At 43.9% G+C, this 278,065-nt stretch overlaps 4 protein-coding genes across 8 annotated transcripts; 2 read left to right on the forward strand and 2 right to left on the reverse strand.

Moving 5' to 3' along the window:
• Positions 1–1,268: 1,268 nt before the first annotated feature.
• Positions 1,269–63,947, reverse strand: ACOT9 (acyl-CoA thioesterase 9). Of its 2 annotated transcripts, XM_030807216.1 has the most exons (17): positions 62,774–63,947; positions 59,667–59,812; positions 55,224–55,406; positions 34,516–34,613; positions 31,764–31,809; positions 29,081–29,251; positions 28,792–28,829; positions 21,035–21,118; positions 19,911–20,014; positions 10,796–10,869; positions 5,455–5,522; positions 4,222–4,333; positions 3,369–3,459; positions 3,110–3,195; positions 2,596–2,683; positions 2,297–2,447; positions 1,269–1,588 (listed from the first exon to the last, which is right to left on the reverse strand). In XM_030807216.1, the coding sequence occupies exons 6-17, from the start codon at positions 29,233–29,235 to the stop codon at positions 1,500–1,502; spliced, it is 1,140 nt and encodes a 379-aa protein (XP_030663076.1). In that variant the 5' UTR covers positions 29,236–29,251; positions 31,764–31,809; positions 34,516–34,613; positions 55,224–55,406; positions 59,667–59,812; positions 62,774–63,947; the 3' UTR covers positions 1,269–1,499. The 2 variants fall into 2 exon arrangements, with proteins under 2 accessions (XP_030663076.1, XP_030663075.1); XM_030807215.1 differs by lacking the exons at positions 55,224–55,406; positions 59,667–59,812; positions 62,774–63,947 and adding an exon at positions 41,575–41,869.
• Positions 63,948–74,376: 10,429 nt separating this feature from the next.
• Positions 74,377–77,498, forward strand: SAT1 (spermidine/spermine N1-acetyltransferase 1). Of its 2 annotated transcripts, XM_030807635.1 has the most exons (6): positions 74,377–74,724; positions 74,949–75,000; positions 75,091–75,174; positions 76,611–76,712; positions 76,806–76,846; positions 76,972–77,498. In XM_030807635.1, the coding sequence occupies exons 1-6, from the start codon at positions 74,659–74,661 to the stop codon at positions 77,140–77,142; spliced, it is 516 nt and encodes a 171-aa protein (XP_030663495.1). In that variant the 5' UTR covers positions 74,377–74,658; the 3' UTR covers positions 77,143–77,498. The 2 variants fall into 2 exon arrangements, with proteins under 2 accessions (XP_030663495.1, XP_012356375.1); XM_012500921.2 differs by lacking the exons at positions 74,377–74,724; positions 74,949–75,000; positions 75,091–75,174 and having other exon boundaries at positions 75,985–76,712.
• A 51,460-nt stretch (positions 77,499–128,958) lies between these two features.
• On the reverse strand, positions 128,959–204,104 carry APOO (apolipoprotein O). Of its 3 annotated transcripts, XM_030807369.1 has the most exons (10): positions 203,858–204,104; positions 175,934–176,041; positions 174,029–174,148; positions 169,476–169,530; positions 163,633–163,728; positions 153,637–153,728; positions 151,299–151,379; positions 135,037–135,101; positions 129,210–129,215; positions 128,959–129,113 (listed from the first exon to the last, which is right to left on the reverse strand). In XM_030807369.1, exons 1-8 carry the CDS (start codon positions 203,864–203,866, stop codon positions 135,066–135,068), a joined length of 597 nt encoding a protein of 198 aa, XP_030663229.1. In that variant the 5' UTR covers positions 203,867–204,104; the 3' UTR covers positions 128,959–129,113; positions 129,210–129,215; positions 135,037–135,065. The 3 variants fall into 3 exon arrangements, with proteins under 3 accessions (XP_030663229.1, XP_030663228.1, XP_003261199.1); XM_030807368.1 differs by lacking the exon at positions 129,210–129,215; XM_003261151.2 differs by having other exon boundaries at positions 128,959–129,215.
• Positions 204,105–206,751: 2,647 nt separating this feature from the next.
• On the forward strand, positions 206,752–233,841 carry CXHXorf58 (chromosome X CXorf58 homolog). The gene is given in 8 exon segments (XM_030807370.1): positions 206,752–206,867; positions 208,190–208,271; positions 209,983–210,095; positions 210,518–210,629; positions 221,118–221,249; positions 229,417–229,646; positions 233,087–233,240; positions 233,782–233,841. Coding segments are annotated over 8 exon segments (999 nt in total).
• Positions 233,842–278,065: the final 44,224 nt, after the last annotated feature.

The raw sequence follows: 278,065 nt of genomic DNA on the forward strand, positions 1-278,065 counted from the left end.
TTGCCTGGTTTTGAATCCCAGCACCTCCACGTGTTACGCGTCGGACCTCGAACAAGTTACTTAAACTCTCTGTGCTTCAGTTTCCTGAGTGGCCTAACCCTAAGGGGGGTTACAGAACCTGCCTCATAGTGTTGAATGGAATAAAGGAGCTCAGATCTGCCAGGGGCTGAGGATGGTGCCTACCTAGCACATGGCAATGCTCCATAAGCATAAGCAGCTATTATTATTGTGGTTCCCATTTTTTAAATCAGATATATCCTGCGTAGCCACTAGCAGAATGTGCTAAATAGCTGTCTGGTGAATGAAAGAATGACCAAATGGGCCGGGCGCGGTGGCTCATGCCTGTAATCCCAGCACTTTGGGAGGCCAAGGCAGGCGGATCACGAGGTCAGGAGATCGAGACCACGGTGAAACCCCGTCTCTACTAAAAAATACAAAAAATTAGCCGGGCGCGGTGGCGGGCGCCTGTAGTCCCAGCTACTTGGAGAGGCTGAGGCAGGAGAATGGCGTGAACCCGGGAGGCGGAGCTTGCAGTGAGCCGAGATTGCGCCACTGCACTCCAGCCTGGGTGACAGAGCGAGACTCCATCTCAAAAAAAAAAAAGAATGACCAAATGGTCCTGTGTTTCCTTATCTAGATCATCTCTAAACACCTCCTCATGGTATGGTTTCAGACCTAAATCTTCCCACAAATCTTTACGGATGCAGTAACTTTTGTTAAATCCCTTTGCCCCAACTTTTCATCTACCCTTTGACAACAAAAGCTGGGAAATAGAAGGAAGCAAAGGAATCATGTACGGCTGATGGGATTTAGACAGCACAGAGGAACTGGTTAGGTTTAAAGAACGTCATCCAAACACCCTGGCAGCAAACCCTGTATACTGACAGTTGCAATATGTGTAAGAAAAGAATGCATCCAATGGTATCCTCAATTAATTAATTAATTTTTGAGACAGAGTCTCGCTCTGTCGCCCAGGCTGGAGTGCAATGGTGCGATCTCAGCTCACTGCAACCTCCGCCTCCTGGGTTCAAGCAATTCTCCTGCCTCAGCCTCCCAAGTAGCTGGGACTACAGGCGCATGCCACCGCGGCTAATTTTTTGTATTTTTAGTAGAGACGGGGTTTCACCATGTTGGCCAGAATTGTCTTGATCTCCCAAACTCGTGATCCGCCCGCCTCAGCCTCCCAAAGTGCTGGGATTATAGGCATGAGCCACCACGCCCAGCCTCTCAATTTTTTTGTTTTTTTCAGAAGATGGGAGGCAACATGGTAGGTTCACAATTAAAATTGTTTTGAAAGTATTTATTGTTTAATAATTCTTTCTCCCCTCAGCCCATCTGGCCACTCTCTTTCTGCTTTTCTGATCATCCTAAAGGCTGAATACATCCTCCTCCTGTATGGAGGACACGAAGCAACACTAAAATCAATACACTCGATCAGGTCTTCATCAGATACCACGTCACTGTGGGTGGAGTGCTAGTTTTCAACAAATGTGGTGTTCCTAGGGCTCCACAAGGTAGTCCTTTCTCAAGGTCGCTGGGCCACTCATGGAGTTGAAATGCCGCTGCCCATCTAAGTACAACATGGACTCTGAAACACAAGAAAGAGAACCCTGGAGAAACTTGTAACACCTTAGAAAACCATCATATCATCATATAAACACAAGACTACTTGGGAACACTGGGACAGAACAAGATACACTGTTGGGCCGGGGTGTGCCACATTCCCAAAGGAGCAGGCCATGACTCCTGGCCCCTTCCTTTGGCTGGATCAATTTTTATTTTTATTTTTTTTGAGACGGAGTCTCGCTCTGTTGCCCAGGCTGGAGTGCAGTGGCGCGATCTCAGCTCACTGCAAGCTCCGCCTCCCGGGTTCATGTGATTCTCCTGCCTCAGCCTCCTGAGTAGCTGGGACTACAGGCGCCCACCATCACACCCGGCTAATTTTTTTTTTTTTTGTATTTCTAGTAGAGACGGGGTTTCACCGTGTTAGCCAGGATGGTCTCGATCTCCTGACCTCGTGATCCACCCGTCTCGGCCTCCCGAAGTGCTGGGATTACAGGCATGAGCCACCGCGCCCAGCCTGGCTGGATCAGTTTTTGACTACCAGTGGCTGCTTGCCTGCCTGGGGGCCACAGGCATCTTTGGCCTTCAGGGCTGCCAAATCTCAAAAGCAAAATCTCCTAAAGACATGCTCTTGTGCTGACAGGCATCAAATACACTTCTTACAATTCAAAAGGAGAAAAATGTCCTTAGAAGTTCTTCCCTTTGTTAGGGACAAACAATAATCACTACTTACCTCCATATGTTTTGGGGAAAACCAATGGCACTTCTTTTTCCGACATGAACGTGAAATGAAAGACATTGGTGGTTGTATGCTCCTTCTCCTGCAGGGAGGCCACTTCACTGTGTACTCTGACTTGAATGTAATTATTCTGAGTAAAGCATACCTAACAGATTATAGACACTATAATCAGTCAACTGCATTAGGAAGGGGAAAAAGGCAGTCATAAGAGAAAACAGTGGCTTTTGGATATAGAAACTTCTAGGCTCAAATGAAAAAAAAAAGTTGTATGTCATCTCTCATCACACACCTACCTGCGAAGAAAGAAAGAGCAATGAGCCAACCTCAACAGGTTTCTGAAACATGATGTCATCTACTGCTACCACAAACGGTCGAGAACCACTGTTGGGGGAAAAGACAGAATTTGGGGTACATTGCAAAATTCAGATGATCTCAATGTTTTCCCCTAACAACTACCTGAAACAAAATAAAAATGAACGAAGAATAAAGTTAGAGAAGGGGGAAAAGATCCTACCAGTGAGGAACGGTAAGAGACGCCATCGTGAGCAGATTAGGGCCAAAATAACTATATCTTTTCCTTTCTACATATCATCACTGTATTTTCTCAGTATTTTTTTAATGTATGAACTTACAAAGTCAGAGAAACAACCTTCTAAAATGAAGATCAAACTCAGCTGGTATCAGTGTGGTATTCATTTAAAAACATAACATATTCCCACACACACCCAGACTGGTCCGAAATGTTTCATTTCAGTGGGGTGATATAAATTGCTTCTCAGAAGTAAGACTGCCTTACATGTAACTCACCCGAAGCTACAAGCGGTAGCCCACCCAAGTTCATATGCTTTCCTCATAAGGAAACCACCAAAGATCCGATTGAAAATGTTCCGCTCCTACAGGACATAAATAAATATCAATGAATACAAAACTTACGGCCACCCTTGTATACAGAACAGAGGAATTAACAATGCCACAGGACAAAGGCCAGTTTAAAGGTGTGTCAAATCTTGGACAAATATCATGAATGGAAGCTATCCTATTCAGATTTCTCACTAAATTATAATACCTGAGGGTGGCAAATTTCCAAACTCTTCAGTTTTGAATGCTCCATCCACACTGCATTAGGGGGCAAAACTCGACTCCGAAAACTTATAGTCCTGTACAAATGAATATTTATTAAACCCTGTTAATGCCATGGTTCTCTTGTTGAAAAGTAAAAACATTTGCAAGTCACTCCCAATACACTCAGACAACTGTAGCTCTGGAGAAGGCCAAGGTTTAGGCCAGGCGCGGTGGCTCACGCCTGTAATCCCAATACTTTGGGAGGCCGAGGCAGGCAGATCACATGAGGTCAGGAGCTTGAGACCAGCCTGGCCAACATGGTGAAACCCCGTCTCTACTAAAAATACAAAACAATTAGCAGGCATGGTGGCAGCCGCCTGTAATCCCACCTACTTGGGAGGCTGAGACAGGAGAATTGCTTGAACCCGGGAGGCAGAGGTTGTAGTGAGCCAAGATCACACCACTGCATTCCAGCCTGGGCAACAGGGTAAGACTCCATCTCAAAAAAAAAAAAAAAAGGGTCGGGTGCGGTGGCTCATGCCTGTAATCCCAGCACTTTGGGAGGTGGAGGCAGGCAGATCACCTGAGGTCGGGAGTTCAAGACCAGCCTGACCAACATGGAGAAACCCCGTCTCTACTAAAAATACAAAATTAACCAGGCATGGAGGTCCATGCCTGTAATCCCAGCTACTTGGAGGCTGAGGCAGGAGAATTGCTTGAACCCGGGAGGCAGAGGTTGCGGTGAGCCGAGATCGTGCCATTGCACTCTAGCCTGGGTAACAAGAGCGAAACTCCGTCTCAAAAAAAAAAGGCCAAGGTTTAAATGTTTTCCCAACGTGGAATCTCACCATCCTTACTTTGGATCCAGTGTGCTGAGAAACATCTCATGTATGGTGGTCCTCTCCTCAGCGCTGGGGGCCATTTTCAGTAACGACGTGGAGCTGAAGGCAATTCTTCTCCCCTTGTTCACTGGAACAAGGGAGAATAAGGAGCAATGATCAGGAGGGTCGCACTACAGCACAGGGTATTCTGACCTGGGATGCCTTTCAAAATCTCACTGAAAATTATACACATATCCAAGAGAAAACTGCAGAGGCCACATAAAACTCGCAGTGAGTCTTTGGTTCCACATGGAAATTATATTGGTTCGGTGTGAGATCACTTGGTATCATCCTGATCTAGAGCCCTGACCTGCAGTTATCCCATCAAGATGCATTTCTCACTTCATTAAAACGGAGAAAATAGGCCAGGTGCAGTGGCTCATGCCTGTAATCCCAACACTTTGGGAGGCTGAGGCAGGAGGATTGCTTGAGTCCAGGAGTTCAAGACCAGCCTGGGCAACATAGTGAGACCTGTCTCTACAAAAAAAAATTTAATTAGCCAGGCATGGTGGCACGTGCCTATAGTCCTAGCTACTCAGGAGGCTGAGATGGGTGGATAGCTTGGGCCCAGGAGATCGAGGCTACAATTGTAGCTTCAAACTCCTGGACCCAAGCCCAACTCCAGCCTGGGCAACAGAGCAAGAACTGTCTAAAAAAAAAAAAAAAAAAACTGAGATAACAAATTACTTCACTTAATAAATATTGTCTGATCAATAAAATCATTCAAAGTATGGACTCCAAAGAACAAAGAATATTTTTAATTTCAATAAATTATTGGTATGAATAAGACATTTGGGCCAGGCACAGTGGCTGACGCCTGTAATCCCAGCACTTTGGGAGGCCAAGGCAGGCAGATCTCAAGGTCAGGAGATCGAGACCATCCTGGCCAACATGGTGAAACCCTGTCTCTACTAAAAGTACAAAAATTAGCTGGGTGTGGTGGCACGCACCTATAGTCCCAGCTACTCGGGAGGCTGAGGCAGGAGAATCGCTTGAACCCAGGAGGCAGAGGTTGCAGTGAGCCGAGATGGCACCACTGCGCTCCAGCCTGGTGAGAGAGAGAGAGACTCCATTTCAAAAAAAAAACAAAAACAAAAACAAAAGACATTTGACTGGTATGAAGAGCCCATATAAAATCTTAAATATTCTCTTCTGCAGTGTAATTAATGTGCTTTTCAAATTTATTTTATTATAAACAAATTAATGTACATTCTCCTTGTCTAAAGAGCTCCTCTTCCTCTGGGCTTTCAGGGATGAGTGGGTTTACAAATGCCGGCCTAAAAAGAAGAAAAAAAAGAATATAATTTAAGATATGCCATTATCTAATGAAACTTGAAAATGAACAATCACCTACTAGTTTTAAAGAATCTGCTTTTCATTTTGGGTAGTGCTTACTGCTTGCCTTACACGTGAACGCTGGAACAGTTAGGGAAGTCTTATGGTTACAGCCTTAATTGCACACTAGAAACAACATTATAAAAAGGATACTGGCATTTGCTAAATGTTTAACCTGATTCTAATCATGAGGAAACAGTCAAATATAGGTTGTAGAACATTCTACAAGAAAACTGGCTTTAGGCCGGGCGCAGTGGCTCACGCCTGTAAATCCAGCACTTTGGGAGGCCAAGCCGTGGGATCACCTGAGGTTGGGAGTTCGAGACCAGCCTGACCAACATGGAGAAACCTCATTTCTACTAAAAATACAAAATTAGCCGGGCGTGGTGGCACATGCCTGTAATCCCAGCTACTCGGGAGGCTGAGGCAGAATTGCTTGAACCCAGGAGGTGGAGGTTGCAGTGGGCCAAGATCATGCCACTGCACTCCGGCCTGGGCAACAAGAGCAAAACTCTGTCTCAAAATAATAATAAAAAAAAAAAGAATAAGAAAACTGGCTTGAACTCTTTAAAAATATCAATTTTTGAAAGACAGCAAATGGCAGAGAGACTATTCTAAAGAAACAGGATAACCAAATGCAACATACAATCCTTGATGGATTGGGTCCTGAATCAGGGAGATAGCTATAGAGGACATTTTAGGGACAACTGGTGAAATCTGAATACGCATCACATATTAAATAACTGTATCACTGTTAAATTTCTCGGATATAATAAAGGCATTGAGGTTATGTAGAAATACCTGGTTCTTAGGAAATACATGCTGAACTCCTGAATGGGTGAAGCAGTCTCAAACTTACTTTCCAATGATTCATGGGAAAAAATATGTAAATGTGTGTATTTATAAAGAGAGGGTAAGAGAATAACGCAAATGTAATATAATTTAGGTGAAAGGCATATGTTTGTTGCATTATTCTTTCTACTTTTCTGTAAGCATCAAATTTTTTGAAATAAAAAATAAGGGAAAAGGGATAATACTTAACTGTGGTAGAATCCAAAGATTTGATGAAACAACAATGGAAACAAAAGAATTGAAACAGGCCGGGGGCAGTGGTTCACGCTCGTAATCCCAGCACTTCGGGAGGCCAAGGCAGGTGGATCACCTAAGGTCAGGAGTTCGAGACCAGCCTGGTCAACGTGGTGAAACCCCGTCTCTACTAAAAATACAAAAATTAGCCGGGCGTGGTGGTAGGTGCCTGTAATCCCAGCTACTAGGGAGGCTGAGGCAGGAGAATCACTTGAACCCAGGAGGCAGAGGTTGCAGTGAGCCGAGATCGCACCACTGCACTCCAGCCTGGGTGACAAGAGCCAACCTCTGTCTCGAAAACAAAAAGAAAAGAATTGAAACAGCAGCTTGGAAAAGTGACATGCATCAGCTGGGAGTGAAACTTGCAGCAATGGCCTCAGTGCTTGAATAGAAGCCCCAGGCCAGTCACTGGCCACAGCAGGTCAGCTGGAGCTGGCAGGAAGGGCCAGAGTAGATGGGTGTTATTCTTCCCTCAGATCACTAAGGGACCAACATATTTTTCTATCTTAATTTGGCTTTCCAAGTCAGCTTTCCACGCAGCAGCAAAGATTTTTCACTGCTGACTCCTAAATCAAGTTTCTAATACAAATGAGATTTCCCACAGGCCACTGGACTCTGTCCTATGCAAAGAGCAATCCCTCCCACCTCAGCTCTACCCCCACAATTAGTTTTTCTCAGTTTGGGTGTAACTGTTGTTAGAAACCAAGAATTCAATTTCAGAGAAAAAAGATGACGTAAAGTAAGTTGAAGTCTATATGGTTAAATCTGACTTGAAAATGACCATACAAACTTATGAGGCTCTTTTTTTGTGGCAGGGTCTTGCTCTGTCGCCCAGGCTGGAGTGCAGTGGTGCGACCTTGGCTCACTGCAACCTCTGCTTCCCGGGTTAAAGCAATCCTCCCACCTCAGCCTCCCACATCGTCTGGGACTGCAGACACATGCTACCATACCTGGCTAATTTTTTTGTACTTTTAGTAGAGATGGGGATTCGCCATGTTGGCCAGGCTGGTCTCAAACTCCTGGGCTCAAGTGATCCACCCACCTCGGCCTACCAAAGTGCTGGGATTACAGGCGTGAGCCACCACACCCAGCTCTCATGAGGTTTTTTGTTTGTTTAAAATATATCCTAGCTCTGTCCACTGAAAAGGCCTGGAAACAATAACAAACTAGTAACAATGTACAGTTCTAGTGCCCAGATTTTGATGTCTAAATACCAGCTCCCACTAAAAGGAACCCCAGAACTACTTGGAGAAATGGCTGACTCCAGGCCTGGGGCAGGAAATATGTAAGATGAGCCCAAGACATCTTGTGTCAGAGAGCAGGAAGGTATCAAACAGACAGGTGGAAAGGAGCCAGCTTAGAGGAACTCCCACTGCCCAAAGAAGGCACACTCAGAGCATCAAGAGAAACAATGCCTGCAATTTATTGAAATACATGTAATATATTACAACCATGAATTCATAATGATACTTTTCTGGCAGGACAGTGGCTCACACCTGTAATCCTAGCACTTTGGGAGGCTGAGGTGAGAGGATTACTTGAGCCCAGGATTTTGAGATCAGTTTGGCCAACATGGCAAAACCCCATCTCTACAAAAAATTTAAAAATTAGCTGGGCAGCTACTCAGGAGGCTGAGCCCGGAGAATCACTTGAACCAGGAAGTGGAGGTTGCAGTGAGCCAAGATTGCGCCACTGCACTCCAGCCTGGGCAACAAGAGTGAAACTCCATCTCAAAAAGAAAGAAAGAAAAAAAATTAGCTGGGCATGGTGGTATGTGCCTGTGGTCCCAGTTACTCAGGAGGCTGAGGCGGAAGGATTGCTTGAGCACAGGAGGCCCAGGCTGCAGTGAGCCATGCTCATGACACTGGCACTCCAGCCTGGACAGAAGAGCAAAACTTCATCTCAAAAAAAAAAAAAACCAAAAAAACGGGCTGGCTGCAATGGCTCACACCTGTTATCTCCGCACTTTGGAATGCCTAGGCGGGCAGATCACTTGAGGTCAGGAGTTCGAGGCCAGCCTGGCCAACATGGTGAAACCCCGTCTCTACTATAAATACAAAACAAATTAGCCAAGCATAATGGGGCATGCCTGTAGTCCCAGCTACTTGGGAGGCAGAGGCACGAGAATCTCTTCAACCCAGGAGACAGAGGCTGCAGTGAGCCAAGATTGTGCCACCACACTCCAGCGTGGGTGACCGAGAGAAACTCCATCTCAAAAACACACACACAGAAAAAAAAAAAAAAAGAAATTAAAAAAAATGATACTTTTCTAAAAAGCCAAAAAACTGGGAAAAGCATGTCATCACTAGTTAGTGAACCAACTCCTTATTCTGAAAACATGTAAATAAAAGACAAGAATGAAGCATTGATCCTAACTCCATTTCAAACCCAATTGCCCTAGTTGTTAAGGGAAAGCTCTTCTTTACAGAATTCCAGCTAATAAATGTAGAAGGAATGACAAAATTTGAGAATTACTCTAAACTGCCTAATGATACTAATTAAAGCAATGATCAGCAGTGGACATTGAAAGCACTGGAAAAAGACTGATGGGAAACTCAGCTATTTGCAGGATGACAAAGTACACCCCTGTAGATTGTTGCTGATCAGAAGAGGAAAAACTGAACTTCACAAAGGAGAGATTAGGCTGTAACTGCTTGAACCCACACACTAATCTTAGCATCACTGTGAGTGCGACGACCTGTACCTCCTGATATGATGCAATATGAAATACGAGATATACAACATCGCCTATGTAGTACTCTCACCAAATATGCTCAACCTAAATCTAATACAAGGCTTTAGATCTAACTTCAGTTTAGAGAAATTACTAGGGATAGAGAAACAAGATCAAAAAACAAACAAACAAACCACCATGAGAAAGCAATAGAAGAAATCCAGAAAGTGGGACACTATTTAGAACAAATGATCCAGACTCTCAATGAGTGAATAAGAAACAATAGGGGAAGACACAACTGTTCTGGATTAAAACAGATTTAAGAGATTGCACAACTCAGCTGGGCACGGTGGCTCACACCTGTAATCTCAACACTTTGGGAGGCTGAGGTGGGTGGATCACTTGAGGTCAGGAGTTCGAGACCAGCCTGGGCAACATAGTGAAATCCCCATCTCTACTAAAAATACAAAAATTAGCCAGGCGTGGTGGCACATGCCTGTAATCCCAGTTACTCAGGAGGCTGAGGCAGGAGAATCACTCAAACCCAGGAGGCGGAGGTTGCAGTGAACCGAGATCCCGCCATTGCACTCCAGCCTGGGCAACAAGAGCAAAACTCCATCTTAAAAAAAAAAAAAAAAAAAAAAAGGATAATATTCTCTTATGTAACTACATTACTATTGTCATGCCTAACAAAAATAAGTCCTTAATATATTCTAATATTAGTTCATATCCAGTTTTCTTCAAATATATTTTGAATGATTTGTTCAAATCAGGATCCAAATCTGGTCCACATATTACATTTGATTTTTATGTCTGTAAGTCTGTTTTTTTTTTTTTTTGGTAACAGCTTTATTGAGGTATAATTCGCATACCACACAATTCACCCATTGAAAGTGTACAATTTAATGGCTTTTAGTGTATTCACAGAATTGTGCAACATCTCTTTTTGTTGTTGTTTTGAGATGGAGTCTCGCTCTGTCACCCAGGCTGGAGTGCAATGGCGCAATCTCGGTACACTGCAACTTCCACCTCCCAGATTCAAGTGATTCTCGTGCCTCAGCCTCCCCAGTAGCTGGGACCATAGGCGCGTGCCACCACACCCAGCTAATTTTTGTGTTTTTAGTAGAGATGGGGTTTCACCATGTTGGCCAGGCTGGTCTCAAACTCCTGACCTTAAGTGATCCGCCAGCCTCGGCCTCCCAAAGTGCTGGGATTACAGGCGTGAGCCACCTCTCCCGGCCTAAGAATATTCTCATTTTTTAAAAGATGCCTAAAGTATTAAAGAGTGAAATGTCATGTCTGGGATTTGCCTTAAAATAAAAATGGCCAAAATATTGCAATTAAAACTGTTAAGTCCAAGTGATAGGTATATGGACATTCATTATAGTTTTCTCTCCAGTCTTATGTATCTTTGAAATTCTTCAAAATAAAGAATTATGAAAAAATAGCAATTACCCTTTATTTTCAGAATCACGAGCCACCATTACAAATGTTGCATCCAAAACAGGACAAAATTCATCACCATGTAACTAAAGAACAAAGGAAAGAAAATGTACATATGAGAAATGGATTTATTGGAAAGACCTACCACGATTCTAACAGACAGTATGTATGCTGGCCAGGCGCAGTCGCTCACGCCTATAATCCCAGCACTTTGAGAGGCCAAGGTGGGAGGATCACTTGAGGTCACTTGAGACCAGCCTGGCCAATATGGCAAAACCCTGTCTCTACTAAATAATACAAAAATTAGCAGGGTGTGGTGGCACATGCCTGTAATCTCAGCTACTCAGGAGGCTGAGGCATGAGAATTGCTTGAACCCAGGAGGCCAAGGTTGCAGTGAGCTGAGATTGCAGGCCTCTGTCTCAAAAAAAAAAAAAAAAAAAAAAAAAAAAAAAAAAGAGAGAGCGAGAAAGCCTGAAACTGGAAAAAGAGGAGAAGCACGCTCATTAACTACCGTCTGCTAAGGGCCTACTCTAAGCCAGGCGCAGCACTAAGCTCTGGGAATGGCAGGATGACAAAGGAGCCTGTGGCCTAGCAGAAGAGAAAAATATCTCAAAGCCCAAACGGGGGCTGGGCATGGTACCTCATGCCTATAATCCCAGCATTTTGAGAGGCCTAGATGGGAGGATCGCCTGAGACCAGGAGAGCGAGATCAGCCTAGGCAACACAGCGAGACCTGGTCTCTAACTAAAAATAAAAATTAGCCAGGCATGGTGGTACATGCCTGTAGTACCAGCTAGTTGGGAAGCTGAGGCAGGAGGATCCCTTGAGCCCAGGAGTTCGAGGATGCACTGAGCTATGATCACATCCCTGCACTGTAGCCTGGGTGACAGAAAACATCCCATCTCCAAAACAAAATAAACAAAACGCAAACAGCATACTGCAAGAGATGGGCTGCTGGCATGGAGTTTGGAACTGTGCAAGACTGGGACCCAAAGGCAAGGGTCACAGAGGGTATCATCAGCGTTTAATTTGCCTGCTTTCCTCAGAATCTGAGCTTCTTGCAGGGCGTGCCTGTCCTCCTGATGGCACACCTACCCAGGTGGACCTCCCATCATGCTCACAAACACTAGTATGTTTCAGGGAACTGTAGTGTGCCAACCACTAGCACATGTTTATGCCTCCGTAGCTGGGCACAGGAGCTCCCAAGAAGAGGTAAAATCAAAGATGATTATGTGGGTTAAGTTAAATGCAGGTTGAGTATCTCTAATCCAAGAATAAAAAATACTCCAAAATCCAAAACTTTTCAAGCACTGACATGACACGCAAAGGAAATGCTCATTGGAGCATTTCAAGATTTTGAACTCTGGGATTAGGAATGCTCGACCAGTAAATATAAATATTCTGAAATCAGAAACACTTCTGGTCCCAGGCATTTCAGGTAAGGAATACTCAACCTGTATTTACAATGCTACTCAACCTGTATTTACAATGCACAGGCCTCTGAGGTTTTAAGATGTTTCTTTCCCCCCGCCCCCCAACCCGGGCCGGAAGAGGGTCTCACTCTGTCACCCAGGTTGGAGTACAGTGGCACGATCATGTCTCACTGCAGTCTCGACCTCATGGGCTCAAGCAATCCTCCCACCTCAGCCTCCCGAGTGGCTGACACCATAGGCGTGCACCACCACACCCAGCTAATTTTTGTAGAGATGGGGTTTTGCCATGTTACCCAGGCTGGTCTTGACCTCCTGAGCTCAAGGAATCTGCCAGCCTCAGCCTCCCAAAATGCTGGGATTACAGGCATGAGCCACCATGCCTGGGCCTTAGGATGTTTCTTTATCCCCTAGAAGTCAATACTGCCAGGAAAGTCATACCATAAAGTAATGACAGAAGCTATTTATAACCTGAGAGTATATTCGGTTCCCTCCTCAACAAATGATACAAGCCTCATCACTACTGCCTACTCAGGCCCTTACCGCCTTCCCCCTCAATTGCAGGAGCAGTCTCACCAATCTCATTATGCCTCTGCCCTATTCAAACCTTTCAATAGTTCCTCCTTTCTTCCACCAGCACCTGGGCTAATCCTGTTAGCGTGGCATATAAAGCCCTCCACAACAGAGCCCACGATTCCTCTCCAGTTGTTCACCAAATACTGTGCTCATACCTGCACCTTTTTCTCTAGCCATAGCTAACTAACAACTGAGAGGTCCTGGGATAGAACAGGCTGTTGACTGCCTCCTGTCTATATCTTTACCTGATGCCTTCCTCAGCAGCCTCATTCTTCACGACACTCCTCCCCTCCCCCATCCCTATTCCCCAGACCAAGTTTATCTTTGCCTCCTTCATTCAGCCCCCTTAATAGAAACAGTCCTCTCTTGACAGTGGTTCTCAATGTAAGAGAAGTAGATATCACTCTACTAGGTGGGCATTTGAAAAATACAGAGTGGTTTTTGTTGTCACATAACTTGGGGGGCATCACTATGGAGGGGGGTAACCAGGGAGCTAAATCCCTCACAATGCAGGGGATAGACCTGCAGAACAATGAATGCTCCCACCAGAAATGCCAACAGTGTTCCTGTTGAAAAATACTGCATAACAATATACTATATCATAATCATTTGTTTATGTGACTGTCTCCCTACTACACCGTGAGCTCCTGGAGGACAAAGACCATTTTCCCCCAGTTATACCCCTAGTATTTAGCACAAAGACTGGCAGATAGCAGATACCTGATCAATATTTGCCAATGAATGAAGGAGGCAGGTTCTAGGCACTGCTAGAATGTCAACTCCAAGAGAATGGAACTTTATCTGTTTTGCTCACTGCTGTATGCCTAGCACAGGACAGGCACTCAATAAATGATTGCTAATGAATGTTAAATGAATGGATGTCAGGAAGTGAGCTAGGTTACTCAAACCCAGGTCCTATCGTTGAGGAGTAGAGTCCACAGTGCAAGAGAAAAGACATATTCATGCACAGCTCTGTAGGAGACTAGCAGGTGCCAGGAGAGCAAGTCAGAGAGACGGTATTGAGGGAGGAGGCCTGAGAACAGGTGTTACATGCTGCGAGAATAAGGAAAGGATTGAGCATGAAGTTATCCTGGAGCACAGGGAGAATGTGGATACAGAGCCAGAGCACGAGAATTCCAGGCAAAGGAAAAACCATCAGCAATTATACTCATTCACTCACTCCCAGTTGAATATCCCTTATCCAAAATGCTTGGGACCAGAAGTGTTTTGTATTCCAGACTATTTTGGATTTTGGATTTTTGGATTTGGAATGTTTGCATTCAACACTTACAGGTCGAACATTCCAAACCCAATGAGCATTTCCTTTGGGCATCATGTCAGTGCTCAAAGTCAGATTTTGGAGCATTTCAGATTTCAGAGTTGCAATGTTCAACCTATATGTACATTATGGTTTACTATCATGAACACCCACTAGTGCCAAGCACTAGAATGCAAACATGAATAACTCCCTATTCTTACAATGCTTGAAGGCCAGTGGTGAGCATTAAGAAGGTATATAAATGATAAGTCAAAGGGAATATAGTTGGAAAGGTAGGCTGGGGCTAGTTTATGAAGCCCCTTGGGCCCTAATTAATCAAAGTTTTGTTTTTTGTTTGAGATGGGGTCTCACTCTGTCACCCAGGTTGGAGTACAGTGGTGCAATCTCGGCTCACTGCAACCTCCACCCCCCTGCCTCAAGCGATCCTCCCACCTCAGCCTCCTGAGTGGCTGAGATCACAGGCGCACGCCACCACACCAGCTAATTTTTTGTACTTTTTTTTTTTTTGAGACCGAGTCTCACTCTGTCGCCGAGGCTGGGATGCAGTGGTGCGATCTCGGCTCACTGAAAACTCCGCCTCCCAGGTTCAAGCAATTCTTCTGCCTCAGCCTCCCCAGTAGCTGGGACTACAGGCACGTGCCACCATCCCCAGCTAATTTTTGTATTTTTAGTAGAGATGGGGTTTCACCATATTGGCCAGGCTGGTCTCAAACTCCTGACCTCATGATTCGCCTGCCTCGGCCTCCCAAAGTGTTGGGATTACAGACATGGCCACCACGCCCAGCCAATTTTTTGTACTTTTTGTAGAGACAGGGTTTCACCATGTTGCTCAGGCTGGTCTTGAACTCCTGAGCTCAGGAGATCCACCTGCCTCAGCCTCCCAAAGTCCTGGGATTGGAGCCGTGAGCCACTGCACCTGGGCTAGTCAAAGGAGTTTAGACTTTAATCCACAGATAATGAATGGTCACTGAAGGTTTCTGAGAAGGGAAGTGACCTGATTCAAGATCAGCTTTGGAAGACTTATGTGGTAAAAATGCATAAAATTAAAAGAGAGAGGTCAGGCTAGAGAAAGTCAGATTAATTAAAAGACAGTTAAGGCACTCACACAAGAGGCAGTGAGGACTTGAATCAAACACAGGGCCAAAAGGATATGGGGAGAAAGAATTCTGGTGAGTTGCTGTGGGTGATGAATTTGCAAGACCTGGCAAAAGGCTGCATGGGAAAGGGAAAATTAAAGCTGTCACAAAGGTCTGGAGCTGGAGAAAGCAGGAGGCTGGCAAAGGGGAGACTGGAGGAGGATGAGAATTGGAGCCATTCAGTTTGGAACGTACTGTTTATTGGAACTTGAGGTAGCAACAGCATCTGTAGGTGGAGAAATATAAGGAGCACTCAGGAAAGTGGGTATGAAGGTCAAGCCCAAAATAGAAATTTGAGGCCACCTCAACAGTATTTATAATAAATTAATATTATTGCCAGGCTGGGGGTGGTGGCCCACGCCTATAATCCCAGCACTTTGGGAGGCTGAGGTGGGCGGATCACTTGAGGTCAGGAGTTCGAGACCAGCCTGGCCAAGATGGTGAAACCCCGTCTGTATAAAAAATACAAAAACTAGCCACGCGTGGTGGTGCGCACTTGTAATCTCAGCTACTAGGGAGGCTGAGACAGGAGAATTGCTTGAACCCGGGAGGCAGAGGCTGCAGTGAGCTGAGATCATGCCACTGCACTCCATCCTGGGTGACAGAACAAGACCCTGTCTCAAAAAAAAAAAAAAAAATTTCCAACAGTGGTTACTGTGTGATAGGCACTGTACCAAAGTACTTCACATGAATGGGTTTTTTTTCTCAAATTTCCCTTACCACAACCATATAACATGGTACTCTGTTATTATTTTCATGTTACATTTGAGAACACAGAGGCTCAGAGAAGTGGTTTATCCATAGCCACATGACTAGGAAGCAGCAGCGCTGGGATTAGAACCTAAATCTATGCAAACCAGAGGCAGAGTGCTTATCCCCACACCACTTCTCTGGAATAAAAAGGATCACTCGGGCTGGGTGCGGTGGCTCACGCTTGTAATCCCAGCACTTTGGGAGGCCGAGGCGGGCGGATCACGAGGTCAGGAGATCGAGACCACGGTGAAACCCCGTCTCTACTAAAAATACAAAAAAATTAGCCGGGCGTGGTGGCGGGCGCCTGTAGTCCCAGCTACGCGGAGAGGCTGAGGCAGGAGAATGGCGTGAACCCGAGAGGCGGAGCTTGCAGTGAGCCGAGATCGCGGCACTGCACTCCAGCCTGGGCGACAGAGCGAGACTCTGTCTCAAAAAAAAAAAAAAGGATCACTCGAGTCACGAGTTATTAGTCAAATAGCCAGTGAAGAATGCAAATTTAAAACAAAAGTGTTTACCTGTCTGACACTGAGTTCCACTGGTTCTCTCTCAATAATTCCTGTATCTCTTTTTCAACCTATTTGTCCAAGAGGCAAATTGTCAAGATTCCCTAAAAGGCAGGTCCTGTGCCAGGAATCTGCTGTGCATGGCACTGAGCAGACTAGGAATTAACCAAGAATATTTTTTAAAAGACTGTAGGCAGAACAGGCCAGTCGCGGTGGCTCACGCCTGTAATCCCAGGACTTTGGGAGGCCGAGGCAGGCAGATCATGAGGTCAGGAGATCAAGACCATCCTGGATAACACGGTGAAACCCCGTCTGTACTAAAAATACAAAAAAATTAGCCGGGCATGGTGGTAGGCGCCTGTAGTCCCGGCTACTCGAGAAGCTGAGCCAGGAGAATGGCATGAACCCAGGAGGCAGAGCTTGCAGTGAGCCGAGATTGCACCACTGCACTCCAGCCTGGGCAACAGAGAGAGACTCCGTCTCAAAAAAAAAAAAAAAAAAAGACTGTAGGCAGATCATAGCAGCATTCCAGCAATGTTTTGTTTTTAAAACAGTATTACTGGCTGGGCACAGTGGCTCACGCCTGTAATCCCAGCACTTTGGGAGGCAAGGGCGGGTGGATGGCTTGAGTCCAAGAGTTCAAGACCAGCCTGAGCAACATGGTGAAACCCCGTCTCTACTAAAAATACAAAAATTAGCCAGGCATGGTGACACACATCTGTAGTCCCAGCTACTTGGGAAGCTGAGGCATGAGAATCACTTGAACCCGAGGGGCAGAGGTTGCAGAAAGCTGAGATCGCGCCACTACACTCCAGCCTGGGAGACAGAGTGACACTGTCTCAAACAAACAAAATAAAACAGTATTACTGTCAGTTACATCAAACATGGGAATTGAAAGATTCAATCACTTGCATATAGTACTGAATAAAAAACATACCTATTCTGACAAATAACTACTACAGAGCTAGCTTCAGGCTTTTTCTGAAAGTATGAAAGTTTATTTCACCAAAAGGTGAAATGCTTCATCATTCCATAGCAGGAAAAAATGCATCTGAATAATAGGTCTACTGCAGTGGCCCCCCAACCTTTTTTGCACCAGGGACCAGTTTTGTGGAATACAATTTTTCCACGGAATGGGATAGGGTTGGGGGGATGGTTTTGGGATGAAACTGCTTCACCTCAGATCATCAGGCACTAGATTCTCCTAAGGAGTGTGCCACCTAGATCCCTCACATGTGCAGCTCACGATAGGGTTCGTGCTCCTGTGAGAATCTAATGCCGCTGCTGATCTGACAGGAGGCGGAGCTCAGGTGGTAATTCTCACTTGCCCACAGCTCACCTCCTGCTATGCAGCCCGTGGCCCGGGGGTTGGGGACCCCTGGTCTACTGAATACCCTGGCATAACTGAATAAGTCTTTTTTTTGAGACGGAGTCTTGCTCTTTCGCCCAGGCCGGAGTGCAGTGGCACGATCTCGGCTCACTGCAAGGTCCACCTCCTGGGTTCACGCCATTCTCCTGGCTCAGCCTCCCGAGTAGCTGGGACTACAGGTGCCCGCCACCACACCAGGCCAATTTTTTGTATTTTTAGTAGAGATGGGATTTCACCGTGTTAGCCAGGATGGTCTCGATCTCCTGACCTCATGATCTGCCGGCCTTGGCCTCCCAAAGTGCTGGGATTACAGGTGTGAGCCACCGCGCCCGGCCAGTCATTCTTAAATAAGTTTTCCACAATGAAATCTTGGACATACACTGAATTATTTTATTTCTGTGTTGTTATCCTCTTTGAGGTACTTTTTCTGGTCAAATTTCTTCAATTGTTTGTAATAGCTATTCTGAGTTTTACTCATCAGATGAGCTGTTCCTAACTACTGTAATAGCTCAAATGACTGTTAAGGGTCCAACTGTGTCCCCCAAAAAGACATGTGGAAATTCTAACCCCCATAACTGTGAACACGACTGAATTTGGAAATAGGGTCATTGCAGACATAATTAGTTAAGATGAGGTCATGCTGGAGTAGGGTGGGCGGTTAATCCAGTATGATTAGCAGCATCCTGACAACAGACACCAGAGAGACAGAGACACACGAGAGAACACCATGTGATGACGGAGGCAGAGACTCAATGAAGTGCTACAGCTGGAAGCCAAGGAACGCCAGGGATTGCCAGCAAACCACCAGAAGCAAGAAATAGACAAGGAAGGCTTCTCTCTTACAGGTTTTCGAGGGAGTGTGGCTCTGCTGACATCTTGATTTTGGATTCGTAGCCTCCAAACTGTGAGTCAATAAATTTTCTGTTTTTATGCCACCAGTTTATGGTACTTTGTGGTACTGCTGCCCCTTGGAATCCATGCAGGATTCGTTCCAGAACTCCCCACCACCACCCGCCAATACCAAAATCCACAGATGCTCAACTCCCCTATATAAAATGGTATCGTATTTACATAAAACCTACGCACCTCCTCCTGTATACTTTAAACCATCTCTGGATTACTTATAATACCTAATACAATATAAATGCCATATAAATAGTTGTTTTAAGGCCAGCCATGCCTCTAATCCCAGCATTTTGGGAGGCTAAGGTGGGAGGACCACATGAGGCCAGAAGTTCAAGACCAGCCTGGGCAACATGGCGAAACTCCATATCCATTTCTCTATTTTTAATTTTTTTTTTTTTTTGAGACGAGTCTCACTCTGTCGCCCAGGCTGGAGTGCAGTAGCGCAATCTCAGCTCACTGCAACCTCCACCTCCTGGATTCAAGCGGTTCTCACCCCTCAGCCTCCTAAGTAGCTGGGATTACAGGCATGCACCACCAAGCCTGGCTAATTTTTGTATATTTTAAATAGAGACAGGGTTTCACCATGTTGGCCAGGCAGGTCTCAAACTCCTGGCCTAAAGTGATCCGCCCACCTCAGCCTCCCAACGTGGTGGGATTACAGGCGTGAGCCACTGCACCCAGCCCCATCTCTATTTTTTTAAAAAAATGGTTGTTATACTGTATTGTGTTTTATTTATATTATTTTTCATTGTTTTTTTCCAAACATTTTCAGTCCATGGTTGGTTGAATCTGTGGACATGAAATCTACAACACAGAGGGCCAACTGTACAGCAGTCCTGGGAAATGAATACAGTAATCAATTCCATTCACTCCTACCATAACACAGACGTCTGTGAAATTCTCCTAGGCAGAACCAGAAACAAACACCTTAACATGGAGCTGTATATGATCAGAAAGTAATAAATATTAAATATAAACACCAAATAGTACGTCAGGCTTTGTCCACAAGGAGGATATTAATAACCCACCATCTGTATGACATGAGCTTTCAACTGTTTTTCTAGAAGCAGTGAACAACATACCTGTCTACAGATACATAGGTAAATAAGCTTTTCTTGCATGGAGACTAGCTGGTCTTATTTAAACAGTGGACAATCTTCAGGTGCATATTTACCTGGAACATTTGCATCTTCACTTCCATGGATGTCTTCCCGACCCAGCTAACATGGCCACTGAACTTAATGTCCTGTTCTGGACTCAAGCTCTTCTTACACATATCTGCAAAACAGAAGTCAATCAGGGTCCAAATCATACCAAAAATTTTCTGTTCTGTAAATAGGAACAATTAGAAATTATGGCAAATTCCACTACATTTCTTTTTTGTCTTCAAAACTGAAATAACTTTTTTGACACGCAGGAAGAAATCTACATGTGTTTTTGAAAAATGCAGAAAAAGCAAAGAATATAAAAAATAAAACTGGAATCATGCAAAACCCACCTAATTATAATAAATATCTTGGTATATAGCATTCTAGACATTTTCCTATGCATATATACATTAAAATTCCCCATAAAGGGCCAGGCGCAGTGGCTCATGCCTGTAATCCCAGCACTTTGGGAGGTCGAGGCAGGTGAATCACCTGAGGTCAGGAGTTTGAGACCAGCCTGGCCGACATGGTGTAATCCCGTCTCTACTAGAAATACAAAAATTAACTGGGCGTGGTGACACATGCCTATAATCCCAGCTACTCGGGAGGCTGAGGCAGGAGAATTGCTTGAACCTGGGAGGCGAAGGTTGCAGTGAGCCGAGATCGTGCCATTGCACTCCAGCCTGGGTGACAAGAGCAAAACTCCGTCTCAAAAACAAAAAAAATTCCCATAAAAGGAGAGTACTTCCCGTAATCTCAATAATTAATAATCTTGAAATTACTAAGAATTCTAAGTATGCATAGAAAATGATATCACTAGCCAGGCGTGGTGGCTCACGCCTGTAATCCCAGCACTTTGGGAGGCCAAGGCAGACGGATCACGAAGTCAGGAGATCAAGACCATCCTGGCTAACATGGTGAAACCCCATCTCTACTAAAAGTACAAAAAATTAGCCGGGCATAGTGGCGGGCGCCTGTAGTCCCAGCTACTCGGGAGGCCGAGGCAGGAGAATGGCGTGAACCCGGGAGGCGGAGCTTGCAGTGAGCTGAGATTGCGCCACTGCACTCCAGCCTGGGCGACAGAGCGAGACTCCGTCTCAAAAAAAAAAAAAAAAAAAAAAAAAGAGAGAGAGAAAATGATATCACTTACCAATCTTATCCACCAGGGCTGTAACTATCGATAAAGGAGACATCTTGGCTGAATGGATTTTGTTGTGCATGTAACAAATAAGAACTGCAGGAAAACATGAGTGCACCAAATTTTAAAAAGGCAGAATTATTTCCCAACATTTAAAATTCACTCCCTGAAATCCATTAAAAGCCTTGTCTCGTTTTGAAGACCCAGCCCCCAATATTCCACTGATCATCTTATCCTAGGATCAAACACTTTTATAAATTGAAGGATTTGGGAGATCCTCCAATCTGACTGCCCCCTCGATTTTAAGATTTAGTGAATAAATCAAAGCCCGAAGCAAGCCCAGAACCACCAGATAGCTTGTTACCACTCCACAGAGACTCAGTGCCCAAATCAGAGTAAGAACTCAGCACATGGGTCTGACAGTATCAAACATCTTCAGGAAAGAGAAACAAATCACAGGGACTTGGCTACCTGTTTTCCTCCTGGCTCTGTCCTAATTAATCATGAAACAATTATTTCACTCAGTTATCCCTCCTTCCCCATAACATCCTTGACTCCTATACCACCCTGTGGTTATCTGTATACTTTCCATATTTTAACAAGCATTTATATGTGCCAAGCATGGTTTATGCACCTTACAGATATCAACTCATTTAAAGTTGTATAATTATATGTTAGGCCGGGTGCGGCGGCTCAGCCTGTAATCCCAGCACTTTGGGAGGCCAACGCAGGCGGATCACGAGGTCAAGAAATCGAGACCATCCTGGCCAACATGGTGAAACCCCGTCTCTACTAAAAATACAAAAATTAGCCGGGCGTGGTGGCGTCCCAGTTACTCAGGAGGCTGAGGCAGGAGAATCAATTGAACCCAGGAGGCAGAGGTTGCAGTGAGCCGAGATCGCACCACTGCACTCCAGCCTGGCAACAAAGCAAGACTGTCTCAAAAAAAAAAAAAAAAAAAAAAGTTGTATGATTATATGTTGATTGGCTCCCTGCTTCTCCCATGATCCATTCAAATTTGTATCACAAACTCTCAGGACAAGATATGTGGCTCAATAAATATTTGTTGGGTAACTGTAAATCCTTCCATCTATGCACCTGCTAAAGGACGCACTGGGGGAATGATAGGCTAAAGGCAATAAACTCCATTTAAAAGTCTTTGTCCAGCAAAGAAATCAGATGGTTCCAACCTACGGCAACAGGAGTAGAAATGAAAAGACTATGAGTTAAGAAGAAGGTAAACCTGACAAGACTTGAATAAATTCAGTTATCTAGCTTGGATAGGTAAGCATGGTGTACTAATCACTGCAAAAGAGAACACAGACTGGGCACAGTGGCTCACGCCTGTAATCCCAACACTTTTAGAGGCCAAGGCAGGAGGATCACTTGAGCCTAGGAGTTCAAGACCAGCCCAGGCAACACAGCAGAAACTCCATCTCTACCAAAAACACAAAAGTTAGCCAGGTGTGGTGGCCCATGCCTGTAGTCCCAGCTACTGGGGACACAGGTAGGAGGATTGCTTGAGCCCAGGAGGCCAAGGCTTTAGTTAGCCATGATCATGCTGCTACACTCCAGCCTGAACAACAGAGTAAGACTCTGTCTCAAAATAAAAAGAGAACATAGGAAGAAAAGAATGGGCCATTTTCAATGTGTTGAATTTGAAGAGCCTATGGCACATCCAAATGAAGGTATTGGGCAGGGCGCAGTTGTTCACACCTGTAATCCTAGGGCTTTGGAAGACCATAGCAGGAGGATCACGTGAGCCCAGAGCTTGAGACCAGCCTGGGCAACAGAGTGAGACCCCTGTCTCTACAAAAAACTTTAAAAATTAGGCCAGGCATGGTGGATCAAGCCTGTAATCCCAGCACCTTGGAAGACAGAGGCAGATGGATCACTTGAGCCCAGGAGTTCCAGACCAGCCCAGGCAACATGGTGAGATCCCGTCTCTACAGTAAAATATAAAAATTAGCCAGGCATGGTGCAGTGTGCCTATAGTCCCAGCTACTCACGAGGCTGAGGCAGAAGGAACACTTGAGCCCACAAGTTCAAGGTTGCAGTAGGCTATGATTTTACCACTGCACTACAGCCCGGGCAACAGAGTGAGACTGTCTCTAAAAAAGAAAAATAAATCTAGTAACTAAGAGGAAAAATTGATTGAAACTCAGAAAAGCAGGCCAGAAAATGTAGCTTCATAAGTATTCAGCACACTGATAGCAACTGAAACACTGGGAGTAGACGAGTTTATACAGAATCTGCAATGTCAACCCAAAAAAGGGCAGAAGGGAAGGGTAGAGAAGAGACGGAGGAAAACGTAATATAAATGTAGTTTTTACCACTGATCGGTACACTTAAAAATGATAAAGATGGGCCAGGCGCAGTGGCTCACACCTGTAATCCCAGCACTTTGGGAGGCTGAGGTGGGGGGATCACCTGAAGTCACGAGTTTGAGACCAGCCTGACCAACATGGCAAAACCCCATCTCTACTAAAAATACAAAAATTAGCCGGGCGTTGTGGTAGATGCCTGTAATCCCAGCTACTTCGAAAGCTGAGGCAGGAGAATTACTTGAACTCGAGAGGCAGAGGTTACAGTGAGCCGAGATGGTGCCGCTGCACTCCAGTCTAGGTGACAGAGTGAGACTCTGTCTCAAAAAAAAAAAAAAAAAAAAAAAGGATAAAGATGGTAAATTTTATATTTTAACCTCAACTAAAACAATAGGGCGGGGCACAGTGGCTCACACCTGTAATCCCAACACTTTGGGAGGCCGAGATGGGGGCATCCCTTGAGTCCAGGAGTTTGGGACCAGCCTGGGCAACATGGCAGACCTTGTCTCTACTAAAAATCAAAAAAATTAGCCGGGCATGGTGGTGTGCACCCGTAGTCCCAGCTACTCAGGAGGCTAAGGCAGGAGGACTGCTTGAGCCTGGAGGTCGAGGCTACAGTGAGCTGTGATCACGCCACTGCACTCCAGTCTGGGTGACAGAGTGAGACCCTGTCTCAAAAACTAAAAAAATTTTAAAAGATTTAACAATTTTCATTGTTAAATTTTAAAACGCCTTAAAATTTAATTAACATGAACAAATTATAAAATTCAAAAGGCCAGGCACAGTGGCTCACGTCTGTAATCCCAGCATTTTGGGAGGCCGAGGCGAGTGGATCACTTGAGGTCAGGAGTTCGAGACCAGCCCGACCAACATGGTGAAACCCCGTCTCTACTAAAGATAGAAAAAATTAGCTGGGCGTGGTGGGTGCCTGTAATCCCAGCTACACGGGAGGCTGAGGCAGGAGAATCACTTGAACCTGGGAGATGGAGGATGCAGTGAGCCGAGATCGTGCCATTGCACTCCAGCCTGGGCAACAAGAGCGAAACTCCAGGTCAAAAAATAAATAAATAAACAAAATAAAATAAAATAAATTCAAAAAATAATCATTTTTTGAAAGGGCAGAAGACAAAACCCTGGAGATAACCTACATTTAAGGGATCAACAGAAAAAGAGGAACCTACAAAGGGGACTACAAAAGAGCAGCCTGAGAAGCAGAATGAAATGTCACCAAAGCCCAAGGATGGGCTGGATGATATAAGAAGCCACAGAGGGGTCAGATCAGCCCTGAAAAGTATCCATTCAACTGTGCAGTAAAGGGGCCAATGGCGAGCTTGGCAAGAGCAGATTCAATGGCGTGGAGGAGCAGAAGCCGGAACACAGCCGAACGGGAAATATTTAATTAACAGGAAGTTAGCATAAAGAGGCAATGAGAGCAGGTGATTTTCCCGGTTCTTTTCAGAAAGTGAGCTGTGAAGTAAGGAAGAAAGTGTGAGGTGTTATAAGGAAGGAAGATTTTTTACTTTTTTTTTTTTTTTTTTTTTTGAGACAGAGTCTCACTCTGTCCCCCAGGCTGGAGTGCAGTGGTGCAATCTCAGCTCACTGCAGCCTCCACCTCCCGGGTTCAAGCCATTCTCCTGCCTCAACCTCCTGAGTAGTTGGAACTACAGGCACACGCCACTACAACTGGCTAATTTTTGTGTTTTTGAGACAGTCTCGCTCTGTTGTCCAGGCTGGAGTACAGTGGCACAATCTCAGCTCACTGCAACCTCTGCCTCCCAGGTTCAAGCGATTCTCGTGCCTCAGCCTCCCAAGTAGCTGGGATTACAGGCACGCACCACACGCCTGGCTACTTTTTGTAGTTTTAGTAGAGATGGGGTTTCACCATGTTGCCCCGGCTGGTCTTGAACTCCTGGCCTCAAGTGATCCACCTGCCTTGGCCTCCCAAAGTGCTGGGATTACAGGCGTGAGCCACCCTGCTCGGCCTATTTTTCATTTCAAGATGGAAGAACCTTGAATATGTTTATAACTTGAGGGAAAAGTGAAGTTGAGAAAAGGCTCAGGAAATGAGGGAGAAAGCCAAGTGATAAGGCAGTTCCTTGAAGAAATAGAAGGAATAGAATCAAGTGAACAGGTTAAAGGGACTGGCCATCAACAGAAGTTAATGAGCAAGAAAGAGAGTAGTGGCAGGGGAGTTTGTGTATATAAGGACGCCTAAGCAAACCAAAGTCAACCAGGCCGTAGTGCAGTGGTGTCACCACAGCTCACTGCAGCCTCGACTTCCTGGGCTGAAGCAATCCTCCCACCTCAGTCTCCTGAGTAGCTGGAACTACTAGCACATGCCACCATGCCCAGCTAATTTTTTGGGTTTTGTAGAGATGGGGACTCACTATGTTTCCCAGGCTGGTCTCAAAGTCTTGGCCTCAAGCGATCCTCCTGCCTCAATCTCCCAAAGTGCAAGGATTACAGGTGTGAGCCACTGTGCCCAGCCAAGAATTTTTAACTGGGTTTATTTAATCTAGAGAAAAGTAGTTGCTAGGTGTAAGCTTAACAACAAGCTTGTATCTGTATTTTAAAAGTTAGGGCCTGGCGTGGTGGCTCACACCTGTAATCCCAGCACTTTGGGAGGCCGAGGCAGGCAGATCACCTGAGGTCAGGAGTTCGAGACCAGTCTGGCCAACATGGTGAAACTCCGTCTCTACTAAAAATACAAAAATTAGCCAGACGTGATGGCGGGCACCTGTAATCCCAGCTGTTCAGGAGGCTGAGGCAGGAGAATCGCTTGAACCCAGGAGGTGGAGGATGCAGTGAGCGAAGATCGGACCACTGCACTCCAGGCTGGGCAACAAGAGTGAGACTCTGTCTCAAAAAAAAAAAAAAAAAAAAAAAGGCCAGGCACGGCGGCTCACACCTGTAATCAGAACTTGAGGAGGCTGAGGCAGGAGGATCCTTTGAGCCCGGGAGTTCATGAAAAACCTGGACAACACAGGGAGACCCCATCTCTATAAAAAAATAGTTTTAAAAATATATTAGAACCTTTTTTCAGACCCTTTCCCAACCATTCAGCCCAAATATCATTAGGTGGGAGCAAGTAAGGTAGCCTAGAGTACGGTGTTGGCGTCCAAGCAGGGTGAGGAGGACATCCTTGCAGAGAGGCTGCAAGAGTGATGGCAGAGCATGTCACAGCTTGAGCACAATGAAGAGGGTGAGCCTGCAGAGGGGGACCTGGTGTGGGGTACCAGAGCCCAGGTGGGGTGAGGAGAGCATCCATGATGCATGAGGGGTGGCAGCCAGAGGAAATTGGTCACATACAGGGGAACTGATTAAATAAGTCAATATATTAAGGAGAATGGAGCCAGTTGGAGAAGGGAATTACAAATATGGAAAGGAAGGAAATGAGAATGAACCCCATGGTGAAACTGGAATTGGAGCTATCAGTGTGATCCCATGGTTTTCATATATACATCTGTACAAAGATTTAGAAATAACATATATGTATGTATATGCACATATATTTCCCAGCTCCTCCACTAAGAGGGTTTGGGAGCAGTGATACCCAGGAGCAATGACCACTCCCAATGCACATATCTCCATTTCAAAATATCATCCTCCATTTCAAAATATAATTCTCCATTTCAAAATACCATCCTCCACTTCAAAATATCATTCTCCATTTCAAAAAAGGGCTCCTTGGAGATGTGGGTGATGCTAGGACTGGGGCAGGGAAAAGTATAAGATGAGCCTACAATATCTTATTGTGCCAGAAAGCGAGAAAGTGCTCAAAGAATAATGGGGACACATCAAAGAAAACCACACAGAAGCTAGCCTGAAGGGACTGGGACACTCCTTGGACCATGTGAACATCAAATAGATGATAGTATCATATTATAGTCCATTCAGTAACATAGGAATTCCTGAGTCCATACTGTTTTAAAAATAATGAATTGAAAGTCTGATGAAGGTCTCAAAGTTACCTGTCACCCCCCCACATAAGATACTTATTAATTACAAAGGGGAAAAGAGTAACTTTACAGTGAAGAACAGTGGCAGACATCATCGTCATCCAGTAAGCAAAGCTGATATCATCAGTAATGAGACAAATCAAAACCATGCACCACTTGATAGGATACAATAAGAACAGAGCATCCCTTCTGTGACATTCCTGCCAGAGATGCATAACCCAAAGCTAATCATGAGGAAGCATCACACAGACCCAAATTGAGGGACAATACACAAAAGAACCATGTCAAAGTCACGAAAGTCAAAGAAAGATTAAGGAACTAGTCCTGACATGACAATTAAATCAACATATGGCTCAGAACTGGATCCTTCTGCTATGAAGGACCACTGGCAAAAGTTGAATGGGACCTGAGGATTAGACAGTATGATACATCAGTGTTAATTTCCTGATTTTTTATGGTTGTTTTGTAGTTATGTAGAAGAATGTCCTTGTTTGTAGGAAAGACATATTCAAATATTTGGGGGTGATGTGGCATCATGTCAGCCGCTTATTCTCACATAATTCAGGGACAAAGAAAATTTCTTTTTTTTTTTTTTTTTTTTTTTTTTGAGATGGAGTCTCACTCTGTCGCCCAGGCTGGAGTGCAATGGCGCGATCTCGGCTCACTGCAACCTCCACCTCCCAGGTTCAAGTGATTCTCCCGCCTCAGCCTCCTGAGTAGCTGGGACTACAGGCACATGCCACCACGCCCGGTTAATTTTTTGTATTTTTAGTAGAGACGGGGTTTCACCATGTTAGCCAGGATGGTCTCGATCTCCTGACCTTGTGATCTGCCTGCCTCAGCCTCCCAAAGTGCTGGGATTACAGGCGTGAGCCACTGCGTCTGGCCACAGAAAAATTCTTTATACTGTATTTGCAACTCTTCTGTAAGTTTAAGACTTTCTTTTTTTAAAGTTACTAGTAAGAAAGATTATTCAGACTATACCTCCATTAAATAGGAATCCACATTTATAAGAAAAAAATTATGACAATTCAGAAGTAGTAGATGCCCCTTTTTTTTTTTTTTTTTTTTTGGAGATGGAGTTTCACTCTTGCTACCCAGGCTGGAGTGCAATGGCACAATCTCAGCTCATCGCAACCTCTGCCTCCCAGGTTCAAGTGATTCTCTTGCCTCAGCCTCCCAAGTAGCTGGGATTATGGCGCCCACTACCACAACTGGCTAATTTTGTATTTTAATAGAGACGGGGTTTCACCATGTTGGTCAGGCTGGTCTCAAACTCCCAACCTCAAGTGATCCACCTGCCTCAGCCTCCCAAAGTGCTGGGATTACAGGCGTGAGCCACCACGCCTGGCCGATGTCCTTCTTTTTTTGTGCACTTTAGAATATCACCATCTGCGCAGGTTAAAGAATAAAAGAGCCCTTTCCAGTCACAGAATTCAATGTGTATCTGTAGGTATCTATTAGAAAGACTAAAATAATACATTACCTCCCAAGCTGTCAAGATCCTCAAGAATCCTGCCAAATCTGTGAAATAAAGCAAACAGTGAATTAAATGCAAATCATGTTGGTCTCCTTTTAAAAATAAATAACACACTTCAGGGTGATGAAAATGTTATAAAATTGATTGTGGTGATGGATGCACAACTCTCTAAATATATCAAAACCATGGAATTGTACACTTTAAACAGGCGAATTGTGTGGTGTGTGAATTATATTTCAAAATTGTTATAAAACAAGGAAATAAAAACAAATACATAAAAATAGCACTGTGTTACCTTACGGTGTTTTGAACAGTCAAATATTTCTCTCGTAATTCAGGCTCACTGCCCAAAGGCAAGAGAACTTCAATATAACTGTCCTTCATTCTCCTAGGAGGCAGTCCATCCTGTGATTTAGCCAAGAAACTATGAAGTAACTTCCTTTCTTCCATTGCCTTCACATGGTCTCTGAGAAGAAAGGACGCAGGATTCATAAAACAAGAGCAGTTCTAGCCCACTATTCCAGTGGTACACAGGCCAGTAAGATACCATCAAAGGAGGAAAAAGAAGGTCTGGACCTACTTTCACCTTCTCTTCCTTCCCTCCCTTCCCATCCACCACTTGGTGAAATTGATCATTTCCGGTATCATTTCTCAAGCTTAAAAACATTCTTAAGATCAGGTGCAGTGTCTCACGCCTGTAATCCCAGCACTTTGGGAGGCTAAGGCGGGTGGATCACACAAGGTCAGGGGTTCGAGACCAGCCTGGCCAACATGGCAAAACCCCGTCTCTACTAAAAATACAAAAAATTAACCAGGCATGGTGGTGGGCACCTGTAATCCCAGCTACTTGGTAGGCTGAGGCAGGAGAATTGCTTGAACGCAGGAGGCAGAGGTTGCAATGAGTCAAGATCACACCACTGCGCTCCAGCCTGGGCAACAGAGCGAGACTGTCTCAAAAAAAAAAAAAAAAAAAAAAGAAAACTTAAAAGTGATATAGATATACCCAAATGAGCCATATATTCACCCTTATCAAAAAGTTTACTCAAAGATCAGAATATTTGAAATTAAATTAAAAATTCAGAGAAATGGACAAAATAGTATATATATATATATATATATATATATATATATATATGTAAATATATATGCTAAAGAATGGCTTGGCCACTCTACTTTATATTCCCATTTCTCACCTGACAGTTCTCGGATTCTTTGAGCCCCAGTTCTCTCTCTCTCTCTGCCTTCAATTTCAGGAAAGAGAGACAGAGGAGGGAAAATGGACTATATCCAAAGGAAGTATGGAAGGCAGAACAAAAGGTAAAGAAGAACAGAACATGAAAAGGAGACAGAAAGGGAAGAAAAAGAAGAGAAGATTAAGGTGGAAGAGAAAAGAAAGACAAGGGGATACGGAACGACAATGTTGATACGAACATTAGCTAAGATGTCTTTCTAAGCTTAACTTATAAAGTATTATTTCCAGAAATGTTTACCCTACAAAAACTACAGGAGATAGAGGAATGAGTTAAATGACACCAGTAAATCCAGAATGTGGAAGATTCTCAAGACAAATGGCTGGGCTTCCTTAAAGTCAAGCTCGTGGGGGAAGAATAGGGGAAGGACGACTATCCATTACTCTAGATTAGGGGAGACTAAAGAGTCATAACCACCAGATGCAACATGCAATCCTTTATTGGATCTTGATGTTTTTTAAACAGCTATAAAAACATTTTTGTTAAAAGGAGTAATCTATTAAAACAAATGGTAACAGTTGAGGAAATGTGACTATGGATGAGTAATATACTAGCAAGGAATTGCTGTCAGTTTGATTATATGAGAGAATGTCTTATTTGTTGGAGATAAGCAAAGGCTGGTTTTATAAAACATTTACTGGAGATGCACGCTGAAGTGTCGTGGTGTCTATAATTCACTTAGAAATGGTTCAGGCAATATGTGTATATTGGAAAATTTGGCAAAATATTAATAAGTATCAAATCCAGGTGGTGGGTACACAGGTATTCATTCTTTCTACCTTTTAGTAAATTGAAATTTTTCGTATAAAGAATTTAAAAATAAGTCATTAGATAATTTTTTTTTTTTTTTTTTTTGAGACGGAGTCTCGCTCTGTCGCCCAGGCTGGAGTGCAGTGGCGCAATCTCGGCTCACTGCAAGCTCCGCTTCCCGGGTTCACGCCATTCTCCTGCCTCAGCCTCTCCGAGTAGCTGGGACTACAGGCGCCCGCCACCACGCCCGGCTAATTTTTTTTGTATTTTTAGTAGAGACGGGGTTTCACCATGGTCTCAATCTCCTGACCTCGTGATCCGCCCGCCTCGGCCTCCCAAAGTGCTGGGATTACAAGCGTGAGCCACTGCGCCCGGCCTCATTAGATAATTTCTATACCAACAATAGATTATTATATATCTAGTGATCACTCGTGTTTTTTCTATCTCATTTTAGCCTCAAAATTCTGTACACCAAGAGGGATATGATCCTATTTTACAACAAGGAAATATTGCAAGAAACAGAAAGACAATATGGGAGGCCTGACTAATTTTGAACTGACAAGAAGCAATAAAGGAATCAAGTTGCATGAAACAGAGAAACTAAGAGACTTGGGTTCAAGTCCCAAACCCTGACATTTAATCATTCAGTCTCTGAGTTTCAGTTTCATGTGTAAAAAAAGGAACAGGAACATATGTCATAAGCATGTCACAAGTTTTGTTATGAGAATCAGTGAAGTAATATACCTAAATGCACTTTGAAAATGCAGAATATATGTAAATCAACTTCCTTCATGACAATGAGGTGTCATCTGATGAGTATGTTGAAATGTTGACCTTCTCCCCCAAGCAAAGTACTTCTCAACCTATCTCTGAACACAGGGCTCCCCATCCCCACTGTGAGACCATCAACTGAGCCTAAATACAGCCTAGTATAATATCTTGGGGATGAAAAGAATGAATGAAAACAAAGATGCATACCTCCAGTTTGTGGATGCTCCTACTATCTCCCGCAACTTATCTCGAACTGAAACAAAAATAAAGAGGTCATTCCATGAAACAAAGAAATATGAGAAACGGATTATGGCAATGAGCTCAAGAACTACAAAAAGCAATTCATGCACTCAAAAGATTTAAAGATCCATAGATTTCCATTTAATGCCACAATAAACAGCTCAGGGACAGGATCAAGCCTCTGCTCCCTAAAAACCTGAAAGAACTATACTGTCTCTTTAGTGCACAAATGAATACCTTTGTGCCAATCACTGGGGTTTATATAAACAAACAAAAAAGGATAACTTCAATTATTCACTTAATGAGGCTGTATCAGTGTTAGCCATTATGATGGAGATATGAACAGGATTCTCACCTATCTTCTTTTTTGATTTTTGTTTTTTTTTTTTTGAGACAGAGTCTCACTCTGTCACCAAGGCTAGAGTTCGGTGGCACAATCTCGGCTCATTGCATCCTCCACCTCCCAGGTTCAGGCGATTCTCCTGCCTCAGTCTCCCAAGTAGCTGGGATTACAGGCGCTGTGCCACCACACCTGGCTAATTTTTGTAGTTTTGTTTTGTTTTGTTTGAGACAGAGTTTCGCTCTTGTTGCCCAGCCTGGAGGGCAATAGCACGATCTCAGCTCACTGCAACCTCCGCCTCCCGGGTTCAAGTGATTCTCCTGCCTCAGCCTCCCGAGTAGCTGGGATTGCAGGGAGGCATCACCATGCCCGGCTAATTTTGTATTTTTAGTACAGACGGGGTTTCACTATGTTGGTCAGGCTGGTCTTGAACTCCTGACCTCAGGTGATCCGCCTGCCTCGGCCTCCCAAAATGCTGGGATTACAGGTGTGAGCCACCGCGCCTGGCCCCCACCTATCTTCTTATACGCAGTATTAGATCAAATTACTTAGTTCAGAGACTAATACTAATATCCAAATCTGCGTCTCATTATAATTAATTTCTCATATATTTATAGTCTCCTAGTTGTTAGAAAAGTTTAAGCCAGAAAAATGAAGCAAAGACTTACATCAAGCTAAGGCAAAGAATGCAATTTTAGTTAATGCCACTGCCCAAAACTGCAAGCATATATTAGTGCTTACAAAATTTAAGCTCTTAAGAGAAAAGTTGATACTAATTACCACACACACCATGATTCACATGTATAGGTGAACATGCTATATGAATAAAGGGAAAATCAATTAGAGAACCAGCAATAATTTGAAACTAAAAGATAAATCTGTAGTATTTCAAATACTGTGTTGAGTTTATGTGTTTTTCCTAGCACTTCAAAATATATATTCCAGTTATAGGAAATTAACTATAGCAATCCTCGGTCCTTCAATAACTAACTGATCAAAACCAAATATGATTTATATGAACATGCATTTTAACTTTCATGAAAAATGGTTGATTTTTCTATCAAAAAATTATGGATACACCATAAGGTGTATAATTACAATTAAATGTTAGAGAACTGCAAACAATCATTAGTAACTTAGTCTTATTTCTGATTTTTTCCTTCTAAGTTCCTTGAATAAAAGAATGGATGGGGCCGAGGTGGGTGAATCATGAGGTCAGGAGTTCAAGACCAGCCTGGCCAAGATGGTAAAACCCCGTCTCTACTAAAAATACAAAGATTAGCCTGGCATGGTGGGCGCCTGTAATCCCAGCTACTCGGGAGGCTGAGGCAGAGAATCGCTTGAACCTGGGAGGTGGAGGTTGCAGTGAGCCAAGATCCCACCACTGCACTCCAGCCTATGCGACAGAGTGAGACTTCATCTCAAAAAAAAAAAAAAAAAAGAATGAACAGGCCAGGCACAGTGGCTCACACCTGTAATCCAAGCACTTTGGGAGACCAAGACAGGCAGATTACTTGAGGCCAGGAGTTCAAGACCAGCCTGGCCAACGTGGCGAAACTCCATCCCTCCTAAAAATACAAAAATTAGTTGGGCGTGGTGGAGCATGCCTGTAATCCTAGCTACTAGGGAGGCAGAGGTTGCAGTGAGCTGAGATCCTGCCACCCAATGCACTCCAGCCTGGGCGACAGAGCAAGACTCTGTCTCAAAAAAAAAAAAAAAAAAAAAAAAAAGAATGGACAGAAAGTACCTCAAATAGTACACGGACTACTGATGCTCACTGACATAAAATAATTACTACTAGCTTAATCAGTGTAAGAAGAGAGGCAAGTACTGAGGGCCAAGAAGGAAAAAATTTTAAATTTTACTTACATATATATTTATATACACACATAATATAAATTTATTTGGACCCTTTAAAGAAGCCACAATTTTAATTATAACGAATACTCCTAGTTTAATAAAGACAATCCATAGTTTACATATCATATTGGTAATTGAAATTAACTTTAATTAAGCATGGACTAACAGGATCCCTCGAACATAATTATGGACTAGGAGTGTTTACTTGGTACAGCTAATGGGCCCATCTCTTTTTTTCCATGCCTTCAGAACCTACACACAGGAAGTGGAAATCGCCTAACTAAAAGAGCTCAGTCCTCAAGGCTCCCAGGAACAACAGTTCAAAATCTGAATGTGACTTCTACCTGAAGCTATTAATATTATGCAGCTATCCTGGTCATTTTGTCAATGAAATGTTTATGAAAGATCTACCTTTAATATGCCTCATTTGCTCTAAACTATCACTCTGTATACCTTCCAAATAAAAGTAAAACAAGGTTTTTCACCACATAGGGCATAAAACAGAGACACCATGCTTGCCTTCATGAATGTGGAAGATTCCCTGTTTCTTGGGGTTCTGGGGTCCTTGAGTCAGTCCTCTTCCAGGAGTAAGCTGCCCCTTGCCCAAGGCACGAAGCCTATAAAACAAGATAAAACACAGAGTAGATTCCACAGCTTCTTCCCTGGCAACCCTTAAGACCTACCCTCCCCCCAGAGTATCTGGCCATATCACCCTTAGTATATATTGTCTTTTAGGAGTCTGTAGTTGTTTCACAAGTGTATGTATGTTTTCATGAGGCTATTCCATAAATCATCTCTCCCACTAGAGTAAACATTTCTTGAGAGCAGAGACCAATTAGGTAATTATCTACAAAATAAATAAAAGACGGCAACTAGGTTTAATGGATTTGTTATTGGTCTTTCTATTTTATTAGTTTCAGAAGTCCATAATCGATTTGGTAAACAACTGAGCAAACTCATTATGAACGATTTATTCTGTTCTTTATTATCGCACCATATTTCCTCAATAAATTAGATAAACCCAATTATAAAGTAAACTTTGAAAATTGAATTAGCCCTTTCCAGATGCAAAGAAAGTATTTATTTAACTTACGCAGAAATTTTCTAGAGTCCCAACACAATAAAATAAAAGCTATCTACTGGCCACGGTGGCACAGGCCTGTAATCCCAGCCCTTTGGGAGGCTGAGGCAAGTAGATAGGTTGAGCCCAGGAGTTCCAGACCAGCCTGGGCAACATGGCAAAACCCCATCTCTACAAAAAATACAAAAATTAGCCGGGCATGGTGGCATGCACCTGTGGTCCCAGCTACTCAAGAGGCTCAGGTGGGAGGATCACTTGAACCCAGGAGGTCTAGGGGGCAGTGAGCCAAGATTGCACCACTGCACTCCAGCCTAGGCAACAGAGTGAGACCCTGCTTCAAAAAAATAAAAAATAAAAGCTGTCTACCTAAATGTGCCTAACCTACTCTCCCAAAATAAGTTGATTTTGGTTCATTATTGCTTAAGTGTTGACTCCTAATCACACAATATTATGTCAGGGGTAGCACACAGGCAATATCACAGATTAATAAACTGATCTGTGAAAGCACAGTTGAAGAAGGCAAGGCACTGAATAGGTCAAGAACCCCACAGGCCAGGCATGGTGGCTCATGCCTGTAATCCTAGCACTTCGGGAAGCCAAGGCAGGTGGATCACTTGAGGTCAGGAGTTCGAGACCAGCCTGGCCAACATGGGGAAACCCTGTCTGTACTAAAAATCCAAAAATTAGCTGGGTGTGGTGGCAGGCACCTGTAATCCCAGCTACTTGTGAGACTGAGGCAGGAGAATCGCTTGAACCCAGGAGACGGAGGTTGCAGTGAGCCAAGAACACGCCACTACACTGCAGCCTGGGCGACAGAGCGAGACTCTGTCTCAAAACAAAAACAAAAACAAAACAAACAAAAAAAACCCAGAACCCAGATACTGTCATTCATTCTAGTTCAATTTACTAATAAATTCTCCTACCTAATGTGGGAATAAGCAATGACTAACAACAAAAAAAAGAGATATTTTTAGTTTTCTTTAGAGACCAAGCTACTATAGGTTTCTCTTCTGAATGACAGCATTCAGAGAAAGCCTCTCAGTATTTACAGTATTCTGTAAAATCTACATGCAGTTTTGACACTGTGCTGTTAGAACAAATCCTTACACTTTCACCAAGTCAAATCATCTAATTGCACAGAACACAGAAATATGAGCACATGCTCATTGGCTAATTGAACTTCTTAGTCACCAGTCATCTTATTTGGTTGCAACACAATCCCTGCTGGTCCACTAAGATCAAAATTCTTGCTGGAGGGTTTGGGATTTTGGATCTCTGTTTATTCTTCAATCACACAGCTAACAAGCCTCTCTCTTATATATTTTAGCTTCACTTTTTCGCAATATTCAATTCCTGTACTTTTGTATGCAGATTAATATTTGTCTTTTTTTTTTTTTTAGACAGAGTCTCGCTCTGTCGCCCAGGCTGGAGTGCAGTGGTGCGATCTCGGCTCACCGCACGCTCCGCCTCCCAGGTTCACACCATTCTCCTGCCTCAGCCTCCCGAGTAGCTGGGACTACAGGCACCGCCACCACGCCCAGTTAATTTTTTGTAGTTTTAGTAGAGACGGGGTTTCACTGTGTTAGCCAGGATGGTCTCAAACTCCTGACCTTGTGATCTGCCCACCTTGGCCTCCCAAAGTGCTGGGATTACAGGCGTGAGCCACCGCACCGGGACGTCTTTTTGTTTTTGACCATCTAATCTGCATTTTCTCAGAACACGATTTGAATTTTCCATTTTTTTCATTATTTTGTTTTATGTATCTTCTATAGGTACATATGCCTTACTGAAGGAAACAAAGTAAGTATTCCTTCATTCTTCCATCTCAGAAACAAGCAGCCAGGCATGGTGGCTCATGCCTGTAATCCTAACACTTTGAGAGGCCGAGGTGGGTGGATCACCTGAGGTCAGGAGTCCGAGATCAGCCTGGCCAACATGGTGAAACCCCGTCTCTACTAAAAACATAAAAATTAGCCAGGCATGGTGGCGCACACCTGTAGCCCCAGCTACTCTGGAGGCTGAGGCAGAATCACTTGAAACCAGGAGGCGGAGGTTGCAGTGAACTGAAATGGCACCATTGCATTCCAGCCTGAGCAACAGAGCAAGACTCCATCTCAAAAAAAGAAACTAGCATTCTACAACTGAATATATCTGGTTTTAAAGAACACACTGGGAAAAGCTAATCCTTTCTATTGCTACCATTAGCTGAAAGAGCAAAAAAACATGACCCCCAACACATTAATAGCAACTATAATAGATACGTTAAATGTATCCAACATAAGAAATGGGATCTGATTCTGAATGGCTAAATACCCTGTATACGCATCACTAACAGGAGCTATATAACCAGTCTCACATACCTGAATAAATACACATATACACAGAAATTGTTTTGTTACACTAAGAAGCAGCATTTTCTGAAAAGGGATGAAAATCATTCCATCCTGCTTGTGTGAGAGGCAATACAGTATAGGGGTTAGGAGCCCAAAGTCTGGGCGCAGTGGCTCATGCGTGTAATGCCAACACTTTGGGAGGCCAAGGCACGCGTATCACTTGAGGTTGGGAGTTTGAGACCAGCCTGGCCAACATGATGAAACCCCGTCTCTACTAAAAATATGAAAATAAGCTGGGCATGGTGGCGGGCACCTGCAGTCCCAGCTACTCGGGAGTCTGAGGCAGGAGAATTGCTTCAACCCAGGAGGCGGAAGCTGCGGTGAGCCGAGATCGTGCCACTGCACGGCAAGACTCTGTCTCAAAAAAAAAAAAGAGCCCGATTGTGCTGCTTGTTAGCTGAGTGACCTTACACAAGTTACCTAACCTCCCTGATCCTCAGTTTCCTCATCTGTAAAATGGGGATGATAATACTACCTATCCCATAGGATTGTCAAAAGGATAAAGGAATTAACACATATTAAACCCTGAAGGGCACGTCTAGAAGAGCATGTCTAATATACTGACAAGTCCTCAAAAAACTCTAGCTATCATTATTCTAGAAAGTCATGCTTCTCCAAAGTCTCCCCTAAAGATCAAAAAGAACCAGGCTGGGCACAATGGCTCATGCCTGTAATCCCAGCACTTTGAGAGGCCAACGCAGGAGGATCACTTGAGACCAGTGTGGGCAACATAGGGAGATCCCATTTCTACAAAAAAATTTTAAAATATTAGTCAGGCGTAGTGGTGCACACTTGTGGTCACAGCTACTCAGGAGGCTGAGGTGGGAGGATCACTTGAGCCCTGGGGAGGTCGAGGCCACAGTGAGCCATGATCGCACCACTGCACTCCAGCCTGGGTAAAAGAGCAAGACTCTGTCTCCAAAAAAAAAAGGAAAGATAGCCTAAGCCAGACACTATCATGGACCACTGCCAAACATAGAATCAAATGAGGAGACAGAAGAAGGGAGTTAATGAATACAGAGAAACACTTGGGCCAATTTATTTGGAAAATTGTGGTCCTAGGGCCCCATTCCTTTGCATGACACCTTAAGAAATTTGGAAATACATTCCTGTGGCACAAGAAAGGCATAATTGGAACACTTTTTTAAAAATGTTGCTTACACCAATAGCATATTGGTAATAATAAATCTATATCATACTGTCAACATAGTATTCGAGAGTATTCGGGTAATGGTAACTTTTTTTTTTTTTTTGGGACAGTCTCACTGTCACCAGGCTGGAGTGCAGTGGCGACATCTTGGCTCACTGCAACCTCCACCTCCTGAGTTCAAGTGATTCTCCTGCCTCAGCCTCCTGAGCAGCTGGGATTACAGCTGTGCACCACCATGCCCAGCTAGTTTTTGTATTTTTTAGTACAGACAGGGCTTGCCCATGTTGACCAGGCTGGTTTTGATCTCCTGACCTCAAGTGATCTGCCCGCCTCGGTCTCCCAAAGTGCTGGGATTACAAGCGTGAGCCACCGTGCCTGGCATGTAATGGTAACTTTTCACTACATTTGGTATCCTATTTACTGATCATCTGATGGAAACTGTGGACCTCGAGCAGGCATGGGAAGGGTTGGAATACATTTTTGCTCACACAGAAAATGGTATATACTATTTCAGGAGGTGCACAGACCTTTTTTGATACCCCCGGGTCCCCCTATATTTGAAGATTCTGATTCAAACCAACCTCCTTAAGAAACTGAGGCCCCAATTTCAGATGACTTTCCCCCAGTGCCAGTCAACAGGCACACCGGCAGAGCCCAGATAGAGCCCAGTTCTTCCGATCTCCCCCAATACATACACACACACAAACATACGTGCACACACACACACACCTCACTGAGGTGGAGGAGGTGGAAGAATGGTTTTTTGTTTTTTTTTTTTTTTTTTTTGAGACGTAGTCTCACTCTGTCGCCCAGGCTGGAGTGCAGTGGCGCGATCTCGGCTCACTGCAAGCTCCGCCTCCCGGGTTCACGCCATTCTCCTGCCTCAGCCTCTCCGAGTAGCTGGGACTACAGGCGCCCGCCACCACGCCCGGCTAATTTTTTTTTTTTTTGTATTTTTAGTAGAGACGGGGTTTCACCGTGGTCTCGATCTCCTGACCTCGTGATCCACCCGCCTCGGCCTCCCAAAGTGCTGGGATTACAAGCGTGAGCCACCGCGCCCGGCAGGAAGAATGGTTTTAATCAATACTCAACACTTCAGTACCTCAGGGTTACTGGCTTATCTCCTGATAAGCCCTCAGGAGTCTTACTTATAGCAAAACCTCTAGGCCTTTACTGTGGAGAGGACTTTGCAACACTCAAATCCCAGGACCTTGTGACTGAACCTTTCCAATCAAAGGAGATCAAGAAACTCAAGGCCTCCATGGCCCGCCTAGGGAGTCACATAAGTCACCATGGCTCAGCCCTGTGTCCCAAGCTTACAGCAGTTGGCAAGGAAGAGTGTTCAGTGCGATAACAGGCAATACTACTCATATGCCCTCCACGCTAAGGAAATAACCTCTATTTAGAGACTAAACAAAGTCAGGTGCCTCTTGCAAGTCTAGAAAAGAAGCTACAAAGGTTGCCCACCAGTCCAAGAACCTAATCATCTCAGTCTATATTCATTTGTGAACTCCTCCTCTCACTAGACACTAAGAGATTATCTGCTTAAGGTTCAATAGTTTTTTGTTTGAGACAGAATCTCACTGTGTCGCCCAGGCTGGAGTGCAGGGGCGCGATCTCAGCTCACTGCAACCTCTGCCTTCCGGTTCAGGCAATTCTCCTGCCTCAGCCTCCAAAGTAGCTGGGACTACAGACATGCACCACCACGCCCGGCTAATTTTTGTATTTTTAATAGAGACGGGGTTTCGCCATGTTGGCCAGGCTGGTCTCCAACTCCTGGCCTCAAGTGATCCATCCACCTCAGCCTCCCAAAATGCTGGGACTACAGTCGTGCACCACCATGCCTGGCCTCATAGAATTTTCAAGAAAGGAACACAGGGTTATGAGAGAAAGCACTTGAACAAGACCATGCAGCTTTTGTAGAAGACCTTTCACATTGCAAGCTAAAGTCAACTGTGGCCCCTCTCATAATGACTTTCAGTCTGTCTTCAAACAGTTTAACAAAGGTTTTTTGTTTGTTTTTAAGTACTATAAACAAGACAGAACCCTTACAACTGATAACAAAGTCCCCAGGAACAGTGAGAGAGATCCAGGACCCCCAAGAGAACTGATGGGGTTAACGTGAGTCAAAAGCACTATGAGTCACATCACGGGGACAGGCCCACTGGCAGCGAGATAACTTCAGAAACTGGAGCAGGTGTGAGCCCCCTGGGATGCAGCCAGGCAGAAAACTTGGAAAGGCTGGCATGCTCGGGTGAAAGGGATTAGAGAGAGCCAGACACGCTCTGGAGTCTAAGGCCCTCAGGCCTTAACTGTGCCAGCTGGGAAGATTACATATACAAAAAGGCATCCTCCCTTACCCACGTGGCCCAATCAAAGCACCCAGCCTCTTATAAGGGCTTTGCGGCTCATTAAAGGTAAAGTTCAAATCCGCACCAGGGCCCTAGACGCACAGTCCTAGGGTCCTGGGAGCCAAAAGGTACCCTGCAATCTCTGCCAATGTTACAACAAACTTAAGTCAGAGCCCAAGTAGGTCAAGCATTTAATCCTAAAAATGTTCTCCAAAGGAGGATGAAGGGCTAGAGGTAACACAGAACTCCAAATACTATCTTTCTGACAAGGGGCTACCCCAACGCGGCTACCAACCACACCCCGGATGAGCAAGGCGAAAGGAATTTTAGGGAACACCCAACTTCCTCCCTTAAAAGTGCTGCTTTGCTTTTAATATCAAACTCAGTGCTAGAAGTCGCCAAAGCGGGGGCGAGGTTCTCCCAACCAAAGACCGGCGGGCTCATGTCCGGCCGCAGTCACAGTGGGCGAGCGCCCCTTATCATCGAGCCCAAATGCCCATGCGTGGCCCACTTCTTCCGCTGGGGCCAGCCCGAAGCTCTAGGGGAAGACGGTGGCACCCCAGGCTACCGCCCTGCCAGCCCCTTCCACGCCCCGCCACCTACCGCAGTGCTGCCCGCCTCATTGCACTAGGCTGCTGTGCGCGCGATGGAGAACCGGGCCCCGCGCGCTAGTCGGCGGAGGGAAACTGAGGCGATAAAAGACGCACGAGCACCAGACCACGCCCTTGCTGAGGACAGCCCGGGAGCCTGACAGCGCTGTCTGGGGGCGGGACCGCGGCGTCCGGGGGCGTGGCCTCGCTGTCCCGGGGCGGGGCCGCGCTGTGCCGGGCGGACCCTACCCGTTCATTGGCGGGAGGCTGGAGTCCGCCTCTGCGGAGCTTCCCACTCAATCAGTTGTGAGGGTCGTGTTGCTAGAGCGAGGACCGGCCTATTCTTGGTTGAGTAAACGAACCACGCAGCAACGCCAGGGCGTGACGTCGAGAAGAGGCCGGGCCCTGCCTAGTGGAGCTTGTCTCCTTTATCCTTGATCCCCCGCGCCTTGGCTCCGTCTGTTCTTGCCCTTGGCTGCACATTGGAATCTCCTGGGCAGCTTTCCAAAATACTGATACTTGGCCGGGCGCGGTGGCTCACGCCTGTAATCCCAGCACTTTGGAAGGCCTAGGCGGGCAGTTCACCTGAGGTCAGGAGTTCAAGACCAGCCTGGCCAACATGGCGAAACCCTGTCTCTACTAAAAATACAAAAATTAGCCAGGAGTGGTGGCATACGCCTGTAATCCCAGCTACTCGGGGGACAGGCACGAGTATCACTTGAACCTGGGAGGCGGAGGTTGCGGTGAGCCGAGATCGCACCACTACACTTCAGCTTGGGCGACAGAAGGAGACTCTGTCTCAAAAAAAAAAAAAACTGATGCTTGAGACCCACTGGCTGGAGATTCTAGTTTAGTCCTGGGTGCGGTCTGGGCTTTGGGATGATGTCTAAGGGTGCCCCCAGGTGATGCTAATGTAACCAAAGGCTAAGAACCACTGACCTAACAGGAAAAAATTGTTCCTCTTCTCTTCTCGGCCTGACCGCTAATGTTTGACATCTTGGTCGAGCTAGAGAGATTCAAGACCAGAGAGTTTAAGATTATTTCACCCTACGATCTAATTCTCCATTTCTTTCAATGAATTATTATTGAGCTGTTTGCATTGTGCCAGGCACTATTGCAGAGGTTGGGGTTGCAAAAAGAAAAAAGGACAAAAATCCCCGCCCTTAAGGGGGCTTGCCTGTTGATAAGGAAGGAAAACAAATCAACAAACAAGTTAGCAAATAACATGATCTCAAATATGGTAAAGCGGTTTAAAGGGGAAATAAGGTAATGAGTGAGGATCTTTTGAGAATATAAGCAAGTCTTGCTTTGCCTCTAAATATGGCAATTTCCTAAAAGGCAAGGGCCATATGCTTTTTCGCAATACCCCATACTTAGTAAAAATGTATTGATTTGAATTAAGCTAGCTTTCTGTTTTGAATCACTTCATAAGTTAAACATGGAGCATGGTCTTCGGTTTTCTCTTTCTACTGAATTTTCCCTGCTTTTATCAATCTCACATCTGGAAGACTCCCCTTTTAGCCTACAAGGATCTCTCCTTCATTTTTGTTCACATTGTCTGTACCTTTTCAGTGATTGTCTTGCTGGTTTTGGGTCAGCCATATTCCTTTATACTCTACCACACCTAACACAGAGGGCAATAAATATTGTATTGAATTATGCTATTTTTGTTCTTCTTTTTACTTGAACTTTTCTTTGAAGCAATAGGAGGCTCAGGGAGAAAAAATAAGTACAAGAGAGAATTTTTTGTAAATGGTATAAAAGGTAGGTACAGTTTATAGTTTTTCCTGCAATCAAGTCACTTTCCGTCAATTTCCAAATTATAAAGACACATTCTCATCAATATAATAAACACCATCGATTTTAGCTGGAACAGCTGAAACCAGGGACTTAATGCCATGCGGATACCTTCTCTCTATTGCTTATCTTTGCTTTCCTTTGCATACTGGCTTCATTCTTTTTTCTATGTAATGACATCCTCCATATGGCAATAGAAGCTCCTGAACTTTACATCTTACAACCACAGCCACACACATACAGACTGACTGAAATTTCTACGGCCCAAGTACAAAAAAGTTCTGAGAAGAGATTCATTGGTCCAATTTGGATCAGGTACACACTCCTGGACTAGCCAACTGTGGCATCAGGGTAAGGAACCCTTGCCCTGACTTACCAGGAACCCCCTTACCCAGACTCATGGCCAGGTACTGGGTCACAATCTACTAACACGGCTATTTCTGTAACTGTACAGATGGGGATACGGAGCACCTTCTTAGAAAAGGAGTACCGAGGCTGGACGTGGTGGCTCACGTCTGTAATCCCAGAACTTTGGGAGGCTGAGGCGAGTGGATCAACTGATGTCAGGAGTTCAATACTGGACTGGCCAACATGGTGAGACCCCTGCCTCTACCAAAGATACAAAAATTACCTGGCTGTGGTGGTGGGCGCCTGTAATCCCAGCTACTCGGGAGGCTGAGGCAGGAGAATCGCTTGAACCTGGGAGGCGGAGGTTGCACTGAGCTGAGATCGCGCCACTGCACTCCAGCCTGGGCAACAGAGACTCCATCTCAAAAAAAAAAAAAGAAAAGAGGAGTACGGAGCAGCCAACCACATAGATGTCCACTACAGGGTTAAAGAGGGAAAAAAATGATCACATCACTTAGCCCACCTACCTTAGTTGTAACTTCAGGGAACCCCTGCTAGACCTAGCCTGCCCAGCATTCATCCACGAGTCTCTATCTCAATTGGCAGCATGCATAACATTCTTAAAACAGCTTAGCAACTCTGATTTCTGTGTGTTGTTGTTGTCGTCGTTATTGTCAAGCATATATGCTATACCACATTTTGGATAGTAGGGAAGGAAGGGGAAATGGTCACAAAATCAGAACAGGAAATGTACAACAATTGTATAGTGGTGAGAATCACTGTCCTTAAGTAACAGGTTCTCTACCCAACCTTTTTGTTTCCTGTTATGTTCTATTAGTTCTATTTTAATATGGTCTCAGGATAACAGAGATGCTATCAATTGTGTAATTAAAAGTTACCTAATCCTGCACTGACAGATACATAAGATATTATTAATGTCATTATCAAAAGTAAAACAGTAAAATCAAATAACAAGGCTGGAAAGCAGTATCCCAGCACTTTGGGAGGCTGAGGTGGGTGGATTGCTTAAGAACAGGAGCTCAAGACCAGCCTGGTCAACAGAGCAAGACCCCATCTCTACAAAAAAAAAAAAAAAAAATTGTTTGAATCAAACAACAAAACCTAACAAGGCATTGTCAGTGCTTCTTCTTTTTTTTTTTTTTTTTTTTTTTTTTTTTGAGATGGAGTCTCCCTCTGTTACCAGGCTGGAGTGCAGTGGCGCGGTCTTGGCTCACTGCAACCTCCGCCTCCTGGGTCCAAGAGATTCTCCTGCCTCAGCCTCCCAAGTAGCTGGGATTACGGGCACGTGCCACCACGCCCGGCTAATTTTTGTATTTTTAGTAGAGATGGGGTTTCACCATGTTAGCCAGGCTGGTCTTGAACTCCTGACCTCGTGATCCTCCCGCCTTGGCCTCTCAGAGTGCTGAGATTACTGGCGTGAGCCACCGCGCCCGGCCAAAGGCATTGTTAGTTCAATCTAGTATTATGAGTGAAAAATATCCGGTTACCATCTTTCCTTGGGCTGCTGAATAATATATACTTTTGGATATCTGATTTAGGTAGAAAATGTTCCTGGAAAAATGTCATCGACTTTCAAACAAAGTGATTCAAACTACGATTTAACTAGGACAGAGAAACTTTTTAAAAATATATCTTATTTCCTGAATTATTCAGATTATACAAAAGGATCCACAATAAAGTTAGGAGGGGAGGGCCAGGCACGGTGGCTCACGCCTGTAATCCCGGCACTTTGAAGCTCGAGGCAGGCAGATCACCTGAGGTCAGGAGTTCAAGACCAGCCTGGCCAACATGGCAAAACCCCCTGTCTCTACTAAAAGTACAAAAAATGAGCAGGGCATGCTGTCGCGCGCCTGTATTCCCTGCTTCTTGCCAGGCTGAGGCAGGAGAATTGCTTGAACCTGGGAGGCGGAGGTTGCAGTGAGCCAAGATGGCGCCACTGCACTCAAAGCCTGAGCAACAGAGGGAGACTCCATCTCAGAATATAAATAATAATAGTAATAATAAAGTTAGGAGGGGAGAAGGAAACAATGTAAAAGTATTTTCCAGCCGGGCACAGTGGCTTAAGCCTGTAATCCCAGCGCTTTGGGAGGCCGAGGCGGATGGATCACAAGGTCAGGAGTTCGAGACCAGCCTGGCCAATATGGTGAAACCCTGTCTCTACAAAAAATTCAAAATTAGCTGGGCGTGATGGTGCGCACATGTAGTACCAGCTGCTCAGGAGGCTGAGGCAGGAGAATCACTCAAACCCAGGAAGCGGAGACTGCAGCGAGCCAAGATCATGTTACTGCACTCCAGCCTGGGTGACAGAGCGAGACTCTGTCCCAAAAAAAAAAAAAAAAGTATTTTCCACCCTAACGTTAAAGAAAAAAACAGAAAGACTAGTGGGCTGTTACGTGAATGTGCTTAGTTTTCTGTTTGTTTTTTTTTTTTTTTTTTTTTTTTTTTTTTTGAGACAGAGTCTCGCTCTTGTCGCCCAGGCTGGAGTGCAGTGGCCCAATCTTGGCTCACTGCAACCTCCACCTCCTGAGTTCAAGCGATTCTACTGCCTCAGCCTCCTGAGTAACGGGGAATACAGGTGCCTGCTACCATGCCCGGCTAATTTTTGTAATTTTGTGGCCCCCAGCTCCATTTTTATGACTGTTCTTCAAATCCAAGTGTTGAAAGGTTCTTGTCCATGAGGCTGAGGCAGGAGAATCACTTGAACCCAAGGAGGCGGAGGTTGCAGTGAGCTGAGATCGCGCCATTGCACTCCAGCCTGGGCAACAGAGTGAGACTTCATCTCACAAAGAAAAAAAGAGAGAAAGGTTCTTGTCTTTAGAAATGCTTTTCCAGGCCGGGCGCAGTGGCTCATGCCTATAATCCTAACACTTTGGGAGGCTGCAGCAGGTGGATCACTTGAGGTCAGTAGTTCGAGACCAGCCTGACCAACATGGTGAAGCCCTGTCTCTACCAAAAATACAAAAATTAGCCGGGCACGGTGGTGCACAACTGTAACCCCAGTTACTCGGGAGGCTGAGGCAGAAGAATTGCTTGAACCCGGGTGGCACAGTTTGCAGTGAGCCGAGACCACGCCATTGCACTCCAGCCCGGGCCACCAGAGCAAAACTCAGTCTCAAAAAACAAACAAACAAAAGAAATGCTTTTCCCTCTAACAATTTTCTCTTGCTTAAAAATGGCAAACATGGCCAGGCACGGTGGGTCACGCCTGTAATTCCAGCACTTTGGGAGGCCAAGGAGGGCAGATCACCTGAGGTCTGGAGTTCAAGACCAGCCTGGTCAACATGGTGAAACCCCGTCTCTGCTAAAAATACAAAAATTAGCCGGGTGTGGTGGCTCATGCCTGTAGTCCCACCTACTCAGGCAGCTGAGGCAGGAGAATTGGTTGAATCTGGGAGGCAGAGGTTGCAGTAAGCCGAGATCGTGCCACTGCACTCCAACCTGGGGGATGAAGCAAAACTCCATCTCCAAAAAAAAAAAAAAAGAAAGAAGAAGGCAAACATTTAAAACATGTAATACTATTATTAACATAGGATCAGAGGGCATCTGTAAGAACAGGACATCTTCATTTCAGGGTGTCACCTTCAATAAAGCTGTCTCTTTCAATAATGTAGGGATACAGAGTCAGGTGTACAAAAGGTTTATTAGGGGCAAAGCCTATAAAACATAAAAGGGAGAGGGAACAGGACCAGACAGGGAACACCTTTAGTTCGTGATGTAGGACTAAAACCTGAGAAAGGAGAGGGGCCAGAAAAGATATTTGGGTAGGAGGAGCCTTGGACTGCAGTGCAGCTCTGAGAAAGCCTAGGCCTGCAAAACAGGGAGTGCTGGTGCAAAGATTGCCCTCCTGAAGACTCCCGTACTGGCCAGAAATGGTGAGCCCTTGTACCATGGCAGTGCCTGGCCTTTGCTTAGAGGCTGTCTGGGAAGCATGTAGCCTCAGCTTGAAAGCTGAGGCAGATCTTGAAGGCTGTCTGCTAACTCCACCCCTTGTGGCAGGTCTGCTGTAGGGAGCTCTGAGTGGGACACCTCCATGGCTACCACGGGTCACCCCCTGCACTGCACAGATCAATTTCCCCATACACATTCAGGGAACTCCTCCATGGTTCCCATGGGTCTCTCTTCCTGAAGGGAAACTTAGAAGAGGGAGGTTACTAGGACTAACTACAGTCCCTGTCACTACAGTTGGTAATGGAGTCACAGCTGGTTCTCATCCTGTCTTTCCTGTACCATGTATTCTAAATTCCCCTCACTTCTAGCTTTCCCGATGGTGTAACCCAAACCCTCATTCCTGTGAGGTCTGAGCCCCTGGTAATCATATCCATTTCACACCAGGGTTGCTGCACTTGTCCATTCGCAGTCACAACCAGGCAAGGGAATACCAGGAAGTGCCCAACTAGATTGATCACCCAAGTTCCACAAACATTCCTCTCTGCCCTGTTGTACAACAGCAGACTCTTCCTGCTGATTGAGAGCAAGTATCCCTGCCAAGGTGCTGACTCCTTGGCCACAAGAAGTCCAAAGGCCTGGCCACACCCACACGTGTGCCCACTGGCAAGAATGTGCCCCTTTGCAGAACAGAACCTTGAACTCTGCAGAGTCCACAGTTGCAAATTCAGGAAACATGGGTGCCCCTGTGGGCCATTAGAAATGATAGTAATTGGAGGCCAGGTGCGGTGGCTCAAGCCTGTAATCGCAGTACTTTGGGAGGCTGAGGAGGGCGGACACTTGAGGCCAGGAGTTCAAGAGTAGCCGGGGCAAAGTGGCGAAACCCCGTCTCTACTAAAAATACAAAAATTAGCCGGGCATGGTGGCACGTGCCTGTAGTCCCAGCTACTCGGGAGGCTGAGGCAGGAGAATCGCTTGAACCTGGGAGGCGGAGGTTGCAGTGAGCCGAGATCACATCACTGCACTCCAGCCTGGGTGACAGAGAGAGACTCCACCTTAAAAAAAAAAAAAAAAAAAAAAAAAAAGAATTCTCTTGCTGGCCTTGAAGAAAAAAATGTTATACAACTGCAAGAAAATGAATTCTGCCAACAACCAAGTGAACTTAGAAGAGAGACCCCAGCCCCAGCTGACACCTCGATTCCAGCCTTGGAGACCCTGAACAGAGGACTCGGCTAAGCTATGCCCAGACTCTTGACCCACAGAAACTGTAAGGTAATAAATATGTGTTGTTTATGCCACTAAATTTGTGTTAATTTGTTACCTAGCAATAGGACATGAATACGGTGCCTATATTTCATCCTGGAGGATGGTACCCCATGCTTGCAGAGTCTTGTCTCCAAGTTGGCACTTCAATTACACCTTCAGCAGATCATTCAAATGCCCTGTTACGATGGCTACTTGTGAATGCTGTGTTATATGATATGAACGATGAATCCTATTGGTCAGGACCTGCTCCCACACCTCCTTCATGATGAAGCAGGTCTCCTCAGATGCCATCTTGTGTGAGAATCCAGGCCTGTGGATCAGGCATTCCAAAAGCCCCAGGATAATGATGATAAATGAGGCCCTACAGGTAGGAAAGGCAGTCATAGTCAGAGAAAATACTGATTCCTGTGAGAGCAAATCTCTGGCCCTCCTCTGGCACAGTGGCTCACGCCTGTAATCCCAGCAATTTGGGAGGCCAAGACAGGCGGATCAGTTGAGGTCAGGAGTTCAAGACCAGCCTGGCCAACATGGTGAAACCTTATCTCTATAAAAATACAAAAATTAGCTGGGCGTGGTAGCGTGTGCCTGTAATCCCAGCTACTCAGAAGGCTGAGGCAGGAGAATTGCTTGAATCCAGGAGGTGGAGGTTGCAGTGAAGCAAGATCGGGCCACTGTTCTCCAGTCTGGGTGGTAGAGGAGATTCCATCTCAATAAATAAATAAATAAATATTTTTTTAAAAATCGCTGGCCCTTCTAAAGTAATAGGGGTCCAATGTCATCAACTTGCCCAGTAGCTTGTGAGTGTCCTTGAAGAAGAGTGCCATGTCAGGGGACTTGGCATTGGTCTCTGATGGCAGGTTGGACATTCAAAGGTGGCAGTAGCCAGGTGAACCTCAGTAAGTGGGAGTCCATGCTGTTGAGCCCATGAGGCCTGAGAACCTGGGGAAAGCACTGGTGCAAGTCCCTGGAGCTATGAGTGTCCCTAACGTCTAATTGCAAACACAGCAGGCATTACTTGTCAACCAGATACACTGAAGCTCTGTGCTTGGGGGCCAATCACCAAGTCAACATGCAGACTGCCAGTTCAGAAAAAGGACAGCAAGTGAGCAATTAATGTAAATGTCTACTGGATTAAAAACCCAGTTAAAAACGATACTGCTGGCCAGGCACAGTGGCTCATGCCTATAATCCCAATACTTTGGGAGGCCAAGGTGGGCAGATCACCTGAGGTCGGGAGTTCGAGACCAGCCTGACCAACATGGAAAAACCTCGTCTCTACTAAAAATACAAAATTAGCCAGGTATGGTGTCGCATGCCTGTAATCCCAGCTACTCGGGAGGCTGAGGCAGGAGAATCACTTAAATCCGGGAGGCAGAGGTTGCGGTGAGCCGAGATCGTACCACTGCACTCCAGCCTGGGCAACAAGAGCAAAACTCAGTCTCAAAAAAATAAAAAATAAAAAAAATTGCTCCATAAACAGTTGTGCCTAGTAGCTCAGGAGACTACCATCAAGTCCATTTTTTAAAATGTGGTTTTCTAAGGCAGGCGCAGTAGCTGATGCTTATAATTCCAGAACTTTGGGAGGCCAAGGTGGGTGGATCACCTGAGGCCAGGAGGTCAAGACCAGCCTGGCCAACATGGCGAAACCCCGTCTCTACTAAAAATACAAGAACGACAAAAAATTAGCCAGGCGTGGTGGTGCACACTGGTAATCCCAACTACTCGGGACGCTGAGGCACGAAAACTGCTTGAATCTGGGAGGCGGAGGTTGCAGTGAGCCTAGATTGTGCCACTGCACTCCAGCCTGGGCGACAGAGTGAGACTCCTTCTCAAAAAAAAAAAAAAAAAAATTGGTTTTCTGAAATGTCATGTAACATTACCTGATTATCTGACCCCGCACCATCTATCATCATTTGATTGGGGGTGGAGGTGAGGAAAGAAGTGGGATCAAGACATGAAACAACTTCACTAGACTCAGCTCAGCGATGATAAAAACTTTACATTTCAGAGCTCTAAGAGACCTGGAAAACTATCCTATTCCTTCTCTCCTCTCCTCATATACAAATGTTTTTATAAATTTTTTTACAGCTTTTTTAACAATGAGGCTGGGCATGGTAGCTCATACCTATAATCCCAAAAATGTGGAAGGCCAAGGCGGGAGGATCACTTGAGCAAGATCACTTGAACAGGAGTTCGAGACCAGCCTGGGCCACATAATGAGACCTCGTCTCTACAAAAAATACAAAAATTAGCCAGGCATGGTGGTGCACGCCTGTGGTCCCAGCTACTTGAGAGGCTGAGACAGGAGGATCACTTGAGCCCAGGAGGTCTAAGCTGCAGTGAACTGTGATAGCATTCCAGCCTGGGCGATAAAGCGAGACTACGTCTCAAAAACCAAACAATGTTTTTAACAAGGAAAATATGACTTAGTGAACTTAAAAGACTTGCCTAAGGCCATAGTGGAAGAGCCAGAACTATAATCCAAGGCTCCTAAAAGCCAGCCAAGACATTTTTCAGCCCCCTACATCATCTCTCAAGGGCTATGGGTGTACACAACAGCAATTTGCATGGCTAAGCACATGTTATGAGAAAAGAGGACATATTTTCCAATTGGTAAATCAAGCTGCAACTTTTAGAAAAGAAAGTTACAGTACGAAAAGAAAGAAAAAGGAATCAAACTTTTTACAATAATCAGTTAAGCAAGTTTTTTTATGATTTGAGGCAGAGATGAATCAGAAAATTCCACATCGGTCTCCCTTCTTACTCTGAGTGCTATTTTTATGGAAGTGACCTAAGATGCTTATAGTAATATAATAGGAGTCAAATGTTTCCTGGCAGCCAATCTAGAAAAAAGAATAGAATATAGGAATTGGCAACAACCCTATAAGAACAGGTTCAGGCTGGGCATGGTGGCTCACACCTGTAATCCCAGAACTTTGGGAGGCCAAGGTAGGACGATCACTGGAGCCCAGGAGTTTGAGACCAGCCTGGGTAATATAGTGAGACCCTGTCTCTACAAAATAAAATAAAATAGCCGAGTGTGGTGGCAGATACCTGGGGTCCTAACTACTTGAAAGGCTGACGTGGGAGGATCACTTGAGCCCAGAAGGTTGAGGCTGCAGTGATCTGTGATCACACCACTGCACTCCAGCCTGGGCAACAGAGCGAGACTGTGTCAAAAAAAAAAAAAAAAAAAAAAAGAACAGGTTAAGCAAACCTGCCCCATAAAGTAGAAATGCCCTTTTGTAACCCTTTTTCCAGAAGCTCCCCATTCTTTAGGGCAGTTCTCTTGGGGTATTCTTGCTATTAAACATTTTTCTTCACATGGAGCTAATATCTGCTTCCTGGAACTGCCCCTGATATGACACAGAATAAGTCCAAGTCTAGTCCCACTTTCTTTCTTTCTTTTTTTTTTAAATGGAGTCTTGCTCTGTTGCCCGGGCTGGAGTGCAGTGGTGTGATCTCGGCTCACTGCAACCTCTGCCTCCCGGGTTCAAGCAATTCTCCTGCCTCAGCCTCCCAAGTAGCTGGGACTACAGGTGCATGCCACCATGTCCAGCTAATTTTTTGTATTTTTCAGTAGAGATGGGGTTTCACTGTGCTAGCCAAGATGGTCTCGATCTCCTGACCTCATGATCCACCCGCCTTGGCCTCCCAAAGTGCTGGGATTACAGGTGTGAGCTACCATGCCCAGCCTAGTCCCACTTTCTTGTGCAAGCCTTCAAGTTTAAATATTTGCCATTTTACTCCTTTCCTTCCATCTTCTTGAGTTCAGGTTAAATATTGCTAGTTCATTCAATGACACAGTGTGGTTTGCAGCCCTAAACCAGAGTAGTAGTCCTCCAAGGCTGTTTCAGACATGTATTCTGCAAACATGAATGCAGGATGCTGCCATATGCCATTCCACGTGCCTGGGGGAGGATGTCCACCTCGACATTGTAATGAGAAAAAATAACCCCGCTTCTCAGTCCAGACACTGGGTAAATGTTAGCAGATGTACAGAACAGGTGCATATTATTCCATACCCTCCCACCCCAATTCTCTATTCCACGGTCATCTCAACTCCTTGCCTCCCATGGCACTTAGGAGATTGAGGATTGATTAATCCCTGATTGTTACTGATGTCTGATGCCCAGCGTATAACTGACCTCACTACTTACTTCCCTTCACTTGTGACTAATTATAGAAGCAGTTATATCAAGCAGGGCCAGGGTCAGGACCAGGGTGTGGCAAGTGAGGCATTTGCCTTGAATGCAAATTTGATTTTTCTAATATTCCATTGAAATATTATTTATCTTGATTATTGGGGTTTTCACCCCTTTAAATTCTGCACAGGTGAGTGTCTCACTTGCCTCTTCCTAATCTCGGCCCTGATTCATGGTTGGATTGACCAGTGAAATCAAGAGCCAAGATCTTGGACTAACCAAGAGGTCAGAGTTCATTTTGAGTGATAGCCCTCCTATTCAGCTAGAAGACAGATTTATCTGATTTCCCTTACCCCTCCCACACACAAAGAAATTGTTGGATTTCATCAGAGCAGGGACCGTAGGTCCATATATCACCTCCCACCAGACTGCCAGCCCCTGATGTACCTTCCTGTCCTATTCCAGGGCTTAGATATCTAACTCGTGAACCTCTAGGCAAGAAGAAGTCAGAATACAAGAAAAATACTGACAGTTGAAGGCACCAATGTTGGAATCCTCCATTGCTGATGAGTGGGTTAGTCCCAAGGCCTTTTGGTTAAAAGTAATGAATTTTTCAAGTGAAAGGTGATAGGGCTGGTTACATTTGGGTTCAGCAAAGTCATAAAAGAATATCACCAGAAGCAACTCTTACTAGTCGGTTTGTTTTGTTGTTGTTGTTGCTGTTGTTGTTGTGGTTTTGAGACAGAGTTTTGCTCTTGTTGCCCAGGCTGGAGTGGAATGGCACAATCTCGGCTCACTGCAACCTCCGGCTCCTGAGTTCAAGCGATTCTCCTGCTTCAGCCTCCCAAGTAGCTGGGATTACAGGAGCCCACCACCATGCCCAGCTAATTTTTGTATTTTTAGTAGAGATGGGGTTTTACCATATTGGTCAGGCTGGTCTCGAACTCCTGAACTCAAGTGATCCACACGCCTCAGCCTCCCAAAGTGCTGGGATTACAGGTATGACCCACCATGCACGCCCGGGCACTAGTTGGTATTTTTAAAAAGGGTTCCTATTGAATTTCTGTATTGTTGTTTAACATAATTAGTAAAAATTTGCCAGGGTAAAAATTACAGGATCGGGCCAGGCACAGTGTCTTATGCCTGTAATCCCAGCACTTTGGGGGGCCGAGGCGGGTGTATCACTTAAGGTCAGGAGTTTGAGACCAGCCTGGCCAACAGGATGAAACCCCATCTCTACTAAAAATACAAAACTTAGCTGAGTGTGGTGGCACACACCTGTAGTCACAGCTATTTGGGAGGCTGAGACAGGAGAATTGCTTGAACCTGGGAGGCGGAGGTTGCAGTAAGCCGAGATTGTGCCACTGCACTTCAGCCTAGGTGACAGAGCAAGATTCCGTCTAAAAAAAAAAAAAGTGACCAAATAATAGTATGGTTTATTGAGCAATTGATGGCTAGCACACATTTACCAAATATTAGGTTGGTGCAAAAGTAATTGCAGTTTTTGCCACTGAAAGTAATGGCAAAAAAAAAAAAAAAGTACTGGCTATTATCAGATGTGTAATTAGTTGTGTCCTTCTGCACCAGAGGGCGCAGTCCTGCACCTGAGACTTGTTGCGAAAACCTGATAATGGGGTAGATCTGAAAGTAGGCTCATGACCCCAGTCATTGATAACAGCAATCACTGGTGGAATCAGCGGATTCTGCAGTCACAGGACTCAAACTTGGAAATGAGAAATCATCTAGAAACCTAGATGATCACAGGGCCTCAAATTGTAATATTCAAGTTCCCCTTTCATGTACATATTCAGCATTTTCCAAGCCTTCAGACAATATTTCTCCCTTTTTGGTTTGTCTCCCCATGGGGACAAATGTATTCTAATTTATTTTTACTCTGGTAAATTATAAAATAATGAATGACAGATAGTTCTAACTTAATTAACAGGCTCCCCACCATATTGCAAATAAAATGACTTGAAAATTGTCATCTCAGAAGCCTATGTCTGCATTTAATTTTCATAATCTAGGAGTCTTTTCTACCTAAAGCCAATAAATAAGGAAACTGTATTTCCACTTTTTTCCACTGTACTTTGGCAAAAATAGATTCTGGACTTCTTACTACTATTTCATTGTGTCCTTTCAGGTGGATGTGAGTCTGTGTCATTTATTGGTTACATCCTTACACATGTATCATTCTTACCCATCTCTTAGTCCAGTCTACCATGGAAACAGTAGGTGATGACAGGACAGTAATAAGCATGAAATTCAAAACCAGAATGGTAAGCTGATGCTGGAGCTACAGGGTCTTTACTGTCTGCAACTGGAGTGGACCATTTCTGCTGTCTTGTCCTTGGTATGACACTGACATAAAGATACAGTAAGACTGAAAGTAAAGATGAAGAAAAAGGCTTATCAGGTAAATACTCACGAAAATAAAGCTGCATTGGCCGGGCACGGTGGCTCATGCCTGTAATCCCAGCACTTTGGGAGGCCGAGGCAGGCAGATCACGAGGTCAGGAATTCAAGACCAGCCTGGCCAACATAGTGAAACCTCATCTCTACTAAAAATACAAAAACTTAGTCGGGCGTGGTGGTGGGCGCCTGTAATCTCAGCTACTCAAGAGGCTGAGGCAGGAGAATCGCTTGAACCCAGGACGCAGAGGTTGCAGTGAGCGGAGATGGCACCACTGCACTCCAGTCTGGGCGACAGTGTGAGACTCCATCTCAATAAATAAATAAATAAATAAAGCTGTATTAATTAGCCAGGGTGATGGTATGCGCCTGTAGTCCCAGCTACTCAGGAGGCTAAGGCAAAGGATCACTTGTGCCCAGGAGATCAAGGCTGCAGTGAGCTGTGATCACACCACTGCACTCCAGCCTGGGTGACAGAGCAAGACCCTTTCTCAAAAAAATAAATAAATAAATAAACAATAACATATAAAATTTAAAAATAAAAAACTGGCCAGGTGCGGTGGCTCACGCCTGTAATCCCAGCACTTTAGGAGGCCAAGATGAGATCACCTGAGGTCAGGAGTTCAAGACCAGCCTGGCCAACATGGTGAAACCCCGTCTCTACTAAAAATACAAAATTAGCCGGGCGTGGTGGCATGTGCCTGTAATCCCAGCTACTCGGGAGGCTGAGGCAGGAGAATCGCTTGAACCTGGGAGGTGGAGGTTGTAGTGAGCTGAGATCACGCCACTACACTCCAGCCTGGGCAACAGAGCAAGACTCTGTCTCAAAGAAAAAAAGGACAAAAGTTATAAGTTAGCATTTTACAGAAGAAGAAAACTATATGGCCAATAAACATATGAAAAGATCACTATCACATTAATCAAATTTAAACCATGATAAGATACCATTTCATACCCATCAGATAAGCAAAACCAAAAGGTCTGAAAATATCAACTGTTAGTGATAACAGGGAGCACCAAGAATTCTCATTCACTGCTAGTACAGGTTGTAAATTGGTATGATCGCTTTGGAGAGCAAGTTAGCACCATTTCACAAAGTTGAACACGTGCATACCCTGTGACCCAGCATTCCAGTCTTAGGTAAATGCCCTATAAATTCTTGCTCCCATACACAAGGACATACACAAGAATATTGTTTCAAACAACATTGTTTGAAATGGCCAAAGAAAAGAAAAACAAGGCCAGGCGCGGTGGCTCACGCCTGGAATCCCAGCCCTTTGGGAGGCCGAAGTGGGCAGATTGCCTGAGCTCAGGAGTTCGAAACCAGCCTGAGCAACATGGTGAATACTAAAAATACAAAAATTTAGCCAGGCCTGGTGGCAGACGCCTGTAATCCCAGCTACTTGGGAGGCTGAGGCAGGAGAATCACTTGAACCCGGGAGGTGGAGGTTGCAGTGAGCTGAGATCATGCCACTGCATTCCAGCCTGGGCAACAGAGCGAGATGAAAGAAAGAAAGAAAGAAAGAGAAAGGAAAGGAAGGAAAGAAGGAAGAAAGGAAGGGAGAGAGAGAAAGAAAGAGGGAGGGAAGGAGGGAGGAGAAAGAAAGAGAAAACAAATCTAAATGTCCGTCAACAGGAATTTTTTTTAACTTTGAACGCTCCAAGGAATGATTTTTAATCCAATTAATTCATAATGCATTACCAAATCAGTTTCAAGGTCAGTACTCCTTCTTTGGATAGATTTCAAATGCTTGTAATTTAATATTTGCATCTTGTATCCCTTTCACATATATGAGTACGTGTAAACACTCTAAATAAGGGAAAGGCTACCCTGCGCGGTTGGTGTCATTAACTGGAAAAAGCTGTGTGGCCCTTTGTCTCCCACAGTGGCTCACAGGATTGAAATGCCTTGTTGAGTTTACCGTGGTTTGGATACTGGCCCTCCGATATGCAAGTCTGAAACTTGATTTGTCACTTCACTAAAGGTAAATCTGTGTGTCTAGGAGGACTCACATTAGCCAAGAGACTGATACATGAAATTAGAATATCAATTTTTTTTTTTTGAGACAGGGTCTCTCACTCGGTCACCCAGGCTCAAGTGCAGTGGTGCAGTCATGGCTCACTGCAGCCTCAACCTCCCAAGCTCAAGCAATCCTCCCACTTTAGCCTCCCAAGTAGCTGGGACCACCGGTGCACATGACCATGCTCAGCTAATTTTTTAATTTTTTTTTGTAAAGGCGAGGTCTCCCTATGTGGTCCAGGCTGGTCTCAAACTCCTGTGCTCAAGTGATCCTCACACTGCAGCCTCCTAGGATTATGGGCCTAAGCCACCACATCTGGCCTCATTTTTTTTTTTTTTTTTGAGACGGAGTCTCACTCTGTCACCCAGGCTGGAGTGCAATGGTGCAATCTCAGCTCACTGCAACCTCCACCTCCTGGGTTCAAGCAATTCTCCTGCCTCAGCTTCCTGAGTAGCTGGGATTATAGGCACGCACCACCATGCCCGGCTAATTTTTATATTTTTTAGTAGAGATGGGGTTTCACCATGTTGGTCAGGCTGGTCTCAAACTCCTATCCTTGTGATCCACCCGCCTCGGCCTCCCTAAGTGGTGGCATTACAGGCGTGAGCCACCACGCCCAGCCTTTTTTTTTTTTTTTTTTTTTTTGAGATAGGGTCTCACTCTCTCGCCCAGACTGGAGTGCAGTGGTGCAATCTCGGCTCACCACAACCTCCACTTCCTAGGCTCAAGCGATTCTCCTGCCTCAGCCTCCCAAGTAGCTGGGATTACAGGCACATATCACCACTACCCGGCTAATTTTTGTACTTTTAGTAGAGACGGGGTTTCACCATGTTGACCAGGCTGGTCTCGAACTCCTGACCTCAAATGATCCACCCGCCTCGGCCTCCCAAAGTGCTGGGATTACAGACATGAGCCACCACACCCGGCCTGGCCTCAATTTTTTAATTTATAATGAGATGTGGGTCTGCTTGAGGGTCATGAGAAGCTCAATTATAACTAGAAGATTTATTGATGAGCATGAAATCAGTTGCATTCAGCTAAGATACATTCACAAGAGTGTAAGCACCATGATGGTAAAGATTTGTCTGATTTTTCTACTGTCATAATTCCAGAGATTATAATAGTACCTGACACAGTAAAAAAATCTGCTGAACGAATGAATAAAGACAGACTGATGTATCTATCTCCACAATATACAGATCCCTGACTGGGCACAGTGGCTCACACCTGTAATCCCAGCACTTTGAGAGGCCGAGGTGGGCGGATCACGAGGGCAGGAGATTGAGACCATCCTGGCCAACATGGTGAAACCCCGTCTCTAATCCCAGCTACTTGGGAGGCTGAGGCAGGAGAATTGCTTGAACTAGGGAGTCAGAGGTTGCAGTGAGCCAAGATCACGCCACTGCACTCCAGCCTGGTGAAAGAGTGAGACTCTGTCTCAAAATAAATAAATAAATAAATAAATATATATATATACAGATCCCTGTTTCAAGATTCAGCCACTAAAGTTCTTGCATCAGGGTATTCTTGTGCCCAGTGCAGTACCAGATTGAGTGGTGCCAATTTGCCAATTTTGGCCTTTGAGGTTCTTCTTTTTCTGTGTGTCCAGGACTGAACCTAGTAAACACCTTTAGTTGCCTACCCTAAGCCTTTCCCTTCTTTTTTTTTTTTTGAGACTGAGTTTTACCCTGTTGCCCAGGCTGGAGTACAATGGCGCGATCTCGGCTCACTGCAACTTCCGCTTCCCGGGTTCAAGTGATTCTCTTGCCTCAGCCTCTCGAGTAGCTAGGATTACAGGCATACACCACCATGCCTGGCTAAAATTTTTGTATTTTTAGTAGAGACGGGGTTTCACCATGTTGGCCAGGCTGGTCTCAAACTCCTGACCTCAGGTGATCCGCCTGCCTCAGCCTCCCAAAGTCCTGGGATTACAGGCATGAGCCACCGCGCCCAGCTGCCCCACTAATTTTTTTGTATCTTTAGTCTAGATGAGGTTTCATCATGTTGGCCAGGCTAATTCTGAACTCCTGACCTCAAGTGATCCGCTCGCCTCAGCCTCTCAAAGTGCTAGGATTACAGGTGTGAGCCACTGTGCCCAGCCACTTCCACAAAAGTTATAAAGCCCATAATACATGTCCATTACTTTCACCCTAGATAGTTAAATATCTTTTATAGATGTTAAAAACAAGAAAAATATATTTTCTATTTACCCACACATTTGCCATTTCTGGTGCTCTTCATTCCTTTGGGTAAATTCAAGTGTCCATCTGGTATAATTTTCTGTCAGTCTGAACAACTTCTTTTAGCATTTCTCATAGTACAGTTTTAGTGATGAATTCTTTCGCCTTTAGCTTTCCTGAAATATGAATCCATTTTTGGGTTATGCCTTCATTTTTGGAGAACATTTTCACTGGATATAAAATTCTAGGCTGACAGTGTTTTTCTTTCAGCTCATTAAAGATGTCATTCCACCATCTCTGGTTTGCATTGTTTTTGATGAGAAACCAGCCATCAGTCTCATCTTTAAAATTTTCTCTCAATCAGGCCAGGCATGGTGGCTCACGCCCATAATCCCAACACTTTGGGAGGCTAGGGTGGGTGGATCATTTGAGGTCAGGAGTTCAAGACCAGCCTGGCCAACATGGTGAAACCCTGTCTCTACTAAAAATACAAAAATTAGCTGGTGATGGTGGCACATGCATGTAGTCCCAGCTCCTCAGGAGGCTGAGACAGGAGAATCGCTTGAGCCTGGGAGGCAGAGGTTGCAGTGAGCCAAGATCGCACCACTGCACTCCAGCCTGGGTGACAGAGCAAGACTCCATCTCAAAAAAAGAAAAAGAAAAATTTTCTAATCCTGGTTTTCAGAAATTTGATTCTGAAATGCCTTGTGGTTTCTTTTGTGTTTATGCAGCTTGGGATTCCCTGGAATTCTTAAATGTGTTAATTTATAATCTTCAATAAATTTGGCGCATTCCAAATGTAGAATAAGAATTACAAAATTGAGAATTGTGTTGCACTAATATATATTATAGAAAGTAAATAAAGAGTGCTTAACTGCTATTCACAGGTCCTTAAATTTGCTTTGTTTTTGTTTTTGTTTTGAGACGGAGTCTCGCTCTGTCAACCAGGCTGGAGTGCAGTGGCGCAATCTTGGCTCATTGCAAGCTCCACCTCCGGGGTTCATGCCATTCTCCTGCCTCAGCCTCCCGAATAGCTAGGACTACAGGTGCCTGCCACCACACTGGGCTAATTTTTTTTGTATTTTTTAGTAGAGACGGGGTTTCATCGTGTTAGCCAGGATGGTCTCGATCTCCTGATCTCATGATCCGACTGCCTTGGCTTCCCAAAGTGCTGGGATTACAGGCATGAGCCACCGTGCCCAGCCCTATTTTTGTTTTTAACCATGGCTTCAGAGACTAGGTACTGAAAGAAAGTTTGGGAAAATTTAGCAAGAAATAGGTTTCTGACTTTTTTTTAAAAAAAGGAAAAAAATAGAAAGTCTGAGAAATGGTTATGTCTGCTGTCCTGTCCAGATTCTAAGCATTATAACTGCATAATTTCCTCTGATCTGATATCTGTAAAATATCTATAAAAAGAACAAAGGGCCAGGTACGGTGGCTCACGCCTGTAATCTCAGCACTTTGGGAGGCCAAGGCAGGCGGATCACTTGAGGTCAGGAGTTCGAGACCAGCCTAGCCAACATGGTGAAACCCTGTCTCTACTAAAAATACCAAAATTAGGCAGGCGTGGTGGTGCGCACCTGTAATTCCAGCTACTCGGGAGGCTGAGGCAGGAGAACTGCTTGAACCTGGGAGGTGGAGGTTACAGTGACCCAAGATCGTGCCACTGCGCTCCAGCCTGGGTGACAGAGCAAGACTCCGTCTCAAAAAAAACAAAAAAAAAAAGAACAAGGAAGAAAAGTTGTGTGAATTGATATATTCTGAATCATGGCCTTTTGAACATTTTCTCCTACTTTCATCTTTTCTGTAAGCTTGCTTCTTTAAAAAAAATCTTCAAGTGTAGATTATAGTTGAATGCTATTTAGGTCATGAATAAGGTCCACTTCTAAAGTGAGACAGACTTGTAAATAATTTACCCAGATGATGTGTTCTGGATTGAACCCTGTTCACAAGGTGTCTGGCTAGGTAGATAAAATGCTCCAAGCAAAGTACAATGGGGTTTACAATACTGATTATCCATACTCTAAGGGTTCCTGATTCTATGACTATTGAGCCACACCTCATTGGTTGGCAAACAAGAATCATTACACATTTATTATTCGTAAGGAAGGTCAATGCTTCATGCCAAAGGTCAATGAATAAGAGAACGGTCCTGTGTAAGGGCAGGATAAAACAACTTTAGGGCCCCATTAGGCCATTCACAGCTGTTCTTCCTAACCCAAAAATAGTTGGAATCCTTATATCGCCAGGTAGCCAGAAAGGAATAAACATTTAGAGGGTGCCTATTATATTCTAGGCACTCTACAAAGGGCTTTATAACATCATTTAGTATTTACAACCCTAGGAGGAGGAAGCTATTATTATTCACTTCATTTTACACATAATCACACTCAAATTCAAGTACCTCGTCTAAAATCACACAGCTGGTAACTGGCAGCACTGAGATTTGCATCTAAATGTGCCTGGCCAAAAAAAAAAACAAAAAAAAAAACCCTGCTTTTTCCACCACACAAGAAGTACACTTAGCTCCACCTTCCTAAAAGGACTTACTGAGTCAACTACCATTTGGCATCATGCCAAAAGGCTGGCATTCTCTAAGTCACTTGCATGGATGGAAAAATCCATAATCCCTGTCTGAGGATAAGTGTGTATTCTATCTATGAGGGAAGAACATAAATGAAGAGATGTGCACCATTTTTTTAAAGTGAAGGCAAGTTTAGTTTGTTTGTTTTTGTTTTTGTTTTGTTTTGTTTTTTTAGACAGAATCTCGCTCGGTCACCCAGGCTGGGGTGCAGTGGCACAATCTCGGTTCACTGCAACCTTCACCTCCCGGTTCAAGCCATTCTCCCACCTCAGCCTCCTGAGTAGCTAGGATTACAGGCATGTGCCAGCACACCCGGCAAATTTTTGTATTTTTAGTAGAGACGGCATTTCACCATGTTGACCAGGCTGGTCTTGAACTCCTGACCTCAAGTGATCTGCCCACCTCCACCTCCCAAAGTGTTGGGATTACAGGCATGAGTCACCACACCCAGCCGTGAAAGCAAGTTTATTAGGAAAGCAAAGGAATAAAGAATGGCTACTCCACAGGTAGAGCAGCCAGTAGACCATTTTCAAAGTATTGGGATAGCTCTCACCTCAGAAAGAAATGAAGGTATTGTGATGCCTCAGCTTTACCAACTAGATTCACCAACCAGTGAGATCTGCCTCAATCATCGTAGAATCAGGAATCATCATCTCAGAGTCATTCTGAGATGATTCATCACAGAATTGGGAATCATCTCAGAGTCATTATCAGAGTCTCAGATCATCAGTATTATAATCCGTATTGCACTTTCCTTGAAGCATTTTATCTTCCTGACCGGACACCATCTGTTCCTGTGAGTAGAAAAATCCTATGGTCTCTGCAATTCTCCTTCTGTGAAAAGGCCTGGATGGAGGCAGCTTCCTGCAGCCTCTCAGGGTGGCAGGGATCTCCTAGCATGTTGATTGTGTCACGGGATCCTTCGGGTGTTGCTTTTCCAGCTAGAAAGCTCTGTGACCAGTGGTGCCTTTGCCTGAGTTTTGATCAGGCCCGCTAGGCTTGTTCCACTGACGTGGCCTGGCAGGCTGCGCTCAGCTCATGCTACCAGCCAGGATTCCACGCCTGCCAAGAGTGAGCCGGGCACGGAACAGCGAGGGGTGTGCAGGCGAGCAAACGCAGGGTCTGGCCACTGCGCACAGCCAGACACACCAGCTGCTGCAGCCGGGCAGGCAGCTCCAGGCGCCGGCAAAGGTGCCGGTTCCATGCAAGTCTGCAGCTGGATCTGATGAACCACAAGCGGCTTCTGCTGTGGGCACTGTGTCTGGACAAGGGGAATGCAGTGGTGCCCGGAAGTTTGAAGATACCAGAAACCGCAGAGCCCCATAGAGGGTGTCGCAGCCCTGGCTCAGGGATCCCCTAGGTCTGGGCTCCCTGAAGGGCCACAGCACTTCTCTCCTTCACATCACCCGCAACGTGGCAAGTCGCGGGGGCATGGGGAGGGGAGGAGGGCGTATTTCAGCCCTGTTTGTGTTACTGCTCTTTCAGTCCCACCATTCATTGGGTCCTGAGTTCTCGTCCCACATCCAGGAAGAATGAGGTACGCGGACAACTAGAGGGTGAACAAGGCGGAGAGGAGCCTTATTGAGTGACAGAACAGCTCTCGGGAAACTTGAAGTGGGTAGGTAGCTCCTTTCCGCAGGCAGGTTGTCCCAGTAAGTGTCCAGCTCTCCGTGGAGAAGAGACCCAGAGTGGGTAGCTCCCTCAGTGAATCTCCCTCAGTGATTTGGGCTCAGCTTGGAATCATCCTGAGAGGCACATTATTTCTTGCAGAGTGCGCAATTGGGGTCCTCTGAAAATGAAACCAAAAGGGAACTCTTGCTTATGCCACCTGCTTCTGCTGAGGGACACACAGCTCTAGTCGCCTCCAGCACAAGATTCATGTGGGGTGGTGGTAATAATGACACTGCCAGGTCACTTAGGGAAATCTCTCGCCAGGAGATGGGCAACTGGGCCATTGATACAGTGGTACCCGGCCACCTTTCATGAATGCCTGTAATTAAAATGACATTTTAATTAAGATTTAGATATATGATAAAGTGAGACAGAAAGACAAATAAACATGCTTTCCTTTAATTTTTTGGAAATTTTCTTAGCCCCTTATAAAAGGTTTAGTATGAAACTAGGAAATTCCATTTGGATAACTTAGTTTCTTTTTCTCTAATTTAGTTTCATTTCTCTTTAGACAAATGTCACTTCCTCTCTGTAGCATTCCAGGCCACTATGCTGCCTCGTCACGAAGACTTCGCTAGCACTCCATCCTGGCAGAATTAATTGTTTACTGCTTCCTGTAGATCATGTGGCACATTATTCACTAAAGCAGTTATCACAGTGTATTTGATTACATTTCTGTTTTCTTTCTCTCTAGGTGGCAAATTCTCAGAAGTCAGGAACTCTCCCTGTTTGATCTTTGTAGTCTCAGGACCCAGCATAATACCTGACATGTAGTAGATGCTCAATAAATGAATTAAATGGAATTGAATTAGTATATTGGCTTTACTTATTATTTTGTTGTTTTAGTCCCCTCCCCCCTTTACTGATTCTTTCTTTCTTTCTTTCTTTCTTTTTTTTGAGACTGAGTCTCACTTGTTCTGTCACCCAGGCTGGAGTGCAGTGGCACGATCTCAGCTCACTGCAACCTCCGCCTCCTGGCTTCAAGCAATTCTTGTGCCTCAGCCTCCCAAGTAGGTGAGATTACAGGGATGCGCCACCATGCCTGGCTAATTTTTGTATTTTTGGTGAAGACGAGTTTTCACCATGTTGGCCAGGCTGGTCTCAAACCCCTGACCTTAAGTGATCTGCCCAACTCAGCCTTCCAAAGTGCTGGGATTACAGGCGTGAGCCACTGCACCCGGCCTGATTATTTTCAAAGAATTGAAGATAGAATGCATCAGAAAAAATTCCATATTCATTATCTTTACTTTCTGTTGCTCAGACTATATGAGCCTCTTGGCCAAATAAAAGCCATTTATGGAACTGGTTTGCAGACTATTCTGAAAAGAGGCTGAGAGGAGAGGGATTAGGGAGGAAAAAAACTCCTTGTGGGATAGGGTCAGAATTCAAAGAGAAAATGGAGAATTAAAGACAAATTCAACTGAATTCTAATAAGATCAGGTATAGAATCATAAACCTGAGGACAATCTAGGTATATAAATGCAAGACGTGGACCAGGCATGGTGGCCCACACCTGTAATCCCAGCACTTTGGGAGGCCAAGGTGGGAGGAACGCTTGAGCCCAGCTTGGGCAACATAGTGAGACCCCATCTCTTCAAAATGTAAAATATTAGCTGGGTATGGTAGCAGATACTTTTTCTGTTTTTTGAGACGAAGTCTCGCTCTGTTGCCAGGCTGGAGTGCAGTGGCATAGTCTTGGCTCACTACAACCTCCACCTCCCAGGTTCAAGCTATTCTCCTGCCTCAGCCTCCCAAGTAGCTGGGACGACAGGTGCGCACCATCACGCCTGGCTAATTTTTGTATTTTTAGTAGAGACGGGGTTTCACCATGTTGGCCAGGATGGTCTCGATCTCTTGACCTTGTGATCTGCTGGCCTCGGCCTCCTAAAGTGCTGGGATTACAGGTGAGAGGCACCGTGCCCAACCAGGTGGCACATACTTATAGTCTCAACTACATGGGAGGCTGAGTTGAGAGGATTGTTTGAGTCCAGGAGTTCAAGGCTGCAGTGAGCTATGATTGCACCTCTGCACTCCAGCCTTGGAGACAGAGTGAGACCCTGACTCAAAAAAAAAAAAAAAAAAAAAAAAAAAGGAATAAACCCAAACCCAAGATGTGCAGGAGTGGCATTTCAGAAGCTAAGTTCTAGGAGTCATGTGATCCTCCTACCTCAGCATCCCAAGTAGCTGGGACTACAGGTATGTACCACCATGTCCAGCTAATTTTTGTGTTTTTTGTAGAGGTGGGGTTTTGCCATGTTGCCCAGGCTGGTCTCAAACTCCTGGGCTCAAGCAGTCCACCCGACTCGACCTCCCAAAATGCTGGGATTACAGGCGTGAGCCATGGCTCCCACCAAGAGCTGATACTTTAGGAGGCCTAAGGATAGTTGACTGCACTTTTCAGATATCCTAAGTATTTATAAGGAGTTAAAGGTTTGATCTCTGAGCTGAGTGATAGGCAGTAGTCCCTCTTTTAGACACAGTCTCAGGAGGGGAGAGAGGAAGGGCTGCCCGGAGGAGGTAGGTCACACGGAATGGGTTACGAATCGTGTTTCTGCCCCTCAGTTCTAACTGTACCTGTCCTTTTTCTCCAGAAGGCTGGATCCTTTCCTACCACAACCAGTACCTTAAGGGCTTGTAATACTGAACTGTGAGTCCCCAGAGGGCAGGTACTATGCCATATTTATTTTGGCACTCCCCAAGCACAATGCTTGGTAGGAAACAGACCTTAATAAGTTTTGGCTAGGCCAGGCATGGTGGCTCACACCTGTAATCCCAGCACTTTGGGAGGCCGAGGCAGGTGGATCACCTGAGGTCAGGAGTTCAAGACCAGCCTGGCCAACATGGTGAAACCCCATCTCTACTAAAATACAAAAACTAGCCAGGCATGGTGGCATGCGCCTATAATCCTGGCTACTCAGGAGGCTGCAGCAGGAGAATTGCTTGAGCCTGAGAGGCAGAGGTTGCAGTGAGCTAGGATCGCACCACTGCACTCCAGCCTGGGCAACAGAGCTAGACTCCACCGCCAAAAAAAAAAAAAAAAAAAAAAAAACCAACCAAAACAACAAATAATACAATTTAAAAATGGATGAAGGAGGCTGGGCACAGTGGCTCATGCCTATCATCCCAGCACTTTGGGAGGCCGAGGGAAGAGGATCACTTGAGGCCAGAACTTTGAGACCAGCCTGGCCAACATAGCTAAACCCCCTTCTTTATTAAAAATACAAAAAATTAGCCAGGCATTGTGACATGCACCTATAATCTCAGCTACTTGGGAGGCTGAGGTAGAAGAATTGCTTGTACCTGGGAGGCAGAGGCTGCAGTGAGCGAAGATCGCACCACTGCACTCCAGACAGAGCAAGACCCTGTCTCCAAAAAGAAAAAAAATAAAAATGGATGAAGGACTTAAATAGACATATCTCCAAAGGAAATGTATAAACAGACAATGAGCATATAAAAAGACATTCAGCATCACTAATCATCAGAGAAATGCAAATTAAAACCACAATATCACCTCACATCTATTGTAACTGCCACTATTTTTTGAAAGGTGGCCAGGTGTGGCAGCCCACGCCTGTAATCTCAACACTTTGGGAGGCCTATGTAGGAGGATTACTTGAGCCTAGGAGTTCAAGACCAGCCTGGCCAAGATAGTGAGACCCCCATCTCTACATAAAAATACTTTTAAATTTTTTTTAATTAAAGAAAGGCCAGGCATGGTAGCTCACACCTGTAATTCCAGTGCTTTGGGAGGCTGAAGTGGGAGGATTGCTTGAGCCCTGGAGTTCAGGGTTCAATGAGCTAGGATCATGCCACTGCACTCCATCTAGCCTGGATGACAACCCAAGACTTTGTCACTTGAAAAAAAATAATAAAAAATAAAAATAACCAGAAAACAAAATGACAACTGCTGGTGTAGATGTAGAGAAATTGGAAACTTTATACACTGTTGGGAACGTAAAACAGTTCAGCTACTATGGAAAACAGTAGGGAGATTACTCAAAAAATTAAAAGTTTAAGTAACATGATCCAGCAATCCCACTTCTGGGTATATATCCAAAAAAAAAAAAAAAAAAAGAAAATAGGGCCAGGCGCGGTAACTCACGCCTGTAATCCCAGCACTTTGGGAGGCTGAGGCAGGCAGATCACGTGAGGTCAGGAGTTGGAGACCAGCCTGGCCAACATGGTGAAACCCCATCTCTACTAAAAATACAAAAATTAACCGGGCCTGGTGGCACATGCCTGTAATCCAGCTACTTGGGAGGCTGATGCACGAGAATCGCTTGAACCTGGGAAGTGGTTCAAGGTTGCAGTGAGCCAAGATCGCACCACTGCACTCCAGCCCGGGTGACAGAATAAGACTATGTCCAAAAAAAAAAAAAAAAAGTGTTCATGGTAGAATGGTAGAGAGCAGTGGCCCTTGGTCCAACAAAACCAGTCTTAAATCATAAACATTCATAACTCTATCATGTCCCAACTTTAACAATTTTGTAACCCCTCTTGAGCCTCAGGTTTTGCCAACTGTAAAGACAGTGCTATTACTTATTTCACAAGATAGTTGTAAGGGCTAGGCATGGCAGCTCACACCTGTCATCCCAGCACTTTGGGACGCTGAGGCAGGAGGAGTGCTTGAAGCCAGGAGTTTGAGGCTAGCCTAGGCAACTTAGCAAGATCCCATCCCTACAAAAAAATTTTAAAGATTAGCCAGGCATGGCGGCATGTGCCTGTGGTCCTAGCCACTCAGGAGGTTGAGGTGGGAGGATTGCTTGAGCCCAGGACTTGTGGTTGCAGTGAGCCATGATTGCATTATTGCCCTCCAGCATGGGCAACAGAGCAAGACCCTGTTTAAAAAAAAAAATAGGTCCTGGTGTGGTGGCTCACGCCTGTAATCCTAGCACTTTGGGAGGCCGAGGCAGGAGGATCCCCTGAGGTCAGGAGTTCGAGATCAGCTTGGCCAACAGGACAAAATCCCATCTCTACTAAAATTTTAAAGAAAAAAAAAATTGGCCAGGTGCGGTGTCTCACACCTGTAATCCCAGCACTTTCAGAGGCCGAGGCAGGTGGATCACCTGAGGTCGGGAGTTTGAGACCAGCCTGACCGACATGGAGAATACCCGTCTCTACTAAGAACACAAAATTAGCCGGGCATGGTGGCACATGCCTGTAATCCCAATTACTTGGGAGGCTGAGGCAAGAGAATCACTTGAACCTGGGAGGTGGAGGTTGTGGTGAGCCGAGATTGCGCCATTACACTCCAGCCTGGGCAACAAGAGTGAAACTCTGTCTAAAAAATAAAAAATTAAAAAATAATTAGCTGGGTGTGGTGGCGCATGACTGTAATCCCAGATACTCAGGAGGGTGAGGCAGGAGAATCGCTTGAACCCAGAGGGCGGAGGTTGCAGTGAGACAAGATCACACCACTGCACTTCAGCATGGGTGACAAAGCAACACTCCCTCTCAAAAAAACAAAAAAAAATTTAGGCTGGGCATGGTGGCTCATGCCTGTAATCCTAGCACTTTGGCAGGCCGAGGCTGGTGGATCACTTGAGGTCAGGAGTTCAAGACCAGCTTGGCCAATATGGTGAAACCCCATCTCTACTAAAAATACAAAAATTAGCTCGGTGTGGTGGCTCATTCCTGTAATCCCAGGTACTTGGGAGGCTGAGGCAGGAGAATCGCTTGAACCCAGGAGGCAGAGGTTGCAGTGAGCTGAGATCATGCCACTGCACTCCAGCCTGGGCAACAGAGAGAGACTCTGTCTCAAAAAAAAAAAATAGTTGCAAGAATCAAATGAGACAATTAAAGCAAACTGCCTAAGACAATGCCTTGGCTGATTCCCTTCCCAATACTCTTCCCCTACCCAGTCGTCCTCAGTTACAGGGATTCTCTTTCTCACAAAGATTAAATTCTGCTGTAAAAACCACACACACATCTCTAAAAGTAATGTGTATACCCTGAGGGCTGGTTTCAAAACTTGGTCATCCTTTAAAACCTCCAAGTACCTAGCACAAGACTCAGTAAACACATGTTCATCTGCCAACTCACTAACCAAATAAAAGTTTTCCAAATGCTAGACAGTTAATCCCTTTTTTCACACCATTTTCCCCCTGCTGTTCAGGAGCTATATATGCCATTTTAAATATAAATTCCACGCTGGGCATGAGATTTCTCATGCCTGTAATCCCAGCACTTTGGGAGGCTAAGGCATGAGAATCCCTTGAAGCCAGGAGTTCAAAACCAGTCTGGGCAACATAGAAAGACTCCTATCGCATTAGCCAGGTGTTGTGGCACACGCCTATAATCCTAGCTACTTGGGAGGCTGAGGTGGGAGAATCGCTTGATCCTGGGAGGCAGAACTTGCCTGGGTGACAGAGGAAGACTGTCTCAAAAAAAAAAAAAGAAAGAAAGAAAAGAAAGACTCCCATCTCTACAAAAAAAATTTAAAGATTAGCCGGGCATGGTGGCACATACCTGTGGTCCCAGTTACTCAGGAGGTTGAAGTGGGAGGATTGCTTAAACCCAGGAGTTCAAGGCTGCAGTGAGCTATAATCATGCCACTGCACTCCTGCCTGGGTGACAGAGCAAGACCCTGTCTCTTAAAAAAAAAAAAAAAAATAGGCCAGACGCAGTGGTTCACACCTGTAATCCCAGCACTTTGGGAGGCCAAGGCAGGTGGATCACCTGAGGTCAGGAGTTTGAGACCAGCCTGACCAACATGGAGAAACCCCACCTCTACTAAAAATACAAAATTAGCCAGGCGTGGTGGCACATGCATGTAATCCCAGCTACTCAGGAAGCTGAGGCAGGAGAATTGCTTGAACCTGGGAGGTGGAGGCTGTAGTGAGCTGAGATCACACCATTGCACTCCAGCCTGGGCAACAAGAGCAAAACTCCATCTCAAAAAATAATAATTTTTATTTTATATATATATAAAAATATATATATGGCTGAATGTGGTGGCTCATACCTGTAATCCCAGCACTTTGGGAGGCCAAGGCTGGTGAATCACCTGAAGTCAGGAGTTCAAGACCAGCCTGGCCCACGTGGTGAAACCCCATCTCTACCAAAAGTACAAAATTAGCTGGGCATGGTGGCAGGTGGGAGGCTGAGGCAGGAGAATCACTTGAACCCAGGAGGCGGAGGTTGCAGTGAGCCGAGATTGTGCCATTGCACTCCAGCCTGGGCAATAGAGTGAGACTCTGTTTAAAAAAAAAAAAAAAAAAAAAAATATATATATATATATATATATATATATATATATGTAATGTTGGTTGCATCTATCCATTCATGACCATGGAAAAGCATAATGTGATTCACTGCCATGAAAAACATTCAAACGTCTTAGAGTTCTAGGCTTCTTCATGTCCACAAACACAGTCACAGTAGGCTTTTTTAGCTGTCTGTTTTGTTTTGGTTTTTTTGAGAGAGGGTCTCGCTCTGTCACCCAGGCTGGAGTGCAGTGGCGTGATCATGGCTCACTGCAGCCTCAACTTCCTGGGCTCAAGCGATCCTCCCACCTCAGCCTCCCAAGTATAATAGCTGGGATACAGGCACACGCCACCACACCCAGCTAATTTTTGTATTTTTTTTGTACAGACGGAGTTTCCCTATGTTACCCAGGATGGTCTCAAACTCCTGGGCTCAAGCGATTCATCCACCTCAGCCTCCCAAAGTGCTGGGTTTACAGGCATGAGCCACCACTCCTGGCCACCATCTGTTTTTCAGAATAGGTTCTTCTTGTCATAAGGACAAAGCAAAGCAAAAGATCATGAAACTTAAACTGGGCCGGGCACGGTGGCTCACGCCTGTAATCCTGGCACTTTGGGAGGCCGAGGTAGGTGGATCACCTGAAGTCAGGAGTTTGAGACTAGCCTGACCAATATAGTGAAACCCTCTCTCTACTAAAAATACAAAAATTAGCCAGGCATGGTGGCGTGTGCCTGTAGTCCCAGCTACTCAGGAGGCTGAGACAGGAGAATGGTTTGAACCCGGGAGGCAGAGGTTGCACTGAGCGGAGATCACGCCACTGCACTCCAGCCTGGGTGACAGAGTGAGACTCCATCTCAAAAAAAAAAAAAAAAAAAAGAAAGAAAGAAAAAAGAAACTTAAACTGGAAAAAAAAAATAGAAAAAATTGTAATGCATTTTAATGAAACAATCACTATTCCACTTTTTTTTTTTTTTTTTTGAGACGGAGTCTTGCTCTGTTGCCCAGGCTGGAGTGCAGTGGCGCAATCTCGGCTCACTGCAAGCTCCGCCTCCCGGGTTCACGCCATTCTCCTGCCTCAGCCTCTCCGAGTAGCTGGGACTACAGGCGCCCGCCACCACGCCTGGCTAATTTTTTGTATTTTTAGTAGAGACAGGGTTTCACCGTGGTCTCGATCTCCTGACCTCGTGATCCGCCCGCCTCGGCCTCCCAAAGTGCTGGGATTACAAGCGTGAGCCACCGTGCCCGGCCCACTTTTTTTTTTTTTTTTTGAGACAGAGTCTTGCCCTGTTGCCCAGGCTAGAGTGCAATGGCGCGATCTTGGCTCACTGCAACCTCCGCCTCCTGGGTTCAAACGATTCTCCTGCCTCAGCCTCCTGAGTAGCTGGGATTACAGGCACTCGTCACCACGCCCATTTTTTTTTTTTTTTTATTTTTAGTAGAGACGGCGTTTTACCATGTTGGCCAGGTTGGTCTCGAACTCCTGACCTCGTGATCCACCTGCCTCTGTAGAAGGAGGGATCAGACTATCCCCAAAAGACCACCCCTAACATTCAACAAGTGATTCTCTGCCTTTGCTAGCAATATCCTGTACGTAGAAAAGAAAGCAGAAGTAGATTCTCTGTTACCCTTCCTGCCCTAGGGGGATTCCACAGATACTGAGTTGCCCTGGGAGATTATGAAACTCAAACGTCTTTCTCAAAGATCTTTAAAAATCACTGATTCTCAACTGCCTAAGTTACAGCTACTAGTCTTTCCTGACAGTGTTGGCTAGACCTCATGGATGACCAGAAGGCCTTTTCCTCCTCTGCTTCTGTCTAAAATGTCAACACTTAGGAGAGCTTGTCATACATTTCCTGGTAACAGTAAATTAGACCGCTATGACTAAGCACTAGTGATAGCTGCGTAACTATAGCAAAACCAAAGCCATCTGCTTTTTGGATTGCTTAGTTTAATAGAATAGTGATTGTTTTGGCCGGGCGTGGTGGCTCACGCCTGTAATCCCAGCACTTTGGGAGGCCAAGGTGGGAGGAGCACTTGAGCCCAGGAGTTCGAGACCAGCCTGGGCAAGATGGTGAGACCCTATCTCTACAAAAAAAAAAAAAAAAAAAAATTATCAAGGAATCCAAAGACCTTACCTTCGAAAATTGTAAAAAACATGGGAATACACAGGCACATATTCTTTCAGTCACCAGAGCAATAACATCATCACATATTATGTAAATGTATAATTATTTCAAAAAAAAGTTAAAAGAAATGAAGCACAGAAGATGGATCATGTAGGGATTACAACAACTTTCAACAGCAACCGAAGTCAGAAGACAGATATCATCAATGTGCTGAAAGAGGAAAACTTCTGAACCTCAAAATCTATAAACAGTGAAATAAATCCTTCAAGAATTTTAAGATGGGCTGGTCCAAAGGTAGTGAGTTATCTCAGTTGATTGTTCACAATCAGTTACAGATCAAACTCCTTATTTTACTCTCACTACTGCACTTGACTAGTCTAAAAAAAAGAATTATAAGATGAATTAAAGACACATTCAGATAAGCAAAACTGAGAAAGTTTGGCAAAAGCAGATCTTTACTAAAGGAAATTATGAAGAATGTACCTCGGGCAGAAGGAAAGGTGTCAAGATCAAGTGTCAAGGAAGATTAGAGATTTAAGAAGGTATAAGAAGGTTAGAAAAGTAAGAAAAAACATGCTGTCAACTCTAAAAACTACAAGTATAAAGAAAAAAGATTATTGGGAAATCCAAATAACCTACCTTAGGAAATTCTAAAAGAATATACGAGCTCACATTCCTTTGGTCATAAGAGCAGTGTCATCATTAGACATCAGGTCGCCTCTGGAAAATTCCATTGTGAGTTTAAAAGGCAAATGACGTCTATAACTCTAAAACTATTTCTCCCACCGAAACTCTAGAAAGGATCTTGGGATCTGCAGGGTCTCCCGGATCACACTTTGAGAACTGCTGCTTTAATCTTCCTCCCATCTCCTAAGGCCAGGGCTCCTGAGTTTGCTTCCCTGACCGGCCAAGGAGAAAAGAGCAAGGTCACTTGTGGGGGGGGCGGGGGGGGCTGCAGAGGGAATTCCCCTCTTTCATTTGCAAATGTTACTGGGGGACACACCGGCTCCCAGTAGGGTTTCCGCCAAGGCTCCGCGAAGCGCCACCAGAGGGCGCCGCTAGCGAATCCCACAGCGCGCCCCGCTACCCCCACTTTTGTCCTCCGGGTTCACACGGGTGCCCGGAAGAGAGGGTGGTGCCTAGGAGAGGAAACGATGCGCCCCGGGGCCGCGGCCTCATTGGATGAGAGGTCCCACCTCACGGCCCGAGGCGGGGCTTCTTTGCGCTTAAAAGCCGAGCCGGGCCAATGTTCAAGTGCGCAGCTCTTAGTCGCAGGTCGACTGAGGTTTGTCCGTCACTCGCCGAGGTTCCCTGGGTCATGGTGCCAGCCTGACTGAGAAGAGGACGCTCCCGGGAGACGAATGAGGAACCACCTCCTCCTACTGTTCAAGTACAGGGGCCTGGTCCGCAAAGGGAAGAAAAGCAAAAGACGAAAATGGCTAAATTCGTGATCCGCCCAGCCACTGCCGCCGACTGCAGTGACATACTGCGGCTGATCAAGGTAGAGGAGAGCCAGAGCTCCTCCCGGGGCGTGGGGTGGAGGTGGCTCCGTTTCCCAGGGTGGGGTGATTCACGTCTTGAGGTCTCGGCCAGTGTGAGAGCCCAGCCTGTTCCCCTTTCTGCGCCCATCCCCGGCCCGCCCGCCCCATTCCGTTCCCCTGAGCTGGCCGGGCTGGAGCCTCATTTTGTTTTCTACTTTTTTCTCTCCTATGTGCATCCCCCCAGGAGCTGGCTAAATATGAATACATGGAAGAACAAGTAATCTTAACTGAAAAAGGTAATTCAATAGTGGCGGGACGGGGGACAAGCGTTCTGTGCTTGTCACCTTCGCCAAGGCCATTACCGTCCCTGCTCCCCCTTCTTGCAGATCTGCTAGAAGATGGTTTTGGAGAGCACCCCTTTTACCACTGCCTGGTTGCAGAAGTGCCCAAAGAGCACTGGACTCCGGAAGGTAACCCCTCTCCCTTTCCAGAAGCCAGAGAGACCGAGTGTTATGTAAGAAGTAGTGTCGGCTGTGTAGAACCACTGACTACACAGGCCGAAGTTACTGAGAACTTGGACAGAAAAAATAGCCAGCAAGTGTTCAAACTACTGAGGAAAAAAAAATTAGATATGCTGCACTTAAGAATACTAGGGCAGGTTAAAAGAGCTGTTTAAGTAAGTATCAGAGTGCTGTGGCGACTCGGAAGAGTTTAAGCTGCTTAAGTAAGTATAAGTGCTGTGGAGACCCGGAAGAGTTAGGTATAATGTCATTTGTTGTAATTCAGTTTCATAAAATGGTTCTTGTTTGACCCTAACGTAACAGTTTTTGTAATTGTGTTAAATCACATTTTTTTCTTCAATTTGTCCCAATCTTCAGGTTACAGTCTCTAGCTTCGCCATGTACATGGCCCTTCCGTGTACATGGATGGGCGGGGAGGTAACTAAAAGATCCTTTACACAATAAAGTAGATGATCATGATAAATGAGGTAAGGTCCTATTATCACACACTTCAAACACGGTAGATCAGAAACCCACTATGATACTCGCTTCCTGTCTGTTTGCTAAGGAATATGAAATGGCTAGAAAGTTTAATTTGAAACCTTTGCCTCCATTTGGAATAGTAGACACCTGTTAAGAGGGTGTCAGATGCCTTTTTTTTTTTTTCTGGCTGGTCCCTGTTGATTGGTCAGAAGACAGCTCAGCTAAAAGGGGAAGTTGTTTGGGTGGTTGCTTTTTTTCTGACGTCTGTTCCTCAGGCTAGAAGAAATGAGCAGAAAACAAGGGATGAGTACTTTTAGAGTATGTGCATGTTACGTAATACCTGTTTCTGGGCAATGCTGCTTCTTCTGACTCAACAAATGGGGAGAGCAAATTGAAAATGCGTAAATTGGAAGGCAAGTTCTGAAATTAAACGTTGTACTTTGGCCTGATGTTCTGACCTTTAAGGAAGCAAGAGTTTGTAAACTTCCAAATATTTACTATTCTGAACTGCCGTGTAAACCTGACGTATTCCCAAGTCAACATACCAGTATACCAATAGGATGTGAATAATGTGTGTGTTGAGTTTAAAACCATAGCAGTTTTGCTCTGGCAAGTAATGAAAGCGTTCTCACTTCCTGAGTGTGAGCTCCAGCAGACTGCAGAGTGGCCAGTCCACAGTTGTAGCCTGACTTCAGTGCGTTCTGATGTGTGCTTTTTGCAAATACATGTTCTCAGAACAGTGAGATCATCCAGCAGTGGCCTGGACTGCACTCACATAAAAATCATGAGACAGTCATGGCTACTTGTTTCTGTAATACATGCATGTATGTTTTTTAAAACCTATGATAGGCCTCTGATTCTGCAGCTGCAACTTTTATGGAATGTTTTCTTTCTGCACATCTCATGTGATACTCTTATTACAGGACACAGCATTGTTGGTTTTGCCATGTATTATTTTACCTATGACCCGTGGATTGGCAAGTTATTGTATCTTGAGGACTTCTTCGTGATGAGTGATTATAGAGGTATGACTGAGTTCGGAGCAGAGGGTTTGAAGAGAGTTCAGGGTTATAAATCCTTACAATGACTTTTTAAATTGTACTTCTCTTTCTTTTTAGGCTTTGGCATAGGATCAGAAATTCTGAAGAATCTAAGCCAGGTATGTCTTAGTTTTTGGTTTCCAAATTTGTAAGTTTACTGGATTATTTTAATGATGGAATAAAAATTGGGTCTTGAAAGCAGGCTGAAATGTCGCCAAGTGTGTGTTTTACTCTCTCATGATAGGTTGCAATGAGGTGTCGCTGCAGCAGCATGCACTTCTTGGTAGCAGAATGGAATGAATCATCCATCAACTTCTATAAAAGAAGAGGTGCTTCTGATCTGTCCAGTGAAGAGGGTTGGAGACTGTTCAAGATCGACAAGGAGTACTTGCTAAAAATGGCAACAGAGGAGTGAGGGGTGCTGGTGTAGATGATGACAACCTCCATTCTATTTTAGAATAAATTCCCAACTTATCTTGCTTTCTATGCTGTTTGTAGTGAAATAATAGAATGAGCACCCATTCCAAAGCTTTATTACCAGTGGCGTTGTTGCATGTTTGAAATGAGGTCTGTTTAAAGTGGCAATCTCAGATGCAGTTTGGAGAATCAGATCTTTCTCCTTGAATATCTTTCGATAAACAATAAGGTGGTGTGATCTTAATATATTTGAAAAAACTTCATTCTCGTGAGTCATTTAAATGTGTACAATGTACACACTGGTACTTAGAGTTTCTGTTTGATTCTTTTTTAATAAACTACTCTTTGATTTAATTGTTTGGTGTAAGCATTTTTACTAATTCTTTCTTTCTTACACATCTTTCTTGCTGTTGAAGACAAAAATGACCCGCAAACATCATTGGATAAACAGAATTGCTCAAAATAGTTTTTAACCCAATCTAAAGTTTTTATGGTCATGTGTTATGCTAGTATTTTTTTTTTTTTTTTTTTGAGACGGAGTCTCGCTCTGTCGCCCAGGCTGGAGTGCAGTGGCGCGATCTCGGCTCACTGCAAGCTCCGCCTCCCGGGTTCACGCCATTCTCCTGCCTCAGCCTCTCCAAGTAGCTGGGACTACAGGCGCCCACCAACACGCCCGGCTAATTTTTTGTATTTTTAGTAGAGACGGGGTTTCACCGTGGTCTCGATCTCCTGACCTCGTGATCCGCCCGCCTCGGCCTCCCAAAGTGCTGGGATTACAAGCGTGAGCCACCGCGCCCGGCCGTTATGCTAGTATTAACAAAGTCTGGATAGAAGCCAGTTGACCAGTTGACTATCAAGGTTTTATACATAGCAACATGTAAAACATGACTTTTTTTTTTTTTTTTTGAGACACAGTCTCATTCTGTTGCCCAGGCTGGAGCGCAGTAGCGCAATCTCAAAGCTCACTGCAACCTCTGCCTCCCGGGTTCAAGCAATTCTCATGCCTCAGCCTCCTTGAGTAGCTGGGACTATAGGCATGTGCCACCGTACCCAGCTAATTTTTGTATTTTTAGTAAAGACGGGGCTTCACCATGTTGGCCACGCTGGTCTTGAACTCCTGACCTCAAGTGATCCACCCACCTCAGCCTACCAAAGTGCTGGGATGACAAGGGTCAGCCACAGCGCCTGGCAAAACATGGCTTTTTACATTGATGACACTATACACTGCATCTGACGGAATTTTCTTTTTTTTTTTTGAGACAGTCTCGCTCTGTCACCCACGCTGGGCAGTGTGGAGTGCAGTGGCGCGATCTCGGCTCACTGCAAGCTCCTCCTGGGTTCACGCCATTCTCCTGCCTCAGCCTCCTGAGTTCACGCCATTCTCCTGCCTCAGCCTCCAGAGTAGCTGGGACTACAGGCGCCTGCCACCACGCCCGGCTAATTTTTTGTATTTTTTAGTAGAGACGGGGTTTCACCGTGTTAGCCAGGATGGTCTCGATCTCCTGACCTCGTGATTCACCCGCCTCGGCCTCCCAAAGTGCTGGGATTACAGGCATGAGCCACTGCACCCGGCCTGATGGAATTTTCAAGAGCTGAAAACCAAGTTAGAAACTGAGGCCCACAATGAATAAACCCATCATTACACAAGTAAAATGTGGAGATAGGATTATGAAACATTGAAAATCAAGAAAAAACATCTTGTCCCTAAAAACCTCATGCCACATAAGACTTTTTTTTAATAGAGCCAAGGTCTCATTCAATGAATAAACTCATCATTACACAAGGAAAATGTGGAGGTGGGATTATGAAACATTGAAAATCAAGAAAAAACATCTTGTCCCCCAAAACCTCATGCCACGCAAGACTTTCTTTTTTTTTTTTTTTTTTTTTGAGACCGAGTCTTGCTCTGTCGCCCAGGCTGGAGTGCAGTGGCATGATCTTGGCTCACTGCAAGCTCCGCCTCCCGGGTTCACGCCATTCTCCTGCCTCAGCCTCCCAAGTAGCTGGGACTACAGGCGCCCGCCACCACCCTGGCTAATTTTTTTTTTTTGTATTTTTAGTGGAGACGGGGTTTCACTGTGTTAGCCAGGATGGTCTTGATCTCCTGACCTCGTGATCCACCTGCCTCGGCCTCCCAAAGTGCTGGGATTACAGGCATGAGCCACCGTGCCCGGTCAATACTTTTTTATTTTTTTATTTTTTTATTTTTTTTGAGACAGAGTCTTGCTCTGTCGCCCAGGCTGGAGTGCAGTGGCGCGATCTCGGCTCACTGTAAGCTCCGCCTCCCGGGTTCACACCATTCTCCTGCCTCAGCCTCCCGAGTAGCTGGGACTACAGGCGCCCACCACCACACCCAGCTAATTTTTTGTATTTTTAGAAGAGACGGGGTTTCACTGTGTTAGCCAGGATGGGTCTCGATATCCTGACCTCGTGATCCACCTACCTCGGCCTCCCAAAGTGCTGGGATTACAGGCGTGAGCCACCGTGCCCGGCAACTTTTTTTTTTTTAATAGAGCCAAGGTCTTACTCTTTCGCCCAGGCTGCAGTGCAGTGGTGTGATCACAGCTCACTGCAGCCTTATCTTCCCGGGTTCAAGCAATTTTCCCACCTCAGCCTCCCAAAAGTAACTGGGACTACAGCTGCATGCCACCATGCCCGGGTAATTTTTTTTATTTTTAGTAGATACAGGGTCTCGCTAAGTTGCCCAGGCTGGTCTCAGATCCTCCTGCCTTGGCCTCCCAAAGTGTTGGGATTACAGGTGTGAGCCATGGCACCTGACCAAGATAATTTTGAAGGTAAATTGGATCACTGAAATTAGGGTCTCATGTGTACTGAAAAAGTACACATTTTTGTACAGGAAATTTGCAAACAGAAAAGCTCCAGTTGGACACAAGTATAAATCAGATAAATTAACATCTCACTTGGAGGGTGAATTTGTAGTCCTGTGTTAATACAATGGATTTTTAGAGCAGAGAAACAATAGCCCTTAAAACTGCCGGGGGTAAAGAAGTAAACAAATGCTTTCTTAAGGACTGAAATGAAAAAGAAAAAGACCATTTCCCCCTAGATATGTGAACTCCTTTCATTATTCATTAAATTGGCCCAAATTCCTAAACCGACTAATTTCCACAATAACGAAAACGGTAGTTGATAAGGACCACTGTAGACTAATGTCCAAGATAAATGTTTTCCAAAAGAAGTCAGATACCAGAAAACAATGCTCTATATCTCTCTGAGTTCTCCAGGAAATCAATACTGAGCTCCTCAGTCAAAGGTAATGTTGTCCTGCAAGCCTTTATATCAGTATCTGTTACGGCTTCCTAGATTAGAAGGCAGCCATATACAAAAATGTAGCCCTGTATTATATTTAATACAGGAAGGCTTTGGGATTTATTGGTGGCTCAGAGAGCATGCCATGAAAACGGGCTTACAGAGTCAATTATCAACCAGGGGCCTATTAGGTAGGCAAGTAACTACATAAGATAAACTGGCAAAAATGAAAGGGTAACTAAACACAAAGAGCCTTGTGGAGAAGTAAGATATTTTGCAAATTGTGTTTTGGAAAGTGAGCCTCTTAGAGGAAAACAACTACATGCTGACTGTGGTTAAATATATGAATAAATTAAATTAACCACCAAGTTACAATATAACTCTTTGTTTCCTCATCTTTCTTAGAACTTAGCCTTAAAGGCCCAGTGTTGTGAAGATGAAGGCTTTTATGAAGTTTTGTGTCCACTTTAAAGAAGTCCCTTAAGTGTAAAATTTATTTATTTTAATTTTTATTTGCTTTTATTTGTTTTTTTTTGTTGTTGTTGTTGTTGTTGTTTTCTTGAGACAGGTTCTCACTCCATTGCCCAGGCTGGAGTGCAGTGGTGCAATCACAACTTACTGCAGCCCCGACCTTCTGGGCTCAAGCAATCCTCCTACCTCAGCATCCCAAGTAGCTAGACCACAGGGACGCACCACTACGCCCAGCTTTTCTTTTTTTTTTTTTAATTTTTTGTAGAGATGAGGTCTCGCTATGTTGCCCAGGCTGGTCTCCAACTCCTGGCCTCAAGTGATCCTCCCACCTCGGCCTCCCAAAGAGCTGGGATTACAGGTGTGAGCCCGTGCCCAGCCAACTGTAAAATTTAGAAGCTGAAACGCCAGCTGGGAGCAGTGGCTCACGCCTGTAATCCCAACACTTTGGGAGGCCGAGGCGGGCAGATCACGAGGTCAGGAGTTCGAGACCAGCATGGCCAATATAGTGAAACCCTGTCTCTACTAAAAATACAAAAAATTAGCCAGGTGTGGTGGCTGGCCCCTGTAATCCCAGCTACTCAGGAGGCTGAGGCAGGAGAATCACTTGAACCCACGAGGCGGAGGTTGCAGTTAGCAGAGATTGCACCATTGCACTCCAGCCTGGGCAACAGTGTGAGACTCCATCTCAAAAAAAAAAAAAAAAAAGAAGCTGAAACACCACAGCATTAGCCCACTACTAGCTCAACTCAATTACAAAGACACCTCTTTAAAAACTGAACTATAAAGCAAATCTATAAAGTTTGAAGTCACCAGGCAAGTAAGAAAACATGTTACGGGGAAATTATCTGAAAAGAAACAACAAACAATGATAAACATGGAAAACCAGAGTCCAAGATCATCAACCGCTTAGATTCCACACAGTAGTCTTTCTACGGAAAGAAAGTGGAGTCTTTTTTACAGAAATGCTGAAGAAACAATTCAGAAGAAACCTAATGATTTATTAATGCCTTCGACCCATTCTACCCCTTCCTGTGAGTCTCCTTTCCACTGGGGACCCAGCAGGGCCTAGAATGGATGATGCTTATCATGGTTCATTGAAGCAATGGCTGCTCACCAGCAACTGATGGAACTGCCAGGCCCTGGGAAACGAGCCACCTTCTCCTGCTAGGAGTGAAGCAACTTCCTCCCTGACTGTGACAGCCATGGCCTTCCTCTGAGTCTGCAGGTGACCGTATCTGCTCCTAGAATTCTATTTCCTTGACTGGTGCCATGTTTGTTTGTTTGTTTGTTTTGAGACGGAGTTTCGCTTTTGTTGCTCAGGGTGGAGTGCAGTGGCACGATCTCGGCTCACGTGAACCCAGGAGGTGGAGGTTGCAGTGAGCTGCGATCACGCCACTGCATTCCAGCCTGGGCGACAGGGCAAGATTACATCTCAAAAAAAGAAAAGAAAAAAGAAAAAAACTAGTGATAAGAGTTAACATTTATTAAGCACTAATCAGGAACCAGGCTTTCAGTTTAGCACTTTGTATACGTTATTATCTCATCTAATTCTCACAACCACTGTATGAGATTGGTACAATTATAAGTTTCTTTTTACAATGAGAAACTAAACCTAAGAGAAGTTAAGTTGCCCAAGGCCACACAACTAGACCTGGGAATCAAGCTCCAAACCAATTTCTCAAACCCCTGGGGCTTCCTGCCATAGGCTCTCAGGACCTCACAATCTCTATAAGAATGATTGAATATGGTGTTTCTGTGTGATTCTACTGCAAAGAATAATCAGTATAAGCATTTTCTGGATAATCAAAAGCAGTGGTTCTCAGTATGGGCTACACATTAGAATGGCCTAGAAAGCACTGTAAAAATACTAATGCCCCACCCTGAGAGAGATCTCTTTTTTTTTTTTTTTTTTTTGAGATGGAGTCTCGCTCTGTCCCCCAGGCTGGAGTGCAGTGGCACGATCTCGGCTCACTGCAAGCTCCACCTCCTGGGTTCACGCCATTCTCCTGCCTCAGCCTCCTGAGTAGCTGGGACTACAGGCGCCCGCCACCATGCCCAACTAATTTTTTGTATTTTTAGTAGAGACAAGGTTTCGCCGTGTTAGCCAGGATGGCCTCAATCTCCTGACCTCGTGATCTGCCCATCTCGGCCTCCCAAAGGGCTGGGATTACAGGCGTGAGCCACCGCGCCCGGCCCGAGAGATTTCTAATTTACTTCTATTTTTATGCACATACCAAAGTGATGCCAGGGGCCCAGTGCAGTGGCTCACGCCTGTCATCCCAGCACTTTGGGAGGCCGAGACGGATGGATCACTTGAGGTTGGGAGTTTGAGACCAGCCTGGCCAACATGATGAAATCCTGCCTGTACAAAAAAATACAAAAATTAGCCAGGTGTGGTGGCATGCACCTGTAAACCCAGCTACTTGGGAGGCTGAGACACGAGAATCGCTTGAACCTGGGAGGTGGAATTTGCAGTGAGCCGAGATCACACCACTGCACTCCAGCCTGGGCAACAGAGTGAGACTCTCTCCAAAAAAAAAAAAAAAAAAAAAAAAAAAAGTGATGCCAGGGTTGAGACCCACTGATTTGGATAAGCAGCTTGCAGCTTATAACTGAATCTTGGCCGGGCACAGTGGCTCAAGCCTGTAATCCTAGCACTTTGGGAGGCCGAGGTGGGCGGATCACGACGTCAGGAGTTCGAGACCATCCTGGCCAACATAGTGAAACCCTGTCTCTACTAAAAATACAAAAAAATTAGCAGGGCGTGGTGGCGGGTGCCTGTAATCCCAGCTACTCGGGAGGCTGAGGCAGGAGAATGGCATGAACCCAGGAGGCAGAGCTTGCAGTGAGCCGAGATGGTGCCACTGCACTCCAGCCTGGGGGACAGAGCCAGACTGTCTCCAAAAAAAAAATTAAAAAATTAAAAAATAAAAAATAACTGAATCTTAGTCACAATTGTTAGTACAACCATTTCAGTTTGTGTTTATGCTGTTCACCTTGGCTCTTCCCAAGCAAAACCAAGTGAAGTCATATCACAGTGCCTAAAGAAGAACCTTCTCGAAAGTTTTTGGAAAACAAGGCAGAATTGTCATCTCACACCATACAGTGCTGAAGTCAAAGAATATCCACCCAAGCAGTCAGTACCATGTTCCTTTGCAAGCAGCAACTTCATTACAGAAAAACATCTTCCATCACATTAAATCAGCATTGTTCATGTGAATGTTATTAGTTTGGTAATTTTGTTCGTATTTGATTTATAAATGGATACTGGTTTTACAGTTATAGAGGAGCAGTAAACACAAAATATTCACATCTAGTGTATAATTATAGTAATATAATAAAAATAATTTCAAACACCACTGAGGGTCTATGAGAATTTTTTTTTTTCTATTTTTTTGAGACAGAGTCTTGCTCTGTCGCCCAGGCTGGAGTGCAGTGGTGAGATCTCGGCTCACTGCAACCTCCATCTCCCTGGTTCAAGTGATTCCCCTGCCTCAGCCTCCTGAGTAGCTGGGATTAACAGGCGCACGCCACCACGCCTGGCTAATTTTTTTGTATTTTTAGTAGAGATGAGGTTTCACCATGTTGGCCAGACTAGTCTCAAACTCCTCACCTCAGGCAATCTGCCCGCCTCGGCCTCCCAAAGTGCTGGGATTACAGGCGTGAGCCACCGCGCCCGGCCGGATAATTCTTTTTCTTTTAAAAGGAGTCTGTGTTACTCAAGTTTGAAAAATCCTGCTATGACCAGTATACAATACTGCCTGCTTTTGTTTGGTTAAAAAAAATAGTGCCAAAGGCATCAGAGATAAGACTTGATCAGATTCAGGTTTGAGTTTTGGGCAAGAATATTTCATAGGTGATGTTTTTCCCCTCAAGAAGCAAATAATGCCTGCTCGTCTCTGTGCTGCTAGCAGCTTTTAATACCAATACTTAGGTCTACTGATTCATTAGGACTTGCAAAATGGTGACATTCTATCATTCCTTCTTTATTTATCACCTAGAATACTTATATAAAGAGAACCTCCACCCGGGTGCCGTGGCTCACACTTGTAATCCAAGCACTTTGGGAGGCCGAGGTGGGAGGGTCATTTGAGCCCAGGAGTTCAAGACCAGCCTGAGCAACATAGTGAGACCCTGTCTCTATAAAAAATAATTATTATTATTAAAATAAGAGAACTTCCCCCATCTTATATTTTGTTACCTTGAGGTACACAGTTCACCCAGAAGAGGCAGAATAAATGCGTAATTACTCCCTTTTATTTACTAGTTTTCAAAAGAATGAATTTAGTGCCCCCCAGCATCTTCTAATTAGGCTTTTTTCCTTTCAAGTAGCATTATTATTTTTTTTAATAATATACAGACGGGGTTTCACCAAGTTGCCTATGCTGGTCTTGGACTCCTGAGCTCAAGCAATTCTCTCGCCTCAGCCTCCCAAAGTGCTGGGATTCCAGGCATGAGCCACCGCGCCCGGCCTGAAGTATTATTATTAACTCAAGGACTCTTAGCATTTCCTGTGTCTTAATTACTTGCCATTTTTTTCTTATTGAAGCTCAGATTTCCGTAATTGTCCAGTGAAAGCTTCTTCAAGTTGGCTCCAGAATTGAGTCCTTTGGACTCGACCCCAGAAGCCTTTGTTAACTTCTTCCCTTTTAAGTTGTCCCAGGCTCATCTAGTACATTTCCTCCCCCAGACCTGACATCAGTGGCTAGGTAATTCTGAGCTTCAGCGGTTCCCAGGGGAAACAACATTTATTGGGAGCAGGTGGTGTTCACAGTTCTCTGTTTTGATAATAACACAGGCACAGCAGGGAGATCCTTTGAAAAGTGGGGCTTGAGAGTGGCAGCATTCACTCCAGGCTTTCCTGAGGAAGTGTTCCACTAGCTGTGGGCCAACACTGTCTTCTTCCACCTCAGTGTTTATACTGCTTTCTTTTATCCAGTGAATCAATAGCAACAACAACAATAAAAATGGTTTCAAAACAGCTACATCCACAACAACAAATCTCTCTGTTTGCAGAGACGTGGTCCAGAGGCAGTTTGGGTCTGGTGAACACTTGACTTGGAGTCCGAGGAAATTGAATTAGATTCTGGCTTTTCTTCATTTATGAGAATAAAAACAAACTTCATTTTTTATTTTTATTTATTTATTTATTTATTATTTTTTGAGACGGAGTCTCACTCTGTTGCCCAGGCTGGAGTGCAGTGGCGCGATCTCGGCTCACTGCAAGCTCCATCTCCCGGGTTCACGCCATTCTCCTGCCTCAGCCTCCCGAGTAGCTGGGACTACAGGTGCCCACCACCAAGCCCAGCTAATGTTTTGTATTTTTAGTAGAGATGGGGTTTCACCGTGTTAGCCAGGATGGTCTCGATCTCCTGACCTCGTGATGCACCCGCCTCGGCCTCCCAAAGTGCTGGGATTTTTTTTTTTTTCAGACAGAGTCTCACTCTGTCACCCAGGATGGAGTGCAATGGCCCGATCTCAGCTCACTGTAACCTCTGCCTCCCGGGTTCAAGTGATTCTCCTGTCTCAGCCTCCTGAGTAGCTGGGATTACAGACATGTGCCACCATGCCTAACTCCTTTTTTTGTATTTTTAGTAAAGACGGGGTTTCGCCATGTTGGCCAGGCTAGTCACAAACTCCTGACCTCAGGTGATCCACCCACCTTGGCCTCCCAAAGTGCTGGGATTACAGGTGTGAGCCACCAGATCTGGCCTCCTGCCACTTTTCTAAGCTGTTGAGCTACACCAGCAGTCCCAAACTTTTTGGTACCAGGGACCAGTTTTGTGGAAGACAATTTTTCCACAGATGGGGGGATGGTTTTGAGATGAAACTGTTCCACCTCAGATCATCAGGCATTAGATTCTGATAAGGAGTGTGCAGCCTAGATCCCTCCAATGTGTAGTTCACAATAGGCTTCACTCTCCTATGAGAATCTAATGCCGCCACTGATCTGACAGGAGGCTGAGCTCAGGCACTAATGCTCACTGGTCCACTACTCACCTCCTGCTGTGTGGCCTGGCTCCTAACAGGCCACACACCGGTGCCGGTCTATGGCCTGGGGACTGGGGACCACTGAACTACACTATCTGACTTCTGACTTATTTATTTATGCTTTTGGCATAAGAGTGTGCACACAAATGTTTACTTCTCTTGATTGTAAACATCCTGGGGGCAGGGACTGTGTGCCATAATTTCTGTATCCTCAGGGGCTCATTCCATACATGGCACATACTAAACACTTCATGAACATTCATTAAATAAATGGAATAAATCAGTCTCCATTTTAGGGGGAAACTGAGATAGAAATCAATTCTAATGTCATTCTTTGCCTATAACAGACACCCATTTTGAGAATCACAGTCTAATTGAAAAAAGAAAGCTAATATTATAGGACACTTTCTACATCCCACATGTTATACATGGATTATGTCATTTAATCCTTAAAGCAAAGCCATCGTTTTGTGTATGAGGAGGGCAGGATGTAGGAAGCAAATTTATTTATTTATTTATTTATTTATTTATTTATTCGAGACGGAGTTGCGCTCTTGTTGCCCAGGCTGGAGTGCAATGGCGCGATCTCGGCTCACTGCAATCTCCGCCTCCCGAGTTCAAGCTATTCTCCTGCCTCAGCCTCCCAAAGTGCTGGGATAACGGGCTTGAGCCACCATGCCCAGTGCAAATCAATTTATTTTATGTCATACAACCAGGAGGCAATAGGATTGCGATCTGAACTGGGTAGCCGGGTTCCACGTATATCTCACGAACTACAGCTCATGGTCTAGTCTCACTAACCATTCATGGTAGTGTTTCCTCATTAAACACTGGTGGCGCTTTAGGGCTAAGACTGTTTCTTTGAAACCTGGAAAAGGTCTTGCCTGTGCTTAGATTCGGCGTTGAGGAACAGGGAGAATGCAGGCTTCCTATCCACTGTTCCCTGTCTCAACATGTCTCTGCCAGCTCTGCAAGAAAATTCGACACTTCCACAAAAGACCAGTGAAGGAAACCAAAATGTTTCACCCCAAAACATACTTCTTTGACATATTTCAAGATGGCGATTCAGAAGGGCTGGAAATACAAGAATAGCTGCAAAGCTGCCTTTTGTGGAGCTTTGTATGTGTAGAGAAAATCCGCATTGATGCAGCCCTGCTTTCTCGGAGGCCCTCACTTGTCCAGATCTAGGAAAGATTAACTGAGAGTCTGACACCTTTGGAGGCCTTTGGAGGCCTGAAAAAGGGCTGCCACTTGTGAGGTTTGATCTACATAACAAGACCCACTTTGCTAGCCAGGCCTCCTCTTCTCCCCCTAAACAGGTTAGAAGAGGCCTTCTCTTCCAACCTGTTTTGCCAGGATCCAAGCCCCATTCTTTTATTTTTATTAATTTTTTTTTTTGAGACGGAGTCTAGCTCCGTCGCCAGGCTGGAGTGCAGTGGTGTGATCTGGGCTCACTGCGGCCTCCAACTCCTGGGTTCAAGCGATTCTCCTGCCTCAGTCTCCCGAGTAGCTGGGATTACGGGCGCCTGCCACCACGCCCAGCTACCAAGCCCCATTCTTTCTGTAACCTCAAGATGGTATATAAACTTCTGTATCCCCGGGGAGTGGATTGCAGTAATCATTCTGTGATTTCCCTCCGCGCACGTTGATAAGTTTGTATGCCATTTCTCCTACTAATCTGCCTTTTGTCAGTTGATTTTCCAGTGAACCGTCAGAAGGCGAAGGGAAAGATTTCCCTTGGCCTCTACAGCAGCTTTGAGGCAAGGCAAGTGGTTGAGACGGAGTTTCGCTCTTGTTGCCCAGGCTGGAGTGCAATGGCGCAATCTCGGCTCATGGCAACCTCTGCCTCCCGGGTTCAAGCCATTCTCCTGCCTCAGCCTCCAGAGTAGCTGAGATTACAGGCATGTGCCACCACACCTGGCTAATTTCGTATTTTTAGTAGAGATGGGGTTTCTCCATGTTGGTCAGGCTGGTCTCGAACTCCGGACCTCAGGCGATCTGCCCGCCTCGGCCTCCCAAAGTGCTGGGATTACAGGTGTGAGCCACCGCGCCCGGTCATTTGTTTTGTCTTTGAGATGGGGTCCCACTCTGTCGCCCAGGCTGGAGTGCAATGGTGTGATCTCAGCTCACTGCAACCTCTGCCTCTAGGGTTCAAACTATTCTCCTGCCTCAGCTTCCCAAGTAGCTGGGATTACAGGCGCCTGCGCTGACACCCAGCTAATGTTTATATTTTTAGTAGAGATGGGGGTTTCATTATGTTGCCCAGGCTGGTCTCGAACTCCTGGCCTCAAGTGACTCACCTGCCTTGGCCTCCCAAAATGCTGGGATTACAGGCATGAGCCACCATGCCTGGCCAAATTACGTATGAGTTCTGTTGCTAGAAACAAAAATTTGTTCTCCTGAATTTTCCACACAGGCCTCCAAGGAGTTAAAAGACAAAAATCATTTTCCAGTTTCTCTGGCTTCAAGCCTGATTCCCAGACGGGATCCAACACTAATCGCCATCCAAATGCCTGTCAGCAAGATAGTCATGATGTACTCTGGCATATAGTACTGAGGCAGTCTTGGGCAATGTTGTTATAGAATTATGTTATAATTATACTCAGCCTTGTTTCCTGCACATCTCACAGATGCTTATCCACCAACGGAGTGTTAGCTGACAATCATTCTGAACAAGCCCAGACAAAAGGAATAATAGCGGTAACCTGAGGAACTTCTGAAGAAATACACAGCTAAGGTCTGAGAAGTTTCGGCCAGTTCAATAGCCTCTTACAGGCGAGTCCAATGTCAGGCGGCATTTCTACCTTCTCCTGTTCTGCCTTTGACCTCTTCACGCTCTCTTGTCCTGTCCAGAACAATGTCACTTAAACTCCTCTGTTTTTTTTTTTTTTTTTTTTTTTTGAGACAGGGTCTTGTTCTGTCGCCCAGGCTAGAGTGCAGTGGCACAATCACAGGTTACTGCAGCCTTGAGCTCCCAGGCTCAAGTGATCCTCCCACCTCAGCCTCTGGAGTAGCTGGGATTACAGGCACATGCTACCACACTTGACTAATTTTTGTAAAGACGAAGTCTCACCATGTTGGCCAGGCTGGTCTCGAACTCCCGGCCTCAAGTGATCCACCTGCCTCAGCCTCCCAAGGTGCTGGGATTACAGGCATGAGCCACTGTGCCTGGCCAAAAACATGTAACACTGGGGGAAATTCTTTCAATCCTCCATTCGCCCCGACCCCTACTCCAATACCACCCCACTTTCCAAAAGGGCTCAAAGGCTTAAGGAGCTGAATGTGGGGGTGCTGTTTGTTAGAACTGCGAAGGAGGGGCCTGTCTATCCACTGTCCTCTTGCTCCTCCCCTGAGATGGGAGAAAAAGGCTTGTGTTACGGTCAGGGGCACCATGGTCTCAGCCAGACCAGATGGAATTCTGGGGAAACGTTCCCACCGAAATCCAGGGAAGTAGAGAGGAGAAAGCTCCTCAGGGAAGAATCTAGGTGGTGCTGTGTGTGTGTGGTTTACATTCCAGTCTGTATTTTAAGAGGTTTCCAAGCCGATTTTAATTAACCTCCAGCTGAAACTTGCTAAACAAGTTTTGCAGCCCAGGTTATTGTGTTAATATTTTTCCAAGTATATTGTCCTAGGTTTGAATTTCGTGATGTTTATTATTCTTTCTAACTACAACTCAGTGGGGAAAAGCCCAGGGTACCTTTTAAGACCTAAGTATTTCCTGGTAATGACTTGTAGGAAAGAATGACATTTTCATAACATTTGGACCAAGAGAAGAAGTGAGAATTTAAAGTTGACATTTGTAAGTGATAAAAGCCAAAACCAAAAGTATTCGTTTAAAGAATATGCCTTTCTTCTAATGAAATATACACAAGTCTTGATTCAGATGATAACTTTTTTAGAATTACCTTTGAAAACAAACCCTTAGGTTTCTTATGCTCCAACCCCTAGGGGACAGATTCAGAACAGCTTGTTTCTTTCAAATCTACTCAATCAAGGCCTGCCTTCTAGAGACTTTTATTTATTTATTTATTTTGAGATGGCATTTCGCTCTTGTTGCCCAGGCTGGAGTGCAGTGGTGCAATCGCAGCGCACCGCAACCTCCACCTCCTGCGTTCAAGCGATTCTCCTGCCTCAGCCTCCCAAGTAGCTGGGATTACAGGCATGTGCCACCACACCTGGCTAATTTTCTATTTTTAGTAGAGACGGGGTTTCTCCATGTTGGTCAGGCTGGTCTCAAACTCCCGACCTGAGGTGATCCGCCCACCTCGGCCTCCCAAAGTGCTGGGATTACAGGCGTGAGCCACTGCACCCAGTCTCTAAAGACTATTTTTAATGGGGACCATATGATCTCTCTGGAACTGAGAAGAGCGGACTTTGGGGAAATTAGAAAAGATGTAGAAGGATGCTGCCCCAACGGCCTTCAGAATAATCACTTGACATCATCTCTGATAAATTACTCTCTAGGTCATTTATATAAGCCTCTGCCACAAGCATATAGGAGACATCTAGTTTAGGGCCATCAAACTGGGAAACATTTGTTGCTTGAGGTATACAAGAGCATTCCAAGGTACTTGAGTTTTAAGGAACTTGGGTTCCAAACCTCAACTTCTATATATACTCTTTCCAGAAATGATCTGCCTGAAAATGCTCCTGAGGTTGAGGTCACACTTGGGCTGGGCGCAGTGGCTTATACCTGTAATCCCAGCACTTGGGGAGGCCAAGGCGGGAGGATCCCTTGAGCCCAGGAGTTTGAGACCAGCCTGGGCAATATAGTGAGACCTTGTCTCTAAAAAAGAAAAAAATTTAAAATAATAATAATAGGAGGACACACTTGGCTCCTCTTGCCTCTCTCCTCTTTCATAAATGCCCTTCCTGGCCAGATGGGGTGGTTCACAGCTGCACTCTTTTTATTTATTTATTTTTGAGACAGAGTCCCATTCTGTTGCCCAGCCTGGAGGGCAGTGGTGCAATCTTGACTCACTACAACCTCCACCTCCCAGGTTCAAGTGACTCTCCTACCTCAGCCTCCTGAGTAGCTGGGATTACAGGTGCTTGCCACCACCCCCTGCTGATTTTGGTATTTTTGGTAGAGATGAGGTTTCACCATGTTGTCCAGGCTGGTCTCGAATTCCTGACCTCAGGTGATCCACCTGCCTTGGCCTCCCAAAGTGCTGGGATTATAGGGGTGAGCCACCGTGCCTGGCCTCGGCTGTACTCTTAACACTTTGGGAGGAGGAGGTGGGTGGATTGCTTGAGCCCAGGAGTTCCAGACCAGCCTGGGCAACACAGTGAAACCCCTCTCCCTAAAATAAATAAATAAATGCCCTTCTCCCACCTTACTAAAGAAAGGTGTACCCCTAACCTACCCTGAATCTTAGCAGAGGGTGCTACCCCCAAGGCGTAAAAACCTCTGGGCACCAAACCAAAGAATAATTCAGAAATGTACAGCTCTCGAGGGAAGAGTTCCCAGAGAGTTGAGACCGCTTCTCAGACTGCTTAGGTAGGAGCGTGTACTGGGGTTTTATTTCAAGTTTCACAAAGAAAGAAGCTCCTGAGCAAGTCAGTTCAAAGACTTCTTTCTTGGTAGAGATAAAAGTGATAAAATGAACTATGGGTTACAGAGTCTCAGCAGCCAGGCAGCTGGGGGGAAACCATAACTTTCCAGAAAAAGATTACTCAAACATTACATCAGGATTGCTGATTACGTCCTGGAACAGACTATAAATTACCTCAGCCCTAAAAGTTCTCTTCCAGATTAAGTTTGGGACAATTTGCTTTGTCAAGACCTGAAAGAAGAGAGCTTTGGTTAAAAAAAAAAAAAAAAAAAAAAAGAAAGAAAAGAAACAAAGAAAAATGGCAGCTGTTTAATCCAGATGACAAACTGCTTTTTTTTTTTTTTTTTTTTTTGAGACAGGGTCTCACTCTGTCATTCAGGCGAGATCATGGCTCACTGCAGCCTCAACCTTCCAGGCTCAAGTGATCCTCCACTTTAGTCTCCCGAGTAGCTGGGACTAGAGGTGCACGCCACCATGCCTGGCTAATATTTTTATTCTAATTTTTTTTTTTTTTTTTTTTGTAGAGACGGGGTTTCGCCAGCTTGCTCATGGCTGGTCTTGAACTCCTGGCCTCAAGCTATGTGCCCACCTAGCCTCCCAAAGTGCTAGGATTACAGGCATGACCCACCATGCCTGGTCTGCACAATCGTTTACAAGTTAGTCTGATTTGGCTGATTGGTTTGATAGTAAGGACTGGCTTTGTCATTAGGTTATAGAACAGGCACTTTCCATTAACCAAACAAGCTAAATGAGCTGTGCCAAGATTCTGAAGCAATAAAAATAGATTTAAATTACCAGGGCACGGTGGTGGGCACCTGTAATCCCAGCTACTCGGGAAGCTGAGGCAGCAGAATCGGTTGAACCCAGGAGGTAGAGGTTGCAGTGAGCCGAGATCATGCCACTGCCCTCTAGCCTGGGTGACAGAGCAAGACTCTATCTCAAAAAAAGAAAAAAACAGATGTAAGCCATGTGCATAATGTATAGTACACCAGAAATCACATTCTTTGCACCTTTTTTTTTTTTTTTTGAGACAGAGTTTCACTCTTTCACCCAGGCTGGAGTGCAGCGGTGTGATCTCGGCTCAGGGCAACCTCCGCCTCCCAGGTTCAAGCAATTCTCCTGCCTCAGCCTTGCGAGTAGCTGGGATTACAGGCGTCCACCACCACGCCCAGCTATTTTTTTTTTTTTTTTTTTTTTGTATTTTTAGTAGAGACGGGGGTTTCACCTTGTTGGCCAGGCTGGTCTCGAACTGCTGACCTCAAGTGATCCGCCCTCCTCGGCCTCCCCAAGTGCTGGGATTACAGGTGTGAGCCACCGCACCTGGCCCTTTGCAACTTTTTTTGTTTTGTTTTGTTTTTGTTTTTTTTTTTTTTTTTGAGACAGAGTCTCGCTCTGTCGCCCTGGCTGGAGTGCAGTGGCGCAATCTCGGCTCACTGCAAGCTCCGCCTCCCGGGTTCACGCCATTCTCCTGCCTCAGCCTCCCGAGTAGCTGGGACTACAGGCGCCTGCCACCACGCCCAGCTAATTTTTTGTATTTTTAGTAGAGACGGGGTTTCACCGTGGTCTCGATCTCCTGACCTTGTGATCCGCCTGCCTCGGCCTCCCAAAGTGCTGGGATTACAAGCATAAGCCACCGCACCCAGGTGCAACTTTTAAACCTATGATTTTACAAATATAAGACATATATTTGAAACAGATGGAGGAAAATTTTACAATGAAAAATTTAAAAGACAAAATAGATGAGGGGGTATATAGCTATTCAAAATTCTTTTAGGGCATATGTGAGCAAAACTGTTTGAACAAAACTGAAATACTACAATCACTGCCTTGACACAGGACTACCATTTCTATTGTTCCTGGGTGGGCATCGGTCAGCATCTGGTTGAACACATTCAATGATGGGGAAATTACTACCTACCTGGTAGCTCAAAGCACTGTTTGAAAGTTCTATTTGTCAAAATCTTCAACTAGCATGGTTGAAAGCTGCCTCGGTTGTTTGCATTCACCCAATTGTAGCCTTAATTCCGCCCTGCTGAAGCAGGAGTACTGCCTCATCCACTGAGCAGGCTTTTGATGATTTGAAGATAAAGTCAGATATCCAGTCCTTCAATCATTCTTTATTAAACGTAATTTCTTGGCAGGGCACTATTCTTTGAAGATCTCTGATCTCCTACATCTAATTAACTCCTACCAATTCTTCCTCAATTCTCAACTTTTTTTTTTTTCTGAGACGGAGTCTCACTCTGTCGCCAACTCTAGAGTGCAGTGGCACAACCTCGGCTCACTGCAGCCTTTGCCTCCTGGGTTCAAGCGATTTTTCTGCCTCAGCCTCCCAAGTAGCTGGGACCACAGGTGTGCACCTCGCCCAGCTAATTTTTTTTTTCGAGACAGAGTCTCACACTGTCGCCCAGTCTGGAGTGCAGTGGCGCGATCTCAGTTCACTGCAACCTCCGCCTCCTGGGTTCAAGCGATTCTCCTGCCTCAGCCTCCCAAATAGCTGGGATTACAGGTGCCCGCCACCACACCCAGCTAATTTTTTGTATTTTTAGTAGAGACGGGGGTTTCACCATGTTGGCCAGGCTGGTCTCGAACTCCAGACCTCAGGTGATCCTCCCGCCTCCGCCTCCCAAAGCACTGGGATTACAGGTGTGAACCACTGTGCCCGACCCCTCAGCTCTCAGCTCAATGTCGCTTCCTGCAATGTGTCCATTCTACACAGGGAAATGGTGGAAGGCAGCAGGTAAAAAACATCACAGCATTTCCTCATATTGCTTGGCCTTTTTTTGTTTTTTAAATTCCGAAGAAAGCCATCTCCAAGCACTTCCACCTACATTTCATTGGCTGCAACGTGTCACCTGGCAACCCTTAGCTGTAAGGGAGTCTGGGAATTCTAGTATTTTGCTTTCCAGTTTCTCTAGTAGAAAAGTGTGTTTCTCTATTAAAAAGTGTTTCTCATTTGTGTAAAGTGAGCAAAGTGATAAAGTATATATTCTAAAAAGTAATTTGGGGCTGGGTGCAGCGGCTCATCCCTTTAATCCTAGCACTTTGGGAGGTCAAGGTGAGAGGGCTGCTTGAGGCCAGGAATTTGAGACCAGCCTGGGCAACATAGTAAGACTCTGTCTCTACAAAAAAATTAAGAAAATAGCTGGGCATGGTGGCACATGCCTGTAGTCCTAGCTACTTGGGAGGCTGAGGCAGGAAGATTCCTTGTGCCCAGGAGTTTGAGGCTACTATTGTTGTGCCACTGCACTCCAACCTGGGTGACAGAGCAAGACCCTGTCTTTAAAAAAACTAAAATAAATAAATGAAAATAAAAATAAAAAGTAGGCCAGGCACAGCAGCGCATGCTTGTAATCCCAGCACTTTGGGTGGCCAAGGTGGGAGGATTGCTTGAGCCCAGGAGTTTGAGACCAGCTTTGGCAACATGGCAAGACCCCATCTCAATTTAAAATTTTAAAAACCAATAAAAGTAAAAAGTAATTTGGAAGACTGTGAGGTAAACCAAATAATCAAGTAACAAAGTAGTTACTTAAAAAAACAAAACAAGCTGGGCGTGCTGGCTCATGCCTGTAATCCCAGCACTTTGGGAGGCCAAGGCAGGCGGATCACGAGGTCGAGAGTTCGAGACCAGCCTGGCCAATATGGTGAAGCCTTGTCTCTACTAAAAATACAAAAATTAGCTGGGCATGGTGGCACGCACGTGTAGTCCCAGCTACTCGGGAGGCTGAGGCAGAAGAATCGCTTGAACCCGGGAGGTGGAGGTTGCAGTGAGCCGAGATCGGGCCACTGTACTCCAGCCTGGGCAACAGAGAGAGACACCATCTCAAAAATAAAAATAAAAATAAATAAACAAAAATAAAAAACAAAACAAGGCTAGGCTCAGTGGCTCACGCCAGTAATCCCAGCACTTTGGGTGGTCAAAGCAGGAGGATTGCTTGAGGCCAGGAGTTCAAGACCAGCCTGCACAACACAGTGGGACCCTGTCTCTACAAAATAAATAAATAAATAAAAATAAATATAAATAAAAACAAGCCCTCCAAAAACCTTTGACAGTGTGTAAAGCTATGCAATTTTCTAATCGTGTTAAAGTAAAAGCAGTTCACAAAAAAATCAGACTATAAAGAAATAAAAAGTAGTATATATGGCCTAACATTACTTTGTTCTTAAAATTTTCCAGTGACTTTTCTTCCCACTTCCAACTCTAACTGCCCTATTCCAAAATGTCAAATGATTGTGACTTGCAGGTTTTCTAATCAGCATGTAAGTCGGAAATTCTAAAAATACATTTTAAATTGTGGATCACACCATTACATGACTGTCTATAGAGCCATTTAATTTTGAAGGCAAGTTAATTTTAAAAATACTTACACACAAATGTTCAGTTGATTACGCTTAAGACAGTTTTCTTCTGGTGATTCAGCATGATTTTTTCCAACAAATTAGGTACTTTGTCTGCTTTGTGGAACATTGGCAGTTTCATTTCCTGTTAAGGAAGCTATCATCAGAACTCAGATAAACCTTTGCCTTTACTATTTGAGTACTGAAAATAAGCAAAGAATATAAAACACACATATAGGCTGGGTGCAGTGGCTCATACGTGTAATCCCAGCACTTCGGGAGGCCAAGGCGGGTGGATCACTTGAGGCCGGGAGTTTGAGACCAGCCCGGCCAACATGGTAAAACCCCATCTCTACTAAAAATACAAAAATGAGCCAGGCATGGTGGCACATACTTGTAATCCCACTCACTTGGGAGGCTGAGGCAGGGGAATCGCTTGAGCCCAGGAGGCAGAAGTTGCAGTGAGCCGAAATCATGCCACCGCACTCCAGCCTGGGTGACAGAGCGAGAGTCCGTCTCAAAAAATAAAATAAAATAAAAAATAAAACACACGTATATACTTGGGGACAGAAACATCAAATACGTTTTCTGGATAATTTAAAGGTTTAGAAAGGGATTATTCTAACTGAAAAAAAAAAATCTTTTAATATGAATTATTTATATGGAAGACTTCTTTTTGAAGCTGTTATGGCTGATGCTGTTGGATTCATGTCTAACTTCTTTCATTTTATAAAACAGAATCATATCATCATCACAATCTATACACTCCCACCTATACTCTTAGGGGGCAGTCTGGGGTGGTTCCTAGGGTAACAGGCCCAATTATCCCAGTATATATTGCATACAGTACCCTAACAACTGGTAGGAAAGGTTTTCATTATTAGTGCTTTGTTTTAGAAAAAGTCCAAAACAAGACATAATGAAGAGTCCAAAGGATAAGGTAGATGAAGAGAAAGAGAAAGCACTGAAAAGTAGAATCACATGATTCGCAAGTAGGGCAAGGAAAGCGAGCAGGAAAAAAAACAAAGGAGTTGTCAGAACCTGTGGGGAAAACGTGCTGAACAGCAGGGGCTGAGAAATGAGCAACATATTAAACTTTTTTTTTTTTTTTTTTTTTTTTTGAGATGGAGTCTCACTCCTGTTGCCCAGGCTGGAGTGCAGTGCCGATATCTCGGCTTACTGCAACCTCCATCTCTTGGGTTCAAGTGAAGCTCCTGCCTCACCCTCCTGAGTAGCTGGGATTATAGGCACCCGCCACCATGCCCGACTGATTTTTTGTATTTTTAGTAGAGACAGTTTCACCATGTTGGCCAGGAACTCCTGACATCAGGTGATCCACCCGCCTCGGCCTCCCAAAGTGCCCCCATTTCCTTTCATTCGTTTGGAGAACTCCTCTACTGCTTGCATGGTTACCTGGTAAAATGATCAGTCATGATGCCCTGCCCCTCTCCAAGACCCTCCCAAAGAGTTGGCTCAGGGCTGGGCGAACTGGGCCAAGCCAGGATTTCACGGCTAACACTATTTCACAATAGTTCGCAAGCTGGAGGCTGTAGCCTGGGGCTGTTGGCTGTCATCTTCCTTGCCTTGAGGGTGCGCCTGCTACAAAATGCAGCTGAAGGGTGGCAGAATACTCTATGCCAAAATATGCCACCATGACGTAAGGATTACTTCAAGCTAAAGGCACTTGAAAAACAGCAGATACAAAAAGGGCATTCTAATCTCCCCTTTGCTTCCTGCAAACAGGAGAGAGAAACTCCCATGTGAACATGCCCTCCCTGTACCAGGAAAAAGGTAACATTCTTCCCTGGGGAGTCACAGCTCTGAGAATCCTGTACAAACATACTTTGCGAAACTAATTCTTACCTTCCTTTAAAAAACTCCCCACATAATTTAGTTACTTTTCCACAATTGCCTCTCTTTGTTCAACCTAATACAAAAGCCTGTTGGTTTTGTCACTTCTTTGGGTCTTCATTTCCTTCCCAGGGTTCCTGAGTCACATAAAACTTACATTAAATTTGTATGCTTTTCTCCTGTTAATCTACTTTATGTCAATTTAATTCTCAGGCCCAGCCAGGACACTAAGAGAAGAGTTTTGACTCTCCTGCACATTCAAGACCTGTGGGAATCTGAGCCAAGCATTGACATAACAGCACAGCAGTTTATGATCTCTGTCTTCCTTTTCTTTCCTTTCCTTTTTCCTTTCCCCTTTCCTTTCCTTTCCTTTTCTTTCTCTCTTTTTTTCTTTCTTTTTTTTTTTTTTGAGACGGAGTATTGCTCTGTCGCCCAGGCTGGAGTGCAGTGGCACGATCTCGGCTCACTGCAAGCTCCGCTTCCCAGGTTCACGCCATTCTCCTGCCTCAGCCTCCCGAGTAGCTGGGACTACAGGCGCCCGCCAACACACCGGGCTAATTTTTTTTTTTTTTTGTATTTTTGGTAGAGACGGGGTTTCACTGTGTTAGCCAGGATGGTCTCGATCTCCTGACCTCATGATCCGCCCACCTCGGCCTCCCAAAGTGCTGGGATTACAGGCTTGAGCCACCGTGCCCGGCCTCTTTTTTTCTTTCTTTCTCTTTCTCTCTCTCCTTCCTTCCTTCTTTCCTTCCTTCCTCTTTCCTTTCTCCCTCTCTCCCTCCTTTCTTTCTTTTTTTTTTTTGTCACAGAGTTTCGCTCTTGTTGCCCAGGATGGAGTGCAGTGGCACAATCTTGGCTCACTGCAATCTTTGCCTCCTGGGTTCAAGCAATTCTCCTGCCTCAGCCTCCTGAGTAGCTGGGATTACAGGCACCTGCCACCATGCCCAGCTAATTTTTATATTTTTAGTAAAGACAGGGTCTCACCATGTTGGCCAAGCTGGTCTTGAACTCCTGACCTTGTGTGATCCACCTGCCTTGGCCTCCCAAAGTGCTGGGATTACAGGCGTGAGCCACTGTGCTCGGCCCTTTCTTTTTTTTGACAGGGTCTCGCTCCGTTGCCCAGGCTGGAGGGCAGTGGTGTGATATCAGCTTACTGCAACCTCGACCTCTTGGGCTCAAACGATCCTCCCACCTCAGCCTCCCAAGTAGCTGCAACTGCAGGTGCGCACCACTATGCCCGGCTAATTTTTTTATTTTTTGTAGAGACAGGGTCTCCCTATGTTGCCCAGGCTGGTCTTGAACTCCTGACCTCAAGCGATCCGCCCACCTAGGTCTCCCAAAGTGCTGGGACTAAAGGTGTGAGCCACCAAGCCTGACCGATTTCTTTTTTCAGGAATTCCTATTCCGTTCTCAGTCCTTGAACTCCCAGTGCAAGACTCCACCCCAGGTCACAGGGCTCAGTCCCACTCAGAACTGTACCTCTTACTTAGAGACTGACCCATATTACTTAATAGATCACATGGCGTAGCTTTCCTCCCTGCCTGAGTCCTAAATGGCTTGCCAGCATGTCATGTTATGCTTTTTTCTGCCTTCTACCTTTCACAGCACCCACAGGCCTGGCATGTAGTAGAGTACCAGATAAGACTTGGTAAATTTGATCCTTTTTTATTTGTTTTTTTTTCTGAGACAGAGTCTTGCTCTGTCGCCCAGGCTGGAGTGCAGTGGCGTGATCTCAGCTCAATGCAACCTCCGCCTCCCAGGTTCAAAAAATTCTCCTGCCTCAGCCTCCTGAGTAGCTAGGATTACAGGCGTGCGCCACCACGCCTGGCTAATTTTCGTATTTTTAGTAGAGACGGGGTTTCACCGTGTTGGCCAGACTGGTCTTGAACTCCTGACCTCGTGATGCACCTGCCTTGGCCTCCCAAAGTGCTGGGGATTACAGGCTTGAGCCACCGTGCCTAGCCTAAATTTGATTTTTTTTTTTTTTTTGAGACGGAGTCTCGCTGTGTCGCCCAGGCTGGACTGCAGTGGCACGATCTCGGCTCGCTGCAAGCTCCGCCTCCTGGGTTCACGCCATTTTCCTGCCTCAGCCTCCCGAGTGGCTGGGACTACAGGCGCCTGCCACCACACCCAGCTAATTTTTTGTATTTTTAGTAGAGACGGGGTTTCACCGTGTTAGCCAGATGGTCTCGATCTGCCTCCCTCGGCTTGCCAAAGTGCTGAGATTACAGGCGTGAGCCACCACGCCTGGCCAATTTGATTCTTTTCTTATGATAGAAACTATAATACAGCGAGAATGTTTTTCTTTTTCTTTTTTTTCTTTTTTTGTTTTTTGAGATGCAGTCTTGCTCTGTCACCAGTCTAGAGTGCAGTGGCACAATCTCGGCTCACTGCAACTTCTGCCTCCAGGGGTCAAGTGATTCTCCTGCCTCAGCCTCCCAAGTAGCTGGGATTACAAGCACCTGCCACCACGTTTTTAGTAGAGACGGGGTTTCACAATGTTGGCCAAGATGGTTTCGATCTCCTGACCTCGTGATCTACCCGCCTCGGGCTCCCAAAGTGCTGGGCTTACAGGTGTGAGCCACCGCGCCCAGCTGAGAATGTTTTTCTAATACGTGATTAAATAGGCGGCTACTTGAGGAACAACATTTATTGCACATAACTTACATTATCTTGTTTAATCTGTACAAGCAATTTATGAGGTAGATGTGTAAGTTTATGACCTTGGAACGTTGAAGCGGTTGTAAAGAGATGAAAACAAGTACCTCTGACTCCACATTCTGTGTAAGAAAACGACTGCCCATGGCCAGGCACGGTGGCTCAAGCTTGGGAGGCCGAGGTGGGCGGATCACCTGAGCTCAGGAGTTCGAGATCAGCCTGGCCAGCATGGCGAAACCCTGTCTCTACTGAAAATACAAACATTAGTCAAGCGTGGTGGCAGATGCCTGTAATCCCAGCTACTTGGGAGGCTGAGACAGAAGAATCGCTTGAACCCGGGAGGCGGAGCTTGCAATGAGCCGAGATCGCGCCACTGCACTCCAGCCTGGATGGCAGAGCAAGACTGTCTCCCCCCCAAAAAAAAGAAAAAGAAAAGAAAACGACTGCCCATAAAGACTCCTCTTCACCCCCTCCCACCAGCTAATAAGCAAACTTGTACCACCATATCATTATATCCAGAATCTAAGGGGTAAAGGGCATTCAAGGACAAGGCCTTACATGCTAAACAAACTGTGACAAATTCTCCACTTGAGTCTTGTCAAATAGATTTCCCTAGCAGCAAGATATGTGACTCAGTGTAGGAAAAACTAACCACTGGTGCAGAACACACATTTGCTTAGAGAGCCTTAGGCCAACCTTAATTACCCTGCCTAGGAAAGAGAGGCCTCCACAGGGGGCGGGGAGGAGGGAAAACAAGCTAGTTGTTGGACTGGAAGCTTCCAGAACCACAGCTGTAGCCCTTAACAGGATAGCTGACCTGCGCTTTTCATTTGCTTTGACTTCATGTATGAGTTTAATTCCAAAGTTGCAAATAACAGGAAATGAACCACAGTGTTAGCCAGTTAACATCAAAGGTAGAAGGAGACCCGCAGGCTGACTGTTGAAAGAATTAAAAGAGTAAACATTCCGGTGAGTCATTAGCTTTCAATACTCACTAGAACCACTAGAAGCAAAACTGCATGGGAACCTACAAGTGGACACTCCAAGTAAGAGCCTACCTGGAGGCCGGGCACGGTGGCTCACTGCTGTAATCCCAGCACCTTGGGAAGCCGAGGTGGGCGGATCACAAGGTCAGGAGTTCAAGACCAGCCCGGCCAGGTGTGGTGGCACGTGCCTGTAGTCCCAGCTACTCAGGAGGTTGAGGCAGGAGGATCGCTTGCACCTGGGTGGCAGAGATTGCAGTGAGCCGAGATTGCACCACTTGCACTCCAGCCTGGGTGACAGAGCGAGACTCCATCTCAAAAAAAAAAAAAGCCTACCTGGAGCTCTTTGAAACATGCAAAGTTCTGGCTGGGCGCAGTGGCTTACGCCTGTCATCCTGTCATCCCAGCACTTTGGGAGATCGAGGCACTGCATGAGGCCAGGAGTTTGAGACCAGCCTGGCCAATATGGTGAAACCTCGTCTCTACTAAAAATACAAAAATTAGCTGGGCCTGGTGGCTCACGCTTGCAATCTCAGGTACTGGGAGGCTGAGACAGGAGAATAGCTTGAACCCAGGAGGCAGGGGGTTGCAGTGAGCCAAGATCATACCACTGTACTCCAGCCTGGGTGACACAGTGAGGCTGTGTCTCAAAAAACAAAACAAAAAAAGAGATTGGACCGTGTGTGTGTGTGTGTGTGTGTGTGTGTGTGTGTGTGTGTGTGTGTGTGTTTTGAGACAGAGTCTCGCTCTGTCACCAGGCTGGTGTGCAGTGGCACGATCTCGGCTCACTGCAACCTCTGCCTCCCAGGTTCAAGCAATTCTCCTTCCTCAGCCTCCTGAGTAGCTGGGACTACAGGCACCCGCCACCATGCCCAGCTAATTTTTGTATTTTTAGTAGAGACTGGGTTTCACCATGTAGGCCAGGATGGTCTCGATTTCTTGACCTCATGAACTGCCCACCTCGGCCTCCCAAAGTGCTGGGATTACAGGTGTGAGCCACCGCGCCTGGCCGTGTGTGTGTATTTTAACAAACAGAGTACTTTGGTGTAAAGGTATAGCACAGCAGAGCTCCATCAAGAAGTTTCCTTCTTCTTTTTTTTTTTTTTTTTTTTTTTGAGTTGGAGTCTCACTCTGTTGCCCAGGCTGGAGTGCAATGGCGCAATCTCGGTTCACTGCAACCTCAACCTCCCAGGTTCAAGCAATTCTCCTGCCTCAGCCTCCCAAGTAGCTGGGATTACAGGCGCCCGCCACCATGCTTAGCTAATTTTTGTATTTTTCGTAGAGATGGGGTTTCACCATATTGGCCAGGCTGGTCTCTTGGCCAGGCTGGTCTCGAACTCCTGACCTTGTGATCTGCCCGCCTTGGCCTCCCAAAGTGCTGGGATTACAGGCATGAGCCACTGCGCCCAGCTAGAAGTTTCCTTCTTAACAGCACCATCTGTCTGAACAAAAGTATACAAAATATCAGCCATAAAAATATGTAATGGTGGGCATGCAGTAACTTTGTTTTTTGTCTAGTTTTATTTCACCTGTCTAATAATTAAAGAGAGCTCCAAAGGAGAAAAAAGTAGATTTCTAACTCCTCTTTATCTCTGAGAATTCATTCTAGTAGAGGAAATGAAGTTTGATGAGATGAGACCAAAAACAGTACAAAGAAGTGAAAAATCATAGATTGAAAATGAAGCTAAATTTTGAAGAGTCTGATCTCAAAATGAAAGGCTCACTACTGGAAGGTTGCTATAATTTCATTTTGTAATTTCAATTTGATATAAATTCTGCTCCACCCATTTTTTTCTCATTGTGTGACAAAATAGTGGTGTTTCCTTGACATACACTTCTTTTTCTTTTTTCTTTTTTTTTTTTTTTTTAGACAGAGTCTCACTCTGTTGCCCAGGCTGGAGTGCAGTTGCATGATCTTTGCTCACTGAAACCTCGGCCTCCCGGGTTCAAACGATTCTCCTGACTCAGCCTCCCAAGTAGCTGGGACTACAGGCACGTGCCACCACGCCCGGCTAATTTTTGTATTTTTAGTAGAGACAGGGTTTCACCATGTTAGTCAGGCTGGTCTCAAACTCCTGACCTCTGGTGATCCGCATGCCTCGGCCTCCCAAAGTGCTGGGATTACAGGCATGACCCACTGTGCCTGGCCTGACGTACACTTCTTGATCAACAAACAGATTAAAACTTACATATCTGAGTTAAAAACCAAAAGATGAAAACGGTATAGTGGTTCCTCAAAAAATTAAAAACAGAACTACCTGCTGGGTGTGGTGGCTCACACCTGTAACTCCAACACCTTGGAAGGCCAAGGTGGGAGGATTGCTTGAGGTCAGGGATTCAAGACCAGCGTAGGCAACATAGTGGGACTCCATCTTCATAAAAAAAAATTAAACAATTAGCCAGGTGTGGTGGTGCACAGCTGCGGTCGCAGCTACTCAGGAGGCTAAGGTGGGAGGATCGCTTGAGCCCAGGAGTTCAATGCTACAGTGATCCAAGATTGCATCACTGAACTCCAACCTGGGTAACAGAGTGAGACCCTGTGTCAAAATAATAAAATAGAATTACCATCTGATCCAGCGATCCCACTTCTGGGTATGTAGCCCAACAACTGAAAGCAGGATCTCAAAGACATATTTGCACACCTATGTTCATGGCAGCATTACTCACAACAGCCAAGAGGTAGAACCAACCCAAATGTCCACTGATGGATGAATGGATAAACAAAATGTGGTATTGTCCATACAATGGAATAATATTCTGCCTTAAAAAGGAAATCCTAGCTAGGCATGGTGGCGGCTCACGCCTGTAATCCCAACACTTTGGGAGGCCAAGGTGGGAGGATTGCTTGAGCCCAGGATTTCGAGACTAGCCTGAGCAACATGGAGAGACCCCCATGTCTACAAAAAGTCAAAAAATAAAAAAGGAAATCCTGTCACACGCTATATCATGGATGAACCTTGAGGACATTATGCTAAGTGAAATAAGTTCATCACAAAAACACAAATGCTGTCTGATTCCGCTTATATGAGGTGTCTAGAATAGACAAATTTGTAGAGACAGAGTTTAGAATAGTGGTTGCCAGGAGTTGGAGGGAGGGAGAAATGGGGAGTTATTGAATAGATACAGAGTTTCCGTTTTGCGAGATAAAAAAGTTTTGGAGATCTGGCCGGGTGCGGTGGCTCACGCCTGTAATCCCAGTACTTTGGGAGGCCGAGGCGGGCGGATCATGAGGCCAGGAGATCGAGACCATCCTGGCTAACACGGTGAAACCCCGTCTCTACTAAAAATACAAAAAAAAATTAGCCAGGCGTGGTGGCGGGCGCCTGTAGTCCCAGCTACTCAGGAGGCCGAGGCAGGAGAATGGTGTGAACCTGAGAGGTGGAGCTTGCAGTGAACCAAGATCGCACCACTGCACTCCAGCCTGGGCAACAGAGCGAGACTGTCTCAAAAAAACAATAAAAAAGAAAAGAAAAAGAAAACGTTCTGGAGATCTGTCTCACAATTTGCATATAGTTAACCCTACTGAAATATATACCTTAAAATAGTTAAGATGGTACATTTTATGTGTTTTTTAGCACACACACACACAAAATCATGGTTTCAAACATCAGAAACAGAATTTAGGTAACTCGAGGGAAGAAAATTTTGGAAGCCTATCTGACCACTCACAGAATCTCTGGGAAGACTAAAGATCCAAACTCAGCCCATGAGAACAAAAAAGGCTGAGAATCAAGAAATGGGATGTTCCCTTGAAGTCTGAGAGATTTGCATGTTCCCTTGACTGGGAAGCTGCCAGTAATAAATCTCAGATTTGCAAATATGGTGAGAAAAAAATTAGAAAAGAGGAAGCCTGAGCTGAAGGAAGTCAAAGGGTTTAAGCAGCAGGTGCACCCCGCTCTAAATTAGGGACGGGAAGAGACGTGCAATTGCAGATTATGAAACAATGAAAGGCAGAGGACGCAATCGTACTCTTAAAAGATCTTCCATTGTGACATAAGTATTTTGATCTAAGCCTGAGTCTGTTCTCATTGTATTAAAAAAAAAAAAGTCTCTCTTTGGCGGGGGCTAAAAATAAAATCTGATTCATATTGAATTTCTTCCCAAAAGTTACACAAAGGGAAGTAATAATGCCGGCTGTGAGAATTGAAGTGAAAATCAGATCTCAGCCCAACCAGAACAACCAATGGGAACAATAGACAATAACTGTGACTCTAATGAAATTCATTTCTCAGCTGAAGGCACTGAACCGATGTTTCTCTTGCTCTATTCTTAGTACTAAATCGAACTTTTTCCCCTTCAGGGAAACAGCTCCCTTCAGATTTAAACAATAGATACTCACACTGCATTCCATATTTGATGGGTTCTCAGTGTTGGCTAAAATGTCATAACCTCCTCTCTTCCCCCAACAAGATATGACCCACATTTCCTTTCTTCAAGGGGGGTCACAGCTGTTTTAAGGACATGCGTGTGTAGAGTCAGTAAGTGGCCTCAGGAGCAGTACTGATAGCGTGGGCAGGCCCAAATTTGGGAAATGGGTAAAACCTGTAAAAATAATCTTGCCGGTTTAACCCAATTGCAGGCTAAAATGAGAATTTATGACAACGGAAGGCAGAGATGACACCTATACCTATATTCCTTTGTATAGTAATTTATTTTCCTTTTTTTTTTTTTTGGAGACGGAGTCTCTATAGCTCAGGCTGGAGTGCAGTGGCACGATCTCTGCTCACCACAACCTCTGCCTCCTGGGTTCAAGCCATTCTCCTGCCTCAGCCTCTCGAGTAGCTGGGATTACAGGCATGCACCAGCATGCCCAGCTAATTTTTTTTTTTTTTTTTTTTTTTTTGTATTTTCAGTAGAGATGGGGTTTCACCATGTTGGCCAGGCTGGTCTTGAACTCCTGACCTCAAGTGATCTGCCTGCCTCAGCCTCCCAAAGTGCTGGGATTACAGGCGTGAGCCACCGCGCCCGGCCAGTAATTTCTATCTTATGGAAAATACCTGATTAAACAGGACCTATGGTTGCAAGTGAGAGAAAGCAACTCAAACTCAGCAAAAATAAATAAATAAATAGATAAATAAATAAATAATAAAGCCAGGCATAGTGGCTCAAGCCTGTAATCCCAGTGCTTTGGGAGGCCAAGGCAGACAGATCACGAGGTCAGGAGTTCAAGACCAGCCTGACCCACATGGTGAAACCCCATCTCTACTAAAAATACAAAAATTAGCTGGGTGTGGTGGTGCATGCCTGTAATCCCAGCTACTCAGGAGGCTGAGGCAGGAGAATCACTTGAACCTAGGAGGCGGAGGTTGCAGTGAGCCAACATCACACCACTGCACTCCAGCCTGGGCAACAAGAACGAAATTCTGTCTCAAAAAAAGAAAAAAAAAAGAACGTGTTTGGTCCAAACAACTGGAAAGTCGTTGGATCTGACTTTAGTCATGATTACATCCAAGAGTAAATAGCCACCAGGCTCTTGTCATTCCATCCCTTGATTGTGGAGGAGGAATACAGTCAAACTCATCCAAAGCACATGGAATATATTTCTCAGTGGAAAGAGGGCTTATCACATGAAGGGGAAATGAGTCCTGGGAAGACAAAAACAGCAAATATCCACCAGACTGTGAGATTTTGAAGATTAAAAACCATGTCAGGCTGGGCACGGTGGCTCATGCCTATAATCCCAGCACTTTGGAAGGCCGAGGTGGGCGGATCACCTGAGGTTGGGAGTTCGAGACCAGCCTGGCCAACATGGAGAAACTCCGTCTCTACTAAAAATACAAAATTAGCTGGGTGTGGTGGCACATGCCTGTAATCCCAGCTACTCGGAAGGCTGAGGCAGGAGAATTGCTTGAACCCGGGAGGTGGAGGTTACCGTGAGCCAAGATCACGCCATTGCACTCCAGCCTGAGCAACAATAGCAAAACTGTCTCAAAAAAAAAAAAAAGCTATGTCTTTTTTTTTTTTTTTGAGATGGCATCTTGCTCTGTTGCCCAGGCTGGAGTGCAATGGCATGATCTCAGCTCACTACAACCTTCTCAGCTAATTTTTGCATTTTTTTTTGTGGAGATGGGGTTTCACCATGTTGGCCAGGCTGGTCTTGAACTCCTGACCTCTAATGATCTGCCCACCTTGGCCTCCCAAAGTGCTGGGATTACAAGCATCAGCCACCATGCTCGGCTAAAAACCATGTCTTAACGTTTCATCTCCAGTTCTATGCCTGCAATTTACTGACATTCAGTAAGTGTTTGCTGAATGAATAGGACAAGTATATCTGGTGTCTTTATACTGAGCACATCAAAACGAGCTCATCCCCTAAATGCAAAAGGAATGAGTGAATGAACTGGATTTCCTAGTGACCATGCCCACACTGGCTTTTAGGCTGTTGTGGTATATAGACTTTAGCTGGCTACCATTATCTCTACTCTCTAATTCTCTCTCAAATTAAAAGAATCCCAGTTTTTCACTTAGCATATTGCCTCCCAGCTGAAAGACTACATTTTTCAGACTCCATTGCAGCCAGGTTAAGTTACAGCCAATGAGTAAGCTGAAGTATTGGGTGGAACTTTGAGGAAGTCTTGGAAGGGAGATGGCACATACTCCTTCCTCTCTTCTTCCGTTCTGCTTCTTGGAACTATGATGTGATGGCTGGAGCTCCAGCAACCATTTTAGACCTTAAAGATGAAGACTATATGCCAGGAATGGCAATGTGAAAAGCTGAAACAAACCTGGGTCCCTTATGTCCCTGGAGCTGTCATACCAGTCCTGCACTGCTTACGTATAAACTTCTTTTATTTGAGAAATAAATTCTGTATTTTTGCCATGAGTTTTAAGGTCTCTATTACTCACATCTGAACCCATTCCAAACTGATACAGCTGTGGTCTCCAAATATACAGAACTAAGGGGGAGGTCTCAGACCCCACAGTTCCTCTCCCCTTCCCCTCCTCAAGGCATGAAACCCAGTCTGTGAAGAGTACTAGTCCTCTACCTCGCAAAGGCATCCCAGCTTGGACTGCTGTCATGATCTCTTCCTGTGTAACTGAAGGCATCCTCCCAGTTCCTGACTCCTCTTCCCTGCTTCTAGGAGCCAGTGCAGTGCCATGGTGCTTCTTAAAGATTCCCTTTGCCGGCTGGGCGTGGTGGCTCATGCCTGTAATCCCAGCACTTTGGGAGGCCGAGGCAGGCGGATCACCTGAGCTCAGGGGTTCCAGACTAGACTGGCCAACATGGTGAAACCCTGTCTCTACTAAAAATACAAAAATTAGCTGGGCATGGTGGCAGACACTTGTAATCCCAGCTACTTGGGAGGCTGAGGCAGGACAGTCACTTGAACCCTGGAGGCAGAGGTTGCAGTGAGCCGAGATCACGCCTCTGCACTCCAGCCTAGGCAACAGCGCGAGACTGTCTCAAAACAACAACGAAAAACAAAACAAAACTAAGAAAAAAAAACAAAAAACAAGCATCTATTACGCTCAGATTCTGTGAGTCAGCAATTCCGTCACGGCACAGCAGCATGGACAGATTCTCACCGCTTATAACATCTCAGCTGGAAGATTTGAAGGCTGGGGCCTGACATCACTAGAAGGCTCACTCCGTCACAGAGCTGCTGGGTGATGCTGCCTGTCAATGGGTACCTACACAAGGCCTCTCCATGGGGCCTGCATTGCCTCACAGAATGGTGGTTGGGTTCTGAGGGTGACAACGACGAGAGACAGCCGGGTGGAAGGTTATGATCTAACCTCAGAAGTCACGCAGTATCACTTCAGCTGCATCCAGGTCATTGGGGGGAGGTCACTAAGGTCAGCCCATATTCTTTTTTTTTGTTTCTTGAGACAGAATTTCACTCTGTCGCCCAGGCTGTAGTGCAGTGGCGTGATCTTGGCTCAATGCAACCTCCACCTCCTGGGTTTAAGCGATTCTCATGCTTCAGCCTCCCGAGTAGCTGGGATTACAGGCGCATGCCACCACATCTGGCTAATTTTTGTATTTTTAGTAGAAATGGGTTTTTGCCATGTTGGCCAGGCTGGTCTTGAACTCCTGACCTCAGGTGATCCATCCATCTCAGTTTTCCAGAGTACTGGGATTACAGGCGTGAGCCACTGCGCCCGGCCAAGTCAGCCCATATTCAAAGGGAAGAAAATTAGACTCTACCTTTAGGTGGGAGGAAAGGCAAGAATATGTGGAACTAGAAATATTGCTGTGGCCAGCAGGTTTGGTGGTATATGCCTCAGGCTGAAACCACCTGGGCGTGTATTGGGACTCCTTCTGGGATAATGGCTTTGTCCATGGGTACAAATCAGCTATAGGAGTATGAAAGACTGGCCACCACTCCAGTCCTTGCAATTACTAATTTTCAGTAGATGATCAGGTGGTAATGACCACATGGCTGTCTTTCATTTAGGACTGACCCATTCAGACCAAGTAAACCCCTCGGGGGGAAGAGAGGGAGCCAGAGAGAAAGAGAGAGAGAATATGAAACCGGACTGCCTACTAATTTGGGTATGTGTGTGTTTGACCAATTAATTTCATTACAGCAAAGTGACACTGGTACCTTAAGCTGGTCAAGAGGTCATACCTACTACAACTTTAATATACTAACTTGTGTGTCTGCCTGTCTCACAACCCAGATTAGAAACTCTCTTGAGGACAGGACCCATCTTATCTGGCTTCCCCAAAGGATTTCACAAAGTGGCTCCTTGGAGTAAGGGATTTAAGTTGCTCTGGCAATTTGCCTCACCCCTTCCCCCCAAGGACTTTGGAATCACACAGCCCTTGATTTAAGTCTCAATTCTACCACTTCCTGGCATGAGGCCTTAGATACGGTACTTAATTGTGCCAGACTTTAGTGTCTTCCTCTCAGATTAATAGGATTAAATGAAATTATGTCCTAAATCTAGGAGGATGCTCAATACATGTTAGTTCCTTTCTTTCCCATACATGGATTCTCCCCACCCCACCCTTCCCCATTTACCTTATTTATTTCCCATGAGCCCTTCCTCTTCCCAAGTCCTCAGGATTGTAATGCTCCAGGACTTCCCTCAGCCCTGCAGGTCTGCTTCCCACAGGGAGTTTCACTGCTTCAACTGCAGGTAGGAGCTGGGAAGGCAGGAAGGAGCCAGAGGCCTCCTGACTGAAAGGAACGGGGAGCTGGGCTGCCCCGGGGTTAGGGGTGAGGTGAGTTGCTACAGCAAGTTAAATCCCTTTCATTTATTGATGAAACAAATATTGATTGCCTCTCACCAGGTCCCACGCACTGTGTAAAAATCTGGGGATACAGCAGTGAGGAGGAACCAGGTCTCTTAATCTTTGTAGACTTTTGGAATTTATATTGCTCATTAGCGTTTTTTTGTTTGTTTGGTTGTTTGTTTTTTTGAGATGGGGTCTCGCTCTGTCACCGAGGCTGGAGTGCAATGGCACGATCTTGGCTCACTACAACCTCTGCCTCCCGGGTTCAAGCGATTCTCCTGCCTTAGCCTCCTGAGTAGCTGGGATTACAGATGTGCGTGCCACCACACCCAACTACTTTTTGTATTTTTAGTAGAGACAGGGTTTCACCATGTTGGCCAGGCTGGTCTTGAACTCCTGACCTCATGTGATCCACCCACCTCGGCCTCCCAAAATGCTGGGATTACAGGTGTGAGCCACCGTGCCCAGCCCTGCTCATTAGGGTATTGTATGTGTGGGCAGGTAGGGGGAAGATGGGGTAGATAAAAGACTAACAAATAAAATATAATAGAGTGATAGTGCAACAAGGAAAACAAAACTACCTTCTGCTGGTTGGTCAGGACACACCCAAACAAAGGTCAATTTAGGTCAGACCTGGATGACAAGGAGCCAGCCTTGCAAAGTTGTGGGGGCAGTCCTGTGCACTGCAAGATGCTCAGCAGCATCTCTGGCCTCTACCCACAAGATGCCAGTAGCATGCCCCTCCTAAGGTGACACACCCAAAATGCCTAGGGGACACGATGGCCTGATTGAGAACCACTAGGCTAAGGCAAGGGCATTCCCGGCAGCAGAAACCAGCAAGTGCAAGGAAGGAAGAAGGCCCCAGCCTGCCTGGCCTCACCAGCTCCCGCTGCCCTGCCTGCTAGGTGAATCTGTCAACTGTGGCAAAGTAGCAACTGATGCTCAGAGTGGAGAGGGGTAATACACCAGGAAGTGAGATTGGCCAACTGGGGGTGAATACTTCCTGGTTCAACACTTCAGCTGTGGGCTGCTCGGCTTCCCCACTCACAGTCTGAGACTGAGGCCAGACAGTCTCTGAATACATCAGGGCACACAGTCAAGTAGGTACCATGGGTGAGTCTGGGCTATGCATTGCTTCCCTGAAGAGGACTCCTTGATGCCCAGGGAACTCAGAGAAGGGCCAGGCATTCACTTTTCTATCATTTGAGACCAGATTTTTTCTTTTTTTTTTTTTTTTTTGAGACACAATCTTGTTCTGTTGCCTAGGCTGCAGCCAGTGGCATGATCTCTGCTCACTGCAACCATCTGCCTCCTGGGTTCAAGCGATGGTTCAAGCGATTCTCCTGCCTCAGCCTCCCGAGTAGCTGGAACTACAGGTGCGCACCAGCATGCCTGGCTAATCTTTTTATAATTTTAGTAGAGATGGGATTTCACCATATTGGCCAGGCTAGTCTCCAACTCCTAACCTCGGGTGATCCACCTGCCTCGACCTCCCAAAGTGCTGGGACTACAGGCATGAGCCACTGCGCCTGGCCGAGACCAGATTTTTAGTTGCTTTTAGCAGCTGCCTTAGTTACTGGAAAAAATAAATCCAAACAACTCTAACTCAAATTTATATCCTGTCAATTCATTATCTCCATCATTGGTTTCCTAGAAATAGGTAATGAAATTAAATAAGCCATGAAGAGATAAACAATTGAGCCAGTACCACCTGAACTCTCTAAGTATATTTTGATTATACCTTGAGGATGTTCTCATTTAGAGACTATATGCAACACTATATGGTACAGAAAAGGGTGTTGGGGCAGAGTTCAGATAACAGGGGTGCTGTTCGGGCAATGCAGGACAGTCTTTTTTTCATTATTTTAATTATTGTAAAAAACAAAATTTACCATCTTAGCTTTTTTTTTTTTTTTGAGATGGAGTTTTGCCACCACATCCCGCCCATAATTTGTCTTGTGACTGGCTTTTTTCACTTAGCAACAAGTCCTCCTTTTTCATCCATATTGTAGCATGTGACAAGATTTCCTTCCTTTTTAAGACCAAATAACATTCCACTGTATACACATATCACATGTTTATCCATTTATCTGTCGATGGACATTTGGGTTGCTTCCACCTCATTGCTACTGTGAACAGTACTGCTACGAACAGGGGTGTGCAAATATGCAGTTTTAAAAAACATCTTTGGCTGGGCATGGTGGCTCATGCCTGTAATCCCAACACTTTGGGAGGCTGAGGCAGGCAGATCACGAGGTCGAGAGATTGAGACCATCCTGGCCAACATGGTGAAAACCCGTCTCTACTAAAAATATAAAAATTAGCCAGGCATGGTGGCGCACACCTGTAGTCCCAGCTACTCGGGAGGCTGAGGCAGGAGAATCACTTGCACCCAGGAGGCAGAGGTTGCAGTGAGCTGAGATCGCGCCACTGCACTCTAGCCTGGCGACAGAGCAAGACTCCATCTCAAAAAACAACAAAAACCCATCTTTATTGAGATATAATTCACATATCATAATTCACCCATTTAAAGTGTACAATTCAATAATTTTCGGTACAGAATTGTGCAATGTCACTCCAAAAAGAAACACCATTAGAAGTCACTTCCCACCCCTCCATGCCAGTTTATGTGTCAACTTGACTACAGTCCCCAGGTGATCAAATACTAATCTAGGAGCTTTAGTGAAGGTTATCCTGTAGATGTGATAAAAGTCCATAATGAGGCCAGGTGTTGTGGCTCACACCTGTATTCCCAGCACTTTGGGAGGCCGAGGCAGGTGGATCACTTGAGGTCAGGAGTTCGAGACAGCCTGGCCAACATGGTGAAACCCCGTCTCTACTAAAATACAAAAATTAGCCAGGCGTCGTGGCACATGCCTGTAATCCTAGCTACTCCGGAGGCTGAGGCAGGAGAATCGCTTGAACCTGGAAGGTGGAGGTTGCAGTGAGCCGAGATTGGGCCACTGCACCCCAGCCTGGGTGACAGAGAGAGACTCCGTCTCAAAAAAATAATTAAAAAAATACAAAAATTAGCTGGGTGTGGTGGCATGCACCTGTAGTTCCAGCTGTAGGTGAGGCTACGTCTCAAAAAAAAAAAAAAAAGTCCGTAATCAGTTGACTTCTATATAAGTGGGCCTGATTCAATCAGGTGAAAGACCTTACGAGCTGAACTGAGGTTTGCCTGAAGAAGAAATTCCATCTATAGACCACAGCTTCCACTCATGCCTGAAAACTCCAGCTGCCCTTTCTGTTTACCGGCCCTATGGATTTCAGAGTTGCCTGGCCAGCCCCCACAGTCGGCTAAGCCAAACTCCTTGCAATAAACCTCTCAAAATACATCTCCTACGTGTTCTGTTTCTCTAGTTGAACCCTGATTGATACACTCCGCCCTCCCCCAATCGTTGGAGTCTTAAGCCACTGTGAATCTACTTTTTGTCTCTTTGTACTTGTCTATTTTTTTTTTTTTTCTGAGGCAGAGTCTCACTCTGTCGCCCAGGCTGGAGTGCAGTGGCGCCATCTCGGCTCACTGCAAGCTCCGCCTCCCGGGTTCCCGCCATTCTCCTGCCTCAGCCTCCCGAGTAGCTGGGACTACAGGCGCCCGCCACCATGCCCGGCTAATTTTTTGTATTTTTAGTAGAGACGGGGTTTCACCGTGTTAGCCAGGATGGTCTCGATCTTCTGATCTCGTGATCTGCCCGCCCCGGCCTCCCAAAGTGCTGGGATTACAGGCGTAAGCCACCGCGCCCGGCCCTGTACTTGTCTATTCCAGACATTCCAGATAAATGGAATCATATACTATGTGCTCTTTTGTGATGGGCTTCTTTCACTTTAGCATAATGTTTTGAAGTGTCATTGATGTGGCATGTATCAGTACTTTTTTCTGAGACAGAGTTTTGCTCTGTCACCCAAGCTGGAGTGCAGTGGTGCAACCATAGCTCACTGTAAGCTTGAACTCCTGGGTTCAAGTGCTCCTACTGTTTCAGCCTCCTGACTGGCTAGGACTACAGGCATGTGCCACCACACCCAGCTAATTGTAAATTTGTAGAGATGAGGTCTCACTATGTTGCCCAGGCTAGTTTTGAACTCCTGGCCTCAAGTGATCCTCCTGTCTCAACTCCCAAAGTGTTGGGTACAGGCGTGAGACACCACACTTGAACAGTACTTCGTTCTTTTTTATGGCTGAATAATATTCCATTGTATGGAAATACATTTTGTTTATACATTTATCAGTTGATGGACATTTGTTGTGACTATGATAAATAATGCTGCTATGGCTGTCTATGTACAAGCTTTTGTGTGGACATGTGTTTTCATTTCTGTTGGGTATATACTGCAGTAGAGAGGAAATACTGGGTCACATGTTTAGCATTTTGTGGAATTGCCAAACTGTTTTCTCCACATCCTTGTCAACACCTGTTCTTATCTTTTTTATCCTAGTGGGTATGAAATGGCACCTTGTGGTTTTCGTGCGCATTTCCCTGATGACTAATGATGCTGAACAGCTTTTCACGGGTTTATTGGCCATTTGTATATCTTCTTTTTAAAAATGTCTGTTCAGGCTGGGCACGGTGGCTCAGGTCTGCAATCCCAGCACTTTGGGAGGCCGAGGTGGGCAGACTGCCTGAGCTCAGGAGTTCGCAACCAGCCTGGGCAACACGGTGAAACCCCGTCTCTGCTGAAATACAAAAAATTTGCCGGGCATGGCGGCGTGCGCTTGTAGTCCCAGCTACTCAAGAGGCTGAGGCAGAACTGCTTAAACCCAGGAGGCAGAGGTTGCAGTGTGCTGAGATCGTGCCACTGCACTCCAGCCTGGGTGACAGAGCGAGACTCCATCTCAAAAAAAAAAAAAAAAAAAAAAAAATGAGTCTGTTCAAATCCTCTGCTGAGTTTTGTTTTGTTTTTTGAGAGGGAGTCTCACTCTGTCACCCAGGCTGGAGTACACTGGCGTAATCTCGACTCACTGCAACCTCCGCCTCCTGGGTTCAAGTGATTCTCCTGCCTCAGCCTCCCGAGTAGCTGAGAGTACAGGTGTGTGCCGCCACACCCGGCTAATTTTTTTTTTTTTTTTGAGACAGAGTTTCGCTCTGTTGCCCAGGCTGAAGTGCAGTGGCACGATCTCAACTCACTGCAACCTTCACCTCCCAGGGATTCTCCTGCCTCAGTCTCCCCAATAACTGGGATTACAGGCTTGTGCCACCAAGCTTGGCTAATTTTTGCATTTTTTGTAGAACAGGGTTTCACCATGTTGGTCAGGCTGGTCTCGAACTCTTGACCTCAAATGATCCACCTGCCTTGGCCTCCCAAAGTGCTGGGATTACAGGCGTGAACCACCACACCTGGCCAATTTTTGTATTTTTAGTAGAGACGGGGTTTCACCATGTTGGCCAGGCTGGTCTTGAACTCCTGACTTCAGATGATCCACCCGCCTCGGCCTCCCAAAGTGCTGGGATTACAGGCTTGTGCCACCACGCCTGGCCCTCTGCTCAGTTTTAATTGGGTTGTTTTCTTATTGTTGAGTTGTAAAAGTTCTTTAAATATTTTGTATATGCGAGCCTCTTATCAGATCTATGTATAAATATTTTCCTGTATTCCATGGGTTTTTTTCTTTATTACTTTTTTTTAATAGAAATGAGGTCTTGCTATGTTTCCCAGGTGGGTCTCGAACTCCTGGTCTCAAGCAGTCCTCCCACCTCGGCCTCCCAAAGTGCTGGGATTACAGGTGTGAGCCACTGCATTCAGCTTTTTTTTTAAAGAAAGGGTTTCATTGTCACCCAGGCTCATGGCCCACTGCAGCCTCAACCTCCTGGGCTCAAGCAATCCTCCATCAGCCTCCTGAGTAGCTGGGACTACAGGCGTGTGCTACCACGCCTGGCTAATTTTGATATTTTTTTGGTATAGACAGGGTCTTGCTAAGCTGCCCAGGGTGGTTTCAAACTCCTAGGCTCAAGTGATCCACCTGCCTTGGCCTCCCTAAGTGCTGGGATTACAGGCACCAGCCACCACACCCAACTGCCTTTTTATTTTCTTGATGGTATAATTTATAGCACAAAAGTTTCTAAATTTTGAGTCAAGTAGTCCAATTTATCTGTTTTGTCACCCGTGCTTTTGGTGTTGTATCTAAAAAACCACTGCGTAACCCAAGGTCACAATTTACTCCTTTTCCAAGATTTATTCCTATGCTGTCTTCTGAAAGTCTAACAGATTTAGTTACGACATTTAGGTGTATGATCCCACACAGACTTCTAAAAGTCTCACCTATTTGGTAGTGCTTTCCCAGGGAAATATTTATGGCACCACTAAGAAACAAACAATTAAACTATTGTGTTTAAAACAAAATGTGCAATGTGTGCTCTTTAGCATTCTGATCTAGGCTGAGAACAATATTTGAAATGAGCCAGTGCTCTCTCTGTAGGACAAATAAATGCTTTCATAAAGACGTCACTTTTGAATGGAGTGCAGTTTATGACCTATTTACTTATGAACCAGCCCAAACCGCTTGCCTCCATAGCGTGAGGGAAGGAAGAAAGACTCTACTGTGAGAATCAGGAAAAAAAACCCAATCACTAATTTGGTCTAAACAAGGGAGCTTAGAGTTTTCTGTGGCTTTCAAAAACTACTTTCTTTTTGCTTGAAGAAGACGAATAAAAACAGTTTTTTTAATGTCTTGTGACCTGGAAATATTTAATGTAAATATAATGGTCCTTTTATTTATGTTTTTCTTCTAAAGCTGATGGCAAGATGGCATGACATAAAACAAACACCATATTAACATGCTGTTTTGGGGGGCGGGTCCTCAAGATTTGCTTAAAATGACTCAAAGGACTCAACATACATGTTCTCATGCCTTAGGTTTATCCTAACAAAGGATTCATGACAGGACCAGCAAAGGAAAAAGACACAGCAGAGTCTGGAGAAATCCACACACAGGCTTCCCATGCTTTCTCCCCCGCAACCCAGGAGGGCACACGTTGAGCACAGTCCCTTCTCCAGCAGCAAAACTGAAGCCACACGTGTGCAGTGCTTCTGCCCAGAGAAGCCTATTAGAGATTCACCGCCAAAGCCTTTTTTTGTTTTGTTTTGTTTTGAGACAGAATCTCGCTCTGTCACCCAGGCTGAAGTGCAGTGGCATGATCACGGCTCACTACAGCCTCAACTCCTGGGCTCAAGCGATTCTCCTGCCTTGGCCTCCTGAGTAGCTGAGACTGCAGGTGCGTGCCACCACACCTGGCTAATTTTTGTGTTTTTAGTAGAGACAGGGTTTCACCATATTGGTCAGGCTGGTCTCAAACTCCTGGCCTCAAGTGATCCACTCGCCTTGGCCTCCCAAAATGCTGGGATTACAGGCATGAGCTACCTTGCCCAGCCGGCACCAAAGGGTTTTATTGGAGGCTGGTCATGTAGGCATCTTCTGCCTAGCAATGACCAAAATTCACCAGATTCACAGAAGGAAGCCAGGCATTTGCCATAACTCACAACGTTTGCACAGTCTCTGTGACCTGATACAACAGGGCTTGGTGCCCTAGACTTAACGAGCATAGTGAACTTTCGGGAAGCCCAGTTTCCGAAAGGCCAACCCTGCAAGCAGGCCTTTTTGAAGTCAGCAGACTCGGGCTTGCTATGGTAACTCTCTTCTGTGTAGAGGTCACGTCATTCATGCAAGCTTGAATTTTATGTTTACTTAAGGAAACACTCAAACTTGATGTTTATTAATAGTCTGAATTTGTAATTATTTCAGTGAGCTGAAGTTTATTCCTATCTATTAATTTTAAAAAGTAAGTATATTACTATAGTAAATACTGTCTAATGGCATGTTTAAGCTGCTAAGGAGCTAATTAAAGGACAGTGGCATAACTTATGAAAATGATATTATTAATTTTTTTTTGAGATGGAGTTTCGTTCTTGTTGCCCAGGCTGGAGTGCAATGGCACGATCTCAGCTCACTGCAACCTCCACCTCCTGGGTTCAAGCGATTCTCCTGCCTCAGACTCCCAAGTAGCTGGGATTACAAGCATGTGCCACCACACCTGGCTAATTTTGTATTTTTAGTAGAGATGGGGTTTCACCATGTTGGTCAGGCTAGTCTCAAACTCCTGACCTCAGGTGATCCACCTGTCACAGCCTCCCAAACTGCTGGGATTACAGGTGTGAGCCACCACGCCTGGCCAGTGAAAATGATACTATTAATTCTATATTAAACATATCTACTAAAGCAGGACATGTAGGATCTCGACTGGCACTACTCTTAGCCAGATGTTCAAATTCCTATTCATGGCCAGGCATGGTGGCTCACGCGTGTAATCCCAGCACTTTGGGAGGCTGAGGCGGGCAGATCAACTGAGTTTGGGATTTCGAGTCCAGCCTGGCCAACTTAGTGAAACCCTGTCTCTACTAAAAATACAAAAATTTAGCTGTGTGATGGTGCATGCCTGTAATCCCAGCTACTTGGGAGGCTGAGGCAGGAGAATTGCTTGAACCTGGGAGGCAGACGTTGCAGTGAGCCGAGATTGCACCACTGCACTCCAGCCTAGGCAACAAGGCAAGACTCCATCCCCCCCAAAAAAAAAAAAAATTCCTATTTACATGTGAAAGTAATAAGACATTAACTATTTTCCATATACAATAGCATTAACGAGCTAGAGGGATACATCAAGGGCTGCTCAAAAGCCCAACCCTTCGCTAATACTTGCTAGACTTGCTAGGGACAGAAGGTGTTCCAAGCGAAAAACAGTGATCACACAGAGCATGAGCTAAGTCCTAACAGTAAAACCATCCATCTGAAGCCTGTGTTCCCTGTTTTACCAGGCTTGTTTCCTCTGATTATTTTTCTTCCTTATTTTTCTTCCTTCCCTAAAAGAGTTAGTGTACACAAAAATTTTAAACTACTGCCTAGGTACATTCATATTTTACTTTTTTTTTTTTTTTGAGACAGGGTCTTGCTCCCAGGCTGGAATGCAGTGGCACAATCTTGGCTCACTGAAGCCTCAACTTCCCAGGTTGAAGTGATCCTTTCATCTCAGACTCCCAAGTAGTTGAGACTACAGGCGTGCACCACTATACCTAGTTAAATTTTTTTTTTTTTTTTTGAGATGGGAGTCTCACTCTGTTGCCCAGACTGGAGTACAGTGGTGCGATCTCAGCTCATGGCAACCTCTGCCTCCCAGGTTCAAGCGATTCTTCTGCCTCAGCCTCCTGAGTGGCTGGGATCACAGGTGCGTGCCACCATGCCCAGCTAATTTTTGTATTTTTAGTAGAGACAGGGTTTCACCACATTGGCCAGGCTGGTCTCGAACTCCTGACCTCAAGTGATTTGCCGACCTCGGCCTCCCAAAGTGCTGGGATTACAGGCATGAGCCACTGCGCCTGGACAATTGACTAATTTTGAAATTTGTTTTGTAGAGTTGGGGGTCTCACTATGTTGCCCAGGCTGGTCTCAAACTCCTAGGCTCAAGTGATCCTCCTGTCTTGGCCTCCCAAAGTATTAAGATTACAGGTATGAGCCATCTCTCCTGGCAACATTCATATTTTAGACAAACATCCTTGGGTGCTTCTTTGCACAAGACCAAAATACAAAATCAGTATCTACCACAGATTGTACATTATGATAATGCTGCCTGTAACTACTCTGATTGTTCCACGTACTTACTTTGTCTTTGAATCTGAATTGTAAAAGGTATTTCTCTACCTGCGCACCATAACAGAGTATCTAGACCAGGCATTCAGTGAGTGCTTAATAAATCTAAGGGGGAGAAGCCATAGAGATTGAAGGCCTTCAGAGAGTTCCTCTTTTTTAGATTTGGAAGTTAGAAACAGAGACATGTACTTTGAGGTTGAGGACAAACAAATCAAATACCTATGCATATCCTATAGAGGTTTTGATTGAAACAGAATCAATGCAATTTTGAACTTTCAAGAATTCACACATTCACAATGTATATATCACTGCATTAGGTCAGCACTATGGGAACACTAAGAAGAAGGACACTTGTCCTGGCCTCAGGAAGATTATAGCCTACTGGGGGAGATCAGGTATGAACAAACAAGGGTAGAACATGCATGAAGCCATAAGAAATCTAGAATGTGATCTAGGAGTTCAGAGAGAAAAGGTTTTCATATCTGGAAAGTCAGTTCTTCAGAAAGGTACCAGTGATGGTGAATTCAACAGAAGTACAAGTAAATTTAAAAGGGTATCAAACGGTACAGGCTTTTCCTACATCTCACATCCTGCACATAAATGAGTAACAAGAACAGAACGTGTCCCAAGGGGAAAACAGCAATCACACAAAGAAGACTGTTAGTAGTAAGTTAAGCATCTTTAGGTCAGCAGGACCACAAAGAGCCAGTAACATAACATGAGGAATGGAAAACAATACCATGTTTGTTTGGTAAGATAGAGAGGAAGTATGGAAAGGAGAGGAGGTACAAACAGGAGACAAGTAGGGTGTATGAGGAAGGAAAGGCTCCCGGGAACACGATGCTTCCAGTTCTGAAGAGCACCTGGAAGGGGAACAACACACTAAGTGGTCTCTGCTTTTCTTCATAAAATGACACAACTTCCAATCCAGGGAAACAGGTCCACCAACAGGCCACAGCTTCCCTCTTGAGCAATGGTATAACTGAGGGTTGTATTCCTGACAAAAAATTCAGAAAATGAATCAGCTTTTTTTAAAAATTTTTTTTGAGACAGGGTCTCACTGTCACCCAGGCTGGAGTGCAGTGGTGCAATCACAGCTCACTACAGCCTTGATCTCTGGGGCTCAAGTGATCCTCCCACTTCTGCCTTCTGAGTAGCTGGGACTACAGGAACACATCAGCACAACTGGCTAATTTTTGTATTTGTTGTAGAGACGGAGTTTCACCATGTTGGCCAGGATTTGTCTTGAACTCCTGGGCTCAAGTTATCCACTCATCTCAGCTTCCCAAAGTGCTAGAGTTACAGGCATGAGCCACCACACCTGGCATTTTTTTTCATTCCCCTTGGAGACAGGGTCTCACTGTCGCCCAGGCTGGAGTGCAGTGGCACAATCATGGCTCACTGCAGACTCGATCTCCTGGGTTCAAGTGACCCTCCTGAGTAGCTGGTACTATAGGCGCATGTCACTAAGCCCGGCTGATTTTTAATTTTTTATAGAGATGGGGGTCTCTCTCTGTTGCCCAGGCTGGTCTCAAACTGCTGGGCTCAAGTGATCTTCCCATCTTGGCCTCCCAAAATGCTAGGATTACAGGCATGAGCCACTGCACCTGGCTGAATCAGAGCTTTGACAAAGTGCCACAGACACAAAGACACCCATAACCTTCTAAATTTTGTTTTTAAATGGGGAGAAATCTGTCATATGCCTTCACCACAGGAAGGGCCCCAGTGGATGCATAGAATCAAAGTTTACAAAATAAATACTTTTTTTTTTTTTTGAGACGGAGTCTCACTCTGTGGCCCAGGCTGGAGTGCGGTGGTGCGATCTCAGCTCACGGCAACCTCCTCCTCCCAGGTTCAAGCAGTTCTCCTGCCTCAGCCTCCTGAGTAGCATTATAAGCACCTACCACCATGCCCAGCTAATTTTTCTGTTTTTAGTAGAGACGAGTTTTCACCATGTTGAACTCCTGACTGCAAGTGATCCGCCTGCCTAGGCCTCCCAAAGTGCTGAGATTACAGGCTTGAGCCACCACACCTGGCCAAATACAGGAGTTTTAATACAAACTTCCTTGCCTTTTATAGAATTCGCTTCTAAATATTTTCATTATTTTTATTCGTGTCAATGTTACATGGGTACAGAGTTTCTGAGACGGAGTCTCGCTCTTTCGCCCAGGCTGGAGTGCAGTGGCGCTATCTCGGCTCACTGCAAGCTCCACCTCCCGGGTTCACGCCATTCTCCTCAGCCTCCCAAGTAGCTGGGACTACAGGCTCCTGCCACCACACCCGGCTAATTTTTTGTATTTTTAGTAGAGATGGGGTTTCACGGTGTTAGCCAGGATGGTCTCGATCTCCTGACTTCGCGATCCTCCCACCTCGGCCTCCCAAAGTGGGATTACAGGCGTGAGCCACCACGCCCGGCCTACATGGGTACAGAGTTTCAAACAATTCCGCTGAGTCTGTTGTGAAAAACAAGTCCCATTGTCTCCCTCTCTCCATCCTTTTTTCTTTTTCTTTCTTTTAGTGATAGAGTCTCCCCCTACGTTGCCCAGGCTGGTCTCAAACTTCTCTGCCATCCTTTTCTTACGTGCTAATGCTACATAAAAATCCCTTTCTTCCTGTCTTCCTGGGGTTTCAGGAGTTAAGAGTTATGTATGTATTCACACATACCATTACCTGGAAGCCATTGTCTCATAATTTAGAAGAGATATGGGAGATAAATTAAACAGCTGATATTAAAAAGCTGATGCTTTTTCTGTAGTAAACAAGGCATTTAAAATCACCCTCTGACCATACACAAATTTGGGGTACCTCCTAACAAAATCCCAGTGTTATGTCATCTAAGCATTTGAAGGGCTCACTATGACTTTGAGTGTGGAGAGCAGTCTTTGAATCCTCTATTTTTCTCCTTCTTTGCCTTTCCCTTGTTCTTCTATGTGTTCTCTACACCTGTCAACAAATCAGCATTGAACAGTCTCACCAGGCATACCTGAGAGGAGAGAATTTACAGATTGACTATAGGGATACTGAGTCTTAAGACTTTTTTTTTTTTTTTTGAGATGGCGTCTCATTCTGTCGCCCAGGCTGGAGTGCAGTGGCACGATCTCGGCTCACTGCAACCTCTGCCTCCCGGGTTCAAGCGATTCTTCTGCCTCAGCCTCCTGAGTAGCTGGGACTACAGGCGCCCACCACCACGCCTGGCTAATTTTTCTATTTTTAGTAGAGACGGGGTTTCACCATATTGGCCAGGCTGATCTGGAACTCTTGACCTCGTGACCCGCTTGCCTCGGCCTCTCTAAGCACTGGGATTACAGGTGTGAGCCACTGTGCCTTGCCTGAGTCTTAAGATTATTTCACAGGTTGTAGGTGGGCAGGAAAAAGAGTTACTTCTTTGGCTATTCTGTCTTCCAGAGTCACAGCTAAAGACCAGCAACAAAACTCTATAGTCAGTTAAGATAAAAGCCCCTACATGTGAAATACAGATGACTTATTCTGCACTGCTAAGTGAATGAAATGTGAAACACTTGCTTATAAAAACAAACTTTTCTTCCACCCAGGCATTTCCTTGGCTATCATTTCATAAACATAAATAAGCCTGAACTTTGGTCACATCTAGAGTTTGACCTAACTGTATACCCTTAGTGTTATGTGCTGGTTAATTACAGGTTGAGCATCCCTAGTACAAAAATCTGAAATCCAAAACACTCCAAAATCCAAAATTTTTTGAACACAGACATGATGCCACAAGTGGAAAATTCCGTATCTTACCTTGTGTGACAGGTTACAGGCAAAATATAGTGAAAACTGGCCGGGCGTGGTGGCTCACGCATGTAATCCCAGCACTTTGGGAGGCTGAGACGGGCGGATCACGAGGTCAGGAGATCGAGACCATCCTAACGCAGTGAAACCCCGTCTCTACTAAAAATACAAAAAATTAGCCGGGTGTGGTGGCAGGCGCCTGTAGTCCCAGCTAGCTACTCGGGAGGCTGACGCAGGAGAATGGCGTGAACCTGGAAGGCGGAGCTTGCAGTGAGCCAAGATCACGCCACTGCACTCCAATCTGGGTGACAGAGTGACACTCTGTCTCAAAAAAAATAAAAATAAAATAAAATATAAAAATATATATAGTGAACACTGGCCAGGAGCGGTCGCTCATGCCTGTAATCCCAGTACTTTGGGTGGCCGAGGCAGGCCATCACTTGAGGCCAGGAGTTTGGGACCAGCCTGGTGAATATACTGAAACTTCGTCTCTACTAAAAATACAAAAAATTAGCTGGGTGTGGTGGCACATGCCTTTAATCCCAGCTACTAGGGAGGCTGAGACATAAGAATTGCTTGAACCCGGGAGGTGGAGGATGCAGTGAGCCGAGAGCATGCCACTTTACTCCAGCCCGGGCAACAGAGTGAGACTGTCTCAAAAACAAAACAAAAACTCTCTCTCTCTCTCTATACAGACGCACACACACACACACACACTCAAAACTTTGATGCACGAAAGTATTAAAAATATTTTATAAAACTACCTTCACCCTAAGTGTATAAGGTGCAAATGAAACAAATGAATTTCATGTTTTTAGACTTGGGTCCCATCCCCAAGATATCTCATTATGTATATGCAAATATTCCGAAATCTAAAAAAATTCCAAAATCCAAAATATTTCTGGTCCTAAGCATTTTGGATAAGGGATACTCAACCTGTACTGACTTGAAAGTTGAACATATCAGAAGGGAAACAAAACATCAGACAGGAGAAGGTTTACAGGATGAAAACCAAAACCTGAAGCAAGTTTCTTTCAACCTCTGGTGAATGAAACCATGATTTCAAATACTTACTTTAAATGAAAATCAAGCCATAAGGAGAGTTTAGTCCCACAAATGTACTACTGGTCCCGACAGTGGTTTCTGCATTAGACTGGGTTGGTACATTGAATTAAAAAGTGAAAACTTGGGCTGGGCACGGTAGCTCACGCCTGTAATCCCAGAACTTTGGGAGGCTGAGGTGGGTGGATCACCTGAGCTCAGGAATTTGAGACCAGCCTGGGCAACATGGCAAACCTTATCTCTACAAAAAACACAAAAACTAGTGGGGCATGGTGGCATGTGCCTGTGGTCCCAGCTACGCAGGAGGCTAAGGTGGGAGGAACACCTGAACCCAGGGAGGTCAAGGCTGCAGTGAGCTGTGATTGCGCCACTGCACTCCGGCCTGGGCAAGAGAGTAAGACCTTGCCTCAAAGAAAAAACAAAACAAAACAAAAGACTTGCCAAAATGATGAGTGCAAAGGCATTCATTAAAATAAGACAAGGTGGAGGCCAGGTGCGGTGGCTCACGCCTGTAATCCCAGCACTTTGGGAGGCCGAGGCGGGAGTTTGGGACCAGCCTGGCCAACGTGGTGAAACCCCGTTTCTACTAAAAAACACAAAAATTAGCCGGGTGTGGTAGCAGGCACTTGTAATCCCAGCTACTTGGGAGGCTGAGGCAGGAGAACTGCTTGAACCTGGGAGGCGGAGGTTGCAGTGAGCTGAGATCGTGCCACTGCACTCCAGCCTGGGCAACAGAGCGAAACTATGCCTCAAAAAAAAAAAAAAAAAAAAAAAAAGACAAGACAAGGCCGACGGGCGCGGTGGCTCACTTCCGTAATCCCAGCACTTTGGGAGGCCAAGGTGGGTGGATCACTTGAGCTGGGGAGTTCGGGACCAGCCTGGAAAACATAGCAAAACCTTGTCTCCACAAAAAAATAAAAAATTAGCTGGGTGTGGGGGTGCACGCCTGTAGTCCCAGCTACTCGGCAGACTGAGGCAGGAGAACTGCTTGAGCCTAGGAGGTCAAGGTTGCAGCAGCTGTGACCATGCATACCACTGTACTCCAGCCCGGGTGGGAAAAAAAAAAACAACTAAGAGAAAAGATGAGGAAAATATAACCCCTATCTATTACTTTTCCTGAATTCAAGGATTCTGAATTATATCTTTAGACTAATAAAAATAAGTAATATTCACTGCATAGCCTAATTTTACCTGTCATTGATGTGCTATTTAACCTCGAGCAAGTCACATTTTTCCATCTGTATATGTGAACACAGGCATTTTGCCTACATTTTGAACTTTTTTTCTTTTTTTTTTTTAAGACAGGGTCTTGCTCTTTCGCCCAGGCTGGAGTGCAGCAGTGTGATCTTGGGTCAATGCAACCTCCTCCTCCTGGGTTCAAGCTATTCTCCTGCCTCAGCCTCCTGAGTAGCTGGGATTACAGGCACCCGCTATCATGCCCAGCAAATTTTTGTATTTTTAGCAGAGACAACTTAGTCACTATGTTGTCCAGGCTGGTCTTGAACTCCTGACTTCAAGGAATCTGCCCGCCTTGGCCTCCCAAAGTTACAGTCGTGAGCCACTGCGCCTGGCCTTCTTTCTCTTTTTGTTTTTTTTTGTGAGACAAAGTCTCACTCTGTTGCCTAGGCTGGAGTGCACTGGACTGATCTTGGCTCACTGCAAATTCTGCCTCCTGGGTTCAGGCAATTTTTGTGCCACAGACACCCAAGTAGCTGGGACTACAGGTGTACACCACCGCGCCTGGCTAATTTTCGTATTTTTAGTAGAGACAGGGTTTCACCATGTTGTCCAGGCTAGTCTCAAACTCCCGGCCTTAAGTGATTCACCTGCCTCGGCCTCCCAAAGTGTTAAGATTGCAGGCGTGAGCCACCGCACCTGGCCTAAAATGTTTTAAAGCAATGTTTCAATACTGAGTAAAAAACTAAAAATGGGAGGTAATATCTTAGATAGGAGGCACTCAAATTATTGATTAATGACCTGAGCATGCTGACGTGTAGGCCATTTCTTCTTAATCTTCTCTAGATCAGGCAATTGCAAGGAAGAAACTCATGGAATCGCTACTTTCCAGAGGTAACGTGGAAGGCCAAGCCAAATGGAGAAAGCCTGAAATAATAGCATATTTATAATGAGATATAGGCATGGCTTTCATATATTTGAGTGATTGGCATAGTAACACAAAAGTACTTTGGCATAAAAGGAAATAAAAGACTTCTGGGTGACTATGGAGAACATTCTAGGGACAAATTTGCTTCAGCTCATTAATCTGGTAACAATGCTCCCACTGTTCCTGCCATTTTGGCTCTCTTAAATATATATAACATGAATATGTGCATATCCATCTGTGTATTGCTGTCTTACTGACTGCTATCAGTTCTGGAAGGTCAATGATTAGGAATTCAATTGATGATACAAATATACAAGGAAGACTTAGAGTTCCCAAATCTAATTGAAATCTGGAAATTCTAAATTCTCTTTGACATTCTGTTCCCCTGCCATCCTTACTGGCTGGCTGGCTGACAAGTCAAAAGAGGCTCCTGCGGTGGGAATACAGAGTTCAATGAGCTGTGCATTCAGGGCCACAGAGGAGGAGAATACAAGCCATACACATACAGAGAACCCAAACACACACCACGTCCCCATTCATCCACTGGCAGAGGACAGAGACTTCTTCATTCTGAATCTCCCACTGGCATTCAGGAATTGCAAGTTCTGTACAAACTAGGAGGTGACAGCCACAACAAGGGGTCACTGTTACTGTTTCCTTTTATATGTCTTCTAATCATTGTCAGGGAAACTGTATTACTTACAAGTTTTGTTCCTTGTGCTAATTATTGAAGCATCTCTCGGACTCCAGAGCTACTCTTCTATACTATGTGTTGTGGGGCCCAGACTCTGCAGGCTGCGAGCTGATACTTCCCTAAGAAGAGTTACCTGTTGTCTTTAACTCACATACACCATCCATACCACACACACACACAAACATACACCACACACACAAACCATGCATACACACACACCATACACAGAGGCACCAGATACACTTAGACCATCACTCAGTCATACCAGATTTTTTTTAACTTGGGTTTTAATTAGGTACATAAATAGCAACATGAGAACGAGGAGTTCTAAGGCTTGTACATTATCTCTAGGTGAAGGGATTCCAGATTAGTTTGCTTGTAGGATGATATCACAGAAGATAACAGAGGTCTGGTCTAGTTTTTCCTGAAGAAGAAAGCCAATTTAATACATTCAATATTGACTTCTCTGCCATTTTTCTGTAGAAATACTGATTTATTCTATGGAGTTTCCAATGTTTACCTATAACTAAAAGAAAGAAAAGAAAAACATAAGTAACTGTGCCAGAAAAAATTTTGCATTATGAAAATTCTTCAGATTTAAATAGAGAAACCAGGCTGGGAGCGGTGGCCTATGCCTGTAATCCCAGCACTTTGGGAAGCCGAGGCAGGTGGATCACCTGAGGTCAGAAGTTCGAGATCAGCCTGGCCAACATGGTGAAACCCCGTCTCTACTAAAAATACAAAAAGATTGGCTGGGCATGGTGGCAGGTGCCTGTAATCCCAGCTACTCAGGAAGCTGAGGCAGGAGAATCACTTGAATCCAAGAGACGGAGGCTGCAGTGAGCTGAGATCATGCCATTGCACTCCAGCCTGGGTGACAAGAATGAAACTCCATCTCAAAATAAATAAATAAATAAATAAATAAATAAATAAACCACAGAAAATATTTACATCACCATTATATGACCATAAGAAACATGAGCCAGAGAAAACTGTAATTATTCCCATTTTACAGAAAGTTAAACTAAGAATCAGAAAGAAGGCCAAGTGTGGTGGCTCACGCCTGTAATCCCAGCACTTTAGGAGGCTGAGGCAGGTGGATCATCTGTGGTCAGGAGTTCGAGACCAGCCTGGCTAACATGGTGAAACCCTATCTCTACTAAAAATATAAAAAATTAGCCAGGCATGGTGGCGGGCACCTGTAATCCCAGCTACTGGGGAGGCTGAGGCAGGAGAATTGCTTGAACCCGGGAGGCAGAGGATGCAGTGAACCGAGATTGAGCCACTGCACTCCAGCTTGGGTGACAGAGCAAAACTCTGTCTCAAAAAAAAAAAAAAAAAAAAAAAAAGATTTTGTGTTCCATCAACAGTACATATACTACATTCAGATCCTCAATTAGCTGTGTATCGGAGTGTAATTAACCAAATGGATGGATAAATAAATAAAAAATGTCTAAATGGCACAGTACACATCACATCTGAAGATTATACAACTACATTTCCATCTATTTGCTGGAAAGCATGATTACATCACCCTCAGTTTGATGTGTAATTTTCCTCACATCACCCCCATCATACTTTTCTGGAATAAAATACATATATAGTCAAAGACATGTCAAAGACAAACCGAGTCTTCTCCAGACTGCTTTTTTCATATATATATATATATATATATATATATATATATATATTTTTTTTTTTTTTTTTTTTTTTTTTTTTGAGATGGAGTCTTGCTCTGTCACCCAAGCTGGAGTGCAGTGGTGTGATCTCGGCTCACTGTAACCTCTGCCTCCCGGGTTCAAGCGATTCTCCTGCCTCAGCCTCCTGAGTAGCTGGGATTACAGGTGCCCGCCACCACACCCGGCTAATTTTTTATATTTTTGATAGAGTCAGGGTTTCACCATGTTGGCCAGGCTGGTCTCGAACTCCTGACCTTAAGTGATCTGCCCGCCTCAGCTTCCCAAAGTGCTGGGATTACAGCCGTGAGCCACCATGCCTAGCTTTTTTTCATAATTTGTAATGAATATACTCAGCAATTAGAGATTTTTTTTTTTTTTGAGACGGAGTTTCACTCTTGTTGCCCAGGCTGGAGTGCAGTGGCGCCATCTCGGTTCACCGCAACCTCCATCTCCCGGGTTCAAGCGATTCTCCTGCCTCAGCCTCCTGAGTAGCTGGGATTACAGGCAGGCGCCACCACGCCCGGCTAATTTTTTGTATTTTTAGTAGAGATGTGGTTTCACTATGTTGGGCAGGCTGGTCTTGAACTCCTGACCTGAGGTGATCCACCCGCCTCACCCTCCCAAAGTGCTGGGATTACAGGTATGAGCCACCACGCCTGGCGCAATTAGAGATTTCTAAATATTTTAGAGGCCAGTGACTATTCACTTGATCTTTTAATATACAACCAAAAATTCTTAAACATGTAAACTACTAGCTTATTTTTTCTATCTCAGTTTATTAATCTGTTTTTGTCTTCCCTAGGAATTTGATAGATTTATTACATTGTTAAAAACTAAAAACTGGAAACAACCTATGTTGGTAAGGATTAAGTAGATCATGGTAGTCCATACTAGGAAATCATTAAGCAACTAGAGAAGGAATGGGTAGATCTATTAAGTACTGACAGGGAAATATTTACACAATATGTTATGTAAAACAAGTTCATTCATTCAACATAGCTTAATATAGTACTGTCTATGGCATTCTTAGCAAAAAAAAAATTGAACCTAAGTCTAATTAAGCCTTCGGATCCAACTATAAGTTTATGGGAAATATAGAGAAGAAAGGAACCAAGAGATAAACAGAATGATACTAAATGGATATATTCGGCCACAGCCAGAACATGAGAAATTCTTTTTTTCCCCTCCCAGCTCAATCCTTGTAGAACACAGGAAATTCTAAAGGACAAATAAGCCAGGTTTTTCAACAAATAAATAGCAAGGGACAATGAGGGAGCGGAAACTATTACAGTTCTAAGAGACCTATCAGTCAAACACAACAAGCAGATCTTGTTTGGATCCTGGTTCAAACGAACCAACTGTAAAAAGTTATTCATGAAACAACCAGGCAAATGTGTACATTGAACTGGATATTAGATGATGTTAAGGAATTAGTGCAATTTCTTTCTTTTCTTTTCCTTCCTTCCTTCCTTCTTTCCCTTCTTCCTCCTCCTTCTTCTTCTTCCTCTTTCTCCTTTTTTTTTTTTTTTTTTTGAGACAAGAGTCTCTCTCTGTTGCCCAGGCTGGGAATGTGCACTGGCACGATCTTGGCTCACTGCAATCTCTACCTCCCGGGTTCAAGCAATTCTCCTGCCTCAGCCTCCTGAGTAGTTTGAACTACAGGCATGAGCCACCATGCCCAGCCCTAATTTCTTTTTTTCTTTTCTTTTTTTTTTTTTTTTTTTTTTTTGAGACGGAGTCTCACTCTGTCACCCAGGCTGGAGTGCAGTGGTGCAATCTTGGCTCACTGCAACCTCCGCCTTCCGGGTTCAAGCAATTGCCCTGTCTTGGCCTCCCGAGTAGCTGGGACTACAGGTACACGCCACCATGCCTGGCTAATTTTTGTATTTTTAGTAGAGACAGGGTTTCAACATATTGGCCAGGCTGGTCTCAAACTCCTGACCTCATGATCCGCCCGCCTCAGCTTCCCAAAGTGCTGGGACCACAGGCGTGAGCCACCACGCCCAGCCCCGGCCTAATTTCTTTATGTATGATAATATAATTACAATTATATGCCTTCAGAAAGTTTTCTGGGCAGCTACTCAGAAGGATGAGGTGGGAGGATCACTTAAACCCAGGAGCTGAAGTCCAGCCTGGGTAACACAGCAAGATCCTATCCCCCCGGATAAATAACAGTAAAAAGAAAGCTTTCTGTGAACTTGCAGAACAATATGAGGAACATGATCTCATTTTGTCAAAAAAACAAAAACATGCATGTATGCATGAATATATTATAAATGTATACAAAAATTTATTTAATTTATAAATAAATTTTAAATATAAATAAATAAATATATATATTTGTTTTTGAGACAGGGTATCACTGTTGCCCAGGCTGGAGCGCAGTGGAGTGATCATGGCTCACTGCAATCTCTTTCTCCCAGGCTCAGGCGATCCTCCCACCTCAGCCTCCAAGTAACTGGGACTACAGGTGTTCGTCATCACACTCAGCTAATTTTTTAAATTTTTTTGTAGAGACGGGGTTTTGCCATATTGCCCAGGCTGTTCTTGTACTGCCAGACTCATGTAATCCGCCTACCTTGGCCTCCCAAAGTGCTAGGAGTACAGGTGTGAGCCACTGAACTCAGCCTATCAATCAATCAATCAATCTATCTATCTATATTTAAAAGTCTGGAATGATATACCAAACTATTAACAAAAATTACCTCTGGAAAAAAGAATAAAGGGGCCAGACGTGGTGGCTCACACCTATGATCCCAGCACTTTGGGAGGCCAAGGCAGGTGGATCACCTGAGGTCAGGAGTTCGAGACCAGCCTCACCAATATGGTAAAACCGTGTCTCTACTAAAAAATACAAAATTAGCCGGGCATGGTGGTGCATGCCTGTAATCCCAGCTACTTGGGAGGCTGAGGCAGGAGAATCACTTGAACCCGGGAGGCCTCAGAGGCTGCAGTGAGCGAGATTGCTCCACTGCACTCCAGCCTGGGCAACAAGAGTGAAACTCCATCTCAAAAAAAAAAAAAAAAAACAAAAAAGAAAGAAAAAGAAAAAGAAACGAATAAAGGATAAGACAAGCTTTTAAAACAGTTAGCTAAAAACATTTTTTACAACCAACACGAATCACTTTTATAATTAAAAGCTACACTTCCTCCAATAAAGATCTAAAAACAATAAAGAATGAAATCAAGGTTGTGTATTTCAGCAAGCTGAACTCTGGTGCAGAGTATCTTTGAAAATTGAAATGGATATTTACCTAATTTCCCTTTATTCTATGTCTTTTTCATTGTCCCTGTACAGAAATATAACCATTCTGGCTGACAGGGATTTAAAAAAAGAGAGAAATATAACCATATTAAAAGTCAAGTCTCTAGAGGACATGTGTCACTCTGTGGCTGCTCACCCTCTAGTCATCCTTCTAATGGCACATCCCATGCATATCTGGCCTCATTCACCAGAGATACTGATTCTGGGGTGGCCTTTGCCTTTTACCAAGCTCCCCGGGTAATAGCTTGTATCTGAGAACATACTGATTTTGGGTTACTGTATGAACGGCTATGCTGTGAAAGAGGAACTGGATTTGTTTTCTGTGACCACTAAGGAGACATATTTTTGCTTAGCAGAGGAAACAGCTTCCAAAAAATCAGAATTGTCCCAGGATGGCTGCCCCATGGGGTGAGTTTCCCATCAGTGCTGGTGTAAAAGGAGGAACATACAGGGCTTCAGGGGAGTCTGCTTGAGGCTGGGGGTTGGGCCAGATAACCACTCTCAAATTCTCAGTTTATGTGACTCTTTGGGTCTCCAAAAATATAAAGAAAGCTTGAGGAAAAAAGACCCTTCAAACTCAGGGTTTTCATAAATTTTAAGTAGGGGCCATGATTTACAATAAATGTAACACCAATTTTCAAAAAATTTTCTGATTATAAAATGCATATTCATTGCAGAAAATTTTTAAAATATGGAAAGTTATAAAGAAGAAAAAAATATAAAAATCATCATGCCACTGAAAGATACACACTTTCTGTCGTATCTCCTGGCTTCATCCCCTCTATAAACATATCACACTACCTTTTTTTCATTTAACAATAATTGTGCACATGTTCCCATGCAATTAAATACTGTAGAAACAGAATAATAATATTCCTCCTTACAGATACACCATAATTAAGCCATTTTCCTGTAGTTGAATATCTAGGTTGTTTCCAAATTCAATTACAGTCTTCTAATTACCAGGAAATCACAAGTGCTATTATACAATTTTTCATGTATACACAATATAACTAGTGTTTTGAGCCTCTCTGTAACAGTCATGCATTCCAGTGTTCATTGGGTATTAGATAAATACAAGTGTACTTACTATAATAAAGTGTTGTTTGAAAAAAAACCTAAGGAATAATGACACTTTTCAATTGTTTGAAATACATTTGTAGACAAAACCCAACTGTCTGGTTCTAGCTTGTCTAAAAAACCCAGGTAACATCAGTGCAACAAACACAAATAAATAAGTCACAGGATTTAAGCCCAGAAATTAAAAGATGGAAGAAAATATGACCCTTATGTTTTCACATCAAGTTGAAACTGTTATAATTAATTAAATTTAATTAATTAAAGACAAGTCATTTCAGCTGGCACAAGGCTGAAACTAATCACAGAGATTTCTTGTTCTTTACCTGATTAAGATGGCAGAGCATGGAGTTTTCTACTTAGTTCCAGGTGAATTCTTCACATTTCCTGGCTTTTAAAACAAAAGAAAGAGCTTGAATGCAGTTTGAAAAGAAACAGTGCAACTCCTTAGTGTCCTGAGTATTTGGCTGAATATGAACATTAAAAATTATTATGGGGGACAGGGTCAAACCATTTTACTGAGGACTTGGGGGGTTGTTGAAAAAAGGCTGAGGAGGACAATGAGATCCCACATTTTCGCAGTTGCTGACCATTAAATATTATTATACTGCAAAGTGATCCATCTGTCAGTAAACTGAAGAAGTTACTAGGGCTCTCTGAGGGCCCTGCTGTAGAGTGACTTGGACAGAGAGAGCAGGAAATAAAGCTCCATTAATCCTCATTATGCAGATTCAGTCAAACAGTTGATTCTATTTAAAAAATCAATATATCTTCCTCTTTTATTTCCTGAAATAAAGGTTTTACACCTATGAGAAGGCTTCCTGTAGGTATTTACTCCATGCATTATTCACCATTATCCACCATAGGGGCCAATCCACAAAACATGTTTACTCTGAAAGAAGTTAGACCACACCCATTCTGTCCAGTGGCCGTCCGGGAACATATAAGTAGGTCATGTAATCCATAAGAAGCAATGTAGGAAAAGCTTCCAGTGGGAAAAGTTCACGTGCTAAACTTTTAAGGCCTTACTTTCTTTTCTATACGTTTTTTAGACTTTAATTCTGAAAACACATTAATAGTCAGAGATCAGATGGCAGTCTGAAAAACAGGAGGCTGCAGCTGGGCAGGCCATGGGGGCTAAGATTCTGTTGTATAGACTTGGAGCAGTTTCTCCTGGTGCCCCTCTTTCAGAGTTATTCATGGGTGAAGAAAGGGGAAAAGGTGAGAAAGTAGGAGCACCTGACTAACCCTGTCATTTCAGAGCACGGTTTCTAGGCAACTTTGGGGCTCCCTGGAGTGGCTGAGAACTGGTCTATAAGTACTGTTTTATACCCGTTGTCCCAGAATAATTAATAGTGTCCCCTTTCACTCTCAAGAGTATCCTGGTTTGCCAGGCATGTTGGCTCACGCCTGTAATCCCAGCACTTTGGGAGGCCGAGGCGGAAGGATCCATTGAGCCTAGGAATTCAAGACCAGCTTGGGCAACATAGAAAAAGAAAAAAAAAGTTAAAAAAAAAAAAAGAGTATCCTGGTTTTGATGATAAAGTAATATGGTCACCACATCCACTTGATGATGGAGTTCTGGGAAACAAGGCCATACGAACTGCTTGGTGGACCAATGATCAACATACAATTCTCAGGTCTACTTGATGCTCTGAACAAGAGTGCTACAGGACTGAGAATCTGTGCCCTTCTCCTCCTCCAGAGCCACTCCCCACCCCGCCTCCTCACATGCATGCACACAAGCGAACACACATACCCATATGTGAACACACACCCACCTACACCCCAGAGGCCTTTTTGCTGTTGCTCAAAATTGCCAAACTCCCTATTGGGACAAGACCTTTGCAAAATACACCCCACTGATCGAGACCAGTCAATCCCAATTTTTGCCTAGCTAAATGTTATTCATCCTTTACATCAAGGCTTTCTTTGTACCCTGTCCTTCAGTTTAGCAGAACCTTCTATTCCCTTTCATAGCACTCATGTACTTCCTGATTGTGTAATTCTTTCTTTCATGTTTGAGTCTTTCATTAATCTGTAAGCTTCATGAGGGCACAATATCCCTAGGGCCTCCTAGCACACACTATTCAAATATTTGTTGCATAAACAAATGGAAAGCCAGGGGCAGTGGCTCACACCTGTAATCCCAGCACTTCAGGAGGCCGAGGCGGATCACTTGAGCCTAGGAGTTCAAGATCAGCATGGGCAACATGCTGAAATCCTGTCTCTACAAAAAATATAAAAATTAGCTAGGTGGGATGACACATGCCTGTGGTCCCAGCTACTCAGGAGGCTGAGGTGGGAGGATCACTTAAGCCAGGGAGGTTGAGGCCGCAGTGAGCTGTGACTGCACCACTGCACTACAGTTTGGGCAACAGAGTGAGACCCTGTCTCAAAACAAACAAACAAATGGAATGGGGTAGAACTTAAAGATCTGATGAATGTAAAAAAGTTTGGGTTTCTATTTTCTTAACACATCCATGAACACGAATAACAATTTCTGTTAGCAAAATTAAAACTTCAAAAAAATCAAAACATTGACTTCTAATTAGTATGACTGCCATGTGAAGGCTGATTGCCAGCCAAACCTTTGAGGTAGAGCAGCCTACTGAAATGTCTGGGTCCCTCACCAGATTAATGAAGAACAAGAAGAGAGAAAAAAAGGCTTACGAGGGCCAGTGAGATAATCATGTCCAACAATTGGGTCTGGCATAAAAACAAGGTGGTTCTCGGCAGGGCGCGGTGGCTCACACCTGTAATCCCAGCACTTTGGGAGGCCAAGGTGGGTGGATCACCTGAGGTCAGGAGTTCGAGACCAGCCTGAACAACAGGGAGAAACCCCGTCTCTACTAAAAATACAAAATTAGCAGGCCGTGGTGGCGCATGCCCGTAATCCCAGCTACTCAGGAGGCTGAAGCAGGAGAATCGCTTGAACCCGGGAGGCGGAGGTTGCGGTGAGCCGAGATCATTGCACTCCCGCCTGGGCAACAAGAGCGAAACTCCATCTCAAAAACAAATAAAAACAAACAAACAAACAAGTTAGTTCTCTACCTAAATATAGTTTAGGTCTGAATTAACATACTGCTTGCCAAATACTTCCAATGATATTCTTATATATTCTACTATCTATACTTGCCAGTACCTCAATCTCAAAAAAATAAGATGCTAAATTCACAAGCTTTTTTATCTTTTGGACAATAAGAAAATGAGCACACAAAAGCATTCTTCTGATTCAGGAAAACAACTTTGTTGCTAGGAAAATTTTCTTGTTTGGTTACATATCACTTATAGTATAACAAAACAGCACAGTCCAATATCTCATTAAAAAAATATTGAGCCCATCCACCACCCTATCACAAATCAGATCTCTCTTGGCAGAGAACTCCATTATCTCAGACAAAACAACATTCTGACTTCAAAAAACAGTTCGTGATTTAGCACAAGCCAGAAATCAATTTTTTTTGCATTTTCAGACAGAGAAAGTTTTATATAGAATATTTTGTAACTCAATCATTTTAATACATATCTGATTTCAGTTTTTATTTTCTTACCACATCCATGAACACAAATGACAATTTCTTTCTTTTTTTTTTTTTTGAGACGGAGTTTCCCTCTGTCATCCGGGCTGGAGTGCAGTGGCGCAATAGCTCACATAACCTCTGCCTCCCGGGTTCAAACAATTCTCCTGCCTCAGCCTCCCGAGTAGCTGGGATTACAGGCGCCCACTACTACACCCAGCTAATTATTGTATTTTTAGTGAAGACAGGTTTTCACCATGTTGGCCAGGCTGGTCTCCAGCTCCCGACCACAGGTGATTTGCCTGCCTCGGGCTACAAAGTGCTGGGATTACAAGCATGAGCCACTGTGCCTGGGCACAAATGACAATTTCTGCTAGCAAAACCGAAACTTTTTAAGAAAATCAAGACACTGATTTCTAATTAGTATGCCTGCCATGTGAAGGCTGATTGCCAGCCAAACCTTTGAGGTACAGCAGCCTACTGAAATGTCTGACTCCCTCACCAGTTGAATTATTTTCAACAATTACTTAACTTCTCCAAAATGCAGTTTCCTCACTTATAAATGGGGATAATAATAGAACCCACCTCAAAGACTCTTCCTGAGCAAAGAGCTTAGTGCCAAGGGCCAAGCTCACAGCAAGTAAGTGCTCAATAAACATTATCTATCCCATATGGCAGGCCACTTTATTTTTTGGATGAAGAAAATAAAAGGTAAGGATAAATGACCTGTTAAAGACCCCAACACAATTCTAGTTCACTTGATGAGATAGGCAGAATAATGACCCCTCAAAGATGTCTTCTATTTCTGGAACCTGTGACTGTTACCTTACACGGCAAAGGGAAATTAAGGTTGCATTAGAATTAAGTTTACTAATCAGTTGCCCTTAAAATAGGGAGATGATCCTGGATTATCTGGGTGGGCTTGATTCAAGCATATGAGTGCCTGTAGTCTAAAAGGGAGGCAGAAGAAGGGGTCAGAAGGGGGACCTGCAAAGGACTTGCCGCAGGCTTCGACAATAGAGGAAGGAAGCTGGAAACAGCCCTCAGCCAGCAAAACAGACCTTGGTCCTACAGCCTCGAGGAACTGAGTTCTGTCAACAATCTAAATGAGCAGGAAAGAAATTCTCCCCTAGGGCCTCTAGAAAGGAACGCAACCCTGCTGACACCTTGATTTAGAATTGGACTTCTGACCTACAGAACTAAGATAATCATTTGGATTACTTTCAGCCTGTAAATTTGCAGTCATTTATTTTGGCAGCAATGGAAAACTAAAACAATGACATAAGGACTCCTGACTACAGGGTATGGTTCCATTTTCTATCAGTGGACATTATCTTCTCAGGCAGAAGCGAAAATGTGCAGTATCACATGAGTGGTGGTTGATGACTATCATGTGGCTAGAGTCCAGCCATTTCATATGTTCCTCACATAGATAACCTTATTTAATCCTCAAAACAGCTCCAGAAGGTACTATGCCAGTTCCCACAGTGCTGGAGTAACTTCCCAAGGTTTCAGGGCTAGTAAGAGGCAGAGGTGGGGTAGGAGTCTGGTGCTCCCGCTCCTCTTAGTCCACTAGACAATGCTGTATCCTGCCCACTGATACCAACAGTGAATTCCTTTCTAAGGAGGAGATGACCATTATTATTCAGGATTTCTAACTTTTCGTTTCGCTCAATAATGGTGTTTTTAAAAAGAAAGAAAAAAATCATTTCAAAATCATTTCCTAATACCTGTAGTTCTTAGAATTTTAGTTAGCAAAAAATTACAAAGAGCACAAATTCATAACTTTATGGAAAACCCATCAAGCTGTCATTTAAAAAAAATACAGTGGTAAGAATACTTAACATGACATCTGCCCTCTTGGCAGATTTTTAAGCGTACAATACAGTACTGTTATCTATAGGCATAATGTTGTGCAAGGGGTCTCTAGAACTTATTCTCTTTGCTTGACTAAAACTTTGTTGATTACCAACTCCCTATCTCTCCCTCCCCCAATCCCTGGCAATCGCCATTCTATTCTCTGCCTCTATGAGTTTGACTATTTTACATACCTCATACAAGTAGAATCATGCAGTATTTGTCCTTCTGTGATTAGCTTACTTCAAAGATGAACATTTTAAAACTACATGACTTACTTTCAGCCAAACTTTGCCGTGTTTAGAGAGCTGAGGAATTTCTAATGGAGGAAGAAAAAGCAGGGCATGTTTACTCAGGGTGGTGGCTGGTGCTTCCCTTTCATTTTCCTGCTGAGCCAGCAAGGGCCTGAATAAAACTATTAACAGCTCAGCTTTAGAAGTTCTGCTCAGTTTTCATGTTGGTAACAGGTTTACGCTTCTTTATTAATTTCCTGCCCTTTAAATAATGTTGGCCTTTAGCAGTCATTCTACAATTCTGTGATAGTAATTTGTTGCATTAAAAAAAAAGCTAGTGAAAAACTAAAATATGATATTTACTGAGACATACTGCTGTGTTTAGCTAATTATAAGACAACTCTAAGCTAGGTGCGGTGGTTCACGCCTGTAATCCCAGCACTTTGGGAGGCTGAGGCAGGGGGATCACCTGAGGCCAGGAGTTCGACATCAGCCTGGCCAACATGGCGAAACTCCCTCTCTACTAAAAATACAAAAAAAAAATTAGCCAGGCATAGTAGTGAATGCCTGTAATCCCAGCTACTTGGGAGGCTGAGGCGGAAGAATCGCTTGAACCCAGAAGGCGGAGGTTGTAGTGAACCAAGATGGCACCATTGCACTTCAGCCTGGGCGACAGAGCGAGACTCCATCTCAAAAAAAAAAAAAAAACAGACAACTCTAGTCGGGTGCAGTGGCTCACGCCTGTAGTCCCAGCACTTTGGGAGGCTGAGGCGGGTGGATCACTTGAGGTCAGGAGTTCAGGACCAGCCTGGCCAAGATGGTGAAACCCCGTCTCTACTAAAAATACAAAAATTAGCCAGGTGTGGTGGCGCACGCCTATAATCCCAGCTACTCAGGAGGCTGAGGTAGGAGAATTGCTTGAACCCAGGAGGTGGAGGTTGCAGTGAACGAGATCGCACCACTGTACCACTGCACTCCAGCCTGGGCTACAGAGCAAGACTCCATCTCAAAAAAAAAAAAAAAAGACAACTCTAAAAGAGACATCTGTGACCCTGAGGACTGACACCCACAACTGGCCTTCATCTCTGATACTGAGACCTTGGGTTAGGACTATTCTGAAAGGATTTCGGATTAGCAATGGACAATCAATAAATATTTCATGCTTTTATTAAGCTCCTAGAGTCAAAGAGTGAAAACCATAATGGAAAAGGTCAATAAATCAACTACATGAAGAACTTCTGATCATCAAGACACTAAAACTGAAAAGACAAGCCATATTGAGAAAAGACATCTGCAAACATCTGGCCAAAACTATTAATATCTAGGAAAAAAATAAAGAACCCTTATAAATCAATAAGAGACAAATGACCCATATAAAAAGTGGCCAAAAGACATGAACAGGCATTTCAAGAAGAAGCCAATAAACCGGTGAAAAGATGCTCAACCTCATTAGTAATCAGGGCAATGTAAATGAAAACCACGATGGGAAATTCTGGGAACATCTTCACATGCTAGATAGTGACGTAACTATCACAGACTACTTGGGTCATGTCAAGAAGACTCAGAGCCAACTTCCACTAGCAAAATGGGACAGTTTGAACTTTAATAAGACCAAGAATTACAAAGCATTCAAAACCATCAAATATGTTTAAATCTATAAACCCATAATGATTTTTAATTTATTTATTATTTTAAGAAACAGGGTCTCAGCCAGGCGCGGTGGCTTACGCCTGTAATCCTAGAATTTTGGAAGGCCGAGGTGGGCGGATCACAAGGTCAGGAGATCGAGACCATCTGGCTAACACAGTGAAATCCCGACTCTACTAAAAATACAAAAAATTAGCCAGGCGTGGTGACAGGTGCCTGTAGTCCCAGCTACTCGGGAGGCTGAGGCAGGAGAATGGCGTGAACCCGGGAGGCGGAGCTAGCAGTGAGCTGAGATCGTGCCACTGCACTCCAGCCTGGGCAACAGTGCGAGACTCCATCTCAAAAAAAAAAAGAAAAGAAACGGGGTCTCGCTCTGTCACCCAGGCTGGAGTGGAGTGCTACGAACATAGCTCACTGCAGCCTCAAACTCCTAGACTCAAGTGATCCTCCTGTCTCAGCCTCCCAAAGTGCTGGGATTACAGTTGTGAGCCATTGTGCACAGCCTATAATGATATATATATATATACACACACACATACATACATATATGTCCATCGATATATATACATATATATATCCATCGAGATATACATATATATACATATATATCCATTGAGATATACATATACATATACATATATATATCCATCGAGATTATATATATACATATATATCCATCGAGATATATAGATATACATATATATCCATCGATATATATGTATATATATTTATTTATTTCTATTATTTTTTTGAGATGGAGTTTCGCTCTTGTTGCCCAGGCTGGAGTACAACGGCGGGATCTTGGCTCACTGCAACCTCCGCCTCCCGGGTTCAAGCGATTCTCCTGCCTCAGCTTCCTGAGTAGCTGGAACTACAGGCATGTGCCGCCACGCCCAATTTTTTTGTCTTTTTAGTAGAGACAGGGTTTCACTGTGTTAGCCAGGATGGTCTTGATCTCCTGACCTCGTGATCTGCCCACTTCAGTCCCCCAAAGTGCTGAGATTACAGGCGTGAGCCACCGCATCTGGCCCTATTTTTTTGAGACGAAATCTCACTCTGTCGCCCAGGCTGGAGTGCAGTGATGCAATCGTGGCTCACTGCAACCTCCACCTCCCAGGTTCCAGTGATTCTCCAGTCTCAGCCTCCTGAGTAGCTGGGACTACAGGCACATGCTACCACACCTGGCTAATTTTTTATTTTTAGTAGAGACGAGGTTTCACCATGTTGGCCAGGCGGGTCTCGAACTCCTGACCTCAGGTGATCCACCCGCCTCGGCCTGCCAAAGTGCTGGGATTACAGGCGTGAGCCACCGTGCCTGGCTGATATTTTTAAAGAAAAACTAACAGGTGATATTCTGAGGAAAGGGAATGAATTCATTATTTTGAAACTGGATAAATAAGAGAAAAAAACTTAAGTAATTATCTTGTTTTTCCTATATAAACTATAACTGGGTAACTAGTAGATAAGAGAAGGGGTTCTTTATCAAAATATTTCAGCTAATATGAGAAAATGAAACAACAGAAGTAAAATATCACCATTTTCTTTTTTTTTTGAGACAGGGTCTTGTTCTGTCACCCAGGCTGGAGTGAGGTGGCATGATGTTGGCTCACTGCAACCTCTGCCTCACAGCTTCAAGCAATTCTCCTGACTGAGTCTCCTGAGTAGCTGGGACTACAGGCACATGCCACTATGCGCGGCTAATTTTTTTTTTTGAGATGGAGTCTCGCTCTGTCGCCCAGGCTGGAGTGCAGTGGTAGGATCTCGGCTCACTGCAAGCTCTGCCTCCTGGGTTCACGCCATTCTCCTGCCTCAGCCTCCTGAGTAGCTGGGACTACAGGCGCCCGCCACCCCACCTGGCTAATTTTTTTGTATTTTTAGTAGAGACAGGGTTTCACCGTGTTAGCCAGGATGGTCTCGATCTCCTGGTCATGTGCGGCTAATTTTTTTGTATTTTTAGTAGAGCTGGAGTTTCACCATGTTGGCCAGGCTGGTCTCAAACTCCTGATCTCAATCTACCCTCCTTGGCCTCCCAAAGTGTTGGGATTACAGATGTGAGCCACTGCGCCCAGCCAATATCACCATTTCTATCCCACAAAGATTCAATGGGTCTAGGCATTGAGCATCTACAGTTGCTAAAACCAATAAAAACAAAGCAAAAACCAGACTTATGTGCCTACGTGGATCTAGAGCCTTGCCAAAAGGATCAAACAGGATCTGGATCAAGTAGCCTGTGGATCCAGCTGATTCCAATGTGCAGGGAGTATGGAGAACACGTTAAACTATAGCATAAATGTGTAATCAGCAAAACCCAAACTGTTGGAAACTCTATAGGTGAAATGTGCCAGATTGTTTTAACAGATAAACTGTAAGGAAGTCAACTCCAAAAGATGGAAGGAGAGCCTGTAGATTGAGACTTAAAAAAAAAAAAAAAGGTCGGGCATGGTGGCTCACACCTGTAATCTCAGCACTTTGGGAGGCCACGGCAGGTGGATTGCCTGAGGTCAGGAGTTTGAGACCAGCCTGTCCAATATGGTGAAACCCCATCTCTACTAAAAATACAAAAATTAGCCGGGGACGGTGGCGTGCGCCTGCAGTCCCAGCGACTCGCGAGGCTGAGGCAGGAAAATTGCTTGAACCCAGGAGGCAGAGGTTGCAGTGAGCCAACGACACGCCACTGCACTCCAGCCTGGGCGACAGAGTGACACTCCATTTCGAAAAAAAAAAAAAAAAATCAAAAGTTGTTTAAAGCAAGTACATTACTGGGGCAACTAGGGAAATTTGAACATGGGCTATATATTAGATAACATTTGTGTAAATAATGAAATGTCAACTTTCCTGAGTACAATAATGGTATTGTGATTATATAAATGAATGTCCATGTTCTTTGGAAATACATGCTGAATTAGATACAGATGGAAAATGCAATGATATCTACAATTAATTCTCAAATGGTTCAGGAAAATAAAATATACTCGTGTATGAACACCATGCATAGGTGAAAAGATAGATTATGCAAATGCAGCAAATGTTAGTGAATCTAAGTGAAGGGTATATTCATTGTACTAGTCCTGCACTTGATCTGTAGTTTTGAAATTTTCTCAAAATGAAAATTGGGAAATAACGTAAAGCCACATACACATATACTCCACAATGAAAAACTCTTTTAAAGTCACCAGACTGGCAAAAATGGAAACAATTACTTGGCATCATCTAGCAAAACTGAAGATATGCAGACCCTATGAATCAGGAACCCTGGTCTAGAAAAATTCTTCACAAATTATGAAGCCATGCTGTGTTGTAATAGTAATATACTGAAACCCACCCAAGGAGCCACCAACATGGGTATTTTCCCATAAAGAAAATATGACTAGGCGCGGTGGCTCATACCTGTAATCCCAGCACTTTGGGAGGCTGAGGAGGGCGGATCACCTGAGGTCAGGAGTTTGAGATCAGCCTGACCAACATGGTGAAACCCTGTCTCTACTAAAAATACAAAAATTAGCCAGGGATGGTGGCGCATGCCTGTAGTCCCAGCTACTCGGGAGGCTGAGGCAGGAGAATTGCTTGAACCCAGCAGGCGGAAGTTGCAGTGAGTCATGATTGCACCACTGCACTCCAGCCTGAGCAACAGAGTGAGACTCCGTCTATTAAAACAATAACAACAACAACACAAAGAAAATAGTCTACAGCAGTGAAGATGAATGCACTACTGCCATACATAATCCATAAGCAAAATGTTAAGGGAACAAAACAAGTTGCAAAATAATATGTAGTAAGACTCATCTAGATAAACTTACATATATAAAATATGTATATTTAGACTTAAATTTGGTGTATTTTTATAAAGGCAAAAACAGGCAGGCTCAACTATAGTATTTCAGAATACATACATATATGGTTAAACCGGAAGAAAAGTTTAAAGAAAAACAAGGGAATGAAATAAAATTCCAGATAATGGTTACCTCTGGGGAGACTTGGGGGTGAGGGGACCCATGGAAGACTTGAAAGGCATCGGTAATTTCCTTTTTTTTTTGGGATGGAGTCTTGTTCTGTTGGCCAGGCTGGAGTGCAGTGGCGCGATCTCGGCTCACTGCAACCTCCGCCTCCTGGGTTCAAGCAATTCTCTGCCTCAGCCTCCCGAGTAGCTGGGATTACAGGCGCCTGCCACCACGCCTGGCTAATTTTTTGGTATTTTTAGCAGAGACGGGTTTTCACAATCTTGGCCAGGCTGGTCTTGAACTCCTGACCTCGTCATCCACCTGCCTCGGCCTCCCAAAGTGCTGGGATTACAGGCATAAGCCACCGCGCCTGGCGGTAATTTCCTATTTTTAAAGGTAGATAATTGGTTGGTACGTACATGGTCATTATAGTGTTGGATTTTAAACTGTATACATACGTTATATATTCTTGTAACTTAAAAGAAAGCCCTAGACTGTACCAAGATGACAATATTTCTGGACACACCTATCTTTGCTTCACAGTTCTGACAAAAAGTTCATTTTAACTGAAGCAGATAAATTCCTCTTAAGTAACCAATGATGACAGACTGAAACACTACTTTATTGGTAGAAGACTCAGCACAAACATTTAGAATCACTTCGTAAGAGGGAAAAGGGATGTGGCAGAGCAGCAAAATGCCACAGACTTGTTTGGGATATCTCAGAGTAATACAGCCCCATGGGAAATAATACTGTTAAGAATTGTGCCATCATTCCTAATTTAAAAATTTTCAGTGCCCTGTTTTACGTATGTATGTACGTATTTAGAGACTGAGTCTCGCTCTTTCGCCCAGGCTGGAGTGCAGTGGCACGATCTCGGCTCACCGTAACCTCCGCCTCCCAGATTCAAGTGATTCTTGTGCCTCCGCCTCCCAAGTAGGTGGGATTACAGGTGCATGCCACCACGCCTGGCTAATTTTTGTGTTTTCAGTAGAGACGGGGTTGCGCCATGTTGTCCAGGCTGGTCTCAAACTTCTGGGCTCAAGTGATCCACCCGTCTCCACATCCCAAAGTGCTGGGATTACAGGCATGAGCCACCACACCTGGCCAGCACCCTGTTGTAAACATAATGTCCACAATTTCTCTATGTACAACCAAAAGCCGGTACATCTGTTACATGATTAGAATACAAACAATTGGCCGGGCACGGTGGCTCACGCTTGTAATCCCAGCACTTTGGGAGGCCGAGGCGGGCAGATCACCAGGTCAGGAGATCAAGACCATCCTGGACAACATGGTGAAAGCCCGTCTCTACTAAAAATACTAAGCCCTGTCTCTACTAAAAATTAGCCAGGCGTGGTGCTATGCACCTGTAATCCCAGCTACTCGTGAGGCTGAGGCAGGAGAATCTCTTGAACCCCGGAGGCAGAGGTTGCAGTGAGCCGAGATTGTGCCACTGCACTCCAGCCTGGGCCACAGAGCGAGACTCTGTCTCAAAAAAAAAATATATATGAATTAGATGATACCTAATTGAGACTGGCAATTAAAGCTAGACTTGAAAACCAACTTCCTAACAAGCTAAGAAACAAAAAAGTCTCCTTCATGAAGTGTCCCTTAATTCCCTTCAATGAAGACAAGATATCTTCATCCAAAAATCATACATTTTTGTGTGTACCTTTCTTCTGGCATTTATCATATTTTATCTTGTATTTTGGTCATATGCTTTCCTTATCTCTTTTACTAGATTATGAATTATTTGATAGTCTATGAAGAGAATATACTCAGCTCCAGGGCCCCAGAAAGATTCATTTTCCAGGGTAGCTTAAATCTTAGCTCTCATTAAAAAAAACAAAAACAAGGCTGGGCGTGATGGCTCACGCCTGTAATCCCAGCACTTTGGGAGGCCGAGGCGGGTGGAGCACCTGAGGTCAGGAGTTTGAGGCCAGCCTGGCCAACATGGTGAAACCCCATCTCTACTAAAAATACAAAAATTAGCTGGGTGTTGCAGTTGTGCGCCTGTAGTCCCAGCTACTCAGGAGGCTGAGACAGGAGAATGGCTTGAACCCGGGAGGTGGAGGTTGCAGTAAGCCGAGATTGCGCCACTGCACTCCAGCCTGGGCAACAGAGCAAGATTCCATCTCAAAAATAAATAAATAAACCAAAAAATAAAAAACAAAAACCCCCCTGAAGCCCATGAAATCTAAAGTGGGGGGGGGGAAGTGTGAAGCAAGATCAACAAAAAACAATGCCACTTCATTGTATCAAGTAATTCCTGAAATCTAAGAATATTGAATTTTGAATTAATAGGGCCTTCTGCTATTTTTCCTTTAAAACCTGTAATAAATATTTAATGCAGTCAACATCAATTTTATTACCTTTTTTTTTTTTTTTTTTTTTTGAGACGGAGTCTCGCTCTGTCGCCCAGGCTGGAGTGCAGTGGCACGATCTCGGCTCGCTGCAAGCTCCACCTCCCGGGTTCACACCATTCTCCTGCCTCAGTCTCCCGAGTAGCTGGGACTACAAGCACCCGCCACCATGCCCGGCTAATTTTTTGTATTTTTAGTAGAGACGGGGTTTCACCGTGTTAGCCAGGATGGTCTCGATCTCCTGACCTCGTGATCCACCTACCTTGGCCTCCCAAAATTCTGGGATTACAGGCGTGAGCCACCGAACCCGACCTTTTTTGTTTGTTTGTTTGTTTTTGATACAGGATTTCACTCCCATTCCCCAGGCTGGAGTGCAGTGGGGTGAACATGGCTCACCACAAACTCCACCTCCTGGGCTCATGAGATTCTCCTGCCTCAGCCTCCCAAGTAGATGGGACTACAGGTGCATGCCACCACACCTGGCTAATTTTTTTTTTTTTGGTAGTTTTTGTAGAGACGGGGTTTTGCCATATTGCCCAAGCTGGTCTCGAACACCTAGGCTCAAAGCGATTTGCCTGCCTCAGCCTCCCAAAGTGCTGGGATTACAGGCATGAGCCACTGTGCCTGGTCCTGATTTTATTACCTTCTATCGAGAACAGACAGCTGTCAGTAAAATTATGCTTGGAGAGTAACAAACAGGAGAAAGCCTTAAGTTCTCAATGACTCTGAAGAAGGCAAGAGTATAAACAGAGAGAAATGCAAACCAACCATGAGCTAATTAAAAATCTTTATCACCTCACTCTAAAAAGATCTGCAGATAAATTTGGGTAGCTTTAATATCTAATGTTTTCAAATTACCAGAAAATGTTGGCCAGCTTAACTGGTATTCTAACCACAGTCCAGCTGCTTCTGCACTGGGTTGAATTCTTAGCACAGTCAGAGAATGCTGTTTCCAAGCCAGAGGCTCCCGCAGCCCCCACTTTAGCTTTGGTGTGCGTGTGTGTCTGCACAGACACCACAGTGAGCACTCCAGGGAGCCTGGGGGACTCTCTCTGGCTTTGGTGTGCTTCAGTCTGCAGTCACACCACAATGAAGGCTCGCAGTTGAGGCTTTTAGTCTCACTTTCCACATTTCTGTCTAGGGCTATGTAGAGAATTCTTGATATTTTACTTCCTTTCCCATATAAAATTTAGTGTGCATTTGTTTTTTTGTTTCTTTGTTTTTGTTTTTTGGAGATGAAGTCTCGCTCTGTTGCCCAGGCTGGAGTGCAGTGGCGCAATCTTGGCTCACTGCAAACTCCGCCTCCCGGGTTCAAGCAATTCTCCTGCCTCAGCCTCCCGACTAGCTGGGACTACAGACGTGCATCACCATGCCCAGCTAATTTTTGTATTTTCTTAGTAGAGACAGGGTTTCATCATGTTGGCCAGGCTGGTCTCGAACTCCTGACCTCAGGTGCTCCACCCGCCTCGGCCTCCCAAAGTGCTGGGATTACAGGCATGAGCCACCGCGCCTGGCCGCATTTGTTAAGGAATTTTTTAAAAAGGAAAGGAAGCTTCCATAGAAAATATCAGAGAAATAAAATAAAAAACAATCAAAAAAACACCTATAAATGTTTCCTCTTTAAAAGGGATTGCCAAAAGACTCTTGATATTGGTATAGAATTTCCTATTCAAGAGCTAGTTTAAATAGGCTCGAGAGGGACTAATTCCTTTAGAAACCACCAGTATAAAAATTAATGGGTTTTTTCTTTTTCTTTCTTTCTTTTCTTTTTTTCTTTTTTTTTTTTTTTTTGAGACAGGGCCTCACTGTATTGCTCAAGCTGGAGTGCAGTGGCGCAATCATGGCTCACTCTATTTAGCCCTTACCTTCTGGGCTCAAGCAATCCTCCCACCTCAGCCTCCCAAAGTATGCCACCATGCCCAACTAATTTTATTTTTTGGAGAGATAGGGTCTCACTATGTTGCCTAGGCTGGTCTCAAACTCCTGGGCTCAAGTGATCCTCCCACCTTGGCCTCCCAACGTGCTGGGCATGAGTCACTGCACCTGGCCAAAAAATGAGTCTTAAGATTTCACTAGATTATTTATGTAAATAATAAAGAGGGCTTATAATTTATTCTGCTACTTCCAAATCCCAGTTCAAAATTCTGGATTTTAATTCTGAGATAGATATTTATATGTATTTTTTTAACTTGTCAATGAAGCTCAGTTATTTATATTTTTTTAAAAAGTATTTTCATTGAAAAATGAACTTCCTTCAATCTGTGATGTAGAAGGTATATTAATATAAGAAGTCCAATTCTTCCTTAGCTGGCTGTGCCTCTGAGTGCTTAGTAGAGACATGATACCTTATTCTCTACTCATTCTTCCTTATCAGCGGGAGGAAGGGAATGTTCCAAGGGAACACAGGCAACATTTAATCAGCTACGTGGCCACTAAAAGAGATGAAAGGTGACAAGTTCTTACAATTACACAACTTCTTCCCTCTGCTGCTCATGTACTAGACAGCACAGAGAACGTGGCCTTTAGCTGGTAGCTAGTCCCCAGCATATGATGGCTCACACCCTCAGCTAAGCTGAGAAGCCTGGGGGATAAACAGAAATGGCAGTGCTAAGGAAGGAACAGAACTTATGATAAGTGAAAAACCAAGAGGAAGAGGCTCTCAATTATGTCTTTTTCCTGGGAGCATAGTACATTCCCTTTGAATTCAGTTTCAATAAAACTTTTAAATAATACGCTACACTTAGAGGAAACTATGAATACAATATAATGGAAAATATGGTCTAAGACTATGGTGGAATGCATTGCATTTTATGGTCACCACTTATTTGGCCCTGCTGATAATAACCAAATGCTCAGAAGTTCTACTGCTCTACCAAGAAAGGTCACCTGAAAAATGTGAGCTGGAGACATAATTAGAAGCAAACAGAAAAAGCAATAAATCAACAGGGTTATCAAATATTTTACAAAACCCTAGAGAAACCACATATTTAAACCAAAAGGAAGATAATGAAAAAGATGCTCCTCACCTTTTGAAAGTTCTCCTTCCACAAATCTTCTATGACTATATATCCTCGTAAACCCCAGTCATATAATCTCTCCCCACTGACCTTAAAACAAAACAGAAAAGATCTTACCATCTGACCCAGCAATCCCTATTATTGGGAATAATAATGGAATATAAATCATTTTACTATAAAGATATATGCATGCATATGATCATCATAGCACTATGCATAACAGCAAAACATGGAATCAACCTAAATGCCCATCAATGGTAGATTTTTTTTTTTTTTTTTGAGATGGAGTTTTTGCTCTTGTTGCCCAGGCTGGAGTGGAATGGCGCAATCTTGGCTCACTGCAACCTCCGCCTCCTGGGTTCAAGCAATTTTCCTGCCTCAGCCTCCCAAGTAGCTGGGATTACAGGCATGCACCACCACACCCAGCTAATTTTTTGTATTTAGTAGAGACAGGGTTTCACCACGTTGGTCAGGCTGGTCTCGAACTCCTGGCCTCAGATGATCCACCTGCCTCGGCCTCCCAAAGTGCTGGGATTACAGGCATGGGCCACCACACCCAGCCAATGGCAGACTTGATAAAGAAAATGTGGTACTTATACACCACAGAATACTATGCAGCCAAAAAGAATGAGCTCATGTCCTTTGCAGGGACAGGGATGGAGCTGGGGGCCATTATCTTAAGTGAACTAACATAGGAACAGAAAACCAAATACCACATGTTCTTACTTGTAATTGGGAACTAAACCTTGAAAACACATGGACATAAAGAAGGGAATAGAGATGGAGGCCTACTTGAGGGTGGAGGGTGAGAAGAGGGCAAGGATCAAAAAACTACCCATCAGGTACTAGGCTTATTACCTGGGTAACAAAATAATCTGTACACCAAACCCTCATGACACACAATTTACAATAACAAACCTGCACATGTACCCCTAAAGCTAAAAGTTAAAAAAGAAAGAAATTAAAAAAAAAAAAAAAAGACTCCTACTCTGGGGACAGCCACATATGCTTCTCAACCAGCAACCAAGTTCACCCTCTCCACTCTAGCCATTTACTGCTTAAACCATAACAGGCTGAAATAATGTTTAATTATTTTTATATCCAGGGCTGGAAGATGTTACTCACTGTTCCTGACCTGGGGCTTAGCAGGGGCAGAAGCATTAACTGTCTGCCTCCAGGACTGTTACAAACAATGTTGAGCAAATGCTGGAAAGTACTGGTATTTGTCATCAAAGTCATCAAGCTCCCCAAGCTGGGGCCACTGGACTCTCACATACAACTGTAGCCCAATCGAGGAATCTGGACTCAATTCTGTCATGAACAACCAAGGGAGCTCAGTCTCAGGTCAGTCTGGCTCAGAGTCCAATTTGGGTGACTGCACTGCTGTCTGCTCCTGGAACTGAGTTTCCATGTGATGTGGCAGTTCCAGCAACTAAAATCCCTGTGTCCACAATCTGCCCAGGACCTCAAAACTTACAGCCTGCCTTGTTCTTGCCAGTTTCTGAGGGACACCATCTCTAGAGTCCCACTGACTCCAGATATCATCCTTTTCAGGCTACCTACTGGTCTCCATCAGTGGTTCTCAAACACCATAGGCATTAATAACAAACCACCGGAGGGCTTGCTAAAACACAGACTGCTGGCCCTTACTCCCAGAGCTTCTGATTCAGTGGGTCTGGGGTGGGGCCTGAGAGTTTGCATTTCTAACAAGTTCTCAGGCGATGCTGTGCTTCTGGTCTGGTAACACATTTTAAGAATCGGTGGCACAGCTTTATCCATGTTGCCTGCCACCGTGATCGACTTGCTTGCCAGGGTACCATAAGACTGACGCTTCAAGGATAAGAAAGGAGCAGCCAATTGAAAGCCCCGAAAAGGGCACTCCCAGCAGAGGGGATTACAGTCCCCAAAGTCCCCAGCAAGGAAAGCAAGGGCACCAATACCAGGGAGGAGTGGAAGTCAGAGCAGTCTGTGTCTACAATACCAACGAGAGCAGGTTGTGACCAGACATGCATAAACTGAGTGACCCATAATTATCAGCTTTGGAATTTGAGTCTCTAGACTTCCATGTAAGTATACAAAAAATGTATATTAAATTTTTGCTGATGAATATTCAAACAAACATGCAAATTCGTGTTCAAATTCTGTGAACACTGGCATTACCGGAAGAAGGGCCAGAACTGAGGCATATAGTGGAGAAAATCATTTAAATTTGCTGTATTCATCTATATGTACAAACAAATTTTAGTCTGGTATTATAAGAACTGCAAAATAAAATAAAATTAAGCATCAGATTCATACACACACAAACAAGAATGAGGGACAACATGGATTACAGAGTTTCTCTTACCTGGGCAAACACGATGGCTTGTTGTGGATAATAGAGGGAGGCAGCTAATCCCATGAAACCAGGCGGATACACTAGCTTCTTTATTTTTGAACCTAATAAATAAAAGGTTGTACACGCCATCAGATGATTCATTATCCTCACCATCAATTTACCTTATCCATTTAATACGGAACAAGGCCAGGCACAGTGGCTCACGCCTGTAATCCAAAAGCTTTGGGAGGCCGAGGCGGGAGGATCACTTGAGGCCAGGAGTTTGACACCAGCCTGGGCAACATAGTCAGATCCTGTCTCTACAAAAATTAAAATAAAAAAATTAGCCAGGCGTGGTAGTGTGTGCCTATAGTCCTAGCTACTTGGGAGGCTGAGGTGTGAGGATTCCTTGAGCCCAGGAGTTCGAGGTTACAATGAGCTATGATCACACCTCTAAATTCCAGCCTGGGTGACAGAGCAAGACCGTGTCTCTTAAGAAACCCAAACAACAAAACCAAAATAACCCCACCACTGAATAAGATTTCTTTGGTCCTAAACTGAAAGAATGTGCCAAATAAAGTCATGTGCACCAAAACGCTTTTGCACAGCTTTATTGAGATAAAATTCATATTCACCCATTTAAAGTACAGTTCAATGGCTTTTAGTATATTGACAGAGGTGTGTAACCATCATTACAATTAATTTTAGAGCTTTTTCATAATCACCAAAAGAAACCCATTAGCAGTCACTCCTCAACTCCCCCGTACTGTCCAGCCCTAGGCAACCACTGATCTACTTTCTATCTCTATGTGTTTGCCTACTCTGGATAATTTTTTTTTTTTGAGACAGAATTTTGCTCTTGTCACCCAGGCTGGAGTGCAATGGTGCAATCTTGGCTCACTGCAACCTCTGCCTGTCGGGTTCAGGCAATTCTCCTGCCTCAGCCTCTTGAGTAGCTGGGGTTACAGGCACACGCCACCATGCCCGGCTAATTTTGTATTTTTAGTAGGCATGGGGTTTTGCCATGTTGGCCAGGCTGGTCTCGAACTCCTGACCTCAGGTGATCCACCCGTCACGGCCTCCCAAAGTGCTAGGATTACAGGTGTAAGCCGCTACGCCCGGCCCTCTGAATATGTCATATAAATGGAATCATGCAGTAAATATATGGTCCTTTGTGACTGGCTTCTTTCACTCAGCACCAAGTGTTTTCAAGAGAACACCTTTTTTTCCCTAAGAGAGCAGAAAAAAAGATTGTTTTAAAAACAAACAAATGAGTATTTTGGTTTCTATGGTTTATGTTCTTTTACAGCAATCTGGCTTCCTATTTAAATACTAAACACAAGCATTCTTCTTCTCCCCTTTCTGCAACCCCGTTAAAAAAACAGTAAGAAAAAACATTAATAAACCCACAATGAAGAGAAAACGTGTGGAAGGGCCACTGGCAGACAGGAAGTGTCAATCGATTTTCAGAAAATGGAGAGTGAACGGAAATAAGAGGACACACTGCCTTGAAATCTTGAAATCTTGAGGAGTGCGGCCTCAGAGGGAGCAGATCTGTCCCAGGCAGCCCCAGAGAGATTCCAGATCCAGAGACGGCAGGTACTGTGGGGAGTGGAGATGGCAACCAGGGAGCAAGACAAGGGGACAGGACAAACGTAAGTCCAATGCATGGACCAGCACGGCCTTTGCTTCCCCTATGCCATCCCAGTACAAAACTACCCCTGGCCAGGAAGTCACACCAGGTCAAAATTTAAAAAAGGGCAGGGTTACTGGGTGCGGTGGCTCGCACCTGTAATCCTAGCACTTGGGGAGGTCGAGGCATAAGGATTGCTTGAGGCCAGGAATTGAGGCCAGCTGGAGTAACATAGCGAGACTCCATCTCCATTTCTTTTTTTTCTGTTGAGAGAGGGTCTCACTCGGTCTCCCAGGCTGGAGTGCAGTGGCACAATCATGGCTCACTGCAGCCTCGACCTCCCAGGTTCAAACTATCTTCCTGTCTCAGCCCCTCAAGTAGGTGGGACTAGAGATGCAAGCCATCATGCCTGGCTAATTTTTTTTTTTTTTGTAGTTTTTGTAGACATGGGGTTTCCTCATGTTGCCCAGGCTGGTCTTGAACTCCTGAGCTCAAGCAATCCACCTGCCTCAGCCTCCCAAAATGCTGGGATTACAGGCATGAGCCAGTATGCCCAGCCCCCGATCTCTATTCCTTTGGAAAAAAAAAAAAAAAAGTGAGCCTGATGGCAGTGGCTCACACCTGTAATCCCAGCACTTTGGGAGGCTGAGGTGGGAGGATTGATTGAGCCCAGGAGTTTGAGACCAGCCTGGGCAACTTAGGGAGACCACATCTCTACAAAAAATTAAAAAATTAGTAAGGTGTGGTGGCGTGTGCCTGTGGTCCTAGCTACTCAGCAGGCTGAGGCTGGAGGATTGCTTGAGCCCAGGAGTTCAAGGCTACTGTGAGCCGTGTCTATGCCACTGCACTCCAGCCTGGGTGATAATTTGGATGTTGTTCTCTCTAAATCTCATGTTAAATTGTAATCCCCAATGTTGGAGGTGGGGCCTGGTGGGACGTGACTGGATCATGAAGGTCGATTTCTCACAGATGGTTTAACACCATTCCCTTGACGCTGTCCTTGTGCAACAGTGAGTTCTCTTGAGATCTGGTTGTTTAAAAATGTGTGACACCTCCCCCACCTCTTTCTCTTGCTCGCACTCTTGCCATGTGAGACACCAGCTCCCCCTTTGCCTTCCACCATGATTGTAAGCAGCCCAAGGCCTCACCAGAAGCCGAGGAGATGCTGGTGCCATGCTTCCTGTACAGCCTGCAGAATTGTGAGCCAACTAAGCCTCTTTTCTTTATTAATTACCCAATGTTAGGTTATAGCAATGCAAGAATGGCCTAACACACTGGGTGATAAAGCAAGATCCTGTCTCAAAAAAAAAAAGGAGTTAAAACGGTGGGGGCAGGGTATCACTAAAGAAACAACATGGATTTCCTGCTGAGAACCAAGAGAGCTGGAAGGGGTGAGTATGTCCGTGCCTGAGAGAAAAGCCCTCCTCACACTGGCCCTGGGTGCACCCTTGTATATGGTCACTTCTTGCCCAGCTCCCCCAAGGTAGAACCTGCCCATCAGTGGGCCCCACATATGGACAGGGAGTTCTTTTGTTTGTTTATTTTTTTCCGAGACGGAGTCTCACTCTGTTGCTCAGGTTGGAGTGCAGTGGCATCGTGATCTCAGCTCACTGCAACCTCCGCCTCCTGGGTTCAAGTGATTCTCCCGCCTCAGCCTCCTGAGTAGCTGGGATTACAGACACCCTCCACCATATCCGGCTATTTTTTGTATTTTTAGTAGAGATGGGGTTTTGCCATGTTGGCCAGGCTGGTCTTGAACTCCTGACCTCAGGTGATCCACCTGCCTCAGCCTCCCAAAGTGCTGGGATTACAGGTGAAAGAGTTCTTATTAGCATTTCAGCTGCCTCACTTTGAAACATGACTGGATAACCAAGAATCACCAGTCATTTGTGGAAAGCCTGAAACACAAAGGAGAAAGACAAAGACAAGCACAAAGAAAAAAAAAAGACCCCACAGGAAACAGAAGAACTTCAAAACAAAACTAAACCTATTACTAAGTATCATCAAATAAATTTTAAAAACCACTACATTAAAAGAAAAAAATAATTCTATGAAAAAAAGAACATTCAAAGAACAGGAAGGAGCTCTTGGAAATGACCAAAGCAAAAAAAAATTCAAAAGGAACAAAATAAAATAATCAAGAAAATATAAGAGACACATAGGGTCCTTTTAAATAACTCAATTGCTAATTAATGAGTTGAGGAAGGAAAAAGAATGAGAGTAAATTTTCAAAGATACACAAGATAGGCTGGGTGCAGTGGCTCATGCCTGTAATCCTAGCGCTTTGGGAGGCTGAGGAAGGAAGACTACTTGAGCTCAGGAGTTTGAGACCAGCCTGGGCAACATGGTGACACCCGGTCTCCACGAAAAAAAAAAAAAAATTAGGCAGGCGTGGTGGTGCATGCCTATAGTCGCAGCTACTCAGGAGGCTGAGATGGGAGGATTGCTTGAGCCTGGGGAGGTCGAGACTGCAGTGAGCCTTGATCATGCCACTGCACTACAACCTGGGTGACAGAGTGAGACCATCTCTCAGAAAGAAAAGAAAAGAAAAGAAAAGAAGAGAAGAGAAGAGAAGAGAAGAGAAGAGAAGAGAAGAGAAGAGAAAGGGACGGGACGAGAAGGGAAGGAAGAAGGAAGGAAGGGAAGGAAGAAGGAGGGAAAGGAAGAGAGAAGGAGGGAGGGGAGGGAGGGAGGGAGGGGAGGGAAGGCAAGGGAGAAGGAGGGAGGGAGGGAGGGAGGGGAGGGAAGGGAAGGGAGAAGGAGGGAGGAAGGGAGGGAGGGAGGGGAGGGAAGGGAAGGGAGAAGGAGGGAGGGAGGGAGGAAAAGAAGATATTTTCCTTCAGCTGGATGCTGCAAGCTGCCATATTGTTTGGGCAAGAATGAAAACACCTATATCTAAGGCTGGGCATGGTGGCTCATGCCTGTAATCCCAGCACTTTGGGAGGTTGAGGCAGGTGGATCACTGGAGGTCAGGAGTTCAAGACCAGCCTGGCCAACATGGTGAAACCCCATCTCTACTAAAACCACAAAAATTAGCCAGGCGTGGTGGTGCATGCCTGTAATCCCAGCTAATCGGGAGGCTGAGGCATGAGAATCACTTGAACCCAGAGGTGGAGGAGGTTGCAGTGAGCGGAGATTGTGACACTGCACTCCAGCCTGGGTGACAGAGCGAGACTCCGCCTCAAAAAAAAGAAAAGACCTTTATCTAGTCACAGCACCAAAGAAATTCAGAACACCAAAGATTCACAGAAGATCTTCAAACCTTCCAGGAAGAAAAAAAAAATGTATCACCTGTTCAGAAGCAGCAAATATACAGACTGGCTACTGACTCTCACATCTACAATGCCAGATGCTAGAATACATGGCTTTGAAAGTTTTGATGGCAAACAAATTCAGTGCCCAACCAAACTATCACATGGCATGAGGGCAGAAAGTGATTTTCAGACATGGAAGGTCTTGGGAAGTTTACCTCCAACATACGCTTTTTTGAAAGTGACTTAAGCATGTAGTTCAACAGCACGGCAGAGTAAACCAAGGAGAAGATGACATGGAACCCAGGAAAAGGGGGCTTAAACCTAAGAAAGTGTGAAGAAGACCAGTCCCAAAACAAGAACTGTGTTGAAGTCTCAGGCCAGATTGTAGGAGGATATAGAACTGTGGTGCAAGGGAAATGGACAGAAGAGACAGCAGGACACAGAGCTTGGAGAAACCTGAGAATGAGGTTAAAAAAACCAGTAGAGGATGAAACCAGAGAATACACATGGCCTTGACTCCACTGAGAGGCATAGTGTTTTTTGCCATGGGATTCATATAGATGCTAGCAGAATGTGTGTGTTACTGATTTTTGTTTCTTTTTTTTTGAGATGGAGTTTCGCTCTTGCTGCCCAGGCTGGAGTGCAATGGTGTCATGTCGGCTCACTGCAATCTCTGCCTCCTGGGTTCAAGTGATTCTCCTGCCTCAGCCTCCCAAGAATCTGGGATTACAGGCACACGCCACTATGCCCAAATAATTTTGTATTTTTAGTAGAGACAGGGTTTCACTATGGTCAGTCTAGTCTCAAACTCCTGACCTCAGGTGATCCACCCACCTCAGCCTCCCAAAGTGCTGGGATTACAGGTGTTAGCCACCATACCCGGCTGATTTGTTTGTTTGTTTGTTTTGAGATGGGGTCTCGCTCTGTTGCTCAGGCTGGAGTGCAGTGGTGTGATCTCGGCTTGCTGCGACCTCTGCCTCCCGGGTTCAAGTGATTCTCCTGCTTTCGCCTCCCAAATAGCTGGAATTACAGGCGCCCGCCACCACGCCTGGCTAATGTTTGTATTTTTAGTAGAGATGGGGTTTCACCATGTTGGCCAGGCTGGTCTTGAACTCCTGACCTGAGGTGATACATCTGCCTTGACCTTCCGAAGTGCTGGGATTACAGGCGTGAGCCACTATACCCCGCCAGAATGTGTACATTAATCCTTAAACAGTTCTAATCATGTAAGTGCTGTTTATTGGCTTTAAAACTTTAAACAGAGAAATCCCCAAAGATGGAACTGGGATTGCTGAAGAGAATACAAATGTTATCAACCTAGCCTATTAATGATTTACTGTTTCTCTCCTGATCCTGTTGCATGAATTGAAAGGGTATAATTATTCTAGAAGAGAAAAGCCTGTAATACTCCTGCATATGGCCCCTCCCCTGCCCCCATCCACTTGAAGCAGCTCACCCAAGTGAGGACCAGGGAAAGAGCAGCCAACTTGCCACCCAGTCATTTCTCACTCCTCCAGGGAGAGCCGAGAAGTGGCAGCTCTCGGGCCTCCAGCTCCTGCTGGTTCACACAATGAGCCGGGGACCCCAGAACTTCAGGAAGGAGGTGTAATCATACTCCCCTGCCCCTACCTCCATGCCCATATCTCCCAAGAGGCCAGTGGTATGGGTTGTCACTATCAACACTGCCGGGGCGGGGGGAACCACTCGTTGCCAATGCTGGGGAGAGCCACCAGAAGGCAACAATAGTGTCAACAACCACGTGTCATCTTGGAGTGGTCTGGCTGAGCCCACTTCTTCTGAATGGACATCCATTCACCTCTCTGAGAGCCTCTTGTCACCACCACAGTCATGGCAATCCTCAACAACTGAAGCAGACTACCTTAGCAGATACACTCAAGAAACCCCACCAGGCCAGGCACAGTGGCTCACAACTATGATCCCAGCACTTTGGGAGGCTGAGGTGGGAGGATCACTTGAGGTCAGGAGTTCGAGACCAGCCTGGTCAACACGGTGAAACCTCGTGTCTACTAAAAATACAAAAATTAGCTGGGCATGGTGGTGCACGCCTGTAGTCCCAGCTACTCAGGAGGCTGAGGCAGGAGAATCACCTGAACCCAGGAGGCAGGGTTGCAGTGAGCCTGAGATGGCGCCACTGCACTCCAGTCTGGGTGACAGAGCAAGACTGTCTCAAAAAAAAAAAAAAGAAACCCCTATCAGGAGGGACCTTCTGCACCCACCCATCCTGCTGCTGCCCTCAAAGGGGACCATCCACCTGGAGGGGCCTGCGAACCATTCTGGCTACCCACAGACATCCCTACCACCCCACTCATCCTGCTTGGTGAACCCCTCTGATGCCGCTCACCTCAGGCCTTTCTACACCCAACGCTCAGGAGAAAAGACCTGCTATTGCACATGTGTGTGTGCATGCCTGTGTGAATATTTGTGAAAAAGAATTAAGGTGTCAAATTATTTTAATACTACCAAGCTCTCCCCAGGAAAAGGAAGAAAAGAGATAGAAACGAACAAACAAAATCAGAGGACTAGGACCCACTGTAGCAGATGTCCTCATGCTGCTGCTCTGGCCAGGAAAGCACCATCTCCAATCTTCCTTAGGATGGTCACCCTAGTGGATGTTCTGGGGACAAACTCTCAGCACTGTAGGAACGTACCCACAGCACAGAAAAAGTGCTTTCTTTGGACCTGGAAGACTTTCCCACATGCTCTAACCAGGAGAGGGAGGGGGAAGCTCCTCTCACTCACTTCTACATTCCTATCTCCCTAACGATAGCTGAAATCCCAACACCCTGGCCTTGGGATGTTCATCAATCTCAAACGCTCTCTAAATAAGACCGAATGCTCTTCTGAACAGCTTTGCAAGAAATGAGGTGAAAGAAGTTTAGGGAAAAATGTTGGTTCATAAGTTGATTACAGAAAATAAGCTGGAAATTTAATTCTGACATATTCTGCATGAGACGGGAGGAGGGCACGAAGACTGTGAGATGAGTTGCTTCCACAGGTGAGCTAGTAGTGCCACCAGGGCAGTGTCTACCCTCCAGATTCAAAAATAACAGCCATTAGCCAGGTGCGGCAGCTCATGCCTATAATCCAAGCACTTTGGGGGACACCAAAGGAGGTGGATGGCCTGAGTTCAGGAGTTCAAGACCAGCCTGGGCAACATAGCGAAACTCCGTCTCTACTAAAAATACAAAAATTACCTGGGCATGGTGGCGGGCGGCTGTAATCCCAGCTACTTGAAAGGCTAAGGTGAGAGGATCACTTGAGCCCAGGAGGTCCAGGCTGCAGTGAGCTATGATCGCACCACTTCACTCCAGCCTGGGTGATAGAGTGAGACCCTGTCTCAAAAAAGAAATCAATTTAAAAAAATAAAATAAGGCCAGGCGTAGTGGCTCACACCTGTAATACCAGCACTTTGGGACACCGAGGCAGGCCGATCACTTGAGGTCAGGAGCTGGAGACCAGCCTGGCCAACATGGCGAAACCCCATCTCTACTAAAAATACAAAAATCAGTTGGGCGTGGTGGTGCACATCTATAATCCCAGCTATTTGGGAGGCTGAGGCAGGAGAATCACTTGAACCCAGTAGGTGGAGGGTGCAGTGAGCCGAGATTGTGCCACTGCACTCCAGCCTGGGCGACAGAGCAAGACTCTATCTCAAACTAAACTAAACTAAACTAAACTAAACTAAACTAAACTAAACTAAAGTAACAGCTATTGCATGTAGAGGGACGATTTTTAAAACTGGAAGAATAGGACTGATACAGTTTGAATGACTGTCCCCTCCAAATCTCATGTTGAAATGTGAACCCCCACGCTGGGAGGTGTTTGGGTCATGGGGGTGGATCCCTCATGAATGGCTTGGTGCCCTCCCTGTGGTAATGAGTAATTTCTCACTCTATTAGTTCACACGAGGGCTGGTTATTTAAAAGAGCTTGGCATCTCTCTAGCTCCCTCTCTCACCGTGTGATGTGCCTGCTCCCCCTTTGCCTTCCACCACGATTGGAAACCCTCAACAGAAATAGATGCTGATGCCACGCTTCTTTTACAGCTTGCAGAACCATGAGCCAAATAAACGTCTTTTTTCTTTTGAGACGGAGTCTCGCACAGTCGCCCAGGCTGAAGTGCAGTGGCTCGAACTTGGCTCACTGCAAGCCCTGCCTCTCAGGTTCACGCCGTTCTCCTGCCTCAGCCTCCCCAGTAGCTGGGACTACAGACACCTGCCACCATGCCTGGCTAATTTTTTGTATTTTTAGTAGAGATGGGGTTTCACAGTGTTAGCCAGGATGGTCTCGATCTCCTGACCTTGTGATCCACCCACCTTGGCCTCCCAAAGTGCTGGGATTACAGGTGTGAGCCACTGTGCCCGGCATCTCTTTTCTTTATAATTACCCAGCCTCAGATATTCCTTTATAGCAATGCAAAACAAACTAATACAGGGACCAAACTAGTCTCTATGGTTCTCTTTTATGGGGCTCTGATTACAGGGTTCATAAACTTTCTTCATTAGGAATGATGGTAATGTCAGAATTTTATATCATAAACATTTGGTTTCCAACCAGTGAAATTTCAAGTAGTTCATAACAAATTCATCTCATCATAGCAAAGTATTTTATCAGCCTTTATTTCCTATAGATATTTTATAATCTAGCAGTATAGTAATATTTTTAAGTTGGCATTTGTTAGCATTTAAAGCATTTTTAAAGTTTTTGTGATCACTGACTGAAGGCATGACAAATCAAGAAGGTAATAAAATCTCTATTAAATCACTGCTGCATTTACTGTGATTAATATAGCTTTATCTTAATAGTGAAACGTTTAGAAACAGTTGATTTCTCAGGTGTGAAAGACTTTAAAATTTCGCTCTTTCTGTACTGAAGAACAACAGAGATTTGATCAAGTAAATGTGCCTATAAAGGATAACTTCTTTTTTTTACCAAGAGTATACAATTTCTATTTATGTTTAAAATCAAATATGATAACCGTTATCAATTTTACATTAAGAAAGCCATATTTAGGAACCAACTCATTATTCTGAAACCTGGTAAATGAAGGGAAAGAATGAAACATATATTCTATCTCTGCTTTATGAGCTGACTGTTAAACCCACAAAATTGCACCTACCTCTAGCCAAAAGGAGTCCAATAAGGCCAGCAAAACCAATAACACCAAGTCTCGGAAAAAATCCAGGAGGTGCATTTTGGAGATAGTCATAGCTGTCTGCAATAGAATTAGACCAGGAAGCAGTTCCATAAATTTCTCATTAAAAAACAAAACAAAAAGTCTTATAGAGTATATAATATGTATATACAGTATCAAGTGCTTTTCAAACCACATATTCTCTGCATTCTGCTACTAGACTTCTCTTCAACATATTCTTTTTATGTGACATATTAACAAGATTTACTATTCACATAGCAAGTGTCCAATTTTCTTTTCTTTCTTTTTTTTTTGAGATGCAGTTTTGCTCTTGTTGCCCAGGCTGGTGTGCAATGGCGTGATCTCGGCTCACTGCAACCTCTGCCTCCCGGGTTCAAGCAATTCTCCTGCCTCAGCCTCCCAAGTAGCTGGGATTACAAGCGCCCGCCACCACGCCCAGCTAACTTTTGTATTTTTAGTAGAGACAGGGTTTCACCATGTTGGCCAGGCTGGTCTTGAACTCCTGACCTCAGGTGATCTACCCGCCTCAGCCTCCCAAAGTGCTGGGATTACAGGTGTGAGCCACTACGCCCGGCTGCAAGCGTCCAATTTTCAAGTACCTTTGGTCCAACAACCTACTGACAATGAAGTAAATGTTAAATTACTTTCATATTCCTGAAAGCAACAGATCTGAATCAGCAATTTGCACAGTGAGGAATACAAATACAGGGATCCTTCGCTATTCAAACTCTTGTTATGGAAACACAAAAACAGAATAGATTTGGATAAATCTTTGGATAGATCTATTGCTATCTGAAGCTTTGCTGCTTGCTCTCTGAAACTCAGGAACCAAAAACAAGCTGTGAGTGGTGGCTCATTCCTATAAACTCAGCACTTTTCAAGACTAAGGCAGAAGAATCATTTGAGTCCAGGAGTTCAAGGCTGCGGTGAGCTAGGATTGCGCCACTGCACTCCAGCCTGACAGCCTGAGCCACAGAGCAAGACACAGCCTCTTAAAAAAAAAAAAAAAAAAAAAAAGGGAAGGCTGGGTGCGGTGGCTCAATCCTGTAATCCCAGCACTTTGGGAGGCCGAGGTGGGCGGATCACGAGGTCAGGAGTTCGAGACCAGACTGAGCAACATGGTAAAACCCCCATCTCTACTAAAAATACAAAAAAATTAGCTGGGCCTGGTGGCACGCACCTGTAATCCCAGCTACTCAGGAGGCTGAGGCAGGAGAATTGTTTGAACACGAGAGGTGGAGGTTGCAGTGAGCCAAGATCGCGCCACTGCACTCCAGCCTGGGCAACAGAGCGAGACTCCTTCTCAAAGGAAAAAAAAAAGAAATCAAATACATTAGACTCAGAAAAATAAGTATCCTTTGCCATCTGAACTCATTATTCGAACTGAAGAACAGAATAAATTTGGATAATAAAGGAAACTTGTAATTTCACTCAGGAAATAGCCACTGTTGATCACCGTTGATGGTGATAGAATAAAAACAAATACAACATGTGAAACTATTCATCATGCCTGAACATGCCTTCTGACTTCATTCACATAATGCCTCCTCTCCTCTCCACTGAGCCAATCCCACCTCATAAAAGCCAAGTTGAGTCCTACTTCCACACAAAAGCCTTTCCTAAGCTCATCAGTCCATACCTCTCTCCCTCCTCTAAAGTCCCATCATATTTATTCTCTGTACCATCACTTGGTACCTAATCCTATAGTACTCTGTGTTTAATTATTCAGGTGTGTATCTGGTGTCTCCCCAAGGAGAATGTAAGCTCCTTAAAGATAGATTGCTTACAATTCTGTGTTATCTTCCCTCAGTGGTAATAATGGATGTTCATTCAATAGATATTTATTAAGAATGATGGCTGGGCATGGTGGTTCACGCCTGTAATCCCAGCACTTTGGGAGGCCAAGGTGGGAGGATTGCTTGAGTCCAGGAGTTCAAGAACAGCCTGGGCAACATGGCGAAACCCTGTCTCTACAAAAAATTTAAAAAAAAAATTAGCCAGGTGTGGTGATGCATGTCTGTGGTCCCAGCTACTTGGGAGGCTGAGGTGGGAGGATTGCTTGAGTCCAGGAGGTCAAGGCTGCAGTGAGCTATGATCATGCCACTACACTCCAGCCTAGGTGACTGAGTGAGACCCTGTCTCCAAACAAAAACAAAAACAGGCCAGGCGCGGTGGCTCACACCTATAATCCCAGCACTTTGGGAGGCCGATGCAGGCAGATCACAAGGTCAGGAATTCGAGACCAGCTTGACCAACATGGTGAAACCCTGTCTCTACCAAAAATACAAAAATTAGCCAGGTGTGGTGGCGTGTGCCTGTAATCCCAGCTACCCAGGAGGCTGAGGCAGGAGAATTGCTTGAACCTGCGAGGCAGAGGTTGCAGTGAGCCGAGATCATACCATTGCACTCCAGCCTGGTCAACAGAGTGAGACTCTGTCTCAAAAAACAAAAAAAAAACAAAAAAACGAAAAAAGAAACAAAAATCACACTGCCAGGAGTTGATAAATACTGGATGATTCCATCCTGGCTAACATGGTGAAACCCCGTCTCTACTAAAAATACAAAAAAAAAAAAAAAAAAAATTAGCCAGGCGTGGTGGCAGGCGCCTGTAGTCCCAGCTACTTGGGAGGCTGAGGCAGGAGAATGGCGTGAACCCAGGAGGTGGACCTTGCAGTGAGCCGAGACCGCGCCACTGCACTCCAGCCTTTGTGACAGAGCGAGACTCCATCTCAAAAAAAAAAAAAAAAAAAAAAAAACTGGATATGAATTAACAAATGAATTTCAGCTAGGTCATGACTTACACAAAGGCCTCATGTCTCCTTCTCAATCTTATCTTCAGCACTCCCTATCTACTTAGGGTTCCTCAAACATCCAATACCAAGTCACACCTCTAAGCCTGATCATGCTGTGCCCAATGTGCAGTGGCTGCTTCCAGCAGTCCCATCCCCACATTTTGGAGTGGCTAACACTGCTCCTTCAAGATTCACTTCAGAAGTCCTTCCCTGACTGCTCCCACCTCCTCAATTTCGATTAAACTAATCTCCTTCCTCTGTACCTTCAATAATGTTCTGTGATTATCTCTGTATTTGCACTAGTACTGAATAATATATTACATGCATCTCAGTGGTTGTGACCACTGTCTTAACCAATCTCAATTTTCAAGGCCTGGCAGAATGGTGACTTAAAAAATATATACGGAACTGAACTAATAAACCGGAAAACTCAGTAATTCTGTCCCCTAGGTAATACCAGATACATGACAGTTTTCCTTTTCCTGGGTTCTTTGGGAAATATGATCATTTTAAATACTACTATAGGACTTGTATTATGTTTGCATTAATTACTGTCTGGCCTGTTACTTATTTTGCCTTTAGCCTAGTTTTTACTTTCCATCCTCTAGTCTGGGTCATTTGAGGCAATTTTTTACTTCCCTTTATTTTTGCCTACTAGCCCAGTGTTGCTCAATTCTAGATGTGTACACAGAGCAGTTGACAGAGGGACACCCAGATGGCTCTGGTGAGCTGGGCCAAAGTGGGTAAATCACAAAGAAAGGGGAAAGAAGATATGTTTTAAGACTGCACGGAGTCTGGGCAACAAAGTGAGACTCTGTCTCTACAAAAAATGGAAAAAATGTGATGGCACATGCCTGTAATCCTAGCTACTCAGGAGGCTGAGCTGGGAGGATTGCTTGAGCCCATGAGGTCGAGGCTGCAGTGAGCTATGATCACGCCACTGCATTCCAGCCTGGATGACAGAGCAACATCCTGTCTCAGAAAAACTTAAACAAGAGACCTCTCAGCCACACATGGACAGATAAAAGACTATATCAGGAGTTCTCTAGTTTCCTCGGATAAAAATGAAGATAATAAGGTATCTGTCAGCTTGTTATGCGAATTTATATATATATATCAAATTTTTGTGGGTACATAGTAGGTGTATATATTTACGGGGTAAATGAGGTATTTTGGTTCAGGCATACAATGCATAATAATCACATCAGGGTAAATGAGGTATCCTTTATCTCAAGTATTTATCATTTTTCTTTGTGTTACAAGCATCCCAATTACACTCTTTTAGTTTACTTATAATACCTAAAAGAGTATAGCTTTTTTAGTTATTTAAAATGTACAATAAGCCAGGCGCGGCAGCTCACATCTGCAATCCCAGCACTTTGGGGGGCCGAGGTGGGTGGATCGCCTGAGGTCAGGAGTTCGATACCAGCCTGACCAATATGGTGAAACCCGTCTCTACTAAAAATACAAAAAATAGGCTGGGCGTGGTGGCGTGTGCCTGTAGTCCTAGCTACTCAGGAGGCTGAGACAGGAGAATTGCTTGAACCTGGGAGGCGGAGGTTGCAATGAGCCAAGATAGTGCCACTGCACTCCAGCCTGGGCAACAGAGCGAGAATCTGTCTCAAAAAAATAAAAAATAAATAAAATAATAAAAAATAAAATGTACAATAAAGTATTATTGACTGCAGTCACCCTACTGTGCTATCAAATACTAGGTCTTATTCATTCTAACTATATTTTTGTACTCATTAACCATCCTCACTCCACCCCCAATAAATTGGTATTTGTAAAGCACTTAGAATAGTACCTGACATGTAAGTCTTAAATAAGTGTTTATGAAATTAATAAAATTAAGATGTTACTTATTAACATGCCTTAATAATTTAAAGAACCAGTAGGGGGCCAGGTACAGTGGCTCACGCCTGTAATCCCAATACTTTGGGCTGAGGCGGGCAGATCACTTGAGGTCAGGAGTTTGAGACCAGCCCAGCTAACAAGGTGAAACCTTGTCTCTACTAAAAATACAAAAACTAGCTGGATGTGGTGGCGCACGCTTGTAATCCCAGCTACTCGGGAAGCTGAGGTGGGAGAATCGCTTGAACCTGAGAGACAAAGGTATCAGTGAGCTGAGATTGTGCCACTGCACTCTAGCCTGGGTGACAGAGTGAGATTGTGCCACTGCACTCTAGCCTGGGTGACAGAGTGAGATTTTGTCTCAAAAAAAAAAAAAAAACCAGTAGGTAGCTATTATTATGTCTGTCTTCAAACGATAAATTTATCTGACAGTCTCAGAAATATCAGGACATCAATACACCATGATGATCTTAGCAAAGAAATAAACTGTACTCACGTTTATTTTGTTCTATCATGGAAACAAATCCTTGTAAAAACAAGATTTTGTTTCTGAGATGCCCAATAAGGGGAATGAAATATGATCGGTATCTTTATTAATTTACCAGTTTCTGATTAAGATTAGTCAGAACATGGACTGTGAATCCAGTTTGTGAGTGTATGTGGTAAGTGGCCCACAACTGAAAAATAATCAAGGAAAATAAAACCAAATGAAAAAAAAGTAAGAACACTATCGATTATGCAATAAGACCTTTCATAGGAGTACCAGCTCAGCTCCTTCCTGCTTCAAAACTTCTACAGCATGTATTAATTGCAATGCAAATGAGCTATTCCGATTCAGAAAATCTATTGATGAATTAGTATGGTGTATTACACTGCACCTGGAAATGAGATTTTTTTTTTTTTTAAAGCAGTATATCTGTACTTGCTAGCCCAAGAATCCTAACGATCTTGAAGAGACTTACCTGACTATTTGGGGACGCTAGTTGCCTGAAATCTGATGAAAACAACAGCTCCTCTTCCCAGAAAAATCCACATAGCTCTAAAATTCTGCATATAATTTTAAGGAATCCACAGATTTCTTGGAGCTCATTCATGGAACTCCGATTAAAGAGTTCAATGTTAATGAAGTAGCTGATTATACCTAATTTAAAATCAACTTACCTAACCCCCATTGAACCAAACTTTGCATCTTGGGCTTAGTTTGGGAGTACGTTTCCTAAAAAGGTAAAAAGAAACTGAATGAAACTATTCACAGGATCTGCTGATTAGAAAGTTAATAGAATAAATATACTTGTTTTTACTGAATAAATTATCATGTTATTAACGCTTTTTGAACAAAGGGATACACTGTCTGTCTGGGTCTTTTTGTTTGTTTTTCCTATTATAATCTTCCCTTCACTGCAAATTACTCAGCAGAATGGCTTACTACTGCCACAGGAAGCAGATTCCAAGCAGAGTGGTTTCAACAATCCAGCCATTTCACTCTTCCATTAAAATGGAAAAAATAGACTAAAAATCAATCCCCTTGATACTTAAGTGGCAAGCTTTTCTCCATGAGATTAAATCTGTCTTTCATATTAACTACTTCCTGATCTGCCATTAATTAGAGCCTACATCTGGAAACTGCCCATTTGAAGCAAGAATGACCAGCTTTAATGAGACAAAGGCTATAGCCCAAAGCAAATGAGGTGTCAACATTCTCTTAAAAACAATAAAAAGGCTTTGTGGCCAGGCATGATGGCTCACTCCTGTAATCCCAGCACTTTGGGAGGCGATTGGGGCAGATCACCTGAGGTCAGGAGTTGGAGACCAGCCTGACCAACATGGTGAAACCCTGTCTCTGCTAAAAATACAAAAATTAGCCAGGCGTGGTGGCACACGCCTGTAGTCCCAGCTACTCGGAGGCTGAGGCAGGAGAATCACTTGAATCCGGGAGGTGGAGGTTGCAGTGAGCCGAGATGGCGCCACTGCGCTCCAGCCTGGTCGTGTCTCAAAAAAAAAAAAAAAAAAAAAGGCTTTGTACATGAACATCACATGATCCTGAAGGAAACAAGGGACCTGCTAGAAGGTACCCACCTTCAAGAAATCTACAGTGAAGACAAGAGATATATGGGTATCAGATAGTATCAAAACTAGTTGCCACTTGGAAAAGGATTTGTTTTTTTATTTTTATTTTAATTAATTAAATTTTTTTTTTTTTTTTTTGAGATAGAGTTTCGCTCTTGTCGCCCAGGCTGGAGTGCAGTGGCGCGACCTCAGCTCACTGCAACCTCCGCCTCCTAGATTCAAGTGATTCTCCTGCCTCAGCCTCCCGAGTAGCTGGGATTACAGGTGCCTGCCACCACGTCCAACTAATTTTTGTATGTTTGGTAGGGACAGGGTTTCGCTATGTTGGCCAGGCTGGTCTCAAACTCCTGACCTCAGGTGATCCACCTGCCTTGGCCTCCCAAACTGCTGGGATTACAGGTGTGAGCCACTGCGCCCTGCCTGGAAAAGGATTTGTTTTGTGTAATTCAGTTCAAGTCAGAACAAGCTATCCTCATTCTTTTAAATGACCTGAAATAATAAATGCTGAATTAGGCAGAAGATCTAAAGAACTGAGTATTACTTCATTAAAATCCATTATTTCACGCCTGTAATCCCAGCACTTTGGGAGGCTAAGACAGGAGTATCTTGTGAGGTCAGGAATTTGAGAACCAGCTTGGGCAACACAGCAGAGATCCCATCTCTACAAAAAAAAAAAAATATTAGGCTGGGCGCTGTGGCTCACACCTGTAATCCCAGCACTTTGGGAGGCCAAGGCGGGCAGATCACGAGGTCAGCAGATCGAGACCATCCTGGCTAACACAGTGAAACCCAGTCTCTACTAGAAATACAAAAAAATTAGCCGGGTGTGGTGGCAGGCACCTGTAGTCCCAGCTACTCGGGAGGCTGAGGCAGGAGAATGGCGTGAACCCGAGAGGCGGAGCTTGCAGTGAGCCGAGATCACGCCACTGCACTCCAGCATGGGGGACAGAGCAAGACTCCATCTCAAAAAAATAAAAAATAAATAAAAATAAAAATAAAAATATTAGTTGGGCATGGTGGTATGTGTCTGTAGTCTGAGCTATTTGGGAGGCTGAGGTGGGCAGATCTCTTGAGCCCAGGAGTTTGAGATCAGCCCGGGCAACATGGTGAAACCTTGTCTCTACCAAAAAAAAAAAAAAAGAAAACTTCAGATCAATATCTAGAATGATTGCCCATTTCTTTTGCTAGCTTAATATTTTTACTATTAAAAAAAATTAAGGCCGGGCACAGTGGATCATGCCTGTAATCCCAGCACCTTGGGAGGCCGAGGTGGGCAGATCACAAGGTCAAGAGATCGCGACCACCCTGGCCAACACGGTGAAACCCCGTCTCTACTAAAAATACAAAAATTAGCTGGGCGTGGTAGCACACACCTGTAGTCCCAGCTACTCGGGAAGCTGAGGCAGGAGAATCACTTGAACCCGGGAGGCGGAGGTTGCAGTGAGCTGAGACTGCACCACTGCACTCCAGCCTGGCAACAGAGCGAGACTCCATCTCAAAAACAAAAAAACAAAAAAACAAAAAACAAAAAAGCAAAATTAAATTGGTTCTTCAAGAAAAGGGCTAGAAATTGCTGGTCTGAAAAAGGAACCAGGAATTAGAAATATTTCCATTCATAAAGACTTTGTTCTACCCAGGAAAATAAAACCATTATAATTACAAAAACTATTATAATTACAAGAAAGTTTTTATATTTAGTAGTAGTGGAAATAAACATATAGATAACTAATCCATCGTCCAGGGAGGTATTTTGCTGCACTGAGTATCACGCATGGAAGAAAAGGTAAAAAACAACAAGCAACCGTAGGCTAAAAGGTACAAAGTACTTTTATTGCCAAAAACAAACAAACAAACAAAAAAACCAGACAGACTACAAGTAACAGTAGTCATGCCTACATGATACAAAAATATCCACACAAATTTGCTGACTTTATCTTAACTACCAGAAGTTTAAAAATCTTCTAGAACAAGAGAATAAAGTCTAATCATTTTACAACACATTATGTATAAAGTCTTTAGGTATTACTTAACTCAATAATATGGTTATGATACTTAAGTATAATGGCCTAATTTATATTGTTGATAGAGTCCATGCTTTACTATTTTCTTTCTAAATTGGTGACCAAAAGTTCAACAGCAGCATAGGCAATGGAAATTAAAAATTTTTAAACAAGCTCTGGATCAAAATCGAATTTAGGCCAGGCATGGTGGCTCACGCCTGTAATCCCAGCACTTTGGGAGGCCAAGGTGGACAGATCACTTGAGGTCAGGAGTTCGAGATCAGCCTGGCCAACATGGCAAAACCCCGTCTCTACGAAAAATACAAAAATGAGCCGGGCATGGTAGCTCGTGCCTATAATCCCAGCTACTCGGGAGGCTGAGGTGGGAGAACTGCTTGAACCCGGGAGGTGGAGGTTGCAGTGAGCTGAGAGCACGCTACTGCACTCCAGCCTGGGCGACAGAGCAAGACTCCGTCTCAAAAAAAAAAAAAACAACCCCAAAAAAACCCCAAAAAGACTAAATTTATAAATCTCAAGCAAGGTAAATCTAGACAATTTCCCACATATCTACATCTATTAGTTTTTATTAATTTGTCCTCAATTTTCAAAATCAAGATCAAGTACAGCAAACATATGTATCAAAGCCTACAAAAGCATTCTATAGATTGTAAACGTTGGTTACTGATGTCAAAAATCACAGAAATACTTTTCATTTACGTAATGACAAATGCCTGACCTACAACCCAGGCAGGGACAGAAACCAATCTGTATATGTAGTTCTTTGGTCACTAGGACAAATAGTTCAGTAATCCAGCATGGAATTCTACCCTATTTTAGTATCTACCCTCCTAGTATAGCATTCAAAATGCCATATCCCCTCCTGGTTTAAGTGGCACCGATTTGTATACTGGGGGGAGAAACACTTCACAATTTTTATGTAAGTGTTTACGTTGCATCTTTTTCCTTTGTTTAGAGTTCCAGCCCACAAGCCTCCCCTGGTAGACAACAATGTTTTCATAACTGCAAGCAACAAGGTAGTTCCTAGCCCCTCTGCTCTCTAGTCAAGGTGTTATGCACTGCCCAGGGAGAGGGAAATTCTCTCTATAGCTGTGGCAACAGCTGTCACCAGGAAGCTAGGGCATCTCTGCACCCCCTCCTTAGATGGCACTGAAGAACATCTATAAGTCAGGCACTTTTAACTTGGGGCCTTTTATTTAAAAATTTTTGTGGGTACGTAGTAGGTATATACATTTATGGGGTACATGAGATGTGTTGACACAGGCAAGCAATGTGAAATAAGCACAATATGGAGAATGCGGAATCCATCCGCTCAAGCATTTATCCTTAGTGTTACAAACAATCCAATTACACTCTTTAAGTTATTTTAAAATGTACAATTAAATTATTGTTGACTATAGTCATTCTGTTGTGCTATCGAATAGATTTTATTCATTCTTGCTATTTTTTTTTTTTGCACCCATTAGCCACCCTCACCTTCTCCCCAGACCCCCACTACCCTTCCCAGCCTCTGTCAACCATCTCGGGGCCCTTTATCATGCCTTTTTCCAAAAACATGCAGCCAATACAGACTTTTCTTTATGGACTCTAAACAGAAATGCATTCACTCCATTTTCAGAACAGCTGTACCTGACACCAGGTTGTGTATGGCTCGCAATAGTGTCGGAGCTGTGAGATGCTTTCTTCAAGCTGGCTCCTTGCCTCCTCCACATACTTCGACTGACCCTCAGGAACTGAGTAGAGTGAAAGCTGTGCACATTAAAACAAAACAAAGATTTAAAAGATGTACTGTCTACAGGATACATTTATCAAATTTGTAAGTATTTAATATAATATTTCTAGTAATTCATGAATTACAGTGACTCTGTGGTCGGGTGTGGTGGTTAACGCTTGTAATCCCAGCACTTTGAGCAGCCAAGGAAGGCGGATCACTTAAGGTCAGGAGTTCGAGACCAGCCTGGCCAACATGGCGAAACCCAGTCTCTACTAAAAATACAAAACTTAGCCAGGTGTCGTGGTGGGCGCCTGTAATCCCAGCTACTCGGGAGGCTGAGGCAGGAGAATCTCTTGAACCTGGGAGGTGGAGGTAGCAGTAAGTCAAGATTGTGCCAGTGCACTCAAGCCTGGGCAAGAGCGAGATTCCATCTCAAAAATAATAATAATAATAATACTTCATGAATTCCAGTGACTCTAAGGGTTACAAGCAACCTGAACTTTACCTCAAACTATCTCTGCACCTTATTTCCTTAATCAACGAGGCCAAGGCCAAAAGGGCAGGGCTATGAGGTGTCCTACCTTCTCCCCACCCACTGACTACAAACAAAGCAGCTCCTCATTATCCATTTTATATACTGGTATTTGGTATTCCACCTTAGATTGAGCTTGGAAAAAGGATTTTATTACTCTAAAGGGTGGGTGAAGGGGTTAAAAAAGCTTGAGAGTAACCAAAGAGCATGTCATTCAGTTCAAATGATTGGTCTGATGTTAATCAAAGCAGGACAGCAGGTTTGTTCCCCACCCAGAGAACTTCTCACAGCCACTGCTGGCTGCCTTCTTTACCCTCAAAAATGCCACTGTGCCAAGGCCTGAGAAGAGAGTAAAGGGCAAAAGATAAGCTAATTAGCTTTATGTAAACACCAGTCTAGTAACTCTACCCAGGACTGAAGGGAGATTCTTACCTCACTTTATTCAAAGGCAACAGAAACTGAATATCCAAAATAATTAGTGGGAAGTACAGACCCAAAAAGGAATGTAAACAGTAGAGAGAAGATTTCTTGCTTTTTTTTAAATTTAGTATTTATTAAGTATATACTTATGAGCAGCATCTCCAGCCAAGAAACAGAAAGGGTCCAGATCTCTAATTTCTTAGAGAGGAAAAAATGTGAATATCTTCTTGGCTCGATAAGAATCAAGATACGCCAAGAATCAGGCAGACCACTTAGAAAAGTGAATTGTGCTTATAACCTACTGGGACACAGTGGATTCCCCAGTAAACATTTATAAAGTATTCCTTAATTGTGCCCTTACCTAAGTATCATTAAAGTTTATCTGTTGAAAAAGCCATAGTTTAATATTTCCCACAAATTAAACAAACTATAAGGAAATATATTTTCTCCATTTAAATGTCTTCTGGCTGGGCGTGGTGGCTCACGCTTGTAATCCCAGCACTTTGGGAGGCCGAGGCGAGTGGATCACCTGAGGTCGGGAGTTCGAGACTAGCCTGGCCAACATGGTGAAACCTCATCTCTACTAAAAATACAAAATTAGCCGGGCGTGGTGGCACATGCCTGTAATCCCAGCTACTTGGGAGGCTGAGGCAGGAGAATGGCTTGAACCAGGAGGAGGAGGTTGCAGTGAGCCGAGATCGCACCATTGCACTCCAGCCTGGGCAATAAGAGCAAAACTCCGTCTCAAAATAAATTTAAAAATGTCTTTTAAACAGTCACATCTTCCTGATACACAATTTGTAAAAAATTATCCTACAGTAACTAAATCAGGCACTCAAAATATATCACAACATAAACAACATGTTACCTCATCAACCTTCACGGAATTTTTGGGAGGTGAGTCCTTTTTTGGTGCTGCATAGACTTTGAAGGTGAGCAAGCTCAGGCTGGCTGGCCCCACGGACCTCTGAATTACCTGAAACGCAGAAGCAATCTTAAACCTCTCTATGTTACAGACCGAATGTGCAGAACGTGAGCATATTCATAACCTCAGCCACTCCCCACCCTGAATGGCTTACTGTGCTTTATTTTATTTTTATTTATTTTTATGTTTTCAAGATGGAGTCTTGCTCTGTTACCCAGGCTGCGGTGTAGTGGCGTGATCTCAGCTCACTGCAACCTCCACCACCCAGGTTCAAGTGATTCTTCTACCTCAGCCTCCCAAGTAGCTGGGATTACAGGCGTCTGCCACCACACCCAGTTAACTTTTGTATTTTTAGTAGAGATGGGGTTTTGCCATGTTGGCCAGGCTGGTCTCGAACTTCCGACTTCAGGTAATCTGCCCGCCTCGGCCTCCCAAAGTGCTGGGATTACAGGTGTGAGCTAGTGCGCCTGGCCTACAAAATATATTTTTTTAAAAAAATCAGGCCGGGCGCAGTGGCTCACGCTTGTAATCCCAGCACTTTGGGAGGCCGAGGCGGGCGAATCACGAGGTCAGGAGATCGAGACCACGGTGAAACCCCGTCTCTACTAAAAATACAAAAAATTAGCCAGGCGTGGTGGCGGGCGCCTGTAGTCCCAGCTACTCGGAGAGGCTGAGGCAGGAGAATGGCGTGAACCTGGGAGGCGGAGCTTGCAGTGAGCCGAGATTGCGCCACTGCACTCCAGCCTGGGCGACAGAGCGAGACTCCGTCTCAAAAAAAAAAAAAAAATTAGCCTGGCATGGTGGTGTGTGCCTGTAGTCCCAGCTACTCAGGAGACTGAGGTGGGAGAATTCTTGAGTTTGAGGCTTCAGTGAGCCATGATCATGCCACTGCACTCCAGCCTGGGCGATAGAGTGAAACTCTGTTTCACACACACAAAATAATCGCTCCACTAAAAAAAAAAAAAAAAAAGAAAAAAAAAATGGGCTGAGAGGAGGGGAGAGTTATGGGTTTATTAATTTAAACTGTGAATATAACAAATGTGCTGGGCGCGGTGGCTCATGCCTGTAATCCCAGCACTTTGGAAGGCAGAGGCGGGTGGATCACCAGGTCAGGCATTCAAGACCAGCCTGGTCAACATAGTGAAATCCCGTCTCTACTAAAAATACACACACACACACACACACACACACAAATTAGCTGGGCGTGGTGGCGGGCACCTGTAATCCCAGCTACACAGAAGGCTGAGGCAGGAGAATCGCCTGCACCTGGGAGGTGGAGGTTGCAGTGAACCAAGATTGTGCCACTGCACTCCAGCCTGGGTGAGAGTGCGAGACTCCATCTCAAAAAAAAAAAAAAAAAAAAATCAGACCCCTCCTGTGAAGGTCGTGGCAGTTTTCTAGGACGGACGTTGATCTCCTTAGGTTGTATCCTGGTGCTGCTGGTTCTGCCTAATAATTGTGATGGGCACAAACCACATGAACTAATGTCAGCACTAGCTGGCTAATCTGTACAGCAGAAGCAAAAGAAATCTGTAGCAAAATTGCCTTGAAATTAAGACCTCAAGATGCACACTTAATACTTCAAGATGTATCAATTATTTTTAAACCAGTTAAAGTAACAACCACTCTTTTTTTTCTTAATGGCTTTCAGCTCTTTATTTGCTTCTGAAATATGGGAATTTGCAGGCATACATTTCAACAGACATTTTTGTTATATTTTAGCTGGCATTACGTTTTGTATTACAGAATAGCCTCGTCTTTCACATTACAGGCACTGCAAATCTCAGTAATATGATTTCCAAGATGCGAAATCATGCCTAAATAGTTAGAAATGAATCACTCATTTATTTTCCACCTCTCCTCCATCCATTTCCTTCTGTCTCATTTGAGCAGGAAATAAACAATTATTGAGCATGCCTTGTGTGTTAGGCACAGCCATAGAAATAGGAATATGGAGTAAGACATATCCTCACCCCGAAAGGGCTTCCATTCTGGTAGGAAGAACTTGATAGATGTAAATAAATGGACAAACTTTTTTTTTTTTACACAGAGTTTCACACTGTTGCCTAGGCTGGAATGCAGCAGCAGGATTTCTGCTCACTGCAACCTTCCCATCCCAGGTTCAAGCACTCCTCCTGTCTTGTCTCCCAAATAGCTGGGACTACAGGCATGCACCACCATGTCCAGTTCATTTTTGTAATTTTTATAGAGACAGGGTTTTGCCATGTTGCCCAGGCTGGTCTCAAACTCCTGGTTTCAAACGATCCACCCACCTCGGCCTCCCAAAGTGCTGGGATTATAGGCGTGAGCCACTGCACTTGGCCTAGGACAGATTAAAAAATAAAATAAGGGAGGCTGAGGCACAAGAATCACTTGAACCCAGGAGGTAGAGATTGCAGTGAGCCAAGATACTGCCACTGCACTCCAGCCTGAGCAACAGAGCGAGACCCTGTCTCAAAAAATAAATAAATAAAAGAAAAGTGATACGGGAGGGGCAGGCAGGGAAATGCTGGGTAGAGAAGGGCGTGGTCCCTGGCTAGGGCTCCACCCCTGGGCCTGTGGCCACCAACCTACGTGAGGACAGGCATTTCTGTTTTTGTGCCCAAATGTTGCATTTCCCAAGACCACCCTGGCCCACCACACCCCCATCTTGTGCCTATAAAAACCCCAAGATCCTAGCGGGCAGGCACACAAGCGGCTGGACATCAAGAGAAGCAGAGGCGAGGAACAACACACCAGCAGAAGAACACAGTGACAGACTCCGGCAGGCCACCAACAGCAGAACGACAGGACAACGCGGAGTTTGGCTGAGGGTGGTCGGAGGAGAGCCCGGCTACTAAGCGGCCTGACTCCAAGGGAAAACCACCTTCCCACTCCATACCCCTTCTGGCTCCGTTTCCATCTGCTGAGTGCTACTTCCACCATTCAATAAAACCTTGCACTCATTCTCCAAGCCCACGTGTGATCCGATTTTTCTGGTATACTCAGGCAAGAACCCTAGGATAGAGAAAGCGCTCTGTCCTTGCGATAAGGCAGAGGGTCTAACTGAGCTGATCAACACAAGCTGCCTACTGACAGCAAAACTAAAAGAGCACACGTAACACATGCCCACTGGGGCTTCAGAAGCTGTAAACATCCACCCCTAGACGCTGCCATGGGGTTGGAGCCCACACTCCCCATGACCTGCCCATCTGCCTGCTTTCCCTAGGGGTTTTGAGCAGTGGGGCACCTAAGAAGTGAGCCACACCCCCATCACATGCCCTGTAAGAGGGACAAGGGAAATTCCCCGTTTCAAAAGCATGAATTCTCTCTGCTCTTAGGCAGTTCTACAGAAAGACAAAACAAGTATAGGACATTACAGACAGAGGAATCAGCATGTGTGAAGCCACGAAGCTGGGAAACAGCATGGGAGAAATGTAGGGAGTTCGAGTTTTGTGGGAGGGGCAGAGTGACAGGGAGATGAGTCAGAGAAGTGGGTTGTAGCCAGATCATAATGGGACTCATATGGCTCACATAAAAGTCCTAGGTAATAAATACCAAAAGATCTCAAATAAGGATGGAATATAGAATCGAGTTTGCCATTTAGAAAGACCATTATTTCTCAGTGTGGCGGTTTAAGTCATTAAAGGGCCAGCTGACCAGTTATGGTGCTGCTAAAACAATGCAGGAAAGAAATGAGGGCCCAAGGAAAGACTGCACAGGAGAGGAGAAAGAGGAAAAAGTAGAATTGAGATAGTTTAATAGGCAGAATTAGCAGGACTTAGTGGCCAATGGGAAAGGAGGAGTGACAATGACCTTGGTTTGTTTAATTTTTATTTTCATTTATTTTAATTTTTAAACTGCCAAGAATCATATATATTTATTGTGTACAACATGCGGTTTTGAAATATGTATACATTGTGGAATGGCTAAATTGAGCTAATTAACATATGCATTACCTTACAAATTAATTTTTGTGGAATCTAAAAAGGTTGAACTAATGGAAGTAGAGAGCACAATGGTGGCTACCAGGGCAGGGGCTGGGGGCAGTTGGGGAGATATTGGCCAAAAGTACAAAGTTTCAGTTAGGAGGAGTAGTTCAAGAGATCTGTTGTACAACATAGTGACTAGAGTTAATAACAATGTATTGTATTCTTGAAAATCAGGAAAAGAGTAGATTTTAAGTGACCTTGGGGTTTCTGATGGGTTTTTCTAGTTGGGTGGTGACACAGCATTCCTGAGAGAGGAAGTAGAAAAAGAGGGGCAAGTCTGAGGGGAAAATGATGAGTTGGTTTTGGACATGTTCCAGAGACAGACAGACAGCTAGAGGTCTAGTCATCTATCTACGTATCTTTTATTTTACTTGAAAAGCTAAAGTAGGCAAACTTAGAAACTGTTGTCTTTTGGAAATTAAGAAAAAGTTGACTTGAAATTTTAAGTCCATGAGAACATGTTTTTTGGGTCTGGACTTCCTCAGCACTTCAGGGGTGTATTTATTTCTCATAAAGCACAGTAAGGCTGGGTGCGGTGGCTCACATCTGTAATCCCAGCACTTTGGGAGGCTGAGGTGGGTGGATCACTTGAGGTCGGGAGTTACAGACCAGCCTGGCCAACATGATGAAATCCAGTCTCTACAAAAAACACAAAAATTAGCCAGGCGTGGTGGCAGACGCCTGTAATCCCAGCTACTCGGGAGGCTGAGGCAGGAGAATTGCTTGAACCTGGGAGGCAGGGGTTGCAGTGAGCCGAGATCGTGCCACTGTACTCCAGCCTGGGCAAATATATACATATATTACTATATATATAGTTATATATATATTACCATATATATTACTCTCTATATATGTTACTCTCTATATGTAGCTATATATATGTTACTATATATATATATATATATATATATATATATATATATATATATAGTAGAGACAGGGTCTCATCATGTTACTCAAGCTGGTCTCAAACTCCTGAGCTCAAGCAATCCTCCTGCCTTGGCCTCCCAAAGTGCTGGGATTACAGGTGTGAGCCAACACGCTCAGCCTATCTTTGATTTTAAATCTCAACTCATTTCCTTTAACATTTTATTGGATTCTTAATTTCTACTTTACCTTCCCCTCTTATCTTACTTGTTTTTCTAGTTTTAATATTATTCTAGGCCTGCGTCCCTTTACTGCCTAAACTGTTTTCTTCTTCTTCCTCTTCTCCTGTTAGTTTTCCTCCCTAAGCCTACCCTGATACCCATCCCACAGCAAGAACTGTGGCCACAAGGGTGGTAGCACCAAAGAAAGCTGGCTCCTGCAGTGGCCTTTTCAGTTTCCAGCAGGCTCTCAACAGACAAGCAAACAAAACAAAGAAAAAGCAAACCTCACCCCAGGAGACCTGGGAGACCTACAAATGAACACTCCCCAGGACCATAATTCTTAGTTTGCAGAGAACACATGATTTACTCGAGGATTTCTCAAACTCAGCACTACTGACATTTGGGTTGGGTCCTTCTTTGTCGTGGGGCTGTCTTGTGCACTGCAGAAGTTTGACAGCATCCCTAGCCTCTACCCACTAGATGCCAGTAGCACCTCCTCCCAGTCACGACAGTCAAAAACATCTCCAGACACTGCCAAATGTCTCCTGCGGAGCAACTCTCCCACTGAGAACCTCTGATTTACTTATTACTTTCTGACATCTCTCACCATCCAGACTTGCAGAAAATCTGTATGTTTTAAAACCCATGGCCTCAAACATAGTGAAAGAAACCAGAACAATCACTACTAGGTGGGGGAGGTGGGAGTTGGAAGGAAGTGGACTTACTGAGAAGCGGAACAAGTGAACTTTCTGGGGTGAAATAATCTATATCTTGATTGGGGTATGGGTTATTCAAGGTGTATACATTTGTCAAAGCTCAAATTGTACAACTAAGACTGTACAACTTAAAAATACATGTATTTCACTCTATGTAAATTAGACTTTTTAAAAAATCCATCAGCTATAGCATACCTAATCCATGCCAAGCTCATTCCTAAGAAGGAGCCAGCCACACACCTGACCATGGTAAGGAACTGGTATAGATCTGTGTGATGGAAACTCACGGGAGGAGCCTTGGTAAAAGGTCCCCAGGCAGACATGGCTAAAGCTGATGCACTCAACATCTTGGCGGATTCATCTTCCTTTTTGGCATCAAAGGGGGCTCCTCCTGGTGCAAGATGACCCCACCCTGCCTCAGCATGCTCACCATCTTTCCCTCTTAACAGTAAAAAGGAAGCTGGCCAGACCAGATGTCATCACAAATGGCCATCTTCGACACTGTGTGCCTGCCAGGTGGTTATCATAATTTGTTAGGGCTCATATTGAGTATTCAGGCCAACCTATTCAAAATCAGGATTTAAGAAGGGAAAGGCTAAGATGGGTAGAATCACCCCAGGACAGTGTAAGGGCACAAAGAGGAGATGAAGAACCTTCTTCAATCTTTTGTCTCCCCAAGGAAGAACAATCCAGTTCCTTGAAGAAACACAACCAACTTTCAGGGTCTGGGACATAATAAAAAAAAATCTCTAGCTTTATCAACTTTCCTCCTGTTCGCACTCTGGATGGGTTGCTTTGTGAGACATGAACACAAAGGTATTCTCTCTCCATGAGGAGTCCTGACCCATTATGGTATAATCGGACTGAATATACCTCCCAAGAAGTGAAATCTCCTCCAGACTTTTTCTTTTTCCCTTTTTTTTTTTTTTTTTTTTTGCGATGGAGTCTCCCTCTGTTGCCAGGCTGGAGTGCAGTGGTATGATCTTGGCTCACTGCAACCTCCGCCTCCCAGGTTCAAGCGATTCTCCTGCCTCAGCCTCCCAAGTAGCTGGGACTACAGGCGTGCGCCACCACACGCAGCTAATTTTTGTATTTTTAGCAGAGACGGGGTTTTACCATGTTGGCCAGGATGGTCTTGATCTCTTCACCTTGTGATCCGTCTGCCTCGGCCTCCCAAAGTGCTGGGATTACAGGCGTGAGCCATTGTGCCCGGCCTCCCCCAGACTTTTTCTGATGCAGGGCTGGAATCTCTAGACTGCATGTACCCATGCCCTGAGCACTCCCTGTCCCAAGTGATAGTCCTTGAGAAGCCTTGTTGCCAGGTACACTCCCTGGTCAAGGCAGATGAGTTGGCTCCGAAAATGAGTACATATGCACCTGCCAAGAACTGATTAGATATGGTCTACTTTGCATTATATGAGTTAGGCTTGCTCAATCAAAGTCAAGCAAGCTCTGTTAAGAGCTGAATCTCCAGTTAGTGCTAAGTTACAGGCTAGATCAAAGGCGGCACTTCTTTAGATCCAGCCCCTCAGGAGTGTACCCTTCAGTTACTAAATGCCTTTCTTGGAATTCAGCTAGTTGGGGGTCTCAAAGTAAGGACTCTAATGTGTTGGCTTCTCTGAGGTTTTGAATACAGCTGTAAGACCCATAGTCACAGAGAATACAAAAACTTGGCTTAAAGGTAAACTTGTGGCCCTTAGCTTTGCAAACCTCAGAGGGAGTGTCATTGAGTTTTCTCACTCTTGTGGCTAACTCTTCTTTCTTTCTGGTCTGATCCTACTCCCCAGCAAAGTATCAAGGTACACATTATCTTGGACCTTGGACTCTCTATGTCTCAAAACTTTTGTTTCACACAGCCCGCAAGGGGCTTGTCAATGGAAACAGAGCAACCAGTATTGGTGTTGGGTTAGATGAGGCCCTAACAAGAAGTGTAAAGGGGTAGGCTGCCATTATCTTAAAGACATTTATTTGGTTCTTACTCTTTCTCCACTGAAGCCTGCCAAGGACTGATGTTGGCAAAACAAATCTGGTCAGGCAAGCAAGGTTATATATAACAATTAGAAGAGATCAACCAGGGTTTTATTTCAAAAACAAATATTTACTGCACACCCACATCGTGTCAGGCATGGTGCTAAACAGATACAACACATAAGCAGACATGGTCCCTGCTCTTACAGAGCTTCCAGGAAGCTTATGAATTTAATCAAAGAATCAGGCCACAATTTAAAAAATAAATTAACATTCAAAAAAAGATTCAGGGCCCAGCGGCTCACGCCTGTAATCCCACCATTTTGGGAGGCCGAGGCGGGTGGATCACAAGGTCAGGAGTTCAAGACCAGCCTGGCCAACATAGTGAAACTCCATCTCTACTAAAAATACAAAAATTAGCCAGGCATGGTGGCACGTGCCTGCAGTCCCAGCTACTCAGGAGGCTGAGGCAAGAGAATCGTCTGAACTTGGGAGGTGGAGATTGCAGTGAGTCGAAATTATACCACTGCACTCCAGCTTGGGCAACAGAGTGAGACTTCATCTCAAAAAAAAAAAAAAGATTCAGGCATAAGATTGAGTTTATTAGGAGGCTGAGGTGGGAGGATCACTTGAGGCCAGGAGTTTAAGACCAGCCTGGGCAACATAACAAGACTCCATCTCTGCAAAAAAAAAAAAAAAATTAGCCAGGTGTTTGGGGCATGCCTATGGTCTCAGCTACTTGGGAGGCTGAGGTGGGAGGATTACTTGAGCCCAGGAGGTCAAGGATGCAGTGAGCTATAATCGCATCACTGTATTCCAGCCTGAGTGACTGAGCAAGACTCTGCCTCAAAAAATAAAATAAAAAGATTGACTTTATCAGTCAGCTCCCTCAGCTTTAAAGGTAGATTCTTAGACACAGTTTACCAAGACATGAATCTGGTGAGGTCGTAAACAAACAAATCATAATGGGTGCCCAGAAGGCTAAACTGTTGTTGCTTTGCAAATGAAAGTACACTGACTGCCCGGGATTCCATAGCTCTGGGATCATGTTGTGATTATGTTCCAGTAAAACTGCCTTAAAGACAAATAAAAACCTTAAGCTAAATAAGACACCCTCAGAATTATTCAGACTCTCATGAATGGTGGGGCTCAAATACCTAACAACTTGCTTTCTTTTTCAACTCTATAGAGAATCTAGTGAATAGTCTCTCCCATTTAAAAGAAGGGTGACTCTTTTCTCCCACAATTACAGAACTATTATCTTATTAGACTTCCATTTATAATATATGCCAGCTTCATGATAGAAGGCCTTTGCAGGTCTGTGTACACAAGAGGTTTCAGAATCACCTGGGGAGTTTTTTTTTTTTTTTTTTTTTTTTTTTTTTGAGACAGAGTCTCGCTCTGTCGCCCAGGCTGGAGTGCAGTGGTGCGATCTCGGCTCACTGCAAGCTCCGCCTCCCGGGTTCATGCTATTCTCCTGCCTCAGCCTCCTGAGTAGCTGGGACTACAGGCACCCACCACCACGCCTGGCTAATTTTTTGTATTTTTAGTAGAGACAGGGTTTCACTGTGTTAGCCAGGATGGTCTCAGCCTCCTGACCTCGTGATCCGCCCACCTCGGCCTCCCAAAGTGCTGGGATTACAGGCTTGAGCCACCACGCCTGGCCGACCTGGGGAGTTTTTTAAAAGCATAGATTCTAACAGCTTCCCCCAGAGTGTCTGACTCTGAATCTAAGAGGGGCCCAAGAATCTATTCCCAAGATAAGCAAAGTTTTGAAAACGACTATTCCACAAACATATGTTTAGAGAACAGTTATTCACCTTAAGTTTGTATAGGCACTCAAACATACTTTTAAAAACATTTGAAAGTATAAAATGAAAACTGTCCTAAACATAAAAAGAAACAGAGTGACTGGCCACCCACTAGAGAAATTATGACATTTATTTACATTCAAGAAAATCTCTCCCATCTTAAACAAAACACAACAAATACCCTCCACACCTAATTCCCTCTCTAACTACTACCTTACCCTTCTACCAACCTCCATTGACAAATTTATTTTAAAAGTAGACTATGGTTAGAAGGCAGAATAGTGGATACCCTTAGCAAGCTGGGTAGTGACTAGAAGGGCCATGAGAAGAGCTTCTGGAGTGCTAGTATGTTTAGTTTGTAAAAATTCACTTATGCCCCGTTTACTTTCCTATATGTATGTTATACAAATGGTCTCAGATTTACAAATAGTTCAACCTTACATGGTGCAGAAGCGATACGCATTCCGTAGAAACTGCACTTTGAGTACCCATATAACCATTCTGCTTTTTCACTTTCAGTATAGTATTCAATAATGTACATGAAACATTCAATAGTTTATTATAAAATAGGCTTTTTGTTAGATGATTCTGCCCAACTGTGGGCTACTGGAAGTGTTCTGAGTACATTTAAGGTTGGGTAGGCTAAATTATGATGTTTGGTAGGTTAGGTGTGTGAAATGCATTTTTGACTTAATGATATTTTCAACTTATGATAGTTTTATCAGAATGCAACCCCACCACAAGCTGAGGAGCATCCACATTTAAGCACAAAGTCAAAAAGACAGATTCTGTTTGCTTTCTCAATTTTATTGCTTTCTCAATTTTATCTCCTCCCTTTACTACTAAATGCACCTAAAACCTTTCTTTCCAAGGCCACCAATAGCCTCCCAGTTGCTAAACCCCACTGGACATCTGGCATCTTGGTTGCACCCTGAAACTGGTGACTACTCTACATCTTCAAACCCTTTCTTTGGCTTACAGGATTCTACCCTACCTCCATTCTAGAAGCTGTCTAGGTACTCTCTCCTCCCCTTTTGGGCCTTCTCTTCCTCTGCATAGCTCTTCAAGGTTGATGAGTCATGGAGTAGTCTTTAACTCTCTCCTCTTCTCACTCCAGGGCAATTTCATTAAAATCTAATTCTTTCTTTATTATTTTTTTTTTCTTTCAGACAGAGTCTCGCTCTGTCACCCAGACTGGAGTCCAGTGGCCTGATCTCAGCTCACTACAATCTCCACCTCCCAGGTTCAAGGGATTCTCATGCTTTAGCCTCCCAAGTAGCTGGGATTACAGGCGCCCACCACCATGCCCAGCTAATTTTTGTGTTTTTGGTAGAGACAGGGTTTCGCCATGTTGGCCAGGCTGGTCTCAAACTCCTGGGCTCAAGTGATCCACCTGCCTCAGCCTCCCAAAGTGCTGGGATTATAGGCATGAGCCACCGCACCTGGCCAAAATCTAAGTCTTTAACTTCCACTCATGCTACTGATGCTCAAATCAGCATCCCTAGCCTAGGCCTCTCCCTAAGCCTCAGGCATGTGTGTTTCTTGTGTTTCTAACTCCCTGATGGACATGTTACCAGGCTTTTCAACTGCTACTTCAAACAGGCTATATCCAAAGGTGACCTTTTTTTTGAAGTGATGGAATATATTATTTCTTTTATATTTTCCATATAATTTAAACTCTATGTAAGTATATATACACTTACAGTATCTTACCCTTCTACCAAGTTTATATATACGTATATAAACTATATGTCTATATATACTTAGACTTATACATACTATAATATACTTAAACTATATAGTTTATATAGTTTAAGTATATATAATAGTTTATGTATTTCTATATATAGTTTACATTTACTTATTTAAAATGTATGACATGTTTTCAACTATCTTTCTCCAAAACCTGTTTTTCTGAGATTCTCTACCTTATTTAATGATCCTACAAGCCACACAAAGGACAACATAAAAGCAACTCTTTAATGATAAAGAATGAAAATTTTTTTTTTTTTTGAGACAGAGTTTTGTTCTTTCACCCAGGCTGGAGTGAAGTGGCGCGATCTCGGCTCACTGCAACCTCCGTGCCCCTGGGGTTCAAACGATTCTCCTGCCTCAGCCTCTCGAGTAGCTGGGATTACAGGCAGCCACCACCACACCCAGCTAATTATTATTATTATTTTTTTTTGAGACGGAGTCTTGCACTGTCACCCAGCCTGGAGTGCAGTGGCGCGATCTCCACTCACTGCAACCTCCGTCTCTCGGGTTCAAGCGATTCTCCTGCTTCAGCCTCCCAAGTAGCTGGCATTACAGGCGCCTGCCACCATGCCCAGCTACTTTTTTTGTAATTTTAGTAGAGACAGGGTTTCACCATGTTGGCTACGCTGGTGGTCTCAAACTCCTTACCTCAGGTGATCCACCTGCCTTGGCCTCTCATAGTGCTGGGATTGGCTGAGGTGGGCAGTTCACGAGGTCAGGAGATCGAGACCATCCTAGATAACACGGTGAAACCCCATCTCTACTGAAAATACAAAAAATTAGCAGGGCATGGTGGCGGGCGCCTGTAGTCCCAGCTACTCGGGAGGCAGAGGCAGGAGAATGGCGTGAACCTGGGAGGCAGAGCTTGCAGTGAGCCGAGATCGCGCCACTGCACTCCAACCTGGGCGACAGAGCGGGACTCCATCTCAAAAAAAAGAAGAAAGTGCTGGGATTACAGGCATAAGCCACCACACCTGGCCTCAGTCAACCTTTTCTGTAATAATTTCCATTCTGACAGCATTTTTCACTCGAAACAAAACTATTTTAATCTGATTCTAATTATTTAGGAGGTAAAAATCTGAAATGGGTTTTTTACCAAAAAAAAAAAAAAAAACTATGAACACTGACAATACTTTTGAGATTATTCTTATTCTAAGTAACTAACATAAAAAAAGAACTATGTGAAGGAACTTAGAATAAAACAAAATGATGAAGACAATAAAAAAAATTTGTCAAAATCAGGCTACATTGTTGTCCTTAGTAACGTGTTGTAAATTGAATGAAAAATCAAGAGAAAGGCCGGGCACGGTGGCTCACGCCTGTAATCCCAGCACTTTGGGAGGCCGAGGCAGGCAGATCACGAGGTCAGGAGATCGAGACCATCTTGGCTAACATGGTGAAACCCCGTCTCTACTAAAAATACAAAAAAAAAAAAAAAATTAGCCAGGGGTGGTGGTGGGAACCTGTAGTCCCAGCTACTCGGGAGGCTGAGGCAGGAGAATGGCGTGAACCCGGGAGGCAGAGCTTGCAGTGAGCCGAGATCACGCCACTGCACTCCAGCCTGGGTGACAGAGCAAGACTCCGTCTCAAAAATAAATAAATAAATAAATAAAAATAAAAATCAAGAGAAATAAAATGAGTCCACAATTCTTGAAACGTCAAAAGAATACAGAATACTCTCCTCCATAAGGAGCATTCAGGACAGTATCTACATTTTATACAGCAATCTTTTATTTTATTTTTATATTTTTTATTTTTTGAGACAGAGTTTCACTCTTGCCACCCAGGCTGGAGTGCAGTGCCGCAATCTCGGCTCACTGCAATCTCCGCCTCCTGGGTTCAAGTGATTCTCCAGCCTCAGCCTCCTGAGTAGCTGGAATAATAGGTGCCTGCCACCACGCCCAACTAATTTTTTTTGTATTTTCAGTAGAGTTGGGGTTTCTCCATGTTGGCCAGGCTGGTCTCGAACTCCTAACCTCAGGTGATCTGCCCGCCTCGGGCCTTCCAAAGTGCTGGGATTATAGGCGTGAGCCACCACGCCCGGCCAGCAATCCTTTCTAATATGGAGGGCCACACACCAAACAGAACAGAGGCTTTCTCTGGGAAGGGGGCTGGGGGGAGGCGGACAATAGCAACCTGACCAACTGTACTATTTTGACTTTTTACAATGAAAAGTATTTCAGTATTACTTATAACAATTTTTTTTTAAATAGATGTTTTCTTTTCAAAGCAGTTACCTTGATAAATCATATATGGAGTCGGAATTTACTACAACTATTTATATAAATTTCGTAAGTGAAATTTTTTTTTTATTTTACTATTTTTTTGAGACATAGTCTCGCCCTGTCACCCAGGCTGGAGTGCAGTGGCGTGATCTCGACTCACTGCAACCTCCGCCTCCCGGGTTTAAGCAATTCTTCTATCTCAGCCTCCCAAGTAGCTGGGATTACAGGCCCACACCACCACGCCCGGCTAATTTTTGTATTTTTTTTTTTTTTTTTTTGAGACGGAGTCTCGCTCTGTCGCCCAGGCTGGAGTGCAGTGGCACAATCTCGGCTCACTGCAAGCTCCGCCTCCCGGGTTCACGCCATTGTCCTGCCTCAGCCTCTCCCAGTAGCTGGGACTACAGGCGCCCGCCACCATGCCCGGCTAATTTTTTGTATTTTTAGTAGAGACGGGGTTTCACCGTGGTCTCGATCTCCTGACCTCGTGATCCGCCCACCTCGGCCTCCCAAAGTGCTGGGATTACAAGCGTGAGCCACCGCGCCCAGCCATTTTTGTATTTTTAGTAGAGACAGGGTTTTGCCACGTTGGCCAGGCTGGTCTCAAACTCCTGACCTCAGGCCTCCCAAAGTGCTGGGATTACAGACATGAGCCACTGCACACAACCAAAATTTACTTTTAATATGTAATCATATGGTTTCCATTTCTAAATGCCTTCAGGTCACATTTTAAGCCTAAAAGAAAATCAGTCTCGGCCAGGTGCAGTGGCTCACGCCTGTAATCCCAGCACTTTGGAAAGCCAAGTTGGTTAGATCATCTGAGGTCAGGAGTTCAAGAGCAGCCTGGCTAACATGGTGAAACCCTGTTTCTACTAAAAATAGAAAAAATTAGCCAGGCATGGTGGCGCGCGCCTGTAATCCCAGCTACTCAGGAGGCTGAGGCAGAAGAATTGCTTGAACCCTGGAGGCGGAGGTTGCAGTGAGCTGAGATCATACCACTGCACTCCAGCTTAGGCAACAAGAGTGAAACTCCGTCTTAAAAAAAAAAAAAGTAAAGAAAATCAGTCTTGATATATTTTAAATAAGAGTGGTAAAGAATAGAAAATGGGCCGGATGCAGTGGCTTGGGCCTGTAATCCCAGCACTTTGGGAGGCCGAGGCGGGTAGATCACTTGAGGTCAGGAGTTCGAGACAAGCCTGGCCAACATAGTGTGAAACCCGGTCTCTACTAAAAATACAATAATTAGCTGGGCATGCTGGTGGGCACCTGTAGCCCCAGCTACTCAGGAGGCTGAGGCAGGAGAATCACTTGAACCCAGGAGGCAAAAGGCTGCAGTGGGCCGAGATCACGCCACTGCATTCCAGCCTGGGCAACAGAGTGAGACTCCGCCTCAAAAAAAAAAAAAAAGATTCATTATCTCCACACACACACAAAGATTAGAAAATGGCATCTGTACACCTATGTTTATTGCAGCACTATTTACAATAGCAAAGACTTGGAAGCAACCCAAATGCCCATCAATGATAGACTGGATAAAGAAAATGTGGCACATATATACCATGGAATACTATGCAGCCATAAAATAGAATGAGTTCTTTACAGGGACATGGATGAAGCTGGAAACCATCATTCTCAGCAAACTAACGCAGGAATAGAAAACCAAACATCACATGTTCTCACTCATAAGTGGGATTGAACAATGATAACACACGGAAGGGAACATCATACACTGGGGCCTATCAGGGGATGGAGGGCAAGGGGAGGGAGACCATTAGGACAAACACCTAATGCGTGTGGGGCTTAAAACCTAGATGACAGGTTGATAGGTGCAGCAAACCAACATGGCACATGTGTACCTATGTAACAAACCTTCACGTTCCGCACATGTATCCCAGGACTTAAAGTAAAATAGAAAAAAAAATTACAATATTAGTCTTCATTAAAACAATCTCTACTGGAATCTTTTCTACATCTCCTAATTAAACGTAGTGTCCAACATAAGCTTTTCTTTCTGTTGTGGTGGTGGTGGCAGTAAAGAATCAAGCTTTATGTAAACTTGGTCAATAATAAGATTATCTCATTCTACTAAAAAAAAAAAGAAGAAGAAAAGAAAATGGCATTTGTTTTTTGTTTTTTTTTTAAAAAAAAAAAAAAAGAGGAAGGGGACTTGTAGTATGATTCCACCGAGTTTTTTGAAAATGTCATACCAAAGGTATATTTGAATATGTCCAGAATGGAGTCTAAAAAGATGTTAGGGCTGGGCACGGTGGCTCACGCCCGTAATCCCAGCACTTTGGGAGGCTGAGGTGGGCAGACCACGAGGTCAGGAGTTCAAGACCAGCATGACCAACACGGTGAAACCCTGTCTCTACTAAAAACACAAAAATTGGCCGGACGTGGTGGCGCGCGCCTGTAATCCCAGCTACTCAGGAGGCCGAGGAAGGAGAATTGCTTGAACCCGGAAGGCAGAGGTTGCAGTGAGCTGAGATCGTGCCATTGCACTCCAGCCTGGGCAACAGAGTAAGACTCCATCTCAAAAAAAAAAAATATGATGTTAACAGTGGTTGTCTGTAGGTGGTGATATTAAAGGTAATTCTTATCTGTGTTTCCTGAAGTTTTTACAAAAAAAACATTGATTTGTTTTTTAACATGCAAAGAGCAAAAATGGCTAGCTCCTGAGGATACTATAAAGAGTTTGCCACAAAGTTTGAAGATAATTCCAAATGAGGAAGAGTAAAAATGTTTTGATCAGTGATAGAATTTTTGGAATAAATATAATGATAGTATAATTAAATCTATCCTCTCAAAATGACTGTTTTGATGCATTCATTTGAATGTAAAATTTGGGAGCACTCATACTTTAACAATAACAATAAAACCCACAATCATTTTGATCTGTTTCACGGCAAAGGAGGATATAAAGCCAAGAATTTATCTCCCTTTGTCACTCAGGCTGGAGTGCAGTGGTACAATCATAGCTCACTGTGGCCTTGAACTCCTGGGCTCACCTAATCCTTCTGCTTCAGCCTCCCAAGTACCTAGGACTATGGGTGCGATGGAGCACACTCAGCTATTTTTTTTTTTTGGTAGAGATGGAGTCTCACTATGTTTCCCAGGCTGGTCTCAAACTCCTGGCCTCAAGCAATCCTCCTTCCTTGGCCTCCCAAAGCGCTGGGATTACAGGTGTGAACCACCATGCCCAGTAAAGTTTAGATTTTAAACAACATTAAAAAAACTCTTCCTAATATGACAAACATAGAACTATTTTATGAGAAATTTTTAATTCTTTAGTTCTGTACTACAGTAATTGGTATTTCCTAGTTCTTTCTCATCCACTGTAAACAGACTACAATCTAAAGAGATAAGCAGAGAAAAAAATGAGGCTGTTTTCAAGACTAATATTATCTTTTTCTCACAGAAAACCAAGTTCTGTTTTATCTTTGGAGGGTAGAATTCACCACAAAATTAGGTCAGCAAAGCAAACAAAATGTCTCATCTGCAATTGTTTCATTTTCTACTCTTTAAAAATAGCGATTAGATTTTATAAAATTCATGTAGAAAAATAATAAACTTGTGTGATAAACAGGAAGAAAACCTCAGGGCCAAAGAGTGAGATAATTGTTCATTTAGGCAGGTTTTGAGTCATCCAGTTGGGCTATACTGGTTTTAAAGACTTGGAACACAGATAATATGTAATTTATCAAGTCCAGAATTTATTTTGAACTTCCTCATCCAGACAGAAATTTACTGCTACTTGAGACTCCTATATATATATATGTTTTTTTCTCTATTAGAATGGCATCCTGGGATCCACTCAATCTTTTCTGAATTAAGGAAATATAGGGAGGAAAAAATCGTAGGGGAACATTTACTTCAAGTTTAGCTTTTCAAATGCATCTGTGTTTTCAAGCAACTAATAAAATGTACATCATTTAATGGAGAGCTATTCTGTCAAAGTAAAATCTATCTGGGCAGGGCATGCTGGCTCATGCCTGTAATCCCAGCACTTTGGGAGGCCGAGGTGGGCGGATCCTTTGAGCCCAGGAGTTCAAGACCAGCCTGGGCAACAGGCTAAAGGTGAAACCCCCTCTCTACAAAAAATACAAAAAATTATCTGGGCATGGTGGCACGTGCCCATAGTCCCAGCTACCCAGGAGGTTGAGGCAGGAGGATCACTTGAGCCTGGGAGGTGGAGGTTGCAGTGAGCTAAGATTGTGCCACTGCACTCCAGCCTGGGCGACAGAGCATGATTCTGTCTCAAAAAAAAAAAAAAAAATCTATCTAGACACAGGTTTCTATCTAGACACATGGCTCTGTCTCAAAAAAAAAAAAAAAATCTATCTACACACAGGTTTCTATCTAGACACATGGCTCTGTCTCAAAAAAAAAAATCTATCTAGACATGGGTTTCATATCTCTTTTTTTTTTTTTTTGAGATAGGGTCGCCTTCTGTCACTCAGGCTGGAATGCAGTGGCACAATCACAGCTCAATGCAGCCTCAACCTCCTGGGCTCAGGTGATCCTCCCATCTCAGCCTCTCGAGTAGCTGGGACTACAGGCAGGCGCCACCACACCTGGCTAATTTTTGCATTTTTTGTAGAGACAGGGTTTCGCCATGTTGCCCAGGCTGGTCTCAAACTCCTGGACTCAAGGAATTCTCCTGCTTCAGCCTCTCAAAGTGCTGGGACTACAGGCGTGAGCCACCACGTCGGGCCTAGACCCAGATTTCATATCTTAACAGACCACCATGTGCACAGAGAACTCTAAACTCACTAATGAAAACTGCCTTCGACTTCATCTCAGTTATTCATGTGCGTTTTTTCTTCTTTAAGGAAAACTGTAAGCCTTTTTTGAAAAAAAAAAATCATGTATAAGACTCAATTCGGTTGATGACCATCTGACCTCATAATGAAAATCTGTGCAAAAATAAGGAACAAAAACAAGGAAAGTAACATGTTTGGACTATACCCAGCAACTTTAACAGGACTCCCAAATGGTGTGACTCCACAAACAGGCTCAGTTCTATCTGCCAAGTGAGGTAAACCATCAACAGACAATGTAGGAAACTTCTTGGAGCCCTCATAATCACTTTTTGCTTACTTACTCACTCACCAGTCTAACCCATGTCACATGAATCAGCACCTCTAATAGGAGAGGAGACTCATTTTCAGCAAGCACAAAGAAAAACGGGCTAGTTCACAAGGACTGAAGTTTGTGGAATGGGGGAAAAGAAAAAAGAACCTTTATTAGTTAGTTTCATATATCCTATTTTAAAAGACTGTTCAGAAGAAGGAATAGACTTCTTTTCAGGAATATCTGAAAAAAGAAACTACTGGGAATTCCTCCACACTAAGGCAATGAACATGCGCTTGCGGATCTATCTCTAGCTCCCACAGAGGGGGCTCCTCATCCTCATGGAACCAAACAAAGAAGTCCTTAAGCAGGAGCCAGTGTGGGCTTTGAATAAAACACGCTGCATTGCTTCAAACAGCCAGAAATAGGAAGACAAAGGATAACTGTACTTAAAGTGCCTTTAAAACAATATTCACTTAAAATTCAACTATACTATCCATAATGCATAAAGCTGTATCAGGAAAATATAGCTTAACAATCAAAGTTACAGGCTTTCAGCATACTGAAAACTCTACGACCCTTGCCCTACATTCCTGCTTCTCCAAGTTTTAGTGAACACTGAAAATAAGTTTAAAAACCTACCACATTAAGAAATTGGCACTGATTAAATTTTCTAACAAAACTGGCATGAGGCCATGCAAAAATTAGGAAAAACTCAGCAAAACTGAAAAATAAATAACTTCCAAATTCTAAAATATATCTTTAGACTAGGATTTTTTTGTCCCTGAAAATATATAAAGTTTTATGCTGTATGAAGTAACTGTAAAATTCCACTTAAGCATTATTGGGGAAAATCAACTGATACACTCTTTCAATTCCTTTATTTTAAAGATCTTTTAGTACTTTCTTGTCATATTAAAAATAAGTCGTCTAAACTTTTTGAAACAGGTATCTTTGCGATTGAGATTACACACCTAATAACTTGCATTTATATATCTAATTTTAAATGTACAATACAAACAAATATGAAAGTTCATTTCCTAGCCTCTAAGAAGTTCCAGTCTAGCCTGGAAAGGACATGGGTGTAGAACACATATACATACAGATTATAAATTCAACCTTTACATCATAAAAATCTACAAATATCAACAGGCCTCATGGGGTAATCAATTCATTTATCATAAATGCCTGGTACATTATCTACTTTTCTCCTCCACTGTGTCTCTAATCTCTCCATTCTTTTAATGTATCATTTTACTTCTTCTTTCTCCTCTTCCAGCGTTAGTTACAACTGTGAGGCTATCTGCATTTCAGAAGTAGATAAAAGAATGCTACAGTGTCCTGAGCAGAATTCATTTCCAAATGAGAAGTGAAATAACCCAAGTTAATTCACTTTTTAGAGTTGTTAAGTCCAGAGTGCTAACCTGCAAGCATAGATCACTTCAGTGGACAAATGTGATACAACAGGAACAGAAAACACCTTACACTGATATAGTGCTTTGTAGTTCACGGTTCTTTTCACATATTATCTCATTTGAATCTCCCAACAATCCTGTGAGATACAGAGGGACATACTACTATCCCCACAGGATCATGATCAGAGGACGCTGAGAGATTAAGAAATCTCAACTGGCCGGGCATGGTGGCTCATGCCTGTAATCCCAACACTTTGGGAGGCCGAGGAGGGCAGATCACTTAAGGTCAGGAGTTCAAGACCAGTCTGGCCAACATGGTGAAACTCAGTCTCTAACAAAAATACAAAAACTAGCCAGGCGTGGTGGCGCATGCCTATACCCCCAGCTACTTGGGACGTTAAGGGAGGAGAATGGCTTGAACCTAGGAGGCGGAGGGTGCGGAGAGCCAAGACTGCGCCACTGCACTCCAGCCTGGGTGACAGGACAAGACTCCGGCTCAAAAAAAAAAAAAAAGAAAAAAAGAAATCTCAACAAGGTCACTCAGCCAGAAACACAACTAGAACCTGAGGCTGAAAAGATTGCATCCAGAGCTACAGAGCAGTTTTTTCTTCATCTCTGTGATCCACTGTCTAACTTCTTTGAAAGGTAAGAAAGGAAAAAGAAACAACCAACTGATTCTGCACATAAAAAATGTATGTATGTGAGTAAAAACATAGTTACTATAATTCCTCAAGAAGAATTCCCTTGAAGATGCTTAAACTGTTAGGGAAGAAAAACCTTCATTATCTTTCCAAGTCTGTGGCTTTTAAAATAATGCTCAAGTATAAAAGTTACATTACTCTTCCAATTTACAGATGATTTTCCTTTTCCATTTAGCATTGTAATTCTCCCTGCAGTTCTAGTAACATACTAGTAACATGGTAAGAAAATTAATTTCAGGAAGACAGGCAATGTAAGTATTACACTAAGCCACAAAGAATGTGTAAGGTAATAACGCCTTATAGCCATGGACATGTTCACTCAGGCTCCTTGGTGTGGTGAGCTCTGAGTACAGGTCACGCACGTTATTTGTCCTTGAGGAAGGAAGTGACACAGACCAGTTTTCACTAGGCCACCTTCTTGCCCTGGAGGCTTCAGTTAGCAGCTGATGATTTCCCAATTTCCAGTCCACGTCTGTGGCAGGAAAAGTCCATACCCTGGTGTTCTACATCAACTGATTTCCCCCTCCCAATGCCCAGATATTTCAGCAAGCCCAACCTGTTCAAAACCAAACCATTACCTCCCCCTCAAACCAAATTCAACCTTCTTCCACTTTCCCACCTCAATGAATAGTTCCCACCTCAATGAATAGTTCCCACCTCAATGAATAGTTCCCACCTCAATGAATAGTTCCCACAGTCAGAAGTCAAAAGCCTGGGCAGAATCCTTAATTTATCCTTCTCCCTCATCTACCACATCCAATTGACTGCCAAGTTTTGAAATAAAAAATACTTTTGGAGAGCCCCAAGACCGTGCACCACCGTAACACAGGTAGTTACAAGATGCCATCTTACAAGATGCCAACTAAAAGTAACAGCTCACATTTCTTGAGCCCTTACTTTGGGCCAAGCACTGTTCTAAGCTTTGGGTAGGAATGAATTTAATCCACACAATAATTTGAGGTTGGTAAGCATCTCATCCTTGTTTTACAAATGAGGAAGCAGCTACAGAAAACTTTAGTATCTCTCACAAGGAACACGGTGAAGCCCAAGGTCTTAACACTGTTCTGAACTCTCTCACACTTCTGTGTCCTTGCGTGTGCTTTTCTTCTCTGTTTGGAAGGCCCTTTCAACCTTGTCTGCCTAGCTCCAAAGGTCAGCATAGGCATTTCTTCTCTATAAAGCCTTCTGATGCCCCCTGCTGTTGCTCTTCCCTCTAAGTCAGTAGTTCTCAAGGCTGGCTGCTTGCTCCAAAAACTAGATGCCTAATCCTACCCCCTGGAGATTCTTGATGTCATTGGTATAGGTTCCAGACTGGGCTTCGGGACTTTTAAAAGCTCCCCGGGTGGCTCTAACATGCAGTCAAGGTTGAGACCCACTGCATCGTAACGGACCTTTAATGTCTGTGCTGGTAACTGCACTGTGAGCTTCTGAAATGAAAGTTTCATAATCACCTTGGGGGGCTTTTTCAAAACTAGCAATTCCTGGACTCCACCTAAAAAGTCAGTCAGAACCATGGGCAGGGGCTTGGAAACCGTCTCCTTGAATAATTCTGATGTGTGGCCAGATTTGGGACCTCTCTCCTAGATAAGAACTGGGTCTTTTCACTTGTACCCACCAGGGTCCAGCAAGATGCCCAGTCCATAGTTGGACTAGAATAAAATCTGGGTAATGAAGGAAATCTAATAATGTATGAATCTGGGTATTTGTACCCAATATTCAAACTTCCTGCAGCAGCACAAGGAAAAGCTGCTTCCTACAATGGAATGCAAATACTGGGCAGCTTTTCAAATGTGTTTTTTAATCCACCAATGCCCCCTAGTGACCTGAAGATGAATAACTATATCAAAACATAGTATATATTTTAAGTACAATGTGTACTTAATATGCACATAACCAGTCAGACACATTGCACTTTTACTACCACTGTACTTTTACTACCAACACCTATACTATTAACTCCTTTGCCCTCCAGTTCTAGTTAACCCAAGCTCTTAACTCCCAAACTCCGATCAATCCTACCATTTACTCCATCCCCACTCTGCACAACACATGCAGGAGGAGTGCTCTCAGCAGAGCCCTCAAAGGGTCTGGCCTATCTTTTTGTTCCTTGGTCAGTGCCTCTCCCAAATCCCACCACGTTCATAAGACCATCCATCTCGAAAACACAAGAACCATTCATTTACTGATTTGCTTCGATACTTGCTATTCAAAGGGGATCAACGAAAACTACAGAACCCGGAGCTAGTTAAAAAACGGAGAGGCCGGGCGCGGTGGCTCACGCTTGTAATCCCAGCACTTTGGGAGGCCGAGGCGGGCGGATCACGAGGTCAGGAGATCGAGACCACGGTGAAACCCCGTCTCTACTAAAAATACAAAAAAATTAGTCGGGCGTAGTGGCGGGCGCCTGTAGTCCCAGCTACTCGGAGAGGCTGAGGCAGGAGAATGGCGTGAACCCGGGAGGCGGAGCTTGCAGTGAGCCGAGATTGCGCCACTGCACTCCAGCCTGGGCAACAGAGCGAGACTCCCTCTCAAAAAAAAAAAAAAAAAAAAAATGGAGAATCTGGCCGGGTGTGGCGGCTCACGCCTGTAATCCCAGCACTTCAGGAGGCCGAGGTGGGCGGATCACAAGGTCAGGAGTTTGAGACTGGCCTGGCCAGCATGGTGAAGCCCCGTCTCTACTAAAAATACAAAAAATTAGCCGGGCATGGTGGCGCGCACCTGTCAATCCCAGCTACTCAGGAGGCTGAGGCAGGGGAATTGCTTGAACCCAGGAGGCGGAGGTTGCAGTGAGCAGAAACTGCGCCACTGTGCTCAAGCCTGCGTGATAGAGCGAGACTCCATCTCGAAAAAAAAAAATGGAGAATTTGAGGCCGCATCCCAGACCTACTGAATTGGAATCCATTTTAACAAGAGTCACATGCCCATTAAAGTTTGACAAGCACTGGTTCTCAACTACTAGACCTAACGTCACCATTTTATGACAAATATTTTGTGACACTCTTTTGGTATCCTGAAATAAAATTCATCACTAAGTTACATGCGTAAGTCCAAAAAGTAAATCAGTATACTATGATGGTAGCATAAAGGTGAATAAAAAGGAAAGATTTATGTGAATTGTATTTCAGTATGTAAATGTTCAACACAACTAAAGACATAAAGAACAACCCCATTTTCAGTTATAATTTTTGCAAAGTTAAAAAAAAAAAAAGAAAAAAAGAACAACCCCACAAGTTTCCAAAACGTACCATTCTGTAGAGTCGTACCATTCTATGGAGAACCACTAGTCTACAATCCCTCGCACCTTTCTTTTCCTTCCATCTCTCGGGTGGGAATATCTCTCCCTTGCAAAGCTGAGGTATTCTCTCTAGAATCTTGACTGAACATATCCTTCTAGTTACCAAATTCTCTCTGCTTCCCTTGACAGTCAAGCTTATCAACCATCATAGTGTCCATTTCCTTAGCCCTCAGTCACCAACCCAGGTTAATCTACCCTTCACTTCCATCAGTAAACCTAAAGTATAAGGATCATGAAAGCTTTCCAAAGTGCCCAAATCAATGAACACAACTCATGATACGTAACTAACTCACATCTCATCTAGCTTATATCTCCGTCATGGACATTGTTGGTTGCATATCCAGTCTCTATTCTCCTTCTTCCTTCCTAAAAGAACTCTATTGTGTTCATGAATGCATTCCTCTCCCCTGTGATTAAGTGACGCCACCCTGGGTTGATCCTGTTTAGTCTAAGCCAATCAGATCATGACATTCCTCTGACAACTGTTATAGGGTCAGAAAACTGACCTAAGTTGGTCCAATCAGACTGAAGGACCAAGTGTGGGAGTTTTTTCTCTCTCCTCCTCTTGCTCTAGAGAATGAGAAAGTGTGTATGTTACTAGCGGTCATCTTGCAACCCTAAAGGAAACCAACCTGACTGTCTGACTGTGGAAAGCCAAGAAGAGTTGGGTCCCTGATGACACTGGTGTTTTTTGTTTTTTGTTTTGGGACGGAGTCTCGCTGTCTCCCAGGCTGGAGTTCAGTGGCGCGATCTCAGCTCACTGCAAGCTCCACCTCCCGGGTTCTCGCCATTCTCCTGCCTCAGCCTCCCGAGTAGCTGGGACTACAGGCGCCCACCACCACACCTGGCTAGTTTTTTGTATTTTTAGTAGAGACAGAGTTTCACCATGTTAGCCAGGATGGTCTCGATCTCCTGACCTCGTGATCCACCTGCCTCGGCCTCCCGAAGTGCTGGGATTACAGGCGTGAGCCACCGCACCTGACCTGACACTGTTGACCAACTGAATCAGAGCCTGGAATCCATTCTTCCTCTGGACTTTGTGAGAGAATCTTCCTTACTATTTAAGCAACTGGGTTTTCCCAGCTGAAAGCATCCTAACATAGCCATTTCTCCTTGAAACTTTTCTCCCTCGATTTTCTAAACATCCCTCTTTTCTGCTCCTACTTCTACTTCTCAAGTCTGGCCTCCCCCTTTCCTCTGCCTACTCCTACATTTTGGTGTCCTCCAAGGTTTGTTGTGATCTTTTCTACCCAAAGTACATTTCACCTGAAATAATCTCAGTTCAGTCAGGCGCGGTGGATCACACCTGTAATCCCAGCACTTTGGGAGGCCAAGGCAGGCGAATCATGAGGTCAGGAGTTCGAGACCATCCTGGCCAACACATGATGAAACTCCATCTTTACTAAAAATACAAAAAAATTAGCTGGGTGTGGTGGCAGGCGCCTGTAATCCTAGCTACTCAGAGGCTGAGGCAGGAGAATCACTTGAACCCAGGAGGCGGAGGCTGCAGTGACCCAAGATCACACCACTGCACTCCAGCCCGGGCAACAGGGCCAGACTCTGTCTGAAAAAAATAATAATGATAACAATAATAATAATAATAATAATCTCAGCTCATCAAAACTGAGCTTCCAGCACTTCCCCCAATGGAATACCACTGATGTTCCCCAGCTCATTTACCTGAAGAACTCCTACCTGTCTCAAAACTAAATTTAAGTGTCCCGTCTGTGAAGCCTTCTCTGAAGTCCCCAGGGGTTCTTTACCTTTTTTTGTGCCATGGACCTCTTTGGCCGTCAGTGAGTCTTAGACTCCTTCTCAAAATAATGCTTCTAATTGCGTACAAAAGAGTGCCAACTATATTGAAATAATCTTATTTTTTAAACTCAAATATCTGATATAAGCAGTATGTGCTTCTTTACTAGCCCACTAAACAAAAAGATCTAGCAGTGAGTCTTATAACTACCATAGTTCTGAAGTAGTAATGAGCATAAATGATATTCTGACATCTGCAACAACTGTAATGTAATATGACAATGTCTGTGACTTGTGCTGGTACTGTGACTTCTACTGGTAACAGGTGCTGCTAATACTACTGTGATTTGTTACAGTAGGAGCTTGTAAAATGAATGGCCCTCAGCGAAGTGCACCAACTCGTATCTATGACCTTGTGTAGTTCCCCATCATATCAACTCTGGACTTGGCTACGGGACTTGTTTTGACATCAGCAAACATGATGCTGTGTTTGTGCCTTGGGACTTGCCCTCTTGGAAGTCAGTAACCAAGTGAGGAAGTCCAACCTAGGCACATGGAGGGGCACCAAGCCCCCAGACATGGGAGTGAAGCCAACTTTCAGTCAAGCCACCAGCAGAACTGCCCAGCCAACCCACAGATTTTGAGAAACAATTCTTGTTTTAAGGCACTGGTTTGCAGTGATTTGTTACCCAACAATAGATAACTGAGACATCACCCACATGCGTAACTAAAGGAAGTGCTCAATTCCAATTGGAGATTGCTAAAAATAGTTATGTTTTTTCCCCATAAGTTCAGGAATCCCCTGAAATCTATGTGCAGATCCTTTGAGGAGCTGAGGGCCCCAGGTTAGGAACCCCTGGTTAAGCCAAGTGGATCCTGCTCTCCTTTTTACTACATTGTTGGTACACATATAGTTAAACTGGCCACAGCATATCTTTCCTTGTTGTAACCCTGAAACGGAGCTGAGCTCCTAGCACATTAACAGGTGTTTAACACACAAATTTATCAAATGAATGTTGATTATAGGATCTGTCTTCCTGACTAAACTGTGAGCTGCCTGAAAACAGAGTAAGAGCAAATACTAGGCCTTTTCCAAGTGCTTTACACATACCAACTTACTCCTTATAACAACCCTATGAGGTAGATGTTATTACCCCAATTTCACCAAAGGAATACAGGCACAGAGAAGGTAAGTGACTTGCCCAAGGTCACACAGCTAGAAAGTGGCAATGCCAGGACTAGACGGCAGAATGCATGTTCTGATTTTACAGCCTTTATTAACGTACCCAAAGCACATTGCAGAGCTCAATAAAACTTTTAAATGAATAGTACAATTCTGAGATTTCATTAGCACTATTTTATGGGTACTATGCTTCTTGAAGACTCAATTTTGTAGATTAATTTCTGGTAGCCTGTGATTTTTTATGACAAAATACATATAATTTACTTTTTTAAAAGTAGAATAATGGCTTTATGCTAAAGTGCAGATTTCCGAAATTAAGTCTTCATTGTAAAAGTCGATTTTTTTCCAAAGGACACGAGTTCACAAAACGCAGGGAAGGGGGTCCACTGGTCCGTATTAAATAATGTTCCCTGAGGAGTGGAGCAAAGCTCCAGCTTCCCTCGTCACCCAGCCATCCCACCCCAGCCACCCCCATACCCTGCACAGCTTCTCCTAAAATGACCCTCCCCCATCCACACATCAGGTTCTGAAACCTAACCCTGCCAGGCAACTAAAGCCGCGAACCCCACAGTGCCCTGAGCTGGCCTCACCCTACCCACGATCCCAAGAGGGTACTAGCCGAGGGCATGGGTACTTTGGGGGAAGGCACTTTAAATTTTCAAAGTGTTTAATTCACGAAAGCACAACCCAAAGGGCCGCCCCCACCCATCCGGGGGTCTCCCGCCTCCGCCCCGCAGCCGCTCATCCCCAGTAGACCAGTGAATGAACCGCGGGGCCGGGACGCAGCCGGCCCAGTGGCGGGAAAAGCCTCGAGGTGAGCCGGGCCTGGCCTACAGAGAGGCCCCAAGAGAGCACGGGGAGGGCTCGGGCGGCCGGGAGGGGGCGGTGACAGCTGTGACCCGACTCCACGCTCTCACCTTGAACATGTCGCTGGTAGCGGTGGCTCCGGCAGGGTCACCCCGGCCTCGGCCACGCCCACTATAGAGAGGTGACTACGGAGGCCCGGTAGGGCCTTGATTTCTCCAACCGCAAGCAGGCAGCGGTGCTGGTGACGGCCGTACTGCAAACTCGGTGCGGCGAAGGTTTACTTCAATCACCCCGTTCTAGAAGCCGCGTCGCTGAGCCGCAGCGCGTCGCGCCCGGGCGGCGGGTGAACGCAAACCCCGCCCTCCAGGAGGCTCCGCCCCTGCACCGGCGGTTGCTAGGCGGCAAGAAAGCGCCTGCTCTGTGTGGGCGGTACGCGGAGGCGCGAGGAGGGAGGTGCCTGGCGACGCGCGGCTCTGGGAAACTGTCTTTGCAGCGGCGACTGGGCGCCCAGCGGCGTGTACTGGGATTTCTGTGAGCAGAGGCTGCCGGGAGGGGGCGCTTGGAGGGCCCCGGGCGGCTTCGAAAGCCTCGCAGCCGGAAGCGGCCGGTTGGCGTCCTTGATTTACCTTACGAAAGGTTTTAACCGTGGACTGGAGGTTTCTCAGGTTTTAAATTTAAACTAATATGCTGTGTCCTTTAATCGGAAAAGGCTCTGAGCTTATTTTTTCCCTTTAAGACACAAGCGGTAAGCCTCCTCTCTGGGAATCAGTTTGTCCCTTAATACTTGTAGAAGTAAATGATAATGGCAATAATTATCTTATTAACAAGAGTAAACAAGCACTGATACAGCACTTTGATATGCGCAGCCCTGATCTAAGTTCTTTATTCACATTCATCTAATCTTTCCAACGACGGAAGTAGGTGGGCATAATTATTATTCCCAATACATAGATGAAGAAACTGAGGCACGTAGAAGTAATTTGTACAAGACCACACAGAAAGTGGGAAGCTAGGATCCAAACCCATTAGTCTGCCTTTGAAACCTGTGTTCTAGCCAAAACAATTGTTGCACTGTCTCATAATGAGGATGTATTTCCTATTTCATTCTGTATTTCTGCCCTAATCCTATAAAAAGTGTAAGCCCCATCCAGGCGAGCATCTGGAAAAATTTAGAATTTGTACAGTGACGTGCCACTGCCCTCCAGCCAAAGACCACTAGGGGCACACCTGTAGTTGAAGAAATTGGGTTTCTCATTGCTGCAAGGAGAACGCACATGTAGGAACACAGTGACATATTTCAGTAAAAGAGTTAGATTTATTATAGGATTTGGGCTTCGGTTCGGTGATTTTGGGGCGAGTTCAAGGAAGCAGGAGCTTTGCTCTCGATCTGGTGTTGTTAGGAAGCAGTGGTAACACCAAGGCCCAACTGTGACTGCCAGCCAGCTCCCAGATGTTAAGGGCTGCTTTTCTCTTTCTTAAGAGGATTGTATATTCCAAGGCATCCCCAAGGAGAAATATTGAATAGACTCAGAAGGCTCTCTGCATCAGCAGTGTAACATCACACATACATAAAAGTGTGAAACATATTGATAAATTAGGGCAGAAGTTCTTAATTCAGGGGGTATGTGAACTTGTATGGGGGAAAAAAATGACAACTTCATTTTCACTAACCTCTAACTGAACTTTGTTTCTTTCAATTATAGTGTAGATAACAAGCCATAGTAGTATTAGCATTGATGACTTTGTCATCAATGGAAAGCACAGATATTTTCATGTTACATTGCAGTCATGTCAGGGATCTTGAAATATTTATGCTCATTACTAATTCAAAAATACAGTAGTTATTAGAGCTCATTTAATGCATTAAGAAGACACATTTACTATAATTTTGTTTTAAAAAAATATTTTGATGATTTCGATATAATTGGAGCACTTTGTAATCCTATGTATTTTATGTTATGCGTTTTAAAACCAATTCTTAGAAGAGATCTGTCCATAGGGGCCCATGGCACCAAAAGAAATGATAAAGAGCCCCTGGTTTAGTAACAGAGACCAAGCAGTGAGTAAGAATTTGGGGCCGGGCGCGGTGGCTCACGCTTGTAATCCCAGTACTTTGGGAGGCCGAGGCGGGCGGATCGCGAGGTCAGGAGATCGAGACCACGGTGAAACCCCGTCTCTACTAAAAATACAAAAAAAATTAGCCGGGTGTGGTGGCGGGCGCCTGTAGTCCCAGCTACTCGGAGAGGCTGAGGCAGGAGAATGGCGTGAACCCAGGAGGCAGAGCTTGCAGTGAGCCGAGATCGCGCCACTGCAGTCCAGCCTGGGTGACAGAGCGAGACTCCGTCTCAAAAAAAAAAAAAAAAAAAAAAAAAAAAGAATTTGGGAGCTGCGTCCAAATTGGAGTGTTACTGCATCCAAATCGGTTGCTTTAAAGAATAGAAAGTTGGAGGTGGAATCAGAAATTTAGTGTATACTCTCTCACTTTACCAAGGAGGGAACTGAACCACTGAGAGGTTAAGTGACTTGCCCAAAGTCTCACTGCTATTGATGATAAAACTGGAACAAAACGTTTTTAGACAAACATGTAAAAACTCCCCACTGTGCTAGGCACTGAGGACTCCGTAGTTAACAAGATGCCTCCTGCCCTCAATGAGCTTGTTGGTAGACAGCTGGAGAGTGACGAGATTGAATTATTGAGTTAAAAAGTTAACTCCAGGTGTAGTGTGGAAGATGAATAAGAGGAGAAAAAGACTGGAGACAGACCAGTTAGAAGGCTATGGATAGATTTACTTGTCTTTTCCATATACCATATAATATTTTTAGTACATAAAGAATGTAAACTGTAAGCAACTTTAAGAGATCCACAAGGCCTTCCTTTTTAAAGGATTCAGAATTAGTATAACAATCACATGGCACTTGAGTCTTGTCCAAACAGTGTAATAGTATAAATTATGACCTCAAAGGGTTAATTTATGTACTTTCAGTTTACTTCATTGGAGGGAAAATGAATCGTTCCTCAAATGTACCAGGTAAAGGTATTCTGAAATCAGGTACAAGATCCTTACAAAAAGTTCGCAGGGTACATTTCGCAAATGCACCAAATGCAAGATCATTACTATCATAAGTACCTGTTTTGCCTTGTGTTATCTTCCACAACTGTACAGTTTCCAAACAGTACTTATTCAGATAACTTCAAATGCTTCTTGTTTTGTAAATCAAAGATTTTGTGTTTTAAAATTACTTTCAAATTGAATAATTATAATTGCATTTTCTAATTTACAAAGCATATTAACACACATCTACTTGATCCTGATACAACTTTGTGAAACAATTTTTACACTTTATAAATGAAGTAGTAGCAACCGGGAGAAGGTAAGTGGCTAGCAGAAAGTTATCAGCTAATAAATGGCATCAGATAGGATTCAAAGGTTTGTTTCCATACTTCAGGCTTTTTCCTTTCTTTCTTTTTTTGAGACAGAGTCTCACTCTGCCACGCAGGCTGGAGTGCAGTGGTGCGATCTCGGCTCGCTGCAACCTCTGTCTCCCGGGTTCAAGCGATTCTCCTGCCTCAGCCTTCCGAGTAGCTGGGATTACAGGCGTGCACCACCACGCCTGGCTAATTTTTATCTTTTCAGTAGAGACGGAGTTTCACCATATTGGCCAGGCTGGTCTCCATCTCCTGGCCTCAGGTGATCCCGCCCGCCTCGGCCTTCCAAAGTGCTGGGATTACAGGCGTGAGTCACTGCGCCTGGCCTAGCCTTTTCTTCTTTATATCTTGTAGCCTGCATTTTGCCAGCCAATGGGTAGCATTATGCAGGAGTACCTGTCTTTGTACATAGCACTGTAAGGGGTAATGATGGGGTGAGAAGGTATGAAGGAGGAGACCCCTACAATTTGCCAGTGCTGGGATATGATCAAAAGTAGAATAATTCTGACTTGACCTGGATGAGCCTGGTTCAAGCAAAGATCAGAGAAGGAAGTTTCTTTTTCTAGGGCATAGTCATCCACCCCCAGAAGAGAACTGGGCCTCCTGTAACTTTGACTATTCCTCATTCCATTTTCATAGCACTTGAACTAGTTGGACGTTTCATTTTAGGTCGTGAATGCTTTTGGGAAGTAAGTTTGTCTCCTCACACTTTTTATTTATATTATACATGCCTCTTAATGATATATTTATATTTTATATGTCTTTTGTTGATAAAGTTTTAGCCAGGACTTTTTTTTTTAATCTCAAGGGAAATCTCAAGTATTTCATATCCTCATTCTGAGTAGATTCTGCAAATGACCACTTCCAATTACCACATCCAAATGTTCCTCATTAGGTCAGTCTTCGAGTGGGGGATGGGGAGGTACAGGAGGAGGAAGCATAAATTGATAGTTCTCTAAGGTTTTAGGAAAATGAAAACTACTTTATAAATATTAACCTCTTTTTTTTCTCTCAGAATGCTTAAAGACATTTCAGCTCAAATAATACAGAGGGCTTGGTTATCTCATACAAACAAAATGATATTTCGACTCCTAAACGTGCAATTTGTGCAGCGGTATGTATTTTGCTTTTTTTTTTTCTCTGATGGATTTAATTATCAAGCTAAAAGATCCATTAATTAAAGATCGAATAGATAAACTTCTTTATCTCCTCTTTTTTTTTTTTTTTTTTTTGAGAGGGAGTCTTGCTTTTTCACCCAGGCTGGAGTGCAGTGGCATGATCTTGGCTCACTGCAACCTCTGCCTCCCAGGTTCAAGCGATTCTTCTGCTTCAGCCTCCCAAGTAGCTGGGACTACAGGCGCCTGCCACCATGCCTGGCTAATTTTTGTATTTTTAATAGAGATGGGGTTTCACCATGTTGACCAGGTTGGTCTCGAACTCTTGACCTCAGGTGATCGTCCCGCTTTGGCCTCCCAAAGTGCCAGGATTATAGGCGTGAGCCACAGTGCCCAGCCTAAAAGCCCTTTAGTGTACATTTTTATGTGATTATCATAGGCATAAAGGGGTTGGTTGGGGTTGTTTGGGGAAAAGAGTTGGGACTTTAGAGTCAAACAGAACTAAATGAATCCTGGCTTCCCCATTTACTACCTGTATGCCTTTTTATAAATTACAAAAATTCCCTGAGCCTCAGCCTTCTCATCTGTAAAATAGGCGTCATAATATTCTCATAATGGGCCAGGTGCCGTGGCTCACGCCTGTAATCCCAGCACTTTGGGAGGCTGAGGCGGGCGGATCACCTGAAGTCGGGAGCTCGAGACCAGCCCGACCAACATGAAGAAACCATCTCTATTAAAAATACAAATTAGCCAGGCATGGTGGCACATGCCTGTAATCCCAGCTACTCAGGAGGCTGAGGCAGGAGAATCACTTGAACCCAGGAGGTGGAGGTTGCGGTGAGCCGAGATCATGCCATTGCACTGCAGCCTGAGTGGTGGCTCACACCTGTAATCCCAGCACTTTGGGAGGCCAAGGTGTGCGGCTCACAAGGTCAGGAGTTCGAGGCCAGCCTGACCAATATGGTGAAACCCCGTCTCTACTAAAAAAATACAAAATTAGCTGGATGCGGTGGCAGGTGCATGTAGTCCCAGCTACTGGGGAGGCTGAGGCAGGAGAATCACTTGAACCTGGGAGGCTGAGGTTGCAGTGAGCCGAGATCGCACCACTGCACTCCAGCCTGGGCGACAGAGTGAGACTCCGTCTCAGAACAAACAAAAAATTCTCATAGTGTTGCTGGTGTAAGGATTAAATGAGCTAATGTATATAAGGCACCTAACATAGTAGTATATGGTACACAAAAGGTGCTTAAAAGCTAGTAACTTATTACTATTATCATCCTCATCTTACAGTGATTCATTCAACAAATACTTCTTAAGCATCTGCTGTGTTCCAGGCACTGTATTAGATGCTAGGAATATAGTGGTAAAGAGAAAAGCTACCATCCCTACCTTCATGAAGCTTACAGTCTAGTAGGGGGCACAGGCAAGTTGATAAGTAATTATAATATATTGTGAAAAGTGCTGTCATAGGGAAATAATAGTGCCTTTGATCTCTAAAAGGGACAGATACCCAAAGTTGGAGGCCAAAATGATTAAGTAACTGGCTCAAGGCTACACAGATGGTAAGTGGAGGTGCCAAAACAAAAACCCACCCCTTCAGAACTCCAAGTCCAGTGTACTGTTCACTTGACCACGTTGCCTCTGTTATAGTCCATAAATTGTGTCTGGGTGGGATACTGCTTTCCTTTTCCAGCACTGTCCTCTATTTCAGGAATTCTGTGTGACACATGAAATACTGAAGAAAGTGGCCCCCTTAGAGGCTAAGCTTATTAAGGATCCTACCATGCAGTGTAAAATTAGATTCAGGTAATGTATCTATGCTGATTTATTTCAAGAAGTACTTAGTTAATACGAGGAAATCTTAGATATGGATTTTTTAAATTCTCATAACTTCTCAGAACTTAATTATCAAGTAAATGTGTTATCCTTATTTACATTTGTTATGTGAAGAAACCGAGGCATGACTCTGTGGCTAAAAGTTGCCATGAGAGTAGCTCTCATCTCCCATTCTGTATTCAGTCTTACACAGGTATGAGAATAGTTGTGAGTACACCAAAGTGTGGGTCTTACATCCTATGTGATCCATTTCATTACCAGTTCTTTATATGCTCTGACATAGCCTTTACCCTGTATGCAAGAAACTATATGAATTATCTTAAGTATAAGGGGGAAAAGCAACTGAGCCCAAAACCTGATGCCAAATAACTAAATTTTTATCTTTATTTCAGATTTAGAGGTGAAACGTTTCCACCTTTCATCGTGTTTAAAATTTTTCTTCATACTGATGGCCGTGGTTACAAGTATTTTAGTGGAAAAAATGTATTAATGCCGTCAAGTAAGGTGACGTTTCATGATGTATATTTTATGTTAATTTAGCTTCTTAACATCTATGTAGTATCTGAATTGCATTCAAATTATACAGAATAAGTTATTTCACCATGAAACAGCCCACCAGGTAGGTAGTGTGTGTGTTTTTTTTTAAGCACCATGTTTCAAAGTGTCTCCACTTACTAGCTAAAAAAAAAAAAAAAAAAAAATTTGGAGTGAATTACTTAATTAAGGCTCTAGAAAATATCCATCCATTTTTTTGTATTAAAATTTTGATTTATTAATAATAGACTAGGCCAGGCGCAGTGACTCATGCCTGTAATGCCAGCACTTTGGGAGGCTGAGGCGGGCAGATCACCTGAGGTCAAGAGTTTGAGACCAGCCTGGCCAACATGGTGAAACCCCGTCTCTACTAAAGATACAAAAATTAGCCAGGTATGGTGGCACATGCCTGTAATCCCAGCTACTCGGGAGGTTGAGGCAGGAGAATCACTTGAACCCAGGAGGTGGAGGCTGCAGTGAGCCAAGATGGTACCACTGCACTCCAGCCTGGGCGACACAGTGAGACTCTGTCTCAAAAAACAAAAAAAAAGACCAAAATTGGTCAGGGCTCTTAAATTATGCAGAACATTTAATTTAATGCCATTTTATTTGTTTTAATGGAATGTTATTGTTTCTTTGATTCTGGTAGCACATTTAGAAAAAAAATGGACTATGCTATTGAAAATGAACTTTCAGCCGGGCGCGGTGGCTCATGCCTGTAATCCCAGCACTTTGGGAGGCCAAGGCGGGTGAATCACCTGAGGCCAGGAGTTCAAGACCAGCCTGGCCAACATGGTGAAACCCCGTCTCTACTAAAAATACAAAAATTAGCCAAGCGTAGTGGTGCATGCCTGTAATCCCAGATACTCAAGAGGCTGAGGCAGGAGAATTGCTTGAACCCTGGAGGCAGAGGTTGCGGTGAGCTGAGATCGCACCACTGCACCCCAGCCTGGGCAACAGAGTGAGACTCTATCTCAAAAAAAAAAAAAATGAAAAAGAAAATTTTCAAAATATTTATCCTTTTTCCCATGAATTCTCATCATACTTATTTCTTTATTTATTTTGAGACAGAGTTTCGCTCTTGTTGCCCAGGCTGGAGTGCAATGGTGCGATCTCAGCTCACCACAACCTCCGCCTCCCAGGTTCAAGTGATTCTCCTGCCTCAGCCTCCCAGGTAGCTGGGATTACAGGCATGCACTACCACACCTGGCCAATTTTTGTATTTTTAGTAGAGACGGGGTTTCACCATGTTGGCCAGGCTGGTCTCGAACTCCTGACCTCAGGTGATTCGCCTGCCTCGGCATCCCAAAGTGCTGGGATTACAGGCGTGAGCCACCACACCTGGCACTCTCATCATACTTTTAAGTTTCATGAATATTCACCACAAATTGTGTCTACAGTATAGGAATCACCTGGGAATCTTGTTAAAATGCTGCGGCTGCTGCTGGTCCATAAACCACACTTTATCTATTTTTTTTTTTTTTTTTTGAGACGTTGTCTCGCTCTGTCGCCCAGGCTGGAGTGCAGTGCAGTGGCGCGATCTTGGCTCTCTGCAACTCCGCCTCCCGGGTTCACGCCATTCTCCTGCCTCAGCCTCCTGAGTAGCTGGGACTACAGGCTCCTGCCACCACGCCCAGCTAATTTTTTTTGTATTTTTAGTAGAGATGGGGTTTCACCGTGTTAGCCAGGATGGTCTCAATCTCCTGACCTCGAAACCACACTTTTTTTAAAATTCATTCAGCCACTCTATATCTTTTGATTGGAGAGTTTAGTCCATTTACATGAATGTTATTACTGAGAAGTACAGACTTAGTTTTGCCATTTTCTTATTTGTTCTGGTTGTTTTGTTGTCTTCTCTTCCTTCTTTCCTTCCTTCCTGCCTTCCTTTTAGTGAAGGTGATTTTCTCTGGTGGTATGTTTTAATTTCTTGCTTTTTATTTTTTGTGTATCTGTTGTATGTTTTGGGATTTGAGGTTACCATGAGGCTTGCAAACATTATCTTGTAAGCCATTATTTTAAACTGGTGACAGATTAACACAGATTGCATCAACAAACAAACAAAAAAAAAAACAAGCAAAGAGAAACCAAATAAAAACTCTGCACTTCAACTTCATCTCCCCACTTTTTAACTTTTTCTTGTTTCTATTAATATCTTATTGTATTGTCTATGTCTTGAAAAGTTATTGTAGTTATTATTTTTGATCAGTTCATCTTCTAGTCTTTCTATTCAAGATATGAGTAGTTTACATACCACAATTGCAATGTTATAATACTCTGTTTTTCTGTGTACTTACTATTACCAGTGAATTTTGTACTTTCAGATTTCCTATTGTTTATTAATGACCTTTTCTTTCAGACTGAAGAATTCCCTTTAGCATTTCTTGTAGGACAAGTCTGTTATTGACAAAATTCCTAAGCTTTTGTCTGAGAAAGTCTTTATTTCTCCTTCATGTTTGAAGGATATTTTCACTGCATATACTATTCTAGGATAAAAGTTTTTTTTTTCCTTCAGCACTTTAAATATGTTACACCACTCTCTTAGCCTGTAAGGCTTCCAATGAGAAGTCTGCTGCCAGACGTATTGGAACTCCTTTGTATGTTGTTTGTTTCTTTTCTCTTGCTGATTTTAGGATTCTTTCTTTATCCTTGACCTTTGGGAGTTTGATTATTAAATGCCTTGAAGTAGTCTTTGGGTTAAATCTGCTTGGTATTCTGTAACCTTCTTCACTTGGATATTGATATCTTTCTCTGAATTTGGGAAGTTCTCTGCTATTATCCCTTTGAATAAACTTTCTACCCTAATCTATCTCTCCACCTCCTTTTTAGGGCCAATAATTTTTAGATTCACCCTTTTGAGGCTATTTTCTAGATCTTGTAGGCATGAGTCATTCTTTTTTATTTTTTTTCTTTTGTCTGCTCTAATTGTGTATTTTCAAATAGCCTATCTTCAAGCTCACTAATTCTTCTGCATGATCAGTTCCTCTGTTAGGATACTTTGATGCATTCTTCAGTGTGTCCATTGCATTTTTCAGCTCCAGAATTTCTGCTCGATTATTTTTAATTATTTCAGTCTCTTTGTTAAATTTATCTGATAGGTTTCTGAATTCCTTCTCTGTGTTATCTTGAATTTTGTTGAGCTTTCTCAAAACAGCTATTTTGTTTGTTTGTTTTTTGTTTTTTTACGTCAGAACATGAACACAAAAACAGCTATTTTGAATTCTCTGTCTGAAAGGTTACATACCTCTGTCTCTCTAGGATTGATCACTGGTGCTTTATTTAGTTTCTTTGGTGAGGTCATGTTTTCCCGGATGGTCTTGATGCTTATGGATGTTTGCCAATGTCTGGGCGTTGAAGAGTTAGGTATTGTAGTATTTATTTTAGTCTTCACAGTCTGGGCTTGTTTGTAACCTGTCCTTCGTGAAAAGGCTTTCCAAGTATTCAAAGGGACTCAGGTGTCGTGATCTAAATCTTTGGTCACTGCAGCCATATCTGCATTAGGGGGCACCCCAAGCCCAGTAACACTGTGGCTCTTGCAGACTTGCAGAGGTACTGCCTTGTTGTTCTTGGCTAAGATCCGGAAGAATTCCCTGGATTACCAGGCAGAGACTTTTGTTCTCTTTCCCTACTTTTTCCCCAATAAATGGAATCTCTCTCTTTCTGTACTGAGCAGCCTGGAGCTGAGGAAGGGGTAAAACAAGCACCCTTGTGGCCACCACCACCACTGGGACTGCACTGGGTCGGACCTGAAGCAAGCATAGCACTGGGTCTCTCCCAAGGCCCACAGTGACCACTGCCTGGCTACCATTTACCCAAGGCCCAAGGGCTCTACAGTCAGCAGGTGGCGAATCCAGACAGGCTTGTGATATAAACCACACTTTTAATAGCAAGGCTCTACAGTACAGGTTTTACTCCTTGGACCCTTATACATGACTATAATTAAGTTTTAAAAAGATGGACATTCTCATATTTAGCCATTTATAAACCACACATCAAAGGTTATTTTTCTGTAACCCTGGCAAGATCCCCCTTCTGGAAATGTTGTACACAAAAACTATGGCCCATCTTAAATCATGAGTTCTAGCATGTATGCAGGAGAGAAGACTACACAGCCTGGCAGTTTCTGATCAGATCCTGCATATGCTGCATTGACTCTGAAGAATTTTAGAAAAGGAAAAGGGACCACTTTTCTCCATGTTCTCAGGTAGTATCAGAGAAAATTTAACTTTATTTCAGAAAATTATCAAATGGGGCCAGGCACGGTGGCTCATGCCTGTAATCCCAGCACTTTGGGAGGCCGAGGCGGGAGCATAACCTGAGGTCAGGAGTTCGAGACCAGCCTGGCCAACATGGTGAAACCCCGTCTCTACTTAAAATACAAAATTAGCCGGGTGTGGTGGTGGGCGCCTGTAATCCCAGCTATTTGGGAGGCTGAGGCAAGAGAATCGCTTGAACCCGGGAGGCAGAGGTTGCAGTGAGCCGAGATCGCACCATTGCACTCCAGCCTGGGCAATAAGAGCAAAACTCCGTCAAAAAAAAAAAAAAAAAAAGACAAAAAAACAAAACAAAACAAAAAAACCTAGAAAATGAGCTACGTGTTTTCATTATGGAATATAGTGTTTCAAGAACATTAATATTTATATAGATTGACTTCAAATATGGAAGTATATGTTTATCCTATTTGAAGGATAAATTTATGCCACATTTATGTATAGAATAAGCTTGTAGTTACCCCTATAAAATATCATCAATTGTTTCTTTCCTAGGATTATATAATGAGGCTTTTTCAAGAACTGAAATCCTCCTGGGTCTACTCCTGCCACCCCCTGGCTGTACACAGGCTTGAGCAAATGAGAACCTTAGAGGCAGTGATTGGAAATCACTGCTTATGCATTAAAACTCATCATAATGCTGTATAATAACTTAAATTTTTGTTTAAATTAGCCGACAGATAGAAAAATATGCCTCCGTGTCTTTATCTTCTGTGCTACAACTTTCACTCTCCTGGGGTAGTCATTGTTAATGGTTTTCTGTTTATCCTTCATGTTTCCCATGAAAATATACACATAGAGATTTTTAAATTTTGTTCTTATTATAAAAATGTGGTCATACTATTGACCTTGAATTTTTCACTAAACATCATAATGGGTTTTAAATGATCAGAACATACCCAACTTGAAGAGAACAGTTTAAGGTTCCTGTTTCCCTTTAGTTCAGCTTCAAAACAAACTCTGGTAACACTTGGATTCGTGGTTGATAGAAAACTTGTAAATATGGAATTTTTCTCACTCTAAGCTTACTCAACTCTGTTGCTCTTTGTCTCTTTGTGTTTTTTGTTTGTTTGTTTTTGTTTTTTGTGGGTTTTTTTGTGTTTTTTTTTTGTTGTTTTTTAGACAAGGTCTTAATGTGTTGCCAAAGCTGGAGTGCAGTGGCACCATCTTGCAGTCTTGGCTCACTGCAACCTCTCCCTCCCAGGCTCAAGCAATTCTCATGTCTCAGCCAGCTGAGTAGCTGGGATTACAGACATGTGCCACCACACCTGGCTAATTTTTGTATATTTTTTAGTAGAGACGAGGTTTTGCTATGTTGGCCAGGCTGATCTCGAACTCCTGGCCTCAAACGATCTGCCCGCTTCCGTTTCCCAAAGTGCTGAGCCTACTGAGCACTTTCTATCAAATATGATCTTAAACATTTTATGCACATTACTATATTTAATTATCATAAACACTACAGTGTATTTTCTGTTATTATCCTCATTTTAAAAAAGACTGAGGGCCGGGTGCTGTGGCTCACGCTTGTAATCCTAACACTTTGGGAGGCCGAGGCAGGCGGATCACTTGAGATCAGGAGTTCGAGACCAGCCTGGCCAACATGGTGAAACCCATCTCTACTAAAAATACAAAAATTAGCCAAGCACGGTGGCACGTGCCTGTAATCCCAGCTACTTGGGAGGCTAAGGCAGGAGGACCGCTTGAACCCAGGAGGTGGAGGTTGCAGTGAGCCAAAATTGCACCACTGCACTCCAGCCTGAGTGACAGAGTGAGAGTCTGTCTCAAAAAAACAAAAACAAAAACAAACAAACAAAAAAGACTAACTTGCCTAAGGTCTCACACCTAGAAAATGAAGGAACTGAGATCAAGACCTAGTAGTCTGCCTCCAAAGTCCAAGTTCTTAACCACTCCTGAGAGTTAGGAACTATGCTAAACAGCAGCATACACATTCTCTTAGATGGCCCTGCAATAACGCTGGTTAGGGACACATTATTCCCATTTTCCCTATTAGGAAGCTAGAAGTTGGAAAGACTTGCCAGAAGCATAACTGAGACTTGAACACTTCTCTGTGTTTCCACTGTACTGTGTACATTTTGAGGTTAAAACAACTATGCAGTTATGGTGGTTTTGTTTATTCTGAGCCTGTATGTAATTGAACTGTTCCAAACCAAGAAACTGTTCCAATGCATGGATACCAGTTATTACCTCTTCCATGAATGACAGTTCCCAGTAGGAACGGGAAAGTGTCTTGAGATACTAGAGTAGCTTTACAAGCCCAAGTGTGGATCTAGGCCAGCAAATAGCCACAGAGCTGTGGGGCCTTCTGGCCACAGAGATGCTGAGTATCAGGATAAGTGCCAGATTTAGAGATGGCCCGCTTTGACGCTTTGAGTCACCCACTAAGAACAGAACCTGCCTCTTGAATCCTACCCTGATTGGCTGGTATCCTGGAATCTTTGCCTAGTTTTTACCCTTGCTTTTCTCCTGGCTCTAGGCTCTTCTTTCCCATTGCTTCCTATGGAGAAGGACTTTCTTGACTTTGGCCATACACTGCAGATGTCTGAGAAAGAACATCTTGGCCACTGGACAGCAAACATCTCTCAAACCCCTCTCACAGGTGGTCAGAGAGCTTGCCCTATGCTGCCAGGCATGTTTTTCTTTGGCTGAGGGACCAGAATGGGCCAGACACAGATGAGGCACACAGCTGAGGCACTGCACACATAAGGAAACTGGGTCTTGGAGAGATTGGTGGTGGTGGCTGAGTGGGGCAGTGTAGGGAGGACCTGTCAATAAATACCTTTTTTGGGAGGCTAAGGTGGGCAGATCACTTGAGGTCATTTCAGGACCAGCGTGGCCAAAATGGCGAAACTGTCTCTACTAAAAATACAAAAAAAAAAATTAGCCAGGCATGGTGGCATGCACCTGTAGTCCCAGCTACTCAGGAGGCTGAGGCAGGAGAATCACTCGAACCCGGAAGGCGGAGGTTGCAGTCTGCCGAAATGGCACCACTGCACTCCAGCCTGGGTGACAGAGCAAGACTCCATCTCAAAAAATAATAATAAAAATTTTAAAAACCCTTTTTTAGTAACTTGAGCTAAAGTAAATTATAGTTTTGCCTACAGAAATTCCTAAAGCAGAAATTATATGGTCTTCATACCTGTTCAGTGTACAATTACTTGTTTTTACCTTTAGTGTCACTGTGGGGCTGGTTAATTAGAACCATAAAATGTTGAAAATTAATTGCAAGAAAACATAATGGAGAGATTTGCCAATACTATCTTTATTTTATTTATTTATTTATTTATTTATGAGATGGAGTCTCACTCTGTCGCCCAGGCTGGAGTGCAGTGGCACAGTCTCAGCTCAGTGCAACCTACGTCTCCCGGGTTCAAGCGATTTTCCTGCCTCAGCCTCCCAAGTAGCTGGGATTACAGGTGCTCACCACCCCGCCCAGCTAATTTTTGTATTTTTTAGTAGAGACGGGGTTTCACCATGCTGGCCAGGCTGGAATAGAACCCCTAACCTCAGGTGATCCACCTGCTTTGGCCTCCCAGAGTGCTGGGATTACAGGCGTGAGCTACTACACCCGGCCTGTCTTGTCTTTAGTTGTGTAATGTATAAAGAAATTTGTTGTGGGGTGGGGGGAGGGAGGAGGGATAGCATTAGGAGATATACCTAATGTTAAATGACAAGTTGATGGGTGCAGCACACCAATATGGCACATGTATACATATGTAACTAACCTGCATGTTGTGCACATGTACCCTAAAACTTAAAGTATAATAATAATAAAAAAAGAAATATTTGTGGTTATGGAAATGCTTGCCCTAATAAAAATCTTACATATTCATTGTTTTTTAAATTCACATTTTATACTTATATGATCTCTAGAGCTCTTACTATGTTGCTATAAGACAGTAATATAGTGATAATTTACCAACTTTATTGAAAATGTTGTTACATCAATAAAATAGCATGCTGGAAAAAAAAAAAAGAAGAAATTAATGAAATATAAAGCAAAAATGATCTCTCTAAAGGAAAGCTCCGTATCACATTTTCACTAAACTGTTTGTCTCTTCTGTTCTATATGTTAGGAATAAAACTTCAACCATTCAACCATTTGAATGTTTTCTTCCTTTTTCATTTTCTACATTGTCTGTGATATTCTAAGCTTTGGAATTTAAAAAAATAAATAAAGGAATAGTCTGAATAACAAAAGTGGGAATTGGAATAGAAAATGCATTATAGCTTGCTGTTGTGTGTTAAGAAAAAAGAACAGTGATTCTCAGTTTTGATCCTGTCTCAACCACTCTTTCTTTTCTCTTTTTTTTTTTTTTTGAGACAGCATCTCACTCTGGAGTGCAGTGGCATGATCTCAGCTCACTGCAACCTCCACCTCTCAGGTTCAAGCGATTCTCCTGCCTCAGCCTCCCGAGTAGCTGGTTTTACAGGCACATGCCACCACACTAGGCTAATTTTTGTATTTTTAGTAGAAAAAGGGTTTTGCCATGTTTGCCAGGCTGATGTCGAACTCCTGACCTCAGGCGATCCGCCTGCCTCGGCCTTCCAAAGTACTGGGATTACAGGTGTGAACCACCATGCCTGGCCTCAACCACTCTTTTAGGCCTTGTATCAACATTATAACACAGAGTTCCCATACTTTCACAAGTACCACATTCTGACATACAAAGGAAAAAAGAAACTTATCTGGAATCAAAAGATGTTTGAATTTTCTTTTTTTTTTTTTTTTTTTTTTGAGACGGAGTCTTGCTGTGTCCCCTAGGCTGGAGTACAGTGGCACGATTTCGGCTCACTGCAACCTCCCCCTCCCGGGTTCAAGCGATTCTCCTGCCTTAGCCTCCCGAGTAGCTGAGATTACAGGCACCTGCCACCATGCCTGGCTAATTTTTGTATTTTTAGTAGAGACGGGGTTTCACTATGTTGGCCAGGCTGGTCTCGAACTCCTGACCTCAGGTGATCCACCTGCCTTGGCCTCCCAAAGTGCTGGAATTACAGGTGTGAGCCACCGTGCCCACCCTGAATTTTCTTTTGTGCTATCCTTCCTTCATATAAACATACGCTTTGTGGCCAGAAGTACAGATCTGTAATATAAATATGTGTTAGAAGAGTCAGCACATACTTATAGGGGGGGGGGGTGAAGAGTACTTAAGTCTCTACTCACAGTCTATGTATAGCTCTTAGCACAGGATACTTATATGTGGAAGGGTATGGTATAAGTAGGGCCCAACAGGATTTGAGCTTCCATATATTCTGTGAGTCTTCTGTCTCTGACCTCAGGTGCTTTCCTTGAGCATAAAATGTTGACATTTGGGAGAGAAAAGAAAACTCCTCTATTTGCCACTTTTTAGCTGCTGAGAATGAAGTCTGAAGGGAGGGAGGCTTAAACAGTCTGAAACATACATGTTTCCACTTACCGGCAGTGTATTAACACATAAAAGAGAGGTGGTGCCAGTGACACCTTTCATTGCAGTTCCTACGGTAACTCGTTGAATCACCAGATGAGTTTTCTCTGCATTGACTGCACAAATGATATTACAGGTTTGTTTTGCTTTTTAAAATAAAAGAATTAAAAGTCTTTTAAGGGGAAAAACCAGTTGTTTTAAAACTATGTTCTCTGAGGATTCTGGACTCAGCAATTCCTCTAGCTGCATTTAAAAACCATGTAGATGGCCTGGCGCAGTGGTGAGCGCCTATAATCCCAGCACTTTGGGAGGCCGAGGTGAGCGGATCACGAGGTCAGGAGATCGAGACCATCCTGGCTAAGACGGCGAAACCTGGTCTCTACTAAAAATACAAAAAATTAGCCAGGTGTGGTGGCATGCGCCTGTAGTCCCAGCTACTCAGGAGGCTGAGGCAGGAGAATCGCTTGAACCCGGGAGGTGGAGGTTGCAGTAAGCCGAGATGGCGCCACTGTTCTCCAGCCTAGGTGACAGAGCAAGACTCCGTTTCAAAAAAAAAAAGCTATGTAGATAAGGCTATGGAAACAATTTTAAGTGGTTTAATAATCCCTATATAATCTCTTTGCAAATGCAGCCTTTCTATTGAATAGCAAGCTGCTAGAAGAAAGGAACAATATTTGATGTATTTGTCAGAAGAAATATGTAAAGGGCATGCTGATAATTAATGCTATTCTACTATTTTTAAAGTCTGTTTTCTATTCTCTTTACAGGCAGTGGTTGATGCTTGCAAACTAATGGGGGAAAGGAAATTTCACCGTATAATTATGGAAGATGAATGTATTTTCCCGAAGTCCAAAGTAAGTGATATAATGGATGTTGTCACCATGCAAGATTATGTACAAGTAAGGAATTTAGATTTGGAAAAACAAACAAACCAAGCAAGTCTTCCTAACTCTGTCCTCCAAGAAGAAAGAATCATACTTTTTTATTATGGTAAAATATAACACAATATAAAATTTACTATTTTATTATATTTTATTTTTCAAATATATTCTATAGAATGAAACTTATTTTCGGATACCCAAGCACTAGAACTTTCTTTTAATTTTTTTTAATTTAACTTTTATTTTAAGTTCAGGGGTACATGTGGAGGTTTGTTGTTGTATATAGGTAAACTTGTGTCAAGGGGGTTTGTTGTTCAGATTATTTTGTCACCCAAGTATTAGGCCTAGTACCCATTAGTTATGTTTCCTGATCCTCTCCCTCCTCCCACCCTCCACCCTCTGGTAAGCCCCAGTGTGTGTTGTTCCCCTCTATGTGTCCACGTGTTCTCATCATAAAATTGACCATTTTAAAGTGTACAATTCAGGGGCATTAAGTACATTCACAGGGTTGTGCAAGCATCACCACCATCTAGTTCCAGAACCTTTTCATTACCCCGAAAGGAAACCCTGCATCCAGTAAGCAGTCACTCTCCATTCCTGCATCATTCCAGCCCCATAAACCACCGGTCTGCATTCTGTCTCTATGGATTTGCCTAATCCAGATATTTCATATAAAGGAAATCATGTGATATATGGCTTTTTGTATGTAGGGAGGGTGATAGCTAAGGAATTTTTGGGGGTCCTTTTGGGGTGATAGAAATATTCTGAAATATTCATAGGCAGTGGTGATAGTTGCACAACATTGTGAATATACTAAAAACCATTGAGTTACATATTTTTTTTTTCTTTGAGACAGAGTTTTGCTCTTGTTGCCCAGGCTGGAGTGCAATGGCGCAATCTCAGCTCACTGCAACCTCTGCCTCTTGGATTCAAGAGATTCTCCTGCCTCTGCCTCCCGAGTAGCTGGGATTACAGGCATGTGCCACCACGCCCAGCTAATTTTTTTATATTTTTAGTAGAGACGAGGTTTCACCATATTGGCTAGGCAGGTCTCAAACTCCTGACCTCAGGTGATCTGCCCATCTCGGCCTCCCAAAGTACTGGGATTACAGGCTTGAGCCACCACGCCTGGCCGATGTTGTGTTTTCACAAATGGAAGGTTTGTGGCAAACCTGCATCAAGCAAATCTATCGGTGCCATTTTTCCAATAGCACGTGCTTGCTTTGTGTCTCTGTTTCACGTTTTGGTCATTCTTGCAATATTTCAAATTTTTTCATTATTATTATATCTGTTATGGTGAACTGTGACCAGTGATCTCTGATGTTACTATTGTAATTGTTTTGGAGCACCACAAACTGAGCCCATATAAGATGGCAGACTTAACCAATAAATGTATGTGTTCTGACTGCTCCACCAACCAGCCATTCCATTATCTCTCTCTCTCCCCTCTGGTCTATTTTCTGAGACACAACAATATTGAAATTAGGCCAATTAATAATCCTACAGTGGCCTCTAAGTGTTCAAGTGAAAGAGTCATGTGCCTCTCACTTTAAATCAAAAGCTAGAAATGATGAAGCTTAGTGAGGAAGGCATGTCAAAAGCTGAGATAGGCCAAAAGCTAGACCTTTGCACCAAAGAGTTAAACGTGTTGTGAATGCAAAGGAAAAATTTATGAAGGAAATTAAAAGTGCTACTCCAGCGAACACACAAATGATAAGAAAGCAAAATAGTCTTATTGCTGATATGGAGAAAGTGTTAGTGGTCTGGATAGAAAATTAAACCAGCCGGCCGGGTGCGGTGGCTCACGCTTGTAATCCCAGCACTTTGGGAGGCCGAGGTGGGCGGATCACGAGGTCAGGAGATCGAGACCACGGTGAAACCCCATCTCTACTAAAAATATAAAAAAAATTAGCCGGGCGTGGTGGCGGGCGCCTGTAGTCCCAGCTACTCAGAGAGGCTGAGGCAGGAGAATGGCGTGAACCCGGGAGGTGGAGCTTGCAGTGAGCCGAGATCGCGCCACTGCACTCCAGCCTGGGCGACAGAGCAAGACTCTGTCTCAAAAAAAAAAAAAAGAAAAGAAAATTAAACCAGCCACTCACGCCTGTAATCCCATCACTTTGGGAGGCCGAGGCAGGTGGATCATGAGGTCAGGAGATCAAGACCATCCTGGCTAACATGGTGAAACCCCGTCTCTACTAAAAATACAAAAAACTGGCCGGGCATGGTGGTGGGCACCTGTAGTCCCAGCTACTAGGGAGGCTGAGGCGGGAGAATGGCGTGAACCCAGGAGGCGGAGCTTGCAGTGAGCTGAGATCGCACCACTGCACTCCATTCTGGGCAACAGAGCAAGACTCCGTCTCAAAAAAAAAAAAGAAAAAAGAAAGAAAAGAAAAAAAAAGAAAATTAAACCAGCCACAACATTCCCTTAAACCGAAGCCTAATCCAGAGCAAGGCCTTAACTCTCTTCAATTCTATGAAGGATCAGAGAGGTGAGGAAGCTGCAGAAGAAACTTTGGAAGCTAGCAGAGGTTGGTTCGTGAAGTTTAGGGAAAGAAGCCGTCTTTATAACATAAAAGTGCAAGGTGAAGCAGCAAGTGCTGATGGAGAAGCTGCAGCAAGTTATCCAGAAGATCTCGCTAAGATAATTGTTGAAGGTGGCTGCACTAAACAACAGATTTTCAATGTAGACAAAACGGTCTTATACTGTTAGAAGATGCCCTCTAGGTCTTTCACAGCTAGAGAGGAGAAGTCAATGCCTGGCTTCAAAGGACAGGCTGAATCTCTTGTTAGGGGCTAATGCAGCTGGTAACTTTAACTTAAAGCCAGTTCTCATTTACCATTCTGAAAATTTTAGGGCCCTTAAGAATTATGCTAAATCTGGCTGGGCGGAGTGGCTCAGGCCTGTAATCCCAGCACTTTGGGAGGCCGAGGCGGGCGGATCACAAGGTCAGGAGATCAAGACCATCCTGGCTAACACGGTGAAACCCCGTCTCTACTAAAAAATACAAAAATTAGCCGGGCGTGGTGGTGGGCGCCTGTAGTCCCAGCTACTTGGGAGGCTGAGGCAGGAGAATGGCGTGAACCCGGGAGGCAGAGCTTGCAGTGAGCCGAAATCGTGCCACTGTACTCCAGCCTGGGCGACAGGGCAAGACTCTGTCACAAAGAAAAAAAAAAAAAAAAGAAATATGTTTCATAAGACTATAGCTGCCATAGACAATGATTCCCCTGATGGATCTGGGTAAAGTAAATTTTAAAAATCCAGAAAAGATTCACCATTCTAGATGCTATTGAGAACATTCATGAGCTGGGCACGGTGGCTTATGGCTGTAATCCCAGTACTTTGGGAGGCTGAGATGGGAGGATCTCTTGAAGACAGAGTTTGAGACCAGCCTGGGCAATATAGGGAGACCCTGTCTCTACAAAAATTACCCCCCCACCAAAATTAGCCAGGTGTGGTGGTATGCCCCTATGGTCCCAGCTACTCAGGAGGCTGAGGTGGGAGGATTGCTTTAGCCATGATTGCACTCCAGCCTGGGCAACAGAGTGAGACCCTGTCTTAAAAAAAAAAAAGAAAAAGCCACAGCCACCCCAGCCTTCAGCAACCAGTACCCTGATCAGTCAGCAGCCATCCACATCAAGGCAAGACTCTCCACCAGCAAAAAGAGTAGGACTCACTGAAGGCTCGGATGATCATTCACATTTTTTAGCAATAAAGTATTTTTTTTCTTTTCGTGGAGATGGGGTCTTGCTATGTTTCCCAGGCTGGTCTCAAACTTCTGGGCACAAGTGATCCTGTCAGCTCTTCCTCCGTAAGTTCTGGCATTACAGGCATGAGCCATTGTGCCCAGCCACAACAAGGTATTTTTAAATTAAAGTATGTACATTTTTTTTGAAATAATGCTGTTGCACACTTAACAAACTACAGTATAATGTAAACATAACTTTTATATGTACTGGGAAACCAAAAAATTAGCATGACTCTATTTGCGATATTGACTTTATTACCGTGGTCTGCAACTGGACCCACGGTATCTCTGAGGTATGTCTGTATACAGCCTTAACTATTCACTCATTTGCTTCAGTGTGAAACATGAAATTAATGCAGTGCCTTAGAGACTCCCAATTATGTTTTCTTTCTTTTAGAGTCTTAGCCTGTGAGTTTAGGGAAGTGAACCAGGAAATGCCAACTATCTTTGCTAAGGACAAAGACCACATACTTTCAGATTGTGAACATGTCAAGGATTAATATCATAGAGAGGAGTCCCCAGATAGACATATTGGAAGAGAGAGATAAGATCATTGTTGACATTTGAGTCCTTATACGGGTGTGGCACTGTCTTTAGCTCTTTATATGCGTATTATCTTCTTTCATCTTCAAGTTTGTAAATTATGTGACCTTTTTTACAAATGAGAAAAATGAAGTTTAACAAGCCTCAAAAAAACTTGCCTGAGGTCACAGACAGATCTGATAAGTGGCAGAGCAGATGATTGACAGATCTATGATATTTACCCATTTTACTACTTCACTCAGGAAAAAAAATACACAGCCTTACTTTGCATGGCAGTGCAGGACCACAAAAATGACCGGGAAATTGAAACCATGCAAAGCAAACTTAATAATCTGTGGGGAAAATTGTGATTGTTCTGTGACTTTTCAAACTTTTTGTCTGTAGTCCCAGCTACTCGGGAGGCTGAGGCAAGAGGATCACTTAAGCCCAGGAGTTTGAGGGTAGCCTGGGCAACATAGTGAGACCCCATCTCTAAAAACAAAACGAGCTTCTTTGTCCAAACATTAAAAACTCTTTTGCTGTGTTATAAATACATAGGAAAATGAAAGAAAAAAACCCAACACATTTAGGACACTTTTAGTACACTATAATTTAAAACATTAGAAACATAGACAAAGTGTTTTGTTTCTTCATAAAATATCTTACCAACTGTGAATATACTGGAAACCATTGAATTGTACACTTTAAATGGTGGATTGTATGGTATGTGAACCTCAATAAAGCTGTGAAAAAAAAAACTTACCAAGAGTACTTTAAACAGTGCTTGCCTTCTTGTTCTTCTAGTATAACTTATAAGTATCTTTTCTATGTCTTGATGTATTGTCATATTCCTTTTAAAATTTGGATCAGCTGCCAACATTTTATTCTTTGTACTTTAAATGTTGCAAAATATCTCAGAGTTCCTTCAGTATGAAGTTTTTCTTGGCCAGCATCACTTCCACTGGGAAATCTTCATCTTTTTATCACAGCCACTTTCCTCATTTATGTTGATAAGTTCATCCTCACCAAGTTCCTCTAGCTGTAGATCTGCAACGTCTTGAATGATGGCAGTGTCAGCATTCCCACAGTCACCTGTTTCTTCTAGAACTCCATGTATGATTGATTCCAATTTCACTTCAAGTGGTACCACTTTTTGTTTCTTTGATGGCCAATTCCCTCTTTTGATTTTCCATTTTTGTAAAATGTCACATGGGTTCATCATTGGGAGACAAAAATGCAACACAACTATATACTTTGCTGTTTGTGTGTGAAATGAATAACAGATTCACAGTGACCAGTCACTGATTGACTTTGGAAGATATGACATGATTTGTCACTAATCATGATGAACATCTGTCATTTATATTGTGATCTTTGAGCTGAAGAGCTAGCAACAGGAGGCCGGGTGTGGTGGCTCATGCCTGTAATCCCAGCACTTTGGGAGGCCGAGGTGGGTGGATCACCTGAGGTCAGGAGTTCGAGACTAGCCTGGCCAATATGGTGAAACCTTGTCTCTACTAAAAATACAAAAATTAGCTAGGCCTGGTGGCACACGCCTATAATCCCAGATACTTGGGAGGCTGAGGCAGGAGAATCGCTTGAACCCAGGAGGTGGAGGTTGCAGTGAGCCGAGATTGTGCCACTGCACTCCAGCCTGGGTGATAAAGCAAGACTCTGTCTCAAAAAAAAAAGTTTGAAAAGGCTGGGTGCAGTGGCTCATGTCTGTAATCCCAACACTTGGGGAGGCAGAGGTCGGAGGATCGCTTGAGCCCAGGAGTTTGAGACCTGCCTGGGCAACATAGCGAGACCCCATTCTCCAGAAAAGGGAAAAAAAAAGATGAAATGGTGCAAAGGTAGGATTGCCTATGTGTGTGAGTGTGTGTGTATATGCGAGTGTGAGGGTGTGTGTTGAGAGTGTATGTATATGTGCATCTGTGTGTGTGTGCTTGAAAGTATGAATGTGACTGTGTAATATACCCTAAAGGCCTTGTTGTTATTCTGTTTCCTAGCACTGTAGCTCCTCCTGCCCTATCCCTGGCTCTTAAATGCACGATTATAATGTTAAATTGATGATATATATTTGTATTTTTAATTCCCAATTTAATATCATTTTAAATTGGAAAAAAAGAAAAGTGGGATTTCTACAAATACTCCAAATGAAAATAGTGAAAATCTCCACTTCATACTAGAGATGAACTCATATTTCTAAAAAGGTTTGTGCAAAAGTCCTCTCAATAGCCTGGGCAACATAGTGAGACCCTATCTCTACAAAAATTAAAAAATTGGCCAGGCATGATGGTTCACGCCTGTAATCTCAGCACTTTGGGAGGCCAAGGTGAGTGGATCACCTGAGGTCAGGAGTTGGAGACCAGCTTGGCCAACATGGCGAAACCCCATCTCTACTAAAAATACAAAAAAAATTACCTGGGCATGGTGGCATGCACCTGTAATCCCAGCTACTCGGGAAGCTGAGGAGGAGAATTGCCTGAACCCGGGAGGCGGAGGTTGCAGTGAGCCAAGATCGCGTCACTGCACTCCAGCCTGGGCAACAGGAGCGAAACTCTGTCTCAAAAAAAAAAAAAAAAAAAAAAAAAAGATTAGCCAGACATGGTGGCATGTACCTGTAGTTCCAGCTACTCAGGAGGATCACTGGAGCCCAGGAGGTTGAGGCCGCTAGTCATGATCATGTCACTGCACTCCAGCCTGGGTGACAGAACAAGACCCTGTCTCAAAAAAAAAAAAAAAGTTCTCTCAACCCAAGCATGTCATGAACAAGCTCTACCAGGTATGCAGAACACATAGCTATTATCATTAATTTTTAGGCCCATCTGAGTTTAACTTATCTGAGTTATATTTGCCATAAAAATGCTGATGCATTAAGTAAATATTTAGTGAGTATGATACTATGTGCATGATAATGTGTAGCATAGCTCCTGCCTTCCAATAAGGGAGCTAAGTCATACACAGATAACTAAAACATTGAGTAGTCAGTAATAAGAGTCATAGAAGAGACATCCCAATAAAGTTCAGAGATGGGATCAAAGAATGCCTTTTGGATGAAGTGACATTTGAGTGGAACCATGAGAAATGTGTCTAAAAACATTTTAGAGCGCCCACAACCAATCAATTTTTTTTCTTTGAGACAGGGTCTCACTCTGTCGCCCCGGCTGGAGTGCAGTGGTGCAGTCTCGGCTCACTGCAACCTCTTCCTCCTGGGCTCAGGTGATCCTCCTGCCTCAGCCTCCCAAGTAGCTGGGTCTACAGGTGTGCACCACCACGCCCAGCTAATTTTTGTATTTTTTTTTTATTATTATAGTTTCGGTTCTAGGGTACATGTGCACAACGTGCAGGTTTGTTACATATGTATACATGTGCCATGTTGGTGTGCTGCACCCATTAACTCGTCATTTACATTAGGTATATCTCCTAATGCTATCGGGTTTCACCATGTTGGCCAGGCTGGTCTCGAACTCCCGACCTCAAGTGACCCACCTGCCTCAGGCTCCCAAAGTGCTGGGCTTACAGGTGTGAGCCACTGCACCTGGCCAACTAATCAGTCTTAATTGTTTTTTTCTCTTTTTCTTTTCTTTCTTTTTTTTTTTTTTTTTTGAGATGGAGTCACTCTGTCACCCATGCTGGAGTGCAGTGGCGCGATCTTGGCTCACTGCAACCTCCGCCTCCAGGTTCAAGCAATTCTCCTGCCTGAGCCTCCTGAGTAGCTGGAACTACAGGCACATGCCATCACGCTTGGCTAATTTTTGTATTTTTAGTAGAGATGGGTTTTCACCATATTGGCCAGGCTGGTCTCGAACTCCTGACCTCAGGTGATCCACCCACCTCAGCCTCCCAAAGTTCTGGGATTATAGGTGTGAGCCACCGCACCTGGCTAACTAATCGTTCTTGTTTTTTCCCTACAGTATCACAGTTTTTTCGATGAGGCCCCCGCATTTTCTGGCGGCAGAAATAACAGCTGGCGCAAATTAAATCTTGAAAATATTCCCAGGACAATGCTAATGTATGACATAGTTCATTATTCAGAGTCTGGAGTGATCTCAAACCGTCTACGAAATGAAATGAAGTTTCTGTTACAGAGACCAGTAATGCAAGAGATCCATAAGCACCAGCTACAGATTGTTTCTGAAATTAGGTAAAACAGATTCTTCACTGGGGTTACAATACTAGGGGCATATCTGAAAATGTTCACATTCTGCCAGATAGCTCACTAAAGATAACAGGATATATGGGAAAAATAGGGTTGGGGCAGATTGCTCAAAACATATGCAACTTTGTAAACAGAGCACTAACAAAAAGGACAATTGGTACTTGGGGAGTTAACTTGTACCACCAGACAGGCAGCTCAGTGTAGCTGGAGGCTGCCACAGAAAATATAAAAAAATGAAGAACCATAGAGTGGAGATGCTGGCAACTCTTTCATTAGAGCAGTTAGTGGGCATGGAGACAGTGCACATGGAAGTGGGACCCCGGGCCAGTGTGGTTGCCTTTTTTTTTTTTTTTTTGAGACAGAGTCTCACTCTGTTGCCCAGGCTGGAGTGCAATGGCGCCATCTAGGCTCACTGCAACTTCCGCCTCCCGGGTTCAAGCGATTCTCCTGCCTCAGCCTCCTGAGTAGCTGGGATTGCAGGTGCCTGCCACCATGCCCGGCTAATTTTTGTATTTTTAGTAGAGACTGAGTTTCATCATATTGGCCAGGCTGGTCTCAAACTCCTGACCTTGTGATCCGCCCACCTCTGCCTCCCAAAGTGCTGGGATTACAAGTGTGAGCCATCATGCCCGGCCACATGGTTGCCTTTTAAGTGGACATGAGAGGCAGTGCGATCTGCCGAGAACCAGGAGCCATCCAAGGCCGGAGTGGGGGTAGGGGAGGAGTAGGGTGGAGGGCAGCCAGGGTGAGTTGGGGGTGGGATGTGTCTCTCTGGGAAGACAGCACTTGATGCAGGTGCTCATTTTTGTTTTCATGAATACAGCCAAAAGGGCTCCCCTTGCCCATGCAGCACAGAACTGAGGGCTTTTTCCTTTTTTGCTGAAGGTTATAATTCTATTCTTGCTACTCTGGCTCCCCTTGCCTAAGATAAATTGCATATAAATTAGAGTGACGTCATTCCCCTTTTTACCAATAGCATGTGAGCCAGTTCACATTGTAGAAATGGATGTTGTAGCAAAATAGATGTATTATGATCTGAAACAACATGGACAGAATATAACCGCTCCAATTATATTTCTTTTCTCTTTCCATTACTAAGCCTCACTTAGCCCATCTTATTTACAAATTAAGCTGCTTTCTTAAAAGAAGAAAGAGATAATAATATGTAAGAGGACCTACTGGTAATCTATTTTCACACTCTTATAATTGAAATGAAAAATACTCCCTTTGTACATGAAGAAGACACTGATGACCCACTGTCAAGCAAACATGCTGGGGATTTTTTTTTCAGGAGTAGAGATGAGTGATTCTGACCCAATAACATAATTTAACCCATATATTTTATGATCAAGGCTATACATTTGCCAGACAGATGGCCCGGTTTAGGGCACAGTCTGTCATGAAATAGATTTTCTCTAACTCATCCATATGAGCACTGAATATAGAATTTAACCCTATTACTACCAAGGTCAAATAAATGATGTAATTTTCTCTGCCACCATATATAACCCTGATCTCCCTGCTATTTGGATTTATCCTACCGAGTATCCAAGAATAAGTAATTTAAGAGCCAAATAAGTAGCCAAATTATTAATCAATTGAAGAGAAAAAATACTTTCTTTTTTTTTTTTTTTTTTTTTTTTTTTGAGACGGAGTCTTTCTCTGTCCCCCAGGCTGGAGTGCAGTGGCGCGATCTCGGCTCACTGCAAGCTCCGCCTCCCGGGTTCACGCCATTCTCCTGCCTCAGCCTCCCGAGTAGCTGGGACTACAGGCGCCCGCCAACACGCCCAGCTAATTTTTTGTATTTTTAGTAGAGACGAGGTTTCACCGTGTTAGCCAGGATGGTCTCGATCTCCTGACCTCGTGATCCGCCCGCCTCGGCCTCCCAAAGTGCTGGGATTACAGGCTTGAGCCACCGCGCCCGGCCGAGAAAAAATACTTTCATAAAGCCATCTTTGAATGCAGTTGTAGTTTAGCATCTCCCAGAAGCAAACCCTGAGACAGAGATTTGGGAGGTGATCCCGGGAACAACTGAAGGGAGAGGGTAGAAAAGTGGAAGGCAGCCAAAACAGTGTGTGTTAGCAAGCAAGTTACCACTGTGGGTAACTGGAGCTTAATCTCCCCTGGGAATGTCAGAGCCAATGTAGAACATGCAACTCAGAATTATCCCACAGGGGGCAAGGGAATTACAGTATTGATACATCAACACCCATCAGTCATTGGTTAAGGGTTGCTTAGGAAGGGACATATTAATTCTCGGGCACTTTTGACCTCCCCTGCACATGGGCTTTTCTTTTCTATTTTTTTTTTTTTTTTTTTTGAGACCGAGTTTCGCTCTTGTTGCCCAGGCTGGAGTACAATGGCACAATCTCGGCTCCCCACAACCTCCACCTCCCGGGTTCAAGCGATTCTCCTGCCTCAGCCTTCCTGAGTAGCTGGGATTACAGGCATGTGCTACCACGCCTGATTAATTTTGTATTTTTAGTAGAGACAGGGTTTCTCCATGCTGGTCAAGCTGGTCTCGAACTCAGGACCTCAGGTGATCCACCCGCCTTGGCCTCCCAAAGTGCTGGGATTACAGGCGTGAGCCACCGCGCCGGCAGGCTTTTCTTTTCAAAGAAAGTTTTCAGACTGAGTGATGCAGATGCTGGCATTGAAAGTTGAGTCTATGTGCCTTATAATGGTAAGGACAGAGGGATTATGGACATCGCATCTGATCCCAGCACTGATAAAAACAGCTTGTTTTTCCAACCATTATGAAATGTAATACTTTTTTTTTTTTTTGAGCTGGAGTCTCGCTCTGTCACCCAGGCTGGAGTGCAGTGGCACAATCTTGGCTCACTGCAAACTCCGCCTCCTGGGTTCAAGCAATTCTCCTGCCTCAGCCTCCCAAGTAGCTGGGATTACAGGCACCCGCCACCACACCCAGCTAATTTTTGTATTTTTTTTTTAGTAGAGACAGGGTTTCACCATGTTGGCCAGGCTGGTCTCGAACTCCTGTCCTCAGGTGATCCGCTTGCCTCGGCCTCCCAAAGTGCTGGGATTACAGGCATGAGCCACTGCGCCTGGACGAAATGTAATACTTTTTTGTTAGTATATGGTGTAAAAAAATAAGATTCAAATGGCTACTACACAGTATTTTCTAGGAAAGCTAATTTTAAATTGATAACAGGTTTTATAATTTTTATCATCTTTGCTGTCAATATCAACTGTACACCTTCATAAGTGCCAGATAAAGAACTATGCTATGTAAACTCAAGCAGAAATTATAACTTTAACCTAAAAGCTTACATGAAATGCTGCTCCAATGTTGCTGAGATCTATGATATATTTGCTAGAGAAAGCTTTAATGAAATTTGGAACTTGCTTTGCATTTATATTTTATTCTGTGTGATTTTTCTGTTTTTAATACAAACATTTTCTAGGGGTCCATACTTAACTGTCCAACCTCTATATCGGCCCTACAAACAGCAAAATCAAGTTCAATTTCTGGGTCGTTGATCCAAGCAAGCTCAAATGAAAGTTGAGAAAATGAGAAAAGTTTATTTGGCTAAAGAAAAAAATACTTCTGAGGTGACTGTAAGTTTAAGTTGTACTGAATTTATTGTTTTGGACAATATTCAAACTGTCTGTAAAGTAGCTGTACTTACGTAAATGAAATTTTCCTAATCTAAAGTTCAAGGCTGAAACACATTTGACACATTTATCATAGACAGTATAAAGTGAATTTCATCTTGGTAACTTTTTTTAAAAATTCTTAATATTGGTAGCAATTCTGATAAAAACCAGCTGTTTTGGCTCCATATCAGCATGAGTTGGCAAAAAAATCATTTTCTCTGTATGTGGACACTGTTGATTCAGCACATCTCTGATGGTGGTTTTTTCAAAATGGAAGTCATTTCTATCTAAACTTATTAAGAACTATGCTATATAAAGTCTGCCTCAGTATACTTTTACTTCATAGGAATTTACAACAGACATATATTCATGTATTACTTTGTAATTTTAAAAATCGCTGTAAATATTTTGAGATGAGGATAAATATAGTCAAATATTAAAATACAAAGTAGTAAAAACCAAATATATAACACTTCCTACTTTTATTGATAATTCTGCCTAGGAACCAAATACGGGCCCATCAGGTACAAAGGATAACTATCATCTCCACTCCATCTTTTGACGTTATGAAAACTAAGGAATCTATGTCAAAGTGTCAGCTGGAAAAAGAAAAAAGGACTCATTTTCCTGGTATCAAAACTTGGCAGCTGGTGATTCTCCATCATGATAATGAACAGTTAATTGACAGAAAACCAAAGTTGTTTAACAATCTGCTTGTCTGTCTATAAATGATGAGTATGTGTAATAAAGGAAAATAACATAGAATAAGCCCTGAGTATGCTCTCTTAACTAAATGTGTGACGTATTTTAAGCCTTTTTGAATTGCCATAGGAACAAATTCTTTTACTGACAGAATTTTAATCTAAACAAATTATTTCTATTAGATGCCCTTGAACTAGCAGTGTACAGTTTTGTTCAAGAGATTAGTCCCTGGGACTTTTATTCGATTTTGATTTTCCTTCATTTAAACAAATATCTAAACAGGCCATACTTAACATAAATATTAGAATTCACAGAATGAAAGGCTCCTTTTGAGTCAGCTTCTAGTGTCTTTTTTAAAGTTGAAATTCATTTTTACAGAACAGCTTGTGAATGACCTATTCTGAATGATAATAAAAGTAATAATGGATTTACTGCTACAGGAGACATGACATGGCATAACTAATCACTACTGAGCACTGGAAGCACCTGAGACAGAATGTTGCATCTGCTTTAATCTACTCTGGATATTTTTCAAGTATGAAGTCTATCTGGAGTAATATTTATCAATTTCATTTTCAACTGATAAATTGTCATTCCTAATATAGTAGGAATTATTGATTTCTTTTGTGATCCAGGCTGTTGGATTATATCAAACTTTACACAGAGGCTATGATAATTAAAGTGCAATAATTTATTGAACTTTAAAGATCCAATTTTTAATTTTACTTAACATTTAAAACATGTAGGTTGATTGCTGATCTAATGCAGGCATGGCAGCCTATAAAAGGATCTCATTCTCTGCTGACATATTCTCTTACATGATAAAGAACATTGGAGTAAATATGTATGATTCTCACTGGAATATATTTAACATAAATGTTCACTCTTTGATATTAATGCATTGTCATTTGATATTCAAAAATGGAATGATAAGCCCCTTGTTTTCAGAGCTTGTACTGGACACTGGTTGAATGGAAAAAACAGCTATTTGTCCTCATGAGTCACACATGTTTTCATTCATTAATTTGGGATGTAGTCTCTCATCTGATCAAATGCATATCAGACTCTACGTATAGTGTGTGTAATAACAAAGGAAGATTTTAGGTAGCAAGATGGAGGGAAAAGACAAAGGAAGGACATACTCTTTATGTTTCAGGATTCCCATTTCTCATATTTCATTAGCTATAACTTTGTCTCATCATAACACCTAGCTCCAGGAGAGGCTGGGAAACGTATTTTTGTTTGGGGCATTTATGTACCCAACTAAAATTCTGTTGTCATAAAAGAAATGGTAGTGGATATTAAGGCACAACTAGCTTCTGCTCCCAGAGATCATGTCTTCTATAGATTCTTTTAACTCACATTAAATAATATAACCACATCACAGAAAATCCTTTTAAAAGTAGAATTATACATAATCCCATCACCATAATATAACAACTGTTTTCATTTGCTTATACCTTTCTAATCTGCCTAAATGCACACATATTTTTCACATAGTTGTAATAATAGCTAACATATAGATTTAAACTTTTCACTTATATCTTTTTTTTTTTGAGACGGAGCTATGCTCTTGTTGGCTAGGCTGGAGTGCAATGGTGCGATCTCAGCTCACTGCAACCTCCGCCTACTGAGTTCAAGCAATTCTCCTGCCTCAGCCTCCTGAGCAGCTGGGATTACAGGCATGCGCCACCCACCTGGCTAATTTTGTATTTTAGTAGAGACAGGGTTTCTCCATGTTGGTCAGGCTGGTCTCGAACTCCCGACCTCAGGTGATCACCCGCCTTGGCCTCCCAAAGTGCTGGGATTACAGGCATGAGACACCATGCCCAGTCACTTTTCGCTTATATCTTAAACATGATCCACTTAAAAATAATTTAATGGGTATACAATAGCCCATTGAATTGATAAAGCATAATTTATCTAGCCATACTCATATCATTGGATATTTCAGTTGTTTCTAATTTTTTACTACTATAGGTAATTAACATTAGAATGAACATTTTCATACACAGTCTTCTTTTGGTTATTTTTCTGTTATTTATTTTTAGCCTAATTGTACTATAATCAGAGAGTATGATTTGTATGATACTGATTCGGGGAAACTTGTTGAGACTTGCTTTATAGCCAAGTACATTGTCCATTTTCATAAATGTTTCTTGTACTCTTAAGAAAAAATGTGCATCCGGCTGGATGAGGTGGCTCAAGTGATCCTCCCACCTCAGCTTCCCAAAGTGCTGGAATTATAGGCATGAGCCACCACTCCTGGTCCCTTTATTCCTAATAATGCATTTTGCTTGGAAGACTTTTTTTTTTTTTTTGAGATGGAGACTTGCTCTGTCACCCAGGCTGGAGTGCAGTGGCTCAATCTCAGCTCACCGCAACCTCCGCCTCCTGGGTTCGAGCGATTCTCCTTGCTAGCCTCCCGAGTAGCTGGGATCACAGGCATGCGCCACCATGCCCAGCTAATTTTTTAAAATATTTTTGGTAGAGGCAGGGTTTCACCATTTTGGCCAGGCTGGTCTCGAACTCCTGACCTCAGGTCATCCACATGCCTCAGCCTCCCAGAGTGCTGGGATTACAGGCGTGAGCCACCGCACCCGGCTGGAAGACTATTTTGTCTCATGTGAACAGAGCTACTCTAGCGTTCTTCTGGTTAGTGTCTGCCTGGCATATCCCTTTCCATCTTTTAAAATGTTCAACCTTTTCATGCGTCAAAGACTGGCTAGATGCTCACTGACTTCATTTTCTCTTCCTGAGAACACATTTCCCAACATTTTTTGCAGCTATGTTGGGACCCTGTGAACTGACTTCTGGCTAGAGGAATGTGAGCAGAAGTGATGTATACCACTTCCAGCCTTGGCCCCTAAAATAAACGTGGTCTTCTATTCTTCCTCTCCCCTCCCTCTCGTTCCTGTGGCTGGAGGCAAAGAACTCCATGGTGGTAGAAGCAGGATTGAAGGCTTCCGGATTCCTAAGTCACTGAAGGAGAGATAGCCAGAGCAGCAGCCTGACTTGATGAACTGTAATGTGAGCAAGCAATAAACTTTGTTGTGTTAAGTCCCAATAATCTTAGGAGTTATTTGCTACAACAGATAACATTAATCATTCTGATATAATGTCAAATACACTGTCTTTGTGTTTTAGGTTTTCTCTAGGATACTGCAAATATCTAGATTGTTTTTGTTTTAATTCAGTCCCAGGACATCTTTAACTGGTGAGTTTAATGCATTTACACTTTATTGCAATTTTAATTAATTGCTAACATATTTGGAATTATTTTTATCATTTTATTTTGTGCTATCTCTCCTGCATTTTCTTTGTCTTTCCCCTGCCGTTCCTGTTTTCTTTCAGATTTCAATTCTACATTTTTCCCCCTACTATTTTGGAAGTTATACACTCTGGGTTTGTTGTTGTTGTTTTTGAGATGGAGTTTCGCTTTGTTACCCAGGCTGGAGTGTAGTGGCTCGATCTCAGCTCACTGCAACCTCCGCCTCCCAGGTTCGAGCAATTCTCCTTCCTAGCCTCCAGAGTAGCTGGGATCACAGGCATGCGCCACCATGCACAGCTAATTTTTAAAAATATTTTTAGTAGAGGCAGGGTTTCACCATGTTGGCCAGGCTGGTCTCGAACTCCTGGCCTCAAGCGATCCTCCTGCCTCAGCCTCCCAAAGTGCTAGCATTACAGGCATGAGCCATCGCGCCTGGCCGACTGTTTTTATTCTTAGTGATTATGTGTAAATTTTAGCACGTGTACTTAAAATCTAAAGTTAATCAATAGCTCCACTCTCCTCCCAAACTAAGAATGCTAATCACCATCCTTTTGTCTTACAGGTTATTGCTATATCTAATATTTTAGCACTATCTTGTTTTTAACTTCCAACTTAGATATTATTATTGTTAATCTCAGACTTTCCTTCTTAGATCATTTTTCTTTATCCTGATGTATATTCTTAAAAGCTCCTTTAAGGAGCATCTTTTGGTAATAATTACTCTTTCAGTTTTTGATTTTCTGAAAATGTCCTCATTTTGCCCCTATTCTTAAATATGTAATTTAGGTAGGTATCAAATTCTACATTGGCTATGGTTTTCTCTTAGCAATGCAAAGTCTTGTTCCACTGTCTTCTGGCTGCTGTCTCCAGTCTAATTGTTATTCCTTTTAAATGATCTCTTTTTTTCTCTGACAACTGTGAAGATGTTCTCTTTGTATTTTGTGTTTCTCAGTTATACTGAAGAAGATTGACTCTCCCATGTTCTTTCTCTATTTCCATTGCTTTTTACCTTACGTCCTTTGAGGGCCTGACTTTACGTAGAGTCTCATTTTCAACCCCCTCCCTTCCCTGAGCACAAGAGCTTGTCTTCTACACATCTGAGGTCATTAAAATCCAAAACTCGGCCGGGCACAGTGGTGGCTCATGCCTGTAATCCCAGCACTTTGGGAGGCTGAGGTGGGTGGATCAACTGAGGTCAGGAGTTTGAGACCAGCCTGACCAACATGGTGAAACCCCCGTCTCTACTAAAATACAAAAATTAGCCAGGCGTGGTGGCGAGCACCTATAATCCCAGCTACTCAGGAGGCTGAGGCAGGAGAATCGCTTGAACCCAGGAGGCAGAGTTTGCAGTGAGCCAAGATTGTGCCATTGCACTCCAGCCTCGGTAACAGGAGAGAAACTGCATAAAAAAACAAAAACAAAACCAAAAAAACCCGAAACTTCAGGTCCCCGGTGTTGACACACGTGCTCAGGGCTTCAGTCATTTACCATGCTAGTGTGTAGCTTTCTCTTTATTTTTCACTCTTGAGGATTTTTCCTTCTTACAAGCTCAGTTATGCCTTTTAAAAGATGTTTTTGCATTTTATCTAGAATTTCTATGGTTTTTACAATGAGTTGGTTTTTTCAGGATATTTGGTCTGCTGATTTCTCATAAGCCAGAGTCCATGTTGTCAGTTCATTATGTTGAATTATAGCCTTAGGCTAAAATCTTGAGAGTGGCACTACTTACATCAGAGATTTTAAACATTTTTATAGCTGTTTATATGCATTGTCATATTGCTTTTCAGCCGTTTGCTCTTTGAGTGGTATGATATTGATGTTTGTTTATACTTCATGGAGGCAGAGTGCTATGATAGAGTATGGGCTTTGAATCTGCCAAATTTGGTTCTCTCTCTCCCTATCGTCATCTCTCCCTCAACCCCTCCATTATTTACATACATAGAGATTAGAGAAAATTTTTTCCTTAAACGTTTTGTTGTGGTTTGAAATGTGAGAGAATTAAGAAAGAAGGTGCCATTTGAGAGGGAGAGAAGGAAGATACATGTAGGAGAACTTCTGGCTAAAAATGCTGGCTTGAGCATCAAAGTCTCTTTCCCCCTTCAAACCCCACTTCAATAACAGTAAGGAGACTTTTTTTAGAGCCTAAACCTTGATGATAAAGAGAAATCAGAGAAAACAGTAGCAACACTTTGTCAGTTAGAAAGCTTACAAAGGAGTGCTGGTCGAATAGCAGATCTGAGAAAACTGAGTTTTAAACTGGTGTTGAAAAAAAGCTAAGAAGCAAATCAGTTTACACTGGGGGAACCCCCTAGAAGACTCAGGAATTGGCAACAGCAGGTAACCTTTGGAAGTGAGAGGTGAAGTAGAAGGAGTTGGTTGAGAATCTGTTTAAGAAGCAGTTACAGCACCAAATCCCTTCCCCATTGTTATGGGTTGAATTGTGACTACCCTGCCACCTCTCATCCCCCCAACCCTCCTCTGAAAAAATATGTTGAAGTCCTAACCCCCAGTATTTTAGAATGTGACCTTATTTGGAGATAGGGTTGTTGCAGATGTAATTCATTAAGATGACGTCATACTAGAATACGCTGGGCCCCTAATCCAATGTGACTGTTGTCTTTATAAGAAGACAGCCATGTAAAAACAAAAACCCACGGGGAGAATACCATGTAATGATGAAGAGACTGGAGTCATGCAGCTGCAAGTCAAGGGATGTCAAAGATTGCCAGCAAACCACCACAAACTACACAGAGGCAGGGAAAGAGTCTCCTCTGCAGGTTTCAGGGGGAGCATGGCCCTGCAGAAACCTTGATCTTGGACTTCTAGCCTCCAGAACTGTGAGACAATAAATTTCTATTGTGTTAAGTCATCCACTTTGGAGTATTTTGTTACTGCGAATACCTAGGAGACTAATATAACCACCTTGCAGTCAGGCAACTGCTTCTCCTTCACTCGGGCCAAAACCGGAGAGTTTTTTTTTGTCTACAGAGAGCAAGACAAAAGTTCTCTGAACTGGAAAACATAAGGGACAGCTAGGAGCCAAGGTACTGTCCTGAGAACAGGGGTTAAGCAAAAGTTGACATATTGAATGTTGAGACTCCTGCCTTCTTCTCCCACCAGGCACTCAAAATGCTGGCCGTTAGGGTTACACCCTCCACGAAATTTAGAAGAGACTTCTCTGGAGAGTCTGGCCAACAAGGGAAAAGACTTCAAAATACTGGTATGAAGGGAGTCTTACAACTAATGGCCCAACTAGGCAGGGAAGCTTATAGCCCCCTAGTTCCACCCAACTACACAGAGCCTCCAATCTTGTTTTTTTGGCACCCCACTCATAAATAAGCACAGATGACCAGGCATGGTGGCTCACAACAGTAATCCCAGCACTTTGGGAGGCCGAGGTGGGTGGATCACCTGAGGTCAGGAGTTCAAGATCAACCTGGCCAACATGGTGAAACCCCATCTCTACTAAAAATTCAAAAAAATTAGCCAGGTGTGGTGGCACGCACCTGTAGTCCCAGCTACTCGGGAGGCTGAGGCAGGAGAATCACTTGAACCCGGGAGGTGGTGGTTGCGGTGAGCTGAGATCACGCCATTGCACTCCAGCCTGGTCAACCAGCGAAATTCCATCTCAAAAAAAAAAAAAAAAAAAAGAAAAGAAAAGAAAAGAGAACAGCATCGTTATATGTATGTGTGTGTATGAAAATTCTAATCGTATTGGATTTTAAAGACTCAAAGATTTGAATTTAAAGTTAAGGAAGTCAAGGCCAGGCACGGTGGCTGATACTTGTCATCCCAGCACTTTGGGAGGCTGAGGCAGGTGGATCACTTGAGCCCGGGTTCAAGACCAGCCTGGGCAACATGGCAAAACCATGTTTAATTTAATTTTATATTTAATTTTTAATTATGAAAATTAGCCAGATGTGGTGGCACACACCTGTGGTTCCAGCAACTCAGGAGGCTGAGGTGGGAGGATTGCTTAAGCTCAGGAGGCGGAGGTTGCAGTGAGCTGAGATTGCACCACTGCACTTCAGCCTGGGCAATAGAGCAAGACCCTATCTCAAAAAAATATATAAAATAAAGTTAACAAACTCTTCCAGGAGTAAATCAAAACCACAAGGTTTCCTTGTAATATTTTTAAATACTGGGGACAAAGACAAATAAATGGTCCCATAAATTTCCAGAGAGGAGAAACTGATTTTACATATAGAATCAAGATCAGACTTCTCAACAGCAACACTGAAGCAATCAATGTCTTTATAATTCTGAGGAAAATAATTTCCTACCTAGAATTCTAAAACCAGGCAAACTCTCAATTGAGTTTGAGGGCAGAATAAGGACATTTTCAGACATTCAAGATTACAGGAATTTTTACCTCCCGTATGCATTTCTCAAGAAACTTTAAGGCTGGGTGCGGTGGCTCACACCTGTAATCCCAGCACTTTGGGAGGCTGAGGCAGGTGGATCACGAGGTCAGGAGATAGAGACCATCCTGGCTAACACGGTGAAACCCCGTCTCCACTAAAAATACAAAAAATTCACTGCGTGTGGTGGCGGGCGCCTGTAGTCCCAGCTACTTGGGAGGCTGAGGCAGGAGAATGGCATGAGCCCGGGAGGCAGAGCTTGCAGCAAGCCGAGATCGTGCCACTGCACTCCAGCCTGGGCGACAGAGCAAGACTCTGTCTCAAAAAAAAAAAAAAAAAGAAAGAAAGAAATTTTAGAGGATGTTGTTGTTTCACCAATACAAAAGTATAAGCAAGGAAAGAAGGTGAATATGGGATCCAAGAAACAGGGGATGCAACATAAGAGAGGTAAAGGGAATCCCTGATGAGAAAGTCTCCAAACAGCAGCCATTGAGCAGACTTAGAGAAACAAATCCAGATTGGAGCAGACCAGATGGTTCCAGAAGAGACTTTTTAGGTAGATGAACTCATAAACCTAGTATGTCTGAATATGGAAGATTTACCCAAGTGAGAGAAAGTCTGAGGATATGGATTTAGGAAACCAAACAAATGGGAAAAAATGAGAAAAAAAAAACCCAGAACAGTTATTAGCTTCAGGAAAAAACCAAAAAGTTGAAAGGAAGAATAATCATAGTATATTACACATTTGAACAGTAAATAACATTTTCCTTTACTGATCTAACTAAAATTAGAATATAACCATATGTGAAACCTGGAGGGATAGGAAATGTGTATGTGTGTAGCTGGGTAGGGAATGAGAGAGAATTTAATCCTTATGTCTCATAATGGAAAGTCAGTAAATGATGTCTGTCTTAGTCTGTTTAGGCTGCTATAATGGACTACCATAAACAGGGCAGTTTATAAACAACAGAAACTTCTCACAATTCTGGAGGCTGAGAAGTCCAAAATCAAGGCACTGGCAGATTCAGAGTCTGGTGAGGGCTTGCTTCCTGGCTCATAGGTGGCTGTCTTTTCCCATGACAGAAAAGGGCAAGTGAGCTCTCTGGGGTCTCTTATGAGGGCACTAATCCCATTCATGAGAGCGCTACCCTAGTGACCTAAATCACTTCCCAAAGGCCCCATCTCTACCATCACAATGGAGGTTAGAATTTCAACATATGAATTGGGGTGGGGGTGGGAACACAATCATTCAGTCTATAGCCATGTCCAAAACTGAAAAATCAAGAAGTATCTAATTTTGAGAGATGGAGGTCAATACCAGAAGAATCAGATAAAATATTTGAAACTGTTGCCTCTGAGGATCAGAAAATGGAGAACTATTTGATTTTTAAAACTGCAAGTATGCATTCGGTTTTAAAAACTAAATTTAAAAAACACAAGAAAGTCGGGGAATTGTTAGGATGAATACAAGAGTGTGCTAAAGTGGCTCATACTTAGCTTACTGTTGTTAAATTTTTAACACTCGTTGTTAAATTTTCAGGAATTTTGTGAGCTGGTTGGTAAAGTATAGCCATTATTAAAAATTAAATTGTAGTCAGGCACAGTGGCTCATGCCTGTAATCCCAGTGCTTTGGGAGGCTGAGACAGGTGGATCACTTGAGCACAGGAGTTTGAGGCCAGCCTGGGCAACATGGCAAAACCCCATCTCTACAAAAAATTTTTTAAAAATTAGCTGGGCATGGTGGCACATGCCTGTAGTCCCAGCTACTTGGGAAGCTGAAGTGGGAGGATCGCTTGAGCCTGGGAGGCAGAGGCTGCAGTAAGCTGAGATCGTGCCACTGCACTCCAGCTTGAGCGACAGAGCCAGACACTGTCTCAAAAAAAAAAAAATTGTATAAACTTGTAATTGTATAGTTTACTTAGGTAAGCTATATTAAAATCACAGGTAAAACTACTCAAAAAGTATCGCTTCTAATTATTTTAATTATTATTTAAGGAGAATCATCCTAATGATTCTACATTTTACATTCTATGATCTGAGTTCTTGATTCTATTTTTTTTTGAGATGGAGTTTCGCTCTTGTTGCCCAGGCTGGAGTGCAATGGCGTGATCTCGGCTCACTGCAACCTCCCCCGCTCGGGTTCAAGCGATTCTCCTGCCTCAGCCTCCCGAATAGCTAGGACTACAGGCACCCACCACCACGCCCGGCTAATTTTTGTATTTTTAGCAGAGACGGGGTTTCACTATATCGGCCGGGCTAGTCTCGAACTCCTGACCTTGTGATCTGCCTGCCTCGGCCTCCCAAAGTGCTGGGATTACAGGTGTGAGCCACTGTGCCCGGCCGATTCTATTTATATCTATTGTATCTGTATGGTGGAAATGCTACAGAGTGATGTGCTACTAGACATCTCTTGCCAACTGTTGTGACATCATGTTGGTAATTTGAAAACATATATATGTATATATTTCTTGTTGTGTATTAAACTTTTAAAAGTATAACACACCTATAGAAAATCATACAAAATGATTTTACAGTTGAATGTATTATTGTAAGGCAAGACACCTTTGTAACTACCATCCATGTCAGAAGAAAGAATCATACCTGACCACCCCAGAAACCCTCTACCTGGCCCCGCACCTCGTCTCTTAAGAGTAACCATTCTCCTGGCTTTTATGGTAATCACCTCATTCTTTTACAGTTTCCTCACCTAAGCATGCACTCATACACACTGTAGTTTAATTTTGCCTCTTTTTTTATATGGTTTTTATTTCTTTTTAATCTGTAGGTTCCCTATCCACCTCTTTTTTTCTCCCCCATTACAATTTGTTAATGAAACTGGATCATTCATTCTGTAACATTTCCCATGATCTAGACTTTGCTGACTGAATTCCTTGGTGTAGCTAACACGTAACTCTGTCCTCTGTATTTCCTGTAAATTGGATCTAGAGAATCATTCTTTTTCTTCTTTTTCTTCCTTTTTTTTTTTTTTGAACAAGTTCTCACTCTGTCACCCAGGCTGGAGTGCAGTGGCATGATCTCGGCTCACTGCAACCTCCACCTCTCAGGTTCAAGCAATCCTCCCACCTCAGCCTCCCGAGTAGCTGGAACTACAGGCTGTGCCACCATGCCCGGCTAATGTTTGTATTTTTTGTAGAGGCAGGGTTTCACCATGTTGCCCAGGCTGGTCTTGAACTCCTGAGCTCAAGTGATCAGGCCACCTCAGCCTCCCAAGGTATTGGGATTTTAGGTGTGAGCCACCAGGCCTGGCCTTAAGAGACTAATTCTTTATTATTAAAAACAGTGACGGGAGCCGCTGTGGCTCAGGCTGGTTGCCCTGGCACTCGGGGAGGCGAGGCTACACGTTCGAGGCTAACCTGGCCAATATTGATTAAAAACAGTGACAACAACAAAAATACTAATTCAGCAAATATATGTTGAGTATCGACTACATGCCTGAATAGGATAAAAATGTGAAGTAATTATTAAGGACATTTATCATTTTAGGCAACTTGACAGGATCTTCTCGGGGGACAAATTGTTATGGTTTACTCTATGCCATTAGCTTGGTCATCAACTCAGGAGATAGCTCAAAAAGTGTGAGGCCTTATGGGTGAAATACATATTAACTGACAAAGGGACTCCTCATAATAGCATAGAAATAGTGTAGCAGTACCTTTCCGAAGAAATTATTAACTGCATAACCACTTGTATAGAAAAGGTTGTCTATTTTTCAAGGCTGGTTTTAACAATGGTGCATTGACCAAGCACCACTGACAATGATTACAAATTTTGTAGGAACAATTTGCAGGAATTCAGCAATCAAGGATTTTTAAAAAGAAGAGGAATAAATTTTACTACATATTTCTAAATTATCAGAACCTTAAGCTTAGAAAGGACACAGAAGGCTGGGTGCAGTGTCTCACGCCTGTAATCCCAACACTTTGGGAGGCCGAGGCGGACGGATCACCTGAGGTCAGGGGTTCGAGACCAGCCTGGCCAACATGGTGAAACCCTGTCTCTACTAAAAATACAAAAAAAAAAAAAAATTAGCCAGGCATGGTGGCGGGTGCCTGTAATCCCAGCTACTTGGGAGGCTGAGGCAGGAAAATTGGTTGAACCCAGGAAGCAGAAGTTGCAGTGACCCAAGATCGTGCCATTGCACTCCAGCCTGGGTGACAAGAGTGAGACTCTTTCTCAAAAAAAAAAAAAATAAAATAAAATGAAAAGGACACAGAATAAAAAGGTTCTATAACCTGATGCTCTCTATCACTTTTTCCTATGGTGGACCAATAACACAGTCTCTCTAACCAATGCTAATTATTTGTAGAATAATATTGATAACTTGAAGAAACGTTGATTTGCTTGAAAGCAAACATCAAGGCTTCCTTTTCATAAACAGTATTTGGCTAAATTATTTTAAGTGTGGCTTAAGTTACCATTGTTTTGTAGCTTATTTTCATAATGTACTGGTGAATGTATATACTATTTATACAATTAATGAAGTTTTAGAAACATGAAAACTTATTTCACCTCTACTATTAAATCTTTGTTTGTAAGTAAGGTGAGTTGCTCAGATTTGTGGACCAGGAAGATGTGAAAGAGTGAAGATCGTCAAAAGTCCAAAAATTTTCAACCTTAATCTATAAATTTACAGTATTATATTGGCTATGATTCATAGAAATCACATTAAGTTTAAAATATTCATGCATATTATTTTTTAAAGTTCTCCAAGAGTAAGTCATTTCCTTCTATATTTTTGGAAAAGTGAATATTCATTTCTCCCTGGTAATATTAAATTATGACAATCTTTAGCATTCAAATTAACCTGTCAAATTATATTCTTCAAAATTCTCCAACATTTGCAGAGCTATGAGAAACTTCTAAAAGGGAAAAATATCAAGATATGGTGGTTATGGACCAGAGTGAAAAAATAAATACCAAAAATTATACAGTTCCATCATAGGCTATTAAGAAAGAATCAAATACAATCTAAGCATATTTTGGATCAATAATTATTACAGATTTCTATGAATAAAAAACCTCCAGTGTTAAAAGACATTGGATTAGCATTTCCGGAAATCTATGACTAATGCCATTATACTATCTGTCCCAGGGATTTTATTATTACATCATCTCTTGAGAAACTTTAAATATTAATCCATAGGTTATTCTCAGCATGCAACCCATTACCTTTTTTTCTCATTGAGGGTACCTTCTCATTTAGCACAAATAAATTAATGTAATTCTTTTAACATGCTAAAGTAAATAGAATAAAATGACGATATTTAAGTTTGCATGAATTTAAAGTGAATAGAAATACTCTATGCAAAGACTGTACCTTGCCACTCTCCTTTTGTCTTCACAGATTATTTCTGAAGGCACAACCTCAAAGGAATGTTTTTGACAAATAACACCCCCAGAAATATTCTATAATTTAAGTAATCTTGAAATAAATCACAACATTCACATTTTCCTCCTAAAATCATACAAATCCTCCTTCGGAAGATAATTTCTCTCATGTGTTAAGGTAATTCTCCTACCCTGCTGTGACACATGCTGTGTGTAGGTGGGCTGCCTTTATCCTCTCACCTTTACCACTTCCGAGCACACAGCTTGACTTCTAACTTACCAGCTCATGGACTTCTTTGTTTAGGGCATTCTCCTGTTGCTGGAGCCCACTGCCACTGGTGCCAGGGAATGAATGCCCCTCTGGTTGCTCTCACTCAATGCCTGAGAGAAGTTGATGTATAAATAGCTCTTTCTGCCCTGGGTGGAATAACCGAGGTGTATGTATGTGTTTTGTACTGGTTCTCAGAATGTCCCCAGCACCAGTAAGTTCCAGGAACCCACAGCGGTAACTGACTTAGTAATACATCCTTTATTGGCTGCCTTGCGTTTCTTACTTCCCCAGTAACTTCCCCATTCTACTGTGGCGATTTCTTTTTGGTTTGTTTTGGTTTTGCACCTTCTAAATAATTATTGTACTTACAGTGGAATGCTTGCCTCAGGATAGGCTTCTGGGGAAAACCAGAAGACCCTGTTTCTGGTTCATTCTTTCCTCAACATTTGAATTCATTTGTCGTTTCTTGTTTTTATAGTGCAGTGAAGACAGAAAATGTCAACTTTGTTAGGAAATGGCTTTTCAGCTATTTCTGAACAGACTGTCTTCTTTGTACACTGTGTTAAGAATAGTCATTTTATTCCTTTTTTAATCCTCCAAGGTATAGAAATCTACCATTTCTACCCAGTACTGGGTGATTTCGAGGGTGTCTTTCAGTTTTAAAATTCTATGAGTTTTAGCACCAGTTCTACAGAAACTATTCCAGAAAATTGAAGAGGAGGGAATATTTCCCAACTTGTATTATGAGAAGGTTAAGAATGGTGAAGACTGAATGTCTATAGTATAGTTAACAGTAATTTACCAATATTAGTTTCCTGGTTTTGATATACTATGGCTATATAAGATCCCACCACTGGGGGAAACTCAGGGAAGGGCACATGGGGCACTTTGGACTATTTTTGCAACTTCCTATAAGTCTATAGTTAGTGCAGTGGTACGATCTCGGCTCACTGCAACCTCCACCTCCCAGGTTCAAGCACTTCTCCTGCCTCAGCCTCCCGAGTAGCTGGGACATGCCGCCACACCTGGCTAATTTTTTGTATTTTAGTAGAGACGGGGTTTCACCGTGTTGCCCAGGCTGGTCTCGAACTCCTGAGCTCAGGCAATCCACCTGCCTCAGCCTCCCAAAGTACTAGGATTACAGGCGTGAGCCACCGCACCGGGCCTCAAAGTAAATTTCTTAAAAATTCTGAGTTTATGTGATCATAATAGGAGAGGGAAAAGGCACGATAGGTATTGGTTTTAGATTCTTGGCTGCTGTCACTTTGCAGGTGATAAAAGTATATAGACTGATAAGAGGTGCCCAAGGGCGATAAAACTATTAAGGCCTGCCTGGGGCTAGAATAGTTACTTCTAGTCTACTGGTTTTTTTCACCACATCACAGTGCCTCATTATCATTCCTGCAAAGGAATGGGAGTGGGATGGGGAGGAAAAGAGGCCTGGCCCACGTACTTTGCTATCCTTTTTGATCTCGCCTCACTTGGCACACTAATAAGACTGAAGCAGGTGTACTTACAGGACAAACTGTATTCTTGCCCAGTGAGCCTTTCCCCAACTCACTAACGTGGGAAAAGCTCTCTAATTAGAGAAAAATATATTTAACTCACAATTAGAAATGGTGTTCTTTAAAATATAATGTCCTAGGACAGTAAGCATGTTAGTGTGAGTTAAAATGTGAATTACACATCATTAAAAAACAGTATTCTTGAAGCTTAAAGGAGAATAGTTTGTTCTTCCTATTGGGGTGGAAATACTCTCACAGGGCACAACCTTTTCTGCCTTTTCTACTGTTCTTTGTGTTTCTACCTGCTCTTCTGTCTGTATTTTGCCACTATTGGGGGTACATAAAGGTTCATCAACTATGTATTATATAATTATAAAATATCCATCTTTGTCTTATCAAATGTTTGCTGCCATGAATTCTGCTTTGCCTATTATTAAAATTTCCACAACTCTTTCTTTTTCATCAGAATTTGTTTGGTATAGCTTTGCCCAATTTTTTTTTTTTTTTTTTTTGAGACCAAGGCTCACTCTGTTGCCCTAGGCTGGAATGCAGTGACACAATCTTGGCTCACTGCAACCTCTGCCTCCCAGGTTCAAGCGATTCTCCTGCCTCAGCCTCCCAAGTAGCTAGGATTACAGGCTCCCGCCACCATGCCCAGTTAATTTTTGTATTTTTAGTAGAGACGGAGTTTCACCATGTTGGCCAACCTGGTCTCAAACTCCTGACCTCAGGTGATCCACCTGCCTCAGCCTTCCAAAGTGTTGAGATTACAGGCGTGAGCCACCGTGCCCAGCCCCAAATTTTATTTTTAACATTTGCTTGTCATTTGTGTCTTTGATAAACAGCATATAGCTGTGTTTTTATTTCCTCAATATGAAAGTCTTTTGTCTTTTAAAGAAGAAATTTAACCTATTATGCTTATTGTGATAACTTACTTTTGGTCTTATTTATAATATTTTGTGCTTGCTGCTTCCTGTGTGTTCTTCTTTTTTTTTTTTGCGGGTGATGGGCGGGGGTTGTTTTTTGAGACAGGGTCTTGTTCTGTCACCCAGGCTGGAATGCAGTGGCGCAATCACAGCTCACTGCAGCCCTGATCTCGCGGGCTCCAGTGATCCTCCCACCTCAGCCTCCAAAGTAACACCACCATGCCCAGCTAATTTTTTTGATATTTTGTAAAGCCAAGGTCTTGCTATGTTGCCCAGGCTGGTCTTGAACTCCTGAGCTCAAGCTATCCTCCTGCCTCGGCCTCCCAAAGTGCTGGGATTACAGGCGTGAGCCACTGCATCTGGCCCCTATGTGTTCTTGGTGTTTCACTTTTTTCCTTTTCTGACTTTTGCTAGGATTATTCAGTTTTCATTGATCTCTATTTTTCCTCTAGGATTTGTAAGACTTGTATATTATTTTTATTCTACTGTTATTTTCCTTAATTTAATTTCTAATTTTAATTCCATATTTGAAACTATTTACTATTTAAATTAATCATGAGAAGTAAAAATTACCTACATCCACCCCCCCAATGCCCATCAAGAAATGTAACACACTTTAACCCTAGCCATATATCAAATATGTTGTTGAAATATCTGGGTTTTAATTTTTTTTTTTTTGAGACGGAGTCTCGCTCTATCGCCCAGGCTGGAGTGCAGTGGCGTGATCTCAGCTCACTGCAAGCTCCACCTCCCGGGTTCACACCATTCTCCTGCCTCAGCCTCCCAAGTAGCTGGGACTACAGGCGCCTGACACCACGCCCGGCTAATTTTTCATATATTTTAGTAGACACGGGGTTTCACTGTGTTAGCAAGGATGGTCTCGATCTCCTGACCTCGTGATCTGCCCGCCTCGGCCTCCCAAAGTCCTAGGATTACAGGCGTGAGCCACCGTGCCCGGTAAGTTTTAATTTTTATATCTTACTTTTTTTCCAAAATTGCTTTTTATCACAATCATATTAAACGGTATGTATATTTATTGCTTTTGTTGGATTCATTGCTTACCAGTGTTTCTCATATCTAGAGCTTCATTCTGATTATTTCTTATGGCATTATATTATTGCTTCCTATTATGTTTTTAGAAAGGGACATGACTCCTGAAATGTCTGAAGATGTTTGCCTTTACACATGAAAAATAGCTGGATCAGGGCGGGGTGTGGTGACTCATGCCTGTAATCCCAGCACTTTGGGAGGCCAAGGCGGGCGGATCACTTGAGCTCAGGAGTTCAAGACCAGCCTGGCCAACATGATGAAACCCCATCTCTACTAAAAATACAAAACTTAGCCGGCTGTGATGGCAGAAGCCTGTAATCCCAGCTACTCTGGAGGCTGAAACAGGAGAATCGCTTGAACCCGGGAGGCAGAGGTTGCAGTGAGCTGAGATTGTGTCACTGCATTCCAGCCTAGGGCAACAGAGTGAGCCTTGGTCTCAAAAAAAAAAAAAAGTCCAGGCGCGGTGGCTCACGCCTGAAATCCCAGCACTTTGGGAGGCCGAGGCAGGCGGATCACGAGTTCAGGAGATCAAGACCATCCTGGCTAACACAGTGAAACCCTGTCTCTACTAAAACTACAAAAAATTAGGCGGGCGTGGTGGCGGGCGCCTGTAGTCCCAGCTACTCAGGAGGCTGAGGCAGAAGAATTGCTTGAACACAGGGGCAGAGGTTGCAGTGAGCCGAGATCACACCACTGCACTCCAGCCTGGGCAACAGAGCAAGACTCCGTCTCAAAAAAAAAAAAAAAAGCTGGATCAGGGCTAAATTACAGAGTCACATTTCTTTTCTGACAGAACTCCATTTTTTCTATCATTTGGCTCCAGACTTGAAGTTCCACACTAGCGAAATTAATAATAGTTAATAGTATTTTGGTCAGACTGAGATAAGAGATCAACAATGATAATGAACAAAGCAGTAAGGTAGTTATTTTAAATGTAATGTTTTCTTATCTTTCATTTATTTCCTTCCTGCCTTTTCTAAAACACTCCACATTTCAGCCAAATGTTGAAGTGTATTGATTGAAGAAGCTGAATTATGCAAGTAAAAAGAATAATAATTTTCAAAGAGGAAAAAAATAATTTAATCCTTTAATCCCTGTTTTTGTTTCTGATAATTGATAAATGGTGAGTGCCTAGTCAAGAGCGACTACGGATATCATCTTCCCTTGGAAAATTGGGCCAGGGAAAAATATTCGCAATGCAATGTGAAAATTATAAAATAATTTTTAGAAGTTAACTGCTTTATTAAGGTAGAATTGACATACAGTATATTACGCATATTGCATGAGGACAATTTGATAAGTTTTGACATGTGAAACCATCACCACAATCAAGATAATGATCCCCATACATTTTCTCATGCCTCTTTAGTCCCTCCCTTCTGTCTTTCCCAGCTCCCATCTCCAAGTGACCACTCATCTTTCTGTCAGTATAGTTCGCATTTTTGAGAGTTCTATGTAAGTGGAATCAACTAGCATACGCTTTTTTGGCAGGGGGGTCTGGCTTCTTTCATTCAACATAATTATTTTGAGACCCATCTATATCGTTGCATGTATCAAAAGTTCATCTAGGTTGCATTCCATTGTTTCAGTATACCACAATTTGTTTATCCATTTACCTGTCAATGGACATTTGCGTTATTTCCAGTTTTTGACTATTGCAAATAAAACTATTTTGAGCATTTATGAGCAGTCTTTGTGTGGATGTAGACTTTCATTTCTCTTGATATTGTCAATCTTTTATATTTTAGCCATTCTAGTAGATATGAAGTAGTATCTCACTGCCGTTTAATATTCATTTCCTTAATGACTTAGGATGATAAGCATCTTTTCATACACTTATTTCCCATTTGTGTATTTTATTTGGTGAAGTGTCTTTAAATATTTTGCACATTTTTTTGGCTAAGTTGTTTGTGTTATTAATGACTTTTGAGAATTCTATATGTATTCTGCTTACAATTCCTTTATCAGAGATATGTTTTGCAAATATTTTTCTCGCAGCGTGTTTTTTTTTTTTCTTCCTTTTCTTAATAATGTTTTTTCAAAAAGCGGCAGTTCTTAGTTTTGGTGAAGTCCAACTTATCAGTTTTTTACAAATTGTCCTTTCAGTGTCAGAAATAAGGAGTCTTTGTCTAACCGGATCAAAAAGATTTTCTTCTGTGTCTTCTTCTAAAAGTTTTATTAAGTTTTATATTTAGGTTCATAATCCATTTTTAGTTCAGTTTTGTGCATGATGTGAGGTATGCAAGAAGGTTCTTTGGCTTGCCTGTGATGTTCAGTGGCTCCAGCAACATTTGTTGAAGAGATTATCTTTTTAAAAATTGCCTTCTTGGGCCAGGCACGGTGGCTCACGCCTGTAATCCCAGCACTTTGGGAGGCAGAGGCAGGCAGATCACCTGAGGTTGGGAGTTCGAGACCAGCCTGACCAACATAGAGAAACCCCATCTCTATTAAAAATGCAAAATTAGCCGAGCATGGTGGCACATGCCTGTAATCCCAGCTACTCGGGAAGCTGAGGCAGGAGAATCACTTGAACCTGGGAGGCGGAGGTTGCAGTGAACCAAGATTGCTCCAGTGCACTCCAGCCTGGGCAGCAAGAGAGAAACTCCGTCTCAAAAAAAAAAAAAAAAAATAGCCTTTGCATTCTTGCCAAAAAATCAATTGACCATATATGTGTGGGTCTATGTCTGGACTCCGTTCCAGATCTATGGGTCTGTCCTTTTGCCAATACCACACTGTCTTAATTACTCTAGTTTTATAGTACATCTTGAAATCAGGTACTGTGAGTTCTCTAACTTTGCTCTTCTTTTTCAAAATTGTTTTGACTATTCTAGTTCCTTTGCTTTATCATGTAAATTTTAAAGCCAGCTTGACAATTTCTACGAAAAAATCTTTCTGGGATTTTGGTTAGGGTTGCATTGAATCTATTAATCAATTTGGGGTGAATCGACATTGTATTATCTATCACTGCATTACCAATTAGCCCAAAATTTAGCAGCCTACAACATCAAATATTTATTATCTCACAGATCCTGTGCGTCAGGAATCTGGGTGCAGCTTAGCTCAGTGCCTCTGTCTGAAGGTTTCTCACAAGGTTGCAAGCAATCAAGTTGTCAGCCAGGGCTGAGATGAAGGCTCAACTGGGGGAGGTTCTGCTTCCAAACTCACTCATGGGGTTGTTGGCAAGATTCAGTTCCTTGCTGACTATTGGCTGGAGGCCTCCCTCAGTTCCTTGACTTGTGGGCCTCTCTGTAAAGCACCTCACTACATGGCAGCTAGCTTTCCTCAGAACAAGAGAGTGAAAGAGTGCTCAAGGCAAAAGCCACAGACTCTTTGCAACCTAATCGAGGAAGTGACATTTCATCATTTTTGCCTATTCCGTTCATTACAAGTGCATGACTAGGTCCAGCCCACCCTTACGAGGAGAGGGTTACACAAGGGCATGAATATCAGAAGGCAGGGATCACTGGGGACCATTTCAAAGGCTGCCTGCCACAGACATCTTAACAGTGAGTCTTCCACTTTAGGAGCACAATATATCATTTATTTAGGTCTTGATTTTTTCATTGATGTTTTGTAGTTTTCCGTGCACACACCTTGCACATCTTTTATAGGAATTATGCCTAAAGATTTCATATTTCTGGTGCTACTGTAAATGGCACTGCTTTAAAATTTCAAATTCTAGTTGTTTATTGCGAGTATACAAAAATACAATTGATTTGTATATTGGCCTTATATCCTGTGACCTTGATAAGCCCACTTACTGGTTTAAGTAGCTTTCTTTGTAGACTCTTTGGGCTTTTCTACATAGATTGGTTGTTAATAGAAATGGTTTTGTTTCTTCTTTTCTGATTTGTATGCCCTTTGTTTCATTTTCTTGCCTATTTTACTGGCTAGGACTTCAAATACGATGTTGAATATTGATCACTTTTTTTTTTTTTTTTGAGATGGAGTCTCACCGTCACCCAGGCTGGAGTGCAATGGCGCGATCTCAGCTCACTGCAACCTCTGCCTTCCAGGTTCAAGTGATTCTCCTGCCTCAGCCTCCTGAGTAGCTAGGATTACAAGCACCCACCACCACGGCTGTCTAATTTTTGTATTTTTAGTAGAGATGGGGCTTTACCATGTTGGCCAGGCTGGTCTTGAACTCCTTACCTCAAGTGATCTGCCTGCCTCAGCCTCCCAAAGTCTTGGGATTACAGGCATAAGCCACCATGCCCTGCAATGATCACTATTCTTTCATCCCAGAGGTTCCACCTAGAATCATGTTTATCCTTCTGGGATATATTCTTTCTTTCTTTTTTTTTTTTTTTGAGTCGGAGTTTTGCTGTTGTTGACCAGGCTGGAGTGCAATGGCATGATCTCAGCTCGCCGCAACCTCTGCCTCCCAGGTTCAAGCGATTCTGCTGCCTCAGCCTCCCGAGTAGCTGGGATTACAGGCATGCACCACCACGCCTGGCTAATTTTATATTTTTAGTAGAGATGGGGTTTCTCCATGTTGGTCAGGCTGGTCTCGAACTCCCAACCTCAGGTGATCTGCCCACCTTGGCCTCCCAAAGTGCTGGGATTACAGGCTTAAGCCACCAGACCTGGCCTTTTTTTTTTTTTTTTTTTTTCTGAGACAGAGTTTTGCTCTTGTTGCCCAGGTTAGAGTGCAATGGTGCGATCTCGGCTCACTGCAACCTCTGCCTCCCCGGTTCAGGCGATTCTCCTGTCTCAGCCTCCCAAGTAGCTGGGATTACAGGTGTGTGCCACCATGCCTGGCTAATTTTTTGTAGTTTTAGTAGAGATGGGGTTTTGCCATGTTGGCCAGGCTGGTCTTGAACTCCTGACCTCAGGTGATCCACCTGCCTTGGCCTCCCAAAGTTCTGGGATTACAGGCGTGAGCCACAATGCCTGGTCTGGATATATTCTTTAAAAGTTATTTTAATGATGTCTGTTTATGGTTGAAAATATCTTTATTATACCCTCATTCATAAAAGTTTATTTTCTGGGTGTAAAATGCCAGGTTGACAGTTATTTCTCTTGCCACTTCAAAGGACCTATTTCATTGTCTTCCAGCTACCATTATTGGAATGTCTTCTTGTCTTTGATATTCTGACATTTTATTACTATGTGTCTAAGTGTAAATTTATTTTTAATTATCCTGCTTGGAATTTCTTGGGTTTCTGCATCTGAAAATGGGTGTCTTTCACAATTTCTTTTTTCTTTTTTTTTTTTTTTTGAGACAGGGTCTCAGTCTGTCACCCAGGTTGGAGTGCAGTAGCACAATCATAGCTCACTGCAGCCTCAACCTCCCTGGGCTCAGGTGATCCTCCCACCTCAGCCTCTGGAGTAGCTGGGACTACAGGCAGGTGCCACCATGCCCTGCTAATTTTTCTATTTTTGTAGAGATAGGGTTTCGCCATGTTGCCCAGCTGGTCTTGAGCTCCTGGACTCTTCCTGCCTTGGCCTCCCAAAGTGCTGGGATTACAGGTGTGAGCCACCGTGCCTGGCCTATAATTTCTGAAACATTATCTTTTTAATATTATCTTGTCCTCTATTTTCTTTCTTCCTTCCTTCTGGAACTCTAGTTGGTACATATATTGGACCTTCTCACACTATGCTCCATTTCTCTTAACCCCTAATTAATATTTTTTATAATTCTGTCTTTTTTGTCCTATATTGATAATTTATTTACATCTATCTTCTAATTCTCTTATTTTCTCTTCAGTTCTATCTGCTGTTTATAACATCTTTTGAATTTCTAATTTAAATAATTTTTTTTTTTTTAGGGACAGAGTCTTGCTGTGTCACCCAGTCTGCAGTGCAGTGATGCACTCTCGTCTCACTGCAACCTCTGCCTCCCAGGCTCAAGCGATTCTCCTGCCTCAGCCTCCTAAGTAGCTGGGATTACAGGCATGTGCCACCACGCCCAGCTAATTTTTTTGTACTTTTTAATAGAAACAGGGTTTTACCATGTTGGCCAATCTGGTCTAGAACTCCTGGCCTCCTGTGATCCACCCACCTTGGACTCCCAAAGTTCTGAGATTACAGGCGTGAGTTACTGCACCGGGCCCCTTTAATTCTTTATACACTATAAATATTATTTTATACTCTATATCTGAAAGTCTCACTATAGGTTTTTGTGTGTGCTTTTTTCTGAAATTGATATTTTGGCTTATTCTCACTAATGATGGCTTGTTTCCCCATGGGTTTAGTGATTTTTTTAAATCCTGAATTTGTAACTTTACAGCAATTCTTTTAAGTCTGTGAAGTGCATTCCTCCAAAGAATTTGTTTGTTTTCCTCTGGTGGTTTTCTCTACCAAGGACCACTTTGAACCCTATGTTTGGCATAGTGTTTATTTGGGGCCACAGAAATTCAGGTTTAGGTCTGTCCGATGCTGGTGTGAGTTTGCTTGTGCTTGGCTATTCTCGGGGAGTTTACTTCCACCACTTCCATCAGCAGGATGAGCTCTTTCCAGTTGAACTTCTTTTTTTTTTTTTTTTTTTTTGAGACAGAGTCACAATCTGTCGCCCAGGCTGGGGTGCAGTGGCGTGAGCTCGGCTCACTGCAACCTCCGCCTCCCAGCTTCAAGCCATTCTCTTGCCTCGGCCTCCCAAGTAGCTGGCCTAATTTTTGTATTTTTAGTAGAGACGGGATTTCCTCACGTTAGCCAGGCTGGTCTTGGACTCCAGATCTCAAGTGATCCGCCCGCCTTGCCCTCCCAAAGTGCTGGGATTACAGGCGTGAGCCACCGTGCCTGGCCCCAGTTGAACTTCTTGAGGGTGTTGCTCTTTGGCTCTCCTGCCTTCCTGCAAGGATCTCCAGTCTGACCTCGTACAGTGCTTGGACTCTAGGCTTTATCTCCTGTCCCCCATAGGTATGACTCATTAAAACCTGGGGCTAGAACCATCGGAATCAGCAGATAGCTCCAGAGTAAATATGGTCTGCATCTCTCATGGATTTGTGCTTTCCTATCATTTCTGGCCTCCCAGGAATGTCCACAGTTTCTTGCCACTACCCTACATATTAAAACATTAAAACTTTTTCTGTCTGGGCGCAGTGGCTCATGCCTGTAATCCCAGCTACTCAGGAGGGTAAGGCCGGAGAATCACTTGAACCCCAGAACTGGAGGTTGCAGTGAGCCAAGATTGTGCCACTGTGCTCCAGCCTAGGCAACAGAGTGAGACTCTGTCTCAAAAACAAAACAAAAAAACTTTTTTTTTTTTTGGTATTTAATGTTCTGAACCAGAATGAGTTTCTCTGAACATCTAGTCCAACAATTTGTTGGAAACAGAAGTCCTGCTGTTAAGGTATTAGTGCATTCTTTTTCAAAAATTTTTTCTGTGCAGATATATAATCTGTATACTAAGAAAACACCATGCATACTACTTTATAACCTATTGTTGTGTCCTTTAGCAATATATTTTGAACATCTTTTTACATTAATAAACATGTCACTGCTGTTGTGGGTGGGGTTGCCCAGGAAACAGACTCTGAGGCAGAGATTTGTGTACACAAAATTTATTAGGGTGTGCTCTTAAGGTCAGCACCTACCGGGGAAGGGAATAAAGTAGGATTAGGCAGAGGGGAAGTTAGACAATCGGAGCAGTAGCCACAAGGGCTCCAGCTCTGGAGCTGGGAGGGCCCTGCAGAGTTGTCTGGAATTGAAGAAAGAAGGCTGGGCCTTTATACTCCTGCTGGGATGCTCCCGGGAAGGGATTTGGGGTTACATTGGGCAAGGCAGCGGACTACAGCTGAGTGCAATTCCTAGAGGTAGCTCAGAGAGGAAAACAGCCCACAGCACTCCAAGTATCTGGCAGCCTTGAAGGGAGACCTGGGCAGCATGTCACAGAATCCACCATGGTTAGGGACACTTTTGGCTCCAAACAACAGAAAATACGACTGATCCTCTTTCCTAATAAATACTTAACTTTTCTCATTTAACATAAAGTGTGCAGTAGATGATTGTTGGCATCAACAACATCTGTCCCTTTTATTAGAAAAGCAAAAATCCTTCTCAAAAGCCCCCAGTAGACTTCTCTATACATCTCAATAACTAGAACTGGACCACATGGCCACTCCTAGCTGTAAGAGAAGCTGGGAAAGTGGGATCAGGATTGTCCTAATTTTGTGCCTGGAGCAGTGAACATTGCTGCCCTGAACAATATCTGGGTGCTACTAGCATAGAAGAAGAGAGGAAAGGGGCCGGGCGCGGTGGCTCACGCCTGTAATCCTAGCACTTTGGGAGGCCAAGGCAGGCAATCACCTAAGGTCGAGAGTTCGAGACCAGCCTGACCAACGTGGAGAAACCCCGTCTCTACTAAAAATACAAAATTAGCCGGGCATGGTGGCACATGCCTGTGATCCCAGCTACTCAGGAGGCTGAGGCAGGAGAATCTCTTGAACCCAGGAGGCAGAGTTGCAGTGAGCCAAGATCGTGTCATTGCACTCTAGCCTGGGCAACAAGAGTGAACTCCGTCTCAAAAAAAAAAAAAAAAAAAAAAGAGAGGAAAGGATATTAGACCTGCAATGAACAGAGTCTGCCATAAGATAGACCTCTACCAAATGTTTTTGAATAACTGAATACGGATATAAGTTACTAAAACAGTCCCCATATTGCTGGATGTATTAGTCTGTTCTCATGCTGCTGATAGAGACACATCCAAGACTAGGTAATTTATAAAGAAAAAGAGGTTTAATGGACTCACAGTTCTACATGGCTGGGGAGGCCTCACAATCATGGTGGAAGGTGAAAGGCACATCTTACGAGACGAGAGAGAATGAGAACCAAGCGAAAGCGGAAACCCCTTATAAAATCATCAGATCTACAGGAGGCTCAGGCAGGAGAATCACTTGAAACTGAGAGGCGGAAGTTGCAGTGAGCCAAGATTACACCACTGCACTCCAGGCTGGCGAAAGAGTGAGACTTTGTGTCAAAAACAAACAAACAAATTATCAGATTTGTGAGACTTACTCACTACCATGAGAACAGTATGAGGGAAACTGCCCCCATGATTCAATTATCTCCCACCAGGTCCCTCCCACAACATGTGGGAATTATGGGAGCTACAATTCAAGATGAGATTTGAGTGGGGAAATAGCCAAACCATATAATTCCACCCCTGGCCCCTCCCAAATCTCATGTCCTCACATTTCAAAACCAATCATGCCTTTCCAACAGTGCCCCAAAGTCTTAACTCATTTCAGCATTAACCCAAAAGGCCACAGTCCCAAAGTTTCATCTGAGACAAGGCAAGTCCCTCCCGCCTATGAGCCTGTAAAATCAAAAGCAAGTTAATTACTTCCCAGATACAATGGGGGTACAGGCATTGGGTAAATACAGCCATTCCAAATGGGAGAAATTGGCCAAAACAAAGGGGCGACAGGCTCCATACAAGTCCAAAATCTAGCACAGCAGTCAAATCTTTTTTTTTCTTTTTTTTTTTTTTGAGACGGAGTCTTGCTCTGTCGCCAGGCTGGAGTGCAGTGGCACAACCTCAGCTCACCGCAACTTTCACCTCCCCGGTTCGAGCAATTCCCCCTGCCTCAGCCTCCCAAGTAACTGGGATTACAGGCGCATGCCACCATGCCTGGCTAATTTTTTGTATTTTAGTAGAGACTGGGTTTCACCATGTTGGCCGAGATGGTCTCCATCTCCTGACCTTGTGATCCACCTGTCTCGGCCTCCCAAAGTGCTGGGATTACAGGCGTGAGCCACTGCACCTGGCCTACAGTCAAATCTTAAAGCTCCAAAATGAGCTCCTTTGACTCCATGTCTCACATCCAAGTCACACTGATGCAAGAGGTGGGTTCCCATGGTCTTGGGCAGCTCCCACCTCTGTGACTTTGCAGGGTACAGCCCCCCTCCTGGCTGCCTTCACAGGCTGGTGTTGAGTGTCTGTGGCTTTTCCAGGTGCGTGGTGCAAGCTGACAGTGGATCTGCCATTCTGGGGTCTGGAGGACGGTGGCCCTCTTCTCACAGCTCCACTGGGCAGTGCCCCAGTGGGGACTCTGTGTGGGGGCTTCAACCCCTCATTTTCCTTCCACACTGCCCTAGCAGAGGTTCTCCATGAGGTCCCTGCCCCTGTAGCAAACTTCTGCCTGAACAGCCAGGCATTTCCATACATCCTCTGAAGTCTAGGCAGAGGTTCCCAAACCTCTGTTCTTGACTTCTGTGCACCTGCCAGCTCAACACTACATGGAAGCTGCCAAGGCTTGGGGCTTGCACCCTGAAGTCATGGCCCAAGCTGTACCTTGGCCCATTTTAGCCATAGCTGGAGCAGATAGGATGCAGGACACCAAGTCCTTAGGCTGCACACAGCAGGGGACCTTGGTCTCACGAAACCATTTTTTTCCTCCTAAGCCTCTGGGCCTGTGATGGGAGGGGCTGCCACAAAGGTCTCTGACATGCCCTGGAGACATTTTCCCCATCGTTTTTTCGGGATTTTTTGGCTCGTTAATTATGCACATTTCTACAGCCAGCTTCAATTTCTCCTCAGAAAATGAGTTTTTCTTTTCTATCGCATCTTCAGGCTGCAAATTTTTCAAACTTATGCTTTGTTTCCCTTTAAAACTGAATGCTTTTAACACCATCCAAGTCACCTCTAGAATGCTTTGCTGCTTAGAAATTTCCACTGCCAGATACGCTAAATCATCTCCCTCAAGTTCAAAGTTCCACACATCTCTAGGGCAGGAGCAAAATGCTGCCAGTCTTTTGCTAAAACATAGCAAGAGTTACCTTTACTCCAGTTCCCAACAAGTTTCTCATCTCCATCGGAGACCACTTCAGCCTGAATTTCATTGTCAGCATTTTAGTCAAAGCCATTCAACAAGTCTCTAGAAAGGTCCAAACTTTCCCACATTTTCCTGTCTTCTTCTGAGCCCTTAAACTGCTCCAACCTCTGCCTGTTACCCAGTTCCAAAGTCACTTCCACATTTACAGGTATCTTTACAGCAGTGCCCCACTCTACTGGTACCAATTTACTATATTAGTCTGTTCTCACGCTGCTGCTAAAGACATTCCGAGACTATGTAATTTATAAAGAAAAAGAGGTTTAATGGACTCACAAATTCCATGTGGCTGGGGAGGCCTCACAATCATGGTGGAAGGTGAAAGGCACATCTTACATGGCGGCAGACAAGAGAGAATGAGAACCAAGCGAAAGAACCATCATATCTCATGAGACTTATTTACTACCAGGAGAACAGTATGAGGGAAACCACCCTCATGATTCAGTTATCTCCCACCTGGTCCTTCCCACAACACGTGGGAATTATGGGAGCTACAATTCAAGATGAGATTTGGATGGGGACACAGCCAAACCATATAACTGGACATTGATTTGTTTCGTTTCCAACATTTGCTATTATCCACTATGCTGCAATAAACATCTTGTCAGCCTATATCTGCAATTATTTCCTCAGGATAAAATGCCACATATGTAATTTCTGTACAGAGAGAATGTACCTTTTTAAGGATTTTGATACTAATTACTGAGATGTACTTGAGAAGTCCACGAATTTGTTTCTAAGAGCAGTAAATAAAGGGGCCTATTTTCCCTTAGATCCTTGCTGACACTAGATATTAACATTTATTTTAATCAGACTTAGATTCTTTAAAAAGTACCTTGTTTTAATTTGCAATTTTGATTACTTTTTTTCATCATACTCATTCAATTTTTGAATTATAGTCCAAAAATGGAGTTTATGCGGTTTCAGCTTTTTGGAAATTATTGAGAGTCTTAGTGTCTTGCTCCTGTGCTATAAGGGTTAATCACAGCAGGTCTGTAATTAGCCTGAGCTATTTGGATAAAGCTCCTGCTTGACGCTGACTCCTGGTCAAAGCATGAAACATACTGATTTTTTTTTTCAGCCTGTCGCCCATGCTGGAGTGCAGTGGCATGATATTGGCTCACTGCAACCTCTGCCTCCCAAGTTCAAGTGATTCTCCTGCCTCAGCCTCCCAAGTAGTTGGGACTACAGGCGCCTGGCACCATACCCAGATAATTTTTGTATTTTTAGTAGAAACGAGGTTTCACCATATTGGCCAGGCTGGTCTTGAACTCCTGACCTTGTGATCCACCCTCCTCAGCCTCCCATAGTGCTGGGATTACAGGCATGAGCCTCCGTGTCTGGCCGAAAAATATTAATATTGTCTCTATGTAGCCATGAGCCCGAAGAGTTTTCAGGGCAGTTTGATGGAGCTTGTCAGCATTGTTTATTGATAACAATGAGATGGAAGAGTAGCACCTGGTCTTGATGTGATATCTCTCCCCCGCAACCTCCTTCTCCTCCCCAGGGTTCTGTTGGTTATACAGCAGACCTGCAAAATACAAACCACCTCTGCAAAGATATCATTTTAGTCTCCCTGGTTCTGAAATGTTCTGTGCACACATTACTGGCCCCGAATCCAGGAGACATCTGGCCTGGCCCTACGGAGAGGACAATGGGAGCCTGCACCTGGCCTCCCCAGGCCCCTTGTGGAGTCGTCCGCTTGGTGTATAGCTTGACTTTCTTTTTTTTTATTTTTATTTTTTTTGAGATGGAGTCTCACTCTGTCGCCCAGGCTGGAGCGCAGTGCCGCAATCTCGGCTCACTGCAAGCTCCGCCACCCGGGTTCACGCCATTCTCCTGCCTCAGGCTCCCGAGTAGCTGGGACTACAGGTGCCCGCCACCACGCCCGGCTAAGTTTTTGTATTTTTAGTAGAGACAGGGTTTCACCGTGGTCTCGATCTCCTGACCTCGTGATCCGCCCGCCTCGGCCTCCCAAAGTGCTGGGATTACAAGCGTGAGCCACTGCGCCCGGCCTATAGCTTGACTTTCATGCTCTTGCTGTAGTGGGACCTTTCCTTGTAATAAAGCGTAGACTTGCAAGCTTTATCATCTCGGGTCCTGTGAGTCTTCTTTAGCAATTGAACCCTGTTTTTAAGTGCCACTGTTTGTTAGTGCAGCTATATAGTCTATTTTTATAATTGTTGCAAGGACACTAGACAAAAAAAAGGTTATATTGTCTGCTGTACATGCTTCTGTCCAGGAAGCTATTAAGTAAGCCTTTTTAATCGTACTACTGAGTCTCTATCCTTCATATTTTGGCTTTATACATTTCAATGCCATTTTATTCAGGGTGTTTTTGATCTCAGATTGTACCAATTTAAGTATTTTAGTCTTTGGTTTCTCTTAATTTGGATCTGTTTTGTATATAATGTTTTTCCTATTCTCTAACATTGATCTTTTTTTGCCACTGTTCAATTCTTTTAAATAACATATAATTGATTTTTAAAAATGCAATCTAGAAATGTTTATTTTTAAATACGGGAGTAGGTTCCATTTATATTTATCATTATAACTACTACATTTATTATGTTTCATCTTTTGAATAGTATTTTTAATGCTTCTTTGCCATTTCTTTTGTTTTATAATTTTTTTCTCTTATGAGTATTTTCGTTGCTTTTATCTTCTTCATTACTATGGAGAACATATATATTCCTTTTAGGACTAGTAAGTATGATTTTTTTCTTTTTTTGAGACAGAGTCTCGCTGTCTCCCAGGCTGGAGTTCAGTGGCGCGATCTCGGCTCACCGCAAACTCCACCTTCCGGGTTCATGCCATTCTCCTGTCTCAGCCTCCCGAGTAGCTGGGACTACAGGCGCCCACCACCACACCTGGCTAATTTTTTGTATTTTTAGTAGAGACGGGGTTTCACCATGTTGGCCAGGATGGTCTCGATCTCCTGACCTCGTGATCCACTTGCCTCGGCCTCCCAAAGTGCTGGGATTACAGGCATGAGCCACCACGCCCGGCCGTAAGTATGATTTTAAGTGTTCTGTGAGTCTGGGGAAGAACACATATGAGATGTTCTGAGAGCAAGAAAGTTATCAAAGACTACTAGGTCATGGCAAAATGACTCAAGAGCCAACTTAAACAAGTTCCCACTAACCACACTTGGGATAATTTGAGCATCAATGGAGATAATTGCAGTGGGAGCCAGGCACAGTGGTTCACACCTGTAATGCCAGCACTTTGAGAGGCCAAGGCGGACGGATCACCTGAGGTCAGGAGTTTGACACCAGCCTGGCCAACATGGTGAAACCCTCCCTGTCTCTACTAAAAATACAAAACTTAGCCGGGCTTGGTGGCGCCGTGCCTGTAGTCCCAGCTACTACAGAGGCTGAGGCAGGAGGATTGCTTGAACCCAGGAGGTGGAGGTTGCAGTTAGCCAAGATTGCACCATTGCACTCCAGCCTGGGCAACAGAGTGAGACTCTGGCTCAAAAAAATAAATAAATAAACAAAAAAAGAGATAACTGCAGTTGATTGAATCACATCAAGTAAGTGTGAGTCTGTGAGTTCATATTACCAGAAAAGAAACACTTATTGTTTACCTTTTGTAAAACAACATATTGTTTCCTTTAGATAAGTTTATGTCACTAACTCTATTTGGAAAACTGCTGAATAAAATATTCAAGCAGAAAAACAATAATTTTTATTGTGACATGTTTGTACATATTTATGGGGTAGAGGTGATCTTTTGTTACAGGCCTAGAATATGTAATAATCAACTCAGGGTATTTGGGGTGTCCATCACCTGAAGTATTTATCATTCTGTGTGTTGGGAACATTTCAAGTCCCCTCTTGTAGCTATTTTGAAATATACAATATACTGTTTAACTATAGTCAGCCTACTCTGCTATCAAACAGTAGAACTTACTCCTCCTATCTAATTGTATGTTTGTGTCCAATAACCAACCTCTCTTCAACCCCTGACAACTACCCCTCCCATCCTCTAGTGTCTATCATTCTACTCTCAGCCTCCATGAGATTCACTTTCTTAGTTCGCACATATGAGTGAGAACATGCAATATTTGTCTTTCTGTGCCCGGCTTATTTCACTTAACATAATAACCTCCAGTTCCACGAGAACAACAATAATTTTTAAAAAGCATTCTGTGGCCTATATTTCTTAAATTGTCAGAATTTTAAAAATGAAATGGTAACCTTTTAGTTCCTCCTCATTTGGCTGTATTGAGCTCGCTTTTTACTTTCCTCATTCTTTGTTAATAAAATCTTACATTTAGACACAGATTATTTTTAGACTTTTAAATTTGCCTTTGAAGTTTGCACAAGTTTCTCTCCTTTTTTTTTTTTTCCTTGAGACAAGGTCTCATTCTATTGCCCAGACTGCCATCTCAGCCTCCAGAGTAGCTAGGACTATAGGCGCGCACCACTATGCCCAGCTAATTTTTGTATTTTTTGTAGAGACGCGGTCTTGCCATGTTGCCCAGGCTGGTCTTGAACTGCTGGGCTCAAGTGATTCTGCAACCCTCCGAGTAGCTGGGATTACAGGAGCACGCCACCACACCCAGCTTAGTTTTCTTGATTTCTTGTTATTGTGGTGTATGTTTTTACTAGATTTTTTTCACGAAGTGGGCATTCATTTTATATATATATATATACATTTTTTTTTTTTTTTTGAGACAGAGTCTCGCTCTGTCGCCCAGGCTGGAGTGCAGTGGCGTGATCTCGGCTCACTGCAAGCTCCGCTTCCTGGGTTCACGCCAATCTCCTGCCTCAGCTTCCTGAGTAGGGGGGACTACAGGTGCCCGCCACCACACCCGGCTAATTTTGTTTTTGTATTTTTAGTAGAGACGGGGTTTCACTGTGTTAGCCAGGATGGTCTCGATCTCCTCACCTCGTGATGCGCCCGCCTCGACCTCCCAAAGTGCTGGGATTACAGGCGTGAGCCACCGCCCCTGGCCCATTATATGTTTTTTAATTCTAGCATCATAGCAATCTATTCACAGGAAGGCTCAGAAGATTAGACTGCCTAGGCTCAATCCTTACTCTTAAGTAAGTTACCTCCTTCCCTGAGTTTTGGTTTTCTCATCTATAAAATGAGGATAATTCCTGTCTTACAGAGTTGTTCACGGAGTGAATGGCTCAATATACATATAAAGCACTTAGAGGCCGGGCACGGTGGCTCACACCTGTAATCCTAGCACTTTGGGAGGCCGAGGCGGGCGGATCACAAGGTCAGGAGATCGAGACCATCCTGGCTAACATGGTGAAACCCTGTCTCTACTAAAAATAAAAATAAAAATAAAAAAAATTAGCAGGGCTCAGTGGCGGGCGCCTGTAGTCCCAGCTACTCGGGAGGCTGAGGCAGGAGAATGGCGTGAATCCGGGAGGCGGAGCTTGCAGTGAGCCGAGATTGTGCCACTGCACTCCAGCCTGGGCGACAGAGCGAGACTCCGTCTAAAAAATAAATAAATAAAATAAATAAATAAATAAATAAAGCACTTAGAACAGTGCCTGTCACACGGTGTGTGTTTAATGCTTTTTAGCTATCCTGAAATTGTGAAAGACAATTTGGCAGAGTGTATGAATCTTCAGTTACAATCTTTTTCTCCAGAAAGTCCAGCTGTTGCTCCATTTTCTTCTGAAAGCTAATGTTGCAGAGAATTCTGAAACCAAAGAGGCTTTGTTTCCTTAGAGCAGGGTGGTTAAGAGTCTGGGGTTGGACTGCCTTGGTATGAGTCCTGGCTCTCCCATTTACTGGATGTGTGACCTTGGACAAGTTGATCTCTCCTGTAATGTGGGGCAACTCATAGATCCTCCCTTTCGTGGACCCTTTGCATTTGTTGGCCAAACCATCCTTCCTCCCTTTTAGTTGTTTGGGTTTTTTTCACTCCAACCTTTTGATTCAGGTGGGACTTCCATTCATAGCAGCTTCACCCCCTGACCAATATCTCACTGAATTCTGTTGGCCACTGTGCTGGATCTAAGCGTTGAGCATGTACCCTGAAGACAACAGGAGTCCTTCTATGGGCAAACCAGGAGGGAGACTCTTTCTTCCTTCTGGGGTTCCTGAGCTAGGATTACGTGGACCTGGAGCTGCCCGGGCCTCACCTGGAAGCCTGTCTGCAGTAGGAGAGGCTCAGGCTACCACAAGAACCAACGGGAGCTGAGCAGCTGGAGAGCAGAGGCACCCCGACAACATGGGTTGAGTTCCTGCATCCAGCCAACTTCCAGGCCGGCGCCGCCACTTTATTGGGATGCTGCGTGGTTTAAATAAGAGAATTCGTGTAAAGCACCAAGTACGTGTCAGACACAAGGCAAGTCCTCAAGAAAAGATGATCTGTCTCCTCCTGTCATAACGATTGCAGGAGTTTTTTTCCTTGTAGTTAAAAATTGTTGGGCCTGGAGCAGTGGCTGATGCCTGTAATCCCAGCACTTTGGGAGGCCAAGGTAGGAGGATCACTTGAGGCCAGGAGTATGAATCCAGACTGGCCAATATGCTGAAACCCCGTCTCTACTAAAAATACAAACATTAGCCAGCCGTGGTGGCACGTGCCTGTAGTCCCAGCTACTTGGGAGGCTGGGGCAGGAGAATTGCTTGAACCCGGGAGGCGGAGGTTGCAGGGAGCCGAGATGGCGCCAGTGCGCTCCAGCCTGGGCCACAGAGCAAGACTCTGCTCAAAAATAAAAAAATAAAAAATAAATTGTTGCCAAATGTGTGTACGTGTAGATAGCTGATTCTCCTGAAATGTGGTAAATTCCTTCAGTCTGCAGATACTGATCTTTCTTAAGCTTAGGAAAATTGTTTCCAAAGCTCTTTCATGATTGCATCTCTTGGCCAGGTACGGTAACTATCTGTGTGTTGGTGCCGCATTCTCTGTTCTCCATATCTGTCATCTCTCTCATAATTTTCTCTCTCCTCCACCTCTGAATGTGGGAACTCCTCAGGGCTTGGCCTTGGTGAAAGTATTAATTATGAGAGCAGTTGACTCCTTGTTCCACCCCAACCTTCCACCCAAGGGACGGGGGAGGAATCTTAAGCCACCACCTGCTGCGACCCCAGCCCCTTTCCACAGGCCACTGGGGGAGTGGGTTTCTGTCTCGTCCTGGTCCCCCATTGTCTTTCTAGCAGTGGTGCTGGCAGGTGTGGGCGATATAGGACTTGGTGGCACAGACTTTATGCAAAGCCAGCGGGAAACACAACAGCTCTGCAGGATCCCAGAGAGCCCTGCTGTGCAGCCCAGCAGCTCCAAAGGCCGCATCTGAGAGCCTGTTGGAAACGCAGTCTCAGGCCCTAGCCTGGACCCCTGAATCAGAACGAGCATTTCCACAACATCCGTGGGTGATTTGTGTGCACATTAAAGTTTGAGAAGCTCTGCTCCAGGGTGCAGGCTCAGTTTAACCTTTTTCATAAACCATTTTTTGTGTACCTATGATGGTTTTTTTGTGTGTGTGTGTGAGACGGAGTCTTGCTCTGTCACCCAGACTGGAGTGCAGTGGTGCGATCTCGGCTCACTGCAAGCTCCGCCTCCCAGGTTCAAGGGATTCTTCTGCCTCAGCCTCCTGAGTACCTGGGATTACAGGCACCTGCCACCATGGCCGGCTAGTTTTTGTATTTTTAGTAGAGACAGGGTTTTACCATGTTGGCCAGGCTGGTCTTGAACTCCTTACCTCAGGTGATCTGCCTGCCTTCGCCTCCCAAAGTGCTGGGATTACATGCGTGAGCCACTGCACCCAGCCTCTCGAAGTCATTCTTTACAGTGAAAACCCCCAACTCCTCACCAGACCGGATCACATAATACTGTCTTTACTATTAATACCTATTTCATTTTCATGTGATATTTTCCCTCAATATAATGTTTTTATTTTTATTTTTATTTTTGAAACAGTCTTGCTGTTGCCCAGGCTGGAGTGCAGTGGTGCGATCTTGGCTCACTGCAAGCTCTGCCTCCCGGGTTCACGCCATTCTCCTGCCTCAGCCTCCCGAGTAGCTGGGACTATAGGCGCCCGCCACCACGCCTGGCTAAATTTTTTTGTATTTTTAGTAGAGACGGGGTTTCACTGTGTTAGCCAGGATGGTCTCGATCTCCTGACCTCGTGATCCACCCACCTTGGCCTCCCAAAGTGCTGGAATTACAGGCGTGAGCCACCGCGCCCTGCCAAAACTCAGAAATTCTTAAGAACAATATAATGTTATCACCAAAAAGTGAGAGCTCTGTTGCCAGGGCACTTTGACATTTACTTCATTTTCATGTGATATTTTCCCTTACTCTAATGTTATTACCATGAAGCGGGGGCGTTGTTGCCAGGGCACCTAGTAGTCACGTATGCACAATTCAGACTTCATTGAAACCTTAATTCTACTTGGTTTCTGTTACTGGATCCTTTGGCTTGCCTCTCCCTTGCGAGAATGCCAAGACATGACATAGTTGTGTTAGCAGCTTCTGTTTTGTTCTTCTATCTATAAGAGTCACTGATTCAAATACCTTCCTCCAAGTTTAAAAAGTTAACTCATTTTGTTTGTACCCACAAACCTTGATATATTTTCTTTCTCCCATATTGGATCAATATTGCCCCCCCAACAATAATAAAATATTACCAGCTAACAATGGTTACTGTACGTCATTGACATGGCTAATCTCACTTTATCCTCACCAGAACTCCACGATGTAGATTGGAATATTCCTTTTACAGATGAGGAAACTCAGGCTGGAGTAATAAGTGGGAGTTGGCTCCTTCTCTTTAGGAGACTTTACCATTCTCATGGGAAAATATTGCTTGTACCATGATGGGTGTATGGAGAATCATTATATTATTTTACTTTTGTGTTTGTTTGACTATTTCCATAAGGAAAAAGTACATAAAACCAAAATAAAGAAGCACTATCTGTAATAGTGGGCGACTGTCCAATGTGTCTCTCCTGTTCTGACCTCTCTTCTGAGCTTCATTCAGACTTATAGATCTAGGACTTTTTCGACCTCCTCACTCTTGTACACCTCACAAGCATTGGAGGCCTAATGCACCTTGTATTATTCCGTTTTCACACTGCTGATGAAGACATACCTGAGACTGGGCAATTTACAAAAGAAAGAGGTTTAATTGGACTTACAGTTCCACGTGGCTGGGGAAGCCTAACAATCGTGGCAGAAGGCAAGGAAGACCAAGTCACGTCTTACATGAATGGCAGCAGGCAGAGAGAGAGCTTGTGCAGAAAAACTCCCCCTTATAATAACCATCAGATCTCGTGAGACTTACTACCACAAGAGCAGCATGGGAAAGATATTTCCCCATGGGAAACACCTGTCCCTATGATTCAATTACCTCCCACTAGGTCCTTCCCACAACACATGGGAATTCAAGATGAGATTTAGGTGGGGACACAGCCAAACCATATCACACCTAAACCCATACTCTTGCTATTTTCTCCCCAAATTGCTCTTCTCCCCATCTTTCCCATTTTAATTAACAGCATCATCACATGCCCTGGGCTCAAGTTGGAAATCCAGGAGTTGTTTTGGATCTCTCCTCTCTAGCACCTCCAATATCCACTCTATCACCACGTTCTGCCAGTCTTAACCTCCAGAACATGTCCTAACTCCATTCACTTCTTTTTGAGTGTCAGCCACCACCATTGCCCAAGACATCATCATCCTTCACATTGCCCAAGACATCATCATCCTTCACATTGCCCTGACCCCCTCAGTGAGCTTCCCAGTTCTATCCTTACCTCCCTTCAGGGACCAGATGACCTTTTAAAACATAAATTGCAGCTGGGCTTAGTGGCTCACACCTGTAATCTCAGCACTTAGAGAGGTGGGGGGGTGGGGGGGGTGGATCGATTGAGCCCAGGAGTTCCAGACCAGCCTGAGCAACATGGTAATACCCATCTCTACAGAAAATTTAAAAAATTAGCCAGGCATGGTGGTATAAACCTGTAGTACCAGCTACTCAGGATGGTGAGGTGGGAAGATCACCTGAGCCCAAGGAGGTCGAGGCTATAGTGAGGCAGGATCGTACCATTGCACTCCAACCTGGGTGACAGAGTGAGACCCTGTCTAAAATAATAATAGTAATAATAAGCCAGGCATGGTGGCTCACGCCTGTAATCCCAGCACTTTGGGAGGCTGAGGCAGGTGGATCACCTGAGATCAGGAGTTCGAGACCAGCCTGGCCAACATGGCGAAACCCCGTCTCTACTAAAAATACTAAAAATTAGCTGGGCGTGGTGGTGGGCACCTGTAATCCCAGCTACTTGGGGAGTTGAGGCAGAGAGAATCGCTTGAACCCGGGAGGCGGAGGTTGCAGTGGAGTGCCATTGCACTCCGGTCTGGGCAACAGAGCAAGACTCCATCTCAAAAACTTAAATAAATAAAATAAATAATAAATAAATAAAATTAAAGTATAAATTGCATCAGTCACCTATTAGTTAGAACCCTTCAATGCCTTCCCACTTGCCTTAGAATAAAATACACACGCTACATGGCCCCTTATGTGACCCTGGGTGTTCTGGCCTTAGTTCCTCTCCCATCTCATCTTCCATCACATTCTCTGCATTCCTTACCTCAACCAGATGCCCTGATTCTCTTTCAGTCTCTTGGCTGCCCCAAGATTTTTTGAGACAGGGTCTTGCTCTGTCACCCAGGCTGGAGTGCCGAGGTGCCATCTCAGCTTACTGCAGCCTCGGTCTCCTGGGCTCAAGGGATTTTTCCCACCTCAGCCTCCCGAGTAGCTGGGACTACAAGCACACCACCACGCCCAGCTAATTTTTTGTATTTTTAGTAGAGATGGGGTTTCGCCATGTTGGCCAGGCTGGTCTCGAACTCCTGATCTCAGGTGATCCACCTGCCTCGGCCTCCCAAAGTGCTGGGATTACAGGCGTGAGCCACTGTGCCTGGCCAAAAAAAAGTATTTCTCCAGTTACTCTCATGAAGGGAAGCCTGGGTATTCCATAAGGTGAACTATGGATCTGCTTCCCTCAGTCTAACCCCGCTGGCCTTAAAATTATTTTCAAGGCAGCTCACCATTTTATATGATGTTTCGGTCAATCTCTATTTTAATCGGTTTTTATTCTTTTCCTATAAGGTCATGGGATATTTTAGTGAAAAGTTGTGAGGCATTTCAATGGGGGGCTGTAAAATCCTATTTTTTCTTATCCTCTTTTAACAAAGTAATCTGCAGATCCACAGAATATTCATGAATATGATTTTGTTTTTGCTTGACATCTGCTCTCATAGCTCTGTCAGTGAGGAATTCATCATTCCCAAAGCATTCCATATGCTTTTCCACTCTGCATTTACCCATGCAATTTCCCCTGGCACAAATCCTCTTCATTTTTGGCTGCTAGCAACTCAAGAACAGGATGTTTCGACCTTCCCCTTGTTTGGAGCCTGAGGACACTACACTGTGACTCCATGTTTCTAAGTGCAAACACTTAAATCCGAATTCTACCAACTCTGGCCGGGCACGGTGGCTCACGCCTGTAATCCCAGCACTTTGGGAGGCCGAGGCGGGCAGATCACTCAAGCTCAGGAGTTCGAGAGCAACCCAGCCAACATAGCGAAACCCTGTCTCTACCAAAAATAGAAAAATTAGCTGGGCGTGGTGGCACAAGCCTGTAATCCCAGCTACTCGGGAGGCTGAGACAGGAGGATTGCTTGAGTCCAGGAGGCGGAGGTTGCACTGAGCCAAGATTGTGCCACTGCACTTCAGCCTGGGCAACAGAGAGAGAGAGAGAGAGAGAGAGCCCATCTCAAAAAAAAAAAGAAAAAAGAAAAAGAAAAAAAGTATTTCTCACAATAGGGACATGGTTAGATAAATGATGATATAACCATATTATGGAACACTAAGTAATCACTAAAAATATTATTTTCAGGTTAAGCATGGTGGTTCACGCCTGTAATCCCAGCACTCTGGGAGGCCGAGGTGGGTGGATCACCTTAGGTCAGGGGTTCGAGACCAGCCTGGCCAACATGGAGAAACCCTGTCTCTACTAAAAATACAAAAATTAGCCAGGCGTTGTGACACATGCCTGTAGTCCCACCTACTCTGGAGGCTGAGGCAGGAGAATCGCTTGAACCCAGGAGGTGGAGGTTGCAGTGAGCCAAGATCGCACCACTGCATTGCAGCCTGGGCAACAGAGCAAGACTGTCTCAAAAAAAAAAAAAAATATATATATATATATATATAATTTTCATAGAAATTTTAATGACTTATGAAATTGTTTCCAATATAATATGAAAATACAGGATAAAAAACTATAATTGTACTGATCACAATAACACTGACCCCTCAGAGGCAGTTTTCTGGTGACTCCTAATTTTAATTTTCCTGAGTATGGGTCACACTTTGCTGTTTCTTTGTACATCCTGTTTCTTTTAGGCAATATGTTGTAGCAACTCTGGACTCTGTATTAACCCACTCCCAATCCAGATGGTGGTGGGGTTTGCTATTTTTAGAATTGTTGTTTGTTTAGTGATCTGCCTGGACTAATTCTGTGGCGTCTATTCCCCACTCACTCTCCCCCGTCTCCAGTGTACAGCCACTGATGTCTCTGCTGTTTTCAAAATTCTTGTTTTTAAGACTGGATTCCTAGGGATCACTTCTGAGTCGGCACAGGTCAGCCAATGATTGGTCAGAAGTTGTTTAAACACCTTGAGCCAGTAAAGCTCTCACCCTCTGCTGATGAATGCGTGTGACCTGGGGAATGCATTCAAGTCAGAGCAGTTTCCAATCTATTTATTCCAGTTTTGATTTTCTGTTTGCAAGGCTTCACATGCACGCAGGGACAAGTAGCTTGTTAGGGCCCTTTTAGGTCTCTTCTTGGGTGCACACGGCCCTGCACATGATGAGCACAGCCTTCTGGACCACTAGGGATAAGTGGGATCTCATCAAGTCTATTTTGCTGTTACATTCCCAAGACCTCCCTGTAAAACTGCTCGCTGCTCTGTCTGCCTCTCTATTGCTAGCCCAAATCACTATTGAGACCTCAGGCTAGCTGCAATGTTGGCCACACTGAAATATGGGATTCTCCACACTGTTCCAAATAAAGTCAGCCCCCTCCCACAGCCCTAGAACTTCTGTGACAGAGCCTGGGGAGAAGGGAGTTGGGATGGGAGCAGCCCCAGGTTAAAACATCACAGACTCCTACTGTTCTTAGAGAGGAGTTCAGTAGATTTTCTTGAATAAACACTCCTCAATTTGTTGCATGCCTTTGGTCAACTTCCAGTCTTAATTTTTTTTTTGACAAGTTTGTTCAGTTTTGTCATTGCTTTTTAGGGAGAGGATTTGCTGAGCTCCTTACTTGGCCTTCTTGGAAGCACTGCTCCTTAAACCATATGAGTTGTAAAAATTAATTATACTGGCCGGGAGCGGTGGCTCATGCCTGTAATCCCAGCACTTTGGGAGGCTGAGGCGGGATAATCACTTGAGGTCAGTTTAAGGCCAGCCTGGCCAACGTGGTGAAATCCTCTCTACTTAAAAATACAAAAATTAGCCAGGCGTGGTGGTGGGTGCCTGTAATTCCAGCTACTTGGGAGGCTGAGGTACAAGAATTGCTTGAACCCAGGAGGTGGAGGTTGCAGTGAGCTGAGATTGCACCACTGCACTCCAGCCTGGGTGACTCTCTCAAAAAAAACATTCAACAAATTCATCCTACTCTTAGGATAAAGTGGGACCTTCCTTGCTAAGTAAAATCCCTAAGGTAATGTCATCTTGGCAAAATGTTAACTTCAGCCTAGAAACTAACTGGACCTGCAAGAGGAAGTCCTGTTTTGTAGACCAGAGTACCTGAATTAGTAGTCTTGAGATTTTTTTTTTTTTTTTCTCTTTTCAGAGACGGGATCTCACTGTCACCTGGGCTGGAGTGCGTGATCATAGCTTACTGCAGCCTCAAACTATCCTCCTGCCTCAGCCTCCCAAGTACCTGCATTGTTTTCTTTCAGTTAATCCTTAGCGAGGCTTTTTCAAGAGCATTCACGGATCACATATACTCCATGAAAAAGAGCTCAGCTCTTTGACTGGTTTACAAACAGTGAAATGTTTGGTTTATACTGAGCTAAACAAAATCAAAATGAGTTAACAGCAGGACTTCTGGGAGCCTTTAATAGGCTAATGTTGGTTGAGATTCTCCAGGAAGAGAAGTGTAGTGTTTCCCAAGATTACTGTGACCACTGAACACTTCCAACAGAGCATTTCATGGGATTAATGTTCTGCAAAAACACCCTTTGGTCTGTCTTGATATTTTCAGTCTGGATCACAAATAGTGAGATGTTCAGGGAAGAAGTATTTGTTGACAGTTGTGAGAGCTGTATGCATTACCCTTCTAGACACAGGAGTGGTGGTAGTGGAAATGGAGGGAAATTCCTCTGGGAGGTCAACTTTGGCAGACAATCAAGCTCTCTCATACAGGTACCCCCTCACCCAGAGCATTTCATTGGCAACATTCCAAGTTTCTGGGTTCTCTTTTAAGGAGGACTTACCATGTACCAGACATTAAGTCAGACTCTTGGAAAATAAAAACACAGTATTTGCCCTCAAGGAGTACGGTTAAGGGTAGGATGGAGAAGAGTTTGAATCACGTGTTAGGGGAGATTGGGGTCTAGGTATCCACAAGTATCATGGTAAGACCAAGGGGACAATGTTAACATGGCCCAAGGGGTTAAAAAGAAAACTGACAGATGGCATGATGCCCAGGCTGGTTCTTGAAGGCCAAGAAAGGGTTAGGCAGGAATGGAAGAGGGGAAGCATGTGTGCAAAGGCAGAGAGGCTTAAGAAAACAGTCTATTCAGGAACTCCAATTAGCTTGCATAGCTAGAGGATAGAATGTAAAACAGACTGAACAGGTACAGAGACCAATGCATGAAGGGCCTTGTGTGGCACGCACGCTAGGGAATTTGGATCTTAGTCTCAGGGTGAAGGGAGATCAGTAAAAGGCTGCCGAGGTGGGTAGATCACTTGAGGTCAGGAGTTTGAGACCAGCCTGGCCAACATGGTGAAACCCCGTCTCTACTAAAAACACAAAAACTAGCCGGGAGTGTCAGCCCAGCTACTTGGGAGGCTGAGGCAAGAGAATCGCTTGAACCTGGGAGACAGAGGTTTCAGTGAGCTGAGACTGCACCACTGCACTCCAGCCTGGGGGACAGAATCTCAATTCTGTCTCAAAAAAAAAAAAAAAAAAGTGGATGATGGAGGTAGATGATCAGAAAGCTCCAGAAGGCCAGCAAGAAGGACAAGGGTCTGAACTAGGACAGTATGGATGGAAAGGAGAGGGCAGTTGAGAGTTTAAAGTGCTAGAACTGGATGAACTAAGATGTTGTGGTTAAGTGGGACAGAGACATTCCGAGGTTATACATGAACAATCGTAGGCAATGGTAAAGCCAGATAATACAGAGAAGATAAGGGGCATGTTTTGGGCGAGTAGACAATGTATTCTGATTTGCACTTGTTCAGTTTAAAATTCCAACACAACACGTGAGAGATGTTCAGGAGATGGATGGAACTCTGCGTTGAGAAACACAGATATGATGGGTATCACGATAAAAGTTGTAGGCCGGGTGCAGTGGCTCACACCTGTAATCCCAACACGTTGGGAGGCCAAACGAGTGGATCATCTGAGGTCAGGAGTTCGAGACCAACCTGTCCAAAATGGTGAAATCCCGTCTCTACTAAAAATACAAAATTAGCTGGGCATGGTGGCGCATGCACCTGTAATCCCAGCTACTTGGGATGCTGAAGCAGGAGAATCACTTGAACCCAGGTGGAGGTTGCAGTGAGCCGAGACTGCACCACTGCATTCCAGCCTGGGCGACAGAGCAAGGCTCTGTCTCAAAAAAAAAAAAAAAAAAAAAAAAAAAGAGAGTAACAGTTGTAGATGAAGCCATAGGTATAGGCATGGATGAGATAGTACGGAGTGTGTAGACTGAGACGCAAGCAGAGACAAAACCCCAGGGCATTGTAATCTCTCTCTCATCTGAATACCTATACCATTTGTCTGTTACATATGGAATATGTCATATGCTGCAATAAACATTTAGCTCAGTGCCTACTATGTACAAATGCTAGATATGAGGGTACAAAGAATGAAAAATCTTTTCACCCAAGGAGACTACCATCTAGTTGTGGAGAAAGAATCATGCCCAGTTATTATGCAAAATGAAGTTAAATAGAAACTTTGTGTTAAGTGTAGAAGAGGCAATTAATTCAACGGAAGAGCTAATGCAGCTTTCAGGAGGGGAGGGAAACATTTGAGTTGGACTTTGCAAAAATAAGTGGATTTTAACAAGCAGGGCAGGGGAAAGAAAGGCAAGTAATTTTAGGCTGGAAAGGAACACATGTATCACAACAGAATGGAGTGTAGGAAGTGGTGGGGAGAAAGAGGCTGGAAAGGTTGCCTGAGGCAAGGATCTAGGTGCTTGGGAATCCTGTTGAGGTTTCTTTCTTAGGTGTCCATTTGAAAGATGGCACACATGTGCTGATGTGCCCAAGGCCTCCACCTAGTTCTGAATTTCAGAAATGCCTGGAAGACCAATGAATCAAAAATGCTTAAGGAAATCTAAAAATCACCAAACTTGGTGAG

Source organism: Nomascus leucogenys, chromosome X (genome assembly GCF_006542625.1).
Source record: "Nomascus leucogenys isolate Asia chromosome X, Asia_NLE_v1, whole genome shotgun sequence".
Taxonomy (NCBI): Eukaryota; Metazoa; Chordata; class Mammalia; order Primates; family Hylobatidae; genus Nomascus; species Nomascus leucogenys.

Bases quoted from the DNA above. Each gene is read 5' to 3' on its own strand.
- SAT1 (XM_012500921.2), top strand. From the start codon at position 76,304: ATGAAAGCGTTCTCACTTCCTGAGTGTGAGCTCCAGCAGACTGCAGAG. The intron at 76,713-76,805 runs GTATGACTGAGT...CTTTCTTTTTAG, and splicing joins CGTGATGAGTGATTATAGAG to GCTTTGGCATAGGATCAGAA. The intron at 76,847-76,971 runs GTATGTCTTAGT...CTCTCATGATAG, and splicing joins TTCTGAAGAATCTAAGCCAG to GTTGCAATGAGGTGTCGCTG.
- APOO (XM_030807368.1), bottom strand. The intron at 174,149-175,933 runs GTAACATGTTGT...TAATGTGCACAG, and splicing joins ATTCCGTGAAGGTTGATGAG to CTTTCACTCTACTCAGTTCC. The intron at 153,729-163,632 runs GTAGGTGCAATT...TTTATTTATTAG, and splicing joins TGGACTCCTTTTGGCTAGAG to GTTCAAAAATAAAGAAGCTA.
- ACOT9 (XM_030807215.1), bottom strand. From the start codon at position 41,594: ATGAGGCGGGCAGCACTGCG. The intron at 3,196-3,368 runs GTATTATAATTT...TATGTCCTGTAG, and splicing joins TGGAAATTTGCCACCCTCAG to GAGCGGAACATTTTCAATCG. The intron at 2,684-3,109 runs GTGAGTTACATG...TTCCCCCAACAG, and splicing joins GCTACCGCTTGTAGCTTCGG to TGGTTCTCGACCGTTTGTGG.